The following is a 264,372-nucleotide window of genomic DNA, read 5'->3' on the forward strand; positions in this document are numbered from 1 at the left end:
ATGAATGTTTAAGCTCGCAAATAAGGGATTGTTTTAAACCTTAAAAGTCTGTGTAAACTTGACTATACTTATTGCACAAAAATATGAAAATTCACTCTAAAAGTCCAGGGTTATTTTTTCTACCCAAATGTGGGGTTGAGGCATGTGGGTAATACTTTCCGAGTCTTGAATAGTGCTATGTAACTCAAACTTGTGTAATTTTCTGGGTAATTTTTGCGAAGAGTTTAATCAATGCAACCCTAGAACCACACAGACACATCAACCCAGCTCCTTGGGTCAAATTAACTCACAGCAGGTGCTGACTGGAATGCCATATATTTGATACTAGCTAGCTACCTACCTACCTACCATCCGTCCGTCTATCTATCTATCTATCTATCTATCTATCTATCTATCTATCTATCTATCTATCTATCTATCTATCTATCTATCTATCTATCTATCTATCTATCTATCTATCTATCTATCTATCTATCTATCTATCTGTCTGTCTGTCTGTCTGTCTGTCTGTCTGTCTGTCTGTCTGTCTGTTTGTGTGTTAAATAGTGTTTTCACTGTATTTAAAAAATGAGTAATTTTGTTTATCATTTGGTCAATGATTTTAAAAGAAAACTAAAAATTACATTTGAAAATATAACCTATTTATTAAATCAAATTAACCTGTTATTGAAGTAAAAATAACCAATCATTGGGTAGAAAAAAACAACCCATTTGTTGGGTTAAAATACAGTTTTTCCCCGTTCTCACAACACTAGTGCATTTTTGCACAACATTTAATGCATTTCTTAAAACAATTAGTGCAAACTGCAAAACCTAGCTGATAACCTGCAAAAGCGCGTCACATGCTCAAAATGGAGAGCTCATTCCTCAAAAGCAAGTATTCATGTCAATCAAAGTGTCAGTATCGTCAAAATGAAAAGTCCTGACACCATTGTTTATGAACAAGATATTCAAATGGCTTAGTCATGTTTTCATTATGACTGTGTACTCTACATTTTTTCAATGCAAAAAAAGTCAGATTTTGGTAACACTTTCTAAAAATGCTCAAGACATCACTATATACTATTTGCACAGCCATTTAAAGACTACAGTAAAGTGAGACATCACTGGATTTAGTGAGGTATCTGAGTACAAGACACTGAATATGTATGTTTCACATGTTTACTGCATTTGCTCTTTGCAATCCTAATTTATTCCCAGCATCGTGCAAAAGAATAAACACACCCTTATTTACAACAAACATAAACTCCCTTTAGGTAGAGCTGTGCACAACTGTACAGAATATTGCAGTGCATATCGGAACTGACCCTACAACACACACAGGTCTGTAAATCATTCATCAAATTGTTCAATATTAAAGACATTTTTAGGAAAATAAAGTGAAGGATTCGGATTTCTGCTTTCCAATCCGTCTCATCATGGACCAACGTTTATCCTTTTCATCATCCTGTTTCTCAGTATTTAACTGTGAACTGATTTTACAGTTTTTCTCGATTGCTTGGATGCAGTTGTCAACTGAAACTCCACATTTTCAAAACAGTTAATACACAGGCCTAAACAGCGGCACTCATGGTCAAAATGACACATTTTGCTTGCAAAAGGCACATATCGTGTCAAAACATTTAACATATGCAACAAAAGCTAGTTTTACCTTCAAACTACACAACTTGCAAACAAGTATATGAGCTCTTTCAATTAATCATTACACAATGGACAACAAAATACAAAATACAGAACTCAAAATGCACCACCATTGCTTGCCATTGTAGCTTATAGCCAATGGCATTTGTTGTCTCTATTTGGGCTGTCAAATTCGCCTTTTTGCAAAGAATTGGATCAAGAATAAGATGTGCTTTGATTGAATATATATTGAATTCATGACATTTTTCCAACTGTGGCTGAAAACTGAAATACTGTATATAAAAAAAACAGACAAAAGTAATAAAATACTGTAAATATTAGAGAAAACACATGTAAACTAATATACAGTCAAAACTATTGGGAGTATAGGCCATATTGACCTCCTCCATCAATGCTGGCACAGAACAACACAGACCTTCCATCGTTTATATAAGGTTTGCAGAATGATGGCTAATTGAAGATTTGTGTGAAGGAGTGTCAAACCGGTGCTTCAGTGATTTCACACTGATGTTGGTAGCTTTTAATAGTTAGGAATAGATGGATTCTGTTTGGTTACCAAAACTAAAACAATGGAGTTTGGACTGCTTGAATGATATCTGTGTTAACTGTTTGGAAAAATGGTGGGGAAAATGTGTCAACCCAATGAGAAAGGGTTTACACATTTGCAAGACCGGTCCTCTGCTCTGCTGGGATAGTGATAATGAAAATGAAGAGGAACCTAGTTTCTTTAACCAGGTCAAAGCAAACTAGAAAAACTGTAATTAATGAATAGGTTAAAACCGCTTACTGCAAGAATGTTCTGTGTCCTTGTTTCTCTTTTTGCCTGTCTATTTTAACTTTGTTTTCAGGAGACACACAAGCCAGGTCATAGGTCATGGAGATCTCTCTCTCTCTCTCCCCATCTGTTACTATGACTGGAGGTCCAATACAGAGGAGAAGAAGACACCTGTTCTAGTGTCCTGATATTGCCTATAATATTATAGCTGTTTGATTGATCTGTTTTTGAGTATAATTAATTTTAATGTAATTCCTTTTTGTGTGGAGACTGTGTGTAGTAAAGATATTGCAGCAGACTGTTGATGGAAACACAGCTGAACGTACAAGAAACATCCTTGAGTCTTTAACACAGATGGTCTTTTGTGTCTATTGTGTTCCTGGTTTAGCTTTTTACAGGTCGGAGATCAGCTCCTAATAACTGAGGGCAACCTCACCTCTAGGCATCAGGTCGTCATCCATATCTGGAGACAGATACAAGGCTTTCTTTGATGCACACACTAAGACCATCCATATCTGGAAGTAGATACTATGTTCCTTTGACGCATGTATTTAGAATTGTCTATTTCTGTTGTAACCAATGAGAACTGTTTACCTGGATCCCACCTTTTCTGGACTTGTGTAAAGAGTATAATTGTTCGATTGTTGAGACTGTAAGTCAGAGCGGCCTTGGAACTCATTACGAGTGTTGAAGCTGGCTTCTGCGGATGAAACTGCAAACTATCTTCAGTAAACTTGATTTATTTATTTAAATCTCTCACTCCGGCTCTTCTTCATCCACTTGACTGGTCATTCTTTGGGTCAATCTGTAAACCATCCCTACAAAAGATTTAAATTTGTTAAAAAAAAAATTTGCTTGACAGATTTTGACAACTAGTTCAACATTTTTGTATGCAATGACTCAAGTAATGAAATGAGGACTATTAGTTTTATATGGAATGACTATTCAGCATTCACAAGTTTAGTTCATTTTGACTGACATGACTTAAGCAGATGATAATGTTCTAAACAGGAGAGAGTTGTATGAAAGCAATTGATACCAAGTGTGCCGCAAGCCTGCGTTTGAGTGAAGGTCTCGGGTGTTAGATCGCCCCCTGGGGGCTGGCTGCAGTACAAGTCATAAAGCCCGCCTCCTCCGTGTTAATGAAGGAGACTTGAGCCCAAATAAAAAAATTATTACACTTGCAATAAAATGTCCCGAAAGATGGTTCTGGTCGATTAAGGCACTGGTTATTGTGCTGAAATAGGTGCAGATCTTCATTTTTGTAAACAGTTTGTTTTTAGCAGTAATTTAATGCTGGGCGTGTCATCGTGATTGACAGCTGTGATTGACAGTTTCTCAAAGCAGCGCGTCTGAGCTTCGGCAGAAGACTGAAGTGTTGTAATTCGATTTCTGTGTTATTTTACCATGACAAACTGAGTTCAGCAGTAAACTATAGTTTCTGACATACATGATCTGGTGGAACACTGTTTATTTGCTAAGGTCAGAGCTTTTTTCGGGCTTTATTAGTTTGCTGATACACGCCTAACCACCCAGATAGCAAAATACACTCGGGTCAGTTCCGGCTAGATTCTCGCCTGCCGGAGACTTACCCCTCAGAGCTCAGACTGACTACCTCTGCTGGACCTACTCCGGATGCCTGGACTCACTGCCCGATTCCAGCCCGAGTCAATCGAGCCAGATGCGGCGGCCGAGCGAGCCGGCGCTGCCGCATGCGAGGCGGAATCAGCCCGCAACGCCGCGAGTAGGTTATGCGCTGCGGCCCGGAGCTGGCACGAATATATAAATATATAAATATATAAATATATGAATATATAAAACCCTCATATTTGTTAACGTTATTACATCCATCTGTGTTGATATGACAGCAAACGCATGCTGAGAAGTTCGGGGGGCGTGGTTGATTTTACATAAAGCGTTTGGTTGGAAGCTCGACTCCGCTCATTTTCGCGGCTCCTCCTCTGGCTCCATCAGACAGTCCTTCTGCGCATGTCAAGGCTCCAATTTCAGCAGTCTTTTGCGACAGTTTGTGCCCGTCAAGCAGGCGTTTTGCCCTCAAGGCGTTCAATGGGAAAAGGGGCTGTCGCGTCATCCATATTTTTTATAGTCATTAATTAATACATGTCCAAAAGCATTTGCAATTTGTTGAAAAGAATGAGAAACTGCTACTAGGATGTGCACAAACGACTAATTGTTTTGAGAAATGCATGACCTGTTGTGCAAATGTAGTGTAGTGAGAAATGCAACAAAGCCACTGAGAAAAACTGTAATAACCCAATTACTTGGGTTAATTGCTTCAGAGTGCTCTTGACCTCAGACTGGGGCGACCGTTCATCTTCCAGCAGGACAATAACCCAAAGCACACCGCCAAAATATCAATGGAGTGGCTTCACAACAACTATATGAATGTCCTCGAGTGGCCCAGCCAGAGCCCAGACCTAAATCCTATTGAACATCTCTGGAGAGTTCTGAAAATGGCTGTACACCGTCGCTTCCCATCCAACCTGATAGAGCTTGAGAGGTACTGCAAAGAGGAATGGGCAGTTGTGCCAAGCTTGTGGCATCATTCAAAATAACTTGAGGCTGTAATTGCTGCCAAAGGTGCATCAACAAAAGCAAAGACCACACAAATCTATCTTTTAAATTCCTATTTTTAATAGGAAGCTATAATATTTGTGCACTGTAAAACCCAAAAGGTTAAGGTAACTCAAACCATTTGAGCACAGTAAAACCTGATAAATGAAGAGAACTCAAACTAACTGAGTACTGTAAAACGCAAGTTAAGATAACTCAAACCATTTGAGGAAACTGATCACTACAAACCATTTGAGTTAAACTAATCTACAGTATATGAGTACTGTGAACTTACTCCATTTAAGTTGAATTCATTCACTCATTACCTTCAACGCTGAGTTCAAAACTCTTTTCAAATGAGTAGAATTAACTTTCAATCAATTTTTTTAATAAAGTTGACTGTTGGGTTTTACAGTGTGCAGATATAAATATTTTTGCAATATTTTTTTAATTTAATTGTATTATCTTTCCATTTCTGAATATGTTTGGTGACTAAAATATTATTTTAATAAATAAATCAGTTTAATAAATCTGTTTTGTTTGAATGCACTAAAATACACTGCCTATATTCACTGAGAAATGGATACAAATATTCATACTCCAAATGGGCTGTACTCTATTATGCTGAGCACTGTACACATGCATGGATGTTTTTGAGAAAATACTTATTTATATTTAGATATAAAATATATGCGCGCAACTGCAATTGATTTCCCACAGCTGCACACAACTGCCATTGGCTTAAACCCCTTATAAAAGTGATTTTGCAGGATAGGCAGGGGCGCCCCCAAGGGGTACCCAACCTAACAGTCAGTGAAGAGTTATTAAAACTGGGTACAATGAGGTGTATTTTCTCTTCATATATATATATATATATATATATATATATATATATATATATATATATATATATATATATATATATATATATAGTTTTGTTGTTTCTATGCATGTGCATTTATCACATAATAAATATATATCTAACAACACACATTCACTCTAAAAAACATGGCTTTATTTTTCCTATATTTTTTCTAGGTATTTGGTTAATTTTTGGGGGCTATTTTCAGGGTCTTGGGTAGTTTCAACCCAGCTCTTTAGGTCAAATCAACTCACAGCAGGGGCTGACTGGGATACCACATATTATATACTAATTTGTTTAAATGCAATGAAAATAGTGTAACTTAAACGCAGATTCCTTGCATTTTTAGATAATTAAAATGAGATTTATGCTCATAGCAGCCCTTAATCAGACTTTTCTGAATTTACTAGCATCTTTTGTACACCTGTAATCAAAGCTGCACATCCCCCACCGTATTTCAGTGACGCCGAGTCAAAACAACACAGTTGCTGGGTCGTCTTTCGCGGGCATTTTTGGATCTAATTAACCTGTTATTTAAGTAAAAATAACCAATTGTTGCAAAGAAAAGACAATCCATTTATGGGGTTAAAAATAAAATTACTTGGGTTAGTTTAACCCCTGATGTGTTCTGTCCCATATTTACCCAACAATAGGGTTAAAAACAACTAAATTTTGGGAAGTTTTTAACCCTGTGTTTTTTAGAGTGTATGTTAAGTTAAAAAGACTTTTATTTTAGATGCAATTAATCATGATTAATCAGTCCAGCACTAATAATTATACAGTAATTCTTTTGTAAAATGCAGTTTTGCATATCAGGCATATATCACACATGTATATTGTGTCTCAGAGCAGGAGAAACACTGATAAAACAACCTTTTAGAAATATTGTAAATGAAATGTAGACTTAAATTTCTAATATGCACCAAAAGAAACATGTAAACAACGTATTGTTGTTGTTGTTTTTGTTCAGAGAAAAAAAAAAACATTTCCCAAAATTGACAGTTGCAAATTAACAAAGTTTGCTTCATGCCACTTTACCACATTTTCTAAGTGAATTGCATAGTATCCAATGCTTCAGTCCTGCTTCAATTCAATTCAATTCGATTTTATTTGTGTAGTTTTTTTTTCACAGTAATTACTATCAATAAACGTGTGTGTTATTTTATTATATTCAAAATCATAAAAAGTTATGTGTAGACATTATAAAACACGCAAACCCATCTAAAAGCACTTAAAGTTGACAAATACACTTGGCAATAATCAAATAATCAAATCACTAAACCACTGAAAAAGCATATAATATAGATCTGTACTTTGGTCAAGTACATGTAAGCAAATGTAATTGTATTTTTATCTGGGTGTTGCACGAAAGAGTGTAAAAACCTGTCCATCCATTCTGATAATACTTTACCGTTTTAATGAGTAACATACTGTAAAGCATTATCAGAATGAATGGAGAGGTTTTACACACTCGTTCATTCACCCAAAAGGGGAGAAAGGATAAAGATCAAGAGTGCAAAGAGTAAAAATAATATTATATCATCCTGGGAGTCACATGTAGGCTATGTTGAGCACATGATGATGCTTTTTCCAATTTCCAACACAGGTTTGGTTAAAAAAAAATAATAATAGTAAAATAAAATAAAATAAAATAAAATTAAATTAAATTAAATTAAATTAAATTAAATTAAATTAAATTAAATTAAATTAAATTAAATTAAATTAAATTAAATTAAATTACATGGACACAATATGCATGTCTGTAACTTAAAAAATATTCATCTTTAGATCATGTTCGATGAATTTGGATGTGTTTTTGTGTTTTTTCTTTCATGAAAACAACGTCACACTTGGTTTTTTACAATAGCTCTTTTGAGTTCACTCTGTTTTGTTCCTCCAGATTATTTTCTCTTTGCACTCCCCACTGTACAGTAATATTTCATATTTTGCTGTAAAAAGAATTGTTTGTGACTCATTTTTGGGTTTATTCATGTTCTACTGAAAGTAATATATTATTTTATTGAACTGTCTTGTGTTACTGAATGGATGAGCTGTGTGAAGAGAAAATACACCTCATTGTACCCAGTTTTAATAACTCTTCACTGACTGTTAGGTTGGGTACCCCTTGGGGGTGCCCCTGCCTATCCTGCAAAACCACTTTTATAAGGGCTTTAAGCCAATGGCAGTTGTGTGCAGCTGTGGGAATTCAATTGCAATTGCGCGCATTTAGCAGCAGATGTCGCTAACATCCTGTACATTCAGTCAAACGTGGATCTAATATCTGGACGCTGTTCTTCATCGCTAAATCAAACACACCGAAAACACTGATATTTCAAATATGTATGTTTTAATTAGATACAAGTCTCACTCTCACAAGCAATCACATTTGTTTTGGTTTCACAAAAAAAAAAAACATGCCAGTAATTGTACAATTTAAAACAATATGTATGTAAAAGATCAATGATAACCTTGATTGATACACTCACTGGCCACTTTATTAGGTACACCTTACTAGTACCGAGTTGGACCCCCTTTTCAGAACTGCCTTAATCCTTCGTGATCAGATTCAACAAGGTACTGGAAATATTCATCCGAGATTTTGCTTCATGTTGACATGATAGCAGAAGTCCTGCTTATGCAGAGTTCATGCAGACATTTTACTATTGTAAAACTACTCAAACATTGTGCGTATCTCGTTACAATACTGTTGCATAATTCTGTTTCTATTTTAAAATTAAGCAAATTAAATGAACTTTTAAGTGATTACAAAGGTATTGTGTGAAAGCTGGAGGAAAATGTTTTATATAGTAGATGAGAGAATGTGTTTCTGAAATATTCTTGTGAAAAGTGTTGTGAAATGTTTAGCAAAACAATAGATCTTTTGGTTTGTGTTCAAGTATTTTTTATTCTTTATTGTAAATGGAAAAGCTGCATTTACACACAAAGAAGTTTTTTAGAATCATTGTTTAATAAATGTGTTAGATGTTTTATATTTACCCTGCTGAAAAATCCAGCTTAAACCAGCCTAGGCTGGTTGGCTGGTTTTAGCTGGTTGACCGGCCTGGTTTTAGAGGGGTTTTGGCCATTTCCAGGCTGGTTTCCAGCCATTTCCAGCCTGGTGTTAGCTGGACAGGCTGGAAAATGACCAGCCAAATCCAGCTAAAACCAGCTTGACCAACCTGGTTTAAGCTGGACATAGCTGGTTTTGGCTGGGCTCCCAGCCTGGCTAGGCTGGTCAAGCTGGTTTTAGCTGGTCATCTCCCAGCAAAAAAATGGGTCCCACTTTATATTTAGTGGCCTTAACTAATATGTACTTACACAGGAATTAATAGTTTGTTACAATGTACTTATTGTGTAAATACATGCAATTACTGTGTACTTATTCTTGATTAAATACAAGTATGTAATTACATCTGTATTTAACTTTTGTAATTACATTTGTAAATACACTGTTGACCATCCCTTACACCTTAACCCTTAAACCTACCCATACCACCAAAACTGTTCATAACCCAACCTCTATCAAGACTCAAAAGCACCACACGTTCTCAAATACATTATAAACACAGTAAGTACATTGTATTTATTTTTTGATGTAAGTACATAGTAGTTAAGGACACTTAATATAAAGTGGGACCAAAAAATTTTTTAAATATATTGAAATTTATATTTTTGCAATATTTTAATTGAGTTTAATTGTATTATCTTTCCATTTCTGAACATGTTTGGTGACTAAAATATTATTTTATTAAATATATCTGTTTAATAAATCTGTTTTGTTTAAATGCACCAAAAACACTGCCTATATTCACTGAGAAATGGATCAAAATATTGGTGTGCTCAGTTATGCTGAGCACATATGGAAAGCTATAGCTGCTGACATCTGAGGTATTTGTTTTAAGATCGCCTGTATGCCTCCTCATTGTACATTCAAATGTGATTGGAATTAGGTTTATTGATAGATTGGTTACTTGTTGCATCACCATAGCAATGATGCATCGATCATGTGGCATGCTTGTTTGATTATTGATTGTTTGGATGGGGGAGGACAGCTGCTTTCTCTTCCCTGCCTCTTATTAGAGAGAAAATATTTTGCTGTATGGATCCGATTTGGGCTTTATTTATTCAAATAAACAGCTTGAAAATGATGCAAAGTCTTTACTAAAATAATCCAACATAGATTTTTTTATTATGTTTTTTTTTTTTTTGCACAAAGTGCACGTTTAGCTTCATTAGTTTTGTATGATATTTACAAACATTAATTGCTGTAATGTGATGGAACAGAAATACAAAATAAATCATCATCAGACGCATCATAAAACTGCATAACGAAAGATTATTATTCATTCACTCTTTTTCTTTTCGGCTTAGACCCTTTATTATTCTGAGGTCACCACAGTGGAATGAACCGCCAACTTATCCAGCATATGTCCCGCCACAACCCCTGGGAAACATCAATACACACTCATACACGAACATACTACGGACAATTAAGCCAATTCCCCTGTAGCGCATGTGTTTGGACTGTTGAGGAAACCGGAGCACCCGAAGGGAAACCCACGCGAACACGGGGAGAACATGCAAACTCCACACAGAAATGCCAACTGACCCAGCCGAGGCTCAAACCAGTGATCTTCTTGCTGTGAGGCGATCGTGCTACCCACTGCGGCACCATGTCGCCTAGAAATCTGAAATATATGCAAATTATATATGACAAAGTTTGGATTACACATATATGTCATATATACAACAAAGTAAAGCAAAAATGGCAGTTTTCATGTTGTTTTCAACCATTAATTAATTACAATTATGTATGTTTAAGCTTATATTATTTAAATATATTCAGGCTTGGCCCTGTCTATATCAGAATTCTGTGGGTTTAGTATATTATCTGATGGACATTGTAAAACAAAAGATCACTTTGCTATATTTAATAACAAATCGATTTCATATTTTGATTCTGAATAGTAATGACTGTGGGATATTATGGGGGGTCATCGTGGTGCAGTGGGTAGAACGATTGCCTCACTGCAAGAAGGTCGCTGGTTTGAACCTCGGTTGGATCAGTTGGCATTTTGTGTGGAGTTTGCATGTTCTCTCCATGTTGGCGTGGGTTTCCCCCACAGCAATACCTACAGTATTTTCATGTGATTAAATTTGCTGTCTTTTTGAAAATGTACCAAAACAATTTAGGGATAAAGAGTCAATCAAACACTTTGCATATTTTATAAAGGCATGTATATATCATCAAAATTAACTGATGCAACACTGTAGTCAGTGGTGTTGTGAGGGGTTTAAACCCCTGATGTATTGTCAAAAGCCTTATCTTATAAGGATATAAGATTTAATCAATTATATCATCTTAATTAAATCATGCAACACTAATACACTAGTAGTATAATCTATTTTTACATGCGGATTTGCTCTCTTTTTGAACAAGTGAACAGAAACTATTAAATTTAGGGATAAAAGAGTCAATCAAACAATAATGTTCAGTAGGCTACAGTTAATATATCATCTTCATTATATTAATGCTCACTATTTACACTATAGTATTCACTTAATTAGTATTTTTTCAATAATCTCTCTTTTTGAACCTGTCGACTGAAACTATTACATTTATAGGAAAAATAGTCAAACACTTATGATTTGTTCAGTAGACTTTCATCATTTATTTAATCTTCAGTAAATGATTTAAAACTGTAGTATTTACTACTAATTACTATAATATTTTTATGTGATTCAATTTGCTATCTTTTTGAACATGTAATCTGAAACAATTAAGGGAATACCAGACAATCAAAATCTTAGGATATATAATTACATAATCTTAATTAAATGATGCAACACTGTTTAGTTTAAGTTACTATAGTATTTCATGTGGGTTTGCTCCCTCTTTTATGTTAACTGAAACCATTAAATTAAACTATTGCGATGCTAATTAATTAAATGATGCATGCATTATGATTCCATCAGAGACAGTTATTTCGGTAACACTTTACAATAACAGTACATGAATAATGATGTATTAATATATAAACTAAACATTACTTTATTATGAATTAACGATGAGTTAAGGTATGCACTAATTATGAATTAACTTTAACTACAACATGATTCACATGAGTTCATGTGTGAATAATGGCTACCTTAATTACTTTTTAGTTCATGATTGTTTGTTAATTAATGTTTTAATTACCACATTAGTTTATGCTTAATTTAACCATAATGAACTCATGATATGTTAATGTATAATTATGGTGTGACTTTACTTGGAGGGGCACATCATCATTAACCGATTCTTAACTACTCATGAACTCCTTATGCACGTCCAACTAGTGAGTTTACACTGAATAACAATAGAAAAGTGTTCTGTCAACATCAACATAAAGAGGAGTTCATAAGTAGTTAAGGATGATTTAATAGTGATGTGCCCCTCCAAGTAAAGTCATGACATAACTATACATTAACAGCTCATGAGTTCATTTTGGTTACATTTAGCCTAAACTTAAATGTTAATTAATACATTAATTAACAACATGTACTAACAAGTAATTAAGTTAGTCGTTATTTACACATGAACTCATGTGACTCATGTTGTACTTAAAGTTAATTCATGATTAGTGCATACCTTAACTCATCATTAATTCATAATAAAGTAATTTTAGTTTACATATGAATACATCATTATTCATGTACTGTTATTGTAAAGTGTTACCGTTATTTCTTTAATTGTCATCCCTGGACACGCGAACATCAACATTTTAATGGGTTTTGGGGGCCGGGCGTCAGCTTCGCGCTCTCCATGTGTGATTGGTCTGCTTTTGCACTGAGGGGGGCATCCATTGAGGAATGTGTTGGTCATCCTGGAGAGTAAGTGATTGGGAATCACGTGGACTTGACCGAAACAGGCAGAGAGGGGGTCGGCCAGCGAGAAGCATCAGTACAGGGTCACCAAACCACCGAGAGACCACCTGGAGGTCCGAGTTTTAACGCAAACATCCAGAACTGAACCCCGGGAGTTAAGCATAGAGGAGGCCAGAATTGAGGAAACCCATGGCAGAGGGTATGTCAGATGTTTGTTTTTGTTTTTTTGTGGGAAAATCTGGCCCTCAGTGTGAAGGTAGCTACATCAAGGTGTTGACTGAGGTAAAGTTGGTTTTGTTTTCACGCATTTATACTTTCTCCTTAATAATATAATTTCCAAAATCTAAATAGAGAAGTTATATTATCAGCCAATGACTATCAAACACTGCGTATAGTCAATTAAACAGCGCTAAGGTTGTTTTGAAGTCTTGCTTGTGATTTCAGACCAAATATTCAAAGTACCATGGTAAACAATAGAGGGGGAATGTTACAAGTTGCCACTGAATGAATGTGCAAATATAAAAGTAACTTCACCTCAGTAAGGTGTTGCTGGTTTTCAGGAGACGCGGGGGCTGGGGTCCATTCATTCATTGTCTTTCAGGTTTTCTCTCTCTCTGACCCCCCACTTCCTCGTGTAAAGTGAGTGAGGGCATATCGGAGCATGCTCTTAGTTTTAATATGGTTTTCTCAATGAAGACGGAGTTTTAAATGAGACTTTAGGACCGCGTTGAATAGTCACAGAAGGGAAGGATTTTTAATTGAGGTAAAGTTGGTTTCCACTCCCTTTAACCATGGTACTTTGAATATTCGGTTCGTAATCGCATGCAAGTATGACTTCAAAACAACATTAACGCTATTTAATTCACAGTGTACAATGTTGTACTTTGATAGTCATTGGCTGCTAATATAATTTCTCTATTTACAATAGCAAATTCTTTTTGTAAGTTACAGTATGGAGAAGTCAGAATATGCGAATATAACCAACTTTACCCCAACAGGATTTTACCATGACTTCAGTTTCACACAAGTGTGTGCTTTTGTCGGGTTTAATGATCAGACATTTGTAGAAAGGCTCCATCATCTTGGAAAGAAGCGCCAGTTGAAGCAGTGTGTCGGATTATGTGGATAGCCTAATGAATATTCTCAAATTATTGATTTTTTTTATTGATGCCATTGATATAGGCCTATTGTTTATTTCCAGCTTTGTGCACCTCAGAGGACAACATGATCTGGTCTTGGTGTAAATAATTCTATAGCTCAATAAATGTGTATTAATACATACATATATACATACATACATACATACATATACATATATATATATATATATATATATATATATATATATAGATAGATAGATAGATAGATAGATAGATAGATAGATAGATAGATAGATAGATAGATAGATAGATAGATAGATAGATAGATAGATAGATGAGCAATTTCAGCGTTATTGATGTGACATTTGCATTAAAATCTCAAAACATAATTTGACATAGGAAGTCTATGTTAACATTATATTGAAACATATCTTTATATTTTTCAAAACAACTAGCCACCGAGTTGTGGGAGCAGAAAAATATCAGTCTTTACACATTTATTATATTTTAAAGGAGGAAAATAAACGTGCGCTATGTGACAAAAAGGTCTGCGCATTTACCGTAGACAACATACTTTGAAGAAATTCTGTGAATTAAACTGCACAACCCAAATGAAACGATGCTAATCAAAAGGATAAGAGTCGGCTCAGAACAAACATGATTTATTTGATTTGATTTTACATTTTTGCATTTATGAGGAAAAGCTTCGTTGTGGATGTGACATCTCTCTGTTATGGATGTGACAGATGTGAAATTTTGTGTGATTTTGGTAAATCATATATAATTGTTTAAAAACACTGACAGATACATTTTCGAGTATTTTTAAAGCACTGTAAAATACAAGCCTAGACAAAAAACACAGAAACGGTTTTGCTATTTTGGCGAAGACTTAATTTTTTTCATGGCAAGGTTGACATTTGCATGGAATTGCCCATATATAGAGTATATGAAGAGTTTAGATACAAAAATCCTGAATTTTTCCTCAAAAATAAGCATTTTTCTCAGATTCCTCTGTGTATGTTCAGTAAGATCACTTTTATGGCAAACAATAAGTCTCTTTTTCCTGGTCTTTAAAGGTTAAATATATCAACATAAACAAAGGGAATAAAAAAATGTTCATTTTCGATGGAAATTTCAGACGGCACTTAGAGGTTTTTGCATCTCTCCGTATATATATATATATATATATATATATATATATATATATATATATATACATATATATATATATATATATATATATATATATATATATATATATATATATATATATATATATATATATATATATATATATACACATACACACACACACACATGCACGCACGCACGCACACAAACACACACGCGCGTGCGCGCATGCACACACACTACCAGTCAAAGGTTTGGGGTCAGTATGATTTTTAAATGTTTTAAAATAAGTTTCTCCTGCTCAACAAGGCTGCATTTATGTCAATAAAAATGTTAAATTGTGAAATGTTATTGCACTATAAAATAATGGTTCACAAGTAGTTTATAATATAATGCAATAATGTATTCCAGTGATTTATTTTAAAGATGAATTTTCAGCTTCATTACTCCAGTTTTCAGAGTCTCATGATCCTTCAGAAATCACTCCAATGTTAATAATATTTATAATAATTATTACTATTATTATTCATATTAAAGTAATAAAAGTAATAATGACTGGAATAATAACTTAATTTTAAACTACATATAATAAGAAAGCAGTTATTTAAATATTGTAATATATTAAAGAGTTCATATAATTTCTACAAAACATTGTCATGAAAATTCGTATCTATTTTACTTTGTGGCAATTTGATTAATAATGCGTACGAATTTGTTGACAATTCTTATAGTTTTTTTTCCCTATTTGTTTTCCTATTCCTTTAAATTTGAAAGTATATTTCATAGTGATGATAGCAGTATACTGTTGTTCTGCTTAATAATAGGCTAATGAGGCACGGGACGATAACCGTTTTCAAGGTATACTGCGATCTGGAAAAATCAAGGTTTTAAAACCACCAAAATTTGCTGCCATACCGTTCCTAAAGTATGTGTAAGATTTTTTATTTAGGTTTTTTTCTTTTTTAGGACAACAGTATCTCCAGCAGAAAATATATCCAAAGATGCCGTTTTTAGTTGTAAAGAACTCTGATGAAGACATGACATTTGTGTTATTTAGCCTGACATATTTACAATTCTAAAATATTTAAAATGTTTCTCAAATTTAAATATATTGTGTTTAATGGGAAAACATTTTTTTTTACCCGGACATTTAAAAAGAACATAATATCAGAGCAGTAATCACAATACTGTGAAACCGTGATATTTTTATCCAAGATTATCATACCATCAGAATCTCACACCGTCCCATGCCTAATTGTAATATTTTGAGAAATGTCTTGATTTGTATTTATTTGCTAAGAAACTATTAAATTTTTAACAAACAAGATGATTGCTCTGTTGTAAAACATGATGATAAAGTATATGAGTGGCTTGAAAATGGAGCAAAATTATTGCAGACAACCACTGGGTAGCCTATATCCAGGAATAAATCTGGCAGTTGTGGTTCCATCGATAACGCTTTACATTTGCATTGCACAGAAGGTATTTATGAGGGTTCTTTAAGTTATTAAAGCATTAATCAAAATAAGAGAGAACTGTTATTTTAAGAACTGTTCACCCAAAGTTTTTTTGGGGTCACAAAAATGGCTTTATTTCCAGTTTCCACAGACAACTGTTTTGGAACTTTTAGTTTTAGCACTGCATGTCTGTCGATAGATTTATGAATAGATTCAGTTTTTATTTTTAATTATTAAATGGACAAAAGCCTTTATTTTCTCTTGTAAACCTCTGATGGTAGATGCAAATGATTTTGCAGGAGGCTGTGCGAAGACAGAGGAGGAGGAGGGGCAGGCCGCAGAGGAAGACCCTCGGCCGTATCATGGTGTGGGTGTGTGCAAGTGGTTCAATGTTCGGATGGGTTTTGGATTCCTATCCATGAACACACGGGACGGTGTGCCTTTGGAAACTCCAGTTGATGTATTTGTCCATCAGGTAAGCATTTCTTGGGAAATCAGCTACAATGTTTAAGTCCCTAAACATCACACTTTGTTTCGTTTTGAAGCTGCAGCCACAGCACGCACTCAAAACGAGCTGCTTCTTCAAACTGCTTATTTAAAATGAGCTGAATCAACACAATTCTTGAGTGTTTTTTTTTTGTGAAACTTAATTGTTTTAATCCACTTAAATTTGTAATAACAATTAAGAGAACTTAGTAGATTTGTGTTGGGACAACATCAGATAATTGTATTTTTACAGTGTATTTTTGTAGGCCAGTCTGTACACTCTAAAAAGTGATTAGTTACTTAAAGCGAGTAAAACAATTGTTTTAAAAGCAACAAGTTGACTTTACAAAAATAACGTAAGTTAACCCTATTTAACTTGGAACTGTTAAGTTGACTTCATTTTTATAATTATGCTAATTGTACTCTTTTTTTAAATAAAAGTAAACTAATATTATATTAGATTTTTTCAGCATTCCTGTATCTAGCAAAATGACATACAGTCAAATAAATCTGCTCTTCCAGTGTCTTCTAAATTCAATACTAGCTATAATTGTAGATTTTATAGACTTAATGAAGCACCAAATATTTATTCATTCATTCATTTATTTTCTTTTCGGCTTAGTCCTTTTATTAATCCGGGGTCGCCACAGCGGAATGAACCGCCAACTTATCCAGCACGTTTTCAGGTAGCGGATGCCCTTCCAGCCCCCCATCTCTGGAAAAAGCACCATTCATTTTCTTGTCGGCTTAGTCCCTTTATTTATCCGGGGTCGCCACAGCGGAATGAACCGCCAACTTATCCAGCAAGTTTTTACGCAGCGGATGCCCTTCCAGCCGCAACCCATCTCTGAAAAACATCCACACACACATTCACACACACACTCATCCACTACAGACAATTTAGCCTACCCAATTTACCTGTACCGCATGTCTTTGGACTGTGGGGGAAACCGGAGCACCCGAAGGAAACCCACACAAAGGCAGGAAGAACATGCAAACTCCACACAGAAACGCCAACTGAGCCGAGGTTCGAACCAGCGACCCAGTGTTTTTTGCTGTGAGGCGACAGCACTACCTACTGTGCCACTGCCTCGCCGGAAAAAGCACCAAATATGTAATATTGTAATAATTACAGTACTTATTTGAAAACAGACGTGCTAAAATAGTCTGACACTGTAAAAAGGGATTAGTTGACTTTAAAAAAGTGAGTAAAATTAGTATCATTATAAAAATGAAGTCAACTTAACAGTTCCAAGTTACAACACTGCAAAAAATGCTTTTCTTACTTAGATTTTTTGTCTTGTTTCTAGTCCAAATATCTGAAAATTCTTCTTGATTTAGGAATTTTCTAGACAAGCAAAACATATTGTCTTGTTTTAAGAAATAATATGCCAATAATAAGTGAGTTTTTCTTTAAAACAAGCAAAATAATCTGCCAACGGGGTAAGCAAAATAATCATACGTCAAAAAAAAAACCAAGATTATTTTGCTTACCCCGTTGGCAGATTATTTTGCTTGTTTTAAGGAAAAACTCACTTATTATTGGCATATTATTTCTCAAAACAAGACAATATGTTTTGCTTGTCTAGAAAATGCCTCTTGATATAAGAAATTTTAGATATTTAGACTAGAAACAAGACACAAAATCTAAGCAAGAAAAGCATTTTTTGCAGTGAATGGGTTAACTTAGGTTACTTTTATAAAGACAACTTGTTGTTTTTAAGGCAATTGGTTGACTCGCTTTAAGTAACTAATCACTTTTTATCATGTAGGTTTGCATCACCTTGATTCCCTCAGCAAAATCCCAAATGTTTTTTTCCATTGCATTTTCAATTAATGCAGAAAAACCCACAAAAGGGTATAATTCATCTTTGTAATCTTTAGAAATTGTATTTATTTAGAACCTTAAATAACCTTTATCTGCAGTGGCATGTTCAGTGGATATCTGTGTCATACCATAGTAAGACAGCTTTCAGAAATACCACAAGTGGGTATTACTGATGCATTTTGTGTCATAAAGAGCAAAAATCTAAAGCTTCTTTTATATCACAGACCAAGTTTAACCAAAAATCCATCGATCTCAGAATGAAAGAAACATTCTACAATACTTATTTCTTTGTTTTTTCATGCAAAACGGCAGAATTACATTTCGGAGGCTGTTGCATTGACCCTTTCCCCATTTTTTTTTGCCCTTTATTTTTTGTAAAGCCGTCATCTGAAATGTCTGAAACAATCATGCCTGATTGTCCAAAACTCTAGGCAGACAGTATCACACACTAGTCCCCCCTTCACTTCTCATTCCTCATGTAAGTGTCACCTCTTAAAACAACAGTCTGGCCTGTACTCAAGAGCGCCTTCAAAGACGATCCCTTTAATCTTGTTTCCTGTCATAAAGCCATTAGCCACATATGCTATTGCATAGTAGCATTTAGGTTGGGGACATAAGGCATGGGGACAAGTTTTACCACATTTACGCCATCTGTCCACACTATGCCGGAGTTTTCAAGTGGCAAAAACAGAGCTTTTTTAAAACACTGGAGAGGCCATTTTCATTTGCTGCCCTTTTTTTGAAGTAATTAAATAATACATCTGCAGACAAGAGCTGCATCCCAAATGGCATACTTATGCACTATTCTACACCATTTTGTAGTATAAATAGTGTAAGTAGTGTGTTCACACTGAAAACTCTAAAAATAATAAGTGCACTTTAATTACCCGGATCATGCACTCATTCAGCCGCTAAAATGAAGTGTGTAATGTTGGACACTTCACGCACTCAACGACCGCAGGTTTGCTTACGTAGCGGAAGGGGCAGAGCTATGGGCGCACATGTTGAATAACTTTATTTATTTTGGATGGTGAAGGCAAAATTCTCCTACGAGAGTGATTATAGCGCCTCCCGATGGTGAATGCGATTATACTCACGGCAGGTATTATTTGATAATTCGGTCGTTTATTTCACTGATTTGGCAACCGTCAAACGTCATCAGGGAAACGGTTTAAACTTCCGGTTAGTAAAAAACATTAGTGTGCCATTTGGGACGCCACTACATACATATACTATCCTGTTGAGTGTGTAAGTGCATAAGTACATAGTGCATGAGTGCATAGTGTATAGTGTGCCATTTGGGACGCAGCTAAGGTGTTTACTACGTTTTTTTTTACGCTGCAAAATGTGTTGATATAGGAGTAGAATGGCTGATACAATTCCATGATAAGTTATTTGATGTTGTAAAATGTAGCTGGGCGGCACGCTGGATAAGTGGTTAGCACTGTCGCCTCACAGCAAGAAGGTTTCTGGTTTGGGGCCCGGCTGGGCCAGTTGGCATTTCTGTGTGGAGTTTGCATGTTCTCCCCATGTTGGCGTGGGTTTCCTCCGCGTGCTCCGGTTTCCTCAACAGTCCAAACATACGTGCTGTAGAGGAATTGATGAACTAACTTGGCCGTAGTGTATGTGCGTGTATAAGTGTTTCCCAGTACTGGGCTGCAGCTGAAAGGGCATCTGCTGCGTAAAACATATGCTTGAAAAGTTGGCGGTTCATTCCGCTGTGGCGATGCCTGATGAACAAAGAAACTAAGCCGAAGAAAAATGAATGTTGCCATTTTTGTTTTGTAACTGAGATGCTTTTAAAAAAATATGCAAATGATAAACTTTCCCTCATTTTCACTCTGTTATGGATAAACTCTGCAGTCACTCCACAAATCCCACACAATCTGATCTGTAGTGATGATCAAATGTTATCCCACCTCAGCATTGCACTGTGATGTGACTATTGCGGATGCTCACACTCCGAAAATTACTGGCTACTTGTTCAAACTACTTATTTAAAAGGAGCTGAACCAACCCAACTCTTGAGATTGTTTTTGGACAATTTCATTGTTTTATGTTCAGTCCACTTACATTTGTAAAAACAAATCAAGTTAACTTAATTTGTGGTGGGACAACAAGAAGGAATTGTGTGGAACCCAGATTTATTTTTAAGTGAAGTTTATTTATAAACAAATTTCGAGAGGATCACGTGCTTATGATTGTTCACAGCTGTTCCAACTTTAGCTAATGACTGATTATCCTATCAGACAATCCTTAACTCACTATAAATAAACAGACTTTTCTCATCGCAATACCTTCGTCTTGAAGAAACCCCCCCACCCAACCCTACTTTCCCTTCCTTTCCAACGGGCGTCACGGTGGCCAGCGATTAGCGCTGTTGCCTCACAGCAAGAATGCCCCTGGTTTAATTCCTTTCCAAACCCGACGGCATTTCTGTGCGGAGTTTGCTCGTTCTCCCCGTGATCGCGTGGGTTGTCCCGGGTTCCTCCCACAGTTCAAAAACAAGCACTCTAAACAAATAATCCAAATACTTTAGCTAAACTCTGAGTACACCTTTCAGCATCCATATCTGACACTTAGCTACAACAAGCAAGAGGGGGAGTCAACGAGATCTACCTGAGCTCAAACTCCCCTCTCGCCTTGCAACGGGAGGGAGCCCAGGGCTCGAGGATCTTAAAAGCTCAGGGCTCTCTCCCGGGGCAGCATGCCAAACTAGCTTTATTATCAATCATCAGCTAAGTGTGAACTCTTGAAAATGCATTGCGATATTGATGGTGAAATGATCTTCCCGTGCTCCACGTGTTGGTGTGGGTTTCCTCCGGATGCTCCGGTTTCCCCCACTGTCCAAACACATGCGCTTTAGGCCAATTGGATTAACTAAATTAGCCGTAGCGTATGAGTGCATGTGTGAATGAGTGTGCATGGGTGTTTCCCATTACTGGGTTGCAGCTGGAAGGGCATCAACTGTGTAAAACATATGCTGAAATAGTTGGCAGTTCATTCTGCTGTTTCGACCCCTGATAAATAAGGCACTAAGCCGAAGGAAAATGAATGAATGAATGATTCTTCAAACTAAGCAAGCCAAAGGCGACAGTGGCATGATTGATTTGTAATCCACGCGCTGCACACACGTTCAGTGACAGCCGGCCTCAGCTACACAACATTAACTCCGCTGGTCTTTGTCACAGCAAACAAAAGAAACAGGGCTCCCTTCAGCAGGACACATCCTTTCTTTATTCGCTTCCAAGCAATTTATTTTCTCTTCTGGAAACAACTTGCAAATGTTATTAAATTTGGCTCCAAATTAAATTAAATTAAATGTTTATTATTTATTTGCATATCAAATTGTTTGTACTTTTGGTTATATGTTGTTGCTTATTTAGGCTTTGGATTGTGGGAGGTGTTTCAGGTGGAGTGTGCTGCTTGTTTGATTGTTTGTTTGTTTGTCTTGTCAAGTGTATGTACTTTATGATGTGTTGTACTCTGTTTGATTTGTGAACTTTTAGTGACCCCCTCGAAAATGAGATCATTCATCTTAAGGGGCTATCCCATTCAATAAATTCAAATTCAAATTCAATTCCATGCAAATGTCAACCTCACCATGAAAAAAAAGAAACTTTTCACCAAAATAGCGAAACCCTTTTGAGTTTTTTTTTTTTTTTGTAGGCTTTTATTTTACAGTATTGTTTCTGTATTCAGTATTTATCTTTCAGTGTTTTCAAACAATTATATTTGATTCACCAAAGTCACTACACACAAAGTTTCACATCAGTCTCACCCATAACCAAATTTTTACCATATAAATGCAAAAATGTCAAATCAAATAAACTCAATCATGTTTGTTCTATAGTGAGCGACTCTTATCCTCTTGATGAGCATTACTTGTGTTGGGCTGTGCAGTTAAATTCACAGAATTTCTAGAAAGTATGTTGTCTACTGTAAACTTGCAAACATTTTTGCTTCACAACCATTACACATGCTTATTTCCCTCATTTAGAATATAAGAAATGTTTTCAGATAACATATACACTTACCGGCCACTTTATTAGGTACACCTTACTAGTACCCGATTGGACCTTCTTTTGCCTTCAGAACTGCTTTAATCTTCATGGCAGAGATTCAAGAAGGTACTAAAAATATTCCTCAGAGATTTTGCTCCATATTGACTTTATAGCATCACGCAGTTGCTGCAGGTTTGTCGGCTGCACATCCATGATGTGAATCTCCCACCACATCCCAAAGGTGCTCTATTGGATTGAGCTCTGGTGACTGTGGAGGCCGTTTGAGTGCAGTGAACTCATTGTCATGTTCAAGAAACCAGTCTGAGATGATTCGCGCTTTATGACATGTGTGCTATCCTGCTGGAAGTAGCCATCAGATGATGGAGACACTATGGTCATAAAGGGATGGACATGGTCAGCAACAATACTCAGGTAGGCTGTGGTGTTGACACGATTGTCATTTGGTACTAATGGACCCAAAGTGTGCCAACAAAATATCCCCCACACCATTACACCAGCAGCCTGAACCGCTGATACAAGGCAGGATGAATCCATGCTTTCATGTTGTTGATGGCAAATTCTGACCCAACTTCCGAATGTGGCAGCAGAAATGGAGACTCATCAGAGCAGGCAACGTTTCTCCAATCTGCTATTGTCAATTTTGGTGAGCCTGTGTAAATTGTAGCCTCAGTTTCCTGTTCTTAGCTGACAGGAGCGGCACCCGGTGTGGTCTTCTGCTGCTGTAGCCCATCCACCCTAAGGTTGGACGTGTTGTGTGATCAGAGATCCTCTTCTGCAGACCTCGGCTGTATCGAGTGCTTATTTGAGTTACTGTTGTCTTTCTATCAGCTAGAACCAGTCTGGCCATTCTCCTCTGACCTCTGGCATCAACAAGGCATTTGCGCCCACAGAACTGCCGCTCACTGGATATTTTCTCTTTGTCGGACCATTCTCTGTAAACCCTAGAGATGGTTGTGGCTGAAAATCCCAGTAGATCAGCAGTTTCTGAAATACTCGGACCAGCCCGTCTGGCACCAACAACCATGCCACATTCAAAGTCACTTAAATCCCCTTTCTTCCGCATTCTGATGCTCGCTTTGATCTGCAGCAGATCATCTTGACCATGTCTAAAAGCCTAAGTGCACTGAGTTGCTGCCATGCGATTGGCTGATTAGAAATGCGCATTAACAAGGAGCTGGACAGGTGTACCTTATAAAGTGGCCGGCGAGTGTACTTTCCCTGTGAATTTATGTTTGAAGTTTTTACTGCAAATGTCACATCTGTAGCACTGGAAATGCTCTTCTGCTTATATCAAAACTTGCGATTTCTGCATCACCTGTGTGCCTGAAGCCAATGGATCATCCATATTTGTACAGAACTGATCTGTATTCATATATTACGTGTTTGGCTGTGTGATCGGATTAGGCATGGGATGATTATACCCAGTTTACAGCAGGGTGGAAAAGTCAAGGTTCTGTTATACTGTTCCTATGGTGTTTGTATTTTTTTACATGCTTTCCCTGCTGAAAAATCCAGCTTAAACCAGCCTAGGCTGGTTGGCTGGTTTTAGCTGGTCTACCAGGCTGGTTTTAGAGGGGTTTTGGCCACTTCCAGGCTGGTTTTCAGTCATTTCCAGCCTGGTCTTAGCTGGTCAGGCTGGAAAATTACCAGCCAAATCCAGCTAAAACCAGCTTGACCAGCCTGGTTTAAGCTGGATATAGCTGGTTTTGGCTGGACTCCCAGCCTGGCTAGGCTGGTCAAGCTGGTTTTAGCTGGTCATCTCCCAGCCTGACCAGCTAAGACCAGGCTGGAAATGGCTGGAAACCAGCCTGGAAGTGGCCAAAACCCCTCTAAAACCAGCCTGGTCGACCAGCTAAAACCAGCCAACCAGCCTAGGCTGGTTTAAGCTGGATATTTCAGCAGGGTTTTACGACTATTTTATTTAGTTTTGGAGGGCAACGGTATCTTCACAAAAAAAACAAATCGCTTAAAAAACAACACCCAAGCATACTGTAGACCTTAACTTTACTTTATATCCAAAGACTACAGATAGGTGTGACACAGTGGCTCAGTGGTTGGCACTGTCGCCTCACAGCAAGAAGGTCGCTGGTTTAAGTCCTGGCTGGGTCAGTTGGTGTTTCTGTGTGGAGTTTGCATGTTCTCCCCATGTTGGCGTGGGTTTCCTCCGGGTGCTCCGGTTTCCCCCACAGTCCAAACACATGTGTTGTAGGTGAATTGATCAACTAAAATTGGCCGTAGTCAATCTTTGTGAATGAGTGCGTATGGGTGTTTCCCAGTACTGGGTTACAGCTGGAAGGGCATCCACTGTGTAAAACATATGCTGGCTAAGTTGGTGGTTCATTCTCCAGAGGCGACTCCTAATGAATCAAGGGACTAAGCCAAAGGAAAATGAACGAATGAAAAGACAGATATCCTTTTCAAAATGTACAGAAATCTGTGCCTTAATTGATGTTTAATGATTTAGATTAATTATTTAGCCCCACATGTTTACTGTTCTAAAATATTTTAAGTGTTTCTTAAAATAAGATATATTGTGTTCAATGGGGAAAATGTTTGTTGTTTTTTATTCAGAGAAAATCTTATACCAGCCCATGCTTAGATGCGATGCCTCCGAGCATCATGGGATGTCAGTGGGAGGAAGGGATATTGGGGGTTGGGGGTCACACGTGTCTAGGGAAATAGGTTAACGGTCACTTTGACCCGCATACAAAGGAAGTACTTGAATAGAAACACTGCATCTGCAACACAACACAGTGTCTTCACACAACCGGAGATCCTCATCACGCCAGTAAAGAGACAGTTCACCCAAAAATGACAGTTCTGTCATCATTTACTCATCCATCCAAATCTGTTCAAGCTTCTTTCTCTGTTGAAAACTGAGGGAGATTAGCCATTAGCATTAGCTTGCACAGTATTGTTGATCCTACTATGGATGTCAATGGCAGCTCTGTTTACAAAAATCTCCAGAATACATTGGTTTGTGTTCAGAAACAGAAGGAAATGTTGAAACGAGTAAGCAGTGTTTGGTAGATTGATTGCGCAGATTTACCTGATCTTACTTGTTTAGAGCTTTTACGAAATTTACAGAAGAGCTGAAGTGCAGCCTGGAAAAGTCTAAATGGAGGACTTGTTCCAAAGAGCCGACCCCGCAACCATATGGGACTAGGACCAAAGAAGAAGAAGCAGACAGAAGAACTGAAGCACTTTGTGGCTTTAAAGCAATTTTCAGCCACCAGAGTTTGGTTCGGTTCGGTACGCTTGTGGCCCGTTTCCACTGAGTGGTACGGTTCGGTTTGGTATGCTTTTATGGCAACAGTTTCCACTGTTAATAAGCTTACCGAACCAAACCGTACTGTTCCACTTTTTCGGCACCTTTCCAAAAGGGTATCAAAAACAAGAAGGGGTACCAAAAGGTGGAGCTACACACGCAGCCGAACGCTGATTGGCTACAGAGATACGTCAAGAGCTCGTGGAGCTTGACAGAATGTAAACAAAGGATCCGCCATGTTCTAATACACAGCCGAGAGATTACATGGATATACTATATGCATATAATAACGAGCCATGGATGACCCGAGCTCAAACACACCTTGTCGTCGTCTTGACGAACAAACACAAAGCTAAGAAGAACAAAATCTGCCGTGTCCTGTTGTTGCTTTACGAGTCCGTCTAAAAGTGCGAGCGGTTTTCGCTTTCTCCACAGAGCTAGCGATCGCGTCTATATTTGATATAACAAACTTCTTGAGCTGATGATCATAACGTGTGCGTGATTATTGAAGCGTCTCCATCATCTGATCCATTCAGAAAGAAAAGGACAAATGTAAGAGTGAAGCGCGGAAAAAAAGGAGAAGCCGGGAAAACACAGGAGCAAAATTGTTTTAGCAACCTGAATCACAAAGAAAATGCCATGCTTATCTTCGCCTTTTGGACTAAAATGAACTGGGAATGACAAAATTACTTTCTAACAGAGCTTACATGTGCTGGTGAAGATTACACACACAGATGAGAGGTTTGCGCTGACTGTGGGCTATATTGCGTGTGTTTTTGAACTCAAATAAGGACTAAATGTATGATGTGTGTAGTTTTTTTTTTTTTTTTAGTTTTAATTGGGGGACAAATAAGACTTTCTCCAGAAGAAAAAAAATATTATCAGACATACTGTGAAAATTTCCTTGCTCTGTTAAACATCATTTGGGAAATATTTAAAAAAGAAAAAAAAAATCAAAGGGGGGTTAATAATTTCAACTGTATATCGTATTTCTATTTAGGGTTGTTTACCACAGACCTTATTTCATGGTGAACCCAGAACGCGAAAACATTTTTGGCTGGCAAAATATATGCAATCCCTAATCATTTAAAGGATACCTAGCACACTAATAAGGTTTGATAACTCTCTGAAACTGACCCATTTAGACTTTGATCCTATTTGTGGCGTTTTGGTGACTGTCGCTTTAAATTCAAATGAGATTGTGCTCTTTTTCAGAAGAGGGCGGAGCTACAAATGCCTGTGTGTCAGCATAGTGGTAGATTCAAAAACAAGACTAACATCCTATAATAATGAGGGAGAGACGGTTACGAGTGGGCGGGACTTTCCCCCTCTGATGACATGTACAAAAGGAAGGAGTGTCAATCAAAGTGTTTCTGCAGACTGTTTTATGAAGTGTAATCAAAGTGTCTACCATTAGTAGCTGGTTATATTCACACACTGCTGCAACGCAACTGTGTTTAACCCTCTTATAAAAAGTGATTTTGCATAACAGTATAAATAATTAGCTAAAGTGCTGCGTTTACACTCCTCCATGGGAGCTAATTGTTCAGGGGTAAATGTCCACCCTCAGGAAATACTGAAGCCAAACAACCATTTGAAGAATTTTTTCTGCCCAAGCAGCAGCAGCAGCAGCATCCTTCCAGTGGACAGAGAGATTAAGACACACATGTGTGCTGTGGGGGATGTGTGTGTGCGCATATGTATATGGTCCTGGTATTTATCACAATATAGGGAAGAAATGTCCCAACATGTATAGTAATTAGTATAAGTTAACTATAGCTGCAATTTTGATGTCGTGGGGACATTATTTTGGTCCCCATGAATCATAAATCATCCAGAATGAAGTATTAGGATAAACTTTATTTGTCCCCGAGAGGAAATTTGTCTTTTGTGCAAAAAGGTGCTTCAACATTGCTCTAAACAGAAAAAAATAAATAAATAAAACAAAACAAGTCAGAACAAACAGTTAAGAACATACATTGTTTACAGAATAAGACAATATATAAGTATAAATATATTGAATAAGACCGTATATATGTATAAATATATTGAACAAGACCATATATAAGTATAAATAAATTGAATATATTGAATAAGACCATATATATGTATAAATATATTGAATATATTGAATGAGACCATATATATGTATAAATATATTGAATAAGACCATATATAAGTATAAATATATTGAATAAGACCATATATAAGTATAAATATATTGAATAAGACCGTATATAAGTATAAATATATTGAATAAGACCATATATAAGTATAAATATATATTGAATAAGACCATATATATGTATAAATATATTGAATATATTGAATAAGACCATATACAAGTATAAATATATTAAATATATTGAATAAGACCATATATAAGTATAAATATATTGAATAAGTCCGAATATATGTATAAATAAATTGAATATATTGAATAAGACCATATATAAGTATAAATATATATTGAATAAGACCATATATATGTATAAATATATTGAACAAGACCATATATAAGTATAAATATATATATTGAATAAGACCATATACAAGTATAAATATATTAAATATATTGAATAAGACCATATATAAGTATAAATATTTTGAATAAGACCGTATATAAGTACATATATATTAAATGAGACCATCTCCCTACGTTCGCGTATCAGGAATGCTGTAACCTGGGTCGGGGGAGGGTAAAGCATGCTTTTTTCTCACATAAATCACTTGCTCTCCCTTTCATTTCCTATAAGAACATGCATCACACATGCAGATGTTCATGCTTAGTGTTGCAGTTGTGTGCGTTAAAACAAACATTCTCATCATATTGCATGTTTTGTATTTCTTTTAAATACAAAGTTTATCAGTTTGGGGCGCACTAGCTATATCCTTAAAACGAACAGACTGAAACTAAGACAATTAATTATTATTAATTATTAATAACTATTATTTTCACAGGACCTTTACATGTCCCTGATTGTGTTTTAGTGACCTAACGGAGGCGTCTTTGTGTCCTCTCTCAGAGTAAACTGCACATGGAGGGTTTCCGCAGTCTGAAGGAGGGTGAGTCTGTAGAGTTCACCTTCAAGAAGTCATCCAAAGGCCTGGAGTCTGTGCGGGTGACGGGGCCCGGAGGAGCTCACTGTGTGGGCAGCGACCGGAGACCCAAAGGCAAGAGTGTCCAGAAACGCCGGGCTAAAGGAGACAGGTTAGCCATCACCAGTGTTGGGGAAAATTACTTTTAAAAATAATGAATTACAATCGACCCTTACTGCTTATTCAGTTTGTTGTGTCTATAAACAATTATAGTTTTACATTACAGGTAGAAATACAGCTCATCCTTTAGTTAGAACCGAGTCTTCCTTCAGTGTGTATGTTTAGAGGTCTCTCCAAAATAAATGTGATTTGGTGATCTCGGCCCTTCCTCCACCTCTGGCCTCAGTTAGGGCTGTCAGTGTGACCCGGATCAATAACTGTTTAAAACGCCTGCTCACTGATGCATTTATACCTGACGCATATCCCCCAATATATCCCCAGGACTCGGTGTTTACATCCCAAAGCAGCTTTAAATGATAAATGCTAAGATGATTTAGTTTGTATTTAAAATAAAATGCTTCGGAATTCCCTGCCTTTGCACATTCGCCAGATGGACTCTATTTCCAATTTTAAATCTCAGATAAAGACGTTTTTGTTTAGGATAGCTTTTAATGATTTGCTGGTTTAATTTTATGCTGATTGTCATTTTTACTGCTTATATTTTTATGATGTACTTGTAATCCGCTGTAAGGTTTTCTTGAGTGCTTTGAAAGGCGCCTAAAAATAAAAGGTATTATTATTAATAGGCTGGCTTGTGTAGCAACCCAGACTATTGTTATCCTATTTTTCTTCTGAGACTAAAAATTAAACTCTATCTCCTCCTAGAGCTTTCAAGCTATGACCACCAAACTCACACCAGACCTCCAAACTGGTCTGACTCGGGTTGCTATATCTTTTCCGACTGATCCGACTTTTGGTTTTCTGAAAAACGTCCCGGGACCTTCTGAAAAATCCCATTGACTTAACATTGGACCAAACTTTGTGACCTCATAACTCTGCATCAGTCTGTCCTACAGGCTTCTAATTGAGCTCATTTAACTCAGACTACCTAACTGCCAATAATTGATGAGCTTTTTGCTTTCTGGCCACACCCTAGCAACCACTTTTGGGACCCTAGAAACTGTCCCATAGACTTCCACTGCAAAAGACTCTCATTGACTTTACATGGGGTCAAACTTTGTGAGCTCATAACTCTACATCAGACTGTCGCACAGACTTCTAACTGGGCTCATTTAACTCAGACTACCAAACTACCAATAACTGATGAGCTTTTAACTTTCTAGCCACACCCCTAACAACCAGATACGGCACCCTAGCAACGGTCCCATAGACTGCCATTATAGAGGTTCAGATTGATATTGTCATGTTGCAGTGTGATAGAGACATGTGTGTTGCTTTTAACTGTTCATACTGGCAAGAAGATTTGATACATCCTCAGTCTAAGCTGTCAATCCACTCCATAGCAACAAAACAGACTAACCTAGCAACGATATAACAGCAGCTTTATCTTAGTATCAGAACATCGTAGAGAAGCGGGGGTTGACTTGTTTGACTTATGCTAGCACACCATCCATGCATCCATCTATCTATCTATCTATCTATCTATCTATCTATCTATCTATCTATCTATCTATCTATCTATCTATCTATCTATCTATCTATCTATCTATCTATCTATCTATCTATCTATCTATCTTTCTTTTCATACTTTTTAAAACTGTTTAAACTAAATAAACTATTACCATCAGGCTTTCACAAGCCAGCCTTAAAGTTTGTTCTCAAACTTTAAGAATCTAGTTATTATTGCACTCTTTTAATTATTTGTTAACACTTTAGAATAACTGCACACTATGAATCATTTATTAAGCACTAATATAAGGGATTTACAAAGCATACATAGTCCTCACATTAGATAAGGTCACAAAACTGGATGAAGTGGAGTTATTAAAGTTTATTAACATATAAAGTAACTATTACTATACAGTGTTTCCTCTAGGATTTTTTCCAGCTGTGGTGGCAGGCTCTGTTGGCCATTTTACACAGATCTACCACTACATGTGGCGGTATTTCATTGACAAATATCATGGGCGCAGTATTAAGTCGAGATAGCGTTCATGTAATAGCCTACGAGCATGTCAATCTCTGCTTGAGCGCCGATTTTCTCGGTTCGTGCTCAAAATGTCTTGCGTGCCCTCAAATATGCGCTGTTCAAGTGCAGATTTTCTTGCACGCCCTCAAATAAACGCTGCTAAAGTGTGATTTAGTGCGTTTAAGTACCGAGTATGTCTCCAACATTCATTAGATTTGCTAGGAATATTTATGAATGTCTCTGATAGACTTGTGGAGCGGACCGTGGCATTAATGCATCCTGAAGTAAAGTGATCGGCTATAAACTCCAGCAAGGTAAAGTCATTATATGCAGAGCCATATACCTTTATCTATAAATAAAGTATAATTATGGAAACCGTGTTCATCATAACTGAAAGCTACGCCGTGTTTGCAGTTCTCACGCACCAGTCAGTCAGTCAGCACGTCACCTTAAAGGGTTAAACAAAACGCACAGCACTACTACGGTCACAGAAAAGTTTGCGGTGTTATTATTCACTTACCTTTTAATACGATTTCAGTGTGATTTTAACCCGCTATTTAAAAAACGACAGAATATTTTAAATAAGAAGCTGTAATGTAGCCGTGGCGGGATGAATTTTTGTGTGGCGCCCCGCCATGGAAAAATGGATGTAGCGGAAACCATAATATATGCCTGAATAATAAGATATGCAAATGTTGATTTGAATAGTTTTGTTAATCATTTACTTACACATCCTCAATGATCTTAAAAAACACACACACTATTCTTAAATGACTGGTTTAGTTATGAATGAAAAATTATTCGTTAATAAAGCATGAAAACACAATCATTACTTTTGTTCTTTTTAACGCTAATTATATTTACAGGATCATATTATCGATGAATAAAGTTGCACGACATCAAGTAAATACCGTAAATCAGCTTTAACAGTATGATTTGTAATTGATTATGTTTGCGTCACCTATCTATCTCCATATGAACAAATTTTCTGGCGTGGTCAGTTTGTTCGTAGCTCACTTTGTATGATGTACTGTGATCAGGTCCAAATCCGGTGAAACACACTTCCGTAAAAGCGATAAAGCAATGTAAAATCAAGGTAAAACTATGCAATTGCAGTGCTCTTTTCTCTTACGTTTGCTTTTAAAAACACTATTGGTTTAAGGAATGGTTCAGGTCAGTGTTTCGCTAGGTCGTCTGGATGACAAGCTCCGCCTTCTCATGAATATTTACAAGAAGGATGTGTATCAAACGCACAGGAAAACAATCCTTAAGTAATGTATTTCAGATTTGCAAAAATGTCAACAGCACCCTCTAGTGGATTTGTCACCTGAAATGTACAACAAACATATCCTTAGGACTGGATTTCAGTTTTGCAGAATGTAGACAGCGCCCTCTAGTGGAGTTGTCTTCTGAAATGTACAGCAAAACAAAACTACGTACTAATCTCTATTAATGTAGAGTTAATGCTTAATAAATAATGAACTCACTATTTGCTAATGCTTTAGCCTACATTTTTGTAAAACGGCAAAACACTTTTTCAACATACGTTTGACAACAGTTTCTTGGTAAAATGAACACTAGAGGGCAGTTTGACATACCTTTTGTTCCTTTTCACACTAATGATATTTACAGGATCATATTATCGACCAATAAGGTTGCCCAAGTTGCACCACATAAAATAAATACAATAAATAAGCTTAACAGTGTCGATGATTTGTAATTGATTATGTTTGCGTCACCTATCTATTTCCATATGAACAAATTTTCTGGCGTGGTCAGTTTGTTCGTGGCTCACTTTGTATGATGTACTGTGATGCGGATCAATCAGGTCCAAAACCGGTGAAACACACTTTCGTAAAAGAGATAAAGCAATGTAAAATCAAGGTAAAACTATGCAATCGCAGTACTCTTTTTCTCTTACGTTTGCTTTTAAAAACACTATTGGTTTAAGGAATGGTTTAGGTCAGTGTTTTCGCTAGGTCATCTGTATGACAAGCTCCGCCTTCTTATGAATATGTACAAGAAGGATGTGTATTTAAAACGCACAACAAAACGAACCTTAAGTAATATATTACAGATTTGCAAAAAATGTAGACAGCAGCATCTAGTGGATTTACCATCTGAAATGTACAAACATACCCTAACTAGCGTATTTCAGATTCACACAAATGTACACAGAGCCCTTTTGTGGATTTATCCTAATGTATTTCACATTTGCAAAAATGTACACAGCGCCCTCTGATGGATTTGTCCTCTGAAATGTATAACAAAGCATACTACTAGTGTATTTCAGATTCGCACAAATGTAGACAGCACCCTTTAGTGGAGTTGTCATGTGAAATGTACAACAAACATAACCCCAGTAATGTTTTTTTTTCTTGTTCGCAGAAATGTACACAGCGCCCTCTAGTGGATTTGCCATCTGATATATACAACAAACATAACCCAAGTAACGTTTTTTTCTGAATCGCAGAAATGTAAACAGGGCCCTATAATGGATTTGCCATCTAAAATATACAACAAACATAACCCAAGTAACGTTTTTTTCTGAATCGCAGAAATGTAAACAGCGCCCTATAGTAGATTTGCCATCTAATATATACAACAAACATGACCTAAGTAACGTTTTTTTATTCGCAAAAATGTAGACAGCGCCCTCTAGTGGATTTTCCATTGATATATACAACAAACATAACCTAAGTAACGTTTTTTTCTAAATCGCAGAAATGTGCACAGCGCCCTCTAGTGGAGTTGCCATTAATATATACAACAAACATAACCTAAGTAACGTTTTTTTTATTCGCAAAACTGTAGACAGCGCCCTCTAGTGGATTTTCCATTGATATATACAACAAACATAACCTAAGTAACGTTTTTTTTCTGAATCACAGAAATGTACACAGCGCCCTCTAGTGGAGTTGCCATTAATATATACAACAAACATAACCTAAGTAACGTTTTTTTTCTGAATCGCAGAAATGTACACTGCGCCCTCTAGTGGATTTGCCATTGATATATACAACAAACATAACCTAAGTAACGTTTTTTTCTAAATCGCAGAAATGTGCACAGCGTCCTCTAGTGGAGTTGCCATTAATATATACAACAAACATAACCTAAGTAACGTTTTTTTTATTCGCAAAACTGTAGACAGCGCCCTCTAGTGGATTTTCCATTGATATATACAACAAACATAACCTAAGTAACGTTTTTTTTCTGAATTACAGAAATGTACACAGCGCCCTCTAGTGGAGTTGCCATTAATATATACAACAAACATAACCTAAGTAACGTTTTTTTCTGAATCGCAGAAATGTACACTGCGCCCTCTAGTGGATTTGCCATTGATATATACAACAAACATAACCCAAGTAACGTTTTTTTCTGATTCTCAGAAATGTACACACCACCCTCTAGTGGAGTTGTCATCTGAAATGTGCAACAAAATCTTACGCAAGTAGCATATTTCAGATTTGCACAAATGTAGACAGCACCCTCTAGTGGATTTATCATCTGAAATGTCCAACAAAACGTACCCGGAGCAATGTATTTCGCAAAAACTAAGGCATATACTATCAATGAGCTGGTTTCCGAAACCCAAATAGTACAAAAATAAACCTTGGGTGCATACGTAAGTTAGAGGCCTCAGCCTATTCAGATTATTGTGAAAGACTCTGTGTTGACAGTTGTGTTCTCAAAAGGTCTTGTGAGGCCTGTTCGATACGTCCCTGGAGCCCATTTCCACTTTAAGAAGAGCCACATCTGTCCATCATGATTATTCATTTAGCTCAGTAGAATGGCTGCATTTACATTCACTGTTTTCCTCAAAACATCCTTGTGGAAAAGTACAATTTAGTATGTTTAAAACAGGAATAGAGCTAAACGCAGAGACCTTTTGATTGCATGTTGTTACAATTTGATGAAAATGTAAATTAAAGTTATTAAATGCAATCAAGTCCCTTTTGACACACGTACGAGGACATAGTATATCATTTAAAAATGTATTTCTGTATTTTATTTGAGGTCAGTTGAGTTCAGAATTATACGCCGCCCTTTTTTTTTTAACTTTGTTTTGTTTTTTTATATTTCCAAAATGATGTTTAACAGATTCAGGAAATTTTCACAGTATTTCTGTAAGATTTTTTCTTCTGTAGAAAGTCTTATTTGTTTTATTTTAGCTTGAATAAAAGCAGTTTTTAATAAAAAGAAAAACAAACATTTGCTCAATAATATTAGCCCCCTTAAACAATATTTGTTTCGATTGTCTACAGAACAAACTATCATTAAACAATAACTTGCCTAATTACCCTGATTAACCTAGTTAAGCCTTTAAACTCCCTTTAAATTGAATGCGAAGGTCTTGAATAATATCTTGTCAAATACTATGTGCTGTCATCATGGCAAAGATTAAAAAAATCAGTTATTAGAAAAGAGGTATTAAAACTATTTTGTTGAAAAAAATCTTTTTATTAAACAGAAATTGGGAAAAAATATACAGCGGGGCGAATAATTCTGACTATAACTGTAAATAATACTGATACATATAGATATACATAACGTGCCATGAAAAATCACATTAAATTATCAAGAAAACATGATTATACACTAAATAAGTATAGAAATAATAAATATCTAAATATATACACAAAACATGCAAAGATAACATGAAAATAAAACTAATAATAATCATAATAATAATAGTTTCCCAGAGATGGGTTGCGGCTGGAAGGGCATCTACTGTGTAAAAACGTGCTGGATAAGTTGGCGGTCCATTCCGCTGTGGCGACCCTGAATTAATAAAGGGACTAAGCCGAAAAGAAAATGAATGAATGAATAATAATAAGAATAAAACAACAGGATAAAAATAAATAATAAAAAAATAAAACAATTTCTGCAACCTAAATATGTGACCCTGGAGCTTTCATACATAAATGTATGGTTTGTTTAGGTAGGAGAATATGTGGCCGAGATAACCTAAAAAAAAAAAATCTAATTACTGAGAAATATCGCATTTAAATTTGTCTAAATTTTGTTCTTAGAAATGCACATTACTAATCAAAATGTGAGTTTTGATGCATTTATGCTTAAATGTTTACAATAACTTAAAGAAATGTAATATTTACTTACTAATCTAATCCTTTTTGGCATAAAAGTAAAGAGATCACTCAATATTTTATCGCTGTTTACAAAAATAAACCCATCCGCACTGGATTTGTGGCCACATTTTATAAACATATATATATATATATATATATATATATATATATATATATATATATATATATATATATATATATATATATATATATATATATATAAATAAATAAATAAATATACGGTTTGTTAAGATAGGTAAACATGTGGCCGAGATATACTGAGAAAATCACATGTAAATTTGTTCAAATTATGTTCTTATAAATGCACATTAATAATCAAAATTTCAGTTTTGATGCATTTACTGTAGACTTCAGTAAAAACCACTGAAAGAAACATGATGTTTACTCACTAATCTAATCTTTTTTGATATGAAAATAAAGAGATCATGTAATATTTTATGCCAGTTTCCAAAAATAGACCCATCCACACTGGACAAGAGAACATAAGAGAACATGTGGCCGAGATAAACTGAGAAAATCACATGTAAATTTGTCCAAATTATGTTCCCAAAAATGCACATTACTAATCAAAATATGAGTTTTGATGCAATTATGGTAAAAATTTCTTAAATAATTTGAAGAAATATGATATTTGCTTAATAATCTAATAATTTTTGGCATAAATGTAAAGAGATCACTCAATATTTTATGGTATTTCCAAAAATATACCCGTTCACACTGGATTTGTGGTCACATTTCATAAACATATCATATAAATAAATAAATGTATGGTTTGTTAAGATAGGAGAATATGTGACCGAGATATACTGAGAAAATCAGATGTAAATTTGTCCAAATTATGTTCTCAGAAATGCTAATTATCAAAAATCAAGGTAGGATGCATTTACAGTTGAAATGTTTTAAATAACTTCAAGAAATATTATATTTCCTTAATAATATACACATTTTTGGCATAAATGTAAAGCGATCACTCAATATTTTATGGCTATATTTCAAAATAAACCCATTCGCACTGGATTTGTGGCCACATTTCCTAAACATCATATATAAATAAATATATGGTTTGTTAAGATAGGTAAATATGTGGCCGAGATATACTGAGAAAATCACAGATAAATTTGTTCATATTATGTTCTTATAAATGCACATTAATAATCAAAATTTCAGTTTTGATGCATTTACTGTAGACTTTAGTAAAAACCACTGAAAGAAAAATTATATTTACTTACTAATCTAATCTTTTTTGACATGAAAATAAAGAGATCATGTAATATTTTACGGCTATTTCCAAAAATAGACCCATCCACACTGGACAAGAGAACATAAGAGAACATGTGGCCGAGATAAACTGAGAAAATCCCATGTAAATTTGTCCAAATTATGTTCCCAAAAATTCACATTACTAATCAAAATATGAGTTTTGATACAATTATGGTACAAATTTCTTAAATAATTTGAAGAAATATGATATTTGCTTAATAATCTAATCATTTTTGGCATAAATGTAAAGAGATCACTCAATATTTTATGGTATTTCCAAAAATATACCCGTCCACACTGGATTTGTGGTCACATTTCATAAACAGATCATATAAATAAATAAATGTATGGTTTGTTAAGATAGGAGAATATGTGACCGAGATATACTGAGAAAATCACATGTAAATTTGTCCAAATTATGTTCTCAGAAATGCACATTATCAAAAATCAAGGTAAGATGCATTTACAGTTAAAATGTTTAAAATAACTTTAAGAAATATTATATTTCCTTAATAATATACTCATTTTTGGCATAAATGTAAAGCGATCACTCAATATTTTATGGCTATATTTCAAAATAAACCCATTCGCACTGGATTTGTGGCCACATTTCCTAAACATCATATATAAATAAATATATGGTTTGTTAAGATAGGTAAATATGTGGCCGAGATATACTGAGAAAATCACAGATAAATTTGTTCATATTATGTTCTTATAAATGCACATTAATAATCAAAATTTCAGTTTTGATGCATTTACTGTAGACTTTAGTAAAAACCACTGAAAGAAAAATTATATTTACTTACTAATCTAATCTTTTTTGACATGAAAATAAAGAGATCATGTAATATTTTACGGCTATTTCCAAAAATAGACCCATCCACACTGGACAAGAGAACATAAGAGAACATGTGGCCGAGATAAACTGAGAAAATCCCATGTAAATTTGTCCAAATTATGTTCCCAAAAATTCACATTACTAATCAAAATATGAGTTTTGATACAATTATGGTACAAATTTCTTAAATAATTTGAAGAAATATGATATTTGCTTAATAATCTAATCATTTTTGGCATAAATGTAAAGAGATCACTCAATATTTTATGGTATTTCCAAAAATATACCCGTCCACACTGGATTTGTGGTCACATTTCATAAACAGATCATATAAATAAATAAATGTATGGTTTGTTAAGATAGGAGAATATGTGACCGAGATATACTGAGAAAATCACATGTAAATTTGTCCAAATTATGTTCTCAGAAATGCACATTATCTAAAATCAAGATAAGATGCAGTTACGGTTAAAATGTTCAAAATAACTTTAAGAAATATTATATTTCCTTAATAATATACAAATTTTTGGCATAAAAGTAAAGAGATCACTCAATATTTTATGGCTATATTTCAAAATAAACCCATTAGCACTAGATTTGTGGCCACATTTCCTAAACATCATATATAAATAAATATATGGTTTGTTAAGATAGGTAAATATGTGGCTGAGATATACTGAGAAAATCACAGATAAATTTGTTCATATTATGTTCTTATAAATGCACATTAATAATCAAAATTTCAGTTTTGATGCATTTACTGTAGACTTTAGTAAAAACCACTGAAAGAAAAATTATATTTACTTACTAATCTAATCTTTTTTGACATGAAAATAAAGAGATCATGTAATATTTTATGCCTATTTCCAAAAATAGACCCATCCACACTGGACAAGAGAACATAAGAGAACATGTGGCCGAGATAAACTGAGAAAATCACATGTAAATTTGTCCAAATTATGTTCCCAAAAATGCACATTACTAATCAAAATATGAGTTTTGATGCAATTATGGTTCAAATTTTTAAAATAATGATATTTTCATATATTTTTATATTATACTCATTTCATACATATTTTTATAATGATAAAACATGATATTTTCTTAATAATCTAATCATTTTTGGCATAAAAGTAAAGAGATCACTCAATATTTATGGCTATTTCCAAAAATATACCCGTCCACACTGGATTTGTGGCCACATTTCATAAACTTCACATCATCTTTTTATTTTTTAAATGTAAACAACACTACAATACAATTCTCACCAGAAACTAAGAACACTTAAAAGCAAATATGTGTTTATCATTCAGCCCTGCTACGATTTCAGGATGTAGAGGAGAAAACGTTGCAGTTTATTTAATTGATAACAGATGAAGGTGGCCAAGAGGGGTCAGAGGTCAGGATCACCATGGAAACCGCATGCGTTTAGGGACTGGGTGGGGAGTTTGGGCTGCGAGAGGTCATAGTTCATAGGTTGCCGCTGCAGCCTTTTTTTCCAAACAAAGGGCGTCATTGCCTTCTGCACGCACCGCCTGCTGTCCGTCCAAACCCCACACGGTGCTAAAGAAGGCCTCGGGTCAGTGCCTATAAACCACTTTTAACGTCCCCCAAATGTCCCCTGTGCCCTGCCGTCACCCACATGACCTCAGCTGAGTGGACATCAATGCCCAAAACAACACCCATATGCCACTGGATCTGCACACACGACCTGCCCCCAAATCATTTTGTGTAAACAATTGACAGCCTGGGCAGAAATTCATCAATGTACACTGTAAACAATATCTGTGTATTAACAGTTTACATGTTTTGTGATTCACAACTGTTTGTTTACGGTGGTGAATTGCATTATGGGAGCTGTTTTGTTAGCTTTTGATGTTGAAAATTCAACACTACAGTTTAACTTTTATTGTTATTCAAATGGGTTGAAAGGATTTATTGTATAAGAAATTATGAGTATAAGTGTGTAAAATAACAGAGAATGTGCTGCAGTTTATTACAAGGTGTTAGTAGCATAATATACACCACAAACTAGACAATATAGCACTTTAAACTATCAAAAACATTAATAAATGATCACTTTTTAAAATTTTTCAATGTTAAAAGGTTGTTGGAAGAAAGATTGAGGAATTTTAAAAGCGTAAATAATCAGGCCAACTTCAATGTTCAACGTCCATGCCCATAGCCAGTAGGGTTCGGGTTGTTCGAACGAACTCCCCATGGCCAAAAGGTCCAGAATTTGTCCTTTTAATAATTGTATGTAATTTGATATTTTTAAATATATTTATTAAATTATTAATATATTTATAATTAATATATGTTGTAATAAAGTGTCATTTTAAATAACTCTGGTCAGTAAATTTAATCCCATGGAGCCTCAAAGCCACAATAACGCCCCATTCACATGGGGCGTCAGCGTCAACGCTTCCCATTCACTTTGAATGGGTGCCGTCAGGCGTTGCCGAACTGTATTGTGGATCCGTCGGCACCGCTTCAGAAGCGTTGCTCGCTGCAGAAGTTGGGACTAGCTCAACTTTTCAAGCGCCAACGGAAGCGTCAGCCAATCAGATCGCTGTATGCAAATCCACCAGCTCAGTGGCCTATTGCTGACTGAATTTCATTGGCTAACGCTTTATGACGATTGCTTCAGCCCTAACTTCAGACACGCCTTCAGTCAAGCGTTGACGCTGAAGCCCCGTGTGAATGGGGCGTAATGTGACCAGAGTGGTAACGTTTGAATGTTTGATGCGACATCCATACTGAGTAACACTGTGGGTCGAAAAGAGGCAGAAAAGGCAGGCAGTGGTGTCATTATCACCAAATATTGAACATACGCTCAAATAGACTCGGAATGGTGGGTGGGGAGAACTAGCATTTAAGGCACAGGCCACGAAAACAGCTACAGCGTGTTCAGAGCAGAACATTCTACTGTTCTGAAAGCTATAATCAATAATCTGATGGGTGTTTTGAGCTGCAACGTTACAGACACATTCTGGAGACACAAAAGGCATCTTAAGGCCCAATCCCAATTCTATTTTTGTACCCCTTCCCCTTGGCCCTTACAACCGAGGGTTAAGGGGAAGGGCTTCAAAATTTCCCCCTAAAGCCTGGTTTATACTTCTGCATCAAGTGACCGGCGAGACCCACGGCGCAGGCAACGCGCGTTGCTGTGCATTTATACTTCTGCGCGCTGTCTCTGTTGGTCTGCATTAACACTTCCGAAACGCTAGTTGGCAGTGAGGTGTAAATGTTCCTCTGTGTCAAATTTTTCTCCGCTGCTGTTTTGCTTTCCTGAACACTTCCGGGATGTACAAGTGGCTCAAACTCGCTCATTTTGAGGCAGGAACCGGCGGACGTGCAACAACTTTAACTATGAGGTAAACACAAAACAAAACTTTCCATTCGGAGCTCCTTCTCGGGACTTCACACTTGTAAACAATCGCTCCATCAGGCTCGCACCATTCACGCGGCTCTCGGTCCCGCCCAGACTCGTCAGTGCTACCAAGCCGACCAATCACAGAGCTTGCGAAACGCGTCATTGCGAAAATGTAGTTAAATTTTTTGAGAGGTGCACGTCAGTGACGCCGACGGCCACAGCGAAGGGCTATGCGTCAGCACCGTAGCATACGCCGGCGTTTGACGCAGAAGTATAAATCAGCCTTAAGAATTGGGACAGCACTACAGCACCTGCACACATCATCTTGTCCTCGTGATTTCTTACTTCATATGAGATCAGATGATGGCGGCTGCTGGAGTGATTCCAGTTGTGTTATTTGTTGGTATTTATCTTCAGGAGATCACTGAAGGCATATATTATGTTATCATAATGATCTAATGTGGCAATGAGATCGTAACTGTACTGTGCATTTACACAGTGGCCATGTTCATCAATGTAAACACACCAAAAACAGCATTAACATTATAGAAGACACTGTAAAAAGCTCATTGACAGCCACTAGACTTTTCTGACTGGGTATTCCAGTGTCATCGAGTGTCTGAATGTTGTGGGACTGCTGTACAGGAGTTATTATGAGGGATTATAGATTGCAAAATTTATCTATATTTTTTTTAGCGTTTTTTTTTTTTAAGAATGACGGTAAAACATGAACGTGGTTAAGAATATATTAAGACATGTGTCTTACTTTCGGGTGCAGCTGTTGCTGAGGTATTCTGGGAAATTTTTCTTGCCCCTTGGTTTCAAGTGTGGTCTTGAAAAATCTTCGTTTAAATACGCCCCTTGGCGTGCACGCACAAAACGAAGGGTAGGGGTAAGAGGAAGGGCTAAGGGGTAGAATTGGGATTGGGCCTAAATCTTAAAAAAGGGGTAAATAGGTGCCCTTTAAAACATGTGCTTTGTTTGTTAAAATACTAATTTGTGCATCTCCAGACTTCTGCAAGTGCTTTGCACTTTGCGCATGGATCGTCAAAATAGAGCCCAAAATGAGAAAACAGTGGGCGTGGCTTGTTTTTCTCAACTGTGAGCTGATTGGATGTAGCAAAGTAGGCGTTTCATTCAGAAAGATCAGGAAAAGGGTTTGGGGAGAGTTATTACCACCTAACAGACTCCTCCTGCTCATCATTTCGGGTTGTTGTCAAAACTGACAGCTGGAGGGGCGTGTTTATAGATGTTAGCCACACCCAATACCTCAAACAGACGTAATCTAAACAAACAGGAAGTGAATTTTCAGATTTCAATTAAAGATCACAAGAGCAAACTATTGTTTTTGTCAATAGCCCCTTTCACACAGTGATATCTGGAAAATATCTGGAATATCTGGAAAATTTCCGGAACGACTTTACCGGTATATTCAAAAAAGCGCTGTTCACACAGGCGAGGACGTTACGGAAATTTTCCAGAAAAGAGCATTCACACATCCATTCCAAAATACCGGTAAATTCTGACATCATTCACCACAAATGAGCTTTAAACGGCTGCGCTTGTATTTGTAAACATTTGACTAAATTACAAACTCTGTGGATGATCAATATTGTGAACAACTTTCGCAGGATCACTTTCGCATGTCGAGATGTTCATAATATGTGCGTGTGCAGGCGCTCACAGGCTGTTTCACAGGCACACGCAAAGCTTGAAGGTAAACAAACAACGGCTTATCATAAGCATCTCATCGATGATTATTTACACAGTTGGCATTAAGAAGAACATATAAACGTGATCTGACTAACTTCTAGCAGCTAAATGTGTCTGGAAAAATATTCAAAAGTTTTTATTCTCACAAATCGCGCGGACGTAAATGCGTCTGACTGTTGTGATTGGCTAAAGCAGACGTCTCACGTCAGCACGTTCTAGACGTGCACGCGCTTATTACGGGAATCTTCCTTCTGCATTCACACAGCGCAGCATTCCGGCAAATTGCCAGTAATGTTACAACTTCTCTTTCCGGAAAATAGCCAGAACGAATTTACCGGTATTTTCAAAAAGGACCTGTTCACACATACAACCTTTCAATTTTCCGGAAAGGTCTGTATGTGTGAAAGGGGCTAATGACATGCACAGATGAATTGTTCAGCACAACACTAGCAATGAGAGCTAACAAACTCAAAATGGCTAGTTTTGATTTCATCTGTACTTCTTTATTAATGTGAAAATTCTTGCATTGTTTCCGCAGGTGCTACAACTGTGGCGGTCTGGACCACCACGCCAAGGAGTGCAAACTTCCTCCCCAACCCAAAAGATGCCATTTCTGCCAAAGTGTCGCACACATGGTGGCAAACTGCCCCGTCAAAGCCCAGCAGTCGACACAAGGCTCTCAGGGAAAGTCTGCGGGTCAGAAACAAGAGGAAGCGGATCAAAATCATTCACCACCAGCCACCGACTGACACCACGCTTGAAAACCAATCACACACCACTGCACTGGATAAACACACATGCATAATGCTGCTGCTGGAACTTCCTCAGGTCTAAATAAGCAAGGAGAACATGACTTTCATATCCTTTTTTAATGGTTTGAAGGTGTGTTCACATCAAGAATGATGAATATACCCTCTCAGAAACATCTGCTTATTAACAGTTGCCGTATTTATGTGTTTTCCGCTTATTTGTGGTTGTGAATTGAATTATGGGATGTTGATCTCTGCTCTGTCCACTTTTGATGTAGAAAATTCACTTCTACAGTTGAACAAAGTGACTTTTAGAGGTTTAGAATAATATAATGTATAAGAAATAATATCAAGAGTGTGTAAAATAACAGAAAATGTGCTGCCGTTCATTACAAGGTGTTTGTAGTGTAATATACAACACCAACCCAGACAATGAATCACGGTAAACTATAATAAATGGTCATAAAAAGTCAAACTTTTCAAGGTTAAAAGTTGTTGGAAGAAAGATCAAGCTCCCATAATGCAACTCACAAGCATAAATAAACCTCAATCACAAAACACAGAAAACTGCTTATTTACAGATATTTACAGTGTAGCTTCACAGCATCACACAGGCTGTATCCACAATCGCCCCTATAGCCTTAAATTGTGCACTATTTTAGGGAGCAGCCATGTGTAGTGGCATCCAAAACCATAGTGGATGTTCTGTGTTTAAGTTAATAAATCCCAAAATGCATCACAGAAAACCACGCCAACTCTGGGAGAACAGGCAAACTCCACACAGAAATGCCAACTGACCCAGCTAAGACTCAAACCAGCGACCTTTCTTGCTGTGAGGCGATCATGCTCCCTACTTTGCCACCGTGATGCCCCATTTTGAATTTAATGTGACCTTTTATTGTTAAGTAAAAGCAAACTAAAATTAAATCCTTCAATTAAGTGTTACAAATAAATCAGATTTAAAAATAAAAGTAAACACTGTCTCTCGGATAGAGGACACAAAACATCGCGAGCAAATCAATGCAAAAGCTTGACTTGTGTTTTCGGCATTGAACTCCATTGTTTAATAAATGGGATTTTTTTTTTTTTTTAATAATAATAATAATAATTATTATTATTATTATAAATAATAATAATTTTTTACATTTATATAGCGCTTTTCAAAGCTTTACACAACTTGCGGAACCTCCTCATCCACCACCAGTGTGCAGCATCCACCTGGATGACGTGACGTCAGCCATATTGCGCCAGACCGCACACCAGCTGATTGGTGTAGAGGAGAAAAGCCATCAATGATATAGGGATGGTTAGGAGGCCATGATGACAGAGGTCGGTGGGCAAATTTGCCCAGGATAAACCCCTACACTTTTTCAAAGGACATCCTGGGATTTTTAATGACCACAGAGTCAGGACCTCTCATTGAGTAGTATAGAGTCCCCTTCACTATACTGGGGCGTTAGGACCCACACAGACTGCAGGTTAAGCGCCCCCTGCTGGCCTTACTAACAACAGTTCCAGCAGCAACCTAGCTGGTCTTCCATCCAGATACTGACCAGCCTCAGCTTTGCTTAGCTTCAATGGGAGACCATGTAAGAGCTACAGAGAGCTAGCTGCCGGCTAATGCAATGACTACAGTAATACAGTCATTATATATATATAATACATTTATATATTAGTTCCTATAAAGCAATGTTTTCTATTTTATTTTTAAATATTAGCAAAATAAATTAGGAAATTACTCATGGCAACTTTAACGTTATGCAGTTTGCAGCCCACAGCCCTTAATGAAGTTTGGATTTTGGCCCTTCATAAGAGAAAGTTTGGGCATCCCTGATACAGAAACTCATTCATTCATACATTTTCTTTTCGGCTAAGTCCCTTTATTAATCAGGGGAATAAACCGCCAACTTATCCTGCATATGTTGTACACAGCAGATGCCCTTCCAGCTGCAACCCATCACTGGGAAACACCCATACACTCTCATTCACACTCATACACTATGGACAATTAGCTTATTCAGTTCCCATTTAATGCATGTGTTGGACTTGTGGGGGAAACCGGAGCGTGAACATGGGGAGAACTTGCAAACTCCACACAGAAATGTCAACAGACCCAGCTGAGGCTTGAATCTGTGATCTTCTTGCTGTGAGGCGATTGTGCTACCCACTGCGCCACTGTGATGCCCGATATAGAAACTCCCACAGGTTATTTTAGTTAAAAACATATATTCTTTGATGATGCTCAGAATTGTGCACTGTGGACAAAACTCTGGGTTCCACAAAATCGATTTGAGTTGGGACAACATGAAGGAATTAAGTTAGCTTAGTAGTTTTTACAAATTTAAGTGGATTGAACATAAACCGATTAAGTTGCCCCATAACAAACTCAAGAATTGTGTGATTCAGCTCAATTTAAATAAGTAGTTTGAACAAGCAGAGTGTGTGTTTATGGTTATATTTCTCAGTCTTGATGTGAACACTCTTAACGCTCAGGAATTGAGCTACTCAGGATGTACTGATGTGATACTACAGTGGTTTATATCTCATATCCAGTGTTTTCTACCTCATCTGGAGTTGTCTTGAACTCAAAACAAACATTTTAATCTTGCCTTTTGCTACATTTGAATGTTTCTCGCATCTCTTGATGCTTGTTTATGAGAGGATTTTAGTGGTTTTGGGTTTGAATTCAGGATTTGGCAGTCTCCCGTTTGTTTTGCAACAGACTGTCCTGATCGGCAGGGACCAAATGAATGTTAAACCGCTTTACCGGCGGCTTATTTTTACTCTGTCACTATAGTTATTATCTGTGCTATATCAAGCCCCGGTCAGATCACACAAATTTGTCATGATTTCGGCATGATTTTCTTGACATAGGGTGTTGTAGATTCGTAAACGACAAATGGACGTCGTGACACAAGCTTATTCTCATGAAATGTGCCATAGTTCACAACAACCGAGACTATGCCTGCGACGCCTCATGACACCATTGCAGAAAGTCTAAATTGTTAAATTTTTTTCTCGTTTTTCACCACAAGTTCCGTCATGTGCAATAGAAGCACATCATTTCTCGGTTATCTCAGTGGGTGCTGTCGTTAATGCGCCAGTCAGGTAATCAAATATAGGCTGCATATTTATTTATGGCTGGATACGATTAATCATTGGTTATGCAAACTTTACCAACCTTTTCTAAAATCAAATTTAAGCAATTTTATCTGACAGACTGGCATGCAGACATCTCCATTCTCACAGCGAGTTTCTGAGTTCTTTCATCCTTCCGACTGAGTTTGTTCTTTCGAGGTAATCTGGGAACATGTTCAGTGACGTGAATACATTGGCTGTTTCTCAGTTCCAAGAACGCAAAGTGGTTACCGGTCTTGCCAGGTGTCCTCGGAAGAACAAACTCAGGAGACCGCGAGGGCAGAGAATGCTTCCTCTGAGAAATGAGATGCTGCGTTCTTCCTGATGGTCACATGACCTTCACATGTTTTTAACGGAAAATTATTTAAACATTACAGCATTTATACTGGGATTTATTGTTTTAAAATATATACTATGCATAAAAACATTATAAATATATGTTGCACAATATAAATAAAGCTGATTTTAATACGAATTTCAGCAAACAAACACCCTTAATGTTTTTATTCCTTTATTAAGATGTTCATGGTAATGTTTATATTCACCGTTTCATTCAGGGAAACTCCTGAGGTAAATAAGTGATATCTCTGAACTTTAATAATAAATCTAAATAAAATGCTGCGCTTCCCACCTCCAGTCTCAATGACTTCTAGGACTTCTAGCACGAGTTCGGTGCTCAAGTCTGCATCTATGTGTCCTCGATATCAAGAACACATCCGGGAAGTTTCACATGTCCTCTGTTCTTGCGGTCTTGAGTATTAGAACTGAACTTTGGCAGCTGATGATGACGTTACACGAGGATGCAAGACCGCTGAAGAACGCATATTGAGAAACAGCCGCTGTGAAAGCATCTCCTGCGTACTCAAATTCATCATTAATAGTGAAAACAGTGTAATATCGGCTTCTCTGAAACTGTGAATATTTCACTTTCATTTTATTTAGGCTAGATTATTATTTCATTTAACAAACAAACACAATCTCACAGCAATTCGTGTTTTGGCGCATATAGCGGACTTGTTTTGAAGCACATCACCTTAAATGGTATTCGTTATTCTTGTTTATAGATAACTGACCAACAAAACATACATTAGAATTAAGATAAGGATTATAGCAAACGTAATTCGCTTAAAAAAGATATTTTTTTCTCCCACAAGTCTAGAGACATGTGGTACAGGTGAATTTGGTAAGCTAAATTGTCCGTAGCGTGTGTGTGAATGAGTTTGTACCCAGTAATGGGTTGCAGCTGGAAGGGCATCCGCTGCGTTAAACATATGCTGGATAAGTTGGCGGTTCATTCCGCTGTGGCGACCCCTGATTAATACAGGGAGTAAGCCGAAAAGAAAATGAATGAATGAATGATTGAATAAATGAATAAAGATATTTTTTTTTCAAGAAAAATACACAAATTATATGTTTGTGGCCTTTTACTACTCAACTATACAGGTGGATTCTTTGTTTCGCTCTTAGGAAAATAGAAACTTAATGAAGGCTTCAGTGTGATTGTTGTATCACAAACCTCTGTCATCATTTTTTAATATGTCATTATTTCAAAGATTATGTCCTGAGCATCTGATTTTTCCTCAGTGCTTATATACTTTCATTTACTTCTTCACATTCGTGGCAAGTTCAAGCGAGGGGGTGGACAGGAAAATAAACATTTAGATTTCAAAGACAATATCTGGTCACCCTTGTAAATGAGATCTTGATCTCAATGGGTTTTTATCTGGTTAAATAAAGAAACATATATCTTAATATTAAAAAGGAATAATAAGTTTGATCATATACATATCGTAAGGAATACCCTTAAATAATGTAGGTAATTGTCTGCAAGCATCAGTGCTTATTGAGATTGAAATAAGATTAAAAAAATTGAAATTGAGATGAGAAATATCGTTATATCAACACTTGTGACTGCTTTAGGAAATAACGATTGTTGTAGACGTCACGGCATTACCGATCGTAAAGGAACGTGTAGTCTCGCACATATGTTTATCAAAAAATAAATAAATAAAAATAACAATCTTTCGTACCGACAATAAAAACCGTGTGATCTGACCGGGGCTTTAGACATGAAAGTAAATAATCAATCACGCTTTTATCTCTAAACTTCAGTCTGCAGTCTTGAATATTCGCCGTCTCGTCTTAAATGCTGCTGATCTGTACGTTTTGCTAGCGATATATTTTGTTATTTGTGCCTCAGGGGTTTTCAAGGCGAGAGAAATAAGTTATTAATCTTTTATGAGCACCATCCCTGCGCCGATGGTGAAAACAGCTGCCTGTGTTATTCTGGAATGTATTTAACAGCCTTTTACTCCCATTTTACAGGAGGAGCTGAAAGGCTCATATTTAATATAATTCTATATAGCTTATATTATATACACACTGTTTACGTAAACCTATTAAAGGAAGCCTTTACTCATAGTATTTATTTATAGCAATGTGCTCTGCGACTTCTACCTCAAGTACCTCAAGAATCAGCTGATATGAAATTCATATTGCTTTCCGTGAAGTCTGCACTGCACTTTGCCTCATCTTTAGTGTTTTCTCTTTAAATAACTCAGGTATATCCGATTGCTAGACATGAATCCACATGCAGTTATATTAATATATTGTTTTATCATAGCTTCGTACCATCACTATGCTTGTGTGGATCAAACAGGAATGTATATGTAGAATGTCGTTAAATCAACTGGAAACGTCTGCGGTATCTAATCCAGTACCTCATGCAATAATAGTTAGCTTCTTTGTTATAAAACTAAGAATCATACAACGTGTTGCACCATTTAGACGTGTACTCGTGGTGTTTTTGACTATCCTGATGGATTTGGGAATCACTTCTTGAACATTTGAATGTAATGTGACATTTTCTGTGCTTTTTGTCATTCAATAAATTTAGTGGAATGTTAGAAGAACACTTGTCGTGAGCTGTACTTAATAACTGTATTTATTTATATTAGTGTTGGGCTGTAATACGAAGTGTATCCACTAGATGGAGTGTGAAATGCTTATTAATGATGGTCCAATAAAAAGAACTAAAGTACAGCAGGAATTAATTTGCAGCATGTGGTATACAATTACTGATCCACTGCATCTTTTAATTCATCTGTAGTGATGATACTGAAAACTGTTTATTTTTAGTTGCCAGACTTTGACTGAATATATTTATTTTCAATCAGTGGCTATATGGAGACGTGGAATCGTTTCTATTAATATAAAGCACAGGTGTCAATTGCAGTTCCTGGAGGGCCGCAGCTCTGCACAGTTTAGTTTCAACCCTAATTAAACACACCTGATCAAACTTATTGAGTCCACAGACATGTTTGAAACCTACAAGTAAGTGTGTTGGAGCAGGGTTGGAGTTAAACTGCAGAGCTGCGACCTTCCAGGAACTGGAATTGATACCAAACTGTGTGGAGTCAGATTTCTCCCCATCCTTTTCTTTTTCATGCCTATAATTCCAGAGTGTATATCTTTCTTTCTTTCTTTCTTTCTTTCTTTCTTTCTTACTTTCATTATTTTTTTCTTTCTTTCTTTTATTTCCTTTTTCTTTCTTTCTTTCTTTCTTTCTTTCATTATTTTTTTCTTTCTTTCTTTTATTTCCTCTTTCTTTCTTTCTTTCTTTCTTTCTTTCTTTCTTTCTTTCTTTCATTATTTTTTTCTTTCTTTCTTTTATTTCCTTTTTCTTTCTTTCTTTCTTTCTTTCATTATTTTTTTCTTTCTTTCTTTTATTTCCTTTTTCTTTCTTTCTTTCTTTCTTTCTTTCTTTCTTTCTTTCTTTCTTTCATTATTTTTTTCTTTCTTTCTTTTATTTCCTTTTTCTTTCTTTCTTTCTTTCTTTCTTTCATTATTTTTTTCTTTCTTTCATTTCCCCTTTCTTTCTTTCTTTCTTTCTTTCTTTCATTTTTCCTTTCTTTCTTTCTTTCTTTCTTTCATTCATTATTTTTTTCTTTCTTTTTTATTTTTCCTTTCTTTGTTTCTTTCTTTCTTTTTTTCTTCCTGTTCTTTCTTTCATAAATTTTTCTTTCTTTTAGTTCCCCTCCTTTTATTTTCTTTCTTTCTTTCTTTCTTTCTTTCTTTCTTTCTTTCTCTTTCATTAGTGTTTTTCTACTTTTTTTCTTCCTATGATTTCCTTTTATTTCTTTTCTTTGTTTTTCATTTAATTTCTTTCTTAGCTTTGTTTTCTATCCTTTTATTTTCTGTAGTTGTTTCTTTCAGTTTTTCTTTTATTTGCTTTCTTTATCAGTCATTTGTTTTTCTTTCTTTCTTTCTTTCTTTATTTTTTTCTTTCTTTCTTTTATTTCCTTTTTCTTTCTTTCTTTCTTTCTTTCTTTCTTTCTTTTGTTCTTTCTTTCTTTCTTTCTTTCGCTTTTACTTCCTTTTATTTTCTTTCATTCTTTCTCAGTCACAATGTTTTTTGTTTTTTTTCTTTATTTCATTATTTTTTCTTTCCTTTTATTTCTTTCTTTCATTAGTTTTTCTCTTTCTTTCTTTCTTTCTTTCTTTTCTTTTCCTTCTTTTCTAGTTTTTTCTTCCTTTTATCTTCCTTTCTTTCTTTAACTTTTTTTTTTCGTTCTTTCTTACTTTCTTTGTTTCTTTTCTGTTTTTCCTTTTAGTTTTTTTTGTTTTTCCTCCCTTTTATCTTCTTTTATTCTTTCTCAGTCATTTGTTTTCCTTTTTTTTCCCTTAATTTTTTTTGTTCTTTTTATTTTCTTTCTTTTTTAGTTTTTTCTTCCTTTTATTTTCTTTCTTTTTTGTTCTTTCTTACTCTCTTTTTTATTTCTTTTCATTTCTTTTTTATTTTTATTTTCTTTCTTTCTCATTCATTACTTTTTTGTTTTCTCTCTTTCTCTCTATTGTTTTTCTTTCCTTTTATTTTCTTTCGTTCTTTCTTTCTTTACTTTGTTTATAGAACACAATCACTTTTCACATTTCGCATTTAAACCCAAAGGAACCATGGCATTCTGGACATTCACCACATAAATATAAAAGTACACGTATACCTGCGTCAAGCTGTCCTAAAATAAAAGTGACATAATATAAAATATTACTTATGATAACAATGTTTACATAAATGAATACAGACAGCACTATTCATAAATGACTTCATGAACACAGTCACACATTAAACATCATTATCAGGTGTTAATTATTAAAAAAACGAAAAAATAAATCTTTTAATGCTCCACTAAAAATGTCAATTAGTTTATAAAGCTGAAAAAACATACAAATACCAGTTCAATCTAATTTAAAACTTTTTTTGTGGTTCAACCTGTAAATTCATACCCCTATAGCGGTAACCTTTACATCAGGGGTTACCAACCTGGTGCCCTGGTAGCCCGCCAGGTTCACATGAGTTGCCCGCGGGCCTGTTCTAAAAATAGCTCACCATAGCACCACATATGAGTAAGCTGCATCTAATATTTTTATAGGTATTGTTTTAAAATTACACTTGCATTGGTGTAAATTTGAAAATTACTTTAAGTTATATACTGTATAAAAAAAAAAACTTTAAAAACAATTTCAGACAAATGTAGTGTTGCATATTAATATTTATCTAACTTGTTAAATCATTGTTGACAACTACTGTGAGAAATCATTAACATGATCAATGTCTTCACATAGATGAATATTATTAATTATTAATAATAACATATAATTAAAAGTAAATTAAGAAAAAATGTGTTATTTAATAACTGGTAGCCCTTCACACTAATCGGTACCCAAGAAGTAGCTTTCGGTTAGCAAAAGGTTGGTGACCCCAACTTTACATCAATACTGTTACAAAGTCGTGGGAATTTTCATAGTCGACATAATTTGTAGCCGTTATAAATTCTTGTTTACATAATTTCACCATATTTAAAAATGATTAGCTCATTATTGACAGGTATATTATCCAAAAGCAGCCTTTTTCGAAAGATTTATATATGTATATGCGCGTATACTTCAGGTCTGACGGTTATTATAATTTGCCTTATGAATATTAATGACGTACGTACCTTTACGTTCGCACAATAATCCTACACGTTAGGTTAAAATCATAGTTAAAATACAAGAGTGTGTAAGTGGGCGCTGGTTTTGTTACCAATTGAACCATTTCCAGAAAACAAAAACGGACATAATAAGCTCTGGTTACAGTGCGTGCGCTCTTGTGACCACTGCTAATGAATATTCATCAGCCGTGTCACCGATTGAACTTTCGCTGGACGACGTCACTACTACAGGCTTTACGGTACCAACATGGCCGCACACAGGATAGTAAACATGGATTTTTGATCTCTCGTGTTTTTTTTTCAAAGACAAACGACGAAGATATTTTGAAATTGAACGCATAACAAGGGATAAAATGAAACTGCCGTCCGTCGCATCGCTATTAATTCGCGTTTACAGAACAACAGGTCCTGTGTCCCACATTCAGAGGATCAGACATGGAGCTGTCCTCAATAAAAACTATTCCTCTGTGTCTGCAGTCAAAAACTGCACTGCACTCCTGTACAGGAATCACGGGGAGCCCTCACAAGTTGTCCAGTAAGCGCGTCATGTCCATTGATAATTGACGGTACCGTTAATATGTGGACAGTTTGACAGCACTTACCCGGTTTCCTGCATGACAGGTTGGAGTCTCTGGATCTTCCTCAGGTGGGAGCTGAATGTGTCCTGGTGAAAATGCTAGCGGCTCCCATCAACCCTTCCGACTTAAATATGCTTCAAGGCAAGAGCAAAGCATTTGACTGGATTTAATAAATGATGCATGACCTATTAATTAACTCCTTGTCCACAAATACACTATATTTGTGCAAATTTTGAGGTAAAAAAATAAAATTAGCAATATTTATTGACTGTAATATATATTTTTGTAATGGTTGCATTAGGACTTCTGAAGTTTTTAGTATATATATATATATATATATATATATATATATATATATATATATATATATATATATATATATATATATATATATATATATATATATATATGTATGTATGTGTGTGTGTGTATGTATATATATATATATATATATATATATATATATATATATATATATATGTGTGTGTGTGTGTGTATATATATACATATATATATATATATGTATATGTATATATGTATATATATATATATATATATATATATATATATATATATATATATATGTGGATTATTTTTTGTAATGTATTTAGTTAATTGCAGCAATTGCTGCTATGATATACAGTTGAAGTCAGAATTATTAGTCCCCCTTTGAATTTTATTTTATTTTTTAAATATTTCCCAAATGATGTTGAACCGATTCAGTAAATTTTAACAGTATGTCTGATAATATTTTTTTCTTCTGGAGAAAGTCTTATTTGTTTTATTTTGGCTAGAATAAAAGCAGTTAAAAAAAACATTTTAGTGTTAGTATTATTAGCCCCTTTAAGCTGTATTTTTTTCAATAGTCTACAGAACAAACCATCATTATACAATAACTTGCCTAATTACCCTAACCTGCCTAGTTAACCTAGTTAACCTAGTTAAGCCTTTAAATGCCACTTTAAGCTGAATATAAGTGTCTTGAAGAATATCTAGTCTAATATTATGTACTGTCATCCTGACAAGGATGAAATAAATAAGTTATTAGAGATGAGTTATTAAAACTATTATGTTTAGAAATGTGTTGGAGAAATCTGCTCTCCGTTAAACAGAAATTTTGGGGGAAAATAAACGAATAATTCAGGGGGCTAATAATTCTTACTTCAATAAATAAATAAATATATATATATATATATATATATATATATATATATATATATATATATATATATATATATATATATATATATATATATATATATATATATATTTCCATTATTCTCTAAACACATCTTTATATTACAATTGTATATATATTTTATATTATATTTTTTCACATATATATGTTTTTTTTTCACATGATTATTTTTAATAATATGAAGTATTCTGATTTGTGTATGTGTATTTTTGTAATAAAAATAATATCTATATATAACATGTAAAAATTAATATTTTAATATAATAAATAATACTGTAATTATAATCATATATATATATATATATATATATATATATATATATATATATTTATGACATTGTCATAGTGTGGTTACTGTAATCCTTCTTAGTGTTTTATGTATAGATTTTGCTATTTACATTTTTCCTCACAGTTAGTTATGGTAAATATTTTTTTACAGATTTACTTGTTTTAAATATTATCAATTCATATTTGTCTTTTCTTACACCAACAGCAAATATTGCCTAGACGTAAACACACTTTATATACATTTATAGAATTTAGTATCATTTTAGTGGGTGACGCAGTGGCGCAGTAGGTAGGCAAGAAGGTCGCTAGTTCAAGCCTCAGGTGGGTCAGTTGTCATTTCTGTGTGGAGTTTGCATGTTCTCCCTGCATTCGCGTGGGTTTCCTCCGGATGCTCCAGTTTCCCCCACAGTCCAAAGACATGCGGTACAGGTGAATTGGGTAGGCTAAATTGCCCGTAGTGTATGTGTGTGAATGAGTGTGTATGGATGTTTCCCAGAGATGGGTTGCAGCTGGAAGGGCATCCGCTGCGTAAAACATATGCTGGATAAGTTGGCGGTTCATTCTGCTGACCCCAAAATAATAAAGGAACTAAGCTGAAAAGAAAATAAATGACTATAATTTTTATTATAATCAGTTTTTATTGTTTTCTATTACAGTACTGTGGAGAATAAATTTTTTGAATAGAAAATTAATGGGAAAATTGTATATTAAATGTCCTTTGTTCATGAGTTTGCATATTCAGCTGTCACTGTCATTAAACAGGCACATATGCCATCCTGCCTGAGCTTCCGGCAGTGGGGGGCAATGAGGGTGTGGCTCAGGTGATGGAGGTGGGAGACAAGGTGAAAACACTGAAAGTGGGCGACTGGGTGATTCCAAAAGATGCTGGCATAGGTGAACAAATAACCTGCACTCTGTATATAAATGACTTAGATTCAGTATAATCATCATCAGTAGTATGTAATACGCCTGCTTGAATCCCCACAGGCACATGGAGAACAGCAGCAGTTTTAAAGGCTGACGATCTGGTGACTTTACCTAAAGACATTCCTGTACTGTCCGCAGCCACTCTGGGGGTCAATCCATGCACCGCTTATAGGATGCTCACAGACTTTGAGGAGCTCAAAGCAGGTAGGCAGTGCTCATGATTACACATCGTGAAATAAAAAAGGGGTAGGTCACCTTAAAATGAAGATTCTGGCCCATATCATACACCCAGCACAATCAGATGTAAGATGTGTTTCCACAATGTGTTGCTATTTTTAGACCAGCGCAAACTTAATTTTTTCATTTTCTGCCACGTTTAAACAGCAAATCCATTTACACCACTTTGTGGAATTATGGGTGTTTCGGTATAGAACAGAGGTGTGTTACGGTGCATTGTTGGAGTGTTGCTATTTTGAAGAACTAAAATAGACTGTTTAATAGACCAGCTGAAAGCTGCTCTAAAGTCCGGTACTGAGCGGATTTTTTCGTGGATTCGGATACGCCCTTAATGCTTTTGCACCATGCGCTTTGACTTTGCACCAAGATTGATAAAATAGAGCTCTCAGTCATTTAAAGGTTTAGTTCATACCAAAATGAAAATTGTTCACTCCAAAATTATTATTCTGATATTAAAGGGTCAGTTCACACCCAAATTAATATTCTGACATTAAATATTATGATATTAAAGGGTCAGTTCACACCCATTATTTTTCATTATCTTATAACATTTTAACATATTTTTATCTGTTTTATCTATTTTTTATTCTTATTCTTATAATTTTTATTTTTATTATTTCTTTTCATTTTCTTACTCTTGTCTCTTTTACTCTTGTTTATGTAAAGCACTTTGAATTGCAACTGTGTATGAAATGTGCTATATAAATAAACTTGCCTTGCCTTGCAAAATTAATATTCTCACATTAAATATTATATTAAAGGGTCAGTTCACACAAATTAATATTCTGACATTAAATATTCTGATATTAAAGGGTCAGTTCACACCCAAATTAATATTCTGACATTAAAGGGTCAGTTCACACCCAAATAAATATTCTGATATTAAAGGGTCAGTTCACATCCAAATTAATATTCTGATATTAAAGGGTCAGTTCACATCCAAATTAATATTCTGATATTAAAGGGTCAGTTCACATCCAAATTAATATTCTGATATTAAAGGGTCAGTTCACATCCAAATTAATATTCTGATATTAAAGGGTCAGTTCACATCCAAATTAATATTCTGATATTAAAGGGTCAGTTCACACCCAAATTAATATTCTGATATTAAAGGGTCAGTTCACACCCAAATTAATATTCTGATATTAAAGGGTCAGTTCACACCCAAATTAATATTCTGATATTAAAGGGTCAGTTCACACCCAAATTAATATTCTGATATTAAAGGGTCAGTTCACACCCAAATTAATATTCTGATATTAAAGGGTCAGTTCACACCCAAATTAATATTCTGATATTAAAGGGTCAGTTCACACCCAAATTAATATTCTGATATTAAAGGGTCAGTTCACACCCAAATTAGTATTCTGATATTAAAAGGGTCAGTTCACACCCAAATTAATATTCTGACATTAAATATTCTGATATTAAAAGGGTCAGTTCACACCCAAATTAATATTGTTATTAAAGAGTTAAGTTGCACTAAAAGGAAAATTTAATAAAGCAGTAGTTTACCCACAAGTGAAAATGCTGTTATTAAATGGTCAGTTCACTCAAAAATTAATCCTTTTTCATTAACTAAAAGGTTATGTTTTGTAATATTTTAGGAGACACAGTGATCCAGAACGCCGCTAACAGTGGTGTTGGACAGGCTGTTATTCAGATCGCTGCTGCTAAAGGCATTCACACCATCAATGTCATCAGAGACAGGTAAAATCTCCTTAAATCACTGCCTGTTAGGTTGTAATAACTCTTCTTAAACCCTTTTTTCAATCTTTCTGAATGAAGTGTCTGCTTTACTGCATCCCACGCCTAATTTAGCCACGCCCACTGTTTTCTCATTTAATATTCTGTTTCTCTAGGAACTGCCTCACAATATGAAAAAAATGGTTGCAGCTGTTGGTTCATGCGGATTTTAAATCAAAAGAAACCATGTATTTGCTTTATGATCGTGTAAAGCAGCGTGTTTCTTTTTGGCTTCAGGCCGGATCTGCGGCAGCTCTCAGACAGACTGACAGCGATGGGCGCCACACACGTCATTACAGAAGAGACTCTGAGACGGCCAGAGATGAAGGAGCTCTTTAAGGTCAGTGCAGTGTGGATTGATTTGTTCATATGTTAACTGCATGCTTTAAAGGGGACCTATTATACCCTTTAAAAGCAAATACATAATGTAAAGTATGATCTAGAGTGTGTGTGTGTAAAGTTTCAGCTCACACTAGTAACTTTTCATAACTCTCTGAAACTGACCTTTTTTTGGCTTGGATCATAATTGTGTCGTTTTGGTGACTGTCGCTTTAAATTCAAATGAGATTGTGCTCTTTTTAGAAGAGGGCGGAGCTATAAATGCCTGACCATCAGCATATTGGCAGATACAGAACTCTAGTAGTGAACGGCTGCTTCTCATTCTGTATTGTTTATACTAATAAGGAAGAGATTATAACTAATGGGCGGGGCTTTCCCTCTCTGATGACACGTACAAAGGGAGAATGTCAATCAAAGTGTTTCTGCAGACTGTTATTGTCAAGTGTGATTAAAAAAATTGAATCAATTAACTTTTGCCATTAGAAGTTGGTTATATTCGCACACTGCTGCCACACAACTGTGCTTAACCCCAGAATAAAAGTGATTGTTGCATAATAGCTCCCCTTTAAAAGCCACTCAGTATCTTTGTTTTTTAACAGTCCTGTCCTCGACCTAAACTGGCACTGAATGGAGTTGGAGGAAAAAGTGCCACAGAACTATTACGCCATTTACAGTAAGTTACTATATTTAGCATGCTAAAACAAAAAATATGTCATTATTTACATTATTATCACAAACCTGAGTTTTGTTCTTCTGGTAAACATGAAAAAGGATATTTAGAAAAATGTTGGAAATTGGTAATTATTGACTTCCATAGTATTTGTTTTTCCTACCATTGGGGTTTCTATCGTTCTTTAAAAATTTGTTTGTGTTCAACACAAGAAAGAAACTCATAAGTGTTTAGAACCACTTGAAGGTGAGCAAATTTTCCTTTTTGGGTGAACTATCCCTTTAAGAGTTATTTTGTTCACTTATGCCGAGTTCAGACTGCATGATTTTCAAAGTAGTCGTGTCACAGATATTTTCACATTGCATGACTATCTGGGCTAGCGTTTCGTCGCTGCTTTGTTTACACTGCAAGATGGATCGGCAACAGGGACTTTCACATTGCATGACTTTACAATAGAAAGAATCGCCGACAACTTCGTCCAAACTACGTCTCACAGCCAAAAACACGTAGCATATCTTTTGTTATTAACTACATAATGAGAAAGAAGCCTTTAATGGGGTAGAACATGTACATGTTTGCTCACCTGAATTAGCCATTTCTCCTCAACGTTAATAATAAACTAATTTCTTTCTGTATGAAACGTCAAACAGACACGGTTGCTCCTGAGTCCTGTCAAACCTCCACTAGTTTTTCCTCCATTTCGTGGGTCCAATAAACCGAAAATGAGCGCTTTTACCTTCTCCCCCAGCCTCCCGCTGGCCTGCAGCAGGTATACACACACGCACACACAAGTGAATGCTGCTCTCTCATTGGCTGTAGGCGATCGCTGATGTTATTTTCAGTCCAAACTCATTTCACACGGCATGATTTGAATCGCCGACAGCTCCAGATATTTAGCACGCCAAATATCTCACAGGCATCGGCGATTCTCTCAGATCGCGTCTTTGATAGTTCATATTGTGTGATTGTCACTCACGTGCACGAGCAGCGATTTGCCTGTGATTTCAGGCATTTGTCGGCGATTTCTCAAAACCTGTCGGCGAGCCAAAATCGGGGCTAAAATCACGCAGTCTGAACTAGGCATTAAGTAGCTGCTATTTTAAAAGATACGGTTCCTGAAAATCACACATTTCAAGAGTCACAGAATTAATAAAGCCTAAAAAACTTGACATTCATTCATTTTCTTTTCGGCTTAGTCCCTTTATCAATCTGGGGTCGCCACAGGGGAATGAACCACCAACTTATCCAGCACATGTTTTACGCAGCGGATGTCCTTCCAGCTGCAACCCATCACTGGGAACACATACACTCATTCACACTCATACACTACAGACAATTTAGCCTACCCAATTCACCTGTACCACATGTCTTTGAACTGTGGGGTAAACCGGAGGAAACCACAGGGAGAACATGCAAACTCCACACAGACACGCCAACTGATCCAGCCGAGGCTCAAACCAGCGACCTTCTTGCTGTGAGGCGACAGCACTACCTACTGTGCCACTGCGTCGCCTAAAGCTTGACAATATGAAGTAAAGAAGTTTATTGAACCTTTAGATTTTTATTTATTTTGTTTTTTTAGTATTTCGTTTTTTTCTGAGAGTTACATTTGATACAATCAGCTTTTATGATCAATATACAGTATGATATACTGGGAATTTAGAGGAAATCTTGAAAGGAAAAAACACCTAAATTTTATTCAGTCACATACTGAACACAAATAACAGATCCTTTTACTGTATTCAAATGGGCAAATATTAATATGGAATTCTGATTGCTTGTAAATCAATGAGATCTTTCTAACAGTACAGCAGGCCCTTGATAAACTCAGCCTGTAAATATTTGAATGTTGTGTCTGTGTTTTTCAGAAGTGGAGGGAGTTTGGTGACCTACGGTGGGATGGCCAAACAACCAGTCACTGTTCCAGTGGTGAGTGAGACCATTTATCACCTTGGAATTACAAGGTTCTATCTAAGAGTTTTGTCAAAATTGAGTTATTGACATATTCTTATTAAATGACAACCTTTTTACATTAAGGGATGTTTTTTTTATAAGTTGTTTAGATTTGTAAGACTTTTTATTTAAAAAACAAATGTTATACATTTGGAATGCAAAAACTTTGAAGCTCAGCATCTCAAAATCATTCAGAACGCAGAGGGAACCTTAGAATTCCAAGGTGATTAAAGGTGCAGTAGATCAGGGGTTCCCAAACTTTTTTTAGCCCGCGACCCCCAAAATAACAATGCCAGTGACTCGCGACCCCCAATATCCTCTAAGGTGGTTATAAATACAGAAACCTTGCATGCAATGATGCAGACACACCAATTAAATTTGTGTCAGTGCTTTAAATGTGCCAGAAAGTATAACCTGATGTTATAAAATCAAAATGCATCTGACGCTATTGCTGCCTTTAATATAATGTAATTACCCCAGGGGTCGCAATCCAATAGAACTAGTAACTATAAGCTACTATAGTAACATAGTATATAGTAACTATAAACGACTATTTTTATTTTCAGTATAGTTATGGATAAAATATGTTAATTCTTATGGTTTAATAAAAATAAATCGATTTTTGGAAATCACCAGGCGACCCCCCCCCCCCCCTTCATTGCCCCGCGACCCCTTCACTTTGGGAACCACTGCAGTAGGTGATGGTCTTCAGAAGCATTTTTTGTTGTGCTGGTTGAAAGTCTCTTCACAGTCTAATAGTAATGATTACAGTAAATGATCTAAATGTGTTTATATGTATTTTTATATTCTGGGTAAAGCATAAAACTAAAAAATGTTCATTCAATTCAATACAGTCGGACCGTCATCTCCCTTAATTCCGATAAGCTGGTCAGACTGTCTGTCAGCAAATATAGATTCCGACTTCTGCGCATGTGTTCACGCAGATCCGCCATTAGCGCGTGCCCGTCTGCATCACAAACACATGCGCGCGAGCGAGCTGGGGCTGCTCGCAGATGCCCAGTCGGAGCCGGAGGCGCCGAAGGACAGCCGAGCTCGGGCCGATTACTGTAAAGCCAGGCGCAGGTATAATTCGCCCTTAAAGTGGCCGCGCGGTCACAAGATGGACCGGGAGAAATCAAAAGCTGAATTGAAACTTTTAAAAACCTGAATCAATATTGAAGATACTTTAGCACGCTGGAGGAAGGACAACACCATGGCTGAAGTATCACTGTTAGACAGGTCATGTTCTGTTTTAAAACTATTTTATGTTAGATTGTGTTGTTATGAATGACTTATATGCACAGACGTGTTGTTCAGCCACTGAAATCTCCTGGTTAAAGATTGATGTGATTATTTTCAGTTTCATAAGGTTCTTTGACAGCATCTATAATGTAGATTTATATTTAGTTTAACAACAAAACACCAGTAAATAGTGCTATTCCGCCTAACCTGCTTTACTGAGCTGAAGTTGCTTTTATATTCGCATTGGGTCATTTTTGAACAATGACAGCCTTCCTATACTGTTTACCATGCTACTCTGAATACTTGCTCTGAAATAGCATGTAAGTAATAAATGTAATTCCTGCACGGCGTTGGCACTAACTAACTAACGAATGACATGAACTAGTGGGTTGTCTGTCGGCTGATGTGACGCGGTGCGCGCGCGATTTCAGGGGGTGTGGCTTTGAATCACAGTCCCTCCCCGCCGTCCAAAGATAATATGCTAAGCGGTTAGCATTTTAACAGATCACCTACTGCACCTTTAATTGTCTCTCCGTTTTCTGCACTCTATGAACTGACATCTTAATCTTTGGAACACTCCGTTCTGATTGGAGTGTATTGAGAGTGTATTTTTAAAGCTTGGTTGTGTTTATAAGATGCAAAGCAGTGTGTGCTGCATTTGTAAAAAATTAAGTTATTTTTAATCATATATCTTACTCTGATTATACAACTATCCATCATAGATTATCCTTTACTTCTCATTGAAGTGTCAGATTATTGTAATCATGTTCATGTAGCTTGTGTTGTACATTGCAGTTATATAAGTATGGTGCTTTCTTTAGAGTGCGCTGATCTTTAAAGACGTGAGAGTAAGAGGTTTTTGGGTGACCCAGTGGAAGAGAGACAACAGACACGGTGAGGACAAATAAGATGTGCTGTTGCTTGAGGATTGAACGGGTTTGATCTAATGACTTCCCCTTTTGATAGATGATGAAGCCTTACGACACATGCTGGATGAACTCTGCATCCTGATCCGCGCTGGGAAACTGTCGGCTCCAATCTGCACCTCAGTACAGCTTCAAGACTTCCGGAAAGCTCTAGAAAACGCCATGAAGCCGTATGTGTCCACCAAACAGGTTTTTGTCATGTGAATGCAACCCCAAACACATGCATAATAAACATGACATCAAAGTCCAGTGAGCGTTATCAGGTTGTCAACAGGGTTTTGGCAATGCCTTTGATTTTGCTGGTATTTATTATATGCTGGAAATTTATGAGCATCATAATGATTATCAGCATGTTAGTCTATATTGAGCACTCACTGATAATCAAACATGCTCAGAGCTTGTGTTGCCGTTTTGCTTTGTCACATAAGCTCAATCAAACATGTAGATCTTCATATCGTGGGTTTGTGTTAAAGATACACACTAGAGTGTGATCTATAAAACACCGGTCATTGACTGAACGATAAAAGAAAGGCAAGATGTCTTTCCTTATATTATTTAGAGCAAAGTAATCAACACATTGTCATTGTTAATGAATATAAAGCATTTGATAAAAATTGGCTGATCGTTTTGTCTTTTATTGGAGAAAAATATTAATGACATAATTATAATGGCCTCATGACAGTCATGTTTATTACAGATTTATGACAAGTCTTAATAATGTTAATTTGCCATAAAGACATCTCAATCAAAGTCATCTCTGCATTTAAAATGGCACTTAATAACTGGGCGAATGACACTTAATAATAGGAATGTAACTGTATCAGAATTTCACGGTACGATAATACCTCTGTATGAATGGCACGGTACGGTATTTATTGAATAATTTACAGGAAAAACAAAACTAATGAAAAGACTCGAAAAAAAGTGCCAAACGTGTTTATTTACCTTAGCACTGAACATATCAATGATATACAAATTAGCCATCTATATGTAAGTTTCGAAACAGGAACTTCAATTTTTCAATTTTATTAACAAAAAACTATTAAACCATATTAAAAAAAAAAGTTTCAATTTAGTATTGTTGAAAACTCATCACATTCAACATTTAATCACTCACAGAGATGGGTTTTTAAAGGAAAATTATCATATAACTATAATCTGGTAAAAGCTGGGATCTCTGGGCATGTCCCCTGCAGCAGAAAAAAACCCTCTCATTTGGGACTGAGGTTTCTGGGACAGAAAGAGTGAGATAGAGGTCTCTTTGCGGTACAAGTCAATGTCTGCATCAATCTAACAAGTGTGCTGTGTTCTGCAGTCCCCATGACTGTTTTAGTCGTATTCCCCGACTTATATTTCACCACAGTCTGGCAGTGCCTGCATACTGTTTTTTTTTTTGTCTGTCACCTTTTCCATTTTTTTGTATCTTTTTAGAAAGAAACCGAAATGCTTCCACACATCCGATTTAAAAACTGCTTTAGGGGCGATTATTTCCAGCTCTTTTTCTTCCCCGCTACTAGCAGCACACTCCATTTCCGCATTACTGGGTCTGTAGTGACAACAGACCGCAAAGGATGACGGCCACGCCTAGACTGATGGGAATTGTAGTTCCCGCTACCTCCCGTTTGCTTCATTCGCCTAAGCAAACTTTTCTCACAAATATAGTTTTATTGAGTCATGCGCCTACGGTCATATTGAAAAAAATTGCAGTATGACGGTATTCACAATATTGTTACATCCCTACTTAATAACAGTTGTCATAAACATTTATAAAATCATATTGATATTTATGACGTGTTATGTTGTGATTATAAAGGTGTTGTGGCAGTCTTATGGCTTCTTCCCAAGGCTTTTGCATTTGATTGATGAAAACACACAACTATAATGGCCTCATGACAGTCATGTTTATAATAGATTTACGATAAGTCTTGATAATAGTCAAGTTGACAGGTTATGATGCGTTTATGTCAAGTTGTCATAGAGACATCTCAACCAATGTCATCTCTGCATTTAAAATGACATAACTGAGCTAATGACAATTAATGATAGTTGTCATAAACATGTCTAAAATCTCATTCATATTAATCATGTGTTATGTCATGATTATAAAGGTGTCATGACAGTCTTATGAACACCCCCTTCAAGAATAATCTATTTCTTTGTCTTTTATTGGCTTTTGCATTTGACCGATGAAAGCAGACACAATTATAATGGCCTCATGACAGTCATGTTTATGACAGAGTTATGATAAGTCTTTATAGTGTCAAGTTGTCAAAGACAGTTTGTGATGTGTTTATGTCAAGTTGTAATAAGCAAATCTCAACCAATGTCATCTTTGCATTTAAAATGGCATAACTGAGCTAATGACAATTAATCACAGTTGTCATAAACATGCATAAAATCTCATTCATATTTATCACGTGTTATGTCATGATTATAAAGGTGTCATGACAGTCTTATGAACACCCCCTTCAAGAATAATCTATCTTTTTTTGTTTTATTGGCTTTTCCATTTGACTGATGAAATAGACATGTTTATGACAGATTTTTGAAGAAGTCTCGATAATAGTCAAGTTGTCAAAGACAGGTTATGATGTGTTTGTCAAGTTGTCATAAGGACATCTAAGTCAATGTCATCTTTGCATTTAAAATGACATAACTGAGCTAATGACAATTAATGATAGTTGTCATAGACATAAAATCTCATTTACTGTATATTCATGACGAGTTATGTCATGATTATAAAGGTGTCATGGCAGACTTATGAACACCCCCTTCAAGAATAATCTATTTCTTTGTCTTTTATTGGCTTTAGCATTGGACAGATGAAAAAAGACACAATTATAATGGCCTCATGACAGCCATGTTTATGAAAGATTTATGATAAGTCTTTATAGTGTCAAGTTGTCAAAGACAGTTTGTGATGTGTTTATGTCAAGTTGTCAGAAGCAAATCTCAACCAATGTCATCTCTGCATTTCAAATGGCAAAACTGAGCTAATGACAATTAATAACAGTTGTCATAAACATGCATAAAATCTCGTTCATATTTATCACGTGTTATATCATGATTATAAAGGTGTCATGACAGTCTTATGAACACCCCCTTCAAGAATAATCTATCTTTTTGTGTTTTATTGGCTTTTCCATTTGACTGATGGAGCAGACACAATTATAATGGCCTTGTGACAATCATGTTTATGACAGATTTATTACAAGACTTGATAATCTCAAGTTGTTAAAGCCAGGTTATGATGTGTTTATGTCAAGTTGCCATAAGCACAACTCAACCAATGTCATCTCTGCATTGAAATTTACATAACTGAGCTAATGACAATTAATGATAGTTGTCATAAACATAAAATCTCACTTATATTCATGACCTGTTATGTCATGTTTATAAAGGTGTCGTTGCAGTCTTATGAGCACCCCCTTCAAGATTAAACAATTTCTTTGTCTTGCATTGGCTTTTACGTTTGACCAATGAAAACAGACACAATTATAATGGCGTCATGACAGTCATGTTTATGACAGATTTATGACAAGTCTTGATAATAGACAAGTTGACAGGTTATGATGTGTTTATGTCAAGTTGTCATGAAGACATCTCAATGTCATCTCTGTATTTAAAATGACATGAGCTACTGACACTTAATAACAGTTGTCAGAAACATGCATAAAATTTCATACATATTCATGACGTGTTATGTCATGATTATAAAGGTGTTATGGCAGTCTTATGAGCAACCCCTTCAAGAAAAAGTGTTACCTAATACTCTTTAAAATCTGATCCTGTCTATATGAAATGCATAATAATATATGAACTGACAGACCTGTTGCTATGACAGCAACTTATGATTGTTTCAAATCATGATTCACCAATAAAGAGTGAACCCCAGGTGCCAAAACCGGCCACAATTGATTAAATATATGTGAATATTAAATGCTAAGTTAATCAACTACTATTTAAAAACAAAAACAAAGTAGTCAGTAGGATCAATTGAGACTCCACAGACTGAGCATTAGAGAAAGAAACAAAATGAACAGCACCGGAGCATTGGACGATCCTCCCTCCTTCAACACACACTTCTCATAGGCGTCATAGTCCACTTCCCTCAGCGCACACACATGATCCACACGGCAGTCTGCGTGACACTCCGACAGGTCGTAGCTGACCGAGTTCAGCTCAAAGTACTTCTGCAGGGAACACTTTTCACTGGAAATCCGCTCCATCACACGGTGCATGGAGGCTGGAGAGGCGTCTGGCACGCGAAAGGCCTCCGTCAGGCGGTACTCCTTCTCCCAGCGCGCACGTGCAATGTTTGCATATGTCAGGTTCAGGTAGTAGGTGATGATGTCCTGTGGGATTTGTTTTGTTTTTAAAACCTTGTCAGCTTTGCTATATATAAATGAAGTCAGAATTATTACCCCCCCCCCCCATTTCCCCCTACTTATTCAGCACATTTCTGAACACAATAGTTTTAATAACTGATTTCTTTTATCTTTCTCATGATGACAGCACATAATATTTAATTCGATATTTTTCAAGACACTTCTATACAGCTTAAAGTGACATTTAAAGGCTTAACTAGATTAATAAGGCGAGTAATCAGGCAAGTCTTTGTATAAATAGTGGTTTGTTCGGTAAACAAATATTGCTTAAGGGGGCTAATAATATTGACCTTAAAATGATTTAAAAAAATTACAAAAAACTGCCAAAATAAAACATAAAACTTTCTTTAGAAGAAAAAATATTATTAGAAATACTGTGAAAATGTCCTTGCTCCATTAAATATCACTTCAGAATTGGTTCTTCATTCAAATAAGATTACTGCTGTGCAAAACTAATAATTATATATAATATTTATAAATATTTTATAACAGCGTCATTATTATTTCTAGAAATTTTAATGCTAATTTAATTTGTACCACTGTAGTTCAGTTCAAGAAAAACATTAATGAGGCTGTTATGATATTCATGACTGTTATAATGCCCTCATGACAATCATCATGTTTATGACAGATTTATGACAGGTTTTGATGTCATGTTGTCATGAAACAGACATCCAAACAGTGTCACCTTTGCATTAAAAATGTTTGCATTAAAAAGTTTCATGATTTAATTAAATTCATGTTTATTTATATAGCGCTTTTCACAATGTAGATTGTGTCATAGTTCTAGCAAAGTCCAGATTGCAGAGTTGAAGTTCTAGAGATGAAGTAAAGCAGATTTTTTTTTAATCAAGAATCATTTAGTAATGGTAGGGTGAATACCAGAAAAAGATTGGGTTGTGCAGTCCCTAAAGATTTGCAATTCTGGTAGAGGCATCCTACCTTGACAAGCAGTGTTTTTGTGTCATACTCGAAGATGCGTATTCCAGGATTGTTTCCGCCATCGATCACACCAGGCAATGTTGTTATCCATGGCGTAACTCCAGGAGTCAGGTACATCGCACTTATTGGAGATCCTGCGCAACAGCAGATTACATTTTAACAAACAAACAGTATTGTGCTTTTCACAATATACATGGCTTCAAAGCAGAGAACAACTCACATGTTAATGTTGCAAAATCAAGCTTACTTTTGAAAATGATTAAGTTACAGATTACAAATAACTCTACTTGAAATGTAATCAGCAGAGTAACTATTTCAGTTACTTTATTCTTGTGACTGATTGCTTTTTGGTTACTTCAGAATTTCTTTCAATCCTTCCCAATCATTCGTTCATTCATTTTCTTTTCGGCTTAGTCCCTTTATTAATCTGGGGTACCCACAGCGGAATGAACCGGCAACTTATCCAGGACAAGTTTTACGCAACGGATGCCCTTCCAGCTGCAACCCATCTCTGGGAAACCTTCCCAAACATATCAAAATGAAAAAATACTGCAGTGTTTATAATCATACTATAGTGATGTTCACAACAACAACTATAGGTATATATACTAATTATGTTTAAACACACACACAAACACACACGCATATGTACACACTCTCTCAACAGCGACTTTTTTAGGAACACCTGTCCAACTGCTCGTTAACACACATTTCTAATCAGCCAATCACATGGCAGCAACTCGCATTTAGGCATTTAGACATGGACAAGACAATCTGCTGCAGTTCAATCTGAGGATCAGAATGGGGAAGAAAGGGGATTTAAGTGACTTTGAATGTGGCATGGTTGTTGGTGCCAGACGGCTGGTCTGAGTATTTCAGAAACTGCTGATCTACTGGGATTATCATGCACAACCATCTCTAGGGTTTACAGAGAATGGTCTAAAAAAGAGACAATATCCAGTGAGCGGCAGTTCTGTGGGCGCAAATGCCTTGTTGATGCCAGAGGTCACAGGAGAATGGCCAGACTGGTTCCAGCTGATAGAAAGGCAACAGTAACTCAAATAAGCACTCGATACAACCGAGGTCTGCAGAAGAGCATCTCTGAACTCAACATGTCCAACCTTGAGGCGGATGGGCTACAGCAGCAGAAGACCACACCGAGTGCCGCTCCTGTCAGATAAGAACAGGAAACTGAGGCTACAATTCACACAGGCTCACCAAAACTGGACAATAGAAGATTGGAGAAACGTTGCCTGGTCTGATGAGTCTCCATTTCTGCTGCCACATTCAGACGTTGGGTCAGAATTTGCCATCAACAACATGAAAGCATGGATTCATCCTGCCTTGTATCAGCGGTTCAGTCTGGTGGTGGTGCTGTAATGGTGTAGGGGATATTTTCTTGGCACACTTTCAGTCCATTAGTACCAATTGAGCATCATATCGACGCCACAGCCTACATGAGTGTTGTTGCTGACCATGTCCATCCTGTTATGAGCACAGTGTCTCCATCTTCTGATGGCTACTTCCAGCAGGATAACACACCATGTCATAAAGCGTGAATCATCTCAGACTGGTTTCTTGAACATGACAATGAGTTCACTGTACTCAAACGGCCTCCACAGTCACCATATCTCAATCCAATAGAGCACCTTTGGGATGTGGTGGAACGAGAGATTCACATCTTGGGATTGATTCAGGTCAGGTGATTGGCTGAGGCATTCTAGCAGCTTTATTTTCTTTTCCGAAATTTTTGGCTTTTCATGCCATTTTTAATCTTCCCTTCTTCATGTGTTCAACACTTTTTATCCTGTTTCATTTCATTATATTTACATATTTAAATTTCCAAACCAAAGGATTACTTTGGTTGTTATGGACATCTGGTGAATATTTCAAGTCAACAACACCTTTATAAATGTATTTACTGAGAAAAATATGAATTGTAAATTCTGTAATATATATAGTAAAATACCTTTGGAGTTGTAAAACATGCGGAAGCTGTCGGTGTGGTGATGCCCGAAGAACTGGCCCATGATCACAGCACTGTGCTTCTGGATGAGCTCAATGTAGCGCTTATTAAACTCTTTTCTGAACCAGCCTTTATCCCGCTTCTTCTCAAACAGCCCTGGAGGAACGTGACCAATGAGGTAGACCTGTGTGGGACAGAAGGAAAGGGCTTCATGACCACTAACAGATAAACCGCTAGAACCGAATGGTATTCTGTATATGAATATACATAATAATGCTGTCAAAACATTCATTGTGATTAATAGAATTAAAATAAAACCACATATTTAAATAGGATGTAAATACTGTACTGTGCATATTTACTATATATTTACAGTTCAATCAGTATTATTTGCCCTTTTCCCTTTAACTGAAATAAGTTAAAGTTTTCAACACATTTCTAAACATAATAGTTTTAATAACTCATTTCTAATAACTGATTTCTTTTATCTTTGCCATGATGACAGTGCATAATGTTTGAATAGATATTCTTCAAGACACTAGTATTCAGCTTAAAGTGACATTTAAAGGCTTAACTAGGTTAATTAAACAAGTTATGATTATTATATAATGATGGTTTGTTCTGTAGAGAATCAAAAACAAATCTAGCTTAAAGGGGCTAATAATATTAACCTTAAAATGGTGTTTAAAAAATTTAAAACTGCTTTTATTCTAGCCGAAATAAAACAAATAAGACTTTCTCCGGAAGAAAAAATATTATAGGAATTACTGTGAAAATTTCCTGAGTCTATCAAACATCATTTGGGAAATATTTGCATATAATTACCTTCTCGTTATTTTTGGCCGCATCCTGAAGCACTTTATCAGCCCAGCTGAACTGATCTGCAGGATCTTTGACTTTCTCTGTCAGTTTGTTCTGATCATAATAAAGGTTTGTGTTGAGGACAATGACTCTCAATCCAGTCTGATTCAGCAGCTTTTCAGTGTAATATCCACCTGAGAAAGAGCAGAAATTAATAATGTTCATTCATTCATTTTCTTTTGGGCTTAGTCCCTTTATGGGTCGCCAGAGTGGAATGAACCGCCAACTTATCCAGCACGTTTTATGCAGCGGATGGGAGGCAGTGTGTCCATATGATTCACACAACATGAGGTCGAATTTATTTTTTAACAAGCGAAAATTACAAACAAAAATGTCAGATTAGTGTGCAATTACGGCTGAAAGCTGTGGGATTAAAACCAGAGAAATGCAACACTTCCACACACAAACCCCAAAAGTTGCGTTAACTAAACCATTTGAGGAAACCGATTCCAACAAACCATTTAAGTTGAAAAAAAACTAATCTATATGAGTACTGTGAACTTACTCCATTTAGGTTGAAGTAATGAGGTATTTAGTTAACTCATTACCTTCAACACTGAGGTCAAAACTCTTTTCAAATGAGTAGAATTAACTTTCAGTCAATTTTGAGTTAACTACACTCATTTCATTTGATAAAGTTGACTGTTTTACAGTGCAGTATTTGTTTTCTCTACTATGGATGTGCTTATAGGTTTCCAATATTCTTCAAGACATCTTATTTTGAGTTTAACAGAACAAAAAAAGTCAAACTAGTTTCTAACAAGTTTTTGTTTTGGGGTGAACTGTCCCTTTAAAACAGCTTCTAAAATAACTTCTCTGGACAAACCCTTCGAAACTTACGAGATAATAAGTCAGCAAAATATACAGCATAACACCATTCTAGTGTTTTTTTTTTTTTTTTAATATTTCAGGAACAAATCTTATTTCACAGTGAGCTGCTGTGTTTGATTGTTTGATACCTGTTTTGAAGGTTTCCTGTGAGGCAGTGTGGAGCCAGTCACGCCACAGGTTTGCTGTTTGCTCGTAAATGGTGCTTTTTGCTGGAGGCATTTGGTTCTTTGGATGGTAGTCATGATTTCCCATTGCAGAATACACCTTGGTTTCTGAAGATATACAACAAGTTTCATACACTGTTAAAAAATGCAAGGGTCATCTTGCCCCAACACATTATTTAGGTTAACCTAATTGTTTTCGCAAATTTAAGTGGCTTGAACATAAAACAAGTTCTCCACCTCCCAAAAAAAGAAAAAACCTCAAGAATTGTGCTGATTTAGCTCATTTAAAATAAGCTGTGTGAAGACGCGGTACAGTAGGGAAAACAGTCATGATGCGAATGGGTCTACTGAAGGACGTACTGGGAAAAGTGCTCCTGATGATGTTGGTGAGGTTGCCGATTATTCTGAGCACAGCCTGTTCTCCCAGCTGATCATCAGGAACATGAGGAGTATCATCTCTGTTAAGATCAAGAGCTCAATCAGGAGAAAGATATATCATAATAAATAAAATATATATATTATATAATATTATAAAAAATACAGTTGAAGTCAGAATTATTAAACCCCCTAATTATTAGGTTAGGGTACATAGACAAGTTATTGTATAACGATGGTTTGTTCTGTAGACTATCAAAAAATATATATAAAGGGGCTTATAATATTAACCTAAAAATGGTGTTTAAAAAAATCAAAAACTACTTTTAATCTAGCCGAAATAAAACAAATCAGTCTTTCTCCAGAAAAAAAAAAATATTATCAGACATACTGTGAAAATTTACTGAATCTGTGGATCATTTAGGAAATATTTAAAAAATAAAAAAATCAAATATGACTAATAATTCTATCTCCAACTGTATATATTTTAATTATAGTACTGCCCATTTATTTTCAATTGGACAAATTATGGAGTTGGACTTAAAGAAGACTTAACGATGTTGAATCAAGTCCTCTTTTTTTCTAAGTTTTAAACCACTCGCATAAAAGAAAAACTGAGTGTTTGACATGATGAGCATTTCAAGAGTTTACATAGCTGATGATTGATTATAAAGCTTGTTTGGCATGCTGTCCTGGGAGAGATCCCTGAACTCTTAAGATTCTCGAGCTCGAGGCTCCCTCCCGTTTGCAGGGTGAGGGGGAGTATGAGCTCAGGTAGAACTCAAGAACTCCCCTGCTGTAGTAGCTGATGAACAGATAACGATCGCTCTAAAGAGATAACCATTTACTAGGAGCATGTCTATGGGGCCGAATTGGATTAGTCAATTAACTTAAGTTGCATGTTTTTGGACGGTGGGAGGGAACCCGGGGAAAACCCACGTGTGTACGGGGAGAACGTGTAAACTCCACACAGAAACTTCTGCTGGCTTGGTAAGGACTAGAACCAGTGATGTTCTTGCTGTGAGGCAACAGTGCTAACCACTGGGCCGCAGTGCCACCCATCTAGGAAAGGAGGAGGAGTAAGGGTGGAAGGCGGATTCTTCAAAATGAACATGGCTGTGATATGGAACTGAGGGTATTTAGAGTGGCTTAGGAATCGTCTGATTGGTGAATCATGAATTGGCTAATGCAGGACCTGCTGTGGTCAATCATAAGCACGTGATCCTCTCGAAATCATGTTGTGTAGGCTTGAAATGGTTTAAGTTTTTGTATTTCCCATTCAGAAAAGTTTTTTTCCCCCAACTATTTAAAGGAACACTTTACAACTTTACAAGAACTCATTTTACAAGCCTCGTAGAGTTTACCAGTTGATTGAACCATGTTTTAATTTATTGAGACAACTTCTTGTTCTGGTGGTCTTACTTTTATCTCAGCTCAGAAAACTCAATTTTTATAAAAATTTTTTTTTTTTTACAAATTGCTAATAGTCAAATCTGATCAAATGCTCTATGCTAAGTTAAGCAAAAAAGTGTCTCCCCCAGAACAAGAAATTGGCGGAATGGATAAAAAAAAAAAAGCTTTATAAAATAATATTTTTTATTTTTAAATGTGGAGTGCATGAGTACTCTCGGAAAAAGTCTCAGTAAAACTGCTTATATTAAGGGAACTGTATTTATAAAATCTAAATACAATTGTCCATAAATGTCCTATAGACTGCTTAAAGGTTAACAGGGATTGCTTTTATTGGAATTGAACCCTTTAAAAAATGCAGATTCATTCCCCCGCATTTAATAAATCTTTCTCATATAAACCCCCATAATGATGATTGATGCAAACTCACTTACAGTTAAAGTCAAAATGGTTTGCCCTCCTGTGAATTATCTTTTCTTTTAAAAAATATTTCCCAAATGATGTTTAACAGAGCAAGGACATTTTCACAGTATGTCTGATAATATTTTTTCTTCTGGAAAAAGTCTTATTTGTTTTATTTCAGCCAGAATAACAAAAGTTTTAACTTTTTTTACAACCATTTTGAACTTAATGTTATTAACAATATTTGTTTTGAATTGTCTAACAGAACAAACCACTGCTGTACAATAACTTGCCTAATTACCTTAACTTGTTAACCAAATTAACTTAATTAAGCCTAAAATGTGACTTTAAGCTGTGTAGATGTGTCTTGAAAATATCCAGTCAAATATGTGCTGTCATCATGGCAAAGAGAAAACAAATCAGTTATTAGAAATGAGTTATTAAAACTATTATGAATAGAAATGTGCTGAAAACTTCATCTTTCCATTAAACAGAAATTGAGGAAAAAATATAAATAAAAACTGTACATAATCAGATGGTTTTGACATCGAGTTTGCAGGGCTCATACCCGGTCCACATGATGAAGTCCGGATCGGGCAGGATCTCTCTCATGGCGGTCAGGGAAGAGTTGATCAGACTCCAGGGTGAGTCGCAGACATAATCTCCATACCGGCCTGCATGTGGAGTCGGTCGGCCTCCGCTGGAAGCACACTTTGACTGAGAGCTGCTGGATAAATCATATGAAGGGTCCCAGTGGAGGTCTGAGATGTGCCAGAAATAACCTGCAACAAATAAACAGAGATTACTGACTTGCACACTGAAAAAAACAACCCCTGTTAACCCTCAAGCACTCTAGAGGACACTATGGACATTTGTTTTAGATTTAAAAAAAAATAGTTTCCTTAATCTGAGAAGTTCAAGACTTGCCAGAGAAGAATATGCGGGACCACCTGTCAAAATTTGATTGATGACAGCCCCGCCCTTTAGGGCGGGACTTTCACTTTAAGCTCGGGCCCTTTATATATTTTGTATAATCATTAGAATCTTATCAATTTAATTAAATTAAGTGATATATTATAATTCTGGTAATTTGATTCTTATCAAGCTATTTAAATTATATATTCGGTAATTAAAATGTAATCAAGCTCATTAAATTAAATTATATATTATAATTCTGGTAATCAAAATGTAACCAAACTAATTAAATTAAATTTTATATTACAAATCCGGTAATTAAAATTTAATCAAACTAATTAAATTAAATTATATATTATAATTTGGTAATTAAAATTTAACTAAACTAATTAAATTAAATTATATATTATAATTCTGGTAATTAAAATGTAACCAAACTAATTAAATTAAATTATATATTATAAATCTGATAATTAAAATGTAACCAAACTAATTAAATTAAATTATATATTATAAATCTGATAATTAAAATGTAACCAAACTAATTATTTAAATTATAAATTATAAGTCCGATAATTAAAATTTAACCAAACTAATAAAATTAAATTAAATATTATAATTCCGGTAATTAAATTGTAATCATACTAATTCAATTATAATTCTGGTAATTAAAATTTATTCAAACTAATTAAATTAAATTATACATTATAATATCGGTAATTATATTCTAATCAAATTAATTTAATTATTTCTGTTAGTGGAACCGTTATTATAGTTTAATTATATTATGTAGATTAAACTATTAATATTAGTATATTATATTGTATTATATTATAATTGATAAACTATTATCCTAAACATTTACTGTTCAGGCTTATACTATTCTGTGTTTGCTGTGTGTATTTTAAATGTAGTAAATGTTCAACTTAGTTTGTTAGTTTAAATTTAGCCTATATGAATTGTTTGCCACCGCTTACCCTAATTTTTTTTTTTTTTTTAAATGTAGTAAATCCAACAAATCATTTATTTCAGTGCACAATCGGAGGCTATTTTGCATAATGGAAAACTGCTAGTTGGGTAATTTCATATTTTCAGATGCACAATAAGATATTAATGGCCTAATACTTTTAATTGTATTTTATTTAAAATAACAATGTTTAGATGTTGTATTTCATGTCATTTGTAAGAAACAGCTCCTGTGTTCAGAATTATTTTTTTAAAAAAATGTAAATTTACTTGATTCTTGATGTGATTTTTGACTGTTATAACTAAAATCATCAAGCGCAGTCATATATGGAGCAGTAATGAGGTCAAACCTGCCTGGAACTACTTTAGATGTGCATTTATCTAAAAATAACAGCTGGCTTTAGAATGTGCATCACCCAATCAGAGTCAAGCATTCAACAGCCACATTGCAGTAATAAGTATATTGTTAATAATAATAATAATAATAATAATAATAATAATAATACATGTAATTACATAATAACATAGCATGAAAAACCTCACAAAATAAATAAAATCAATAATAATAGATCTAATAACAACCACAAATAGTTTATTTTAAAAATGAATTAAGCAAAAATCACATTGTAAATCATTTCCATTATTATTATAATTATTATTGGAGACATGGTCACACTTTACAATAAGCTTCAGTTCGCATTAATCATAGTTCAACATTTACTTATGCATTATTAATATTCAAAAAGCTAATGTCAACAAAGATGACAGAATACTGTTATAAATGCATTGTTAGTATTTAAAAACACAATCTAATGTTAATTTATTGTAGTGTTACCGTGTTCATTTTGCCAGATAATAAAAACGGGAGAATAAAATATTTCTTGTCCAAAAGTCCCTCTGATATTTCTATAAAACATGTGTTATATAATGTATTTAATTTAGCAGTTATTGCTGAATTTACTACTTGAATGTGTATGAAGTTGGCTCTTGAGTAAGCCATTAGAACATGCACTGTGCATTTTGCCTGTCAAATAATCGCAGTAAAGAGATACCTGTCAGCGCGTCACTTCTACCGAAGACGATGAAAATGCTGAGCAGAATACATTTCCACATGCAAGCCATAGTGAGACTGAGTGAATCTGCTCTAAACTCAGTCCACAGTCGTCCATAAACTGACAGATAAGAGTCGTCAGCTGGAGCAAACGCTATAGCTCACGATAACCCAGTCTTAAAGAGACAGTACACCTTCAAATGAAAGTTTACTCATTATTTAAGTTGTTTCAAACCTTTTAACAAAGTTAAACTCAAAAGAAGATATTTTGAAGAATGTTTGAAACCTTTAACCATTGACTTCAATAGAATGGAAGTCAGTGGTTACTGGTTTCCAAAATATTTTCTTTTGCATTCAACTTTGTTAAATGTTAAACTGTTTTAAGAAGATATTTTAAAGGATGTTTGAAACCTTTAACCACTGACTTCCATAGTATGTAAGTCAATGGTTACCAGTGTCCATCATTTTTCAAAATATCTTCTTTTACATTCAACTGTGTTAAATGTTAGTTAGACTGTGTTAATCTGTGTTAAATGTTAGTTAGACTGTGTTAAACTGTTAAATGCAACTGAAGATATTTTGAAGAATGTTTGAAACCTCTAACCATAGACTTTCAATATTATGGAAGTCAATGGTTACCAGTTTCCCACATTTTTTAAAATATCTTCTTCTGCATTCAACTGCGTTAAATGTGTGTTTTCCTGTAACCATTCACTTTCATACATATTCAACTGTGTTAAACTTTGTTAAATGTTAAACTGTGTTAAATGCAAGAGAAGATATTTTGAACAATGTTTGAAACCTGTAACCCATGACTTCCATAGTATGGACAACATTTTTCAAATAATCTTCTTTTGCATTCAACTGTGTTATATGTTAAACTGCTTTTCAAAAAATATTTTGAAGAATGTTTAAAACCTGTAACCATAGAATTTGATAATATGGAAGTCAATGGATTTCCATCATTTTTCAAAATATCTTCTTTTGCATTTAACTGTGTTAAATGTTAGTTAGACTGTGTCAAACTAAGTAGAATGCAAAGGAAGATGTTTTGAAGAATGTTTGAAACCTGTAACCATTACAACCATAGAATGAAAGTCAATGGTTACCAGTTTCTATCATTTTTAAAAATATCTTCTTTTGCATTCAACTTTGTTAAATGTTAAACTGTTTTTAAAAAGATATTTTGAAGAATGTTTGAAACCTGTAACCATTGACTAACATAGTATGAAAGTCAATGGTTACCAGTTTCCATAATTTTTAAAAAATATCTTCTTTTGCATTCAGCTGTGTTAAATGTTAGACTGTGTTGAATGCAAGCGAAAATGTTTTAAAGAATTTTTGAAACCTGTCACCATAGACTTTTCAAAGTATTGAAGTCAATGGTTACCGGTTTCTAACATTTTTCAAAATATCTTCTTTTGCATTTAACTGATGTTTACCTGTAACCATTGACTTTCATACATATTTAATTGTGTTAGACTGTGTTGAATGCATAAGAAGATATTTTGAAGAATGTTTGAAACCTGTAACCATTTACTTACATACTATGAACGTCTATGGTTACAGGTTTCAAACATTTTTCAAAATATGTTCCTTCACATTCAACTGTGTTAAACTGTGTAAAACAATGTTTGAAACCTGAAACCATTGACTCCCATTCCGTAGAAGTGAATGCTTACCAGTTTCCAACATTTTTCAAAATATCTTCTTTTGAATTCAACTAAAATCTATTAAATGTTAAACTGTGTTAAATGCAAACAACAATATTTTGAAGAATGTTTGAAACCTGCAACCAGTAACGTGCATAGTATGGTAGTCAATGGTTACCGTTTTCTAACATTTTTAAAAATATCTTCCTTTGTGTTCGCTTACTATAAGAAAGTCCAACAGGTTTGTGATGAATGAAGTGCAAGTAAATGATATCAACATTTTTACGTTTGAGTGAACTGTCCCTTTAAATCTCGCCAGCTGTTTTTAAATGTTGAAGAGGAATCAATCCGCCAGACATTTGTTACCGTCAGCTGCTGTTTTGAGAGTTTGACAGTAATGCACTCCTTATACTGTACAGAAACTGGATGAACATATGTGGCCTCGTGCTATGAAAGATTACATGTCGCTAGATTTATAAACCCTCATTTTGTAACAAAACCCCATAATGCAAAGCCAATCAGTGTTAAATTGATCTGAAATGCATATACATGTCAGAAATACTGTCCGTCATAATTATACAAGGGTGTAAAGTACTCGAGTTACTGTACTTCACACTTTGCACTTTAAACTAGTCTAGAAGCCGTCTTGCTGAACTAATGACAGGAAATCAAATAGCCTTGAATGCCTTCAGCTAGAGTGAATGGTATAGCCCAGTCTTAAAGAGACAGTACACTCTAAAATAAAAGTGTATTCACTGTTTACTCTCTCTCAAGTAGTTCCAAACATTTAACACAGTTGAATGTAAAGGAAGATATTTTGAAGAATGTTTGAAATCTGTAATCATTGACTTCTTTAGTGTGGAAGTCAATGGTTACTGGTTTTCAACATTTTTCAAAATATCTTCTTTTGCATTTAACTGTGTTAAATGTTAAACTGTGTTAAATGCAAAAGGAGATATTTTGAAGAATGTTTGAAACCTGTAACCACTGACTTCTATAGTATGGACATCAGTGGTTACTGTTTTCCAACATTTTTATAAATATCTTCTTTTGCATTCAACTGTGTTAAATGTTAAACTGTTAAATGCAAAAGAAGATATTTTGAAGAATGTTTAAAACCTGTAACCATTGACTTCTCTAGCATGGAAGCCAATGGTAACTAATAACAGGAAATCAAATAGCCTTGTATGTTTTACAATTGTACAAATTGACAGATAAATAAATGACTTGTATTTTTAATCTCAATATTTTAAAGTCATTTTTTTGTTTTTTTATTTTGTGTCTTTGTTGGCGTGTTGGTGTGGGTTTCCTCCGTGTGGTCCGGTTTCCCCAACAGTCCAAACACATGCACTATAGGGGAATTGGGTAGGCTTAATTGGGCGTAGTATATGTGTGTAAATGAGTGTGTATGGATGTTTCCCAGTGATGGGTTGCAGCTGAAAGGGCATCCGCTGTGTAAAACATATGCTGCATAAGTTGGCGGTTCATTCCGCTGTAGCGACCCCTGATTAATAAAGGGACTCAGCCGAAAAGAAAAGAATGAATGAGAAATATTTAACATTCATTCATTCATTTTCTTTTCAGCTTAGTCCCTTTATTAATCCGGGGTCCCACAGCGGAATGAACCGCCAACTTATTCAGCAAGTTTTTACGCAGCGGATGCCCTTCCAGCCGTAACCCATCTCTGGGAAACATCCACACACACATTCACACACACTCATACACTATGGACAATTTAGCCTACCCAATTCGCCTGTACCACATGTCTTTGGACTGTGGGGGAAACCGGAGCACCCAGAGGAAACCCACACAAAGGCAGGGAGAACATGCAAACTCCACACAGAAACGCCAACTGAGCTGAGGATTGAACCAGTGACCTTCTTGCTGTGAGGCGACAGCACTATCTAACTGCCTCGCCCAAATATTTAACAATGTGCCTAAATTATCAAATCATTCGGCTTAGTTCCCTTTATGTAACAGGAGTTGCCACAGCGGAATGAACCACCAACTATTCCAGCAAATGTTTTATGCAGTGGATGCCCTTCCAGCCGCTACCCAGTACTGAGAAACACCCATACACACTCACATTCAGACACACTCATACACTACGGCCAATTTAGTTCATTAATTATTATTAAAATGTGATTGAGCACAAACACGTCATCAAGAACATGATATTAGTTTTTAATTTATAATTTTTAATCATATTTGATTGTTATTGAATTTTTTATTTTTTTTTTTAAATATAAAAGATTAATAATAATAATAACAATAAAAAATGCGTGTGTATGTCAACGCCTCTTTTTGAAGAGTTAACCAATCGGTATAAGCATCTCCTCATTAATATTCATGAGGTAAGCATTCGCCATAAAAAGGCTTGTAATTTGCCAAGTCGCTTAAGGATTCATCATTAACTCGATTAATTTCATTTGAAACAAAATGTTCAAGCCATAAAACACAGAAATGTAGCCATGTTTAATTAGACGAATGTATAAATGAAACTAAAAGGCCAGTGTGCAGTTGACTGTGTGGTGTTTTGTGGGTTTCGGGTGAGTCACTTCTTCAGGGACTTCCTCTTTAAACTCTAGATTTGTGAAGCAGAAGATCAGTTCATTTTAGTTCAGATCTGCCGGTGGAGAGATGGGAGACCTCCAGTCCCTGCAAGCCTTCATCAACTGTCTGGATCAGCGCTCTCTGCCCCGCATCCTTCAGGTCTGCTCGGGGGTTTATTTTCAAGGTATGTGCGTATGCTTTCACTCACTTTTCACAGGCTGTATGTGATCATTTCTCCACAATGAAAAAAACAACAACAACAAGAGACTGAAAGGTGTTCTTATAATGGGATATTACATCCAAAAATGAACATTTTGTCATTATTAATAATACAAAAGGGGTTTGGTGGTTCGAAAGACCCACCCCTCACTAATAAAAGGTCCAGAATTTGCCCCATAAGTGAGCTCATTTGTCTTATTTTGACTGCTATGCGTCATAGATTGTGAAAATAATCCATCAAACAGGGCTTCCAATGACTGCAAACAATTATTTTTCATGAGTCCAACATGCAGCTGTGCAATATGACAAAAGTGAAGTCCTCTTTCACTACAAGTAGCCCAGCTTTTATTAAGAATCTTGGACCTTAATTTAGAAAGAAAAAATACCATTAAAAAGGTTTGAAGCACCAAAAGTGGCCCATGTACTGGCCAGTGTGTTATTTGCCCAATAAATGACAATAGGCTACTTTTTTTTTCTTCTTTCATTTAAAACTTTAACTCTTTTTTTTTCTTCTTCTTATGATTCATGATGTAATGAATATGTATTCAAAAATAATTACTTTTTCATATTTCTTTATTCTCTATCATTAGGTAATGTTACAATAAACTACTAATTAGCTGCTTATTAATAGTTAGTAAGGTAGTAGGTCGTAGTTGGGTAGGATTAGAAATGTAAAATAAGATCGTACTCAATATGTGCTAATAAGCAGATGATATCTCAATAATAGAATAGGTAATAATGCAATAGTAAATGGTGTGAATTGTTTTATATATATATATATATATATATTTTTTTTTTTAGATTTTACTCACTTTTCACTTGATATACAACTGAAGTCAGAATTATTAGCCCCCCTGTTTATTTTTTTCCACCAATTTCTGTTTAATGGAGAGAGTATTTTTCAACACATTTTTAAACATAATAGTTTTAATAACTCATTTCAAATAACTGATTTATTTGATCTTTGCCATGATGACAGTAAATAATATTTGACTAGATATGTTTAAGACTTCTATACAGCTTAAAGTGACATTTAAAGGCTAAACTAGGTTAATTAGGTTAACTAGGCAGGTTAGGGTAATTAGGCAAGTTATTGCGTAACAATGTTTTTTTCTGCAGCCTATCGGAAAAAAATATAGCTTAATGGGGCTAATAATTTCAACCTGAAAATGGTGTTTAAAAAATTAAAAACTGGTTTTACTCTAGCCGAAATAAAACCAAAAAGACTTTCTCCAGAAGAAAAAATATTATCAGACATACTATGGAAATGTCCTTGCTCTGTTCCTTGCTCTTGGTCAAAGACAGCCATTGACCTTCATAGTTATTTTTGTTCCTACCATAGATGTCAATGGCTTATCTTTCCAACATTATTCAGAATATCTTGTTTTGTGTTCAACAGAAACTTAAAAAAACCTGCTTAAGTGTGAGTTAATGGTTAGGAATTTTTCAGTTTTGGGTGAACTATCCCTTTAACCAAAGGTTGCTTTTTTGGCAACTGATATGATTATTTTTTATAATGTCTATACATTATTATTATTATTATTATTTAATTATTTTCATTTTTGGAGTTGACTTAACAGTTTTTATATTTATAGAGACTCAGATGATGTGCATGTAAATAATAATTAAAACAATTAATCCTACAACAAAACTGGTAATAGTTGTCGGAGTACCCTTCTTTCACTTTACAAACGATCCTACAAAAAGTCACAACAACAAATGTTTTTGTGTTACTGTAACTCATTTTAATAAGTGAATCAGATTTCAACAGATGTTTTTATGCTACTGTAACTCATTTTAATAGGTGAATCAGATTTCAACAAATGTTTTTATGTTACTTTAACTCATTTTAATAAGTGAATCAGATTTCAACATATGTTTAAATGTTACTTTAACTCATTTTAATAAGTGAATCCGGTTTCAGCAAATGTTTTTATGTTACTTTAACTCGTTTTAATAAGTGAATCAGATTTCAACAAATGTTTTTGTTACTTTAACTCATTTTAATAAGTGATTCAGGTTTCAGTAAATGTTTTTTTGTTACTGTAACTCATTTTAATAAGTGAATCAGATTTCAACAGATGTTTAAATGTTATAACTCATTTTAATAAGTGAATCCGGTTTCAGTAAATGTTTTTATGTTACTTTAACTCGTTTTAATAAGTGAATCAGATTTCAACAAATGTTTTTGTTACTTTAACTCATTTTAATAAGTGATTCAGGTTTCAGTAAATGTTTTTTTGTTACTGTAACTCATTTTAATAAGTGAATCAGATTTCAACAGATGTTTAAATGTTATAACTCATTTTAATAAGTGAATCCGGTTTCAGCAAATGTTTTTATGTTACTTTAACTCGTTTTAATAAGTGAATCAGATTTCAACAAATGTTTTTATGTTACTTTAACTCATTTTAATAGGTGAATCAGATTTCAACAGATGTTTTTATTTTACTGTAACTCATTTTAATAAGTGAATCAGATTTCAGGAAATGTTTTTTGTTACTTTAACTCATTTTAATAAGTGAATCCGGTTTCAGCAAATGTTTTTGTTACTGTAACTCGTTTTAATAAGTGAATCAGATTTCAACAGATGTTTAAATGTTACTTTAACTCATTTTAATAAGTTAATCAGATTTCAGGAAATGTTTTTTTTTATTATACCAAGTTTAACTTGTTTAGTCTGTTTGACTGATACAAGTAGAGATGACTAGAAAAGTTCCTTCAATTTAACTAAAGATAAAAATTGGGCAACAGTAATGTGATAGTGTTGAGTTATTTTACTGAATCATCAGATGTGTCGTTTCAGAGCGTGCCTTTTTTAATACAGGTATGCAGATCTGACCTATTTTAAATTACATTTATATAGGTAATGTTGAAGATTGTTAGATGTGACAAGGCAATATCTTATATCTGATTTCTGAAGTCCAACCATCACGTGTATCCTGTATATGCTAACAAGTGTTCTTTCAAGTAAAAAAATGTCACGCTCCAACAATAGCGTATTCAAAATGTTGTCTCTGCGGTCTCAAACAGGACATGAGGTTTAAGATCTATTTATCTTTGTCAGCGTGGTTTATGCTGTGCATGTTTAAGTACAACAAAAGCAGTTTTGTTGCCTCTAAAGAAAAAAACCAACACAGCATGTACACAGAATTACAAAGAGTGCATCTATAGTTTCTAACACACGCAAGTGACGATCATTTGATTTATTTTTACGTTCACAAACAGAATTAAGAATCTTTTGAGCTAGACTCTTCACATGTGGATGTGGCGAGGTGTGAAAACACTTAACGTGTGACTGTTTTTTTTTTTTGACATCAAATTTCCTCTCAACATTTCCAGGTATTGACATTTAAAATGAATGCAGTGGCTTATGCAAATGTAGCTGATGTGATGATGTGTTCTTTCCAGGGTCTGTGTATGAGATTTCGGGGAGTGAAGTGTGTTTATCCACTGGAGATTTGGTGAAGATCATTGGTTTGGAGCTCCTGTCTGTGTCTTGTGAAGATGTCAACACTGGAGATTCATTTGTATTGCCTATTCACTACACAGGTGAGACACCTAAACAGCTGCAACATACAGATATAGAGTTGAAACCAGAAGTTTAAAACCTGACCTCTGCAGGTGTGTAGGAACAGCTGACGGTGGCCATAGCAGTGACAAACGGTGGAGGATCGCGAGCTCACAAACGCATTTTAATCCACCCTGCTGAAAAATCCAGCTTAAACCAGGTTTTGGCCACTTCCAGGCTGGTTTCCAGCCATTTCCAGCCTGGTCTTAGCTGGTTAGGCTGGGAGATGACCAGATAAAACCAGCTTGACCAGCCTAGCAGGCTGGGAGCACAGCTATCTCCAGCTTAAACCAGGCTGGTCAAGCTGGTTTTAGCTGGATTTAGCTGGTCATTTTCCAGTCTGACCAGCTAAGACCAGGCTGGAAATGGCTGGAAACCAGCCTGGAAGTGACCAAAACCCCTCTAAAACCAGCCTGGTTGACCAGCTAAAACCAGCCAACCAGCCTAAGCTGGTTTAAGCTGGATTTTTTAGCAGGGCACAAACAAAGCGTCACACGTCGCGTTTTCAACATGGCTTCAGATGCGATATGAGAATATAAAGAGTTAAACAGATACAGTACAAGCCACATAGAAACACAATTAAATACATATTTTGTAAGCAAGAGAAAACAAGGAGTCCATTTTAATCTCACTTAAGTTACTTACACTTGTAAAATGGAAGGAGAAACTGATCCATAAACTGTGTACTGATAAAGCTCCTGTCAAGCTCTGACAAAATTCATTACATCAATAGTCTTTTCTGATCCTTCCTTTAACAAACAGCCGACGAATCCCCCGTTACAGGATAGATTATTGATTTAATCACCAGAACGTTCACTCATTAATGTTCACTCATCTTCAGTCATGATCAGTTCCACACACACATCCGCACTCTGCTAGTGTTTAAAAGGAAAGGCACGTTCACGTTTGACCAGATTCAGCACATCATATTTGGTATTGTTTCGTGTCGACAATGATACGAACAAGCAAAAGATCTTTAAATGAACAATGAATCATTTAAAAACTTTGAGTTGTCATGTCATGTCATTTTCATCCACTTATTCGGGACCGGGTCACGGGGGCAGCATTTTCAGGAGTGAACTCCAGACTTCCATCTCCCCAGACACTTCCACCAGCTCCTCCAGGGGGATCCCGTGGCGTTACCAGCCCAGCTAAGAGACATAGTCCTGCCAGCGTTCCAGTGTATTCCCTGAGGCCTCCTCCTGGTGGGACATGCCTGGAACACCTCCCTAGGTAGGAGGCGTCCAGGAAGCATCCGAAATAGATGCCCTAGCCACCTCAGCTGACTTCCCTTGATGTGGAGGAGCAAGGGCGCTACTCCGAGCTCCTCCCGGTTGGCAGAGATCCTCACCCTGTCTATAAGGGTGCGCCCTGCCACCCTGCGAAGGAAACTCATTTCAGCCGGTTGTATCAGAGATCTTGGCCTTTCGGTCATGACCCAAAGCTTATGACCATATGTGAGTGTAGAAATGTAGATTGACCGGTAAATCGAGAGCTTTGCCTTTGGGCTCAGCTCCTTTACCACAACGGACCGGTACATCGACCGCATTACTGCTGCCGCTGCACTGATCCGCCTGTCAATCTCACGCTCCATCCTTCCCTCACTCATGAAAAAAACCCAGAGATACTTGAACTCCTCCACCTGGGATAAGGACTTTCCTCCAACCTGGAGATGGCAAGCCAACTTTTTCCAGTGGAGCACCATGGCCTCGGGCTTGGTGGTAGAGGTCTGCATTCCCGCGGCTGTCCCGACCAGATTTCTACGGCGCGGGTATAAATTTCCGAATAAATCACGCGAGCGGTCGGTGACGGGTTTAATTTGGGACGGGAGCGGGCTGTCTAGCAATATCGCTCCCGACTCCCGAGTGAGCATGCGTATGTATGTGTGTAAATGAAATAGCGTGATGCTGTGTTTAGCTTGTTTGTTGCAGTGTGTGTGTGTGTGTGTGTGTGTGTATGTATGCGCACGCGCGAATGAGAGAGAAAGCTTTGTCTGTGTGTGTGTGCTTGGTGCTGTGCGTGTGTGTGTTTATACAGACAGCTTGTTATAGGCTGTCTGGACTGTATAACTGGGTGATTTTTCGGTTTTGTTCTCCCCCCGCTCTTTAGCGGGATCGGGCGCGGCGGATGGAAAACGGGGCGGGTTGGGCAGCGGGACATCAAGTGCTTAATATAAGCGGGAGCGCTCGGGTTCCGGCTAAAACCTGGCGGGTGCGGGCGGGAGCGGGATTCAAAATTTAGTCCCGCGCAGATCTCTACTTGGAGGTACTGATGCTAATCCCAGCCTTGTCACACTCGGCAGCAAACCGCCCCAGTGCATGCTGAAAACCACTCTGAGTTTAATCTTTTATCAAAAAAAATCAATACTTTTAAACATGCTGCACTTTCAGATTTAACCCTCAGCTGGATGTTTTCAGTCACTTAGAGCTGTTGCACACTGCATGGACGGTTGATTTCAAAAACCCATAACAGGGGCTCTTTAATATCATGGCCATCTTTCAGGCTAAAACAGGTCACTTGAGCACACAGTTATTATAGATGTTTAAGTATGCTCTGGTCCTGAGATATGGGAACAGAGAGCAAAGCATAAGTGTGAACGTTAAAAACTCACACCCATTTAAATGATTCACAACGCTACATGTAAAAGTGAGAACCTGATTAACTCAGCGTTTCTATAAACTGGCGGTTAAGCTGTCAAATGACACTTCGTTATAAGTTTAGCGGCCCTGGATGAGCTGTGATGTATAAGACAAATGCTATTGGCTAGTAATGCTAAAGCCTGACTTCCTATTTCAGTGTAAATTGCATCAATTGCATGATTCAAGGCACTAAAATAAAACAAATATTTATCCCACATAGCAAAATTTCTCTGGCCCACACAATCAGGTTTTGCTTGGCCCACATGCCGCAGTGAATTACGGTACATGCTGGACCAAATCTGGCTCCCAGACAAGGGCCAAACACAGACCATACCTGGGCCAAGTCTCAGCCAAGTTAATAACTCATAACTGGGCCTGAACTGGGCCAGATGGGTTGGTGTGTCACGATTGCAATGAAATTGATAAACCCATGGAGTGATGCTCTTTAGGCACACTATGGGCACGCTTTTTCTCAAAGTGACCTGATTGGTAGATTTTTTTTTCTTTACTCAAAAATGATTTTAGTGTATTTTAAATGTGGGTCAAGACTGGCCAAACTCACATGGCCCACTTATCAAATTTTTAAATCTGGGCCAAATACTACATTTTACATCTGGCCCAAATCTTGTGTGCCGCCTTAAAGACGGTGCCACCTCTTCCAAACCCGGGCCATGTTTGGCCCACATGCTGTATGCCAGTGCCGGAAGAATGCCTGCTGTGCCAGCTTTTTGCCAAATCTGGGCCAGAATTCTTTGCTACTAGGGTTGGTATCCAGTAAATAACAGACAGAGTGATTTGAAAGAAATGAAATGATTCATGTGAATCTAGCTGTCATTTCTATTTTAAGCTAAAGATTTTAAGTACATGTGTGTTCAGACTTTTTTCGTCTTCTACAACTAAAAGATGTTTTTCTTAGGGTGATTTCACATCTGTAGTTTGCTTCATTTGGTCCGGACCAATGGCAATAAATGATACATTGTTGCATTTTCTGCCGTCTTTAGGTGGTTTTCACACCACACTGCTGGCTTTGGTCCGAACCAGTTGAAACGAACCAAAATGCAGTCACCTGACAAAATCCACATCTCTCATTGGCCAGATGTTGTTAAACATATTTCCTAAACTGCTTATTGATTGGTCAGAATTCACGTGCTAGAAAATGCCAGTGAACTCCCGCAGGTAAACAAAACCTTTAACTCTGGAGGGACGACTGCGCTGGCTGATTGTATCCCTGCTTTAGACAAACTATACATTACGAAAATGAAGCGCGGCTGGAAAACAGTGTTTAATGCATCACTCGTCACTTCAGGAGGAGCCGTAAATTAATTTAGCTTAAATGCGACATGGTCATCTTGCGTAAATATTACCAACAGGTAATGTTCAGGTAATGTTTTCCCCTCTCTCTTTGTTGGTAAAACGCTGTCAACAAATATTTTTCCTCCATATCCCATAATGCACAGCGCATCGGCCTACGGCAGCTGAATTAGTCCAATACGTGCAGTACTTTTTGCGGTTGGACCTGTTTTAGTACGGATCATGTTCTCACCACAAATGAACCGCTCCAGGGTTCGTTTGAAAGCGTGCCGAGACCACCTCTTCAAGCAGGTCTCGATACGCTTATTTGGTCCGCTTTTGGTGCGCACTCGAGTGCGATTGCTGCATTCTCACCTGCCCAAACGAACCGCACCAAAAGGGGAAACGAACTCTAGTGCGATTCAACAGAACTAAATAAGGCAGGTGTAAAAGCACCCTTAAACTGTTGGTGTTTAAGATAAACAGTTTAAGAAAAAGTCTGGTGTGTCAGATGAAGAGAAGACTCAGGGCTCTATTTTTACGGAACAGAATTCATGAGAGATGTTTCAAAGATGGCCGTCGAGTGAAATGACCTGCCTAAAGGGACTTTGCTCTAACTCAGTGATTTTTTTTCAGGTAATTTCAGACTCGTCGCTGAAGACCTACCTTATAACACAGTGGAAGAGCTGGTGGGTTTGTGTCCAGTCGGAGTGGACGCCTGCGGCTCCTTCACCTTCAGAAGCACACAAGAGCTGATAGTGGACAACTTCACGCTGGCCCCAGACGAACATTTGACCCTGCTTTCGGTGGAGGTCTCTGAGGATGGAGAAAGACTGGCTCGGTGTCAGGTGTTAGGGCATAACATGGCCTACGCCGAGCTTCTGCTTCCTCTGTCTCTGAAAGGAGAGTTTTACGAGTGTGAGGATGAGCGCGGATACTTTCTGCAGGAGATCATGTCCTCGGCCAGACTCAGCTGCCGCCGCTTCTGCAACACAAACACCAAGAGCAGTGGCGGATTGCTGATGTTCAGCCCGGTCTATGAAATCAGCGCCATTATGCATCGTAAGTACAACCGTTTTGTGCTGTGAAAAATGTAATACTGATTTCTTTCTCTTTTTTGCATGTTTGTCACACTTTAATGTTTCAGATTATCAAACTAATTTAAATATTAGTCAAAGATAACACATGTTGCAGTTTTGAAATGAAGGGAAAACAAAATATAAAACTACATAGACCTGTGTTCAAAAGCTAATGACTGGTTGGACACACTGCAGGTGTCTTCTAGTCTGTTACAGCTCTGTGAAGGAATTTTGGCCAGAGCTTTCGTAATTAAGCCACATGGTTGGATGGTTTTGGTGGGAGAATGAACCACCTTATTTAGGTCATGCCACATCATCTCAATTGGATTCAAGTCAGGACTTTGACTAGGCCACTCCGAGTCTTCGTTTTGATTTTTTTCAACCATTCAGAAGTGGACTTGATAGTGAGATTTGAAAATAGGAAACCATTACTCTGTTTCTTTCACCCATAGAGTGCAGGTCCTAAATCCAGTATACAGAAAGGCCCTTTTTTGTATATATTTGAGGAAAATATAAGCATAGGATTTTTTTGCACATTCTTTTTTATTTTTGATTGTTTTGTTGCAGAACATAAGCTTATGATTTAAGTTCTGAGATAAAATAAGCTAATCACATATTGTAGTGTTGAAGAGGTTTTTATTAATAATGGAAAACAAATTACAAATCTAAATAGACCTTCGTTAAAAAGCTAATAACTTGTTGGGCCTCCGTTAGCAGCAACATCTGAAGAAACATCAGCTGTTTCCAACTCTGTAAAGGAAGTTTTGACCTCTCATCTTGGCAGAATTGCTGTAATTCAGCCACATTGTAGAGTTTTCGTGCATCTTTTTAAGGTCATGCCACATCATCTCAATTGGGTTCAGGTCAGGACTTTGACTAGGCCACTCCAAAGTCTTCATTTTTGTTTTCCTCCAGCCATTCAGAAGTGGACTTGATGGTGTGCCTTGGAAATGAGAAACGACTACTTTTTTTTTAGCTTTTCTTCACCCATAGAGTGCAGTTGCTGAATCCAGTACACAGAGAGACACTTTTTTTTTTATAGATTTGAGGAAAATATAAGTATATTATTTTTTAAAGTATTGTTTAGCTGCTGAACATTAGATTGTGATTTAAGTTATAGGATAAAATTAGCTAATCACATCATGCAGCGTTGAAATGTTTTTTTGTATTAATAATGTAAAACAAAATACACATCTAAACAGACCTCTGTTAAAAAGCTAATAACTTGTTGGGCCTCATTTAGCAGCAACAACTGAAATCAGGTGTTTTCGAGTCCGTTAAAGCTCTGTGAAGACATTTTGGCCCTCTCATCTTGGCAGAATTACTGTAATTCAGCCACATTGGAGAGTTTTCACACATGAACCACCTTTTTAAGGTCATGCCACAGCATCTCAATTGGATTCAGGTCAGGACTTTGACTAGGCCACTCTAAAGTCTTCATTTTTGTTTTTATCCAGCCATTCAGAAGTGGACTTGATGGTGTGCCTTGGAAATGAGAAATGACTACTTTTTTTTTTTTTGCTTTTCTTCACCCATAATGTGCAGGTGCTGAATCCAGTACACAGAGAGACACTTTTTTGATATATTTGATAAAATATTTAAAATATATTTAGCTCATTGTGCTAATTTATATTTTTCAATTATCATGACCGTTTTTTTTTTTTTTTTTTTGAGGGATTCTGCAGAAAGCAATGTTACAGTTCATCAACATATTATTTCTGAAACAAAACAATATTTTTTTACTTGTCAAGAAAATGCTTCTTGATTTAAGAATTTTTAGGTATTCAGACTAGAAACAAGAAAAACTTTTATCTATATGATGTTTTTGCAGTGAACACCTACATTTATAATAAATATCTCTTGTTGTTTTTTACATTTAGTAAGGAAGAACATAGTCAAGTTTCCCTCCACCCTAGAAGTAGATGTCCAGGACGTGACGGACCAATTCCAGGATTTAGTCTTCATAACTCCACTATCACTGCCTGAAGTCGTGAGCCAGCCCAAAGAGTCTTTCCCGACAATGGCAGAAATCCTGGAAGCTCCAGAAGGTAACCAGTACTTCAGCTGCAGCTGGTTTGGTGGACTACAAAAAGGCAAGAGCCTCATACTCCACGAATGTCACCAAAAAACAATGATATTAGCCTCGACTCCAAAGGGGAAGAAGGGAAAACAGTACTTCATGATCTCCGACGACTATGGAGGTCGCATGAGGAGACGCGCTCGGGAGTTCGGCTCAGTCTACGAGTTATATTTGGCGTCTTCTCAATCTCCAGGACTCAAAGTAAGCGTGAGCCGGGACTATGAAGCCGATGAGGACGAGGGAATGCCTGCGCTCGGTGTCGGAGAAAATCTAGAGGTTTTGGGGATGAGTTTGATGGATAGACTCAAACCTGGAGCTGCTGAGAAAGTAGAAAGTCTAATTTGTAAACGGACTCATGAGGTGGACGATGATGATGATGATGATGAAGATGATAGTGAGGAAATCTCAATGCCGCTGTTTATGGCGGGACACTTTGTGGAGAAGCTTTCAGATAATAAGAAGTATCGATTAAACGATTTAGTGAGCGGCTCTTTGCCGGTTGATGTCAAAGTTGTGACTCGGGATAAAGATCTGGAGAAGGATCCGCTGATGGGGTTACCAGCGTTAAAGCTGGAGGAGACATTCACTGAGACCACCGTGTTGACGAGTCTACCCCATAATCCAGATTGGTGCTTTGAGTTGCCGGTTCGTTGGTTGCAAATGTCAGTCTGTTTCACGTCTGATGATCTGCCGTGGTCTCGGCCTCCAGAGCTTCACGTTGAAACGGTCACCGAGATGACGGAGAAATTCTATTACGAATATCACAAACTCATTGGCAAAACTGAGGAGCCGCCTCCACGTCCACCAAAAAGGAAGAAGTCCAGTTGTGACGCAAACAAAAAGGTTCAATCTTTACCGAGCTTGGGGAGTTCAGTGAGCAAACAACTGGACAAACTTTCGTTGGGTCCGAAAGTAGAAAAACGCTCCGTTCCTCCACCTCCGCAAGACGAGGTGAGCATCAGATTTTATTCATCTCCTTCACTCAAAAAAATGATTGCTGCTTGTTCAAACTACTTACTTAAAGTGAGCTTAGTGAGTTTTTTTGGAGACAACTTAATTGTTGTATGTTAAATCCGCTTAAATATGTGAAAACCATTAAGTTAATTTAGGTCCTGTTTACACTAATACGTTTTAGTTTTAAAACGCATAGGTTTTCCTGCGGTTATGCTATCCGTCCACACTACGCCGGAGTTTCGAGTGCTGAAAATTGAGCTTTTTGAAAACGCTGAAGAGGCCGTTTTAAAACGCTGCTGCACCGTCTCAGTGTGGATGGGGGAAAACGGAGACATCTGAAAATGAAGGCAGGGCTTTTTCCTCAATATTACAGTTTTTCTCAGTCGCTTTGGTGCATTTTTCACTACACTATTTACATTTGCACAACAATTAATGCATTTCTCAAAACAATTAGTGCAAACTGCAAAACCTAGCTGATAACCTGCAAAAGCGCATCACATGCTCAAAATGGACAGTTCATTCCTCAAAAGCAAGTATTCATGTCAGTCAAACTGTCAGTATCGTCAAAATGAAAAGTCCTGACACCATTGTTTATGAATATATTATAGTCATGTTTTCATTATGACAGTTTACTCTGGACATTTTTTCAATGCAAAAAAGTCAGATGTTGGTGACACTTCCTGAAAATGCTCAAGACAGCACTATATACTATTTGCACAGCCATTTGAGAACTTCAGTAAAGTTAGACATCCCTGCATTTAGTGAGTTATCGGAGTACAAGACACTGAATATGTATGTTTCACATTTTTACTTCATTTGCTGTTTGCAATACTCATTTATTCCCAGCATCGTGCAAAAGAACAAACACACCCTTATATACAACAAACATAAACTCCCTTTAGGTAGAGCTGTGCACAACTGTACACAATATTGCAGTACATATTGGAACTGAACCTACAACATACACAGGTCTGTAAATCATTCATCAAATTGTTCAATTTTAAAGACATTTTCAGGAAAATAAAGATTTAAATTTGTTTTATAAAATTAGTTTGACAGATTTTGACAACTAGTTCACCATTTTTGTGTGTAATGACTCAAGTAAATAAATGACCCTAGTAGCAAAGAATTCTGGCCCAGATTTGGCAAAAAGCTGGCACAGCAGGCATTCATCCGGCACTGGCATACAGCATGTGGGCCAAACATGGCCCGGGTTTGGCAGAGGTGGCACCGTCTTTAAGGCGGCACACAAGATTTGGGCCAGATGTAAAACGTAGTATTTGGCCCAGATTTAAAAATTTGATAAGTGGGCCATGTGAGTTTGGCCAGTCTTGACCCACATTTAAAATACACTAAAATCATTTTTGAGTAAAGAAAAAAAAAATCTACCAATCAGGTCACTTTGAGAAAAAGCGTGCCCAGAGTGTGCCTAAAGAGCATCACTCCATGGGTTTATCAATTTCATTGCAACCGTGACACACCAACCTATCTGGCCCAGTTCAGGCCCAGTTATGAGTTATTAACTTGGCTGAGACTTGGCCCAGATATGGTCTGTGTTTGGCCCTTGTCTGGAAGCCAGATTTGGTCCAGTCTTGTACCGTAATTCACTGCGGCATGTGGGCCAAGCAAAACCTGATTGTGTGGGCCAGAGCTGGGCCAGAGAAATTTTGCTATGTGGGCAGGACTCTTATTTTTATATAGAATGACTATTCAGCATTTACAAGTTTAGTTCATTTTGACTGACATGACATAAGCAAATGATAATGTTATAAATAACAGAGAGTTGTATGAAAGCAATTAATGCTTGTCCAAAAGCATTCGCAATTTGTTGAAAAGAATGAGAAACTGCTACTAAGATGTGCACAAATGACTAATTGTTTTAAGAAATGCATCAAGTGTTGTGCAAATGTAAATAGTGTAGTGAGAAATGCACTAAAGCGACTGAGAAAAACTGTAAGTAGCCTACACACAGTTCAGTGTTGCATCCTCTCCTTGTAAGTTCAGAATTTGCAAGTTTAATATGGAAAACAATCTTCGAGGACACATCCAAAGGGAACAGTGTACTTTATAACCTCATCCACATCACCCTGTCTACGTTGTTTTACTTTCTTAGTAATAAAATGAAAACATGATTTAAGGAACTGCCTATTTACATTTTGCAACTAACAGACATCAAAAATGTGGAGGCGTCATGTAGCTGCATATTTATATGAGCGTCATCTTCACTGTATGCACAGCAAAATGGAGCCTAAAACCTCACTGCCTCCTTTCATTCTCATTGAAAATATGAAACATGCCCTCTCTTTTGCTGAATATCAGTTTTAATATTCAATAATGGCCATTATAAACGTATAACCTACGATAAATTTATACATTATAGGAAATAAAGGCAAGTAATCAGTCAAATGTGCAGAATCAGTGTACACGGTTACAATAATTAATATATGAATTTTGCGCTCAGCCAAAACACGTTACCTGAGAGCAAGTTCTAGATTCAAAAAACCAAAGTCGGGGAATATGTCATGATATATACTGTAGACTAGATGAATTAAAAATCACGTTTAACAAATATAGTGAGATTAGATCCAGCGGGAGATCCTTGATGAGCAGTCCGTCAAGCACAGCTCTCATCTGGGTAGTTATGCTGCAGAGCATGCCAGAGTGTGTGTGTGGTCACATGATGTGCGTTTTCAGAGGTGTAGTGTGGACGGAGAGTTGTTCAAAAACGCTAGGTAAAATGCCAGTGCGGACGCGGATCGTTTTCATTCTAAATCACCAAGCATGTTTCACAGTATAAAGAGATTTGGCAAATATCCTATAGTGTGTAAATGTGCATTGCTAAAAGCTTAATTTAGACAACTTTGAATAGGGATTTCCTCAATACACTGTAAAACAAATGCTGGGTTCCAAAACAATTGATTTGTGTTGGGGCAACATGAATGATTGTTAACTTATTTGTTTTTATAAATTTAAGTAGAACATAAAACAATCCAGCTGTCCCAAAAATAACCCTCAAGAATTGTGTTGTTTTAGCTCATTTTAAATAAGCAGTTTAAACAAACGTCATTCCAGATTTTCAAATCATTGTACCTTTGCTAAATCAATGGAAAGCTCAGCTTTTATTCAGCTTTCATTTAGCTTTTAGATTATAGACTGTAAAAAATAGTAGGCTTCCACACAATTCATGTAGTCCAAACACAAATTAAGTTAAACTAATTATTTTTACAAATTTAAGTGGATTAAACGTTAAACAATTAAATTGTGATTTGTGATGTTTCAGCTTATTTTAAATAAGTAGTTTGAACAAGCAGCAAAAAAAGTATTTTCTGGGCATGTATAAATCTTTATTTCAAAATGAACGGACATTTACGGGCAAATATTTTCTAAAACTGATATTTATACGTAATCTGAAACCTGAATAAATATGATTTGACAAAATTTGGCTTAGATGCAGCTATTTGAATTTCTGGAATCTGAGGATACAAAAAAAAAACTAATAATGAAAAGAATCACAGTTAAAGTGAATTAAGTTTTTATCTGTGCATACTACTAGTTCAGCTTTTCATATTCTGTGATTCATGTTTTTTTTTTTCGTTTATGCTATTGAATTGCATTATGGGAGCTTGATCATTCAACTTTTAACCTTGTTAAGTATGGAAAAGTTACTTTTGTCAACATGTTTATTGGTTTAAAGTGATATGTTGTCTGGGTTGGGTGTTGCATATCAAAACAAAACCTTGTAATAAACTGCCAGTATAGTTTCTGTTATTTTATAGATTTATTTCTCTAGATATTACTTCTCATCCATTTTATTATTTCACACTGTTAAAATGTTAATAAAAGTCACTTTGTTAAACTGTAGAGTTTGTCAGCGCCAATAGCCTAGTGGTAAAGTGAGCCGACATATATTACTGAGATGCTTGCAGTAACCAGAGTTCAATTCTTGGCTTGAGGTCCTTTGCCGATCCTTTCCCCCTCTCTCTGCTCCCCATGTATTTCTGTCTCAACTCCACTGTTCTATAAAAATAAAGGTTAAAACTAGTGCTGTCAAAATTAGTGCGTTAATGCATGCGATTAATTTGAAATATTTAAAGCGTTTAAAAAAATTAACTCAGTTGCAGTTTTTTTTCTGTTGTGGTCGACGTGTGTTTAACATGCAACGAAATATGGATAAGACCAAGGAAGCACTTTCTGAAGGCAAGTTTCAGTATAAAACAATTAATGTCGCATCATCAGGCTATCCAGCGTTTCCTCCAGACTTTCATGCAATTTTGGGTGTTTTGCAAGGCGAACGGAAAGAAAAACCTCTGCATTTCGTGACTCGGTGGTTCTTTGAGGTAATGAAAAATCGCTGCTTACATGGTAAACTCTTAATAGGAGTATTATCCTAATCATAATAAAATCAGAGTAGTGGTGTCTTATGTAAATGTACTCAGAAAGTGCCAGATGAAGTCGCAAGCTGTCAAAGACATTGTGCATTCCTCCAATGTTTCTCCAATGCGCCCTCCAATGTTTTATTAAGTTTGATGTGTTTCCCCCTTAAACTCAACTTTTGTAAAGCGTCTTTTTTTTGTAAAGCGGAAATCAGTGTTCTCTTTATTGGCATTGATCGTTTTGAAATTCAAATGGCATAAACATGCCTGTGTTTTTATTTCTGTAATAAAAATATGGCTGTTAAGCCTGGATCTTGATGGTTTATTGTAGTTATGTTGTTTACATGAAGAAATCTGTGTTACAAGTTAAACAAAAATTCTAATAAAGAATTATATTTTGAATTTAAATAGTTTTGTCTTGCGTTTACATTAATTTTTACATTTAAATAGCCAAAATTACAAGTTTCAGTCTTTTAAATGTGATTAATCGCCATTAATTTTCAAAAAAAGTGTGATTAATTGGTAATTTTTTTTAATCGATTGACAGCACTAGTTAAAACCCCTAAAAAACAACAAAAAAGTCAAAAGTCAACGGAGCAGATATCAACATCCCATAATGCAATTTACAACCAAAAATAAACGACTTTTGATTCGCAAAATCAGATATTTTATAGTGTATTGACAGTGAGAAATCTACAATCATTTTACTTAATACTCTAATGACTTTTATTATGAAATAAAAATCGTAAATTTAGATTTTAAAATTTCATGTGCTTTTATTGATTCACGTTTTTAGTTGGCAGTATTACTTACAGCAAAACCAATTCCCCCTCATAGTTACTGTAAATGAACGAAGACACTTATATGGTGATAAGTTTCAGGAATCAGTTCCTTTTTTTATAGATTAAACAAAGATTCAGCCAACATACTTTCCAAATGACTTGATCTGTAAACCACGGTGGTTTCTATATTTTATTTTCTAGCAATTCAACAGACCAGAGTCAATTATTTCTCCTACACTAGTTTCCCCGGGCCACTGTTCAGATGTTGTATTTATGAAATGTCCAGGTTTTTTGTCCTCAGACTGCTCCCATGTGCATTACCAGTTTCTTTCACTTCCCATCCAAAGCTTTCTGTTGTGATTTTTGACTGTTGCAGCTTTGAAATAACTGCAGTCATTCAGCGTAGTGATATGGAACTGTAATGTGCTCTAAACCTGCCGGAACTACTTTAGCCTTTATCTGACAAGAACACCACACTTTAGTATGCTCATCAGCCCTGTGGGTATAAATTATGTTAAAGGTTTTCTGGGATTATTTTCAGTGTGGTTAGCACTTTTGCCTCACAGCAAGAAGGTCGCTGGTTCGAGTCCCAGCTGGGTCTGTTGGCATTTCTTTGTGGAGTTCGCATGTTCTCCCAGTGTTGGTGTGGGTTTCCTACGGGTGCTCCGTTTTCCCCCACAGTCCAAACACATGCGCAGTTTAAAATGATTTTAGACCTACAAGACAATATTTCAGTGAATGTAATACTTTTTAAGACCTAAAATTTTGGTTTTGAAATTTAAAACAGTTTAAGACTCAAATCTTTTGTTGTCCCAGCACAAATCGATTGTGTGAAAGCCAGCATTTTCTTTTTTACAGTGCAGTAAATACAAAAAAATATCCTTAAAAAAATGCCTCAAACTTGAAATGAGGGCTAATAATTCTGTCCTCGACTGCAGATGAAATGTCAGTGTGAATCGTCGCTCTCTTCACAACCACCTTTTGGTTTGTAACTATGCAGTGTGTTTAATACCAAACAAAAACCCACAATGCATCCTGTTCCTCTTTTCTTTTAGCATGGCTGGCTCAGCAGCACAAAAAAAAAAGAAAGAAACAAAGTAACACTATTTTCTTGTGAAACTCCAGCAGACCCTACATCAGCCTCCTCCGCTGTTGCCTAGAAAGAGCATTTCGCTAGCAGAAAGTTCCAGTATGCCCAACATGTATGTGAAAAGCCCTAGAATGTCTCACAAATCAGGTACGTTTACGGATTACATTCAGATACTAGTGGTTCTAAATAAGATGTATACTTTAACCTTTTCTTATCTTCCTCTAATAAAACAGCGAAGAGACTTTCTGACTCGGATCATGACTACGAGTCTATCGAGGACGCATTTATAAAACCCCATGAAAGCCTGTACTATTAGACGGAGGACAATCTGCATTCGAGTATTCATCACAACAAGAGCGAAAAGAAATCAAGAGGACCAGTCATGTAGCAAAAAAAAAAAGCAAGGCTTTTTAATGCATCTAAATACGCAATGCAAGGTTTAACACATGTCAATTAATACATTGCGGTCTAAAGAAACATTTTAATGGGTGTGCTTTTTATTAAAATGACCAAAAAGAACTGAAATGTACAGTTTGTTACTGTTTTCTGTCATGAAAGCTGTGAAGATGAAGGCTCTTGTGGATGTTAGGCTTCATTGTCTGTTGACCGGAAGTGATCTTCGTCGATGGTGGAGAAAATGTGGCCCTCGTTGCTGAGAAAGTCCACAGTTTGCCTGTTATGAAAATAAAACAAGCGAAAGAAAAGTGAGAATCAATCAACAGTTAAAGGAAAGCATTTTACTTTTCATCTACAGGGTAAAGGGAAAAGTAACTATGCATTAAAAACAAAAATCTACTATAAAGTCTGCTTGTAATGGCTGTATTAAAGCGGAAGTGAAGCACTCAGTCCAGTTTACATTAAATTGTAAGTCGCTTTCCACATTAGTGCATCCGGAAAGTATTCAGAGCTATTTACTTTTTCCACATTTTGTATGTTACAGCTTTATTCCAAAATGTATTAAATTAATTTATTTCCTCAAAATTCTACACACAATACCCCATAATCACTTTATTTACTTTAATTAAATGAGAATTTATTCAAAATAAAAAACCTGAAAAAAATAAAAATCAGATGTGCATCAGTATTCACAGTCTTTGCTCGATACTTTGTTGATGCACCTTTGGCAGCGATTACAGCCTCAAGTCTTTTTGAATATGATGCCACAAGCTTGGCACACCTGTCTTTGGGAATTACTGCACATTCCTCTTTGCAGTACCTCTCAAGCTCTATCAGGTTGGATGGGAAGCAATGGTATACAGCCATTTTCAGATCTCTCCAGAGATGTTCAATAGGATTTAGTTCTGAGCTCTGACTGGGCCACTTAAGGACATTCAATCACTCCATTGATATTTTGGTGGTTTGCTTTGGGTCATTGTCCTGCTGGAAGATGAACCGTCGCCCCAGTCTGAGGTCAAGAGCACTCTGAAGCAGGTTTTCATTCAGCATGTCTCTGTACATTGCTGCATTCATCTTTCCCTTTATCTTGACTTCCAGAAGAGGGTTGCATTGACAATCCAACACAATGGGCAGCACATTGAACTTATTTTATAAGTGGTCAGAAACTTGTTAATAACTCATGAAAGAATAAAAGTTACATTAAAACCAAGCACACCAATGCTTTCCTTGTGAAATCCCCAATAAGTTTGATGTGTCAAATGACCCTCTTCCTATTGAAAAAACAAAAGTTGGATCCAAGAAGGCCGACTTCAAAATGGCCACCACCCATCTTGAAAAGTTTGCCCCCTCACATATACTAATGTGCCACAAACAAGACGTCGATATCACCAACTATTCCCATTTTATTAAGGTGTATCCAGATAAATGGCCCACCCTGTATAAATGTAGACATTTGACAGATTTTATTTAGGAAAGCAGGCGTGAAGTTCAGCGGTGTGCTTTTCATTTTCTGTCTGATCCAGGCTCAAACTGATGTGGCTACACTGACAGTATTTACACAACAGAGGCACAGCTCATGCTAGAAACAGTGTGACTCTTGGTGACATGGAGCCAATCAGTGAATTACAGCCGATTATGTTAGCTGACCAATCAGAGCCTCTTGGAAGCAGGCTTTCGGGGTCGTTTTCTCGTAAGCAGAGTAGCTGTATATAATCAAAGTAAGACACATGAAGAAATAACATGATTTTCTACAAATGAAGCATGAGCACGCATTGCTTTGCACCCCATAAACACAACCAAGCCTTAGAAATACACTCTGGACCACCTCTTTACATATTATTCAACACAAATTTCATAAAAACGGCACAGTGGACCTTCAAAGCCCGACCGGCTGTGTGTCCTTAAGGTTGTTTTCAGATGACTTTTGCACAGGGTTAAATTAGAAAAGCGTTAATGAGCATTTACATAATGTGAAGCATCTGCTGGGTAAAAATGAGACGCGTTTAATATGCTAAATGCACTCCTGTTTCCAAATATTTCATAGTATACGCACACAATAGCTGCGTCCCAAATCGCATACTTATGCACTATTCTTTGCCATTTTGTAGTATAAATAGTGTAAGTAGTGCGTTCACACTGAAAACTCTAAAAATAATAAGTGCACTTTAATTACCCGGATGATGCACTCATTCAGCCGCTAAAATGAAGTGTGTAATGATGGACACTTCACGCACTCAACGACCGCAGGTTTGCTTACGTAGCGGAAGGGGCGGAGCTATCGGACGCACATGTTGAATAACTTTATTTATTTTGGATGGTGAAAGCAAAATTCTTTTACGAGAGTGATTATAGCGCCTCCCGATAGTGATTGCGGCAATACTCACGGCAGGTATTATTTGATAATTCGCCCGTTTACTTCAATGATTTGGCGACCGTCAAACGTCATTAGGGAAACGGTTAGAATTTCCGCTTAGTAAAAAAAACATTAGTGTGCCATTTGGGACGACACTACATACATATACTACCCTGTTGAGTGTGTAAGTGCATAAGTACATAGTGCATGAGTGCATAGTGTATAGTGTGTCATTTGGGACGCAGCTAATGTGTCTGATAAGCAGAATATATGACTATATTTAATGCATAAAAATACTTCCGATGACCTAAAGCTTCTGATAAACATGAGCTGACATGAGAGGATCTGTCATAAACACATTAACTGGAGAAAACAGACACAGAAACTAATATTAAAGTTCAGGAGTGTAACTGCTAATACTTAACAATAATAATAGCAGCTGACGTGTAAATATCTCTATTGTGTTGAATTGTATTGTTTTATTTGTTTAAGGAATATTCTCCAATAATAAAGCACAGCTATTTAAAAATAAGGACTTTTGCTTTCTGTATATTTAAAATGATCAACAATTACTAAAGCTTGAGGTTATTTTGCAAGTCATTTTGTTTGCTCTGTTTACAAGGAAAGGTTTTGTTCAGAAGTGTTTATATTGTTGTCTTTTTAAACGTGCGTTCACCAGTATTACATTTATACATGCATTTTTGTATTACATTACAATACATATTTAAAATTCTTGCACTATCCATAGAAGTTATTGTGTGTGATTATTTTCTTGTAGTCATTAATTTTGTTTCGTTTACACAATATTCTTAATCTCAGAGCTCGTCTTGGCCACATTGTCACAGGAAAGAAGGCCAAGAAACATTATTTAACACGACTCAACAGATATTCAGTAATAATGGTTAATGATCTTTTCAATTAACATGGATAACATTAATATTATAGATATTAAAGAGCCCATATTATGGGTTTTTGAAAATGCCCCTCCATGTAGTGTGTAACACAGCTCTAAGTGAAGTGAAATATCCAGCTAAGGCTTAAATCTGGAAGTGTACAGTGGTTAAAACTGTTGATTCATCTATAAAAGAGTCGACTCATAGTGCTTCAAATGAGTCGCCTTGATACCGAGTCATTAGGTGTTTCGCCATGACGTATTAACGAAACCAAGTTATTCATGTGCACGCGCAAACCCGGGAGATTTGAAACCTGCGGCCCCGCCCTCTGACATAGAAACCCACACACACAAACACAAACATGCCGGTAGATTGAAGTCACACTGCAGATGGATATTATCGAGTCTCTACCCAAAGATGAAACCTCAGCATAAGCCCAGCTTAAAGCAGTTGGAAACTACTGGAAAATACATGCTACAAAGAATACTTCGTTTGTTAAAGGAAGGATCAGTAAAGACTGGAAATGGATCGGTTTCTTCCTCCATTTCTCAAGTGTAAGTACGTGCGATTAAAGTTGTTGCCTCGTTGACTCTAGCTTGCAAATGTATTTAGCTGTGATTTGTTACTTGCAACCGCGTGTACTGTCTCAGGTTAACTCACTATATTCTCATATCGCGTGCAAAGCCACGCTAAAAACGCGACGCGTGCTGCTTTGTTTACGTTCCCGTGGATGAGTGTAATGTGTGTGCGTGCGTGCGTGTTGTCGTCCGGATTAGGTTTATGTGTGTGTGTGTGCGCGATGTTGTCTGGGGGAGGGTTACGTCTGTCTGTGTGTGTGTGTGGATGCGTGCGCGAGAACGAAGGCAATGTGTGTGTGTGTGTGGACGCGTGCGCGAGGACGAGGGCAATATGTGTGTGCGTGTGTGTGTGTCTGTGAAAAGAGCAGAATATGACAAGCTAGGAGGTCTCCTCGCCAGTTCTTGGGAGTTTTTGCTCAATAAAATAGTTAGTCGTCTGTATTTTCAAGTCCATCGCTGCTGGGCATTACGCTCTGTCTCTGGCTGAAAGCAGTTAGTGTCAACCAATCGCAACAGACTGTCATCGGTCCAATCAGCGCAGATTAGCTTAATCTTTGGGAACAAATGAATCACTGGACGATTCATACGGGAGTCGCTGGGATAATTAGGTAAAAATAAGTGCAGATTATAAGACCATAAAAGTGTTTTTTGACCTTGCATGCATATTACACTGTTTTGGAGACCCTTACAACCAAAATATGACCCTATTTCATGTATAATATGGGCTCTTTAATAAAGAATTACTAGTAAGAGACTAGGTGCATAGGTAACATTCAAAGACATCTCTATTTCAGACGCATGGTCATGATATGAAATATAGCAGGGGGTTTCTGGGTCAAATGCAGTGTATTATTATGCATCTGTTGCTTTAAAATACACAGATGATGTCTGAACTTTTTTTACTTTAGACTTTCCACGAACGCTCGTCTTGATGGGCATTTCGACATAAGTCTGTATGTGACTGCTTTATCTACAATAAACCACAAAAGCGAAGTGCACTGACCGATCGCATCTTATTTTTAAATATTAGGAAATAAATGAGGAAATTACCCATGGCTGCTAATATACTTTAGTATATTTACCCTGAGCCCGCAGCTAATGATGTTTGGTTTTTGGCCCTTTATACAAAAAGGTTTGGAACCCTTGCTCTAATTAAACATAAAATTAACCATAAATATGACATCTCTGTTTAAGCCAGATTATGTAAGCCCTTTATCCGGAGAACAGGCCAATCGTCAAATCCCACAGTCTCCATTATGTAGATGAAGTTGAAGTTCATGAGAAACCACACGTAAAAGCAATAGAGGAAGCCTCTTGACATGCTATTCTCACCACTCACTATCAGCACCGGAGGACAAACTGAAACTGTGAAAGAGGAAGATACTAACAAATCTTTTTTTTTTTTTGGGTCAAGGATCAACTATAGAAGGTCGTTCTTAACAGAGGCTCATCTCCGAAGGAGAAGTTTGTACCTGATGACGTTGGCGCTCATGCTGTTGAGCTTCTGCTTGAGTTCATGCATGCTGATTCCCTGAGGCTCTTGACAGCTCTTGATCAGACTCAAAACCTGCAGACACCACAGATACACATCAGAAAACGCCACTCTAAAGATTTCGTGTCAAAAATTGCACAGTGACCAAATCTACATATAGACATACACACACATACACGCATGCATATATATATATATATATATATATATATATATATATATATATATATATATATATATATATATATATATATATATATATATATATATATTAGGGGTGTAATGGAACGACCCATGGTTCAGAACACACATGACCAGTGGATTAATATATTTTTTTACTCATAAATTAATCCTAAATTTGTAACAAATTGCAGATAAATCACATGTATGAAAGCATTTAGGCTTTCCTGTAAAATGATGGAGGAAGAAATTGTTATTAAAGGTGTTTTCAGGCACTACATGTTTAGCCTGCAATAATGCATTCAGTGTGAGCTGCACGATTAATCATTAAAAGGTTGGGATCTCAACACCCACGCTACATGAATTGTAAATAATAGTGATTTGCATATGTTCTATTAATCATTCACATCGGTGTTTGAAAAATGCAAAAATGAAGAGAGATTCAGTCTTTAGTCTTTTGAGCTAGTTATGAAGTTACAGACAGTCAAATCACACAGAAGTACTGGGATAACAGTTTACAGTTTATATACAAGGACTAATGTTTATGGTGTGCTGTTAAAAACTAGTCTTGAGCACCGTCTGTTGTTAAACACTAGCCTAGAACGCCACTTGCTGTTAAACACTAGCCTAGAGCAAAGTCTGCAGTTAAACACTAGCCTAGAGCGCCGTCTGCTGTTAAAAACTAGCCTAGAGAGCGATCTGCTGTTAAACACTAGCCTAGAGCGCCATCTGCTGTTAAACACTAGCCTAGAGCACCGTCTGCAGTTAAAAACTAGCCTAGAGAGCGATCTGCTGTTTAACACTAGCCTAGAGCGCCATCTGCTGTTTAACACTAGCCTAGTGTCGTCTGCAGTTTAACACTAGCCTAGTGTTGTCTGCTGTTAAAAACAAGCCTACAGCGCCATCTGCTGTTAAAAAGTAACCTAGAGCACCGTCTACAATTAAACACTAGCCTAGAGCGCCGTCTGCTGGTAAAAACTAGCCTAGAGCACCGTCTGCTCTTAAAAATTAGCTTAGAGCACCATCAGCTGTTAAAAACTAGCCTAGAGCGCCATCTGCTGTTAAACACTAGCCTAGAGCGCCATCTGCTGTTAAACACTAGCCTAGAGCGCCATCTGCTGTTAAACACTAGCCTAGAGTGACCTCTGCGGTTCAAAACTTGCCTACAGCGCCATCTGCTGTTAAACACTAGCCTAGAGCACCATAAGCTGTTGAACACTAGCCTAGCGCCATCTGCTGTTAAACACTAGCCTAGAGCGGCATCTGCTGTTAAACACTAGCCTAGAGCGCCATCTGCTGTTAAACACTAGCCTAGAGCGCCATCTGCTGTTAAACACTAGCCTAGAGTGACCTCTGCGGTTCAAAACTTGCCTACAGCGCCATCTGCTGTTAAACACTAGCCTAGAGCACCATAAGCTGTTGAACACTAGCCTAGCGCCATCTGCTGTTAAACACTAGCCTAGAGCGGCATCTGCTGTTAAACACTAGCCTAGAGCACCATCAGCTGTTGAACACTAGCCTAGAGCGGCATCTGCTATTAAACACTAGCCTAGAGCACCATTAGCTGTTGAACACTAGCCTAGAGCGGCATCTGCTGTTAAACACTAGCCTAGAGCGGCATCTGCTGTTAAACACTAGCCTAGAGCACCATCAGCTGTTGAACACTAGTCTAGAGCGGCATCTGCTATTAAACACTAGCCTAGAGCACCATTAGCTGTTGAAGACTAGCCTAGAGCGGCATCTGCTGTTAAACACTAGCTCAGACTACCATCAGCTGTTAAACACTAGCCTAGAGCACTATAAGCTGTTAAACACTAGCCTAGACTACCATCAGCTGTTAAACACTAGCCTAGAGCACTATAAGCTGTTAAACACTAGCCTAGACTACCATCAGCTGTTAAACACTAGCCTAGAGCACTATAAGCTGTTAAACACTAGCCTAGAGCAGGGCCGGAGTGGGACTCCTTTTCAGACCTGGAGTTTCAAGCCCAAGACCTGCCCACCTCAGTTCACGACTGACTACAGTATATTAAAATAACGTCATTTCCAATTCAGTTTCTAATGACACTATCATGTCTTTTTAAAGAAAACAGCTGCTTTAAAACTTCAAATGTTTATCAACCCTAACAATATAATATGTCTTAACAATAAAAATGACAGAAAAAAAAAAAAAATATATATATATATATATATATATATATATATATATATATATATTCAAGACCTGCAAGACTCTTAACCACAGTATTGCTTTCTATTGATGGTTTAATCTTTTTCTCCCCATTTTAGATTTCTGATCAAGTTATGTTGGATATATTAATGTAGTGAATCATCTGATTTTCATTGAGCAGGTGTAATATTCATTAATATTAATTATTCAAATTCTTATTTTCACTATAAGTGCCGCTGTTTGGGGTTGAATGATAGTTACATCATCATTACCCTGCAGGCTGCATTCTGCTCACGGTGCTGCGAGAAAATAAATAAGAAGAGCGGAGCTGCAGCAAAATAATGAATCAAAAGAATGAGGCTATGGTCAAATAAATAAATAAATGAAAAAAGTGCGACTGCTGAGAGTGCAAGCAGCTAGGGACAACGGCCCTCATGGTCAAAAAACGTCTCCTGGTCCTCCCAATTAGCCAATCCGGGCCAGGCCTAGAGTGCCCTCTGCTGTTCAAAACTAGCTTAGAGCACCTTTGGTTAAACAGAAAGTGCAACCCATAACTGCAAATATAATATATAAAGGTGGAAGATGTGAATACAAATATGTTTGTAATGTTTACTCACTTGGTTCTGGTTGGCACTCAAGCCATTGACTAGCATCATGTTAGCACCAGAATAGCCTCCTGTGGTGCCCATACTATTCATGCTGGTATGAGACACTGGCATCATCCCTCCACCACCTCCCTATAAAGACACAACACATTATATTACATTATAAGAACAGTTATTGTGACCCCTGTCATGTTTCCATTATATTAACCACACAGAAATAGTGTCAGATTGATTTTACAGTACCATAGCAAACTTTGCCACCTTTATGAACTGCTATACATTAAAATAAAATGTTTTTTATTTTAATTTTAAATATCTATCTTTTTAAATCATATACAACTGAACATTGATGATGATCTCCAAGTCTCCAAAGTTAAACCAATAATAGACTTGTGCAGTAAACATTGCACCCACCAGCCATATTAGATGAGGTTGATATTAAAGACTAATTAATAAATGACAAATAATAAATATTAAATGGTTGTTAGACTGTTTATGTTGTCAATGTGCTTGTGTTTATTTAGGCCTATTGGTGTATGTGCACTGTTTGTATGTTTAGAACCACTTTCGGAGATGGCGGGGGTCGTGAGTCACTGAAATTGTTATTTTGGGGGGTCAGGCTGAAAAATTTGGGAACTGTACTTTTGTTAAAAAAAAAAAAAAAAAAAAAAAATATATATATATATATATATATATATATATATATATATATATATATATATATATATAAAAATAAATATATATATATTTTTTTTTTATCATAGTGTTCCCTTTCAAGCTAAAGAGAATTGGGATACCCCTTAAATTATGCATTTAATAAACGGATTCTTTATAAGGACTCAGAGCGGAAAAGGCTTGGGTGGTTTGTTATTTAAATATAGCAAATCATTCAAAAAAAAAAAACAATCAATTGTATTTAGCATGGCTGCACGGTGGCTCAGTGGTCAGCGCTGTCGCCTCACAATGTTGGCATTACTGTATGGAGTTTGCATGTTCTCCCTGTGTTAGCGTGGGTTTATTCCGTGTGCTCCGGTTTCCCCTACAGTCCAAAAACCTGCGCCATTAGTGAATTGAATAAACTAAATTGGCTGTAGTGTGTAAATGGGTATGTATGGGTGTTTCCCAGTACAGGGTTGCAGCTGGAAAGGAATCCCCTGCATAAAACATTGGTTATTAAAACTATTATGTTGAAAATGTAAATCATCTCCTTAATCACTTTGTCTTTAACTGTATATACAGATGCTGCATATTGTCTCATGACCCAAATATAACCAGTTGATAATTAATGCTTTGAAATTGAATCTACGATACACAAGGTTTGAACATGCTTGAATTCTGTGTTGAGTTTGTAACCATCAACCACTTTCTTTGCATTTTGTGCGAAAGAAAAGCAGAAGTGTAGCATGAGAAGGAGGTGCTGGAGTCTCACCATGTTCTGTGGTTTGCTCTGCTGGAGATGAGCGTTCACAACCTCCAGCATGTGCGATGTCACTTCATTCATGTCCTCCAGCACTCGAACGCTGAACGCCACCAAAGACCTGTTATTCTGCAAGGAGAATCAGAACTATTCGTGAAGGACAATCAGATTAAACCAGAACTAATACAGTTAAAGTGAATTGTGAATTTTGTTTTCTTTTTCAAGTGTTTCCCGAATGATGTGTAGCAGAGCAAGGGATTTATCACAGTATTTCCTGTAATATTTTATTGAGTCTTTTATAGATGTGTGTTAAAGAAAGGTTTAAATGTGTGCATGATTATTCCATAAATGCAATGTGTGTGTGCGTCATTTAAAACGTTAGCACCCATCAGCTTTAATCATGAATAAAACTGGATCATTTTGAGCGTTTGTCAGCTAATTTCAGCTTAAAATCATTATTGGGGCGGGATCAGAAATCGGTGACGTAGCACCAATCTGCCTGTCCAGTGATGATGCGTGAGTTTCTCATTATTATTTGTAGTGGAGTTTTCTTATCCTATGAGAAGACCCTGCTTCTTAATTATTAATACTGCATGTGCTTTCCGATGACAGACTAATACGGTCAGACCTGCCAAGCTGTGAGACGGCACACGGCAGTATTTAGGTGCTTATGAAGAGTGGCATGTGTTTGTTTCCATGATCCACACGGTTTGTTGCATGGTTTTCCTCTTATTCTGTCAAGGGCTGATACAGGCAACCTGTTTGTGTGCAGCAAGCATTTTTGTCAGAAGAGCTGTAGGAGAATTGGAGAATGACGGACTTTGTCTTTTATCAGTTGAGTTTGTTACCATTCAGACACATCGCCTATATCTGTGCTGCTGTGTTCGCACACATTTTAAATTCTCCAAATCACCTGCAGGACTAATGGTTGGAATAGACGGGGGAAAAGACCTGCTGTACTTGAACTGGAAGAGGTGTTTCATTGCTCTTTAAGTTCAATTATACTTAATAAATGCAAGTAAAAAGGTTGCATGCATGACTGTTTTAAAGACATGTGCAATTTAAAGGTTTGTATGTACATGCTAAGTAACAATAGATATCAGTCTGCATTTCACATTAATGCATGTAAACATTATAGACTTTTTCATAAGCATTTGAGCATTCAGAAGCATTCACATGTGCATATACAAGTGTTTAGTTCATGTGTGAAGTTTGATTTTAGTGCTACATGGCGCCTTGTGTTTTTTGTGTGAATTCTCTTAATATAAACAACAGCTTCAGTGATTATGACAAGATAATTTGTAAAAGTTACACAAGTAAATGCTTTGCCTCGACGTTGACAACACCAATCAGCTCCAGTGTTTGAGGATCAGAATAGGTGATTTTTTTTTCACAGGCGACACCGTAAATAAGTTATAAATAAATAAATGTGGTTCCATCAAATCATCTTGACCGTCAGTGAATAAATTCACATCTGTATTTATATGCTTATGCCACACTGCTGTTTTTGACTCTTTGGCACCACCTTGTGACTAAATATATTATGTGGGGTTAGTGTATGCTCCATTCAGCTGTTTTCGTCAGCTTTGCTTTTAATTAAAGAATGAAGTTCATATGTATCTGCTTGTGTGTCAGGTTGTGGTTTTTGACTGTTTGGTCGTGTCTTCGAAATGAATAATACATAGGTTAGTATATTCTCCATTTAACCAGTTTCGCTTCTGTCTGCTTAGCATTTAATTAAATAATGAATAAACTATTATGGCTCAAAACAATGTCTTCTATCTAATTTGTATGTTTTGTGGCGAGTAGCCATGGAATAATTGAGATCAATCACATCCAGGATGGTTGTTTTAGCAGAATAAAGCCCTTCAGTCTTATACAACAGTGCTTTACTTCAATTCGGTCTGATGATAAATAAACCTGTCAGGTTTTATTCCATGAGAACAACCCCCTGGATGTACTTTATGTCTAACATAGCATGCCACACATGCAGATGGGATGATGTGGAGTGTTGTAAAAGCAGTATTGGCGGTTTACATTTTAAAGATGTAGCATTCAAGGAAATGAATGACTGTAGCTATGTTTCCATCTAAAAATACGAATTAAATTTATGCGCAAACCAGGAATATCGCATAAAAGATGTGCAAATTAAGCAGCATTCCCTTCCAATGAGTCAGAGAGAACAAAATCGTCACTTCCTGATTAGCTGGCACCGAATATCAACAGTAAAAACAAATGTACTGAGATAGATATCTTTTCATATCGAATAAATAGTTTATCCTACTCAGCCATTCGCATACATTTTTTATCCACATTTTCTAAATTTATGCGCATCAGGGCGTTTCCATCAACCAATTGGAAACATATCTTGTGACAGACAGTAAACATCTTTGCACACTGAAGTCTAAAATTTTCAAACGTTTTTTTTCTTCGTATTTATAAAGAAAAATTTCATCATGTACACAAAGCTTGCACACTGATTCCAATGCGTATTAAAGAATCCATTCTGGAAAATAAAGCGAAACAAAGCAGTGATGCTTTGTTCTCCTTTCTGATCTTCAAAATAGAAAAGGAAAGAGGAATAGGCTACATATTTTGTGAATCCAATACTTCAAAGAGAAGGAGAGTTCAGTTGGCATTTCTGTGTGGAGTTTGCATGTTCTCCCTGTGTTGGTGTGGGTTTCCTCCGGGTGCTCCAGTTTACCCCACAGTCCAAACATATGCGCTATAGGTGAATTGGGTAAGCTAAATTGGCAGTAGTGCATGTATGTGAATGAGTGTGTATGGGTGTTTCCCAGTGATGGGTTGCAGCTGAAAGGGCATCCACTGCGTAAAACATATGCTGGATAAGTTGGCGGTTCATTTCGCTGTGGTGACCCCAGATTAATAAAGAGACTAAGCAGAAAATAAAATAAATGAATTTCAGATTCAGTGTGCAAAAACTTCAGGTGGAAATGATCATTTTTACAAATAATATATTTATTTATACAAAAGTAAATTAACCAATAAACTAACCTCCAGAGGCATAATATAAAAATCAGATAAATGTCTTTCATTAACCTTTCACATAAGAGCAAAAGATCACAACAATTCACATTTTTACAAGTAGTTCACAACCTCTGACCTGAAAAGAGCGAAGGTTGCCAGAGACTTTGACGTAAGAGCCGGGAGGAATGACCGAGTTATCCACACCCATGTCCTGGAAGAAATAAACGGTCAAGAGTCATTAATAAAAATATGAATTTGGCTTTTAAAAATAATCTTCTGAACTCAAATAGACAATTTTAGCTGATATCAGAACCTATTTGTGCCATGTGAGATTCCTAGGCTATTTTCATGACAAAAACAATTAAGAAAATACAAGTATAATAAACATTAAAACCAGCCAGCAAACAAGTTAAATTAAATAAGATTTCTTAGATTAAAATATGATGATAATTATAAAACTTAAACCTCACTTAATAACTCTTTAAGTGAGTTTTCTTCAAACATCAAATGCAAATTGAGTCTTACAAAAACAAAACAAGCCTAATACAGAAATATTCATGCATGTACTCATATCTAGGCCTGGGCAATATAGATTTTTTTTTAATCTCAAGGTCAACATTTTTCCGATATTCGATATATATATTGATATGTTTGCATTTGCTTTTAAACAGCAGAAATCATGATTTTTTTGTGCCCCCATTAAAAATAACTATTTAGAAAAGCTACCGTTGCAGAGTAACTACAAACTAAATGTTTAGAATATATTTTATAATATGATGTTATAGCATGAAAAAAAACTTTAAGTAATATAAAGGTTATTAATAATAATAAAATTATAATTCAATCTTATTAAATAGTATATACAGAATATATAATTATATTTCTATAATTTAAATAATATTAAATTATCATTTTATTATTATTAGCCTTGTGTATTACTAAATATTATTAGTTTAAAATTATTATTCAATCTTAATAAAATTATATATAAATAGAATACATAACATACATACACATACTGTGTGTGTGTGATGTATGTATATATGCATGCATGCATATATATATATATATATATATATATATATATATATATATATATATATATATATATATATATATATATATATATGAATTTGATTAATATTGAATTATTAATTAGCCACATTTATAAACATTTAAACATCATTTTTTTCACGGCTCACTAGCGAATTTTTCCGTTTCTAACTGCTTGCGATCAGCACTTCAGCACAACCTAGTCATGCACGTTATCATCACCATGAGCTCAAGTTCATTATTTCAAATATAGACGCACAGCGAGCGGATGAGCGCATGCAAAAAAAGTAAGTGAAACCACCCGTAATTTTTTTTAGATATACAGAACCATATATTCTATTTAGCCTTATATAAACGATTTAAAACTTGTCCTCCAACCTATTCTGCATCAAGATATTCGGCATTCTCTATGTGCGTGTGTGAATAATTATGGTTCAGATGTGAGTACTAAAACATTGTCAGTTCTCTCATGAAACCAAATGCTTAAACATTAAATCAAGCTTTCAGAAACATTACAAATTTATAAGTCTATATTGTCTATCAGGGCTATGTAACGAATATGCACTTATGAAATGAATGCTTGTGTGTGAAATATGCTCACTTTGCGAGCAGATATTCCCCATGTATTCATTTTCATAACTATACGCAAACAGGAACCTAACATATTAAGAGTGTTTTGTGACCACACCAAAAAAAGTCTGTGTTTCTCTTTTGGGGACTAATTGATCATCTTATCCCCTGCCTTTTTCTACCCTCCTTCAGCTCAGATCTTTTTTGCGCTCCGTAATGCTCAAGGGGGGGCATAATACTGGATGCTCAGTGCATTCTTTAGGAAAAGTATACACCAGAATTTGAATCCGAACCATCTCTAGATAAGTGACCTATTGTTTATCTTTTAACTGACCAGTACATTTTCTGTGTTGACCATGTCGTGTGCTCCCTTGGAGTGGTGTGCATTGCATGACTGACCTCAAACCATATTGATACGAAAGATATTAAATAATCCTGCATTGCGTTGGGGAAACATATCAATATATCCCCAGAACTTGACATACCTCCCAGCACTACTCATATCTATGGCCTAAAATCACAATGCACAAAAACACTGCAACAGTACCTCTGTGTCAATCCACTGCTTGACATCCATAGGGGCTGCAGTCATGTCATCCACCTTGTACTGGATGTTGATTGTGGATTTATCCGTGCTTCGGATCACACCAACAATGGTCACCTACACCGTATCAAGCACAACATGAGTCTAATAAACAGAAGTATAAAAAGGATAACAATGCAGTGTTGCATTGCTATTGATGCTTTTGTTTGTGTTAAAGAGACAGTTCACCCGAAACTAAAAATTTACTCATCCTTCACTTGTTTTAAACCTGTTTGAGTTTCTATTGTTGAACACAAAGACATAACCGAAGAAAGCTGAAACACTGTAACCATTGATTGTCATAGTATTAGCGATGTAACGATTCACCGTAAGCCGGTCAAAAATCGCTTTAAATATGTGACGACTTAAGTTGGTAGAAATGTGGAATTAATCATTATGCATTTTGTGAACAGAGGGGGCGTTGTGTTTAAAGGCACAAACTCGCTTTATAGCGAAAATTAATTGTTTCTTCTGTTCACCGCAATGCAGACGTGGAAAATTCGGTAATGGTTTAGTAATAGATCATAACCGGTTATTACGTATTTATCTCATATGCGCTTACTGCGATTGTGGTTGTTTACTATGGCGAGGGAGGCGAGTAATTAAAATGCTCCAACTACTTAAAAACACAGAAATGGCACAATTCACTGTGTGTGTGTTTGCTGGACAGTCTTTCACTGTGACTGAAGTTACAGCAGAAGCTCCTATTTCACTGCGATTGAGAAAATAAAAGTAAACGTAGGCCCAATCCCAATTCTACCCCTTAGCCCTTCCCCCTACTCCTCGTTTTGCGTATGCCCTCGAAGGGGTAGGGGTGTCCCAATTCTCTTTAGCTTGAAGGCGTAGGGCTAAGAGCAAGGGGTATAAACCCCTTCAAACAAAGATTTTTTAGGACCACACTAGAAACCAAGAGGTAAGAATCATTTCCCAGAATACCCCAGCAACAGCTGCACCCGGAAGTAAGGAGATCCACAAATTTGTATTTTTTTTTGTCATTATTACGAATTTTTACAACAAACAAACACGTCTTAATATATTCTTAACCGCGTTCATGTTTTACCGTCATGCTTAAAAAAAAAAAAGGGCTAAAATAAAAACTGCTAAATTTTGTGATTTTTTTTGCGATCTATAATTCCTAATAATAACTTCAGTACAGCAGACCCACAACACTCTGACACTCGATGACACTGGAATACCCTGTCAGAAAAGTCTAATGGCTGGGAATGGGCTTTTTACAGTGTCTGCTATAATGTTCATGCTGTTTTTGGTGTGTTTACATTGATGAACATGGCCACTGTGTAAATGCACAGTATTACGATCTCATTGCCACATTAGATCATTATGATAACATAATATATGCCTTCAGTGATTTCCTGAAGATAAATACCAATAAATAACACAACTGGAATCACTCCAGCAGTCGCCATCATCTGATCTCATATGAAGCAAGAGATCGCGAGGACATGATGATGTGTGCAGGTGCTGTCCTAATTCTTAGGGGTAAATTTTAAAGCCCTTCCCCTTAACCCTCACTTGTAAGGACCAGGGGAAAGGGGTACAAAAATAGAATTGGGATTGGGCCTTAATTTCTCTCCCTCAATGTTGCCATTTCACCTGGTGGCAAGACATTTCCTCTCCTCTTGGCAGTTACAGCGCTTCAGACACGAGTGTGTCTGCAGAAGAGTTTTATCCTCTGCATCAGTCATGGATCAGCTGTAAATCGCTGATGCCGTTATCAACGTCACTCAACGGTGAACAGCACCAGAGCATTAGAGCCAATCGCAGCCCTTTCTGTTGAGTGCGTGACCAATCATAGGGGTTTAAGAACTTACTCGACAGGGCTCATAAAGTGAGCAGGATATTTACATTTGTTCATTTGCTATAAATGCTCATGTTGTTCTGTGCATGTACTCGAGTTTTTAAAAGGACAGTTCTGACTTTGTATTGAAGGACAAAACTGTATTACAAATAGTATAGAAATATAAATATATTTATACATTTTTTAGAAAAGAATTCTTGTGCTGTTAAGTAAAATATCAAATTTTGTATGGAAAGCATCGTCAATGAACAGTGATATGGAATTTAACCGAACCGATGGCATGATAATCGTAACCGAACCATGAAACCAGTGTAGGTTCACACATATACCGCTGTACTGGCATGTCAGCGGCGAGCAAGAGGTGGGGCGGCAGAGTAAAATGACAGCATTGAAGTGCACCAGACAAAACACAAAGTGTGTGCAAATACTGCAAAAAGAGGTTTACTTACACTAACAGAACATGAATATGATGCACATAAACCATCAGCACAGAGAAAACTACAGTCACAGACGTCTATACTCAAAAACACTAATAATAAGTCACACCAAGCAGACTGGATGATTTGAAGCTCCACTTGCTCCGCCTCCGAAGAGTGCTACGGAGCTCAGACAGTGCATCAGTGTTTTCGTAACGAAAGTGTGAAGATATTTTTCCGACTGAAAGAGAAAGTTGTTCTGTTATAGAAGCAGGTATTAGACTATGTTTACCATCCTTTTCAAATTAGTTTATGCATATTGAAAAATTAGCATCTAAATTTGCTATCCTGATATACAATTTGTAATTTTCTAATCAGTATTGTCTGTCAGTAGCCAGTCCCCTGGATCAGACGGCCTACTGACCCCCTCTGTACACCCTGCTCTCTGGTTTAGCAAAGGCTTTCCTCTCCACACCAGCCATCTCAGTGAAACAGTTTTTCTCATCAGCAGGACACATTGTAAATATGCAAAGGCCTCAGCTTATGCCAGAAAGCAAAGATTTGCTGATATTTCTTTCTTTTTTAAAAATGCAAAACGCCAGCACAGTCACAGTTTTAGCTTGTTTCTATTAACGAGTCTTCTTTAGTTTCTATTATCTTTGTATTTTATTTTTTAATTTAAAATTAAATTACAATTAATTTAAATTTTAAAAAATTATTATTTTGCAAACGATGTGCTGCATTTAAATAAGGAATGAAAGAGCTCTTTACCTTAAATTTGTTTCGAATAGTTTTGTTTAAAAATCATGAATAAATTGTGTATTGTGAATAAACTCTTGAGTCAGGTGAATCATTACATCCCTACATAGTATTCGTTTTTCCTACAATGGAAGTCAATGGTTACAGATTTCCAACATCTTTCAAAATATCTTCTTCAACAGAAGAACTGAACACAAAGGTTTGGAAACGCTTGAGGGAGAGTAAAGAGTGAGGAAATTTTCATTTTTGGATGAACAATCCCTTTAAACTAGGGTGGCAATTCTTTTATTTGTTTTTTTTATTATTGTATATGTAATGTAATAAAAACATCCAAACCACATACAATGCAGCACTTTAAATACAATGTAATAAGAGATGAATCGTGTTTTGAAGTTATGAATTAGATTTTTTATATGTGAATGAATTCTTTTTTATAAATATATTACTTTTGAGACTGATCTGGCTCCATAAAATGGAAACCCTTTCAATAAAAATGTGGATATTTAGTGATTCTTCAGACTGACCTGTGCGATCTCCACCTCTCCCACTTTAAAGACGTCCTCAGCCTGCACCGCCGACAACAGCTGAGATACAGTACAGGGAACGATCTGCTGCGCTCGTGTCCTCTGAACACACACACACACACACACATCACTGTTACACTTTACAGCATCACACATGAAGATCACAATACTACACTGATTTCCCACTGTTTTCATAATCACTTAAACAACACGATAATGACTCAAATAAGTACTGTTAAAATAACAATACTACTCTCTCTACGGTCATTCTAACAGCTACACAAAAGATGTATTAGGCCAAAATAGTGAAAGTCGTATTATTTTTACACAAACAGAATTGTCCCCAAACATATCAATACTGCATTAAAGTTATAAGTTTGTTTGCCTAAATTTAAACAGCGACTTGAAAATTATTGAAATATACTGAAAAAACCTTCTATAAAAGATATGATTTATATACCTTATTAAATATTATTCAGTATTTACACAAGCAAAAACAGACCTAAACATTGAGATGAAAGACAAAGACAATTTTGGCAATGAAAATTAAATACTTCATAAAAGAATTTCTAAATCTTTTATATTTTATTTATTTTTTAAATAACAGAAAATAGCTTAAATGTTTAGCTTAATAGCTTAAACTCAACGTTTAGGCTTGTATTGTATTAAAAAGTGCATTAAATGATAATAAAAAATAGTTTGAGCAAATCTATTGTCTGTTTTAACTTTTTTTACGATGTGTCGCTTTTATTTTAAGCAAAGAAATATAATAATAAACAAAAATAACAACTAATAAATATTTTATTTCAATTTACTTCAAGTTACATAAGATGGCCACTAAATTTAGTTTAGTCTCAAACTCTAAATTTTATACCTGTCATTTGAAATCTTAATATTTATTAACTGTTCTGCAAAACATTTCACTTTACCCATTTGTTAACAAAAAGTTAAATTATAACCAAATTTAGTTTATTAAATTACTCTTTTAACTATATAATCAGGAAGTACATAACAGGTATTTGCTTTTGTTTAATTACACAAAAACTTGTTGAGCTTAATACCAAACAATTTTTTCACACATTTTTTAACATTTCGTTGTCACAAAAATAGTCTGAAACATTGAAGTGAACATTTAACTTGTATTTTTTACTTTTTTTGTCATTTCAAAATGCAGTTTAGAAAGTGCACGATATAGGGATAAGTTAAAAGTGCTATTATAGAAAACTATGGGTAATATTTACAAATATATGTAGTTTAAACAAAATATACTCAAGTCGTATTAACTGCAATTAAATATTTAAACAGAATTAAATATGGTATTGGAGGAATTTAATATGAACCCCACACAATTGAGGTAAGGTGGGTTTAATATTCGCACATTCTCCTTAAAGATAAAACGTCACAAAGTATTTATGCAAATTTTAAATGCTAAAATCATATTATCAGCTAGTGACTATCAAAGTACAGCATTGTTTACAGTCAAATAAATGGTGTTAATGTTGTTTTGAAGTCATGTTTACAAGTGATTTCAGACCAAATATTTAAAGTACCATGGTAAACAATATGAGGAGCATGTCACAAGTTGTCACTGAACGAATGTGCGAATATAAAACCAACTTTACCTCAATATATATATATATATATATATATATATATATATATATATATATATAGGTGTTTAAAGTTATTTATATACTGACCCCCTTTTTGTCTCCTCCTTGAGAAGCGGCTGGTGACCCGAATCCTCCAGGAGACTGTGTGTACCCAGCCATACTGGCCTCTCCGTATTTACCTGCAAAAATATGAATACCATATTTCAATCAAAACGACTTATTGGTTAAAAACCCCGTCCGACTGGCAGTAACGTAAGAGTGCGTTAAAAACAGACCTTGACAACACACCGCTAACCGACATCACACTGACACTGTATAACAGAGCTTTCTGACTCTCATTAGCGGACTAGCAGAGTAAACTCAGCTCTAAAGCCAAAATAAAGTGATTTCTAAAGCACGTACCTTGGTTCCACATTTCACTCGTGAATGTTTTTCTTCTGAATGCGAAGCAGACCGACAAGACACTCGAAAATCTCCCGCCACGACTGATCGCGCACAGTTTGACGTCACGTCTCGAAGTCCGCGCGCTCACAGTACGCGTGCGCGTGTGTCATCTGCCGCGAAAGTCCCACACGTATACTGTAAAAGTCCACAGAAGCTTGTATGTTGTTAAAATTGTTTTTAAATAAAAATAAAGCATAAAAAAATAAATAAAAACAACAAAAAATCTGTAATCTTTCTTCACTGAAATTTACATTAAAACGTTTACGCTCGTTCTCATATGTTTTGGAATAGTTAAAGCATGTAAGCGGGCTAAGCCCAGTCATATATTGTTTATATATTAAAATAAAATAATTATAATAACTGTCCAAATATGTTTGAAAACAGCGTTTTTTAAAATGTTTTTAAAAGTAACGTTAACACTGAACAGATGCAAACTGAATTCTGAAGACTCTTAATATGAAATGACGGTGTCGCAGACAGTTTGTCGTCACGTTGTTTTGTGTGTCGCGTGGGATTTATGAGTAGAATCGATGAATCCATAGCTTCTGTAAAGAAATACCAATGGAAGAGACTGCGAACACAGATGTCCTCTTTATTGAGCTCAGACAGAAGCTGCAAAGCGGCCTTTTGTTCATTCGGTAAAGTTTTTCTCTTCTACTTTGGCTCTCTCATAGTCACTGACTGTCAATGCAGTGTTTCATCAGTGTATGTGAGTGAATTATGTCATGTACAGTTACACTTAGCACCCAGGGATTCAACGGGATTTCTTTTAACGTACTAGGGTAACGTTACAGCTTATTTTGAGTTTATTTACTGGAATAAAAGGTTATACAATTTCAGGAGGCAGACTTTGGGAACACTAAGTTAGAGAGTACTAAAATATAGTCGTTTAAATGTTTATAGCTAGGTTTTAAAATTATTTATATAGTATACTGAATTATATATATTATACTATTGCATACTGTTTTATTTTTTACACTAGCTCTATAAGATAAAACAGTTAGAAATGCCACAATGAAACACTAGATGGCAGTATTGACCAGATAGTTGGACAGCTTATTTAACGCCATGATATTTTCTTTATGAAAAATAACTTTATGACTAACGTTGCTGTTAACTTTAGACCTCTTAAAATCGAAGAAATTGATTTCTAACACATTTCATCCTAAGTCTCTTCATGCACTGTACAATATGCAGGGTTCCACATAATTCCATAGAGGTAAAGCTGGTTTAAATTGAGATATTCAGACATTCTCCTTAATAATATAATTTCAGAAAAGTATTCTTTGCAAATTCTAAATAGGGAAATCATATTAGCACTTTAGCAGCAAATGATTATGAAAGTACAACATTGTTCACAGTGAATTAGACAGTGTTAATATTGTTTAGAAGTCAAACTTGCATGCTAATTCCGATCGAATATTCAAAGTAACATGGTAAACAATATAGAGACTGCTAAATGAACAAATGTGCGAATATAAACTTTGGGAACCACTGAGTTAGACAATCTAATTATAACTTGAGGAGACAAATGCCTCAGCGTTTAATTTATTTTCTTTACAAAAATATATTTTTTTCTAAGTGACTGACTACAACTTCATTTTTAGTTTTTAAGCCTCACGAAATTTGAAAAAATGGTTCTCTAAAAGATTTTTTTAGTTTCTTACACATTTCATGCAACGTCTTGACTGTAAAAATGGATTTACTCAGCTGTCTAATGTAAAGTATTGTTTTTTTAGAGTGCTCTGATGTGATTTGTGTCTTGTAGCTGTGAAATAACTCATCATTTAGATTGGAGATATGGAACTGTAATTTGCTTAAAATATTTATAGTCATTTTTTAATTTGTTTTATTTAATATTAACCTTACCCAATGAGGCTGGTGGGCACAATGTTTATTCTATGTTTAGTCTATTCTTAGTTTAGGTTTGGAGACCACCAATCACAGATCATCCTCCATGATAAAATATGGTAATTCTAATAGTTTAATAAAAGTTATTTGACTTTTTAAAATCACCAAGCGACCCCCATGTTATTGTCTCGTGACCCCCACTTTGGGAAGCACTGAGTTAGACAATGTAATAATAACTTGTTGAGACAAATGTCGCAGCGTTTACTTTATTTCAGCAACAGACAGCTTATTTAATGCTGTTATATTTACTTTTAGAAAAATGTAGTTTTTCCAAGTAACTGGCTACAACTCCACTTTTAGTTTTTAAGCCTCTTAAAATTCAGAGAAATGGTTATCTAACAGGTTTTTGTAGTTTCTCACACATTTCATCCAAAGTTTTGACTGTAAAAAATGGATTTACTCAGCTGTCTAATGTAAAGTTTTGTTTTTTTAGAGTGCTCTGATGTGATTTGTGTGTTGTAGCTGTGAAATAACTCATCATTTAGATTCGGCGTAGAGATATGGAACTGTAATTTGCTTAAAAACCTGCCGGAACTACTTCAGCTGTGCTTTTATCTGAAAATAACTGCCTGCTCATCAGCCAATCAGAATCAAGAATTCGGCAGCCCCATAATATAATGGTATATTAAGTTAATTCATTAATTTTCTTGTCGGCTTAGTCCCTTTATTAATCCGGGGTCGCCACAGCGGAATAAACCGCCAACTTATCCAGCAAGTTTTTACGCAGCGGATGCCCTTCCAGCCGCAACCCATCTCTGGGAAAGTATATTAAGTTGAATAATCCAATGTTATGTTAAATAAACTCACTTAATTGTTTCTTGAGAGAGTCTACCCTAACTTTTAACTCATTAAGATTTTACTTAATCTAGACTACACTCAAAAACATTGCTGCTTGTTCAAGTTCAATCATTCGTTCATTTATTTTCCTTCGGCTTAGTCACTATTCATCAGGCGTTACCACAGTGGAATGAACCGCCAACTTATCCAGTATATGTTTTACACAGAGGATGCCCTTCCAGCTGCAACCCCAGTACTGGGAAACATTCATACACGCATACAGTATGGCCAATTTAGTTTATTCAATTCACTTATAGCGCATGTGTTTGGACTGTGGGGAAAACTGGAGTACCTGAAGGAAACCCACACCAACACGTGGCGCAGTGGGTAGCACTATCGCCTCACAGCAAGAAGGTCATTGGTTCGAGCCTCGGCTGGGTCAGTTGGCGTTTCTGTGTGGAGTTTGCATGTTCTGTTTGTTTGGGTTTCCTCCGGGTGCTCTGGTTTCCCTCACAAAACATGTGCTGATGGTGAAGAGTACGTGTGTATGTGTGTTTCCCTGTGATGGGTTGCAACTGGAAGGGCATCCACTGCGTAAAACATATGCTGGATAAGTCGGCGGTTCATTCCGCTGTGATGACCCCTGATTACTAAAGAAACTAAGCCAAAAGAAAAATAAACGAATGAATGAATGAATTCCTTCATGTTGTCCCAACACATCGATTGTGTGGAAGCCAGCATTATTTACAGTGTAGTTGTACGTATGATTAGGGCTTCACTTCACGTTTGACCTCCTCAGCAGTGACGTCATCGGTGATGGTGCAGATGTGAAGATCGAATCCAAACCAGACTCCATCCTGAACATCCAGACTCCTGACAGCAGCTTTCAGGTGACCCTCACACCTGGAGTCAGTCTGGTGGAGGCGCAGAAGCAGAAAAGCCCAGCAAACTCTGAACAAGGCTCCCATTACAGACTGCGTCTAAAAGTGGAGCAGCCAACAGGTACACGCTAAGATCTTTCACATCAATACAGGTCCCATGAAATAAAAAGATATGTTTTTAGATGTTAGCATCAGTATTGTTAGTGTTTAGCATATCTATAAGCTAGTGCGCACTAAAACAGTGACAACATTTGCATTTAGAAGATATAAAACTGATAAAAGCATGTAAAGCTGTGTTTCTCAACCATGTTCCTAGAGGACCACCAACACTGCATGTTTTGGGTGTCTCCTTTGTCACACCCATTACAGGTCTTTCAGTCTCTGCTGTTGAGCTGATGATCTGAATCAGGTGTGTTTGGTTAAGGAGACATGGAAAATGTGCAGAGCTGGTGGTCTTCCAGGAACATGGTTGAGAAACACTGATGTAAAGCTTGCAGTTTGTCGCTACCGCCTTAAATGGATCAATTTATTCTCGTCACTTCAAAATTCAGTTTCTAATCAAATCTTCTGACCAATCAAGTGCTCTCTTACATGCCCCGCCCCCTCAAGGCATCTCATTTGCGTTTCATTTGATGCGCTTGAGCTCAACCACTCTCACTGAGCTGTATTCAAACAAGACTCTATTGGCTGTTTTTTTACAAAGGGGAGGAGCTAGACTATGCTCCACCCTGTCTTCATGTTTCAGTTAAGATTACGCCAAACATAAAATAACAATGCAGATTTCAGAGCGCTTCACAGGACGCTTCACAGTCCGCTTTTACTCACTTACCCAGGAAAAGTGACTCTGATTGTCTGATTGCTTCTCATTGGATTTGAGTAATGAGTTCATGAGCTACACACACACACACACACTCAACAGATTAACAGAGATTAATGAAGAACAAAGAAAACTCTGGTAACATGACCTGCTGCTCTAAGCCTAAACTGAACTATATGTCAGAACAGCTGAGAGTCAGCTGATTAAAAAAATTAATTTAAAACTTAGAAAACCTCATTTAATCCTTAATAAATGCTGTTCATTTGACCCTTTTAAAGAGATTTCTGAAAGCAGCAAGTCTTAATGTTATCAATATTGTATAAACATAATTCATTTTCTTTCTTCAGAATCTCCTTGCAGTGTGATTGGCCAGCTGAGAGTCGATGAGAGTTACTCCGTACTGTGCCAATCCTGTGGCTCCAGAGTGCTCCAACACAGGTCAGCAGTGTTTCTACTGGTTCTACTGATTTCTTTTACATTATTTCAGAGTATTAAAGTATTTCAGAGGATTTCGTTCAACAAAAAATGAAGATTCGGTCATCATTTGCTCATGGGGGATGGTATATAAGGGATTTTTGGTTGTCGCTTAAGTTGAAGTCAAAATTATTTGTCAAAATCTGAGGTACAGTAAATCATCCATTGTTATTCTTATAGTGTCTATTAAAGTTATGTAAAATGATATCAATATTATTATATAGTAAAATATTATGTTTTATTTTAACATTACTTGAATATTATAGTATTATTAAATATAAGCATAACTGCAGCCTGCTTTTACATTCATTAGAGATTATGGAAATTAAGCTTTTTATTCGGGGAATTTGATGTTTGGCTTAAGGTTGTCATGAAATCTAAATTTATTTTTCATATTTTTATGTTTAAATGTATCTGTATGTATATGGATCTGTGTTAAATATTACTTAAATCTTTTGTAAAAACTAATTTAAACATAATCTTTAATCAAATAATTAATCAAATCAATTTTTAAATCTAGGTTGAAAACTTACCTCTTTGATTTGGCATTTTAATCAGTGAAAATTAGTTGTTTTAGCTATAATTTTTTATATATATCTATATATTAGTTTTTTCTAAGTTTTGATTTGTACTGTGCAGCACATTGGTCAAACTCTGGTTGTGTTAAATAGTGCTATATAAATAAAATTTACATTGACTTTGGCCCATGGTCTATTAAGGCTTTATCAGCCATTTGGGGAGGTGCTATCCATCTTTCAGGGCGGGACTGTAAGCCCTTAGGGTGGGGCTATCAATCTTTTTGGGCGGGGCTATTATTCTTTTAGGGCAGGGATATACATTTTTTGGGAAGGCGCTATCCGTCCTTTAGGGCGGGAATATCCATCCTTCAGGCTAGGGTTATCAGTCCTTTAGGACTTTATCATCCATTGGGGTTGGCACTATCCATCTTTTAGGACGTGATTATCAGTCCTTTAGGGTAGGGCTATCTTTTAGGGTAGTGTATTTTTGGCAGAGGCTATCAGTCATTTAGGGTGGGGATATTAACCATTTAGAGAAGCACTATTCATCTTTAAGGGCTGAACCATCAGTCCTTTAAGGTGAGGCTATCAATCCTTTTGGGAAGGGCTATCAGTCATTTAGAGAAATATCAGCCATGTGGGGAGGTGCTATCCATCCTTTACGGCGGGACTATCTGTCTTTTAGGGTGGGGCTATGAATCCTTATGGGAGGGGCTATCCATCATTTAGGGCAGGGGTTCCCAAACTTTTCAGCCCGCGACCCCCAAAAAAACAATGCCTGTGACTCGCGACCCCCAATATCCTCTGAGGTGGTTATAAATACAGAAACCTTGCATGCAATGACGCAGACACACCAATTAAATTTGTGTCAGTGCTTTAAATGTGCCAGAAAGTATAACCTGATGTTATAAAATCAAAATGCATCTGACGCTATTGCTGCCTTTTAATATAATGTAATTACCCCAGGGGTCGCAATCCAATAGAACTAGTAACTATAAGCTACTATAGTAACATAGTATATAGTAACTATAAACGACTATTTTTATTTTCAGTATAGTTATGGATAAAATATGTTAATTCTTATGGTTTAATAAAAATAAATAGATTTTTGGAAATCACCATGCGACCCCCCTTCATTGCCCCGCGACCCCTCGGGGGGCCCGACCCCCACTTTGACAACCACTCATTTAGGGCACTAAATGATGGATAGCCCTATCAAATGACTATCAGCCATTTGAGGAGGCGCTATCCATCTTTTAGGGTGGGGCTATCCGTCCTTTAGGGCTTTATCAGCCATTTAGAAAGGGGCTATCCATTCTTTAGGGCGGGTCTATCGGTCTTTTAGGGAGGGGCTATCAATACTTTAGGGTGGGGCCATCTGTTCTTTAGGTTCGGACTATCAATCATTTTGGGATTGGCTATTAGTCATTTAGGGCGGGGATGTTAGCCATTTAGGGAAGTGCTATCCCTCCTTTAGGGTGGAGCTATCAGTCATTTAGGGTGGGGATATCAGCTATTTGGGGAGGCGCTATCAATCCTTTAGGGAGGGGCTATTAGTCTTTTAGGGAGGGGCTATTAGTCCTTTAGGGAGGGGCTATTAGTTTTTTAGGGCCTGTCTATCAGAATTTGTCCATTCGTCAATCTTCCTTCATTTTGTTAGCAGCCCTTGTCTTTCCAATCGGGTCCCAAAGGACGAAATCATGCCCCGTCCTACTTTTGTTTCTCATTTCAGGACATTTCAAGTGGATGTACGTCACGATAGCAGAAAAAAGGACAATCTTAACTACTGTTTATTGGCGACTTGAAGACTCTGAATCCAACACATACGGTCTATAACTCTGGAGTATGATCACATAGTGACTCTACAGAGGAAAACACATTAGAGAGCTTTAGTTAAGATCAGAGAAGTCAATGTAGGAACTTAAATTGAGTAAATGTTCATTTTTGGGTGAACTGTCTCTTTAAAGGTCTTTTGGACGAGTTCTTCCTTTGCCCAATGGAAACTGGAATGCATTAGTGGACGACTGGTGCTGCCATCCAGATCCCTTCGCCAACAGAAAACTGCTGCCGCGAGCTGGAGACTGCCTGCTGGGGGACACCTTCATTCTGCTGCTGCGGGACGACGGCTGCGATGAGAGTCTGACACGGGCTGCTGCAGAGGTAACAGTGTGAAGCGCACCTAATTGTGCATTTTCAGATGTCACTTTTTACATCGTGTGAGATGTAGCTGTGTGTGAATTAGTGCTGCACAATATCCGCAATGTGTGAATCTGCAATAGTCGCATCACTGAATCTGCAATGTGGAGTTGTGATTATAATGAACCAGAAAACACAGTTCAGAAAGACGCAAAAACAAAACAATTATGAGAGAAAAAACTAAGCTGAAAACTAGCAGGCCCAGATTTGTCTTCCTGCTGATGTTTCTCATGCGGTCGTGATATTTTGGTGGTTCTCTTTCTAACACAGCCTCAGGCCTGACAGACGCTTTCCTTTCATCGCAATAAAAGCCAAGGCGGTGAGGAAATCCACTTGTAAAAACATTAGAGCGGAGGAGAGCAGATCATGTCTTCGAGAGGGATTGATTCTCTGTCTCTGTCTCAATCTGTGTGTAGCCTGTGGCCATAAAGACACGCTTTCCAGCACTCTCTCAGTCCTAAATAACTTCAGCACACACTCATCTGGGTTCTTATCGATGACCCTCTTAATGCCTGATGACATTTTCAGCATAAAGTTGGGAGACACACTGAGAAACAGCTTGCAGTTCATCATTAAATTTGTGCGATTTGTACTGAAATCGCTTTTTAAATGGGGAAATGTTTAGTGAACAGGAGTGTTTAGCCTTCGGGAGTAAATATTACATCAGCTGTTGTATTTGATAGTCGCTTTATATGAAGTTTGTCATTTTTTTTAGGCCCTGCTGGCAAAAATAGCAAGTCGCAGCGTTGAGGATTTACATTTTTTACATTTAGTCATGAGGCGACACGGTAGCTCAGTGGTTAGCACGGTTGCCTCACAGCAAGAAGGTTTCTGCTTAAGCAAGAGGTAAATATATACAGTATTAAATACACCATAGGTATTATCACACTCCAGTGCGACTTTTAATGGGATGCCTAGATGATAATAAATGCTGGATATGTAAACAGGAGATTGGTACTTTCATGCATTATGACAATGTACAAAGATTCAACCCTTTTGGGAATCTGTGTTAACACAATTAGGTAGATGTCTGGGATTTAATATCCCTCTCTCACTCAGGATATGCCTTTTAGGTGACAAAACTGAGATTCTACATATTACCAAAGATGAGTTTACCCTTATAACTATGGGCATTACTACAGCAGCATGTATAATACTGAGGTTTTGGAAAGATATTCAATGCCCTACACTTTAATTATGGAGGGAATCCATGTCTGAGAATGTATCATATGAGAAAATGTTGGCCGAAATGAATAGCGATTACAAGGAAATAGATATATGGGAGATTTTCATTTCCTGACTTGAAATATGAATGTATCTATCCCAGGGCTCCAAACCGGTTCAAGGAACGGAAACGAAAAACAAAAAAAAGATCAACTTTAATCGTTCTGAACAGAAACGTTTACAGTTAAACATTAATATCGTTATTATATGAATTTAGGAGACAAAAAGCATTCATTTAAAGCATGTGTACAAATGTGACGGTGACGCATACATCGTGAAATGCCTGTGAAGCAGACGTCATAAGCGAGAGTCATTTCTGTTGCGGCGAGCTTGTCTTGAAGGTTACCGAGAGCCTGCTTTTATCATGTACAAAGTTATGTTTCGGTTGAAGTTATTGTTACTAAAACTTGTGTTTATACTAAATGAATTACCGATTGTCGATTGTTTTTAGATGGGTCTCCATAAAAAAAAAAATCTTTTTGATAATATTTCTGTTATGACAATTTAATTTGTGCACTTTGTACTGAAAGCGCTTTTTAAATGATGAAATGTTTAGTGAACAGGAGTGTTTAGCCTTCGGGAGTAAATATTACATCAGCTGTTGTATTTGATAGTCGCTTTATATGAAGTTTGTCATTTTTTTAGGCCCTGCTGGCAAAAATAGCAAGTCGCAGCGTTGAGGACATTTTTTACATTTAGTCATGAGGCGACACGGTAGCTCAGTGGTTAGCACGGTTGCCTCACAGCAAGAAGGTTTCTGCTTAAGCAAGAGGTAAATATATACAGTATAAAATACTTCATAGGTATTATCACACTCCAGTGCGACTTTTAATGGGATGCCTAGATGATAATAAATGCTGGAAGTGAAACAGGAGATTGGTACATACTTGCATTAGGACAATGTACAAAGATTCAACCCTTTTGGGAATCTGTGTTAACACAATTAGGTAGATGTCTGGGATTTAATATCCCTCTCTCACCCAGGATATGCCTTTTAGGTGACAAAACTGAGGTTCCACATATTACAAAAGATGAGTTTACCCTTATAACTATGGGCATTACTACAGCAGCATGTATAATACTGAGGTTTTGGAAAGATATTCAATGCCCTACACTTTAATTATGGATGGAATCCATGTCTGAGAATGTATCATATGAGAAAATGTTGGAAAATAGGTATATGGGAGATTTTCATTTCCTGACTTGAAATATGAATGTATCTATCCCAGGGCTCCGAACCGGTTCAAGGAACAGAAACAAAAAACGAAAAAAAGATCAACTTTAATCGTTCTGAACAGAAACGTTTACAGTTAAACATTAATATCGTTATTATATGAATTTAGGAGACAAAAAGCATTCATTTAAAGCATGTGTACAAATGTGACGGTGACGCATACATCGTGAAATGCCTGTGAAGCAGACGTCATAAGCGAGAGTCGTTTCTGATGGGACGAGCTTGTCTTGAAGGTTACCGAGAGCCTGCTCTTTCATGTCCAAATCCTCTGATAAATCTATCTGTAATATTGAAGGGTGAGGGGCTGATCGTAAACATGATGGATAAAGTTTTGAATGATGATATATTATCAATCCACTCAAGCATTTTCCATTCGGAGAATTACAGTATTTAATAGCTTAGTCCTTATAAACAATCCAATAATAAAATACATTATTTACAAGGCTACTGAAGAATTAACCGAATATGCAATATGATCCGCATAATGATCACAGTCAAATGAGGTAAGCGCTCGTTTTTATGAACTATAAATGTCTTATGCGTATTAGTGCTATGCCCGTCTATAAAAAGAAAATATAGCTTGAAACACTTTAATATTTTAGAGAAAGTAATAAAGTTTGCACAACCTATGTTTGGTCTTATTAACCTGTCCAAAATTTAACGTCATGCAGCCTACTTTTTGATTACTTATCCTGTTATGCTCTGTATTATTATTTTTGGTATTTTTACACTTATGTTACTGGTTGTCCAAATATTTATTTTCTAAATTGATGAACAAATTTATAAATTGTGAAGAACTTGTCTACATTTTATATATTTGTATGGTATTGTATGTTATATCAAGAAAAAAACTAATAAAAATATTTAATATAAAAATAATAATTAAAAAAGAAGGTCGCTGCTTTGAGTCCCGGCAGGGTCAGTTGGCATTTCTGTGTGGAGTTCGCATGTTCTCCTCATGTTGGCGTGAATTTCCTTCAGATGCTCTGGTTTCCCCCACAGTCCAAAGACATGCAGTATAGATGAATTGGGTGGTATGAGAGTGTTGGGTGTTTCCCAGTGCTGGGTTTGCAGCTGGAAGGGCATCCGCTGTGTAAAACATATGCCGGAAGAGTTGGCGGTTCATTCTGCTGTGGTGACCCCTGACAAATAAAGGGAATAAGCCGAAGGCAAATGAATGAATACATTTAGCTTTGTCCAAATAGACTTACAATAGAGGAGGCATTCAGCAATTCAACAAGGAGAGGCAATACACACAAGATGTGCGAATTACCATACTTTCACACCCAAAGCGGCGAGAGCGTCAAAGTAGCAGGAAGTCATTCATTTTCAATGAGAGCTGGCTGCAATAAACCGCGAGGAGCAGCGCGGCGAGTCTTCGCCGGTGTGGGCGTCGAAGAGAGTTGAAATCAAGTCAACTTTATGGTAATGAGCTATGACGCGGTTCGGCGGCAAGCAATCATAATGAAGACGTCCACCGCCTGAGAGGAGTCCAGAGAACACAGACCTGTGAACTTTAGTTCCAACCACAGTTGTTCCCAAGGGTTTGATGATTGCGGTCGCCGGGTTTTCAATTTTTTACAATGATTTCTTGCAGGAACATGCATTAAATAAGTTACTGGCGAGTTACTGATGTGCATTAATGTTATATATATTTATCTTTAAAAAGCGTGAATCTCACGTGACAGTACAAAACAGTATTGCTGCTTCAGGATATTTCAGACATATGGATACATTAATTAAGTTTATAAATTAATTAAGTGGAGCAAAGCCACACCACATGCTACTCGATCTTCCATTGTTAAATGAATTTGATAAGAAGTGCGCAACATTTTCACGCTAGAAACAAGTTTTATGCAGGAATCTTACTGATATGCTGCAACGGCCCCTTTAAATACGAGATCAATGTAGCGAGTTTTGACGTCGGAGCTGAAGGCAGACAGCGTTGGCGCCAGGGCGACCTTGGATGCTCTTCCCGCTTTCGGTGTGAACGCACAGTTATACAAAGTAACTTGTTTGTGCTCAGAGAATTTAGTGCTGAAGTAATTTCTTTTTATTTTTAGAGATGGAGAGAGAGTGCTTCTAGAGGTGGTTTTGGTATTATTCACTGGGGTTTAGGTGTTTTCAGAAGAGAGATTTTAGTTGCCAGTTGAAGGATAGCAGTGAATCCACAGTCCGAGTGGAAATAGAAAGATCATTCCACCAGAGAGGAACAGTGAATGCAAAGGTTTTGGAAAGTGACTTAAAGCTAGGCCCACACGGAATCTGCGCGTGCGTGAACATTTTTAGCCCATCATTAATTCTGTTTATTTACTTGAGTAAATGTGTGTAAATCTATATTTATTTAGTTTTTTAATTGATTACAGTAATATTATTGACTAATATGAAAATGTTCATCTGATTTATGTACAATGCAGTTTGTACTGTAATATTTTCTGTCTTTTAGTATATATATTATATAAAGACTGGCTTAGTTTACCAAATAAAGTGAATCTAATTAGATTTGCAATTTAAACATTAAATACAAGCTAAAAAAATATGATCTTTTATTTCACTAATTAAGGTTTTAGTTATGATACTCCCAAAATAATTCCACAGAAATCCACAGATTTTTACCAAAATTCTCTGCAGAAATAGCAAAAAACGTCAGCAGATACCGTCTGGACCTGCTTATAGCCACTCTGGGATGTAGGTTTGTCATGATTATGGAATTCGGTAACAGTCTGTACTGAAATTTTTAAAAAGTTAATTTCCCGCTAACATTTGAGCCCGTTCTTAAACAGCGCTGATTGGCCATTGTGTTCACATGACTGTTCATCAGTTCAGGGACGGACTGGGACAAAAATTCAGCCCTGGCACTATAGCCACACCAGCCCACATTACCATACGTACTGTTTGTTTGACATTCTTGCCAGATTTTGATTATGTCCGCGTAATCTTTGATTGAGTCGGCCCCTCTCGAAACTATCACCGATTGGGCCAAATGCTTAACATTTACTATTATTATTACTATTATTACCATCATCAACGTCATCATAATATTCACGTTACACGAGATAAAAGCTGCCTGCATGTAAAAACAATACATATGAAAAAATAATAATAAAATAAAAAATAAAAATAAAAAACTGACTGGCCCACATTTAAAAAAATGGTCCGGCCCTTCTGGCATTTGCCAGAATTGCCAGATGGCCAGTCCGCCCCTGCATCAGTTCACTGAAATCACTGTTGTTTGCTGAGTGTAACCACAGATACAGGGACACTATTTAAACACTGTCTAAAAGAACCTGTTAATCATCAATATTAAATTTCATTCATAACTCTCCTACATTAATTACATGCTTTCTATTTAGGATTTTCCATAATGAAAACCTTTTTTGTCAACATTTCTGTGTTTTTCTGTTTATGTGTGGTGCTGTGTGTACATTAATGAGGAAAACCAATGATTTTAAATCATTTCAAATGTCTTTTAAAATGAGCATAAATTATTTTAGCAAATGGCTGCAATATAACAAAGAGTGAAAAATGTGTGTGTCGTCCGCAACAGAAGCGTGTGCTGGTGTCCTGCAGGAGGTGCTCCACTGCGCTGGGAGAGGAGATCACTGCGGGTATGAAAACACACACACACACACACACACACACACACACACACACACACACACACACACACACACACAGGCATACATATACACACATACAGATGCACAGACATGTGCATACACTAACACACACATAGACACCACATGCATACACGCATACCCACGGGTCCTACGCACAGACAGACACTTAACACAAACACAAATACACTCACACATCTACACAAGACACAAGCTTACATGCAAATACACACATACATACACAGATATAGCACATGCACTCACACACACACACATGCACAGACCCAAGCATACAGTACTGAGTGCACCCCATGTTGAAAATTAAAATTGTATCCATTTCTCAGTGATTATAGGCACTGTATGTTGGTGCATTTAAACAAAACAGATTTATTAAACAGATATATTCATTAAAATAATGTTTTAGTCACCAAACAGATTGAGAAATGGAAAGATAATACAAATAAATGTGCTAATCACTGAGCCACCGTGATACCCCTGCGGTATATCAGTGATACCAAAATAACACTGGTTGTAAACACAACACATAATACATTACATTCAGTGTTTCCATCAGCACAGAGACATTCTTTGAAAAGGGAGTCTTGGGTATTTATAAAAGTTCTGTGCTTTTGAAGCAAAAATAGTCAGTTTTTCTGTTTGCAGAGGTCTATTTTTAGTGATTTAGAGATTTTTAGTCAAGTCGGGTTGTATTTTGTCACTGATTTAAAACAATAGTTCATGCAAAAATGAGCATCTTCTTTACTGGACTCATGTTTTTGCAACTGCAGGGGCTTTCATCTTCAGGAAGCTACACGAACAACAACTGCTTCTCCTTTAGACAATATAATAAATCTTTGTGTAATGAATTGACACTATGCTTTGAATTTTTTTCCCTGAAATTCACTTTTGTGCATACTCAGATGTCACTATTAAATTTAATTAAATTAAATTTAATTTTATTTATTTTTTATTTTATTTTATTTTATTTTATTTTACTTTTATTTATTTTATTTTTTATTTATTTTATTATTTACAAGTGCTGTATTTAAAAATATGTATTTAATTGCATCAGTTTTCCTCTTAATATCTTACTAACATTTTCCTACTAGTTCTAGAGTAAATGGCACTACAGGTTGCATCAGCATCCGTATGAGTGCAGGTTGTAGGTAAAGTGAACACTAGGGGGCAGTATGACGACAAGAACTTTTGTTGCTTTTCACACTAATGATATCAACAGAGATAAATCACCAATAAAAAATACTTTGCGCAACACCAAATAAATACCACTAAACATCTTAACACGGTCTATAATTGATAACAAATACGTTTGCATTTTGTTTTGTTTTTTCTGGCGTGAAATGTTTACTTTGTATAGTTTTTGGGCTTCAGAGCGCTCTGGTTTGAGTCCAGTGGAGCGTACTTCCACAAAAGCAATGTAAAACCAAGGTAAATCTATGCGGCGGCAGTGCACTTTTCTCCCACATCTGCTTTTGAAAATGCTATTGGTTGGGTTTAGCTCAGTGGTTCGCTAGCTGATCTGTACGACAAGCTCTGGCTTCTTCTGGACGTGCACAAGAAGGGTGTGTGTCGAAACATACAACAAAACGTACCTAAGTAATGTATTTGAAATTCGCAAAAATGTAGACAGCGCACTCTAGTGAGTTTGCTATCTGAAACGTTCAACAAAACGTACCTGCAACAACATACTTTATACAGAAATGTTGGCTGGGGTACATTTTTCTATTGAGCCTGGGCTAGCATAAGGTGTGCGTGTGTGTGTTTGTACACTCACTGGCCACTTTATTAGGTACACCTGTCTAACTGCTCGTTAATGCAAAATTCGAATCAGCCAATCACATGGCAGCAACCCAATGCATGTAGACATGGTCAAGACGATCTGCTGCAGTTCAAAGCGAGCATCAGAATGGGGAAGAAAGGCGATTTAAGTGACGTTGAACGTGGCATGGTTGTTGGTGCCAGACGGGCTGGTCTGAGTATTTCAGAAACTGCTGATCTGCTAGGATCTTCACGCACAACAACCTCTAGGGTTTACAGAGAATGGTCTGAAAACGAGAAAATGTCCAGTGAGCGGCAGTTCTGTGGGCACAAATGCCTTGTTGATGCCAGAGTTCAGAGGAGGATGGCCAGACTGGTTCCAGCTGATAGAAAGACAACAGTAACTCAATTAAGCACTCGATACAACTGAGGTCTGCAGAAGAGCATCTCTGAACACACAACATGTCCAACCTTGAGGCGGATGGGCTACAGCAGCAGAAGACCACACCAGGTGCCGCTCCTGTCAGCAAAGAACAGGAAACTGGACAAAATTGGACAATGGAAGATTGGAGAAACGTTGCCTGGTCTAATGAGTCTTGATTTCTGCTGCAACATTCGGATGGTCGGGTCAGAATTTGGCGTCAACAACATGAAAGCATGGATCCATCCTGCCTTGTATCAACGGTTTAGGTTGCTGCTGGTGGTGTAATGGTGTTGGGGATATTTTCTTGACACACTTTGGGCTCATTAGTACTGACTGAGCATCGTGTCAACACCACAGCCTACCTGAGTATTGTTGCTGACCATGTCCAGCCCTTTATGACCACAGTGTACCCATCTTCTGATGGCTACTTCCAGCAAGATAACGCACCATGTCATAAAGCGCGAATCATCTCAGACTGGTTTCTTGAACATGACAATCAGTTCACTGTACTCAAGTGGCCTCCTCAGTCACCAGAACTTAATCCAATAGAGCACCTTTGGGATGTAGTGGAAGGGGAGATTCGCATCATGGATGATGTGCAGCCGACAAATCTGCAGCAACTGCATGATGCTATCATATCAATATGGAGCAAAATCTCTGAGGAATATTTCTAGTATCTTGTTGAATCTATGCCATGACGGATTAAGGCAGTTCTGAAGGCCAAAGGAGGGTCCAACCCAGTACTAGTAAGATGTATCTAATAATGTGGCCGGTGAGTGTTTATACAGTTTATTGACCTTATTCTCCGCCGACGAGGGGGCGCTGCCATTTGAATCTTTTTGGCACGAGACTTCCGGTCTCAATCACTTCCATTCATTTTTAGACATTAAAAACTGCTCGTTTCGTTGTTTGATGTTGCAAACTGATATTTCCTTATTATATTATTCTACTTGGTCTGTATAGTCATGCAAACATTTGTTTGTAGAGCAAGTAGTTTGACCGTTTTTGCCGTTTATTATTCCTTGTCATTTCTCCCATAGGCGACTGAAACGGAAGTTCTAAGACAATCGCGAAAACAGGCGCACTTCCGCATTTGAGAATAAGGTCAATAGTTTTCACACTGACTTCTATACAGTATTCAGCTAAGATTCCTTTCCCAAAATAGTTTTCATTGTTTGGCCTGTAAAGACATTATTGGTGCTCAGAATTATGTTAGAGCTTTTGTTCTAACAAGAAAGATGTATTTGTTTCCTTGAAATGTTGAAGGCGCACATACGATCCAGGAGATAATTTAGTTATAATCTCGAGGCTCCAGCTGTTGTGTAATTTTCTGTGTTTAATATGTCTCCCTGTCCTTTGTGTTTCAGAGGTGCTGAAGCTCTACATTACTGAAATATTAGTGAAGCCCAGTGAGGATGGAGAGTGTGATCTAACACAGCTCAGTTTAGAGCCCAAGTCAGAGTCAGTACGGTCAGTTTCTTTCTTTTTATTCATTCATTCATTCATTCATTCATTCATTCATTCTTTCTTTCTTTCCTTCCTTTCTTTGTTTGTTGCTTTAGTCCTTCCTTTGTTTTTCCCTTCCTTTTTTTCTTATATTCTTCATTTGTTCATTCCTTTGTTTGTTTATTCCTTTTTTCTTCCTTTGTTCCTTCCTTCCTTTAATCTTTCCTTTGTTCTTTCCTTCATTCCTTCATTTGCTCTTTTCTTTTAGACGTATTCCTTCCTTTGTTCATTCCTTCCTTCCTTCCTTGCTTTCTTCGCTCCTTCCTTTGTTCTTTCCTTTGTTCCTTCATTCCTTCCTTCGCTCATTTCTTTCTTTCGGACGTATTACTTCGTTCATTCCTTCCTTCCTTCGTTTTTTCCTTCATTAGTTCGTTCCTTCCTTCCTTTGTTTCTTCTTTCTTTCAGACGGATTCCTTCCTTCGTTCATTCCTTCCTTCCTTCCTTCCTTCCTTCCTTCCTTCTTTCGTTCTTTCTGTCTTTCAGATGGATTTCTTCATCCCTTCCTTCACTCTTTCTTTCTCTCTTTCGGACAAATACATTCATTTATTCATTCATTCCTTTCTTCCTTCATTCACTCCTTCATTTCTTCCTTCTTTAATTCATTAATTCTTTCTTTCTTTCAGACAGATTCCTTCATTCATTTTTTTGGACAGATACCTTCCTACATTTCTTCCTTCCTACCCTCCTTTCTTCTTTCCTTTCTTCCTTCCCTTCTTCTATCCTTTGTTCGCTCATTTCTTCCTTCATTTGTTTCTTCCTTCATTACTTCCTTTAATTCATTCATTCATTCATTTTTTTCATTTGGATGGATTCATTTCTTTGTTCCTTCCTTCTTTGTTCCTTTGTTCCTTTCTTCATTATTTAATTCATTCATTCATTCATTCAATCAATTATTCATTCATTCATTCAATTATTCATTGATTTATTGATTCATTCATTCATTTGTTCCTTCCTTCAGTTATTCATCCATTCATTCATTCCATTATTCATTCATTTAGTCATTCAATTATTCATTCCTTCATTCAATTATTCATTCATTTAGTCATTCAATTATTCATTCCTTCATTCAATTATTTATTCATTCATCCCTTCATTCATTCATTTTATTGTCATCTGTAGATTAAATTGAGTCAGAGCTGTTTTTATTCTGTTTTTTACAGGCAGAGATTTTTGGAGCAAACTCTTGCATCCAGACTGGTGGAGCTTTCAGCAGCACAGAGTATATTTCGCTTTTCCATTCAAAGCCCAGATGGAAAAGCTGAGATTTTGGTAAGGGTGTTAAACATCATGAAAAAAACAAGGAAAAATAGCCATGTTCCAACCCAAAGATGCTAATTTTATTGATAGTTGACTGGATAAATCGCTGACTTTATAACAAACTGACTTAATAGAACGACAGCAGATCTGTATGAGTAAAGTGAACGTTTTTTTTCCTGCATAATTTTTTCCCCTCATTTCATTAAAAGCTGTGGCTTCTGAACACCGACACTCTGGTCGCCTCATTTCCTGCTCCAGCAGCGAGAGCCGACGGCTTCATCTCCGCCGGTGACTCGCATCCCAGAATGCATCAGTCATGTCAGGCCGTGGCAGCAGTCAAAGTGCTCTACATCCTCTGCTCTGACAGCAAGCTCAGAGAGTAAGTACAATACATCTGCACTACCAATCCAAGGCTTTACAACATCGATATAGTCTCTTCTGCTAACCAAGCGTACATTTATTTGGACCAAAGCGCAGCAAAATATTTTAATCATGGTTACAGATTTTTACTGTAGCATCTGTACAGTTGAAATCACAGCCATTTCTGACGGTGTACTAAAAGCCCTCAAGAAGCTACTTCAGCCTGTGTGAGGTCTAGAGAAGCGCGTGAATCACTGAGGCATTGTGGGTGGCCGTTCTGCTCCTCATTGTGTCTCTGACAGCAGAAGGTCGTCACGACTCTCTCCACCTTTTACCTCTCGTCTCGCTCTGGCTTTGTCAAGTGTGCATTAATTCTGCCCCCTTCTCCAACCCTGCGGCTGAACGTCTCTCCTCCTCGCCGCATTCACAAGCGGAGGGATCAAACATGATTCATGAGCCCTTATACAGGCCCTCAGCTCGTATGCTAATTAGAGAGTCGTCTACAGGAATCAGACTTTCCACTGTTCATCATAACATCACACAGCCTAACCCAGAACTGCTCTTTTAGATGGCAAGAGTCTGTATATTTAAAGGGCCATGAAACCCCCTCGTTTCAGCAGGGTGTTTTCACACCTCTACTTTGGAAAAAGTCAGAAAAGTGGGCGTGTCCAGCTCTGTTTAGGGGGGCGTGTCGGAGGAACTATGTGGGAGTGTCTATTTGGGCACGCGCGAGTTTCAGAGTCAAAATACACACACACAGGGGAGAAAGTGACTGTGTTTACATGGACATCTGTAGTCGAATTATTTGCCAAATTATTAAATGTTGGACTTTAAATGCAGTCTGGCTCTTTCAATTAGGGAATTCATACATGCCCCTCGCGACAAACGAGATATTTGAATCGAGGAACTGCTCTAAGCGTGTATTTTTTATGCAATGTTTGATACCGCACGGCGAATGAGAGAAAAAAACCCTTCGCATTTCCCGGAAACTTAGATGCACACGGCAGGTAGCGTCAGTGTGTTATACTGGTCACTAAATGCGGTGAAAATCCTACACGAGGTTAAAGTTTGGTTGTGGTGCTAACATGTTTACACTCTGTGCAATAGTTAACTTTGTTCTATACGAACTAACTGAATGAACAAAGAGCACTGGTCGCTCATTTACCAAATCTGTAGACACAGGACAATCCACAGCAACTAGAGCCGTGTCTTTATTAAGAGAAGACTACAGGCGAATCCAGATCTCAGCGTTTGCAGATGAGAACAGCTCTCAGGTAAACAATAATCCTCCTTAGACACGTAAGTTATTGTTGTCGAGCGTCGCGTACACTGTTAATCCACACGTGACTCCAGATGAGCTCTCACAGAGAGAAAATGAAAACAAAACTTAACTGCAGCAAACAATGAAAGCAACACGTCACGCTTGTTTTGCAAATACAACGTGGCGTCTCTGTCGTCTAAACACTGTGACAGTAATGAATATTAATGAAGTTGCGCAATAGAGCGCGCTGATTGGTTTGAACCAAGCCTTACTCATGCATTAATGCATCACACTGTAAGACATAATAAGACACACTCTGGCACAGATGTCCAGTCTGCACGCTGGAATACACGCCATTATCTCATCGCCGTGACGCAGCTTCAAAAATTCGTTTCAAACAGGAAGTACGAATTTGCTTGAAATAACGCAAAAACACCAATTTACACTTTTTAGTGAAATATAGGTGTCCTAATAGTGTTTTTAGCAGTGTGGGACACATATACGACTGTCAACAGCTCAAAACATGTGTTTTGGTGTTTCGTGACCCTTTAAAGAAGTTATTAAAAGGTCTCCATCTATCTTCAAACACATTTTGTTTCTTTTTGATATGTCTTTTCCATTGACATATGCGATGCCATTTCTTTAATCCACTTTCCTATTCTAGATTCATTTATATTTTTCCAATTAAGAGCAATAATATGTTTAGCTTGTAGAATACATGTTTATGAATCTGACCTCTTTGCTTTGTAATTTCTTTGATTAAAATTTGGTCAATTATTTCAATAACACCTTTCCAAAAGGGTTTCACTTTCACACAAACCCAAATACAGTGATCAAGTGTACCTTTTATCTCATTAAACTTTTATACAGGTATCTGGAATATTATCATTAAACTTGTGCAATATAGCAGGAGTTATGTATGTGCGCATTAACCAGTTGTACTGTACGAGTTACAGGCTACTATTGATCGTTTGTATCTGAGCTTTTTACATGCCTCATTCCTATCCTCTGGAGATATTTCATCTTCTATATCTCCTATCCATAACTTTAGTTTTGATTCTGAGGATTCGTTAGAGCCAGATATGAACAATCCGTTCAAAGAGGAGATTGAACCTTTATCATAACAGTGCCTTAGGATTGCTGCCTCTAATGAGGAAACGTTAGGAATATCTAATGAATGATTTTGAGATGAGGATATAAACCGCATGTCTTTTGAATGAGCACCCGGAGGAAACCCACACGAAAGCAGGGAGAACTTGCAAACTCCACACAGAAATGACTCAGCGACCTTCTTGCTGTGAGACGACGGCACTACCTACGGCGTTGCCTATATAACTTCATTTGTAAACTAATTAGTTTTGTTTTCTTTGCATATATGGATTTCTTTGGTTGTTTTGTAACATCTGGGGAGAATTTCAAGTGTTACCAGAAATAACTCGAATAGGTTTGGAAAAAGTGTGAGGGGTCAGTAAATTAAATCTCGTAATTAAATTTTTTTTGGGTGCGCTGTGCCTTTAAGAGCTGCCTGCAGGCTTTCTGTGTAATTACAGCACAGATGGGTAAATGTCAATGAAATGTGCTGAATAGATCATCTCCGTAATGTGTGTCAGGACATAATTCTCTCTGCTGCTGCGCTCGGGTGTCTTCAGTGCTGCGTATTGACAGATTGCTGTGACATGATTAAAACTGTAATGTCTCAAACTGTCAGATGAAGATCATTTAAGGTCCAGCAGTCTGTGTGCGGCTGCAGTTTTTGCGCAGAGCTTCTGTTTTCACCTTCACTTTTGTTTTGCCTGAGCAAAACATTATTATTATTGGTCTTCTGCAGCCTGAGAAGAAACATTCAGTCTTCAGAGTTCTTGTAAGCTAAAACTAAGACTAAAATGATTAATTTCGTTAAATGAAAAACAAAATTAACAGTTTTCACTGAAAAACTTATTTAAATTTAATAATAAATAATTAGCAAATATATTTGGAATTTTTAGAATTAATAAGCTGTGCTGGAAAATATATATACAGTTGAAGTCAAAAATATTATTATAATAAATTATATTTCTTTTTTAAAGATTTCCCAAATGATGTTAAACAGAGCAAGGAATTTTTCACAGCATTTCCGATAATATTTTTTTCTTCTGGTGAAAGTCTTATTTGTTTTATTTTGGCTAGAATAAAAGAAGTTCTTAATTTTTTTAAGAACCATTTCAAGGTCAATATTATTTATTAAGGTCTCTACCAGATGCTCAACTCTGCTAAAATAAAAGTGTTTAGGAAAGGAGGAGGGTGGGTCAGGCAGTCAGTCCGTCAGTTGACAGCGGTCTCTCAGTTGACAGTGAATTTACGTGAGAACAGCATGCGCGAATGGCACTCACGAGAGAAATTTGAGATCTGAAAAAGCATACACAGCGGCCTCTGGTGGATTCGCGAAAACATAAACTGCAAAAAAAATAAATAAAAAACGTACCTCCTGGGACGTATTTGCGTTCTCCAGAAATGTATATAGGGGTACATAATCAGAATGAGCCTGGCTTGATATTATCATAACCTTTATTTTACCAAAAAAAAAAAAAAAGCACAATGATATTATAATTGATATTATAATACATGTTAATATATTAAAATGTTTCACTGTTAAAAGCTATCAGTTACTAGTTAATTAGTTAAAGTGATAAAGTTTTTTAAAGCTGCTTTGAAACTATAATTAATGTGAAAATCACTGTATAATTAAACCTGAGTTGAGTTGTGTCCTGGACAAGATTAGCAGTACACATCTCATGTGGGTTTAACAAATAGTTTTAAGGCTCTATTTCAACCATCTAGGCCAGGCGTGACCAACCCTGTTCCTGGAGATTGACCTTCCTGCAGATTTCATTTGCAACCCATATCAAACACACCTGCCTGTAATTATCAAGTGCTGTTCAGGTCCTAATTAGTTGGTTCAGGTGTGTTCGATCAGGGTTGGAGCCAGGGCCGGAGCAACTGCCGCTCTAGGCTAAGGACGGTGACGCTGCCCTCAACACTAAAGTGAAAGTGTGGGGGGGTTAGCTATCGCCACCCTCTCTATTCCGCCGTCCTAGACTCGGATATAACTGAGGGCGCGGGTGGTGAAAGTAGTGTTGCGGATGCCGCCCTCTCTATTCTTTAAGGCAATGGGCGGCTGCCTAGGTCGCCTCTATGGACGCACCGGCTCTGGTTGGAGCTGAACTTTGCAGGAAGGTCAATTTCCAGGAACAGGGTAGAGCACCACTGATCTAGGCTCAAAGTCTAAATCGCATGGCACAAATACTTTAACGGCGTGTCTGAATCCACTTTTGCTACTTTAACGATGGAAAAATACGCTCTGGTATACGCATGGTCTAACAGTGTTGAGCTTATTCTCTTAATGCATGGGGTGTCCTGCAGATTTTTGCTCCAACTTGCCTCAACATACCTGCAAGGATGTTTCTAGAAAGCCTAGTAAGAGCTTGATTAGCTTGCACAGGTGTTTGATTGGGGTTGGAACTAAACTTTGCAGGACACTGGCCCTCCAGGACCGAGTTTGGACATGCCTGTCTTAATGAGTTCTGGGTGTGTTTTGAGCATAACGTGCTTTAAACCAATCAATGTCTCATCTCCCATTGCCTTTAAGAATCAGTTGCGTCGCACCATATCGCATTTGCTATTCACATGGCGGACTTTGTAAGTGGAAAAACCGAATGCTTCACTAGTGAGAAAACAATTAAACAGACCATCTGCAGCATGAGGATAAAGAACAAGCCTCCTCCAGTCGGCCTCTTGACTTTATTTGCTATTTAAACAACGTGGTGCAAAACGTGAAAATTATGATTGTGCTGGTCTAAAAATAACAAATTGCGCCAAACACGCCTTGCGCTTTATTGTGCCGGGTGTATAATAGGGCCCTATAATTATTTTCTAATAACCTTCTTTTATCTTTGTCATGATAACAGCATGTAATATTTTACTAGATATTTTTGAAGATACTAATATTCAGCTTAAAGGCTTAACTAGGTTAATTAGGCAAGACTTTCTCCAGAAGAAAAAATACTATAGGAAAAACAGTGAAAAATTCCTTGCTCTGTTGCTCTTGGAAATATTTGAAAAAAAAAAATCACAGGAGGGCGAATCTTTCTGACTTCAACTGTAAGTAGATTCTAGCTTATTTCTGCTCCACTTCAGCCAATTATCTTACACATTAGCCAGTTTTTTTCTCTCTAAGAAAGGAGTAATATGATTAGAGCAAAGCTTGATTTCCCTCTCAGCATCTCTGTTTTTCCCTGATGTGTAGTGTTGTGGATGTGTGGGAGAAGGACATCAGCGTTCACCCACTCCCCCTCCCGCAGCGCTCATGTGAGGAGCTCAAGACACTTCTGACGTCCAGCACCTTCAGACTGCCTGCATTCCTGCGCTGCATGAACTCCTTTCAGGTCACACACCACTCTGACCACACACACACACACACACACACACACACACACACACACACACACACACACATAAAATCCATGCAACAAGAACTAAAACAACTGATATCCATCTAACAGAAACAGCAGCTTGAGAAACTCAATACAAAGAGCAAAAACTGCCTTGAAAAGTATAGAGTACAGTAGAAAGATACTGTGGTGACACAGTAAAAGCAAAAGAGAAAAGTGAGCATTTGGAATTCTTTAAGTCAACAGCACCTTTAGAAATATGTTTTCTGAGAAAAATGGTTCTGAGCTTATATTTGAACAGCAGAGGGCGCTCTAGACTAGTGTTTAACAGCACATGGTGCTCTAGGCTAGTTTTGAACAGCAGATGGCGCTCTAGGCTAGTTTTGAATAGCAGATGGTGCTCTAGGCTAGTTTTGAACAGCATATGGTGCTCTAGGCTAGTTTTGAACAACAGATAGCACTCTAGGCTAGTTTTGAACAACAGATGGTGCTCTAGGCTAGTTTTGAACAGCAGATGGCGCTCTAGGCTAGTTTTGAACAGCAGATGGCGCTCTAGGCTAGTTTTGAACAGCAGATGGCGCTCTAGGCTAGTTTTGAACAGCAGATGGTGCTTTAGGCTAGTTTTGAACAGCACATGGTGCTCTAGGCTAGTTTTGAACAACAGATGGTGCTCTAGGCTAGTTTTGAACAGCAGACAGTGCTCTAGGCTAGTTTTGAACAGCACATGGTGCTCTAGGCTAGTTTTGAACAGCACATGGTGCTCTAGGCTAGTTTTGAACAACAGATGGTGCTCTAGGCTAGTTTTTAACAGCAGATGGCGCTCTAGGCTAGTTTTGAACAGCAGACGGTGCTCTAGGCTAGTTTTTAACAGCAGATGGCGCTCTAGGCTAGTTTTGAACAGCAGACGGCGCTTTAGGCTAGTTTTGAACAGCACATGGTGCTCTAGGCTAGTTTTGAACAACAGATGGTGCTCTAGGCTAGTTTTGAACAGCAGACAGTGCTCTAGGCTAGTTTTGAACAGCAGATGGTGCTTTAGGCTAGTTTTAAACAGCAGATGTTGCTCTAGGCTAGTTTTGAACAGCAGATGGTGCTTTAGGCTAGTTTTAAACAGCAGATGTTGCTCTAGGCTAGTTTTGAACAACAGATGGTGCTCTAGGCTAGTTTTTAACAGCAGATGGCGCTCTAGGCTAGTTTTGAACAGCAGACGGCCCTCTATGCTAGTTTTTAACAGCAGATGGCGCTCTAGGCTAGTTTTGAACAGCAGATGGTGCTTTAGGCTAGTTTTAAACAGCAGATGTTGCTCTAGGCTAGTTTTTCACAGCAGACGGCACTCTATGCTAGTTTTTAACAGCAGATGGCGCTCTAGGCTAGTTTTGAACAGCAGATGGTGCTTTAGGCTAGTTTTAAACAGCAGATGTTGCTCTAGGCTAGTTTTTCACAGCAGACGGCACTCTATGCTAGTTTTGAACAGCAGATGGTGCTTTAGGCTAGTTTTAAACAGCAGATGTTGCTCTAGGCTAGTTTTTCACAGCAGACGGCACTCTATGCTAGTTTTGAACAGCAGATGGTGCTTTAGCCTAGTTTTAAACAGCAGATGTTGCTCTAGGCTAGTTTTTCACAGCAGACGGCCCTCTATGCTAGTTTTTAACAGCAGAGGGCTATTAAAAACTAGCCTTGACCTCCATCTGCTTTTAAACATTAGTCTAGGGCGCCGTCCGCTGTTAAACACTAGCCTAGCGCACCATCTGTTGTTAAATACTAGCCTATCTCAGTGCGCCATGTTTGTAGTTCATTTACACTTTTCACCTGCGTTTGTAGTTCTAAAATTGAATTCACGTCCAATGCATAATGTATTAAGGACAACATTAGCAATAAGAGTACGGACGGTTCTACACTTCAAATTTCTATGGAAATAGTAAACCATCTGGGAACATTTGGCATACTCTTTTCAACACACCGCAGTTTGGGACACACTAATTCTGTTTTTGAATATTATTTAGGACGGATGGTTTGCGAATGAGGACGGAGTGTTTGTGTTTTTATCTTTGCAGCTAAAAAGTAAAAGTTTAGTTTCCTGTCAGCTCATTTGGCTGCATTTTTAATTGTCCACCTTTAGCTATGCTGGCATTATAGTGCTTCTCATCCACATTACTTAAGCCGAAATGCCTTTGAGTGAGAAAGAAGAATCATAATGAACAAAAACAAAAACAGCATCTCTTTGAAGCCGATGCGCCTTGGTATCAGACTGATAGCCTGGCTAAGATGCTTGCCTCAGCTGCAGCATATTTGCTCCCAATTAAGGAGACACAACATCTGTCTCCTGGCAGTTTTTCTTCAACTCGCTGTCAAGATCTTTAGGCTTAACCTATGGGGGAGAACAATCAAGCTTTATCCTCTTCTATTTACATCTACTGACAGCTAAATAGCATTGAATAGCAGATAAAGGGTAAGCTATGTTCAGGAATCCTGGCTAATGGGGTTCTTGAGAACTGTCTCTATAAAATTTGAGGTCTGAGGGAACAAGCCTGCTTTCTCTTTTGTAAGTCAGAATTATTTTGTCTCTGTTTATATATCGACGTTTAATAGAGCATGAAATTTTTCACAGTAGTTCCATTTAGACGTTAGATTTTTCTTGCCGATTTGTATAGTGGCAGTCAATGGTGATAATGTAGAAAATATTATCGTTATTATTATTGATATTATTATTAATATTGATATTATTATTGATATTATCATTAGTATTATTGATATTAATATTATTTATTTTATTATGAATATTAACATTTTTGTTATTTTTATTATTGATATTATTATAATTATTATCAATATTGTTATTATTATTGATATTATTATTAGTATTATTATTGATTTATTATTATTGATATTGCAATTTTTATTAATATTGTTATTATTATTATAGATATTATTATATTATTGATATTATTATTATTATTATTATTATTATTATTGATATTAATATTATTGATATAATTTTATTGATTTTATGATAATTATTATTATTATTGATATTATTATTATTGATAATATTATTATTAATATTATTATTGATGTTGTTGTTGTTGTTATTATTATTATTATTATTATTATTATTATTATTATTATTATTATTAGTGGTATTATTTTTATTGATATTATTTTTATGATGTAGTTCCTATAATATAAAGTAGTCCCTGTAATATTTTTTTTAAATTTACGTTTTTTATTTTTCTTGGCAATTCGTATAATAGTTTTACTGGAGTAATAATAATACTGACTTATATACTGTTCCAAATCATAGCGTCTACATAGGTAGCATTTAGCTAACGTATCATCCTAATTAAAATGACTGAGTAATTAAAGAATTTAGAATGCTTTTGCTTTTTAGCAGAAAGTTTACAAATTAATAACTCAAATGACTTGACAATGAAACTAAAAGTTTTTAATGATAATGCCAAATCACACTGTTCCAGCATAATAAAAATTAATACAGTATTATTTATGAAAAATTTAACTTTATATTCACTTTGTGTATTACTTATTGTTCATTGATGTTAGTAACTAACATTAACTAATAGACCATTATTTTAAAGTGTTGCCAATGTCTTTACTATCACGTTTGATCATTAGAATATGTCTATGCTGAATAAAATGTTATTATTATTAATAAATATTAGTAGTAGTAGTAGTAGTAGTAATGTAATGTATTGCAATAGTGAAGTAGGTTTCTGGTTATGGCACGATTTATTTAATCCATTAATTTTGCTCTGACGGCCTGTTTAGAGTAGTGTGTGAGTTACTGGTGCAGTAAAGCGACTGAAAGACCTTGTGGAGAATCCTTGAGCGAGAGTTTAACATCATCCATCACTGAACTCGAGGCCTGAGTGAAGATCATACAGTCATTTTCTCTACAGTCATTTTTTGTAAACTCGTTGCTCAGTGCACATAGATGTGTATCGCTCATTACAAAATGTTTATGTTAAACACAGGCTCATTGGCAAAATGAGCCCAGGGCTACATCGTTGTGCTTTATGCACACTGTACTATACTGTAGCTTACATGCGGATGTGACGTGATGTCATCCTCTTATTGCATATAGTAAAACCAACACATTAAATACATTTTTACATAAAAAGTGTAGTCTATTAGTTTATTTAGTTTATTAATTAGTGTATTAGTTTATTTAATTTTCATATTTAAAGATGTTTATGTGCTGCTGTGCGTCCCTGTGTGTAATAAGCAACATGCATGTATGTTTTGGACCCACCTATCACTTTTTTTACATAAAAAGAAGACCATAACTTTGCCACTTACTTTACATCAGCCTTCAGTTTTTTAGATGCTTAAAAATAGCAAACTGCCAACAATGCACTGGGAAAATAAGCCCAGGTCTACATTTTTGTATGCATACTATACTATACTGTAGCTTTTGTGGTTTTCTGAACATTGTCTATTCATCCTCTCTACAGGTGGCCTACATGCGGATGTGATGTGACATGATGTCATCATCTTATTGGGTATGAAACATGTGAAACCAACACATTAAATACATTTTTATATAAAAAGTATTTTGTTCTATAGTCTTTTCGTTTATTTTCACATGGTCTGCAAATATCTGTATGGTCAAAGAAAAAAAAGTGGCCTTTATATTAATAAAAAAAATACAAATTCTACTGCAATCAGGGTTTCTGCAGGTTCTATGAAGGTAAGTTTAAGACTGTTCAGGGTGATTTCACACTTGTTTCGATTGCCTGGTCCGAACCCAAGTTCAGTTGTTTTCCATCTGAACCCTGGTACACTTGCATCATCAAGCTGCTGTTGTGTGTACAGCTGTTGCTAGGTGATGGATGGCCATGGAAGCCATGGCAGAAAGCTTAGAATGACCAGGAGGCACCACTCAATGGAACGTTCCATTGCAACAGCAGCGCCCAGCAGCAGCCTCGGATTCCGCCACTTTGGAGTGGAAGTGTTCTGTCTTCCATTGAGTCTTATTGCAAGCAGCTACTTTGCTTTTTATTTATTTATTCATTTATAAAGCACATTAAAGCTGAGATACAACCTGAAAGACGACAATACAACACTTACTATCACTATCATCAGCACTTTTAACAGTTTATTTTACAGACTTTTAATATGCTGTTGTTCTATTAGAGTTTCATTTCAAAATGGCTACTGCGCCATGTAGGGCAGTCCCAAATCACACTAGAGTGTCGCCTCTTGGTGATTCTATTCTCTTTGGCCATGGCAAAGTCCCTTTAAGGCAAGTCATTTCACTCTGCGGCATCTTTGAAACTCCTCTCAGGCAGTTTGCTCGGGCATTCTGTTTGAATGGGGAAACATCAATTCTCCAAAACTGTTAGCCAAGCTTATGATGACCTTTCATATTAGAAATCACCAGCAAAATAAAACCACAACCGTCTCATAAGTTTAGTTTCTAAACGTCCGAATCGAGCAAAATCTGCATTTTTCAGGTTGCCTGAATGCGCATGCACACTTAAAAGGAATGAGATCAGAACACTGCTCTTCTGAAGTAATCCACAACTTGGTCTTGATGGCGAGTCTCCTCCAGAAATGACAGCGACTCTTTGTTTATAAGTGTGTGGGTTTTGGGTAGTTGCTGCAGTCATGTGATGTGCGTTTGACAGAAAGGACTGTACCTCACGCTTGTTTCATACAGATTACAAAACCGAAAAACTTTTCAAGTGTAGTTGGTAGAGCTGTGAAGCTACACTAGTCTCACGGTTTGGTTCGGTTACGATTATCATGCCATCGATTCGGTTCAATTCGATATTTCGGTGCATCACGGTGCATTGACGATGCCTTTATATTTTCTTCACAGCAGCAGCTCTTGTATTAAAATGTATGAATATATTTATATTTATATAGGCTATTATTTGTAATACAATTTTGTCATTTAATACAAACAGTCAGATATATAAACTGTAACTTTAAAAAAAAACGAGCATTAAACAAATAATATAATATAAACAAATATAAATATCCAGCTCAATTTCTAAACTTTGTCTAGTTCTCTTACACCTCTTTGATTGGTTACACCCTCAACAAAAACGGTTGTGATTGGCTCTTGCGCGCTGCGCTCTTCAGATGAATGATAAGCGGCAGACGGCAGCGGCGATCTCACAGCTGATCTATGATAGACACAGTGGAGAAAACTCTGCAGACACGCGCTCGTTTCTGTATCCAAAAGTAATGCTGTAAAACAGCCGAGAAGAGAAGAAAAGCCATGCCAGCAGGTCAAATGGGCGACTGTGTGTGTGAGAAAGAGACAGAGCGAAAGCGAGCGAGCGAGCGAGAGAGAGAGAAATGGAGTAGGCTAACGTTACTTTCATTCTCAAACACACACAGTGAAATTGTGCACAGTTCATGAATATTAAGTAGTTAGAGCGTTGTAAATACTCGCGATCGTCTCCCTCGCGACAGAGCGCATATGAGGTAAATGACGTTAGTAATAACCGGTTATGATTATTACTGAACCGATACCGAATTGTCCGCGTCTGCATCGCAGTGCATCGAAGAAACAATTAATTTTGACACCCCTAGTAGTTGGCTCATTTAAAAGATGTCAAGCTTTATGTGGACTCATTTGTTATGTCTGTGAAGCACGTATGTGCTGAGATTCCAGTGCGTTTGTTGACCACCAAACTGTCTTAAAAGCAGGTGTGTGGCACAAGCTTCTCTGTCAGTCTTTATCAATCAATGATTGGCTCCTGTACTAGTGTGCGGGGCTTCATTTGTCATATTGACGTTACACTTTTCCCTATTCAAAACTATATGAGTGACACAATTCTCGAGTCTTTGGCTGAAGTCAGATATTCTGCTTTCTGACACAGAACGCACAGTCTTTTGTTTTGATTTCTATAACCAGCTCACTGCTACATTAAACATTAATTACTGTATACTTCAGCACTCCAGGTTGCTTTGGTGGAAAATACAGTGTATTCCATTACAGTCCTTCAGGCTGCCTCAATATATGTGAGAGTGTCCAAAATGCGACTTTCACAGGACATTTTTTAAGACTTTATATTATATGACTTTCTCAAGACCCCCGCAAACCCCGTGCAATATAATTATAATGCACTTCTAAAACGCATTACAGGCACGTCGGTTCACTTTGTGTCTCCGAGTTTATGAGTTTATGAGTGTGTGTGGTCCAGAAACACTGTGTTCCAGACTTGACTGAGTAATGTATTCATCCAGCTTTCTGAGCTCACCGTGCCTGATAACACACCATGATGACGGCGTCTAATGACAGGTGGGAACACACTTTTCCCTGCGTCTTTGTGTGTAATGCTCAGAAATGGGTTTTACATACTGTTGTTTTAAAACCGCCATCTCACATCTGCATAGCAGCACCATAATCAGAATGCCTTAGCAACCACATTTATCAAAATAAAGTCATTAATTTAATCTAATTTAATTTATATTTTTATATTATTTATTTTAATTGCTCCGTATTTTCCTGCAGAGATTGTTTCAAAGTATCTTAAAAGGATAGTTCAAACAAAAATTTTAATTCCGTCATCATTTACTCATCCTTCGCTTTTCCCAAACCTGTTTGAGTTTCTTTCTTCTGTTGAACTCTAAAGAAGATATTTTGAAGGATGCAAAAAACCTGTAACCATTGACTTGGGGATAAAACAAATACAATGGAAGTTAATGGTTACAGGTTTCCAAAGTTTTCTCACAATATCGTCTTTTGTGTTCAACAGATTAGCAGAATAAATAGTATGTAGGCTGTATATTGGCCCATATAATAAGGCTGAGTAAATGGTGAAAGGATTTTTCGCGGAAGAGAGCGGGGGTTGATGTTGCAGACAAAAGTGTAGAGCGGGAGGTGAGGGGGGGGGATGGTTGTATTGGATGGTAATGGGATTGATTGAAACAAGTATATATAGGATATGTAAATGATGACAGGATTTTTAGCGGACAAAAAGTGGAGAGGGCTACGATTGTGATGGAGGGATTTGGGATTGATTGGGCCTCCTAACCCTAATTCTGGGGGCCCCAACACAGTGTGAATCATCCTAAGTCAGGGATGGGCAAACTTGATCCTCGAGGGCCGGTGTGCCTGCAGAGTTTTGTTCCAACTCTAATCAAACACACTTGCTTGTAGATTTCTAGTGATCTTGAATACACTGATCAGCTTGTTCAGGTGTGTTTGATTAGTGTTGGAGCTAAACTGTGCAGGACACCGGCCCTCCAGGACCGAGTTTGCCCATCCCTGTCCTAAGTTCTCCTCCTAGCAGCGCCCATGGCAGGAGGTAGTGTTTTTTTGTGTCGACTAATATTATTTTAGCATTTTAATTTTTATATTTAAAGATATGTGCTGCTGTGCATCCCTGTGAGTGTAATAAGCAACATGTGTGGATGTTTTGGATCTGCCTATTACCAAAGTAAGTCATTTCACTCGGCGGCCATCTTTGAAACGCCGCTCGGGCATTCTGCTAGAATGGGGAAGCATCAAATTCTCCAAAACTGTTAGCCAAGCTTACGATTACATTACATATTTTGAATCACCAATAAGGTTAAACAACAGCTGTCTCATAAGTTTTGTTTCTAAACGTCTCAATCAAACAAAATCGGCATATTTTCAGGTTGTCCAAGCTAATGTGCATGTGCACTAGAAAGGAACAAGATCACGACACAAACCTCTTTTATGGCCGTATTACACATTATCATCCTCTGGATAATGATCGCCAGATCACGCTGCTCTTCTGAAGTCTTGATGGTGAATCTCCTGCAGAAATGACAGCGACTCTTTGTTTACACGTTTGTGGGCGTTTGAGTGGTTTCTGTCATGTGACGTGCATTTGACAGGATGGACTGTATCTCCTGTTTATTACACAGATTTCAAAACTAGACACTTTAGTTTTCAAGTGCACTTGGTTCATTTAAAAGCACAGGTGTTAAGCTTTATGTGGATACATTTATTATGTCTATGAAGCAAGTATTTGCTGAGATTCCAGTGTGTTTGTTGACCACCAAACTGCTGTAAAAGCACACGTCTGATCTGAGTTCTCCCCTTGGAGAAATGTCAGTCTGTAGCGATCAATGATTGGCTCCTGTATTATTAGGTGGGGCGCTATATAAATAAACATTACAATACATTACAATACTGTATAATTTATGTTGCGTGGGTGTTGAGATCCCGATCTCTTTTAATGATTAATCGTGCAGCTTACACTGAATGCAGGCTAAACGAGGAGTGACAGAAAACACCTTTAATAACCTAAGAAACCCACCGCATCCCCAATAACCCACCACAACTTTTTCTGTCATCATTATATTTTACAGGAAGGCCATAATGCTTTCAAACATGTGATTTGAATGCTGCAAGAGGCTATCGTTATAAATTTAGTAAAGTAAATAAAATGTATTAATCTGCCGGCCTAATTCTGTACTAATCCCGGATCAACCGTGATTCGCTACACCCCTACCTATCACTAACACACTTTTCAAATAACAACAACAAAATGCACCATTGACTTTAGACCAGTTTACATATTTAAAGATATTTATGTGCTGCCATGCATCCCTCTGTGTGTAATGAGCAACGTGTATCCATGTTTTGGATCTGCCTATTACTAACACGATTTTTAAATAATAACAATAAGAACAAAAATGGCGCCGTTGACTTTAGACCAGCATTTAGTTAGCTATTTTAGTTGATTTAAAATAACATCATGCCAACAATGCACCTTAACACACCACCGTTTCAGACCAGCACACCTATGGGCGCACAAATAAGTGCAAATGCATTTTTTATTTAAGCAATGTGGCACAAAATGTAAAAATGATACCTGCGCTGGGCTGAAATTAGCAAAAAAGAAAAATTGAGTCGCACCTTATATTGAGTCCTTAGGCCGTACTCACACTAGTTACAGTTGCCTCGAACCGGGCCAAAGCACGCTTGCCCCCCCCTCCCGTCTCCCCCGACGGCCTGCACTCACACTACAATCGGGCCTGGGCACGCTTAAGTCATCGATGTGCGCTGTTCAGTGAGCGCTCTCGCTCAGCAGCACAGTGGAGATTTGTCTAGTTATATCGTTTCAGTTGTTTGTTATGCAGTGACATGCAGTCAAATATTTAGACTAACAGTCTTTAGGGATGCGGTGACACGCAGTCAGATATTTCGCCGAACAGATCCGCCACTTTTGGCGCTCATAAACAATCATAAAGTCCTCGTGCTGCAGGAATGAGGAGGTCTGCTGTAGGTGTGCAGCTGTCGTGCAGTGAGGGGTTTGCATATTTAATAAACTACGGCAGTTTGCATTCACTGAACAGTAAGAATGATTAATAAATCATACGAAACAGCCCCTTAAAGTCACATCTCGCTTTCAGTTTCAGGCTTTGACGCATTTTGTACTCACACTACAAACAGACCGCGCTAAAGCCCAAGTGAACCGCGCTCAGGCCCACCTCTTCCAACCAGGCCAGGGCCGGCCAAGTGACGAATGTCTAAGCCCGATTCAGCACACTCACACTTCTCTAACAATCCGGAAAACGGGCCTGGGCACGGTTCAGATAGCATAGAATGAGTAGGCCCTTAGACTTCTTACGCTGCACTTTATAAATGTCCCATCATCACTCACTCCTGTTCCTCCCTCAGATCCATCTCTCATAATGATGATGGAGGTTCAGGCCGTGAATGTGAGTCTCTTGTGTCTCATTAGAGCTGTCAGCGGCATCCGCATGGCCCACAGAAAGGCCAGGCCTGCGGGCAGAAACACTGGTGCTCCGTCCAGCTGTGTTGTACAGCGAGTTGAGGAGGTTTTCTTCAACAGATTTCATTATGAAGCAAACCTGCAGCGCGAGCGGCCGCAGCGAGAACTCCACGCTTTATTGCTTCAGCATCTAAACACGAATCAGCTTTGCAGAACTTTTTGGCTTGTTTTTGATGATCTGTTTGTAAAAAGCCTTTCGGGGGATCTGTGGAAAATCAAAGAGCTGTCAAGAGAGAAAGATCAAATGATGAGCTATGAAGTTGATACACAGAAAAGCAGAGCAGAATGAGGGAATTTTTTACACTTTAGCACTTTAACTAGAATTAGTTCTTAGTAAATTCCTGTTTAAAAGCGATCAATTCTATATTTTACCTTTGCAGTGAGAAGAGATTCGCTGTCTTAAAGGGATATCTTCCCCAGAAATGTGATATTGTTTACCCTCAGGCCATTGAAGGTGACTTTCTTTTCAGGAGACAATAAAAGGTGGGAGTATGCAGACATCCCAAGTTGGTAAAAGTCATTTCCGGGGCATACAGAGTTGACTTGCGGGAGGTTGCAGGAGAGTGGGTGCCTGAAGAGCGGGGGGTGGGTGGGTCAGTGAGTGAGTGAGCAAGTGAGCGAGCGATGTATCTGAGTAGGGGCGTATGCACGCACAACGTACCTGTAGAGCGGTGGGAGTGAGCTGCGTGCGACGTACCTGAAGAGCTGAGATGGATGCAGTGGAGAGGGGTGTGCGACGTATTTAAGGACCGGGCGGGAGACGCGTGATTTCTGGGAGATTATCATTCATTTGCAGGCATCCGGGAGTCTCTATGCATTTGCTGGATACTGCCAGAACTTCCGGGAGACTTGGGATGTCTGAGTATGTATGTTTAACACCCAGGGGTTGAACTACGTATTACACGCCTGATTCAAAACACACGCAAACGCAGGTTGCCAGATTGACGACACCAACAGGAGTAAGCCTGACTATCAAGCCTAAAAGCTGATTTAGGGCTGATTTAAACGATGTTCGACTTAAAAGCAACTGCACATGATATAAGGAATATTTTCAATATTAAAAGGAGTTTTTGTCCTATCCAAGACCTGAAATTTATATTTTAGAAAATCCCAGTAGATCAGCAAATTCTGAAATTCTCAGACCAGCCTGTCTGGCACCAACAACCATGCCACGTTCAAAGTCACTTAAATCCCCTTTCTTCCCCATTCTGATGCTCGGTTTGAACTGCAGCAGATTGTCTTGACTATGGCTGCGTTCGAAACTGCATACTTCCATACTATATAGTACGCTAAAATCAGTATGCAAGCCGAGTAGTGTGTCCGAATTCACAGAATTCGAAAATCAGTATGCGAGAAGTACCCGAATAACTTACTACTTCCGGCAAGATTCTGAAGTGCGCATCCCATGCACGCTGCGCTATCCCATAATGCCCTGCGAGAGAATTCATGAATGGAAGTGAAGCGACGCAACTTGCGCAGGTTGGTCACGTGACCATGACAAAATGGCGGATGTAGTACGTCAGAATTCCATTCATACTTTTCCCATTCATACTGTATAGAACGTACTTTTCTAACGGCCGAGTAGTACGTTTAAATTCAAATGCAGTACCTACTGAGTAGTAGGCGGTTTCGGACGCAACCCATGTCTACATGCATTGAGTTGCTCCCATGTGATTGGCTTCCGTTGAAGAGCAGCTGGACAGGTGTACCTAATAAAGTGGCCGGTGAGTGTATTTCTGTGCTGGTGTGAATCCCTGTGTGTGTAATAAGCAACATGTATGCGTGTTTTGAACATCTGCATTTTGCAGGAGGGCTAATAAAAATGTGCAGAAACACTGTGATCTCTTTGAAACTCAAGGGGTCAGTGGAATAAAACCACATGCTGTTTTGACCTCCAGAGGGAAGTCGTGATGATAGATAGATGGTAAAGCAGAAGGCAATCCATTTGCCAACACACAGCCGAGATAAATAACCCAATTTAACCAGCCGAGTGCTTCTGCCACCTGCCCGTAGCAGTACAGCAGAAAAAAAACACACACATGATCCATCCAGCACTCTTCAGCAAAGCACAACTCAATAGCAAACACACAACCTTGAAATCAATATATAAAGTTCTTATTTTAAATGGAATATCACAGTGTTTATTATTAATTATATTCATTATTTTGTTTAAGTTCTTGTGAAATTTAATTAAAATAACTCCCCCTTACTCTTTTCTGATTCTGATTTTACAATACATCTTTTAGCCCAGGGGTTCCCAAACTTTTCAGCCCGCGACCCCCAAAATAACAATGCCAGTGACTCGCGACCCCCAATATCCTCTGAGGTGATTATAAATACAGAAATGCATGCAATGACGCAGACACACCAATTAAATTTGTGTCAGTGCTTTAAATGTGCCAGAAAGTATAACCTGATGTTATAAAATCAAAATGTATCTGACGCTATTGTTGCCTTTAATATAATGTAATTACCCCAGGGGTCGCAATCCAATAGAACTAGTAACTATAAGCTACTATAGTAACATAGTATATAGTAACTATAAACGGCTATTTTTATTTTCAGTATAGTTATGGATAAAATGTTAATTCTTATGGTTTAATAAAAATAAATAGATTTTTGGAAATCACCAGGCGACCCCCCTTCATTGCCCCGCGACCCCTCGGGGGGTCCCGACCCCCACTTTGAGAACCACTGTTTTAACCTAACGCCTGTTTCACACCGCAAGTGTCAGCGGCGCGTAAGCAGAGCGTGCGCAGCGCGAATGTCGAGCAGTAGCTGCGTCTGCAGCGCGCAGGTCTTCGGCAGCTCCTGCAGAGATCAACCTATCTCTGTCTTTTACCTAGTTACCCATGTCTCTCTATATTCAAATACACTTTTTAAACTTTTCATCTTCACCAAGGCCCATCCTATGCTGTTTCTTTAACCTGCAAATATTTATTTTAAAAATTTTATAGATCAAATAGTACTGCATAACTTATATGAAAAGTGTCTACAGTCAGAAGACAATCGCCTGTGATATCATGTCATTTGTTTTTTTAAATATCAGGTTGCTGTAGACCTAGTTATAATAATATTTATACAATATAGTTATAATGATATTTATACATGATCAAACTAGTGTTACTTTCTCCGCTTCAGTGATGTCCAGCGGCAGAATAACAGCTCGTTAATTCATGCTCGTGTAGAGGATGAGACGGACAAAAGTAACCAATGCATGCCTTTCTTTAACTTATTTTCGTGTTGTCAGATTCACAGTGCAAACAGCCCCCGGTAGGAATAACTCGAGTGAACAAAACAAAGCCGATTAAAACTTTCTTCCTCTGCTCAGCTGCACAGAACACAGCGAGCTCACATCATCCAGCATGCGAGTCGAACTACACTACCCACAATACACTGCGCTATGGACTACAAATCCCATAAATATTCTATTTCCCCTCTCCTACAACACTAGTGTGCAACTTAAGCAAAACTGATAGTAAAATAGTTTTACATTTGGTTTTGTAGTTCGGGCCGAAATAAATGTTTGTTGCCGTTTTTAATCGTTTTAAGTTAATTTGAATGACTATATATAAACCATTTGACATTATTAACGCATTTATTGGATGAAATTGCTACTTTTTACTGTCATTCAATGTGTTTTGGTCATTATCAATGCACTGTCACTTTAACTGAGTGTGAGCAGCGCGTCAAAAATAGACCCAGCGCTGAAACTATCGATGCACTGCTGCTTTGGCGATGCTCACGCCTCAATCTGACGCGCTGCTGCTGCGTGCGGTATGAAAGCTGTAATCTGTTAACATGGACGCTGAAAACACACGCGCTGCTCACGCGCCGCTGACGCTTGCGGTGTGAAACAGGCGTAAGATTGACAGAAAATCAAAGCTAAATATCAAAGCTAAAATAAAAGCTAACAAAAATGATGTGCAGTATTTCGCCTATTACACAGGTATTTTACAAAACATATTTTAGCCTAAAATTTACAGAAAATCAAAGCTAAATGACTTAAACAAATTATATTCCGAATTTAAAGTTGATATCACAAAATGGTAAATTATCCTGCCTATTACATGTATACTTGCCACAAAAAGTAAAAATTAGACATAAAAAACTGTAATGAACCATCTTAGTTTATTAATTCTTCAATTAAAGCAAAAGTGACTGAAATTAAACAGATGGAGGTAGCATACACTAACCTACATATTATTCAGCCACAAGATGGCGCCAAATTGGCATATTCACTGATGGTCAATATGATTGGAAGCACTTGGATGAAGTATCTTGTGTTACAACTATCAGCGGTTGTCATCACTAAATAACATATCTTGGAATTTTATGACTAACCAATCCGAGTCCAGTATTCCAGACAGCCATGTGATGAATTAAAATAACATTCGTGTTCCTGTGCTTTGAAACGTGAACATCTCACACTTTTGACTTGCAGATCTGTAATCCAGTAAATGATAGAATTGTTTTAAGGGTCTGAATAAGTTACACGAGCAACTATTTGTGATTTTATTATTTTCCGAAAAATGAGTTTGTTCTGAATTATCCCTCGTGGTCTTGTCGGGGAAATAAAGCGTGTTTTGTGTGTTGAGCACTGAGCCTGAGGACACAGCAGTGAAATCTCACTCATTGGGTTATTTCGCAAGAGCTCTGCATGAAATCAGATCAGATGTGGCCGTGGGCTGCTTTATTCTCCTCTCCGTCTGCATTTGTGCATGTATGTGAGCAAGTTCTGAATGACTCTCTGAAAATGTTGTGCTTCATTATTGTCACGATTTTCCACATGTTTACTGAGGGGCTCTGCTTTTCAAACTAATGCTTTTATTTTTCTGATTTTTTTTTATTAATAATTTTACTTTTTTTATCTGACACAGAAAAGATTTTAAATATATTATTAGTTTTTACAGAATGTTCTTTGTAGTTAATAAAGAGCCCATATTATGGGTTTTTGAAAATGCCCTTCCATGTAGTGTGTAACACAGCTCTAAGTGAAGTGAAATATCCAGCTAAGGCTTAAATCTGTAAGTGTACAGTGTTTAAAACTGTTGATTCATCTATAAAAGAGTCGACTCATAGTGCTTCAAACGAGTCGCCTTGATACCGATTCATTAGGTGTTTCGCCATGACGTACAAACGAAACCAAGTTATTCATGTGCACGCGCAAACCCGGGAGATTTAAAACCTGCGGCCCCGCCCTCTGACACAGAAACCCAGACACACACACACACACCCACAAACACACGCACACAAACATGCCAATAGATTGAAGTTACACTGCACATGGATATTATTGAGTCTCTACCCAAAGATGAAACCTCAGCGAGCTAAAATCCACGCCTACACTATCGAGCGTGTATGAACTGTGATTACTTTTATATTGCTGATTAGCTGTTGGGCATTTCACTCTCTCACTGAAGGCAGTCGACCAATCGCAACAGACTGTCATCGGTCCAATCAGCGCAGATTAGCTTCGCGCTAAGGAGGGGTTTGTGAACAAATGAATCACTGGACGATTCATACTGGAGTCGCTGGGATAATTAGGTAAAAATAAATGCAGATTATAAGACCATGAAAGTGTTTTTTGACCTTGCATGCATATTAGACTGTTGTTGGAGACCCTTAAAACCAAGATATGACCCTATTTCATGTATAATATGGGCTCTTTAATAATTATCAGGGCTTGACATTAACTTCTTTGATCACCAGCCAGTGTAGCTAGTAGTTTTTTTAAACATTACTAGACACTTGCCATTTTCACTTGCCACAATTTTATTGTTGGGAATTTGTATTTTCTACTCATAAATGTAGCTTTGACGTGCTAAAATTACTTGCTTTAGATTTTGTGTTATCCCCACGTGTCTCCTCATTAATTTCACTTTTTCACAATTTCACAGCTTGTTCAATAATCGTGAGCAAATGGGTCAGGGTTTCACAGTTTTTATTTCACACAATTTTCAGAGCTCAAAATGAAGGATTTACCTCATTTATTTCTGACCACACCAAACATAAACAATTAATTATTCCTTAGCCACAATTTTTAAATGTGTGAAAACAAGCTAAATATAGCTGTATTCTATACTATTTATTTATACAATCTATTTATTTGGGAGTTACTTCCGATTAAAGCAATGTAATTGGAAAAATTTACCAAGACAAAGCAGGTAATAAACATAATGAAAGGATGATCACACACGGTTCAGCAACAGGTGCTGCATATGAAAAGACAAATCTGGAACTCTTGAAAGCAGCAGGACTGTGGGTGCATGTTCAGCACATTTTGTCTGGTCTATTTGAAAGAGTAACAATCACAACATGTTCTGTTTCTAGACACTCGCTTCACGCAAGGAAACGGGAGCACGCGCATGTTTTAAACAGTCGCGCGCATCGCCTCAGCTGTTAGCACGAGTGACTGTCCTCTCATTCGGTATTCACCTGCTTTCTATTGCTCACGCAAACGCGATAATTTTTGTCTGTCGTGTTGGTTCTCAATTCTAAGATCGCCTTTGCATGCATGTTGGACCATCCTTATTGTCGAACTCAGCTTTAAAGAATTATTATCCGAGAAAATAATTTTTTTAAACAGCCAAAGTGGCTAGTAGTCTTGTCCTCTGAAATCTACCCGCATTTGGCACGTTGGTGGATGTTAATGTCAAGCCCTGATAATCATTATTACAGTATTATTATATCATGTATAATAACTGCAATAATAATGCACAACCTAAAAAATATTATAATTAATAAAAAATAGTTGTTTATAATGGTTTCGACCACATATTTTATACAAATGCTGTTGTCACAACCAATGTTATATGACCGCAATATTATTCCTTTTTATTAATATTTTCTAAAGTCTGAAGTAATCAACGTAACTATGTTGGTTATCTTCTCTTTTTTTCTGTTTTATTCAGGTTTTTACCCTAATACTATGTTAAAGTAAATAAAAATGTGAGGAGTCGCTTTGGCAGCAAACTGCCTACTTTTTTCATATTAAATATTTGATCCTGATCAGCCTAAGCTGGTTTTAGCGGCTCATTTTCCAGCCTGACCACCTAAGAAAAGGCCAAAACCCCTCTAAAACCAGGTTGATCGACCAACTTAAACAAGCCAACCAGCCTAGGCTGGTTTAGGCTGTTTTTTTCAGCAGGGTCACTGTTGCTTCTGAAACTCTTCCAGTCTCTGTTTCTGCCTCAGTTAGACTTTTCCAAGTGAACGTTTTTTTGTCCTTCACTCTTTGAATGTAGAAACCATTTCACACACTGAACAATTGAAGGTGAAGATCAAAATGGCACAATGGAGGATTGTGGAGAAGAATGAACAGGGAAGATAGGCCATGTTTAAAACAATTAAAGTCTTAAAGGTATAGACTAATTGATCTTAAAGCATCGGGCTAAAGAACAGTTCCATTCTCTTAGTGCTTGGAGAAAAACGAAGCTGAAATCAAACCTGATGGCTTTACGCTCAGTTGTACTCTGAGTGCAGTTGCTAAAGTCATTTGATTGAACTATTAGTAAATAATGGATTCCATTTGAGTCTATTCTTCATTAACATAAAGGGTGCAAAAGTTGTATGGACTAATTTTATTGTGCTTTTATTGTTTTTTTTTGTTTTTTTTTGATTTCTGGTCGAATAATTGTTATAAGTACAGGAGGCTGTTAGTAAAGCCCGACACAAAGCAGAGCACTGTTGTATAAGACAGAAGCGCTGTGTTTCGCTGAAAAGAACAGTCTGGATGTACTTTATCCCGATTATTAAAACATAAAAATTTGACACTGAGCTGAGCTGTAATAGTTTATTAATTCTTTAATTAAACACTGAGCTGACAGAAACAAAACCTGCTGATGGAGTAGAGTGCCACAAGATGCCAAACAGTCAAAAACCGTGACATTAAAGCACGGCATGATGGGGTGGGTGTAGGGGAGTTCCTCAGTCGTTATGTCAGAGGATGACAAGCTGACAGAACATTGCTGCAGCTCTGATACAAGTTTTATTAATGGAGAAAATCAGAAAAGCACTGCAGTGTTTGGGTGCTCTGTTTGTCTGAGATAATTAGTACAACGAGATATATATATTCCTTAAAAAGTATGAAGCTGATTGGTCGGTTCTTGTCACATGACTCGTGGCATTTTGAAAAATTGCATGTGGTACTCACTGCAGAGCCACACGGGCAGAGCTGGACTACAGCAATGTCGAGCCTGAGCTCCAGCTACTATAATTTTGCTTACAATATGCATGCGTAAGCTGCGCACTTCCACTGGAACAATGAACTTGCGCGCGGAAAAGATGTGATACGTGAACGGAAGTCATTTGGGATCTCCAGCAGTTGATCTTCTTGCTCAGACATGCTGGATTCACCTGATTTGTCGACAAATTGGTTGCAGATCCATTCCTTGGCAGTTCGTGGATCCTTCACTGGGCCTTTTCCCCTTCGCAAAGAAACTTTACAAAGACGTCTGTTTCTTAAGCCTGGTTTATACTTCTGCGTCAGGTGACCGGCGTAACCCACGGCGCATGCAATGGCTGTGCATTTATACTTCTGCGCGCTGTCTCTGTCGGTCTGCATTAACACTTCCGAAACGCTAGTTGGCAGTGAGGTGTAAATGTTCCTCTGTGTCGAGTTTCTTCGCTGCTTTTTTGATTTTCCTGAACACTTCCGGGATGTACAAGTGGCTCAAACTCGCACATTTTGTGGCAGGAACCGGCGGACGTGCAACAACTTTAACTATGAGGTAAGCACAAAACAAAACTTTCCATCCGGAGCTCCTTTACGGGACTCCACCCTTGTAAACAATCGCGCGCACCATTCGCGCGGCTCCCGGTCCCGCCCAGACTCGTCAGCGCTACCAAGCCGACCAATCACAGAGCTTACGCTACATGTCGTTGCAACGTGTAGTTACAATTTTTGAGAGGTGCACATCAGTGACAGCGACGGCCACGGCGAATGGCTATGCGTCAGCGCCGTAGCATACACCGGCGTTTAACGCAGAAGTATAAATCAGCCTTTACTCATTTTGCTGCTTGTGGGTTAAACTTTAGTGCTTGAGTGACCGAGAGAAAACAGTAATTTTTCTAAATTCAGACTCAGATAAAATAAATAAATAAATAAAACGGAAATAATAATGATTTCTTATGAAGCCCAGAACCAATTGATCCATGGACTGGTACTGGCCCGGGGGTTGGGGACCACTGGTAAAGAACATGCACTATCCTACACATTATTCAATCACAAGATGGCGCAAAGCAGCAGCTTGGGAGACAAAATATGTATGTGAACATATACAGATATGTATATAACATAACAGATGAAGCTGCGTTATTCAGCGGTTGTTTTCTTGGAATAACATACCTTGGAATGTCACGACTGACCAATCAGAATCAAGTATTCCACTCAGCTGTGTAATAATAATAAATGTTGAGCCCATGTAGGCTATTTGAGTGCAAAAGGTCAGCTCACTCAGTGTATGTATCCATAAGCTCCTATGAAAACAGCGTAACCAGAGAACACTAATTGGCTCCATCAGCGGCATGATGAAGGTAAGAGTTACAGCTGAGCGCCACACATCTGCTATCTATCCCGCACACTCGGGTTTCACAGCACTTGAGCAATATTACATTTCGCGTTACTGGACAACACATGTACTGTTTAATTAGAGCAAAGCTTCAGGTGGGCTGTCTCGGTTAGCACACATTACACCGGCCCACAGAAACACTTAACCTCCCTGCCATCCTCTCTGACCTCATGTATAGCTAATTACATTAATACAGCTAGATTTGTGACCCCGCACCACAAAAACAGACATAAGGGTCAATTGTTTTATACAACTGAAAGCGAAATAAATTCATTTGTCATTGATGTATGGTTGGTTAGGTTGGGTAACTATTTGAAAATCTGAAACTGTACTGTACGAAAGTCTTAAGCACTATACCAGCTTTGTTGATCCTAAAACTTTTGCATTATATATAATCAATTAGTAATCATAGGAAATATGTACAAAAAACAACAACAGCAGCACAACATTTCCTCTTTAAACAAGAGTCTATGTTTAATATGGCTTCCCTTGGCACTTGGAAATGTTTTGATCTAATTGTCCTGACATTTTCGAGAGGGGTCTGGATGCAGACCTGGTGCAGTGCAATCTGAGCTACATCCAATGCTTTTTAATGGGCTTACCTAACCCTACCCCTCACAGTGATGTCACCCGCTCCATTTGAATGCATTGTGTCTGACATTGCATCGCTGAGTGATGCATTCTCAGCCCCCAGATACTGTTGACATTTTCTGAAATAATGAGTTCATCTTTAGGTTTAGAGTGTCATATCTTTCTCTTTCTGTCCAGGTGATCTCACACAGCCTCAATAATATTTAGGTCTGGACCCTGTGGAGGCCATTTCATGACTGTCAGAGTTTTATCAGCTGTTTTCTTTCTCCAAATATGATTTTGATCATTATCATACTAAAAAAATAATCAAACTGAGTTTTATTTTTTATTTTTTCAGAAAATCCATATTATTCACAAATTGAACTACATATTTACTATGGTATTTGATGTAAAACCATAGTAACTACAAAATGAAACAGTTTTACTGTGAATTGACAAAATTATCTGAATAAAAATTTGATTAAGCACTTTTTAGCACTGCCTTAGAGTTTATCACCAATTTATTTATTTATTTATTTAGTAAAATTGTCAGTAAACCATTTACACTTATGATTTACATTCATTCATTCATTTTCTTGTCGGCTTAGACCCTTTCTTAATCCGGGGTCGCCACAGCGGATTGAACCGCCAACGTATCCAGCACGTTTTAATGCAGCAGATGCCCTTCCAGCTGCAACCCATCTCTGGGAAACATCCACAAACACTCATTCACACACACACTCATACACTACGGACAATTTAGCCCAATTCAACTGTACCGCATGTCTTTGCACTGTATGGGAAACCGGAGCACCCGGAGGAAACCCACGCAAACTCACGGAGAACATGCAAACTCCACACAGAAACGCCAACTGAGCCGAGGATCGAACCAGCGACCTTGCTGTGAGGCAACAGCACTACCTACTGCGCCACTGCTTCGCCCATATGATTTACATTCTTTTCCAAATAACTTCTCAAAGAAATCGCACACAAATCAGACGATATCCATTTTCTCGGTGCATCATGATGTTGAGCAAGTGCGAAGTAATGTCTGAGAAGGTCTGTTGATTTGTTCTGCTAGAAGTCGTTATTAGTGAAGCCCCGGCTGAGGAGCGCAGCACACACTCCATTACAATCCACATGCTTCAGTGTCAGCGTCGCTCCCGCTTAAAAGCAGACTAACAAGATTACACTGGGAAACATTTTGGAGTTCACCATTTGAATTGGGCATTAGATCGATGAGGAATGGGAATTTACTTCCAGAGCATCTTAGAGGACCGAAAACGACAATTCTGTCATTGTTTACTCAAATATGGACTGAATTTAGGAGCAGCTCTTTTTTTATTTTGTAGCAACCACAACTCTTAAGACGATCGCGAATTGAAGAGTGGGGTGGGGTTAAGATACTTGGTGGACTGGTTAATAGTCAGGAATTGAAGACCAGGGGGCACTGTGCATAACTTAAGTGTGATTAGAATAGTTGCTTTCTTGTTTTCTCTAGCTTGCAAATTATGTATTTAATTGTTTTGTTACTTGCAATCAGTCCATGCGGCTTGTACTGTATCGGGTTAACTCTATATTCTCATATTGTGTGTAAAACCACATTGAAATTCGATGCATGTCACTTTGTTTACGGATATAAATGTGTTTGTGAGCTCACAGTCCTCTGCCGTTTGTCATTGCTATGGCCACCATCAGCTGTTCCTTTACACGTGCGGCGGTCAGGTTTTTAATATAGTTCAGCTTTTGCCGCTGTGTGGATTAATACTGAATGTGTGTCGTTGGTTTTGTTTATGGTTAAGAACAGATCAATATGCTGGTGTTTAACTGCACTGCTTTAATGCACTCCTGCATTGGGCTCACACATACACTCTGCACTCTGACTACCACATTGTTGATAAGCCGTGGTGGCCGTTTCTCTCCGTCTGGCGCTGAACGCAGTCGACCAATCGCAACAGACTGGGTTAACGGACCAATCAGCACAGATTAGCATCGCGCTAAGGAAGGGTTTGGAACAAATGAATCGCTGAACGAATCATATAGGAGTCGCTGGGTTAATTATGTGAAACTAAATGAATATTATATGACAATAGCCCCTTTCACACATACAGACCTTTCCGGAAAATTGCCGGCAATTTTCCGGAAAGGTTGTATGTGTGAACAGGTCCTTTTTGAAAATACCGGTAAATTCGTTCTGGCTATTTTCCGGAAAGAGAAGTTGTAACATTACCGGCAATTTGCCGGAATGCTGCGCTGTGTGAATGCAGAAGGAAGATTGCCGTAATAAGCACGTGCACGTCTAGAACGTGCTGACGTGAGACGTCTGCTTTAGCCAATCACAACAGTCAGACACATTTACGTCCGCGCAGTTTGTGAGGATAAAAGCCTTTGAATATTTTTCCAGACACATTTAGATGCTAGAAGTTAGTCAGATCACGTTTATATGTTCTTCTTAATGCCAACTGTGTAAATAATCATCGATGAGATGCTTATGATAAGCCGTTGTTTGTTTACCTTCAAGCTTTGCGTGTGCCTGTGAAACAGCCTGTGAGCGCCTGCACACGCACATATTATGAACATCTCGACATGCGAAAGTGATCCTGCGAAAGTTGTTCACAATATTGATCATCCACAGAGTTTGTAATTTAGTCAAATGTTTACAAATACAAGCGCAGCCGTTTAAAGCTCATTTGTGGTGAATGATGTCAGAATTTACCAGTATTTAGGAATGGATGTGTGAATGCTCTTTTCCGGAAAATTTCCGTAACGTCCTCGCCTGTGTGAACAGCGCTTTTTTGAATATACCGGTAAAGTCGTTCCGGAAATTTTCCAGAAATTTACCGGTATCACTGTGTGAAAGGGGCTACTGAAAGTGTTTTTTTCATGCTGCATGCATATCATAAAGAGGAGACCATCAAAACCAAAATATGACCTTATTTAATGCATAATATAGATTTAAAAGAATTAAAACTGCTTTTATTCCAGCCGAAATGAAACAAAACTTTTTCCAAAAGAAAAAATATTACAGGAAATACTGTGAAAAATTCCTTGCTCTGTTAAACATCATTTGGGAAATATTAAAAAAAGAAAATTCACAGGAGGGCCAATAATTCTGACTTCAACTGTATCTGCATTAATAAGTGTAGGTAATATAAGAGTGTGTGAGACAGCGTCTGTGATCATTACTCTCTCTCTCTCTCATGGACCACTGATGCACATCTCATTATCAGATGCCTAATAACGTGTGTCGGGACGCTCCACTGGCACTCTTTTCTTCTTGAGCCAAACTCATTTGTTCTTCAGGAAAACATTACGCTCGGTAGTTATTGATTATGAACAGGCACACAATTAACACTGTTTGCAGGTAATGTGCCCTGCAATGCAATCATAAGCAGTCAGATTTACACACTTTAAGATGATGCAGGGGTGGGACGGTCGCTCAGTGGTTAGTTGCCTCACAGCAAGAAGGTCACTGGTTCGAGTCTCTGCAGGGTCAGTTGGCATTTCTGTGTGGAGTTTGCATGTTCTCCCCATGTTGGCGTGGGTTTCCTCCGGATGCTCCGGTGTCCCCCACAGTCCAAAGACATGCGCTATAGGTGAACTAAACTAAATTGGCCGAGTGTGTGTGAATGTGAGAGTGTATCGGTGTTTAGGGTTGCAGCTGGAAAGGGCATCCACTTTTCAAATTATATGCTAGAATAGGTGGCAGTTCATTCCGCTGTGGTGACTAAAATAGAGACTAAGCTCAAGTCATTCATTTTAAAAGAGCCTTTATTGAAACATTGACATCAAACACCTGAAATATTACCCCATGGCCGGCCAAAATTACACCCAAGTTTGAGTGCGCATAAAGATCTGCTTGTCATCTCCGGTTGGTGCTCATACCCTACTAATAACAGACTAGATATATTTAATTATAGTCAATTATAACCATTCTTCTCCCCTGACTGATCCTGAACACATTCCCACACTAAAGAGCACTAATTGATGACAACATGACAACAGAGAACTTGAAAGAAAGCCTGGCTGCTGTTGTTGGTTTTTTATTTACACGGCACAGGAAATGTATGAAGAAGTAGATGTTTTCTGTGACAAGTGTGCACACTACACTATAAAAAATCCATAGATGATCAGTTTTCTATATGTTCTTATTAATGTTTTTCATCTTTATAAAAGGGTACTGTGTAGAATTGCACATTAATAATGAATGTTTGGAGTGTTTTCTTAGAAGTGTTTGTTTAATTCGACCAATGGCTTTAGTTTAATTTAACCAATGGCTTTTCATTGCTCTACTATAAAATATCTGGATGTCATATTAGACAGCAATTTAACTTTTGAAAATTATTTATCCCATGTCACAAAAACTGCAGTCTTTCATCTGAGAAATATTGCTAAGTTACGAAGTAAGCTGTCCATCTCAGATGCAGAAAAGATAGTGCATGCTTTTATGACTTCTAGGCTGGATTACCGCAATGCTCTGTTCGCTGGCTGCCCAGCATCCTCTATTAAGCTTCAGCTAGAACAAAATGCAACTGCCAGAGTTCTTACCAGGTCTTGATAATGTGATCATATCACTCCAATTGTATCTTCCTAAAGCCTCATACACACCAGGACGCTTTTCATTTGTGTTTATCCTCAACATTTTCAAGACTTTTTTCCGGGTTCAAACCCAATCGATTTTCACTGGCGTCGAGCAAAAGAGCACGCAAAATCACTCCTTGACTTTAGATGGCACTACACAACTTTAAGCTCCTGACACCCGCTTGTAACACAGAAGAAGACAGAAAGTTGTTATGCTTGTTGTTATGGATGGATCAAGCAGCAGCTCCAGCTCTAGCGATGAAGAAATTATTATTGTTCACCAGAGCAATAAGCAGCTCCACGTTCATATCATCTCTGGCATCTTCTTCAATGTGCGCTCACATTGACAGTTTTTCGCTTGAGCGCCTCCAAGTGCTGTTTACTGTAACGTCAGCAGCTCAGTGCACGTGAACAAAAGCGCCAACCTGATTGGTGGAGAAAAAATGAGCATGAGGCATTTTTTTTTTAAAAATGGCGCTTTTACGCCTGGCATTTTGTGTGTTGGTGTTGCACGATCACATTGACGCCCTTTATTTAGTCATGAGGCGTTAAACGTCGATGGAAAATGCGAGCAAAAAAACGTCTTGGTGTGCAAAGGCCTTTACACTGGCTGCCTGTTACGTTTCGTGTTGATTTTAAAATGTTGCTTCTTACCTATAAAGCTTTAAGTAATCTAGCTCCTGTTTATCTAACCAACCTTCTGTCTCTAACTAACCTTCTGTCTCGCTACAATCCAACTCGATCTTTAAGATCTCAAAACTCAGGGCTTCTGGTAGTACTTAGAACAGCAAAGTCGAGTAAAGGAGGTCGAGCCTTCTCATTTATGGCTCCTAAACTCTGGAGCAGCCTTCCTGATATTATAGTTTCCTGATAAAACTAGATTAACGATCTTTTTAGCAAAGCATACACAAATTGCATGACGGTATAATGCATGAATGTGCTCCACACAGGTTTTTGCATCTTTTTTATATATAAACTTAAACACTGAAAACTGTTTCAATCTACTATAGTCTTCTATGTGAAGCTGCTTTGACACAATCTACATTGTAAAAGCGCTATGCAAATAAACGTGAATTAAATTAGATTGAAGTCTTCTGTCTTTCTGTGACTTTCAGAACAAGCTCTGCTTTGACATTAAAAAAAAAATTGCAATGCGAACTTAATTATTTTAAGGAATTTTATATTAATTATAGCAATACCAGGAAAATCTGACCTTGTGGGGACATTTGTATGGTCCCGATAAGGAGACTAGCTCATAAATCACACAGAATGAAGTCATTTTGAAAATAAAAAATGTAGATTGTCTCCTGTGAGGGCGGCATGGTGGCTCAGTGTTTAGCACTGCCACCTCACAGCAAGGAAGTCTCTGATTCGAGTCCCGGCTGGGTCAGTTGGCGTTTCTCCCCATGTTCTTGTGGGTTTCATTCAGGTGCTCCAGTTTCCCACAGTCCAAACACATGCGCTATAGGTGAACTGAATAAACTAAATTGGCTGTAGTGTATGTGTATGGGTGTTTTCCAGTACTGGGCTGTGGCTGGAAGGGCATCCGCTGCATAAAACATATGCTGGAATAGTTGGTGATTCATTCTGCTGTGGCGATATCTGAAATAGAGACAAGCCGAAGGAAAATGTTTCCTGTGAGGGTTGGGTTTAGGGGTAGAGTTAGGCGAGGAGGACAGAATATATGGTAGATGTATATGGGAAGTTAAATAAAGATAGCTGTACAAGTGTGTGTGTGTGTGCTTCAGAGCTGAGACACAGAGCTCTTCCTCTCTATGATTATTTGCTGAGTTTTTCGCTTTTATGAAAAAGTAATGCTCAGTGTTTATCAGCCGCTTATGAATCCGCATAATGAGGCATGAAATAGACTTTCTTTTCCTGGACCTGCCCCCTGATAACATTTATAATGTCCAAAGAAAAGCAGATTAAAAAATGAAAAGATGAAAAAAGTATACGGTGTAAAATTCAGTCCTGCATAAAAACGCTGACACGTTTTTGACTTTGTTAAAACTCTAAGCTGCAGTAATTGTATTACATTAAATTATATGACTTAATTATAATTTACATACACTTTAAGGGCACCTATGATCAAGCCTAGATTGGCTAATTGGGAGGACCGGGAGAATTCCCTGTGGGCCGGTCCGTTTTTTGGCATGAGGATGGGTGTCCCTAGCCGCTTGCACTCTCAGCAGTCGCACTTTTTTTATTTGTTTATTTATTTGACCATAGCCTCACTCTTTTGATTCATTATTTTGCCGCAGCTCCGCTCTTCTTATTTATTTTCTCGCAGCCCCATGAGCAGAATGCAGCCTGCAGGTTAATGATGTAAATATCGTTTGACCCCAAACAATGGGAACTTAGTGAAAACAAGAATTTGAATAATTAATATTAATGAGTATTACACCTGCTCAATAAAAATCAGACGATTCACTACATTAATAAATCTAACATAACTTGATCAGAAATCTAAAAAGGGGAGAAAAAGATTAAACCATCAATAGAAAGTAGGGATGGGAAGATTAACCGATATGTATCGATACGCGGTCATGCGCGTGCACGATGCGAGTGCATCGGTTGAGCAGCAGAGGATGAATGAAATTTTGGAAGCAAATCGAGATGCATCGGTTTTTGCGAGATGCATCGATTTTTTCCGAGATACAGCTTATATTTTTAATATAGAATGTATTTTTTATTTATTAACAAGTGTTGTCAACCTGTTTTGGCGCATAATTTAATCGACCTACATAAAGTAAGCCTTAGCAACGGATTTGCGGATGTGCACACACTACAACTCAGTGTATCAGGTGTGCGGATGAAACTAGTGGTGCGCCCTCAGAAAGCGCGAGAAGCAAAACAAACATATTCCCCACTGAGTTTAAAATCTAAAGTATGGAAAGCAACATTATGGATTTAAGGATGGACGACATGACAGGACAGATGCAATTTGCAAAATGTGCCGCACATCTGTAAAACACGCGGGCAGTACGACTAATCTGATATCTCACTTGAAGCGGCGCCTCGGTGTTGTTGTGGAAGCATCTTCCAGTGTTTCTGCATCCCCGGCTTTCGCACTGCTTCAACCAGTTCCAAAAGTGGTGAGAAAAGCATTGCAAGTTTTTTTTTTCATGCGCAACAGTTCTGCTCGCTCTACGCCAATAACTAAATGCTATTGCATTGTTCATCTGCAAAGATATTCAGCCTAGTGTCACGGAGAACGAAGGTTTTAAAAACCTCCTCCTGTTAATTTTTATTTAATTATAATAATAATAATAATATTAATAATAATAATGATAAAAATAATTGGGTGTCACGGTGGCACAATGGGTAGTTTGACCACCTCACAGCAAGAAGATTGCTGGTTTGTTATATTTTTATTAGCCTGTTGTTTACAGTGACAGTGATGTTTGAAAGCAGCATAACACTGCTAGTTCACCACCTTAAGTTTTGAATAATCGGTGGCAAAATATATCTTTGTAAAACTTGTTTTCATAGTTGAAAAGTTAAATCACAATTCTTGTTGTGCAATGCTAATTTTATTTATGTTGAAAGAGTGCAAATATATATAATTTAATATATATTGCACTTATACATTCTGTTTATCTTGAAAATACTTAAATAATATGTGCTATATGTTCTAAAATGGCCCTCTACTGTAAACTGACACTCTGGCTCTGAGAGAAGAGCCAGTTTGTAAAAAAAAGTCTTGGTTTTGCTTGGTTTATAAATAATCAAACTCATTCAATGGCACAGCATCCTCTTTCACATCATCTCATAAACTTGATCTAATTAGTTAGTGCTGAAATATCGCATCGTATCGTGATATGGGTGTGAATCGTATCGTGTTGCATCGCAATATGTCACAAATGTATCGCTAATATATCGGATCGTATTCTTTGTATCGAGATGCGTATCGGATCGGCATTATAGCTTAGATGCCCAACCCTAATAGAAAGCAATGCTGTGGTTAAAGTGATACTGCCATTGTGGTCCTGTGGTCATCACGTTGCGTTTCGACACCGCCAACCCGTGTTCGTAAATGTATTTATTTTTTTCATTTTTATTGTTGACACATATAATACTATTTGGGTTGTTGAACATGTGAAGTTTTAAAGCAGCTGTTTCCTTGAAAAAGACGTGATATTTATTTCTAAGTGCAGTCGATCCCAGAATGCAACTAATTGCTAAATACGTTCCCAGTGCTGCGTGTTTATTACAGTGTTGCATCATTAGCTTAACAACAAACACTTGAAATCCATTGGACTGGAGTGCACTTCACATGAGGAGCGCTATTAGCATGAAAATCGTTCGCTTTAGGATGTTTTCTCAGAAGGTTACAGCCTATGAATGCAGTTGGAAGCTCGGCAGATTCTAAATCCGAGCCTTAGTATGGAAAGCCTTGCTCCAAATCTGCCAGCGAATCCATATCTCAGACACAACAACAGTAAGTGGACAGATTGATGGCGATGTTCTCTTTCCTCAAGCTCAAAGTCAGCATCAGTCTTCACTTCTTCACGAGCTGCCGCCGTCTGACTCGGCACCACTCAACATCTGAGACTCTACGTTTATTTCCTTTTGTTAACATTTGAAACTGCTGTATTTACTGGATTGATTTACAATCTGTGTGTGTTTTAATTAAATTAGTGGCTAATGATGCAAGGATTATGGGAAAAAAGATGCATTTATGCACCAGAGCACACAAAACGGACTGAAATATACCTTGTTGACAATCCTGGCGGGGATTGCTTTGCTACAATTGATATTGTAAACATAAATGCCATCCTAGTTTTATAGGTCCTCCAAAGATACACTCCATAAAGGAACGTCTCGACTCGCTTAACGGAAAGAAAGCGGCACAGATGATGTGTAACATTACTGCAGAGCTGTAGTAAGGCAAGCATTCGTGGTTCGTTACGATCTGTTTACGTAACTATAGCAACTGTGGTACCCGTCGCCGTATGTTGCCAGAAACCACAGTGAAACGCTTAGAAAAAATGGCACTTGATTAAGGCTGACAGATAAGAAGTTTGTTGCAACGATCTTAATGAAATATGTTACCTCAGAGATTTTTCCGCCTCAGGGACACCCTTAAGTTAAATTACCGAAGGACTTTCATACAAGTGGCCACAGGTTGCGATTGTAAATGACGTCACTTTCCGGGGAAGTGTGGCTGCCTGAGCGTGCAAGTCCGAGCGTGCAAGCCCTGAGGTGCACGTGCAAATCTGCAGCCTTTCTGAGGATGTTTCTTCTCTCCTGTGGATGCAAGAGCTGTGAATAAAGGAAGTGACTATTATACTCTGGTGGTTGATGAAAGATCCTTTGTTTACCTTATGAACTTATTAAAAGACCACTCACTCTCTCTACAATATCACTTACCTGTTTCTCCTTACCTGTTTTGAATGAACTGACTAAGGCCCCGTTTACACTAATGCGTTTCCGTTTTGAAACGCATAAGTTTTGCTACGATTACGCCATCCGTCCACACTACGCCGGAGTTCTTGAGGACCGGAAACGGAGCGTTTCGAAAACGCTGAAGAGGCCGTTTTCATTCTGAAACGCTGCTGCTCCATCTCAATGTGGATGAGGAAAAAACGGAGACATCTGAAAACAGAGGCGGGGAAATTCGCTACCTTATTGGGGCTTTTGTGTCATTGCGTATCCTTCCCTTATTCGTCAAGCCCCTATCACATGACTATAGCACATGGCTTTAACGCTACCGGAGGACAGTACTGTAAACAACAACATGGACACAGAAATTGGAGCGTTGTTTGCACTATTGTCTGTTTTTGGCGCCATTGTGCAGTTATTCATTTGTTACGTTTAGTAACAACTCGACCTCGTCGTCTGTCCACAAAAATACCTCTCTTGCTTTCTTTGCCATCGCATTCATTGTTCAACCGGCGTTTGTTGACTGACAATAACCAAATGCCGAGTGAGACACATGCTTCCTGTTTATACTAGAACGCACATGCCCAGAGTGCGCGAATGGTTACATGATAAACGTTTTTGGTGGCGTAGTGTGGACGGAGATAAGTTCTGAAACGCTAGTGTGGGCGCAGATCGTTTTTGAACTTTTTAAAACTAAAACGCACTAGTGTAAACGGGGCCTAAGAAATAACCATCCTTGTCTTCATTGCGTGACCGTGACAGTTTGCAGTGCACTTTTTAACTCATGCCGGATCTGAAAACACTATTGGTTGGGTGATCTGTATTACAAGCTCCACCTTCTCCTGGACATGTACAAGAAGGACGTATGTCTGAAATGTACAACAAAACATACCCCAAGTGACATATTTCAGATTCAGAAAATGTAGACAGCGCCCTCTAGGGTATTAGTCATCTGAAACATGCAAAAACACATACACTGAGTAATGTTTTTTACGTTTCATAAAAAAATTTAGGATGAAGTTATGTATCTCGAATGCACCTCGTATGTATCTGGAAATTTTCATTCATGGAAGAGAGGTAATCCTTTAAAAACATTGCAGGTTTTTTTTATTTAATTTTATTTTAAACGTATAACTTTGGTAAAAAGAGAACCAAGTGACAGAATGTGAAGACAACCTGTATTAAATAATTTAAAAATGTGTTTGCAATGATGTCTATTGCATACCGAGACAGATAAAGACTGCAGCTCGATCATAAGTGCTTCAGGCAGAGTTTGTGTATTAATGCACTTTCAGAGGAACCTGTGCCTTTCTCTCGCTCTCTCTGAAATATTATGCATTGTACGAACCCACTTTAAAGGTTAACGTGTAGGTATCTTGTGATAGAGTTCAATTAAAAATAGAAGTCTTAAATACCATGACATGACGCAGCATGTGGCTATCAGCAGTACTTCAGTGGGTCGAGGGCTCTTGTGATAGACTGGCTTTGTGCCAACTGTGCCACATGCTTCACGCTTAGTTTATTTGATGCCAGAAAATACAGAATATACACTCGAGTATTGATCTTATTCTACTGTGTGGAAGTGCCCTTGTTCTGGTTGCCTATGAGGTCTAGGTATAATAAACGTCAGAAAACAGTCAAACTAGTTGCTCTACAAACACGTGTGTTCATGACTACACATAAACAGCAGAATAATACAACAATAAAATAGTCAGTTTGCAACATCAAGCAACATAACGAGCTGAAAGTCAGAAACTAAATTCCTCTACAAAGAGTTCTAAATATTATAGTAGCATAAATTACCGAACACTAGTTTTCTACAACTTTAGGGTATATTATACTACAAAACACCAGTTTACTGTAGTAAAAACTAAAGTGTACTACAGTATTTATTAGTTTACTATAGTTAATACAGCATTCATTAACAGAGAGTTGTAAATATCTTACTATATGCAGCATAATGCATACTTTACTATAGTATTGTTCAAAAATACTCTACAGTACTATAGTATTTTTTTCGTGTGGATGATTGAATCGCCTCTTGTTGAACTTATTAAATAGTTTGAGGACAAACAGGAAATGTTCACAGGCCAATGACATCACCGCATTGAAATAGTCTATAGCAGTGGTTCTCAAACCGTGGTACGTGTACAACTAGTGGTACACAGGCTTCCTTCTAGTGGTACGTGGAGGAATGAAATATGTCATGTACATGCTACACATATTTCAAAATTTATTAAAAATGATGTATATATATGCCATATGGCATATAGCCTATATTTCTGAGGTAATCTGCCACGTTTTTTTAACTGTGCAGGGTTGTAGCTGCTTTACTGAGCCTACTACGCTACTGTATTTCAATATTGTTCATTTTGGTGGTACTTGGAGAGACTATTTTTTTCTGAGGTGGTACTTGATGAAAAAAGTTTGAGACCAACTGGTCTATAGAGTATATTCTTACCACAATACATTACACCAATTTACTGTAGTAAAACTAAAATTTAATACAGTGTTTATTACAGTTCATGAGATCAGTAGTTGTGTCTGCTGTAGCATTCGTCAACAAAGAGTTCTAAATATTATAGTAACAAACAAATTACCGATAACTGTAGTTTTCTACAACTTTAGGGTATATTATACTACAAAACACCAGTTTACTGTAGTAAAAACTAAAGTATACAACAGTATTTATTAGTTTACTATAGTTAATACAGCATTTATTAACAGAGAGTTGTAAATATCTTACTATATGCAGCATAATGCATACTTTACTATAGTATTGTTCAAAATACTCTATTGTACTATAGTATTTTTTTCATGTGGATGATTGAATCGCCTCTTATTGAACTTATAAAATAGTTTGACGACAAACAGGAAATCTTCACAGGCCAATGACATCACCGCATTGAAATGGTCTATAGAGTATATTCTTACCACAATACATTACACCAGTTTACTGTAGTAAAACCAAAGTTTACTACAGTGTTTATTACAGTTCATGAGTTCACTAGTTGTGTCTGCTGTAGCATTCATCAACAAAGAGTTCTAAATATTATAGTAGCATTAATTACCGAACACTGTAGATTTCTACAACTTTAGGGTATATTATACTACGAAACACCAGTTTACTGTAGTAAAACTAAAATTTACTACAGTGTTTATTACAGTTCATGAGATCAGTAGTTGTGTCTGCTGTAGCATTCATCAACAAAGAGTTCTAAATATTATAGTAACAAACAAATTACCGAACACTAGTTTTCTACAACTTTTGGGTATATTATGCAACAAAACACCAGTTTACTGTAGTAAAAACTAAAGTATACAACAGTATTTATTAGTTTACTATAGTTAATACAGCATTCATTAACAGAGAGTTGTAAATATCTTACTATATGCAGCATAATGCATACTTTACTATAGTATTGTTCAAAAATTCTCTATAGTACTATAGTATTTTTTCATGTGGATGATTGAATCGCCTTTTGTTGAACTTATAAAATAGTTTGACGACAAACAGGAAATGTTCACAGGCCAATGACATCACCGCATTGAAATGGTCTATAGAGTATATTCTTACCACAATACAATACATTACACCAGTTTACTGTAGTAAAACCAAAGTTTACTACAGTGTTTATTACAGTTTATGAGATCAGTAGTTGTGTCTGCTGTAGCATTCATCGACAAAGAGTTCTAAATATTATAGTAACAAACAAATTACCGAACACTGTAGTTTTCTACAACTTTAGGGTATATTATGCAACAAAACACCAGTTTACTGTAGTAAAAACTAAAGTATACAACAGTATTTATTAGTTTACTATAGTTAATACAGCATTCATTAACAGAGAGTTGTAAATATCTTACTATATGCAGCATAATGCATACTTTACTATAGTATTGTTCAAAAATACTCTACAGTACTATAGTATTTTTTCATGTGGATGATTGAATCCCCTCTTGTTGAACTTATTAAATAGTTTGACGACAAACAGGAAATGTTCACAGGCCAATGACATCACCGCATTGAAATGGTCTATAGAGTATATTCTTACCACAATACAATACACCAGTTTACTGTAGTAAAACCAAAGTTTACTACAGTGTTTATTACAGTTCATGAGATCAGTAGTTGTGTATGCTGTAGCATTCATCAACAAAGAGTTCTAAATATTATAGTAACAAACAAATTACCGAACACTGTAGTTTTCTACAACTTTAGGGTATATTATACTACGAAACACCAGTTTACTGTAGTAAAAACTAAAATTTACTACAGTGTTTATTACAGTTCATGAGATCGGTAGTTGTGTATGCTGTAGCATTCATCAACAAAGAGTTCTAAATATTATAGTAACAAACAAATTACAGAACACTGTAGTTTTCTACAACTTGATGACATCACCGCATTGAAATGGTCTATAGGGTATATTATTACCACAATACATTACACCAGTTTACTGTAGTAAAAACTAAAGTATACAACAGTATTTATTAGTTTACTATAGTTAATACAGCATTTATTAACAGAGAGTTATAAATATCTTACTATATGCAGCATAATGCATACTTTACTATAGTATTGTTCAAAAATACTCTATAGTACTGTAGTATTTTTTTCATGTGGATGATTGAATCCCCTCTTGTTGAACTTATAAAATAGTTTGACGACAAACAGGAAATGTTCACAGGCCAATGACATCACCGCATTGAAATGGTCTATAGAGTATATTCTTAACACAATACAATACACCATTTTACTGTAGTAAAACCAAAGTTTACTACAGTGTTTATTACAGTTCATGAGATCAGTAGTTGTGTATGCTGTAGCATTCATCAACAAAGAGTTCTAAATATTATAGTAACATAAATTACAGAACACTAGTTTTCTACAACTTTAGGGTATATTATACTACAAAACACCAGTTTACTGTAGTAAAAACTAAAATATACAACAGTATTTATTAGTTTACTATAGTTAATACAGCATTCATTAGCAGAGAGTTGTAAATATCTTACTATATGCAGCATAATGCATACTTTACTATAGTATTGTTCAAAAATACTCTATAGTATGGTAGTATTTTTTCATGTGGAAGGTTTAATACGCACTCTCGAAAGTCTCATCGCATCCTTGAATGTTCTTTCGTACACCAGCTATGATTATTTAAACCACATAACCTCTGCCCTGCCAAGCATGTCTGAACTACACAGCTCAAAGGCGTTAATAAAAGTCTGCCGAGAGTCACCCGCTGCAGAGCGAGCGCAGAAGGATCCAGATTGTCGCCCGGGAAACGTGAGATAGCATGCACCTGTACCTGCCCTGGAGACGGCTGACTGTACGCTCGCCTCCAGGGAACAAGTGGTGATCCCTTGGAGTGTCATTGGCTGCCAGATTAAACTCCACACACAGAGAGCCACTCTTAACACAGACGTCAAGCTCTCACTCAGCTCTGCAGGTGAACAGCGCTATTAAACAGAGTGTGCTGTGTTGTTAATAATGCTTATTATTACATGGCTCTCTGAATACTTGATTTGGATTGGTCAATCATGACATTCCAAGGTGTGTTATTCCCAAATGTCAACCGATTAAACTAATAACCTAGGTTCATCTGTGTGAATCGTTTCGCCCATTGGTGAATATATTCACATACATATTTGTGTGTCTTTTGATTTTGGCGCCATCTTGTGACTGTATAATGCACAGGTTAGTGTATGCTCCATTCAGCTGTTGATGTTTCTGTCCAACATGGGCTCATCCTGAAAATGTAGCCCTGTATACATTTCTGGAGATTGCAAATTATGTAGCCAGCGGTACGTATGGCTGCATTTTGTCTTTCAAACGAACACCCCAGGACGATTTGAAACCGTTGGTTTTTGTGCTACCAGCTGATCGCTTACCTCCGCATGGACAGCTTTCCTGCTGTTACCAGTTTGTCCAGTGGCTTGCTGTGTACGGCGGAGTACTTGAGACGAAGGGAGGAGTTGACAACAATGACAGGGATCAAGTCTGGCGAAGAATGTTTCCAAGAAGAGGTAAGACGAAAACAAAAGCCAAAAATAAACTAAACAAGTAAATAACAGGGTGAGAATGTGGTAAAATCTGAAAACGTGGTAAGAATCAGACTGCCACCAAGGTTTTGTCTTTTTCTGAATTGCTTTTAAAAACACTGTCGGTTGGGTTTTGAGAAGTGGGTGGGCGCTGGTCAATCGGTGCTTTTTAAAACAATACAGCTGCGTCCCAAATCGCATACTTATGCACTATTCTACGCCATTTTGTAGTATAAATAGTGTAAGTAGTGTGTTCACACTGAAAACTCTAAAAATAATAAGTGCACTTTAATTATCTGGATGATGCACTCATTCAGCCGCTAAAATAAAGTGAGGAATGTTGGACACTTCACGCACTCAACGACCGCAGGTTTGATCACGTACCGGAAAGTGCGGAGCTATCGGGCACACATGTTGCATAACTTTTTTTATTTTGGATGGTGAAAGCAAAATTCTCCTACCAGAGTGATAATAGCGCCACCCGATGGTGAATGCGGTTATACTCACGGCAGGTATTATTTGATAGTTTGGTCATTTATTTGACTGATTTGGCAACCGTCAAACGTCATCAGGGAAACGGTTTGAATTTCCGCTTAGTAAAAAAAACATTAGTGTGCCATTTGGGACGACACCACATACATGTACTATGCTGTTGAGTGTGTAAGTGAATAAGTACATAGTGCATGAGTGCATAGTGTGCCATTTGGGACGCAGCTATTCATTTAGGTTAAGGGAAGTGGGTGGGTGTATCGGTCGGTTGGTCAGTCAGTCAGTGAGTCAGTCGACAGCGGCCTCTGGTGGGTTCATGCAAGAAGAGCCAGTGTAAATAGCACTCGCGAGAGAAATTTGAGATCTCAGAATTCTACGGAGCAGCCTCTGGTGGATTCGCGAAAACAAAAACTGCACCCCTTCCCCACCCGGAACGTATTTGAGCCAGGGTTGTTTCTGCCTGATTTGTATTTGTTTAAAGAATTAATAAACTATTATGGGTCAGAACACTGTTTTATGTCTAATTTAAAATTTTGGGGCAAGTAGACATGTTATAAGTGGGATAATGTACATCCAGTTGGTTGGTTTTCCATAATAAAGCACTTCGGTTTTATATAACAATGCTCTGCTTCGCATCTTGCTGCCGATAAGTCTGTCGAGCTTTTTTCTGCAATAACAACAACCTGGATGTACTTTATCCTTTAACTGGACTTTGCCCCATTCCCTTTTATTTATACACAAGCGAATGCAGTTACTCGCTTCATCAACGTCTAATCATATTGTTTTTTCTTACCCCTTTTTGCAGTGGCATACGACAGAATTTCGCATACTCTAGTGTGACCATGGCTTTACATATTACACAACTGTCTTGAATACTTGATTCTGATTGGTCAGTTGCAACATTCCAAGGTATGTTATTATAAGATAACAACTGCTGAATTACAGGCTCATCTTGTAACTTCGAATCATCTTGACTGTTGGTGAATTCGTTCACATACAACCACATATCTATCTGTTTGCCATCATGACTCTGTTTTTGACTGTTTGGCGCCATCTTGTGAAGGAAGAATATGTAGGTTAGCATATGGTCAGTTATCTTAGCCATCTTGCAACTGAAAAAAATAAGTAGGATGTTGAAGGCTGCATCAATTCGTTTTTCTTTCTGCTATATTTATGTTTAATTAAAGAGTTATTAAATTAATACTGCTCAAATCAATGTCTAATTGTACTTTTGTGTCAGTTAGCCAAGTAATAACATTTTACACAGTCTACTACAGCAGCTAAATCAGTCTTTATTCTGCAAGATCGACCGGCTAGATGTGCATTATCCTTTACTTACTGTGCGAGACCTGAAAGAGAAAAGAAAAGAGTTGGTAAACAACTACAAAACCTCTGAAACTCATTCTGAACAAACAGTAGGCAAGAACATACTAGTGTGCATACAAATAAGGAGTTTCACCACCTACCTTTACACTGGAAGATATTTGCCTGCAGATTAGATGGCAAGGTCATGGACGCAATTTGCAGGTAAAACACATTCTGACACACAGCATTCCTTGAATGTTAACAGATGGTCAAATTTCCTCACATCCAAACCTGGAGTATGGTTCAAATGCTGCAAGACTTATTTAATTTTTTATACTGAACACAAAGTCATAGTTTTAGGTATGCTACATCACAAATATTTTACCTAGTATTCAAAGGTTAAAGAGAGCAGGGAGTTTTTTTGGGGGGAAAAATGTGAATATCCTGTTTTTTTTGGGAGAAAATGGTTCTGCTGTACAACATTAATTTGGTAAACAGTTCACCAAATCAACATGCAATGCTGTTTTACTCATGTAGTGCAACAAATTACCAAAATTCAGCATACATTTTCAGTGAGCCTTAAAAGGACAAATAAATTAGATTTCGATGCATTGGATTCCCGGAAAACTTTTGTATTAATTTGAAATAAGGGCCTACTCACACTTTGCCATTCGTACCGTGCCCAGGCCCGTTTCCCGGATCGTTTGAGAAGTGTGAGTGCGCTGAATCGGGCTAAGGCACGGTTCACTTGGGCTTCTGTGCAATACGCGCCAAAGCCCGACACTGAAAGCGAGACGTGACTTTTAAGGGGCTGTTTAATATGGATTTATTAATCATTCTTACTGTTCAGTGAACGCAAACTGCCGTAGTTTATTAAATACGCAAACCCCTTACTGCACGACAGCTGCACCTTCAGCAGACCTCCTCATTCCTGCAGCACGAGGGCTTTATGATTGTTTATGAGCGCCAAAAGTGGCGGATCTGTTCGGCGAAATATCTGACTGCGTGTCACCGCATCCCTAAGGACTGTTTGGTGAAATATTTGACTGAATGTCACTGCATAACAAACGACTGAAACGATATAACTAGAGAAATCTCCACTGTGCTGCTGAGTGAGAGAGCGCTTCTCACTGAATAGCACAGCAGCGATGACGTAAGCGTGCCGAAGCCCGTTTGTGGTGTGAGTGCGGGCCGTTGGGGGAGACGGGAGGGGGGACAAGCGTGCTTTGGCCCGGTTCGAGGCAACTGTACCTAGTGTGAGTACGGCCTAAGACTCATTCTTTTTGGAGAACTTTTGTAGGACCCAGCAGACACACGTCATGAGACGTTAATATTATTTTAGATTTAGGACTGTCTAAGGAAAACGTTATTTTGATGTCCAATAATGACATTTGGTTGATTTTAGGTTGTGTTGGAAAGTGACCAAAATCCGACGTAGAGCCAACATCTTAAACCAACATCATATTGACGTCAAATACTGACATTTATTCGTCAGGCATGGCAACCAAAATCCAACCGTCTGATATACAGTTGAAGTCAGAATTATTAGCCCCCCCCGTTTATTTATTTTTTTTCTCCCAATTTCTGTTTAACGGAGAGAAGATTTCTAAACACATTTCTAAACATAATCGTTTTGATAACTCATCTAGTTAATGTATAATGATGGTTTGTTCGGTAGACTATCGAAAACAAATTGAGCTTAAAGGGGCTAATAATTTTGTCCATAAAATGGTGTTTAATAAATTAATAACTGCTTACATTCTTGCTGAAATAAAACAAATAAGACTTTCTGCAGAAGAAAAAATATTATCAGACATACTGTGAAAATTTCCTTGCTCTGTTAAACATAATTTGGGAAATATTTAAAAAAAGAAAAAAAAAATCCAAAGGGGCGCTAATAATTCTGACTTTAACTATGCGTCATATTGGTAACGTCCACACAACGTCAATCGTTAAAGGTGTGCCATCATTTGGGGATTGAACAATTATTGAAACGTTACCACTTTTATTCAACATGACTGAAGGCATAGATTGTTTTATAGATGGCAAAATAATTACACTAAGCCAGAAGTGTAAAAAGGCTAAACAATCAACTTTAATGTCATGTTGACTTTACCCACAGACAGGTGCAGTGCTTCTCAAACTAAAAAACCCTAATATATCAATCGACTATTAGTTTAAATTATTAAATGATCAGACAGTGATCATACTGTTGCATTAACGCCTCCCATGTTAGTCATTTTAATATTATGCGAGGATCCGCGGGCCTATCACCAATAGATGTTTTTGAATGTTATGCAAATCTTTAAAGCTTCAGCTCCTTGAGTAGGTGTAAGGTCCTGTTTTAGTGATCTGCTCTCAAACACGGACTGAAGGATGAAAAATACATTCAGGTACATTCATTAACATATAACTATTCAAATATGTGTTGCTGAAGTAGTTGAATGATGGGCAGCACGGTGGCTCAGTGGTTAGCACTGTCGCCTCACAGTTTGCATGTTCTCCCAGTATTGGCATGGGTTTCCTCTGGGTGCTCCGGTTTCCCCCACAGTCCAAAGACATGCGCTATAGGTGAATTGGATTAACTAAATTGGCCGTAGTGCATGGATTTACCAAACTTGTTCCTTGAGGACCGGTGTTCTGCAGATTTTAGCTCCAACCCTAATCAAACACACCTGAACAAGCTAATCAAGCTCTTACTAGGTATACTTGAAACACCCAGGCGGGTGTGTTGAGGCAAGTTGGAGCTAAACCCTGCAGGGTACCGGACCTCCAGGAACGAGATTGGTGACCCCTGCCGCAGTGTATGAGTGTGTACGGGTGTTTCCCAGTCCTGGGGTGCAGCTGGAAGGGCATCTGCTGAGTAAAATGTAGTAAAAAAAAAGCATCAGCATCACATACACACCTCTGAACCTCAAATCACTGGACCAGAGAGAAAAGATCAGTGCAAGACCTTTAATTCAACAGGGCATCGCCAATAAAAGAGTTGATTTATGTCCAGCCAACAAATTTAAATCTATATATATATAAAAACATCAATGAAAAAAAATACATGCATGGCATTTCGAATCTTTTTTGTTTATTTTTTTGCAGAAGAAATAAACTAAGCTATAAAAATAACATTGCATGCATATTAAACATTTGTTCAGACATTAGGAGGATAGATTTATACTCTGTTAAAAAAGTAGAATTTCAGAAAAGAACATTTGCAGTATAAAAATTGGGAACAATGAATTCTAAACATACATACTTGATGTTTTGGATTCATGCATCACTGGACCACATAACAGCAACATACCAGCATATTTGAACGAGATGCAGCGAGCATAACAGCATCGACACCTTCAGAATAAAGTTAAATGGATATTTCACCACAAAAAAAAAAAAAAAGTGCTCATTTAGGATGCACTCACACTATGCCATCCGAACCGTGCCCAGGCCTGTTTCCTGGATCGTTTGAGTGCTCTGAATCGGGCTCAGACGCAGTTCACTTGGCGGGCCCTGGCCCGGTTGGAAGAGGTGTGGCAGAGCGTTTGCTGTGGATTTATTAATTATTTTTACTGTTCAATGAACACAACTGTCATAGACTATTAAAGACGCAAACCCCTCACTGCATGACAGCTGCACCTTCAGCAAACCTCCTAATTCCTGCAGCACGAGGACTTTATGATTGTTTATGAGCGTCAAAAGTGGCGGATCTGTTCTGCGAAATATTTGACTGCGTGTCACTGCATCTAAAACAATATAACTAAAGAAATCTCCACTGTGCTGAGCAAGAGCGTTTCTTACACTGAACAGCGAATCACCGATGAGTGTGCTCAGGCTTGAATGCGAGGGGAGACGAGAGGGGGAACAAGTGTGCTTTGGCCAAGTTCGAGACCATGTGTACATAGTGTGAGTACGTCCTTACTCAGACTCATGTTGAGAGTGAGTAGGAATGAAACGATGTATTTTGGATTACTTTAAAGCTATCGGTAAAAATGTGAAAAAGCAAATAACGTTATTAATAACATAAAGGCAGTAGCTGTTTCCACCCAAAAATAGGAATGAAAGGTATGCTAAAAACTAGAATATTGCATGAAACTAAGTAGCGTTTCCATTCAGTGAGTAAAAAAGAACAAGATTTTCATTTCCTGATAAACTGGAGGCAAATATCAAAAATAAAAATGCAGTTTTGTGCTGTAGGAGAAGCCACTGGGGGGCTTTTTTCTTCTATAATAGACTTGTGCTTCAGAAGACGAAACTAAATGAACAGAAGCCAGTTCTGGAGGTTATAATAAAAACAATACTGAACCACTGTGATGACAGACTTTGGCTGAGGGATTTTAGAATGAACAAAACAACATTTCTGGAAATGCTGGTTTGTCCATGAATGCGTCCCATCATGCACATTTTTATCATCACATGATCTGTTAAAACCAAAATCACATGATCTGTTAAAACCAAAATCACATGATCTGTTAAAACCAAAATCACATGAGTTTTTTGATGTGCATTCTGGAATTTATTTAGTAAAGGTGCTTTCATTTTAGTTTATGTGCATTTTTTCTGATCGGATGAAAAGTTTATCCTACACAGTTTTGCAGATGCATTTTCATGCGCATTTTCAAATTATGTGCACCATGCTCAGGCACCGCCCATTGGTTACTTTGGGCTAAAACGAACCTTTCAGCTACTAAAGTGGAAGCGGCTTCCAGAAATGGTCAGATGTCCTCCAACATTAGGCACACTCAAATCAAGACTTGTTTAGATCTGGTTAGCTGTCAATTTACTGAATAAAAACTTTGCTACATCCAACAGATCACACTATTTTTGTCTTTCTTATTCATTTAAAATCGTTTAACACATTTTTATCTCTTTTCAGTCATTTTGCTGCTTTGTTGTTTATATTTTTTTTTTTACTTATAGTGTGGTTATTTTGATTCTTTTAATCTTCTTGTTTACGTAAAGCACTTCGAATTAATATTGTGTATGAAATGTGCTAAATAAATAATTTTGCCTTAAAACGTCTTGGACGATAAAAGAAAACGACCGCACCAGGGAGTAGATGTAGAGAAATTTAGAGGTGTGTGTGATGCAATTTAACCGTTTTATCCCGATTATTGTTTGTCAGAATCGAAACAGAATTTTGATTCACTGAAAAAAAAAAAAAACACTGCCTTGGTTTATAGTATTACAGTGAACTCGTAGCAAACTGGATTTTGTACATGCGTCGGTTACTAAGTGTTGACAGAGCATTATTTTATATTGAAGTCAATTAAATTATTGGTAGGGACATTTCAGTAATTGGTAGATATTGGTGAGGACACGTTCCCTCCATCCATGCCAATTCTACGCCCTTGCGACAGCACTTTAGTTAGTCAATATTTTTTTGGAGAAGCTACATTTATATTGTACATATAGCAATAGTACTGGCTTAATTTGTTAAACGTATTAAATAAATTTGTTCTATTATACGTCAAATAAAAAGTAGTGTTTAAAAATCACCTTTGAAAATGTCATATATATATTTTTTTTATTTATTCTGTTTTATTATATTTAACTTATGCTTCTCTTAAAATGTTACACAGCTCAATTTTGAATGGATCTAATCCATGTTCAGTGAAATTAGTTCAAAGCAGAAAAAACAACAAGACAATACTGCTCAGTACTCTATGCAATCGACCAGTTATCGAAGTTTTCATATATATATATATATATATATATATATATATATATATCAGTATTTGGTAAATCCTATCAGTCCATCCTTATGAGTTTCTCTGTTCTGTTGAACACAAAATATTTAGAAAAATTTGGAAACTTGAAGCCACTGACATCCATATTTTGTGTTCAACAGAAGAAAGAAGCTCAAATAGGTTTAAAACAAATAGCAGAATTGTGGGTGAACTATCCTTTTAACATAGTCTGATCGAAAAAGACTGCATGTCACAGCAAACCCCTAATTATACAAGTACTCATGCAAAGCTTCGTCGAGGATGGTCTTGGTCACACATCGGAGTTGGGACTGAGGTTGGCCAGCCCCGGGTCTGAGTTGATCTCGTATCTGTAATGGTATCCCTCCATATGATCTCTGCATGCGTCACGGATATTGTACATCCATCTCTTGATCCCTTTCCTGTTAAGGTAAAGGACCAGAAGGAAGATGACCCCAATGAGGGCAAGAACGAGCCCCAAAAACACATACGAGGGCTCCAGAACACGATTCAGCTCATCCACATTGTCGCTCCAGCATGGGAGCTGTGAGTGCTCCAGGTGTACGAGTTGGACATGTTTGAGTTCTCTGGGACTAGCACAGGTCAGATTCAATCTGTCCGTCACAAAGTCTTGTTTCTCCAACCAAAACAGCAAGTACTCAATGTCACAATCACAGCGCCAAGGGTTTCCTGCAAGTCTGACTCGCAAATTAGGGATTGAATAGAGCTCTGATAGAGTTTCATTGGACAGAGCTTTAAATGCATTGTCTCGTAAGTCCAACTCTTTCAGAGCTTTATTCTGAGATGTAACATTCCTGAAGGAAACAAGGGAGTTGTTCCTCAAATCCAAAAGAGACAGCTCGGATAAACCTGTGAAAATGTCCTCAGGTAGAAACACCAAGTCATTGTTGGACAAATCAAGGCGTGAAACCTTCGGAAGGCTGTGTCTGAAGAGATCAGCCAACACACCAATGTAGGAGTGATTGCATAAGGATTTGCTGAAGTTCAGAACTTCAATCTTGTTGTCTTGATGTAAAGCCTCAATGCTGAACTGTAAAATCCTGTTGTCGCTCAGGTCAAGCAAGCGCAGGCTTGACAATTTTTTAAATGCCATGTCCAACTCCTGCAGCTGGTTTCCCGACACATAAAGGTGCGTTAAATGCACCAGAGGTCTGGGGAACGATGCATTGCTCAGATTCAATATGCGGTTTCCATTGAGATTGAGTGTGGTGATGTTTTCTGGAAGTGGCTGTGGGACTGATGTCAAGTTTTGGCTCTCGCAGTTCACTACAGTGGATTCGCACAAACACTGGGCAGGACATGTAGATAAAGATGAGCAGGAAGACGTCAGGAAGAGTAAAAGGCAGAGAGTCAGGTTACACATGCTCCTTTGTTTTGTCTGAAGTTGAAGCAAACGCAATAATCCAACATTCGACATTTTGACTCGATAGAAATCAAACGGCGGGGAAAAAAGTTCTCTTCAGAGATGAAAGGAACGAGCTCACGAGACAGTAAAATCACACATATTTCTTAGTTTCTTCCTTCGAGGTGTATTATAACTCCTTAGATGCCTTGCAACTTAGTAGAAAGGCGAAAAAATGTAACGAGCTTTTATAATATGCTCGTCAAAATCGCAAGTTGTAACTTCTTAATGGAGTCCTTCTGAAAACAAATATCTCTCTCCACGAGTTTCTTCAGAAGTAGTGCACAGTGTTCCTATACAAAAACACCAGCTTGTTATTAAAGTTGCTGGTGGGTTAAAGAGAAACGGCGGATCCGCGAAGCTATAAAGGTGTTTTTCTCCGTGTTTTTGTGTTGTAATATTGGCGGCTCTTCATCTCCGTGTCCCGCTGCGTCTGCTTGCGCCGCTCGCCGTGAATGATTCTCCCCCGCCGCTCCCTGAATCCAAGTTGAGCACAGCTCACTGGACTGTGCCATTACAGGCGCACGGGGGGAGTCCAGGACCACACACACACTTCATTTTTTTTAGATGAATGCACATATAAATAATAATAATTAAAAAAAATCCAGCGTTTTTGTTTAAATATATTTTAAATTTGGCTATGAAACATATTTGTCTGGTAGTGATCATGCTCTCGATCTTTTTGTTATAACTTTTGGTGTTACATTTTAAGTTTTTACAACTTTCCTAAAAATAAGTCCCTAAAGACAATACCTAGACCTTTTCTTGCTGAAATTTCGTTCATTGCTGAATCTCCTAACTTATGAATAATAAAAATAACAGTAATTATTATTATTATCATTGTTAATATTATTAATGATTAATATAATAATAAATATTATATTAAACAACCAATAACTGGGCTGCACCTTGTAGAACATCCGCTGTGTAAAACATATGCTGGATAAGTTGGCAGTTCATTCCGCTGTGGTGACCCTTGATGAATAAAGGGACCAAATGAAAATAAGGGAATGAATAATGATGTTTTTTAAAGTTTATAATATTTTTCTTAATGATGGATGCTTTGTAAAGATTTTCTCTCTCTCTTTTCCAACTTGTGTTACTGTATTTTCTCTTCAATGCATTTGTTATTTTTCTTAAAGGGATAGTTCATTTAAATACCCAACACATTCTTTAAATTTAGGCCTATATTTTTCATTTGAACATTTTGTGTATATGTTAAATTTCTTTAGGTCCTTTAATATTCAAGTGTTTAATTTGCAAATAAGAAAATCAGTGACAATCTCTAATCATAAAGAAATAAAAACGCGAGGAAATTAAACTATTTATTAATATAGTTTGGCAATTTAGTTGTTGAGACATTTGATAAACACTGTAAGTGTCATATATAAATTGAACTGAAATTAAACAATATTTTGTATTGTTAAAAAGTTTGAAAAATTAAATGATGAAAACATACTAAAGTAAAGTTCACAGTTCTTTATGCAGCTGAAGTAATATATATGGAATTTCATGAGTAAAACATATGGCAGAATAATTTGGCCGTTCATTCTTCTGTGGGGAGTGAGTATTAGCTAAATAAATGTTATAACAAATAATAAATAAATTACAGTGTACATAATACATCTTTAACTAATAATAAAGCTATATTTTCCAGATAGTCTACAGAACAAACCTTCATTATTTAATAACTTGCCTAACTGCCCCAACCTGCCTAGTAGGCAAATATTATTTACTGTCATAATGGCAAAGATAAAATAAATTATTAGAAATGAGTTATTAAAACTATTATGTTTAAAAATGTTTTGAAGAAATCTTCTCACAGTTAAACTGAAAACTGAATATATAGGCAGCATGGTGGCGCAGTGGGTCGCCTCACAGCAAGAAAGTCGCTGGTTCGAGCCCCGGCTGGTTCAGTTGCTGTTTCTGTGTGGAGTTTGCATGTTCTCCCCATGTTGGTATGGGTTTTCTCCAGGTGCTCTGGTTTTCCCCACAAGTCCAAAGACATGCATTATGGGTGAATTGGGTAAGCTAAAAATTGTCAGTACTGTTTGTGTGTGAATGAGAGTGTGTGGGTGTTTCCCAGTGATGGGTTGCAGCTGGGAGGACATCCGCTGTGTAAAACATATGCTGGATAAGTTGGCGGTTTATTCCGCTGTGGTGACCCCAGATTAATAAAGAGACTAAGCCGAAAAGAAAATGAATATATATATATATATATATATATATATATATATATATATATATATATATATATATATATATATATATATATATATATAAAATAATAATAACAATAAATAATAAAAGTGAAATAAAAAAATTATGATTAATTTTAACATAGTTTTGTTGAACTAATAGTTTGGATAACCGACTTATATAATCTGATTCCATAATTCGTATTATTATGATATATAATCATTGGATTCTTTTATTCTAATAATTCAAGTGTTTTTTAATTATTATTTTGCTTAATTTATTAATGCTGCTCATTTATTAAATATTTTTATTTTATGTGGTTTTAATATTTTTTCTCCAAACATTTCTACTGGCGCCTAGCAGAACTTGGCCAACTGGGGTTCCTCGGATGGACCCCAGTATGAACACCTCTGGATTAAAACAATGGAAAGATCTTTGATTTATCCTTCTTATCATAAAAATGTGTGTGTTTTTTTGTAATTCTTATGCATGCATGTAAGCTATGTCTGGATGTTTGTACTGTCATTTTTATTTTTAATTGCAATTTTAGAACACAGAACATACAACAAATATAACAACAAATATACTGACATCAAAACAAATACAATATAAAAAAAAAAAGAAAAAAATACAATTATTCAAAGACAAAATTTAAGGCTTTAAAATGATTAAGTTCTTTTTTTCTTTGGTATTTTTTGTTTCTTTTACCGTGCATAGGTAGTGACCTATTTCTGTTTTAAAGTGAGTAAAATTTGTTTTTTTCACTGCCAATTTACATTTATGAATAAAAATGTTGCATATATAATGAGCAATATTTGTACTGTCATGCTACTTATGTTAAAGGTATGTCCCCTAAGCCCCGCCCTCATGCTTCTGACGCAAGAGACGGGACTCCCTTGCCAACTCTTCATGTCATTGAAAGTAGCACAAAGCGGAGTCTGTCAAATAAACCATTTAACGTATATCACAAATAATGAGAGGTCCTCCATTAAAATAATCCGTATGTTTGTGTCGCAAGCTCAGGATATGGTTTTAAAGTATTTTCCTTGCTGTACCGTCCAACGCAAAATGACAATACAGTCTGCAGTGGAGCTGTCCAATAAAATGTCAGGATAAATGTTTTACGGGCCAATCAGAATTCGTTTTACTCTTGCATGCCTCAAATAGCTCTTACTTAACCGTCTAACTCTGCGGCAACATATTTAGCGTTATTGTAAAACACCAATATTCCGTTTAAAGATGTTTTACTGGATTTGCCGTAAAGATGGAAACACAAACAAGGCCCTTTCTTTCATCTAGCATCAGGTGAGTGAGCGATAGCAGCAGTATTTTAGCATAGTTCAGTCCAATATGGTTCATACAATGATGATGTGTCAGTAACTCATATCGCACACTTCATGACCGATTCAATCATTTATTGTGTGAAATACTCGATCAGCTCGTGTTTTAGTGGATTATGTGATTTCCCGGTGTACATCACAGTGTTTGTTTTGGTTTGTATTTATTGTTGTCCCAGGCTGACGTCGAGTGAGTCAGAAATTAGCATTTTCCAAATGTTTAACGGTTAAATCATACATATAAATAAAATATTAAAGTGTGCATTCACGATCGTATAATTAATGCTCATTAATATCCTGAACCGAATGCTGTAAAACCGAGGCTGAAGCCATATTTAGCTGATGGAGGAGGTATTTGTTAGGTGTCAAACTACATCAGCTCTCTCACACTTGACAATGATCACTGTGTTTTTAGCTGTTAGCTATGTGTGCTTTTTAATACCATGTCCATTGATAGTTTTGGTAACACTTTAGTTTAGGTCACAACTCATGCTATTAACTACTGGCTTATTACCTGCCTATTATTAAGACATAAACTGTCTTTAGTAGTTATAAGGATAAAGGTAAAGATGGTTTTATATTGGGATATTCAGATATTCTCCTAAATAATATAATTTCAGAGAAGTATTCTCTGCAAATTCTAAATAGGGAAATCATATTAGCAGCAAATGACTATGAAAGTACAACATTGTTCAGTCAATTAAATAGTGTTAATGTTGTTTGGAAGTCATACTTGCATGCTAATTCAGATCGAATATTCAAAGTACTATGGTAAACAATAGAGAAACTGCTAAAAGAACGAAAGTGCGAATAAAAAAGCAACTTTACCTCTTTCTTATTCTGCATCCTTAATCCTGTCCAAAAGCTAAACACAACTTCTACCTTACTACTATCTATTAATAAACAGGTTATTAGTGGTTTATTAAGCTAGTTGTGTTAGTTAATGGTTTCTTAATACTGGGAATCGTGACCTAAACTAAAGTGTTACCATAGTTTTTTTATGAAATGTTTATGTAACGTTATTTGCATTACACCTCACTACGAAATTGTATTATTCTTGCCATTATGTTTTTAAATTGAGGTAAAGTTGGCTTTATATTCGCACATTAGAACTTTCTCCTTGATAATGTAATTTCAGAAAAGTATTACTGGCAAATTCTAAATAGGGAAATTATATTAGCAGCAAATGACTATGAAAGTACAACATTGTTCACCGTCAATTAGTTTGGAAGTCAAACTTGCATGTTAATTCCGATCGAATATTCAAAGTACCATGGTAAAAAATAGAGAGACTGCTAAATGAACGAAAGTGCGACTATAAAACCCACTTTACCTCCATATGCATCCTTAATCCTGTCCAAAACCTAAACACAACTGCTACCGTACTATCTAATAATAAAAAGTTAATTAGTGGTTTATTAAGCTAGTTGTGTTAGTTAATGGTTTGTTAATACTGGGAATTGTGACCTAAACTAAAGTGTTACCATAGTTTTTTTTTTTATGAAACGTTTATGTAACGTTATTTGCATTACACCTCACTACGAAATTGTATTATTCTTGCCATTATGTGTTTAAAATTGAGGTTAAGTTGGCTTTATATTTGCACATTAGAACTTTCTCCTTGATAATGTAATTTCAGAAAAGCATTACTTGCAAATTCTAAATAGTGAGATCATATTAGCAGACATGACTGTCTAAGTTTGACACTGTTTACTGTCAATTAAATAGTTCTAATGTTGTTTTGAAGTCATAATTAAGTGCGATTTCAGACCCAATATTCAAATTAGCGTGGTAAACAATATAGGGAATGTTAAAATTAATAAATGTGTGAATATAAAACCATTGTCAATGTCAAACTACCTCTGCTCTTTTACATTTGGCTATGATGGCTGTGTTATTAGCTGTTAGCTATGTGTGATTGGAAATTGTATTATACTTGCCATAATTTTTTTTAAATTAGGTAAAGTTGGCTTTATATTCAGACATTAGGACTTTCTCCTTGATAATATAATTTCAGAAAAGTATTACTTGCAAATTCTAACTAGGGAATCCATATTAGTAGTTGATGACTATCAAAGTACGACACTGTTTACTGTCAATTAAATAGTGCTGATGATTTGAAGTCATACTTTAATAACATTTCAGACCCAATATTCAAATTATCGTGGTAAACAATATAGGGAATGTTAAATTTAATGAATGTGCAAATTATTATTAAATTATTATTCCTGACATCTTTTGTTTTCATTGAGGTAAAGTTGGTTTTCTATTCGCACATTAGGACTTTCACCTTGATAATGTAACTTCAGAAAAGTATTATTTGTAAATTCTAAATGGGGAAATCATAGTAGTCGATGACTAATTTCTGTTTTCTTTCTTTTTAGGGACCTTTTGCAATTATGGAGGCCTAAATGTTGAATAGATTTGGGGGGAAGGAGTCTTTCCCCTCAAAGTTGGTGGACTATTTGAATGGACTATAAAGAACTGAAGGATTTGCCTTTTGTAAAATACAACACACATTAGAAGTTAACTTATTTTTGAGTCAACTGGAATATATTTATAAGATTTTGTACAGATTTGTTTTGTATTTCCTTTGATGCTGACGATAGTTCCAAATGTGTTGTGGAATGCGTGGCTGATATGGTGGACTGAGATGAGCTAGATCTTCAGTCTGGGGCCGCTAGGGTGCCGTGGAACCTCAACACATGCACAATTCTAGCGCCCCAAATTCACCAATCCATAACACATTCAGTATATTTTTTTATTATTGCTATTATTTTAAATTTCTTTCCATTGTAGTTGTTTCAGGGAAATAATTGCTTGGTAAGTCTGAGAAGTTTAACCATTAAGCAAATATTGTGTGGGGTTTGGGTTATTTTTTGGGTTTTAGTTTTGCGGGTGGGAAGCAAAAATGAATCTGGGAACTCCAGATTGCACACCGAAGTGCCGTTCTGAAAGGCACGCGGATGAAGTGATCTCAGCTTTGACCAGCGGTTCAGAGGCCTGTCTGCGGGCCTTCCTGTCTGTCCACTGTCACAATTCGGCTACTCTGCGGGATGAGTTCGGACGCACAGCTCTCCACCTCGCAGCCTCCATGGGAAAGCGGGAACTGCTTCAGTGGCTTCTGGACTGTAAACATGCTGACCTGTTGGCGAAGGACAAGGAGTCTGGCTGGACTGCACTGCATCGCAGCGCCTTCTACGGGCAAATTCACTGCCTCATAACCCTCATCAAGGTGAGAGCTGATGTCGATACAGTATAGACCACTTCAATGTGGCAATTGTCACTGGCCCACGAACATTTCCTGTTTGTTGTCAAACTAACCAACACGAAATAGGTTAGGACCATTGTTTTTTGTTTACATCCCTCAAAATGGTCTTAGGAAGAAATGATTTAATTCAGATATACATTAGAGCAGTCTTTCCCAACGCTGTTCCTGGAGAAACACCAATAGTACATATTTTGTATGTCTCCCTTCTTTAACTTCAGGTTTTGGAGTCTTGTTATGTTTTAATGAGTTGATTTCAGGTGTATTTGATTAGGGAGAGGTTGAAAATAAGTACTGTTGGTGTGCAGGGTTGGGTAACACTCATAGTCTGTAAAATATACAGTCTATGAGTGTTGCACAACCCTTTCTCCATAAGACTTTCACCAGAAGAAAAAATATTATCAGACATATTGTGAACATTTTCTTGCTCTGTTAAACATTATTTGGGAAATAATTAAAAAAGGAAGAATAATTCAAAGGGGGTCTAATAATTCTGACTTCAGCTTTATATGTAATTGTCTGTATTGCAGCCTTATTTGACGTAGTGACGTCACCCATAGGTTTTTGAAGAGCGCAAAAGAAGCCACAAGTAGGCGCGGCCAACCATTATTAGACCCCCTGTTTAATTCTTTCCCCAATTTTTGTTTAACGGAGAGAAGATTTTTTTTTAACACATTTGTAATCATATTAGTTTTAATAACTCATCTCTAATAACTGATTTATTTTATCTTTGCCATGATGACAGTAAATAATATTTTACTAGATATTTTTCAAGACACTTCTATACAGCTTAAAGTGACATTTAAAGGCTAAACTAGGTTAATTTTATTAACTAGGCAGATTAGGGTAAATAGGCAAGTTGTTATAAAGCGATGGTTTGTTTTGTAGACAAAAAAAAGCTGAAAGGGGCTAATAATTTTGTCCTTTAAATGGTTTAAACAATTCAAAACTGCTTTTATTCTAGCCGAAATAAAACAAATAAGACTTTCTCCAGAAGAAAAAAATATTATCAGACATACTGTGAAAAGTTTCTTGCTCTGTTAAACGTTATTTGGGAAATAATTAAAAAAGAAGAAAAATTCAAAGGGCGTCTAATAATTCTGACTTCAACTTTATATGGAATTGTCTGTATTGCTGCCTTTTTTGATTTATTTTGATTTTTTTGCAATTAGTTTAATGACGTTGTAAACAATCAACAGTCTTCATGATAATGAAAATTTTGAAACTGTGATACTAACCATCAACAAGTTGACAGTAGTTTACCTTAAACCACTAATATACAAAGTCATTTAATTAAGTTAAATGACACAAGCACACAAATTTATATCACAGTTGGTTTTGTTGCTGTTACAGAGTGAGAAATTGCACACTTCACCATTTAAAGATCCCATGAAGTGCTTTGAAATGTAAATTTTTTTAATTTGATGTTTGACATAATCTTTACTGAAAAACGTAGAGAGGGCGGGATATAGAGTAGCTCCTCCCCTTTAAAAAAACATCTATTAGCGATTTGTTTTATCATAGCTCTGCCAGTGAGAGTGGTTGAGCTCAAGTGCATCAAATGAAAAGTAAATGAACAGCGTATTAAAGGGGGCGGGGGATGTCAGACACTAGAGAGCATTTGATTGGTCAAGATTTGATGAGTAACTGAAATAAAAGGTGACGTGAAATAAACCATTGATCCATTTAGCCGGAAGTGGCAAGCTACAAGTTTTACATGTTTATATTTTCTAAATGCAAATTTGTGTGATTGTTTTGTACCACACTAGCTTACAAATATACTTGAAGACTAACATACTGATACTAACATCTAAATAACGTTACTTTAATTTCATTGGACCTTTAAAACAAATTACAAAAATGTTCATTTTCCATTCAAAGCTGGTGGATTTTTGGAAGTTTTATATCACGTATGTGGCATGAAAGTCAGCACGAAAATGAACTTGACTCTCTATTGTCATGCATATCTGAATGAAAAGGTCTTAAAATGCAGGTTGGGAATTGATTTTGTTCATGGAGTATGGACGCAATGAGTAAATAATGTTAATTGGCCTCCTGGCTGATATATTTGAGAGCCACTGCAGGTTTTAAAACGCATTGAACTGTGGAACGGGAATCACCAGGGCTGCTTTATATTCTCCATCCATTCCATTGGTTTATTGGCTTGCATGGTTGTCTTTGATTCAAATGTGTTTGGGTCATACTTTAGAAAGGCTTCTGTTTGAATTTATTTGTTTAAAGTCATTACATTTGAAGGACTCCAGTGCATTAATTGTAATCTTTACACTTTTTATTATACTGTTATTCAAACCACTACCAGTTTTTCAACAAACAATATTTAATCTTTTTAAATGTAATTAAATGTAATATATTAAATGTTTGCGTTCCAGCGTGGAGGATCGCTGTCCATGCAGGATAAGGAGGGTCTTTCTGTGCTGGACCTGACCATGAAGGACCGTCCAGCGCATGTTGTGTATCAAAACACTGGTAATTAAATTGGTTCCATTTCCTCACTACTATTCATTTTACTGTACCAACTCTCATTTATAACATTGTTCGCTTTAAGATATTTTTTTCATTTTTGTCAGTCTTCCTCTTCAATATCAGTGTTATAAAAAACTTTTGAGAAGTATCTCTTGTTTTCATGTAGTAAAAGCATAGTAAGACTTTACATTAAGGTTAAGGCATTAGTAAATATGGATTACCACATCTGTTAACCATTACTCAATCTATATTTATGTTAACTAAACATATATTAGCATGTTATTTAATATATATATAAAGGGGACCTATTATGCAAAAATCACATATAAGAGGATTAGGGTGCTTTCACACTATCACTTTTGGTCCGCACCCGGGTTCATTTGACGTCATAGTACGGTATGTTTAGCTAGTGTGTGAACGTCTGCAGAAACACTTTGGCCCCATTTACACTAGTGCATTTTAGTTCTAAAACGGCGTTTAAGATCATAAACGATCCGCGTCCACACTAGCTTTTCACCTAGCGTCTCTGAACATATCTCCGTCCACACTACGCCACCAAAAACGTATATCACGTGACCATTCGCGCACTCTGGGCATGCGCGTTCTAGTATAAAAAAAAAGGCATTTGGTTACTGTTAGTCAACTACCGCCGGTTGAACATTAAACACGATGGCAAAGAAAGCGAGGTCGAGTTGTTACTAAACGTAACAAATGAATAACTGCACAATGACGCCTAAAACAGACAATAGTGCAAACAACGCTCCCATTTCTGTGCCCATGTTGTTGTTTACAGTACTGTCTTCCGGTAGCGTTAAAGCCATGTGTTATAGTCATGTGATAGGGGCTTGACGAATAAGGGAAGGATACGCAATGACACAAAAGCCCCAATCAGGTAGCGAATCTCAGCAGCCCCGCCTCAGTATTCAGATGTCTCCGTTTTTCCTCATCCACACTGAGACAGAGCAGCAGCGTTTCAGAATGAAAACAGGCTCTCCAGCGTTTTCAAAACGCTCCGTTTTCGGCGCTCGAGAACTCCGGCGTATTGTGGACGAATGGCGTAACCGTAGCAAAACTTATGCGTTTTCAAACTAAACGCATTAGTGTAAACAGGGCCTTTGATTCACATTCTCCCTTTGTGTGTGTTATCAGAAGGGAAAAGCCCCGCCCATCAATAATAATTTCTCTCTCATTAGCATTGACGGCCCTAAGTGAGAAGCAGCCGTCCGCCAATAGAATTTTGAATCTGCTGCTATGGTACCACTTGGACATTTATAGCTCCACCCTTTTCAAAAGAGAGGGCTGGGAATACAATCTCATTTAAATTTAAAGTGACAGTCACCAAAAACGGCACAATAGGATTAAAGCCTAAAATGGAGCAGTTTCAAAGAGTTATAAAACATTATCTTTGCGGTATTTTGAGCTGAAACTTCACTACACGTGGTAGGAGCGTCAGAGACTTGTTTTGCATCTTGTAAAAGAGGGCATAAAAGGTCCCCTTAAATGTTAACTAACTCATATTTTAATGTATCTCTTTACATTTGTTAATTGATAGGTCATGTTTTCTAAAGCATTAACTCGTGAATTAGACACTAAATATGTAATGTTAATGTGAACTCAAATATAGTACGTTTTGGTAACTGTTTATATGTATAAGTATTTGGCAGTCCTTCATCACTCTTATTTATTGAGTGGAACATAACAGCATGCAAGTTATTCAAATAAAATATGTTAAATATGTTTACTTAAATCAATACTTGTCACAGGTCAGGTTTCTCTATGTTTATAAATTCTTCAAAGTGTAATACTTTGATGAACTGTAGTGTAATACTTCCAAAGAAGCATGATTATCTCCTTATCTCATAGTAAAATCTTAGTTTTCTAGACATTTATTCATCCTTTTTGAGTTGTTTAAATGGTGTAAATCTGAAGACTGATGAAGACCCTAATGGTGTATATACCACGAGACTTTAAAAGCTTAATGGTGCTATTGACCTTAATCTTCGAGTATGAGCAGATGCAGCCATTTGAATCTTTTTGGCTCAAGACTTCTGGTCTTGTTCGCTTCTATTCATTTTTAGATGTTAAAAACAGCTCGTTATGCTGCTTTGTTGCAAATTAATATATTTTATAATCATATTATTCTCCTTTTTATCTATAGTCATGAACACACTTGTTTGTAGAGCAAGTAGTTTGACCGTTTTCTGCCGTTTATTATTCCTAGTCATTTCCCCCATAAGTTTTAAAACAATTGCAAAAACAAGCGCACTTCCACATTGCAGAATAAGATCAATAAATTGGGCTACTAATAAAGTGGAGGCTTGCACTCAGAAACAAATGGCAGATGAACAAATGGATCATAGTTAGGCTTTATTGATTTTAGTCTTCTGTCGGATCTCATTCCAGACCCTACTGAAGTGTACACTTGGGGGAACAACACCAATTTCAGCTTGGGACATGGAAACCAGGAGAGCAGACAGCATCCTGAGATCGTGGATCTGTTTTCAAGATCTGGAATCTATGTGAAGCAGGTAAATATTAAGGTTTATAGTGTCTTTAAAGTTAATCATATTCAATATATTTATTATGTTCTTTTTTTGTACAAGACATCTTAATTTCAAGCAAATATGGTTTGAACTGTGAGAGTCAAAAAATAAATCAATATTTATTTATTTTTTACATTTTTAAAGTGACAACAAAGTAATCAAAAATTTTAATTAATAATAAAGGATTTAAAGTGTTCAGTTAATCAGTGTTTGGTTTCAGGTCATATTGTGCAGTCCTATTGTTTGTAAGAGCTCAACAGTGCTTACTGATGTAGATAATACCTTCCTTTGGAGTGGACTTTGTAACTTGGCAGATCTTTTTCATGCTCAGTATCGGCGCATTAAATTAAGTTGCTCATTCAGGCTGAAGTTTAATTTAGTTTAATATCTATTTTGTCTGCTGGCTTTTGCCTTTAGATGTTTTCAGCAGTGATAATATGGACACTCTTAAACTTGTAGTCCTTCTGTTGGAAACTCAGAAGCAAGGAGAAGACTTTAAGGTATCTTCAAGCAGGATTCTTTATTCAGAACTTGCTGATGACATCCAAGTCTAACTAAGGGCTGTGTTAGGTGGAACGTGCTTTTTGTGTTATGCTGTGTTCACACCAGATGCGGAACGCGCAGATAAATCGCGCTATTCGCACGTAAATAGCCGCGTGAACATTTGAGTTTACTCGCTTCATTCGCGCGCCAAATCCGCTTCATTCACGCGTCAAAATCACTTCAGAACAAACGCAGATTCGCGTAATGGGCAGGGCTTCTGTCTGCCCGGTGACTCTAGCTTCATTGCTAAATGGCTGACATGGATTTTATGCAGAAAATAACAGTGTTTATGTGCTTTATGAAGACTGAAAAACAGCGTCGATACGTTTAGGGTCGTGTCTGAGTCCACTTCATCCTTTCAGAGGTGCATCCAGCTCTGTGAGCTCATAAACTCCTCCAGAAACTGAACCTGGCTGACGGAGGCTTTCAGCGGTGCTTCTGACTGAGCCCAGCCCAGTTTAATAAACTTCTTGTCGGTGTCGGCTAGAGGATTCCCCCTGGGGCACCCACAAAAGGCGATAAATCACAATCACGCCCCCACAAGAGCAAGCTCCTGATTGGTTAACGCGGCGCGAATGTCAGCTGAAGTTCAGATTTTCGAACTTGAGTGATTTGATGCGTTAAGCGCATCAAACCCGCAAAACGCTCAATCCGCGCGTATTGTGCCATTCACGCGTATCGATCCATTCACACCGCGCAATTCGCGTCATTTGTGCGTGTCGCGCCACAGAATGTCTATTCACGCGTTTGCATTGACTTAACATGTAAATTACTTGCGCTTGATGCGCGTTCCGCGTCTGGTGTGAACGTAGCATTAGGAGGAATCTTTTTGAATCATTTTCTAATGGCTGCAAATGTCTTGAACATTTGTTATGTGCGCTGCTTGGCTTTCATTTAACTGGCTGCTGTGCCTCGTGCTTTTGCCATTGCGCTCTGTGCGCCTGTATTAAAAAAAAAAAAAGCCAACTCTAAAGCAGAAAAAGCGTGCTATGTCTGCTGCATCCATTTTCATTGTCCAATCAATTGAAAAGCAGAGGCAGAATTTCCATTGAGGTGACAGCAGTGTTTGTCTTGTCAAGATAAGTGGTTGCCTATGGTAACAAATTCCCACCTTAAATACTGTGGTCGCAAATAGAAAAAAAATGGGCGTAAATCAAAATATTGACATTGTGTATAAAATTATAATGCATTGGTCCTTAATCGTGGATCAATTGTTACCGGCCTGCACAAGATATCATTAATTACGTCCATTTTATTTATTATGCGAGTCATTTTGAAAAATGACCATATTCTCTCACTTACATCTCGGTCACTTGAGCGCCCAAATGTAACCCATAAGCAGCAAAATGAGTAATAAACAGACGTCTTTAGGAAGTTTCTTTGCTAGGGGGAAAAGGCCCAGTAAAGGACCCACGAACTGCCCAGGAATGGATCCGCAACGCATTTGTCAACAAATCAGGTGAATCCACCTGTTCAGGAAGATCAGCTGATGGAGATAGCAAATGACAGCGGCCTTTTAGGGGCCGTTCACATATCACGTCTTTAATAGACTTCGCACAAGTTCGTTGTGGAGGTGACGCTCTAACACTTTTCAGACCAGACACAACCAGTTGAATGAATCCTGCGAGTGCACTGCGAGTCACGTGACAAGAATTGACTGATCAGCTTTAGCTTATATGGAATATATACATTTTGGTAGACTAATCAGCTCAGACAAACTCAAAACACCCGAACACTGCACTGCTTTATCCTTTCCATATATAAAAAAATGGAAAAACTATTTTGTCTTAACGTGTTTTTATTTTTGATTCGCGTTCATTATGGCCTTGTTGTTTTTTACGGTGCTTTTACACCCGTAAATCGATTCAGTTGTTCCGAAACAGAGATTACAATTGTTACATTGTTGTTCTTGGAGCGGTTCGCTTTCACACTGCAAAGTTTCTAATCGGACCAAAAGAGCTAAAACAAGTCACGTGCGAGTAAACTCTCCTCACATTGGTCAGAGTGTCAGGGTTTATTTTGCAGAGTCCCGCTCAGCTGTCAGGAGAGGTGGTGGTTTGGTGGTGATTGAGAAGGTTTGCGCGCGTGCGACATGTCTGAGGAGAGACTTGGTGGGGAGGGGTGAGAAGGGTGCGGGACGATGCCTTTTTGAGGACTGCGAGGGAGACGCGAGATTAGCGGGAGATCATCACTCATTTGCGGGCATCCGGAGACTCGCAAAACTTCCCGCCTTACTCATAATTCTCTTTTCATATAGTCGTATGCCTATATTACATATTCATAAAACACTGTGATATAACCGCGCTTGGATCGGATCGCTTACTCACTGCAATCGAACCGCTCCAGGGTTCGTTTCAATCGAGGGGAATGGCGCGGAACAGAGCGCGATTGCCCTGTTCACATATGCCAAACGAACCGCGTTAACTGGGCAAACGAGACATGATCCGAAACAAAAGTGTAGGTGTGAAAGCACCCTTAATCTGCGTTTAGTTTCTGGTGTTGCATGTTATTATTTTCCACGTGATGTCAATATTTTGATTTATACGCACTATTTTTTTTCGCAACCACAATACTTTAGGTGGGAATTTGATCCCATAGTTGCTTAGCGACATAAAAAGCACAGTGCTCTTTTTTTTTTTTCTTGTCAACAAAAAAGGCAGCATTGCTGGGCAGCAACTCAATCAGCTGCCTATTGTGCACGAGCACTACTGCTGTAATGGTCTGCCTCTGCTTTCATTTAATTGGACAATGAAAATAGAAGTGTCTAGCATTGCATGCTTTTTCTGCTCAAACTTTTTTTTCAGATGCTCAGAGCATAATTCAAAAAACGTGTGGTGCAGCAGCAGGCGGTTACCTGAGGCACGCAGCGTGCAAAACACTCATCGCCATTAGAAAACCTTTAAAAAAAGTGCCTTTGATTGTGAAAAGTTTGTTTAAAGTGATCGGCCACGAGATGCGAGGCATTATTAAGCGTAATGCGTCCGTCCAGAGTTTGTTTACTTGAAAAACAATAGAAAATTAGCACGTTCTGTGTAAACCACCCCTTACACTGTAATTATACACTGTGCTTAAAGGTGGAGACAGAATTAGCATGAACATTTGAACAAAGAATGTAAAAAAAATATATAAAAAGATGAAAGGCTCTTGTATGGACTGATGTTTCACCCACACTGATCTAATCACCAAAATTGAGTCTCTCAGACATTTGCATTATCACAGATTTACACTTAGGAGTGTTGCACTGACAACATCTCCACTTGAAAGTTAGCAGGGGAACTAATAAAACTTTAAAGACAGTCACAGTGACCTGACTCATTCAACATAAAAATAGAGGAAAAACAGGCCAAGCAAAAAAAAAAAAAATAAATTAACTTAATGAATGTACCATGCTTACAGTATTAAAAAACCACCAGCTATTTTTACATTTTATTTCTCCACTTCTGCTGATGAGGCATTTAGCGTTTTGAAATCTTCCCCTGCATTCCCCGTGGTGCGTTCAGTCTAGCAGGGCCTAAATCTCCCCAGGGTTGTGTGTGACAACAAGAGGACGGTAAAAAAAAAAAACAGAGGACTTGCTGGTGTTGTCTTGATAACAGGCTCCTCACTGGGACCTGCTTAAAAACAAACATCTCAAAGGGTCTTTGCAAACCACCTGAGGAAACTTAGACCTCTTTGTTTCCCTGTAAATTGCTCTTGAAAATGAATTCCCTCAAGGATGAAAATGACCTTCCTGCTGTTGAAGAGACTCTCTTTGTGCTGGACCTTGCACATGTTGCAGATGTCACTCCTCTTTTTCACCACAGAGTTTCCAGTGCTGGTTTGAAGCCAAATTTTTGTCTTTCGGCACCCAAAGCACTAGCTTTGAACCTAGAAGAGTGGTTCTCAAAGGGATAGTTCACCCGTTTCTCACCCTTCACAATTCTTTTTTGGTCTGTTGAACACTAAATATATTTTGAAAAATTCTGGTATTCATTGTCCTGCATGGTGGTTGTTTATGTCTATGGAAGTCAATGGTTGCCAGCAACCAGCATTCTTCAGAATGGCAGTTCGTAATATGCTTTCTTCAGCATTCTTGCGTCCTTGAGTTCTCGTGTAACGTCATCAACCGATAAAGTTCAGTTCCAAAACTCAAGACTGGAAGAACGAAGGGCGCTTGAAAGTTCCCGAATGCGTTCTTGATATTGAGGATGCAGACTTGAACGCAAAATTAGCTTTAGAAGTCTCAGAAGTAATTTCGGCTGAATAAAGGAGGTGTGAAGCGCAGCATTTTATATACAGTAGATTTATTATTGAAGTTCATATATATATATATATATATATATATATATATATATATATATATATATATATATATATATATATATATATATATATATATATATATATATATATATATATATATATATATATATATACTTTTTTTTTGTCTCAGGAGTTTCACTAAATGAGACTTAATTGTAATAGAGGCCTAAACGCATTAAGGGTGTTAATTTGCTGAAATTCATATTAAAATGTATATTTATATTGTGCAAAGTATATTTGTAAGGTTTTTATGCATAGTATATTTTGTGAAAAGGGGGGAAAACATTAAATCAGGTATTAATTCTGTAATGTTTAAATAATTTCTGTTAAAAACACATGATCATGTGACCACCAGGCAGTGTTAATTTCATTGCTGAAAAAAATTCATCAAAATTTTTGTGACGAACCAGTTTTAACAAAAAAAAAAAAAAACTATACAATAAAAAACGAAATAAAAATTAAGTGATGACGACAACTATAATAAAAAAAAATACTAATATTTTTGTTGACTAATAAAAACAACACGAGAATGTGATTGAGGAATGTGTTATATGTTGCATATTATCATTTACCAGTCAAATATCATTACTTATTTAATCAGTGCTATAGCTGAGCACCAACTACTGTTATACCAATTACAAGAGTAAAGCTTGGTAGACTGACATTGCAAAGTGGACTTTAACTATTTTAAGCCCTTTCAAAGATTTATTGGCTTAAAACTGTTCAACAGACTGGTTAAAAAGACTTCTTAACATGTTAAAATAAAGGATTTGCTAAATATTTGCACGCTCCTGCATTTTCAGTATGGCTACTGTTTTAAAATGTGGATTGATTGCCGACACATAATTTTACATATTACTTATGATATAAATAAACAATGCATATTTAATTTTTGGTCTTCAATGAAAGGGCTTTATTTTAATAATACAGTTTTATAAAATTTTAAATTAGAATATTTTATATAAATAAATGTATACAATGTTTTAATAAAATTACATTTAAAGTAAACCAATTAGTAAACTAAATCAAGAATAAATTTAGTCGACTAAAATCTTATGAAATTAAGTCGACTAAAATGATTCAGAAGACTAAAATATGATTGAAAATAAATGGAATTTTAGTCAAAAGACTACGACTAAAACGAAATCAAAATTTGCTGTCAAAATTAACTGCCATTAGGAAGAACGCAGCATCTCATTTCTCAGGACACGTTCTCTGTTTTAGTGCTTTCCTCAGTTCGTTCCTTTGAGGTAACGTGGCAAGAACGGTCTCAACAAGAATACGAGTTTGTTCTCAGCGTTCTTGCAATTGAGAAACAGCCAAATATCTTGTTTTGTGTTCAACAGAAGAAAGAAACTCCAGCATTAGACCCACATGAGGGATAAAAAAGAGAGATAAAGGGATTATTTAGCCAAATGAAATTTAAGTCCTATTGGACTAGAAGTAAGAACCACTTGTGTCATGGGCTGAGGGTGGGATAACTGTGATCAACCGGATTAACTAAAACTCGTTTGAGTGCAGTATTTAAAATAACCGTGGAATATCGCTTCTAATCGACCAAATTTAATTTACGGCACTGTAGAAAACATTTTAGGGGAGTGTTCACCTAAGCGTAAGGAAAGTGTGAGTGTACGTCACTACCTTAACTATTTTTAACACAATTTCAGCTTGCGCTTCTTTGTCATCTGTCGTTGATAGACAACCATCAACCGTTTTCTCAGTGGATGACAAACTAACAAAACATTGCTGCAAGTATTCTATAACAAGTATTCCTTCTAACAAAGCAGCTTCTCAGACGAACCGACAATAGCACTGGCTCTAGCAGGTTGCACACCAGAAGCGCCGCTCGGCGGGGCGCCGCGCAGCGCCACGCAGCGCCATGCATTTTAGAATTCTAAACATAGGTTTCTATCAGGATACACACTCCGGCGCCGCAAGTCGGCGGCTGTCTGCGGCACCCGGCGACGGCTCAGGACGCAGTTCATTTTTCAGCCGCGCCACAGAGCGCCATCTGATTAGTTTCATGTTAAATATCATTCGAATGTGCGCGTCTGGTGTGCGAAACTTTAAACTGTCATGTGCGCGCCGTGTCGCGGCGCCGAGTGGCGCTTCTGGTGTGCGACCTGCTTCTGAACTAGCACCTTGCTCATGCTGGTGGAAACGGCCTATCGGTGAACGCTAGGGTGACTTTCACTGCTTTGGCATAGTTGACCCTGAAAGCTCGGCTCATGCCAACATCATGCTTTTAACGGTGGATAAGTTTCCCTTTTTTCCATGGTCAAAGCGGGGACTCATTTGCATTTTGGATTGATAACCAGCATGTGCTCATATGTGGATGGGGAAATGTGATCCAGTAGTGTTGCATGATCCCATTGTCACCCCTTTCATTTGGGATTTGGACATTTTTGAAAGGAGAAGAGGTTAAAGACGTGATCGATGTGAACATGGTAACCAAATCTGTCAACCATTTAAAGCTCGCGTCTGGCCCTCTGAAAAGAAGTATTTTGCACATCATTGTTGAGTTGTTGAGTGCGTGTACTTACATTCATCTAATTAATTTCTGAAGTGCAGCTCAGTCCTTTTAATTTTACAATGCTCATTGTGATGGCGGATCCTGTTTCCTGACCCTTTCATCGGCACTTTGATGCCCCCCTTTACATGGAAAGAGAGCGCATTGTGACCCGCCGCTCTGTTCTGCAGATGCTTTCAGTTAAATATTAAAATATTCATTCAAGAATAATGGCAGCAGATTAAATAAGCACTGCGAACGCGTGCGTATGGCAGCGGGCGAGAGCAGGTGCCAGTCAGTTCTTTGAGCGCAGAGTTTGGACGCTTTACAGAACATCTCTTGCTTCTGTTTGGACCTTGAGGAGTGTTAAATTAGTGATGATGTTGACCTTGGCACCCCTGCGCGGCTGTAGTCGACTCTGAGCTGATCCATCGCTGGCATCCGCCCCACAGAAAGGGCAGAGCTGTCATGGCTAAAAGTCAAGCCCTCATGATGAGCACAGCGCAGCTGGTTCATTCTGGCCTGCTGCTTTCTTGTTCGGCTCTGTTTTTTTTAATCGACCAGTAATCTCCTATGATATCTTATTTGACATTGCCTCAAAGGTATGTGCTTCATGAAGGTGTCTCAATCCACAATGTCCATTGCATTAAGGCTGGTTTATCGAGTGATCGCCGTGACTCACGGTGCCTGCCTTGCGTGCAGCTGTGCATTTATACTTCTGCGAGCTGTTTGTGTTGCTCTGCAATAACACTTCTGAAACACTAGCTGGCAGTCAGATTTTATGTTCCTCTGTGTCGAGTTTCTTTGCTGATGTTTTGTTTTTTTCTGAACGCTAACTTAATGTACGAATAGCTAAAACTTGCACATTCAGAGGCGGGAACTGGCGGACGTACAACAACTTTTAATCAGAAGTAGGGCTAGACAGAATCTGCGGACATTTTTATTTTATTTTTTTCGGTTTCTGCGCAGAATTTTGTAAAAAAAAATCTGTGGATTTATTCATTCATTCATGTTCTTGTCGGCTTAGTCCCTTTATTAATCCAGGGTCGCCACAGCGGAATGAACCGCCAACTTATCCAGCAAGTTTTTTACGCAGCGGATGCCCTTCTAGCCGCAACCCATCTCTGGGAAACATCCACACACACGTTCAAACACACACTCGTACACTACGGACAATTTAGCCTACCCAATTCAGCTGTACCGCATGTCTTTGGACTATGGGGGAAACCGGAGCACCCTGAGGAAACCCACGCGAAGGCAGGGAGAGCATGCAAACTCCACAGAAACGCCAACTGAGCCGAGGTTCGAGCCAGCGAATCTTGCTGTGAGGCGACAGCACTACCTACTGCGCCACTGCCTCTCCCCCGTTGTGGATTTATGCTAAATTATTTTGGGAGTATTGCAACTAAAAACTTAATATATGAAAAAAAACTTCTTTTTAACTTTTATTTAGTGTTTACAATGCAAATTAATCAAGATCCACTTATTCGGTAAACAAAGCAAGTCCTTCATAGAATATATTCACTAAAAGACAGAAAATATTACTTTACAAAGTGTTTTGTAACACATAACGAATCTACTATTGGTGTATCATAAACATTTTGTACAATTAAGAGGCCGTTCACATATTGTGTCTTCTGGGAGCGCTGAAAAAATTGTTCATATTGTGAGCAAAGCGCACACGGTGTGACGCGCTCGCAAATTGAAAACATCTCAACTTTTCAAAATGCTGCAAGGTCATCCGAGTCAAGTGACCAGTACTGACCGATCAGCTTAATGCTTTGTATTAAATATATACAATATATACAAGAAGGTTGCTGGTTCTATCCCGGCTGGGTCACTTGGCATCTCTGTTCTGAGTTTGCATGTTCTCCTCGTGTTGGTTTGGGTTTTCTTGCTCTGGCTTCCCCCCACAGTCCAAACACGGCACTATAGGTGAATTAAAGTGTATGTGTGTGTATGGCTGTTTCCCAGTACTGGGTTGCAGCTGGAAGGGCATCCACTGTGTAAAACATATGCTAGATAAGTTGGCGGTTCATTCCACTGTGGTGACCCCTGATTAATTAAGGGACTAAGCCGAAGGAAAATGAATGAATAAGTTTAATTTGATGATGCTGATGATAATTAAACGTTGTTTCTTTTTTTTTTTTTTTATTTCAGGTGGTGCTGTGTAAGTTCCACTCGGTCTTCCTGTCCCAGAAAGGTCAAGTGTACACATGTGGACACGGACAGGGTGGGAGACTTGGGCATGGTGATGAAAACACTTATTTGGTAAGTCGAGTTAGCCGGAGGTAATGAAAGTATTTCTTCATCTGCTGTATTTCTAAGACTTGGTGTTTGTGGTCATATGAAAGGTTCCTCGGATGGTGGAGGGGCTTCTGTCTCATCACTGTTCACAGATTGCTGCAGCACGAGATCACACTGTGGTTCTGACTGAGGAAGGGTATGTCTACACTTTTGGGCTTAACACCCACCATCAGCTGGGTCTCGGACCTCCTCCTACGTCCAGCTCAGTTCCCAAACAGGTCAGTCAGCCTTGGGCCACGTACACAAAACATTGAGAACTAAAATGCCTTTAATTTCTTTAAAAAAATTTTTTTTAAAAATGTATTTCTAAATAGTATTTTATTTCTTATTTTATAAAAAATTTATTTATTAGATTAAAAAAAACTATTTGATTTAATTTAATTTTTTAATTGTATTTCACAATTTTTTTAATGCAGTTTTTATTTTAATTACTTTTTTTATTATATTTCATATTTTTATTTATTTTTAGTATTTTATTTTATATGTGTTTTTAAGACATAACATCGTTATGAAATATAAGCTTTAGTTATTTATACATTGTTATTTATTTATTGTTTTTCCAAGAGGAATTCATTTAAATTATTGTGGTTCTCTATTGGTGGATCCCATGTTAATGACAGATCTCACACCAGTAACCACCAACAAAATTATTAAAGGGTCATGAAACCCCATCTTTCGGTTCAAATCTACCTCAGAATTTTAAAAAAATGCTCTGAGATGGGCGTGGAGCTCTGTGAGCAGAGGCAGGAGTGGGCATGGCTGGCAGAGCAGGGGAAAAAGAAGGGCTTTTCTTAGTTGGCTCACCAGCACAAGATAAAAAAAAATGTGAGGAGACGCACGATTTTATAGTTTACAAAGTTAAAATGCACAGAAATAAATGGTAAATAATTTAATACCCTGCAACATATATGATAGGTTGTTGGTAATTTCATATAATTTATAGCCACAATTTGTTCTATCATTATAAAGATAATCGTGTTTATATTAAAGCTATGAGTGTGGGGGACTGCTCTCCTCCTTAATCCCTGGTTCTGAATGCAGACAACGTGGATGGCAGCAGGTCTCTTGCCTTATCCATTCCAACCATTAACCCTGTCGGTAATCTGAAGGATTTTAAACATGTGCGAACACCGCATCACGGATATAGGCGATGTGTCTGAATGGTAACAAACTCAACTGATAAAAGACAAAGTCTGCTATTCTCCAATTCTCATACTGCTCTCCAAACATAAAGTGCTTGCTGCACACAAACAGGTTGGCTGTATCAGCCCTGAGAGCATCACAGAAAAAGCTCTGTGGATTATGAAAACAATGTTTTTAAACTCTAAAGATGAAGTTAAAGCTGACAGGTGCTAATGTCTTAAATGATGCTCAACACACAAATCTGTTAATCTCAACAATAGTTCTTCAAGGTGTCTTAAACCTTTAAAGGGATAGTTGAAAAGCTTAAATTTCCTCACCATTTACTCAAACCTAGAAAAGTGGTTCTAAACTTTTATCAATTTCTTTCTTCTTTTAAACAAACAAAAAAAAGTTTGCTGAAGAATGTATGCAAAAAGCAGCCATTTGACCTTAATAGTAGAAACACAAAATAATAAATCAATGGCTGTTTTTCCATCATACTTCAGTATATCTTTTTTTACACTCAGCAGAACTAAAAACTCAAACAGGTTTGAAATAAATGGAGGAATTTGATGGGTTTGCACGTACGTCCATTCAATTAGAAACTCCAAAGCATGCTTTCTCCTAAGACATGAAAAACATTGTTCTCCATTTTCAATTTTGTGAAATATGCCTTTATGTGTAATTTCAACAATTGTTTTTTTCTTTCAAATTGACTACAGGTCACATCAAAGTCCCTAAAAGGGAGGTCTGTGATCGGTGTTGCAGCCGGCAGGTTCCACACTGTTCTTTGGACCAGAGATGCTGTATATACTGTAGGATTAAATGGAGGCCAACTTGGTAAGAAATTCCATCAAAGTTTCCAATCTGCCAACATATAACCTAGGGCTGCACAATATATCGTTTCAGCAATGTGATATTCGATATTGCAATGTGCACATGTACAATAGTCACATCACAGGACATGCATTGTTGAGCTCTGATTATAGTGGACCAGGAGAAAAACATCACTGTATAGTTATTGCAGAGTTTAACCAAACAGGACTGAAAGTTTTTCATTTGCACATGGTTTTAAGGTCTGAGAGAGTTAAAAGCGTTTAGGCACAAAAATTTTACCATTTGTAACTTTTAATAAAGAATAAATGTATTGAATTAAATCAGAAAAGAGTTTTGCACTGTTAATTTAGATTTGATTATTCAAATTCGATCCCTGAATACAATTTGACTGTCCTGAAAACCATAAAACACAGTTTATTTCAAGTTTATCTTAGCTTTTTTTATATTTGCTTGTAATTTTTATTACTTTTTTTGTATAATCATTCTAACTGAATACTTTCTTGTCAAATAGCAGTTTTCCAGTGAAATTGTATGTATATATGAGCAAGATCACAGGAGTAGCGTTGTGATATAGCTGTATATTGGCACTGGTGCATTTGCTCGAGGTCGCAGGCCGAATGCCTTGGTGGAGTCCCCCTCCAGTGATGATATACAGCCATATCGCACTGCTATTCATGTGATATTGTGCTTGTACAACAGTTTGGTCTATATACTGTATAAAAGGAAGCCAAACACTGAAAGTCTCAAAAATCCTTTTGAATGAGGAACTAATTTGTTCCGCCATTCATTCACATCTGCAGCTGATGTCAGAACAGCAGAAACCATTGCTACTTCACTAACATCACTTTAGCGCTAGTCTTTGAATGGCTCTGTAGCGTAATGTCTAAAGTGTTGACAAAAGCGGCGATTTTGCTCACATTTTAAGATTATAAGGCTGAACAGCATGAAATGCCATCTTAGTCTGCAGAGATTTCCCAGTATTTCTCTTTTGCAATCGGGAAATCACAACAAATAACCTCTAGAAAAAGCCAAAGCAAATCGAACACTACCATATTACTGTAGTATAAATACAGAACTACAAAACACAAAAGAGAAAGATCGACTTAGAGTGTCACTTTTCTTTTACAATAATTTGCTCTGCTGTAGTTAGAAACTTACGCTTAGTTTTCTCCTTTAAGGACTTATTATGCGGTCTCTGTCGCCATCTTGTGGTGGAACGTCAACTGTCTTTGCTCTGCTCAATGACTGAATCTCCGAAACTATAAATATTTAAAATAGGCACTATCCTTATAATTAAACTGCATAGTTGCAATACAAACAACTACATTGTCTACTAAAAAACCTCAAAAGTACATTATGTTGTCCATCAGCTGCAATATTTGTCAAACTGTGGTGAGTTTATTGATCTGCTGTCACTCTATGTGGGCAGAGAAATACAAAAAGGTGAGGAGGCTGTACGAGTGCTTTATTATTGGAATATTGCACAGCTATCAGCCAATCAGATTAGAGAACCAGACAGAACTGTTGTAAAAATGGCCATATTTATCGCAGAAAAACAAAAAGTCGAATGACAGATTTTTTCTAATATCGTGCAACCCTATTGTAAACGCTAGAAAATGTATCAGATCTGGAATAAATTTGAAGATGGTTGTGGTCTACGTAACAGAACAAAGCTATAAAAGCAAATTTCCTAATGTGAACGTCCAAAGCATATAAGAATAACAATGGGCCTGTAACCAAGCCTTGGGGCACCCCATAAGTTTCCATAGGTCTAGGTTCATTTACACCAATTAAGTAACAGTTTAATGGATCAGAATGACCGTAACTAAACTTGTGAATGTCCACAGTTGCTAACATGACAAAAAAAAATGTGATTGATTTATAATATCAAATGCAGCACTTTAGTCTAATAGTAATTTTGTCGAGTGACGAGACTACAAACAGATTGTTTAACTGATCTAAAATCTCTCAGCAAATCCCCCTCCTTCATTTTCATCACAGCATCTACCTCATTTGCCTCTTCCCATATGAAAAGTTGTGGCTCAACCATTGTGACACATTCAGGTTACCTGCTGGAGCCCAATGGAGAGAAGTGCGTGACCGTTCCCCGACAGGTGTCCGCTCTGCTCCACAAGGATGTGACCATCTCTATGGTGGCGGCCAGCAATGGAGCCACTGTCTGCGTCACTGATAAGGGAGACGTGTACCTGCTGGTTGATTATCAGTGCAAGAAGCTGGCATCCAAGTGAGTTCAGACATGGGTTTGGCTGCTGTGTTGGCTCTGCAACACTTATGTTTTGTTTGGTTTTAAATGCAATAAGTGACAAATAATTAATGGGATTGTTCACTCAGAATCACCTTACCTGTTCCAAACCTATTTGATTTTCTTTCTTTTTTTGAACACTGGCAACCATTGACTTCAATTGTGTCAAATTATCTCCTTTTTTTGTTTAACAGAAGAAAGAAACTCATAAAGGGTTTGGAACCACTTGAAGAAGAGTAAATAATGAGTATGTTTACATTTTGGGTGAACTATGCCTTTAATTAACACTAGCTCTGTTTCCATCTTCATGTTTTTATGCACAATTTGTGGCGTTTTATAAACTGCTATAAAAACAAATTAAAATATTCCCAAAATTGAGGCAAGCGGTACTTTAGTTGTTAGAAAAATTTATGGAAATGTATTTATTAAACATTTCGACAAGGCAAGTTTATTTATATTGCACATTTCATACGCAATGGTAATTCAAAGTGCTTTACACAAACAAGAATAAAAGAAACAAGAAAACAGGTTTTAAAAAAATGAAAAAGAAAAGAAAGACATAATAGTGCGATCTGTCAGACATAGCAGAATGCTCATTCAGTAAAAGCACAGCTAAAGAGACGTGTTTTCAGTCTTGATTTGAGTGTGCCTAATGTTGGAGCACATCTGATCATTTCTGGAAGCTGATTCCAGCAGTGAGGGGGTGCAGTAGCTGAAGCCGGATTCACCCTGCTTTGACTGAACTCTGGAATTTCGAATTTACTTGATCCTAATGATCTGAGTGATCTGTTAGGTTTACATTCAGTAAGCAAATCTGTAATGTCTTTAGGTCCTAGGCCATGTAGTGATTTATAGACTAGTAATAATAATAATACTTTAAAGCAGTGATCCCCAACCTTTTTCTAACTGTGGACCGGTCAACGGTTGACAATTTTACTGCGGACCGGAGGGTTGAAATAATAATAATAATAATAATAATAATAATAATAATAAACGTGAATCCACTTTGTACTTATGTGGAGCTTTATTAGCAGATTTCTCCACCATTACAATACTATTATAACATTAGGAAGTAATAACTTAATTAACACATTGCTCCAACAATATAACATATTATAACATCAAAAACTTGTTTCTTTGCAACAAGATGGTCCCATCTGGGGGTAATAGCAGAAGGTTGCCGGAAAGAGCGCGTGCACGTCTAGAACGTGCTGACGTGAGACGTCTGCTTTAGCCAATCAGAATAGTCAGATGCATTCACGTCCGCGCGGTTCATGAGAATAAAAGCCTTTGAATATTTTTCCAGACACATTCAGCTGCTAGAAATTAGTCTGATAACTTTTATATGTTTATCTTAATGCCGTCTGTGTAAATAATTATAGATAAGATGCTTATGATAAGCCGTTGTTTGTTTACCTTCAAGCTTTGCGTGTGCCCGTGAAACAGCCAGTGAGCGCCAGCACACACACATATCAGGTACATCTCGACATGCGAAAGTGTTTCTGCCATGACTTCAATCCAGAACACCGGCAGAGTTGTTGTCTCGACCACTGTTTTAAGGCCGCCGTCATTTGCGATCTCCAGCAGTTGGTCTTCTTCTTGCACGAACATGCTGGATTCAGCTGGTTTGTTGACAAATGGGTCACGTATCCATTCCTTGGCCGTGTGTGGGTCCTTTGAGGTTGGGAAGTAGCGCTCAAACTCCTTTAACAGCGAAGACTGGTGATCGTGCAGCAGCTTGGTGAGTGAGGGCGCAGGCTCAGTCTCACACAAAATCCCCGCTAATGTTTGAAACATGTCTAATAAGCCTCTGTTCAAGCGCCGTCCCCACAAATCCAGCTTGGCTTTAAATGCAGCTACTTTATCTGCCAACTTAAAGATAATTAATTCTTGTGCGGCCCGGTACTGATTGATCCACGGATCGGTACCGGTCCACGGCCCGGGGGTTGGGGACCACTGCTTTAAAGTCTATTCTGAATGTAACTGGGAGCCAGTGTAGAGACCTGAGGAAAGGTGTGATGTGCTCTGATTTTCTGGTTTTGGTCAGAATCCTGGCCGCAGCGTTCTGGATGAGCTGCAACTGTCTGACTGTCTTTTTGGGAAGGTCAGTGAGGAGGCCGTTACAGTAATCCGCCCTGCTGGTGATAAAAGCATGAACAAGTCCTCACCGGAAACGAAGCATCTAATTCTTGCCATGTTTTTGAGATGATTTTGGAGTTACTGCTTTGACATGACTACTGAAACGCAGATCTGACTTCAGAGTCAAACCAAGATTCTTGACCTTATTTTTTTGTTGTTTGACCTTTAGAGCCAAGGTTCACATTCACCTCGAGAACCTCATCTCTGTTCCCAAATGCAATGACTTCAGTTTTCTCTTTGTTGTCTGAAGAAAGTGTGTAGAATATTTAATAAACAAAGCTCGCACCTTTGCCATGGGATAAACCATCTGAATATTGTTTCTATTTATTTTAAATGCCTGATTTGGTTAAACTAAACAAGACCATATTCTCAAAAATCAGGTGTCAACTCCTCAAACTCATCTGCATGTTCTGAGACATGAGTAGTTATGTAGGACAAAAATATGTTATCTTCCTGTGCAACAAGAATTTATACTTTTGAAAACATGGAGTAAATTAGGGGTGTCAAAAATAATCGTTTTTTCGGTGCGATGCAGACGCGGACAGTTCGGTATCGGTTCAGTAATAATCATAACCGGTTATTCCTGACGTCATTTACCTCATATGCGCTCTGTCGCGAGGGAGGCGATCGCGAGTATTTACACCGCTTTAACTACTTAAAACTCATAAACTGTGCACAATTTCACTGTGTGTGTTTGCTGGATCAATCTTTCACTGACAAATACAACAATAGCCCTATTTCACTGAGATCGAGAGATGAAAGTAGCCTACTCCATTTCTCTCTCTCTCTCTCTCTCGCACGCGCGCGCTCTGTCTCTGTCTCTCTCTCTCTCACACACACACACAGTGCGTGTCTGCAGAGTTTTCTCCACCGTGTCTATCATACATCAGCTGTGAGATCGCCGCTGCCGCCTGCCGCTTATCAGCATCACTCATCTGTGAAGAACGCAGCGCGCAAGAGCCAATCGCAACCGTTTTTTTTTTGAGGGTGTGACCAATTAAAGGGGTGTAAGAGAACTAGACAAGGATCAGAGAGTGAGCTGGATATTTATATTTGTTTTTATTATTTGCTAAATGCTCGTTTTGTTCAAAGTTACAGTTTATATATCTGACTGTTTGTATTAAATGACAAAATTGTATTACAAATAGTATATAAATATAAATATATTCATACATTTTAATACAAGAAATGCTGCTGTGAAGAAAATATAAAACTGTGTATGGAAAGCACCGTCAATGCACCGTGATGCACCGAATTATCGAATTGAACCGAATAGATGGCATGATAATCGTAACCGAACCGTGAGACTAGTGTAGGTTCACACCTCTAGAGTAAATATAGTAGTTTATTTCTGAATGTTTTATCCTGGATCTTCTTTGAAATTGACTGGAAACACTGCTGTTATTGCTGTCTTTGTCCTGTCCTTCAGACAGCTGAACCTGAAGAAAATTCTGGTCAGTGGTGGTAGTTTGGATCATCGTACTGACCCTCAGCTTCTGCATGATGGTGGAGGAGAGAAGCTGGTGATTCTGGCTCTGGATGAAACTGGAAGAGTGAGTGATGTACAGTGTTGAACTTATGTATTAATGTAAAGCTATCAGCAATACTATGACAATAGCTGATACCAATGATTATGTAATGATATGTGTTAGGAAAGCAGCTGGTGTGCACCTTCCTCAAACACTGGCACAAAACCATTGTTTAGTTTTTGCTAAAACTTAATGAATAATAAAAAAAAAACAGACTATATATTTTTTTATTTTATTTTTTTCCAAAATATATTTATTTGCATTTGTTTTGAACACATAATACATTTAAATAAAAGAGAAAAAACACACATAAGAGAACCTTGCAGAACTTTAAAATCCCCCCCCAAAAAAAATAAATAAATAAATAAATAATAATTAAAAAATAAATAAATAAAAAAAAATAAAAAAACATCTCTCACTAGTTTCCATACACCAGCATTCACAGCCATCCAATTTACAGTTTAACCTTTTACCTTCACTGCGTATTTAGTCATTTTTAGGAGATCACATTATGTAATGGAGATACCCAATACGAAGAAATGAATGTTGAGTATTAGTCGTCCATCCCTGTCAAGTCCTCTTGGTTACAATAGCATTAAAACAGACTATATTTAAATGAGTCAGTAAATTTACACTGAGACAGAGCATCAATTTATATATTGCATCAGCACTGGTTATATTTTCCATTTATATGTTTTAAAAGAAATGTTGAATAGGAAAAAAATCACCTTTAATGATTGATTTTATCTTAATTTATGCAAGGGTGAGCAAAGGGTTATAATCATCAATTGCAGTGCAATTGATAATCAAATCGTTAGTCTTGTGCATGCCAGTATGTAAGGGAGACCTTTGCACACTTGCCTTAATAAATCTGAGTAAATAAAAAAATGCACCTCAGCTCTATGAACATGGTAAACACACTATAATTTGCTGTTTTACTCTATGTAACTCCATATAAAAGCCAAAAAGCCCAGGCCTATCTAAAGGGATAATGCTGCCAACCGATGACCAACAGTAAAAATGACAAATTTTACTTCCTCCCAACATTTCAAACCACCAACAATCAAGAATGCATGATTATATATGGTATGTCATGGCTTTGCATGAAAAAAAATGTCATTTTAATTAAAGTCAGTGGGGCAAAAACAACCACCAACAATCAAAAGTGCATGAATACATGGTGTGTCGTGGCTTTGCATTCAAACAATGTCGTTATAATAGATGTCAGTGGGGCAAAAACAACCACCTACAATCAAGAACGTATGATTGTATATGGCGTGTCATGGCTTTGCATTCAGAAAATGTGGTTATAAGTCAGTTGGGGCAAAAACAGCTCCAAACATTACGAAAGAGTAGTCAATTTCAACAATACACAAGGGTTAATTTATTGTATATACACTAAATGTTCATTATTCTGTTCAATTTGCTGTTCTCTGTTATTTCAGGTGTTTTCCTGGCGCTCTGTGGGCACGTCAGCAAGGCTGTGTCGCTGGGCGTATGGGCGCCAGGTCTTCGTATCAGACATCGCTCTCAGTAAAAACAGCATGATGTTTGTCACTCAGGATGGCGAGGGCTTTAGTGGACAGTGGCTGGGCCAGTACAAGAAAGCTGGAGACAAAAAAGGTGCAGTTAAATGTCATTTTATCCACTAGAGGGTGCATATTCACAACAAACAAAGTCGAATTTTGATAACTGAGTGTGGAATCTTGAGAGTTAGGCTGCGTCCGAAACCGCCTACTACTCAGTAGGTACTGCATTTGAATTTAAACGTACTACTCGGCCGTTAGAAAAGTATGTTCTATACAGTATGAATGTGAAAAGTATGAATGGAATTCGGACGTACTACATCCGCCATTTTGACATAGTCACCTGATGTACCTCTGTCATTTGCGTCGCTTAACTCCCATTCATGAATTCTATGAATTCGGATATCCTACTCGGCTCGCATACTGATTTTAGCGTACTGTATAGTATGGAAGTATGCGGTTTCGGACGCAGCCTTAGTCTTTATCATCCTACGGGATTCCTGGAGAAATCAGTGTAACTCCTCCCCTTCTTTTAAAAAACAACCAATAGCATTTTGTTTTTATCATCGCTCTGCCAGTGAGAATGTGATTGAGCACAAGCGCATCAAATGAAAAGCAGGTCTTGAAGAGGGCGTGGCTTGTCAGATACAAGAGAGCATTTAATTGGTCAGAAGATTTGTTGAGAAACTGAAAAGTATGAGATGGCTTGAATACAACTGTGACAAACTGAAAGCTTTACATGTTTATACTAGCTTATAGATATCCTAAAAACTAAAGCTGCTTTCCAAATCGCATACATATGCACTATTTTACGCCATTTTGTAGTATAAATAGTGCGAGTAGTGTGTTCGGACTGAAAACTCTAAAAATAATAAGTGAACTTTAATTACCCGGATGATGCACTCATTCAGCCGCTAAAATGAAGTGTGTAATGTTGGACACTTCACGCAGTCAACGATCGCAGGTTCGCTCACGTAGCGGAAGGGGCAGAGCTATCGGACGCACATGTTGAATAACTTTATTTATTTTGGATGGTGAAGGCAAAATTCTCCTACGAGAGTGATTATAGCGCCTCCCGATGGTGAATGCGGTTATACTCACGGCAGGTATTATTTGATAATTCGGTCGTTTATTTCACTGATTTGGCGACCGTCAAACGTCATCAGGGAAACGGTTTGAATTTCCGCTTAGTAAAAAAACATTAGTGTGCCATTTGGGACGACACTACATACATATACTATCCTGTTGAGTGTGTAAGTGCATAAGTAGTGCATGAGTGCATAGTGTATAGTGTGCCATTTGGGACGCAGCTTAATAATTCTGATACTAGCATAAAAAAAACTTTAATTTCATGGGACCTTTAAGTAAGTCATAAATCAGCAAAATATATTTGTGTTTTTGGATATTCTAATGAAACGATGATAACATGTTGTGTCTTTTAAACCGTTCTAAATAAAAGGCTGAAATGGAGGACTTATTGCATATCTTTGTTGTGTGTCAGATGGTTTGGAGGTCTCCAGTAACTCAGACGGAGGGAGCGTTTTTGAACGAATCCGCCTGGAGAAGCTTCATTACGTCCACCGAGCTGTCAGCATCGTCATGGATTCTAGCGGACGCAATTTCGGAGTTTTGCAAGTGGATCCCAAAACCAGGTGCAGATCATGATGACGACTGCGGTCACGGATGTGTATGACTAAACTAGCATTCATTTGTTTGGATGTTAGCATTTGTTGGTATTTAGTAGGTCCGGTTCCTTCTGATCGTCCAAATTGTTTATCTTACAAACATAAACAGTGAATTTTTTGGAATGACTATGTACTGCATGGGCTCAAAAAATGAGGAATTTGCAAGATTAATATTTGTGGATTAAATGAACAGCAAGAGGTGTGATTTTTACCAACCTCTAAAACGCAACTGTAAATACTTAAAGTCTTAATATCAACTGAAATGTAAACGTGCCTGAATAGTTTTTGTTATTCTAGCTTATTTGGGCATCTGTTTTTATAAAATCTATGCCTAAATTTAAAATAAAAATTAATAAAAAGTTTGAAAAACATGCCAAAAAAGAATATAAAATAATAAAGCTGAGAAATAAACTATTTTAGTTTATTTAGGAATTGAGATTTACAAACTCACGTCAGCTACCAGATGTTGATAAACTATTTAATATTTTTTGTCTGAGTATTTTCTGATTGGTTATTAATATTCAATTTATTTTTACAAAAGTACATGATTATAAATATATATATATATATATATATATATATATATATATATATATATATATATGTGTGTGTGTGTGTGTGTGTGTGTGTGTGTGTGTGTGTGTGTGTATATATATATATATATGTATATATATAAATATATATGTATATATGTATATATATGTATATATATATATATATGTATGTATATATATATATATATATATATATATATATATATATATATATATATATATATATATATGTATATGTGTGTATATATATATATATATATATATATATATATATATATATATATATATATATATAAATATATAAATATTTTAGGTATACTCTCCCTAAAACAGAAAAAGAATAATAAATTAAGGGAAGGTATACTTTAATTATAAAGTAAATGATGCATAAATATGAGGGAAAAAACAACAACAAAAAAATACAAATCTAAATATTTTAAATGCAACAAAAAAATACACTACAAAGAACAAATTCTTGCTGCTTTCAATAACCCTTAAAGAATTATTCTGTGTATCTTTTTCCTCAGTTGTGTCTTACGCCGTCATCCAAAACTACACTGTATTGATTAAAATTATAGATTTGTTTTTGTTTATTTTATGGCAAAAACCATTAGAGGTAAAGATCATGTTCCATGAAGATATGATGTACATTTTCTGCTGTAAATATATTAAAACTTTAATACATCTAATTTTTCTATTAGTAATATGCATCTGCATTAGCAATCAGCTAAGAACCTAATTTGGACAATTGTAAAGGTGATTCTTGCTCCATATTCAGTTTTTTTAACCCCTCAGGTTCCAAATCTTTCAGCCATTGTCCTAAAACAAACCATACATCAATGGATAGATTATTTATTTATGATATATACAGTTGAAGTCAAAATTATTTGCCCTCCTGTGAATTTTCTTTTTTTTAATTTTTCAAATATCTGCCAAATAGTGTTTAACTAAGACAGGAATTTTATTTCCTATAATAATTTTTTCTGTTTAAAAAAAAAAAAAAAATATATATATATATATATATATATATATATATATATATATATATATATATATATATATATATATATATATATATATTAAGGTCAATATTATTAGCCCCCTTAAGAGATAATGATGTTTGGTTGTCTACAGAACAAACTATCATTATACAATGACTTCCCTAATTACCCTAACCTGCCTAGATAACCTAGTTAAGCCTTTAAATCTCTAATAAAATAAAATAAAATGGATTTCAATATTATTTTTATTATTTTAAATGTAATTTATATATATTATTTATTTTATTTTTATTTTTGATATATTTTTTAGTGCTGGGCAATGATTAATTGTGATTAACCATAACCAAAATAAAAGTTTGCTTTGAAATAAAATGTGTTTATATACAGTTGAAATCAAAATAAATTGGCCCTCTTGTGGTATTTTTTTCCACTCTTTTAAATATTTACAAGATTTTGTCCAAACAGAGCAAGGAATTTCTCATAGTATTTCCTATATGTATTTTTCTTCTGGAGAAAGTCTGATTTGTTTTATTTCGGCTACAATAAAAGCAGTTTTTAATAAAAAAAAAACAGTTAAGGTCAATATTATTAGCCCCATTAAGCTATATTTAGTTATTATTATCTAAAAAAATAGTTTTTGTATGTAGATATAAAATATATGTTTATATAATACAAAATCTACTGTATATACACATTTAAATATCTATGTAACAAATTATTTTGTATAGTTCTGTTTCTATAAACAAATTTTTATTTTGGTTATGATTAATAATGAATAATCATTGCCCAGCACAAAAATAATTTTATAAAATACATAAAATGAAATAAAATAATATATAAATTGAATAAAATTTTAATAAATAAAATAGAAATAAATCTTTAAATATATATATATATATATATATATATATATATATATATATATATATATATATATATATATTTATCATAGATTAAATAAAATAAAACATTTAAATTAAATCAAAATAAATTTAAATGAAAATTAAATTTAAATTAAATTAGATAGAATGCAGAAAGAAAAAAAACAGTTATTAATTTTTTATAAACCATTTTAAAGTCAATATTATTAGCTCCCTTAAGCAATATTTTTTTCGATAGTCTACAGAACAAACCACTGTTACACAATGACTTGCCTAATAAATCTAACCTGCCTAATTAACCTAGTTAAGCCTTTAATGTAATTTTAATCTGAATACTAGTATCTTGAAAAATATCTAGTCAAATATTATGTACTGTCATCATGGCAAAGATAAAATAAATCAGTTATTAGAACTGAATCATTAATGATATCTTTAGAAATGTTGAAAACAATCTTCTCTCCGTTAAAAAGAAATTGGAGGGGAAAAAAAAGCTCATTTTTGTGCTCCAATTGATTCTTAATCTGTTCTTCATTCACAGCCTGTATGAAGTGCCCTCGATCTCTGCGTCCTCCTTCTCCCAGCACCTCCAGCGACTACTTGCCGAAGCTGATGAGACTGACAACATCCACGACATCACCCTTCAGGCTGGCGATCGCACCTTCCCCGCTCACAAATACATTCTGTCTGTTCGCTCCGACTTCTTCCGGAAAATCCTGTTGCCAGAGGCCGAGAGAGAGGGTGATGGAGAGGTGAGGCGGGGAGAGGACGCGGTGGGCTGTGACCTGTTGGTGCTGGAGAAGATTCCCCCGGAGCTGCTGGAGCAGGCGCTGAACTTCATCTATACTGACTCCTGTGATATGCTGGTGGATGGGGCCTGTCCCATCATTCCTCGCTGCAACCGGAGCTCCAAGCCGGAACCTGAGGAAGTGCTAGAGCCTGAGTCAGAGCAGCTCATCCACAGTCTGCAGGTTCTGGGTCTGGAGAAACGCTCCGCTCTAGATGTCTACCGCTCTCTTCCAGTACAGATGCGGAAGGAAGCAGAAAAGCCGAAAACAGCAGGCAAAAACAACAAATCTGGGAAAAAAGTAAAAAATGTTGCTGAAAATGGACAAAACCCTGTGAAGATGCTGCAGGGAGTCGCCAAAAAACTGGGCCTAGGGAGTCTGTCAGCACGGTAAACATATTTTATTTATTTAATATATAATCTTTTTTTAAAAATCATTTTTCGTATGTATGTACAGTGCATCCGGAAAGTGTTCATAACGCTTCAATTTTTCCAAATTTTTTTATTTTACAACCTAATTGCAAATTGGATTAAATAATTTTTTTCCTCAATTCTACATGCAATCCCCCATAATGACAGTGTGAAAAAAAGTTTTTGAAATTGTTGCAAATTTATTAAAAATAAAAAAACCTGAAAAATCACATGTACATCAGTATTCTCAGCCTTTACCGTGAAGCTCTAAACTGAGCTCAGGTACATTCTGTTCCCACTGACCACTCTTGAGATGTTAAAGCAGCTTAATTGGAGTTCACCTGTGGTAAATTTAGTTGATTGGACATGATTTGAAAAAGCATACACCTGTCTATATAAGGTCCCAGAGTTGACGGTGCATGTCAAAGCACAAACCAAGCATGAAGACAAAGGAATAGACCTCGAGGCACAAGGCTGGGGAAGGTTACAGAAACATTTCTGCTGCTCTGAAAGTTCTAATGAGCACAGCAGCCTCCATCATCCGTAGGTGGAAGATGTTTAACCACCAGGACTCTTCCTAGAGCTGGCCGCCCATCTAAGCTGAGTGATCAGGGGAGAAGGGCCTTAGTCGGGGAGGTGATCAATAACCCGATCATCACTCTGGTTGAGCTCCAGCGTTCTTCTTTGGAGAGGGAGACCTCACAGAAGGATAACCATCTGTGCAGCAATCTACCAATCAGGCTCGTATGGTTGAGTGGCCAGACGGAAGCCACTCCCCGCCTGGAAATTGCCAAAACGCATCTGAAGGATCCTCAGACCATAAGAAACTAAATTCTCTGCTCTGATGAGACTAAAATTGAACTCTTTGGAGTGAATGCCAGATGTTACATTTGGAGAAAACCAGGCAGCGCTAATCACCAGGCTAAAACCATCCCTACAGTGAGGCATGGTGGTGGCAGCATCATGCTATGGGGGTGTTTTTCAGCAGCAGGAACTGGAAGAATAGTCCGGATAGAGGGAAAAATGAATGCTGCAATGTACAGAGACATCCTGAATGAAAACCTGCTTCAGAGCCCTCTTGAACTCAGACTGGGGGGACGGTTCATCTTCCAGCAGGACAATGACCCAAAGCACACCACCAATATATCAATGAAGTGGCTTCACAACAACTCGTTGAATGTCCTTGAGTGGCCCAGCCAGAGCCCAGACCCAAATCTTATTGAACATCTCTGGAGAGATCTGAAAATGGCTGTACACCGTCACTTCCCATTCAACCTGATAGAGCTTTAGAGGTACTGCAAAGAGGAATGGGCAGAAATAGACGGGTGTGTCAAGCTTATGGCATCATATTCAGAAAGACTTGAGGCTGTAATCGCTGCCAAAGGTGCATCAACAAAGTATTGAGAAAAGGCTGTGAATACTGATGTACATCTGATTTTTCAGGTTTTTTATTTGTAATAAATTTAAAACAATTTCAAAAACTCTATTTTCACATTGTCATTATGGGGGATTTTGTATCGAATTTTTAATGAATTTAATCAATTTTGGAATAAGGCTGCAACATAAAACATGGAAAAAGGGAAGCGCTATGAATTCTTTCCGGATGCACTGTACATGCATGCCTGTGTGAATTTATACATTCATAATCAATACACACAGTACACACACTTAAGTTATGTCTAAACAAAATTGTTTTTGCAGAGCACTAATATTTTCATCAATTTTTCCTATAAAGTTAACCCTTAGTTTGCATCTTACATCCTAACCCATTCTGCATTTGAGCAACTTTTCATCAATGAATAGTTATCAGGTTATTATGGCAGCATATGAGGTATTTATTCCATGTTGTCATAACAAAGACATGTGCATTTAAAATGACATAACTGAGCAAATAACACTTAATGACCATTGCTATAAGCATGCATAAAATCTCTCACCAAAACATTTGACTCTCATGGTACTGTTACAATTATGTAATAAGGGCTTTATTATTGAGGGTGTTGTAATTGAATGTTTTCTCCATATATAGGCTGGATGGTGTGAAGTTTGAGAATGGGAAGATCAGTGTGGGGTTACAGAAGAAAAGGGGCAACAAACCTCGATTCACCCTGAAGAAGGGGTAGGTGTTTGCTCTTCTCATCTGAGCTGACGTTTCGGTTTCGGTGTGTATAAATGCTGATGTTTTCATTCTGTGATTACAGCTCACATCTCTGCGACGTTACTCTGCGTTCTGTGGACGGAAAAGAGTTCTCCTGCCACAAGTGTATCCTCTGCGCTCGACTGGGTGAGCTCTAAAATGCTGCATTTAAACTTATTCATATTTAATCTAACTTTTATTGACATTTAATATGAAATGGTTCCCTCTTTTTCTGCAGAGTATTTCAACAGTATGCTGGGCAGCTCCTGGATGGAGGTATGATGAAACGCTATTAAAATGACTCGTCTTTTACTTGCCACAAACCTGTTTGAGTTTCTTTTTTTTTGCTCAAACTACAAGATGTTCTGAATAGGGATGCTCATTTCGGTTAATTTTGCTAACCGACAACCGCCGCTCATTAATCGGTTATTAACGTTTAACTGGTCAGATTACTATTAATTGTATATTAAACAAATTGACGTGTATATTTTGTGTCCGACACATTAAATATTGCATTTTAAAATACTGATTTATTTTTATATGCTAGCAAATTAATAATAGAACAAAACAACAGCATTTTCACGCACCTGCAGTGTTTAGCATAGAAGAACAGAATAAACTAAATAAAATAAATAGGACTGCCCTAAATTATTTTCACATAAATATTTAATTTATATTACAAATCGAAAACACTGACTGATTATTTTTAATAACTGGCATAGGCTGTTTTTTTCCAATCATGTTTTTTTCTTCCGTCAAATAAAAATAGCTGACTTCCTCAAATTGCCCGCTCAACGGAAAATATGCCTTTATTTAATGCCCCGCTGTTATTATTATAATCACAAAACCTTTTACATTTTTAATAAAAATCATTATTTTAAAGGTTATGTCTTGCTATATGGTTTCCTCTCTTTCCCTCGCGGTTAAGTGCGCACGCTGCGTGATGAAAAGACAACAACAATGCGTGCATATGTAGACTTTTTGTTAACAGTTTTGTTGTTTAAATATGATATTGCATTAATGTGCATACATGCTTTATAAGCTGTAAAATAAAAGGTAAAGCCTATTTGTTGCATGTATGACGCAGATCCAGGTCAACATCAGCCGAAATGGCATCAGGGCCGAAAAGGTGCACCTCACTGCCTTTATGTTGACAAGGAAAACAGAAGAGAAGAAGCGCGGTCCTCTTATGAAATGACTGAATCAACTGGTTATCGATTGTGCAAAAGTGTTGCTGTTTGTGTTGTTACAATTGTAATATTTAATAATATCGTGATATTCAAGATTTGTACATTCATACAGCTCTGGATAACTTAAAACAGCGATTAGACCTTCAGAGCGGCAATAATGCGTCCTGAAGTAAAGCGAAACGGCTATAAACTCCAGCAAGATAGAGTGATTATATGCAGAGCCATATACCTTTTATCTATAAATAATGTATAACTATAGAAACTGTGTTCATCTTAACTGAAAGCTTCGTCGAGTTTGCTGGCCTCACGCATCGCGCACCTGTCAGTCAGTCAGTCAGCACGTAACGCCAACAGATAGCGCACAGCACTTTACGGTTACAGAAAAGTTTGCGCTGTTATAATTCACTTACCTTTTAATACGTTTCGGTGCGATTATAATCCGCTATTAAAAACAACAACAATGACTGAATGTTTTGAATGGGTAATGTAGCCGTGGATGGATGCATTTTAGTCCCCGCCATGGAAGAATGAAAGTAGCGGAAACCATGCTCTTTAAATGTTCTCTGTAGTTGTCTTGACAACACAAACTGCTACTCTGGGATGAGCCGTGTGCAAAAGATGCCCCTCTTAACGCAAAGGCGCATTCAATCAGCCCCTTATGCAGCCAAACTAAAAATATATAAAATAATATTTTTAATCGTTTAACTGATAGCATTAATCGGTTACAAACGCACCCTTTCGGTTAACGGTTAATCGAGTATTTTGAACATCCCTAGTTCTGAAGTAAGCTGGAAATCTGTAACCATTGACTTCATCAATAGTATTTGTTTTTTCTGCTATTGATAACAATGAGCCGGCAGCTAGCTCTCTGCAACTCACATGGTCGCCCACCCGGTCAGTACCTGGATGGGAGACCTCATGGGAAAGCTAGGTTGCTGCCGGAAGTGGTGTTAGTAAGGCCAGCAGGGGGCGCCTAACCTGCTGTCTGTGTGGGTCCTAATGCCCCAGTATAGTGACGGGGACGCTATACTGTTCAGTGAGCGCCGTCTTTCGGATGAGACGTTAAACCGAGGTCCTGACTCTCTGTGGTCGTTAAAAATCCCAGGATGTCCTTCGAAAAGAGTAGGGGTTTAACCCCGGTATCCTGGCCAAATCTGCCCACTGGCTTCTGTCCATCATGGCCTCCTAACCATCCCCATATTCCAATTGGCTTCATCACTCTGTCTCTTCTCCACCAATCAGCTGGTGTGTGGTGTGCGGTCTGGCGCAAAATGGCTGCCGCCGCGTCATCCAGGTGGATGCTACACACTGGTGGTGGATGAGTAGATCCCCCCCCAACCTCCCCCACCCATTGTGTGTAAAGCGCTTTGAGTGCCCAGAAAAGCGCTATATAAATGTAAGGAATTATTATTGTTATTATTATTAACAATAGTTATCAGTTTACAACAATCTTCTAGATGGCTTTTTGTGCTCAAAAAAACGTTTGAACCTCTTGAAAGAGATTAATTTTGAGAGTCTTGTTTTCATGTGGGTGAACTGCACCTTTAAGAAGAGTTCTAAACTGGAGGTGTTTGTTTTTTTGCTGTCTTCTGCCCTCTTCAGGCCACCAGCTGCTCTGCGCTTAGTCTGCCCATCAGCTCTGAGGTCCTGCAGGTGATCCTAGAGTACATCTACACCGACGAGTCTTACACCGTCAGAGGTTCTCTATCCACTCAGGCCTGAATCACATCTGCTGCACCTGTCTGCGTGTGTGTGTGTGTGTGTGATCCACATCTGTATCTCTCTTCATACAGACGCTGTGAATATGGAGTTTGTGTGTAATGTGCTGGTGGTGGCCGATCAGCTGCTCATCACCAGGCTGAAGGAAATCTGTGAAGTCGTCATCGCCGAGAAATGTACGTCTACTCCTCTTGCTTTCTTCTAATACCCAGATGTATGTTTTAAAATGAATTCAGTTGTACAGTTTCACTTCAGAATGCTAGATATTTCGAATAACATGAAAACTGATTCCAGCAACAAGCAATTTGGCTGTTCGCATCAAACACAACATGACACTACCTTTTTAATACCAGCCATTCATTTAAATAGCAGCCACTGCGCTCCCATCAAAATAGTAAGAGCTATAATTGAAATTAAATTAAATAAAAAATATATACATAAAAAAACATTTTATTGAATACAAATAAAATAGAAATACAGTTTTAAATAAAATGAAAAAAAATATTAGAGATGAAATAAAATTAAAATTTTAATTAAATTAAAATAATTACAATAATTTCTAAATTTAAATAAAAAATTCAAAAAAAGCATTTAAATTAAATTAGATAAAATGCAGAATGAAAGAAATGTGGTTATTAATTATTTTAAAAACATTTTAAAAATCAATTCATACATATTAAACATTATTAAAAGGCTACCGAGCGACTGATGTTGGTTCGGTCACAGTTCTGATTTTCATTTTCAAATCGTTTGCTAGTTGTTTTATTTTCAAGATCTCAGGTGAACTCTCTGCTGGAGCATTCAGTATGGCTATAAATGTCATGTAAAATGGTATTCGAACTCACATTGGTAGCATTTAACATTGAATAAAGCCCATAATCAGTACCTGAAGGAACCATTGTCATAGTAGTTTATGCTGTTTTTCTGCTGCTACATCGCAGATATTGAAGGTATTTCTAAAATACACATTTTGTGCGTCGCAGATGTTAGGATAAAAACTCCTTTAAACATTTTATAATGTGTAACGTTGCATTTATTTAAGAACATTTAAGCTGTATTGTTTATTATTGTAATACTTATACTATTTATACTCTAATGTTGCTCTCACATTTTGACAAAAATATTTAGACAATAGTGTATTGAGGATATATTGTATTCTGTGCAGTGATGCTGAAGAACGCTGCAGAGTTGCTGGAGTTTTCCACCATTTACAACGCAGAGCAGCTCAAACTGTCCTGTCTGCAGTTCATCGTCCTCAACATGGCGGCGCTGCTGGAGTCAAAGTAAGATAGAGACTCTTACATCTGCTGCATAAACCTTTACAGCTCCCAAAAATGCTCACAGCTCACACTCAAGTAGTTCTAAACTTTATTGAATTTCTTTCTCCTGTCGAGCACAAAGGAATATATTTTGAAGAATGCTGGAAAAAGCAGCCATTGACATGCATTGTAAGAACAAAATCAATACTGTGGAAGTCGATGGCTGTTTTTTCCAGCATTCTTCATTATATTTTCCTTTGTGTTCAACAGATGAAAAAAGTGAGAAAATGATGACAGAATTAAAATGTTTTTGTGAACCAGCCCTCAAATTTAATTGCTTGCATGTCATCAGTTTACTTTGAGCCTTAGGCCCCGTTTACACTAGTGCGTTTTAGTTTTAAAACGGCGTTTTAGAATGAAAACGATCCGCGTTTTACCCAGCGTTTCTGAACTGCTCTCCGTCCACACCAAAACGCTGAAAACGCACATCACGTGACCACACACACACTCTCTGGCAAGCACTGCAGTTCATCTACCCAGATGAGAGCTCTGCTAGTCGGACTTCTCATCAAGCATCTACCGCTGGATCTAATATCTCACTATATTTATTAAACGGGATATTTCATTCATCTTGTTGTCTTTATCTATCGACATATTCCCTGACTTTGGTCCTTAGAATCTTACTTGTTCTCAGGTAACGTGTTTTGGCTGAGCGCAAAGATAAGTTAATGATTGATGAAACCACGTAGCCTATTATGTATATTGACTGATCGCTTGCCTTTATTTCCTATAATGTATAAACTTATTGTATGTTATACTTTTATAATGGCCATTATCGATTATTAAAACTGATATTCAGCAAAAGAGAGGCTGTGTTTCGTATTTTCACTGAAATTGAAAGGAGACAGTTGTTATCGGCTCCGTTTTGTTATAAATATCCACACAGTGAAGATGACGCTCATGCAGCACGGCGCCTCAACATTTCTGCTGTCTGTTTAGTTGTTAATATTAAAATAAAAATAGACAGTTCCTTAAATCATGTATACAATTTATTGTTGAGGAAGTGAAACAACGTAGCCAAGGTGATGTGAATGAAGTTATAAAGTACACTGTTCCCTTTGAAGATTTACCCGTGTCCTCGGTATAGTCTGTTTTCCATATCAAACTGAAAAGAAGAGACTGCAGCCTTGATCAAACATGCAAAATCTGAACTTACACGGAGAAAATGCAGGACTGAACTGTGTGTGTTAGGCTACTTAATATTCAGGAAAAGCCCCAATCAGAGAGGCGAATGTCAGCAGCCCCGCCTCCGTTTTCAAATGTCTCCGTTTTCCATCATCCACACTGAGACGGAGCAGCAGCGTTTCAGAATGAAAACGGCCTCTCCAGCGTTTTCGAAACGCTCCGTTTTCGGCGCTCGAGAACTCCGGCGTAGTGTGGACGGTTGGCGTAACCGTAGCAAAACTTATGCGTTTTCAAACTAAAACGCATTAGTGTAAACGGGGCCTTATTCAACTGTATTGTGTTTTAAGAATGAATGTGCGAAGGTTAAATATTTTGACAAAGCTAGATTTATTAAATCAAAGCTGCAGTAGAAACGGCAATATTGTTGAAAAGTATTGTAATTCAAAATGATGGTTTTGTAAAATGTCATTCATTTCTGTGTATTTTCAGCATCATTACTGCAGTCTTCATGATTCTTTATAAGTCATTTAAACTGATGATGGTACGATTTTTAGCATAATAGAAAAAGTGGATCTTTACAGACTAAAAACTTTGATATTATTTTCTGCTGGATACCTGGACATATGGGATTCATTGGAACTGAACGTGCAGATAAAGCAGCTAAGGAAGCTTTACAGTTGGAAATGACAGAATGTAAAATTCCTGTGTCTCATATTAAACCCGTTATAAATCTGTATATTATGAGAAATGGCAAATGGAATGGGATAAATGTAGGAAAAACAAATTGGATGAAGGGAATCCATTTGTAGATGAAAGAAATAATTACCGTTTTGAAATAGACATGACCAGGTTGTACATACAAGATGCAGAATCGGACACTCAAAACTTAAACACGCATGTTTGTTGAAAAGGGGAAGAAAAACCTATTTGTGACTTGTGTAAGAATATTTTGACGATAAAACATATTTTAATAGAATGTGTATTTTTAAAATGATATTAGAGAACGTTTTTATTTGGGAAATATTTTAAGTGAAATGTTTGAAAAGGTGCCTTATGGAGCACTTTTAGAATATTTACCTTTAATCAAACTAAAAGATTGTATATGACTCTTTTTAGTGTTGTTGCTACTTGTATACATTTTGCAGTTTTTTTTACAATACATGTTTGTTAAGAAATTGATTTGATTTTATTATTATATATAGTGTATTTATATAAGTATGTTTTTGCCATCAATATAGCCAATGCTGCTGAAATGACATTAAAGCCTAAATAAACGGATAAATAAATGTAGAAGTCATTCTTATTAGCTGATTTTAACTATCAAGTATTATTATTATTATTATTATTATTATTATTATTATTATTATTATTATTATTATTATTATTATTATTATTATTATTATTACTAGTTATTCTTATTATTATTTTTAATATTATTATTATTACTAAGTATTATTATTATTATTATTATTATTACTACTAATTATTATTATTATTATTATTATTATTATTATTATTATTATTACTCTCATGCACATCATCTATGAAATCTGTTATATTTTTGGAAACTGTGATGATTTTCTTTTTCAGTGTTCTTTGTAGAATAAAATGTTCAGCAGCTTTTATTTTAAATAAGAAAAATCTTTTGTTACATTATTCACCTTATTCTCCGCCGACGAGCAGGCGCTGCCATTTGAATCTTTTTGGCTTAAGACTTACGGTCTCATTCACTTCCATTAATTTTTTGACGTTAAAAACTGCTCATTACGCTGCTTGATGTTGCAATTTGATATTTTCTTATTATTTTGTTCTACTTGGTCTGTATAGTCATGTAAACATTTGTTTGTAGAGCAAGTAGTTTGACCGTTTTCTGCCGTTTATTATTCCTAGTCATTTCTCCCATAGGCGACTGATTCGGAAGTTCTAAGACAATCGTGTAAACAGGCACACTTCCGCATTTTAGAATAAGGTCAATAATTAGCTTTAGTATTAAAGTTTATCCTGGTCCAGTATGAAATAAAAGGTCAAAAATTATGAAATATAAACCTTGATTTGAAAGAAGAAATGTTCTGCATGGATGGATATTCTTGAAGGAAAAAAGAAATGCAGAAATAGATCCTCCAACTGTTGATTGTCTGTCTGTCAGAGCGCTGGAGATCCTGAGCGATGACGTCCTCGTGGATGTAGCGGCTGCGTACAGAAGAACGGTGAGTTCAAATCCTTACTTTGGGTTAGTTTGCCCAAAAATGAAAATTATCCATTGATTTAATCGCCATCAAGGTATCTTAGCTTTAAGTGACAGAAGTTAATTTGCCATTTTGATTGTTACACTTTTCCACATTCAAACTATATGAGTGACATGTCTTATGTATTCTATAGTCTTTATTATTACACTGGAATAGGAGTTTAGTTACTAACTCTATCGGTCTAGAAAATAGGAACTTTTCGTTTTTCATTGGTCTTAGTACACGATGTAACTACAGAAGAGTTTTAAATAGTAAAATCTTGTCGTCTCTTTCATTTATTTATTGGAGCAAGATGCTAATAGTCTAAATAGATTCAATGGTTTGTGCTAAGCTAAAAGTGTTCCCACCAGGCCCGGAGAGGTTGTCTGAATGGATTCTAAAATGGTAAAACTCTACCATCCAATGGTAAAACTGTTTAACTAAAGGGCACTTTTAAAAAAAAAAAACGTGGAATGTTCCTAAAGGCCCGAGACACACCAAGCCAAACAGTTGGTCATGAGCTTTGTTGGGCCATCTGTAAGCATTTCTCTAACTAGTGTGTTTGGTGTGTTTCACATGTTGATTCTAGTCGGGATAACATTGGATCGAGTTGGCCCGATTCAGCATGTAGAACCCATAGATATATACACTAGATATCGCATAGGGACCCTGAGCATGTGTCAATAGCGCCGCCACATTGGTACAGTGCTCCTAGGACAAATATCATTCAACCGCACTAGTCAAGACAGTGTTATTACGTGAAGATGCGGGACTTTAGCGATGTCTACAGGTGTAGTAATGAGGAAACAAAGAAAACAACGCACAAAGGCAGAACATTTCATAGGTAATATTAAGTTTTTTTCTGTTTTTGTATGTTCTGAACTTTTGTGCTAATCAGGTAACGTTATTGATGATGACAGTCACTGCATTCACTATAAGGCAAAGTAGCTCCAACTCGCACTAAACACTCGGCTTATGCTAGTTTTGTTGAATAAAATCAGCAAACAATGCAAAAGAAATATGACAATGAGATGCTGCGCTGCCAGAAACTTGTGTTATTGTCGGCTAACGTTAGTGAAAGAGTCGTTCGGGGGATTCATTCACAAACGAATCGCTCCCTCCTTCAGTATGAGAAGTGAAAGCAGGAGAGGAGCTGTGTTTCAGGACATGATTAGATCAAATTAAACAGGCAGGGTGGATAGTACATTTCTGTACACACAAACACAAGCTTTTTGTCAGGAATGCCCGTGCGATCACTGATCCATCAATGTAGAAAAGTGATGTAAAATTATAATTTTCCTAATTAGAAAAAAAAATTACATACTAACATCCAGGAAAGCTCCCGATCATAGATATATGTGTATATCTCTGGCTTTGGATGGCCACAGTCCTCCACTGAACCTTGGTCCTGCATTCATTTTAAAGGAGCGCTACCCTGTACCAAGATGGCGGTGCTATTGACTCATTCCGTCCAATAGACAACAATAGGCCAGGCGACATCTAATGTATATATCTATGTGTAGAATCAGCTTCGGTTGTTGGCTGAAGAGAGCACTCTGATTGGTTGCTGAATAACAAGATCAAAAAACTAAAGAGGTGTAGCTTGTAAACATATAAAATAAAGAAAGAACACAAAGAGACCAGCTGTACATTTCTCAAATATTTATTAGATATTGCATAAACCAGTCCCTCCATGATGTGTGACAATAACGGTGACGATAGTAGTAGTAAACGCTACAAAAGTAATAAACACTGCTTTGTTTATACTTTGTGTTTCTTCCTGTTTTCTTTTGCGGAATGAGAGAACAGATATCTAGTGCGGAAATACACATTCAAAATTGTTTACCCAAGGAAGTATTTCCTATAATATTTTTTTTTTTCCAATTTGTTTTATTTTGGCTAGAATATTTTTATAAAACTATTTTAAGGTTAATATTATTAGCCCTCTTAAGCAATATTTCTAGTCAAATAGTCTACAGAACAAACCTAATTAAGCCTTTAAATGTTGCTTTAAGGTGAATACTAGTATCTTGAAAAATATCTAGTCAAATATTATGTACTGTCATCATGGCAAAGATAAAATAAATCGGTTATTAGAAATGAGTTATGTTTAGAAATGTGTTGGGAAAAAAATCTTAATGCTCTTGTTTCGGTTGGCTGCGGTCCATTTGGTGTGTTCACAAGCATCTGTTTGCTCCAGACAGGGCCAAACGCAAGCAGACAACACGGTTGCTTTTTGTTGGAGCTTGTTGTTTGGCATTGGCTTGGTGTGTCCCGGCCCTTAAAAGCTCTGTTCAGAAATCCTGACCTCAGTCTGCTCTCTCAGATCCCAGCCATGCAGAGACGGCTGATCACGCCGTATGCCGACGCTCCGGATCTCAGCGCCTACGAGGACCAAGAGTGGGACTCCGCTGTGGACTGTAAAAGCACATCTGAAGCCGATCACTCCAGGTGTGAAATCTACCCTTCCTAAACACTGAAACATGTCTGTGTAGAGCTGTTCATCTGTATACAGAGTGTTCACTGTGTTTAATCTAGTGAAAGTCTGCTAAAGAAGGCCAAGATGAGGGCTAAGAAGAAACCGCGGCGCCGCTCCGACAGCTCTGGTGGATACAACCTGTCTGACATCATCCAGAGCTCTCCTAACGACGTCATCCAGAGCCCTCCTAATTATGTCACTCAGAGCCCGCCCACTCCAGGTTAACTTGCTCAATCTTGTCTTGAATTGATAGTTTACCCAAAAAAGAACATTTACTGTTAGTTCACTCACTCTCAGGCCATTGAAGTTATGGGTGACTTGTTTTTCTTTCAGTAGAAACTAGGTTTTTAGCTGAATTTTTAGTTCTAATAAATCAGGAGGACTAATAAGGACTTCAACTGTTCATTTATACAAGTTAATCTTTGAGAGTTAATGATCTGCAGCGCACACAAACGTCATTTGTACAGGCCTATTCCTGAATAGAAATGCTTTTAGTTTGTATGCTGTATGTTTTACATGATTGTTTTTTTGCGCAGGTTTGGGTAATTCAGTGAAGGCCAGCTCAGTAGACTCTCTGCAGGAGCTCATCATGTCTGACTCTGAGGGCAGTTATATGGCTGTGGGAAGTCCTCGAGACCTGCAGTCTCCGGTCTTTCAGGTGATCACAACACACCTGGGGTCTCATTTATAAACATGCATTCATTGCTTCCCACCCGTATAAATACAAGCTATAATGTACACTACCTGACAAAAGTCTTGTCGCCTATTCAAGTTTTAAGAACAAATAATACCTTCTAGTTGATCATTTGCTATCAGAAGTGGCTTATATGAAAGGCAAAGGACTCTAGAGCAAGATACCTTGACTTTAAATGATTTAATTAGGACAGTAAGGTCTGACTTTGCTTGGACAAAAGTCGTCACTGAACAGAAATAATGTCCAGTATAGAATATAAAGTCATGCTGCAGTGGAGACAGAATGAATATTGTGTCTGACTCCATCATGAGCTTGGAGGACTGCATCCATACATCTCTGCAATGACTCAAATCACTGATTAATAAAGTCATCTGGAATAGCAAAGAAAGCGTTCTTGCAGGACTTTCAAGATTCTTTGCATTCATCTTCAATGCCTCCTCCTTCATCTTACCCCAGACATGCTCAATAATGTTCATGTTTAGTGACTGGGCTGGCCAATCCTGGAGCACCTTGACCTTCTTTGCTTTCAGGAGCTTTGATGTGGAGGCTGAAGTATGAGAAAGAGCGCTATCCTGCTGGAGAATTGTCCCTCTCCTGTGGTTTGTAATGTAATGGGCAGTCCATGCTGGTTCCAGTAATTCTTCTGCAGTATTAGTGATGATTGAGATGCTGTTCAACAGATGATTCATGGGAAAAATCTACCTCTTCCAAATGATCAACTAGAAGTCAAGTTATTATTTGTTGCTCTTACAACTGGGATCAATGACAAGCCTTTTTTCAGGTAGTGTATTAAACCAGTGTTTCTCAACTGGTGGGTCGCGGGAACATTTTGAGTGGGTCGCGGAGTGTGTGATCAAAAAAACAACAAAAGTTTATTATTTAACTTATTTTACTTATATCGGACTTTTATTTTGAAATGCGCGTGCCGAAGCATGCTAAGTGGGACTTTTTTTATTTGCCAGTAACCTTGGTTAAGCGCTTTTGGCGAACTGCAATGCAAAAACCGGCGAGTTTAAGGTCTGTTTTCTTTAAAAATCAGCGATCTCCACTGGCTGAGTGATATCCGATATAAAGTGGGCCTCAGATTGTACAAGAAGCACTGCATTAAATTACATTTCCCCCACCATGTCTTTATAATATGAGCATTTATTTTACCCCAGTATATTTAATGGAGCTTCTGCGCTAGCCTGCTGATTCTGAGGGGCGTGTACGAGTAAATGGCTTTTTTTCTCGTTTTACGCTTGAGCAACTAAATGAATGTATTTTAATGACGTTACAACATCGATGATGTAAAAGGAACCGTATAAAATGGGAAAAAAAGTTCACAATAACAGGTCACCGGAAGTTTATCAGTATGGGAACAACACTAACGTTAGCTCCGCATATACCCTTTTGACATGTGAAATTCCAGCGCAAGTACGACCCCGAATATGTAAAGTGTGGATTTAAATATTTTCACGACAAAAAGGCTTTAAACCTCAGTGTGTCATATGTAGTGAGGTGCTTTCACGAGAGAAATGAAACTTAAATTAAAACGACATTTAGAAACCAAACATCCCAGTTGCAAGGAAAAACCAGTGGGTTATTTTCTAAGACGACTCTAGTAGCTGAGGGCATCACAAAAGTGCCGAACATATTCATGTTCAAAACTAGTACAAGTACATCTTACTGTGCTCACCGTGTAGCAAAGGCCAAGAAAGCCCACACAAAAGCAGAACAGCAAATAACTGCTGATTATTATAAAATGGTTATGATTATTTTAATAATTTTACTTCAGTTTGCTGGTTTCTGTTCAGTTCAACCAGATCAGTGTTAATGTTTTATAAACAGTTCAGTTTAGTTAATGGTAACTGAACTTTTCCGTACACTAACCACTGTTTACAGTATTTGACATTTTTACTCTGTAATATTTCTATAATTTGATACATTTTGTTAAATGAGAGCAATAAAATATTGTTTATTTGTAAGTCTTGGTGATTTTCTCAAAATTTATCTGTCACTAGTTGTGTATGTTAACAATTAAATACAAATGAATTATAATTCCTAAAATCATATTATAATTCCTAAAAATTTGGGTCGCGGCTTGATGACCATGTAAAAATGTGGGTGCCATGGCCAAACCAGTTGAAAACCCCTGTATTAAACAAACTTGAACTCTATGTATTCATGTTGGCAGGATGAGAGACGTGGACCGGCAGGACTGAAGACTCCTCCGGGAACCCCTGTTTTGAAGAACGGCCCTGTGCCTGTCCAGTCTTCCACTCCTGAACACATCCCTACGGTCAAAGCCAGGTGACTGAACTTCTCTCTCACAGCAAGAAGCAGAGACTCCCTCTCTGTTTCGCTGTTATTCTGAATGTTTCTGTGTCTCCAGACCAGCTCCTGTCCTGGACCTCAGGGCCATCATGGAGATGGAGGCGAACTCTCTGAATCTGGGCGCCACTCCTAAAGCCATCAGCGGGTTAGTGGGGAATAGTTGATGAGGGGGCTATGAGTTATTCGTAAATATTGCATGAACATCAGAGCTGTGACTGCAAACCCAAATCTGTCATGTGTCTGGTTCAGACAGCTAAACTGCTTATTGCGGAAATCTTCTCATATTGTGTTATTATGACACGTGTTAGTCATGATAGTTTACACGGAATCATTTGAAACATGCTAGCAACATGCTAATTCATGCTAGAAACATTCTAGCAACATGTTAATTCTTGCTAGAAACATGCTAACAGCATGCTAGTTCAAACTGGAAACATGCTAACAACAAGCTAACTCCTGTTGGAATCATGCTAACAACGTGCTAATGAAGGTCTATTTAATTGTCTTTTCGGCTAAGTCTCTTTATTAATCAGGGATCGCCACAGCGGAATGAACCGCCAACTTATCCAGCACGTTTATTGCAGCGAATGCCCTTCCAGCTACAACCCATCACTGGAAAAGGATGTTTATTCAAATTAGAAACTGCTAACAACATGCTAATTCATGCCAGAACATCCTAGCAACAAGTTAATTCAAGCTAGCATCATGCTAACAACATGCTAATTCTTGTTGGAATCATGCTAACAACATGCTAATGAAAGTTGAATGAAGTGAAATTTAGCATTCTGTACAATATTATTAGCTTGAATTGACAGCCTGTTTAAAGACTTGAGAAACATGCTAACAACATGCTAATTTATGTCAGAAACATCCTAGCAACTAGTTAATTCAAACTGTAAACATGGTAACAACATGCTAATTCACGTTGTAATCATACTAACAACATGCTGATGAGGTCTAATGAAGTAAAATTAAACATTATTTACAATATTATTAATTTGATTGACAGCCTGTCTAAAGACTGGAGTAACATGCTAACAACATGCTAATTCAAGTTGGAATCATGCTAACAACATGCTAATTCATGTTGGAATCATGCTAACAGCATGCTAATGAGGGTCTAATGGAGTGAAATTAAGCATTCTGTACAATATTATTAGTTTTAATTAACAGCCCGTTAAAAGACTTGAGAAACATGCTAACAACATGCTAATTCATCCCAGAAACATCCTTGCAACTAGATAATTCAATCTAGAAACATGCTTACAACATACTAGTTCATGTTGGTATCATGCTAACAACATGCTAATGAAGGTCTAATGAAGTGAAGTTAAACATTTTGTACAATATTATTAGCTTGAATTGACAGCCTGTCTAAAGACTGGAGAAACATGCTAACAACATGCTAATTCTTGCCAGAACATCTTAGCAATAAGTTAATTCAAGCTAGAAACATGCTAACAACATGTCAATTCATGTTAGAAACATGCTAATTCATGTTAGATTCATAATCCAACGGTTATGATTCCATAATTCAAGCTAATGAAGTGGAATTAAACATTATTTACAATATTGTTAGCTTTAATCCATAGCCTGTTTAAAAACTGGAGATTAATTCATGTGTAACCATAGTAAACATGATTCTAGCGTGAATTAGCATGCTAACAACATGCTAATTCATGCTGGAATCATGCTAACAATGCTTATTTATATTAAAATCATGTAGACTCATGTTGGAAACACGCTAACAACAGAATTGTGTTACAATATGCTAATCCATGCGTTATAATATAATGTAACATGCTTTTTAATTTATGTTGGTTTTGACCAACTTGATACTTTTTCAAACTAAATAATCTATGGTGGCTTAAGAAAGCCTGTTGAAAGTAAACTTTAATATCTATCTATTTTCCCCCCGCTCTTTTTCTCTACATATTGTTTGCATGAACTCCAGATCGAGCAGCAGCAGCAAGATCTCCATCATTCCCAGTAAACTGTCCCAGAAGCAGAGGAAGATGTTGGCTCAGGCGTCCAGAGAGGGCAGCACTGAGAGCGTCTCTGCCAAATCACCACCGCCTGCTGCGCCCATCAAACCTGTGAAAACCTGGTGAGAGATTTGACCATTTCCTCTCTTTCCAATTGGTATTAATGCTAAATGTTCTAGCATCTTCTAAACCTTGTAGTGATATTTTGGTAACATTATTAGTTCCATGCCAAATACAGATAATTATTAATGCACAATATTACTTAATGCATTTAAGAATTAAGATAAAATCATAATGCACTATGCATTAAAAATATAGTTTGATCCAAGTATGGTATGTAAGCAAATAGTTTAAAGTGTAACATTTTTTTTAATTATTATTTTAAAATCTCATGTTGATATTTTTCTTAGTTTTTGTAATTTGATGTTTATAATAATATTCATAATAATAAAATTGGTTTCAGCACATAATTAAACAATTATTATAATATTAATTTTTTTTATTATTATTATTATTATTATTATTTGGGTTTAGCACATAATTAAACAATTAATATAATAATAATAATAATAATAATAATAATAATAATTTACTATTATATTATTATTATTATTATTATTATTATTATTATTTGGGTTTTAGCACATAATTAAACAATTAATAATATAATAATAATAATAATAATAGTAATAATAATAATAATAATTTACTATTATTATTATTATTATTATTATTATTATTATTATTATTATTATTTGGGTTTTAGCACATAATTAAACAATTAATAATATAATAATAATAGTAATAATAATTGTTAATATTATTATTATTATTATTATTATTATTATTATTTGGGTTTCAGGACATCATTTAACTTTTTTTTTTTTTTTTTTTTAAGCATATGATGTTATCCATTTCATGTAACAAATGTTTTTTTTCCTTTTATTATTATTTCCTCTAATACCTTATAGGTATTTTAAATATATTACAATATATTGCTAATATTCAACAAGCAGTTTGTATTTTTTACCTATAATTATGACGTAATACATAAGACATTTAGCTTTATTTGACTGTTTTCAGGTCGACAGCGGTCCAGCCATCGCTCTCCTCCTGCTCCTTCCGGGATCTTTTAGCAGAGGAGGAGCGACGTGGAAAAGCACCCCCCGTTTCTCCAGTGGCTGCAGGACCAGCATTGTCAAGTGCCAAAAGAGTGACGTTCAAATGTGCTGAGAATAGTGACCCGGAAAAACCAGCAGGGTGAGAAACATCACGTTCATTATTCAGTGTCTGATTAATGCAATTCACTGCACTCAGAACACTTTCACAGAGTCAAAGATTGAATCTGATTGGCTAATTTCTGCTATTTTCTGGCCAAACTTCAAAACCTGAGGTTGCTGCAGACTTTAATTACACTATAATGATGTGTTTCCAACTGCATTGGAATATTGAGTTGGGGGCGGGGCTTAATCTTTGCACTCTTACTCTTTCACAATTTACTTATTTGGTTATTTATTTCCTTATGTGTTTACTTATTTACTTCTTTGCATAATTACTTATACTTATTAACTTATTATTTATTTATTTACTTGCTTATTTATTTACTTATTCCTATATTTGTTTACTTTTTATTTGCTTATTTACTTATTCCTATATTTATTTACTTATTTACTTTTTACTTATTGCTTACTTTTTTACTTGCCTACTTATTTACTTATTGGTTTACTTATTATTTGCTTATGTATTTACTTTTTTACTTTGTATGTTTAATTAATTATTCATACACTTATGTACTTATTCATATATTTATTTACTTAGTTATTTGCTTATTCAAACATTTATTTGCTTGTGTTTTTGCTTATTTACTTTGCATATTTATTTACTTATTAATATATTTATTTACTTTTTATTTATTAGCTTATTTACTTTGCATATTTATTTACTTATTAATATATTTACTTTTTATTTATTTGCTTATTTACGTAGTCATACATTTATTAACTTATTTATTTTTTGCTTAGTTACTTATTGTTATTTTTCTTATTGATTTCTTATGATGTTGTCTTTCGAACTGTATTGGAATATTGAGTAGGTAGTGTGGCTTTTTTTTTTTTTTGCACTCTTACTGCTCTTTCACTTGCAGCAAACTAATGGTGGAAGGTGCATGGCTTAGCATATTTTGCCCAATCCGTCAAACTGACGTCATCAGATAAAGACTGCTGTTCCAGAGCGGAAGCTGATGAAAAGGCTATAAATAAAATAAATAATAACAATATTTTAAAAATGTCTTCATTTTAGTATCTGTGAGCCGCTATATTGTATATAGTTTTATTTTAGATTTGTTATCTGACATGCTAACGGAAAAGCAAAGTTTGCTCACATCAAGCACCGACAGGAAATTTTTGTATGTAGTATACTAGTTCCTGCTGCTTGCAATAGTGCTACTGTGTCGTCATGGCAACACTGGTTAATCAGATGAAGCCTCTTGACTCGTTCACAGTTAATAAAATGAGTATATTTTAATAAAATTAGTAAATTTTTAATAAAATTAAATCAGAAATTTTTATTTTAATTATATTAATTGTTAAATGTAGGAAGTTTTTAAATTTACTTTAATACTTAAATATTTATTTCAAAGCAATTGGTTTTTGCATTTGGCCGTGTGCATGCAGAATTAAATTTTCAGCCCAGAGTTTTAATTTCTTGTCTTTAAAGTGTATTCTGGGATTGCTTTCTTTCTTGGTGAAGCATGTGGTGTGTGGCATTTATGTGAAGTAAGCTCTTTTCTGAACAGCCGGCATCTTTAATGACATAAATGTCATCTTTGGTAGATTTTTGAATGTGAGCAAGTAGCCTCTTCTCTGTGATGCTTAGGATTTGTCTGCTCCTTTAGATGGCGCTGTTACGCTTCAGTATGAGTGAACAGCATCATGATGAGCTGCTGGAGTCAGTGGGGGCTATTTGTGTGCATGTATGTTACAGTCTGTCTCCGTGCATCATTGCTGTGTTGGAGACTGTGGATCAGGGGTTCTGTTTTGCTCTGTGTTGTAAAATGAGATGTTTTTGAACCTGCGGCAGGTGTAGTTCCTTTAGCTGTTTCCTAGTGTCTTATTAAATAAACAAACGTAACCACTGCGTCATTATTTGTTTTGCCTGTTTATATATTTTTATAATTTAATTTATTTAATTTTTTAATTTATTTCTTTTGTATTTATTTATATGTGTATTTATTTATCTATTTTTTTTTTCAAAGCAGGTATTTTTTTATTTTCATTTAAACCTCAATTTTACACTCAGAGAAAAAAATCAGGGTTCCATTTAGATCCTAAAGTACAAAAAAGCCCCCTACTAACCTTCAAAACATTAGAATAAAATTTTAAATTGAAAGCCAAGAAACGACGCGCTGCCGTCTCTTAGCCATAAAGTCGCTGGTTCAAGCCTCAGCTGGGTCAGTTGGCATTTCTGTGTGGAGTTTGCATGTTCTCCCCGTGTTCGCTTTGGTTTCGTCTTGATGCTCCGGTTTTCCCCACAAGTCCAAAGACATGTGCTATAGGTGAATTGGGTAGGCTTAATTGTCCGTAGTGTATGTGTGTGAATGTTTCCCAGGGATGGATTGCAGCTGGAAGAGCATTTGCTGCGTTTAACATATGCTGGATAAGTTGGTGGTTCATTCCGCTGTGGCGACCTCAGATTAATAAAGGGACTCAGCCAAAAAGAAAATGGATGAATGAAGCCCACAGTAATATTTAAAATATTAGTAAGTTTAATATATATAAAATCATAATTTATTGGATGGACACTTTCGAATATTAAATATTGAAACAAATAACTATAACATAATAAAAAATATTAATATTAAAACATAAAGCATTTAATTCAAGCGTCATTTAAGCATAGATTCATGCAGTCTGTTTGTAACCCAAGTAATAATATATATATATATATATATATATATATATATATATATATATATATATATATATATATATATATATATATATATATATATATATATATATACAAAAGATACAGAAATGTTAATATTAAGTCTTAAAATGATTAAAAAATGTTAAAACTAAATTACCTTTTTGTGGGGAAAAATAATAATAAATAAATGTCACAATTTTTCTGAGCAAATAACAAAATCATTTAATTATGTACACTGGTATTGATGTCATGGGGTTGTTTGTAAGTACTGTGAAATTCACATGCGTTACCGACTTATCCAAGACTATTCATTCATTCATTCATTCATTTTCTTTTTGGCTCAGTCTCTTTTTAATCATGGGTCGCCACAGCGGAATGAACCGCCAAATTATTCAGCATATATTTTATGCAGCGGATGCCCTTCCAGCAGCAACCCAACACTGGAAAACACCCATACACACTCATTTACACAGATAACTATGGACAATTTAGCATATTCAATTCACCTATAGCGCATATGTTTGGACTAAAGGGGAAACCGGAGCACCTGAAGGAAACCCACGCCAACACGAGGAGAATATGCAAACTCTAAACTAGAGCTCACCAAACTTGTTCCTGGAGGGCCTGCAGACGTTAGCTCCAACCCTAATCAAACACACCTGAACATTCTAATCAAGGTCTTACTAGGTGTACTTGAAACATCCAGGCAGGTGTGTTGAGGCAAGTTAGAGCTAAACCCTGCATAGACACCGGCCCTCCAGGATCGAGATTGCTGACCCCTGCTCTAAACAGAAATGCCAACTGACCCACCGGAACCAGTCACCTTCTTAGGCAAGACAAGGCAAGTTTATTTATATAGCACATTTCATACACAATGGCAATTCAAAGTGCTTTACATAAACAAGAATAAAAGAAACAAGTAAAATTAAAATAAAAAATGATCTTACTGATCATGCTACCCACTGTGCCACCGTGACACCTATCCAAGGCTCAAAAAACCTCATTCTTCAGTGCTGAAGTGCGCTCGCTTTTGCGATTTAGCTGTAGAACTTCTGATTCAGTTGCCGACTGGAGAAATGACCCGGGAAAATAAACAACAGAAAACGGTCTAGCTACTTGCTCTACAAACAAGTGTGTTTATGACTATACGTACACATAGAATAATATAATAAGAAAATATCCATTGCAGCTTAACAAGCTGACAAAAAATACAGAATAATAAAACTGACCCAACTTCAACATCAACTTTCATTTTCTTTTCTTTTAATTCTGCCAGTATAAACCCCACTAGCGCTACTAAATCAGCATCTGTAGGTCATTCATGACAGCTGTGCTCATGTTGTCTTAACTTGCTTGAGCTGGTTTGATCATTGTTTATTTACTCAAAGCCAGTGTCAGGAGCAGTTTGTCTGATTCAGGGTGTGATGTTGAGTGTGTGCGCGAGTGTTTTCTGTCGGCTCTGTTCTGTAGGTGTGTGTGTGTGCCGTAAAGCCTCATGTTTCTGACTCCAGCACTCTGAATATTTATCATCAGTTCTACTGGCCGCCTCTGATTGTAATCTCTATTGATAAGGGCAAACTTTGTCACAAACACTCTCATCCCGGCGGCTCCACGTCATCTGTGTTTATGAGCTCTAGCTGAGCACACTAGAGAAAGTCACTTGCGCATCGCTGTTTTGAAGTCAGCTGCTTTAGTTTCAGATTTAAATTTTTATCGTTGACTTTAAAAAAATATATAGAATTTACTTATTTACTTATATTTATATTCTTATATATTTACTTTTTTTTGCTTATTTACTTAGTAAAAATGTATATGTTTATTATTGAATATTTAATATTTAAATTATTTAATTAATTAAGCAAATAAATAAACACATAAGTAAACATATAAGTAAATAATTAGGTAAAAAAATATTTTTATTTGCTTGTATTTATTTATATTCTTATATATTTACTTATGTATGTATTTATTTAGTAAATATTTATATAATTACTATTGAATATTTAATATTTAAATTATTTACTTAACTAAATAAATAGGCAAATAAATAAATAAATAAATACATAGGCAAATACATAAGTAAATATATAAAAATATAAATAAGCAAATAAGTAAATAATTATGTAAATAAATATATAAATATTTTTATTTGCTTGTATTTATATTCTTATATATTTACTTTTGTATTTATTTATTTGCTTATTTATTTACTTAGAAAATATTAATGTATGTACTATTAAATATTTAAGATTTGAAATATGTACTTAAGTAAATAAATAGGCAAATAAATAAATACAAAAGTAAAATATTTAAGAATATAAGTGTGCAAACAAGTAAATAATTAGGTAAATAAATATTTACCTATTTGCTTTTATTTATCTATATTATTTTATGTTTTACTTTACTTACGGATTTGCTTATTTATATTTAGATTCTTATGTATTTACTCATTCATATACTTATGATTTTTGTTTACCTATTCATTTATTTATCTACTTATTTTCTTCTTTACTTGTTTATTTGCTTTTTATTTACTTATTTGCTTATTGACTTGTTCATATGTTTTTTAATTTTTTTACTTGTGTATTTATTTACTTTTTTCTTGCTTAAGCACTAAAGCTGATCGTCTTGTGTTTTTCCCATCAGCCCCTGGGTGCTGCGGGCAGCTGGAAGTCCGCCGTCCATGTCCACATTTGCCTCTATTGTGGAGGAGGAGAGACAGCAGGAAGCAGCTCTGATCCGCAGCCGAGACAAACCACTCGCACTCATACAGGTAACAGACACACCTGTGTTATCTGACACACTTAATTACTCTAAATCATTAGAAAACTATAGTGTGGCATTTGACATGGCAGATGACTTAAAACTAAGAAAGTGGTGTAATGTGCTGAATTAATCAAAATCTCTCCTTTAAACAGAAATTGGGGGAAAAAATAAACAGGGGGCTAATAATTCTGACTTCAACTGTATATATATTTATTTATTTATTTATTTTTATTTTATTTGATTTTATTTTTGGTTTTATTTTTTAAATATATATTTTTTATTTTTATTTATTTTATCTTTGATTTATTTACATATTTCTTCTTATTTTAAGGTAATTTATTTTTATTTAATTTATTTACGTTTTATTTAAATTTTATTTTTTTTTATTTAATTTATTTTATTTTATTAAATGTTTTTATTTTAATTTAATTGTATTAATTAATTAATCAATTTGTTGTATTTAAAAAAAATGTAATTTATTATTTATTTAATTTTTTTAAATAAATTCTTTTTATTATTTTATTTTTACTTTGATTTTAAATTTATTTTTATTTAATTATTTTTTATTCACTTTTTTATTTATTTTTTATTTTAATTAAATTTATTTTTATTTATTAAATTTATTTATTTATTTATTAATTGTATTTATTATTATTTAATTATTTATTTTATTTTTATTTGTTTAGTTAAGTTTTTTTATAATTTTTTTTTTAACTTTTATTTTTTTTATTCATTTGATTTATTAATTTATTTATTTTTATTTTCATTATTACATGAGAACAAATAATGATGTCTTCAAATGTACAGTTGAAGTCAGAATTATTCGCCCTCCTGTGATTTTTCTTTTTTTCTTTTTCAAGTATTTTCCAAAATATGTTTGATGGAGCAAGGGATTTTTCACAGTATAATATTTTTTCTTCTAGAGAAAGTCTTATTTGTTTTATTTCTGCAAGAATAAAAGCAGTTTTATTTAAAAAATAAATAAATAAATTTAATCATTATACAATGATTGCCTAATAAATTTAACCTGCCTAATTATCCTAGTTAAGCCTTTAAATGTTGAATACTAGTTTCTTGAAATATATTGAAATATAAAAGATAAAGGAAGTGAGTTATTTAAAATGAGTTATTAAAACTATGAGTTTTAGAAATGTGTTGAAAAAATCTTCTCTCCGTTAAACAGAAATTAGGGAAAAAATATACAGGGGGTCTAATAATTCTGACTTCAACTGTCTGTTTCCTATGTTGACCTTTTTTTCATCTGTATGATAGATTGAAGAACGAGCCGTTCAGGACCTGTTAATCCATTACAACGCATTTAACAACCCAGATGAGCTGATACTGGTGGAGAGGTCAGATCAAGGCCCAGTCGCCACCCCGACCTGGAACAAACACTGAACCCTCACAGTAACCATCACACTTACACCTAGGATTACAGCAGTATTCATCTGTGTCAATCTGAGTTCTGTTTCCCAACATTGTTCTGCATTAGCCACACTCGTTTAACTCTACTGCTTTAACTCTGCTGTTTCCTCTTGAGAATATGAAAGAGAAACTCTGGAGAGTCGCCACATGTGCCAAAATATGTTTGCTGCATCGTTTCTCTCTTTATTTTTTTATGATCCAGTGGTTTAATGATCTGCATCTCACAGGTAGTGTGTGTTTTTTTGCAGATTTAACTCGCATATCGCTACGAATCGGTGTTAATTTTGTCAATGAAAATAAGGTGGCAAAACGTTCGCTTATAGCTTAACACATACAGGTCATTTGCACTAGACGCGGTCACCGATCTGCTTATTTAATGAATGAACAAGGTTATTGTTGACGATAAACAGATAAAAAGACTAAAATGTAGTCAAAAAATAAATATGTTAATTTATAATTTCCTGCATTGCCTGGCTCTTTTATTAAATAAACAGATCTGAGGGCAACAGACCTGTCAATATTCTTTGTCAAAGCCATTTTTGTTGACGAAATGATCTCTGCTGTGAAAGTTTGTGACTAGATAGAAAAATGTAATCAGCCATACAAAGCAAAAGACTGTTTTAGGGGCTGATTTAAAAGAACACCACAACAACAAAAGAGAGATTCACACACATGCATTTTTATTTGCTTTCTCACACAATCAACATAACATTCTCATTTAGGGCTGGGTCTAATAATAGGTTTTTTGTTGTTGTTAAAGGGATAGTTCACGCAAAAATGACAATTCTGTCCTTCACTTGTTCTATATGTGTTCGAGATTTTTCGTCTTCTGTTGAACAGATTTGAAGATATTTTGAAAAATGTGGGAAACTGGTAACAATTGACTTCCATAGTATTTGTTTGACTTGCTATAGCTGTCAATGGTTACCGGTTTCCGAAATTATTTTTGCTCTTATAGGAATAACAAATACTATTGAAATCAATGGTTTCAAAAATTCTTCAAAATATCATGTTTTTTTTTTATTTTTTCTAAACAAGAATTTTGGAAACCGGTAACCATTGACACCACTTGTAGAAAAAACAATTGCTATTGAAGTCAGTAACTATTGACTTCAGTAGTATTTGTCATCTGTTTTTTTTTTTTTTTGGGTTTTGTTTTTTCAGCAGGAAAAAGAAATTTTTGAAACCAGTAACTATTGACAGCTCTAGTAGGAAAAATGAATACTATTGAAGTCAATGGTTACCAGTTTCCTGCAAAGGGAGTCAATGGTTACCGGTTTCCAAAATTGGTACACAAATTGATTTAAAAAAAATAAAAAATACTATGGTTACCGGTAACCATAAACTTCAGTGGTATTTGTCAATGGTTACTGGTTTCCAAAATTCTTCAAAATATCCTTTTTTTTCAGGAAGAGAATTTTGGACACCGATAACCATTGACACCACTAGTAGGAAAAACAAATACTATTGAAGTAAATGGTACCAGTTTCATACTGAGGGTGTCAACAACCAGTTTCCAAAATCAGTACTCAAATTGGTTTACAAAAAATAATATATATATATATATATATATATATATATATATTGAAGAATTATGGTAACCATTGACATCCTTTATAGGAAAAACAAATTACTACTATTGAAGTCAATGGTTGCTGGTTTCCTACTAAGGGTGTCAATGGTTATTGGTAACCATAAGCTTCAATATTATTTGTCTATGGATGCTGGTTTCCAACATGTTTCAAAATATCTTCTTTTTTCTGCTGAACTGCAAAAGAAAAGAAGATATTTTGAAGAAAAAACAAATACTATTAAAGTCAATGGTTATTGATTTCCTCCAAAGGGTGTCAAGGATTACAGATAACCATTGACTTCAGTAGTTTTTGTCAATGGTTGGTTTCCAAAATTCTTCGAAATATCTTCTTTTTTTTCAGGGAAAGATATTTTGAAGAATTTTTGGTATTTGGTAAACATTGACACCCCTAGTAGGGAAAAGAAATACTATTGAAGTCGGTGGTTACTGGTTTCCTACTAAGGGGCGTCAATGGTTATCGGTAACCATAAACTTTAATGGTATTTGTCAATGGTTACCGGTTTTCAAAATTCTTCAAAATATCTTCTTTATTTGTTCAACAGAAACAAGAAACGTTTTTAAAGCACCTTGGAGTGGGTAAGTAGTGAGTAAATTTCCATTTTTGGGTGAACTATGCCTTTAAAACATTATTCTAATATGAATGGGACGATAGATTTAAAAAGTAAAATTTAATTGTTTGTTCTTTGAATACCTCAGTTATTTTTGCTTCATGTTAATGAGGAGATATTTGCAGTGGCATGCAATAAAGAGTTGAATGTGAGCATCAGCAGTTGTTTTGCGTCTCTTTTTATGAACATACAGCGGGGGAAATTATTATTTACATGTCACCATTTTTCTCAGAAAACGTTTCTAAAGGTGCTGTTGACTTGACATTTTCACAAGATGTTGAAAACAACCACAGAAATCTATAAATGCAAAGAAAACAAATCGAATTAGTTTACAAATGAAGTTATGCTTAATAAAATAAAATGATGCAGGAAAAACAGTTTTGAACACATGAAGAAAGGAAGGGGTAGAAAGGCAGTGAAAGCCCAGACAGCAATTGAAATCTCTCGGTAGTTCTTCAGCAACCCTCAACCCTTTCTCAGTGTGAATGAATATATGCTGCTTCAGTCCAACATCTACATTAGCAGGATGATGAAGATGAATTGAGAGACATTTGGACATTTCAGCAAGACAATGATCTAAAATACAGCCAAGGAAGTTCAAATGCTTTCAGAGAAAGAAAATCAAGCTGTAGAATGGCCCAACCAATCGCCTAACTCAAATCCACTAGAAAATAAGAAAATAAAGCTCAGATTTGATAGACGAGACGCACAGAACCATCAAGATTTTGACACTGCTGAAGTCTGTGAAAAACTCACAGCTGAGCAGTTCATGTGACTTCATTCTCCACCTTAAGCTGCCACCGTTAAAAAAGCCTTTTATATAAAGTATTAAATACGTTTCAGAAGTTCAGTTCTTTCTTCTTGTGTCATTTCTTTGTTTTTACACACAAATCATTTGTCAGATTTCTTTGTTTTGTATTATTTTTGTTTGTATTGTTTGGGTTTTTCACGAAATCTGGTTCATTTCCACATCAACAGCTCCTTTAGAAATATTAATCCCAGAAAAAACATGACGTGTTCAATACTTTTTCCTCCGCTGTACGTCATCATTTGCTCGGCCTCATGTTGGGAATTATTATTATAGTTTTTTTTTTATTTTACTGGAGGTCTCCAGATCTGCCATTAGTATGTTAAACACATTGCCCTCCACTTACAGTCGGCACATGTTAATTGGAGATTTGAATGAGTATTTTAACATAAAAATGTGACAAATCATCTTTAATTGCTCTTCATTTTGATAAAACTATGGCTCTGTGACCTGGTCAAGTGATCTGCTGGTATAATTTATCCCTCTTTTTTTCCTCTTATTAAATTGCTTTTAATTTGATTGTTTTCTGGCTGTATTAAAGTGACAGTCCACTTATTAATGGACATTTTCTCACCATTTATTCACGTGTGGTGGAACGGGAGATTGGCATCATGGATGTACAACCGACAAATCTGCAGCAACTGCGTGATGCTATTATGTCAATATGGAGCAAAATCTCTGAGGAATATTTCCAGAACCTTGTTGAATCTATACCACAAAAGATTAAGACAGTTCTGAACGCAAAAGAGGGTCCAACCCAGTACTAGTAAGTTGTACCTAATAAAATGGCCGGTGAGTATCTATCTATCTATCTATCTATCTATCTATCTATCTATCTATCTATCTATCTATCTATCTATCTATCTATCTATCTGTCTGTCTGTCTGTCTGTCTGTCTGTCTGTCTGTCTGTCTGTCTGTCTGTCTGTCTGTCTGTCTGTCTGTCTGTCTGTCTGTCTGTCTGTCTGTCTGTCTGTCTGTCTGTCTGTCTGTCTGTGTGTGTATGTATATATATATATATATATATATATATATATATATATATATGTGTGTGTGTGTATACAGTATATGCTTGTATATAACTGTAAATATGTATGTATATAACTGTTTTGACATTATTTACAAAATGTGGCTTAGAAATAACTAAATTATAATGGGTCAAGTGAAAAATATTCCACTGGCTAATACTAAAAATCCTTAATGTGTTGTCTGGTAAACATCTGAAATTTCATTCAAAATGATCTTAAAGATGTATCTATATATAGATGCTAAATATAAACATACTGATACTAACATCTAAAAACCATTTAATTTCACAGGACCTTTAAACTAAAGTGTTTCTTTCCAGACAGGATGACTAATGTTTCATAAATCTAATATGATAATCACGACCCTGGTGTCCGTCTGTGTCTGCTTTTAGCCGAGCGCTTGACTCAGTGTTTTTACAGTTGTCGGGGTCACAGAAGATCTGGCCTGGAGTGACGTGACTTGAGTGATGTCACCGCTTCTTCATTTGTCAAATTTGCACTCATGCAGTCATCTCAAGCCCGTCTTAATGAATTTGATGTTTGGTGTGATTCGATTAAGCAGACGGTCCTTTCCTTTCCAACAAACCTCTCTCTTTGCATACGTTACGGTCATCAGAGTATTAAAAACTCTCGGTTCAGCGAGCTCATGAGATGACCCCTCCAGAAATAAGTGCGTGACGGTTAAGGGTCCTAATATACAGTAATGAGCGCAACCCGGCAGTTCAAGCATCTGCCAGACACGCAGTGAGCTGAATGATGATCACGCACTCATCTCTATTAGTCAGAGAGGAAAAGTGATGCCCAGAGAAGCCTACAAAGAGCATCAAAAATACTATAGTAATTTAAAGTAAATACTGTACGGTTTGAAATCCAGCAAATTGATCACACAAGGAACAAATGAAAATTTAAATTTGTTGGTCCTTACCAAAGGGACCCTATACCGAGATCAAGAGGGAGGTATTTGAAATGAATCAAAAAGAGGAAGGGATATATCAGATTTAATCTGATGGGCTTTCTTTAGCACCGGGCTTTTAGACAAATAGGATAACCCCAGCACTTTTACCCCCCAATACTTTGCTGCAGGTAGGCATGGGACGATAACTGGTTTTAAGGTTTACCGCGGTTTGGAAAAGTCATGGTTTTCAAACCACAAACATTTTCATATCATTCCTCCCATTTCCCCAATTTCTGTTTAACGGAGAGAAGATTCTTTTCAAAGCATTTCTAAACATAATAGTTTTAATAACTCATTTCTAATAACTGATTTATTTTATCTGTGCCATGATGACAGTAAATAAAATTTGACTAGATATTTTTAGCACACCTCTATCCAGCTTAAAGTGACATTTAAAGGCTAAAATTAGGTTAACTAGGCAGGTTAGGGTAATTAGGCAAGTTATTGTATAATGATGGTTTATTCTGTAGACTATCGAAAAAAAATATTGCTTAAAGGGGCTAATAATGTTGACCTTAAAATGTTTTTAAAAAAAATAAAAAGCTGCTTTTATTCTAGCCGAAATAAAAACAATAAGACTTTCTCCAGAAGAAAAAATATTATCAGACATACTGTGAAAAAAAATGTCTTGCTCTGTTAAACATCATTTGGGAAATATTTAAAAAAGAAAAGAAATAAAGGGGGCTAATAATTGTGACTTCAACTGCGTGTGACTTTTTTGTTTGTTTGTTTTTCATGTGTGTTAAGACTATTTAATTTAGTTTATTATAGGGTAAAAATTATCTCCAGAAGAAAACAGCAGAAGTCAACCAAGATTTATTTTTTTTATTTAGCCACGTGTTATTGACATTTTAAGGGCCCTATCATACACCCGGTGCAGTGTGGCGCAAGGCGCGGCGCAATAGTCTTTTGGTAGTTTCAGCTTGGCACAAGAGTGGTTTTGAGGCGTTGCGCTACGCTGTTTAAATAGCAAATGCATTAGCGCTCATATGTGCGCCCATAGGCGTTCTGGTCTAAAAAGGAAGGCGTTCTGAGGTGGACCGCTGGCGCGTTGCTATTTTGAGAAACTATAATAGATTTTTCATCAGACCAAAACTAACCCGGTCTAAACTCCAGCGCAGAGTTGCGCCTCGCTTACACACTGCTTAATACACACAAGAGAGCAATAGGCAAATATCTTTACATATTAAAAAATGTAAATATTAAGGATATATATATATATAGGATATAATAAGAATAGATATAGGATATAAATATAAAGGATTAAAATATTACAAAACATATTATTTTCTAGCCTACATAAATATGAAAAATCACTGCTTTTATCTCTTCTTCATCTCGGGAGGCTTTTTCAGTTCATTCATAACAATTTGCTTTTGTATAATGTTATTATTATTAGCAGTATTATTTATTATATCCATATTTATATTTGTTTTATTAAAAACAAGCTTAGATTTGCCCACCTGCAGGTTTTAGACCATATGGGGCACAGCATGTGTTTTAGGATATAACTCAGGTTTTTGAGCACATTGTGTTATTATTGTTCATTTATTCGTTTGCTGTAAATTAGAACTGAATTTAGAAATAGTTTTGAAACAAATATTTGCGCTTAACAAACAAAATTATTTATTTATAGACTAATTGATGTCTGTGTGTAAAGGTTTCCCTATCCAAGAGCGAATGTGAAAGTAGATCTATTATCTCTCATTCTCACGCAGTAGATGCTCTGTTTAACAGTTTTCTGTTAAAAAAGCTGTTAACTGTTTGCTTGTGAAATGCTCATTTTTTCTTTTTCTTACTTTGCATCCTGTAAATAGCGAATGCGCTCTTGGCGCGACGCAGCTGGCTCTTAAAGGGAATGGGAGATGAGACTCTTATTGGTTTATTCTCAAAACACACCTATAACTCATTAAGAAAATAAACTCAACCTTTTTAGCCCATACGCCATGACGCAAAGCAGATTTTCCCGTCCTTAAATTAGCAAAAACGCGTTCTGACACGCCCTGAAAGCGTTTGCGCCCTGCGTTTTGCGCTCTGCGCATGGACCGTCAAAATAGAGCCCAAAATGTTCCTTTAAAAAAATATAGCGTTCAGTGTCCTAATTTAAAAAAATGTTTAGGGTGGATAAATCCAATTTTTTCACAGTGTTTTTTATCCAGATATTTAAAAAGAACATATTTTAGAGCAGTAATCAGGATACTGTGATACCGCAAAACCGTGATATATTTGTTCAAGATAATCATACCATCAGAATCTGAGACCGGCCCATGCCTAGCTGCAGTTAAAACCTTAGACAGCGAGTTCTTCTGTTTTACTTTTAAAGTAGCAAAGCAACAAATCAAAGATTAAGTTCAACTGGATATAGTGTTTGGTATGTGGTGTAGCGTTGTGCAGTGTCTGGTTTGTAGTGTAGTTGTGTGTTGTGTTGTGTAGTATCGGGAGCTCCAGCTGCTCTTCCCCCTCTGATCTGGTTTGTCAGCGCTGTATGCAGGCGTGTGGATTATCTGACTGATGAGCAGCTCTCAGTGCAGTGTATTCTGAGCGTGCCCAGAACGTGCCGAGTGACATCACTGACTCTGAGCTCATGGGGGCTCCGCCACGTGCCGCTCTGCGTAGTTTCTGCTCCAGCGCCAGATCCGATTCATTACCGAGCAGGCCAGAAAGAGACTTCTCAGAAAAAAATCAGCATGTGTTGCTGAGCAGCGGCTGGAGAACAGGATAAACCCAGCTCCTTTTCACCAGCCACGGGGACTTTCACTGACTACACTGACCCTGTTAAATCTTTATACACATATATTTCTAATTAAAGATGTTCAGTCGATTCAATTCATCTTTATTTCTCTAGCGCTTTTACAATGTAGATTGGGTCAAAGCAGCTTAACATAGACGTTCTAGTAAATTAAAACTGTTTGTAATGAATTACAGAGATTTCACCGTCATCATCACCACAGTCACATGTCAGTACAATTATAAAAGAAGACGCTTCAATCTTTGGACGTTAAATCAAGTTTATTTTTTAGATTAACATAACGGATATCCACACAGCAGTGGATATTAACGTGTATTCTGTCACATTTACCACGCAAAAACAGTGCAAAGTTAAACGCATTGCGTGTGACTCATCGTTGCAGAAAGGCTTGAATTAACTCCACAACAAATACATAAAATAATCATTGGTAATAGTTTCACTGTAGTATTTCTCAGAAACATTATGAGATCTGCTTCCTTCATGTCTGTCACAGTGCTGTTTATCTGATGCAGATGGAGACACACTCTGACAGGCACATGAGAATGGTGTGTAGGTAGAACTAGCATTGCAACAACTATGCACTATGCACAAGCAACACTAGAACTATGCACAAGCAACAAAAACAGCTACATTGTGCAGAAAATATAATATTTTGAAAGGTAAAATAAATAATCTGATGGGTGTTTTGAACTGAAACTTTGCAGACACCTTCAGGAGATACCATAGTATCTTAAAATTCCCGTGATGTGACTTAAATTTAACTGAAACATGAAAAGAGGGCTGGACATAGAGTAGCCCCTCCCCGTTTAAAAGTACATCCAATAGTGTTTCGTTATTATCACAGCTCTGCCACTCAGACTGATTGACCTCAAGCACACACAGTAATAGCCTCTTAAAGGGGGCAGGGCATGTCAGACACTAGAGAGCATTTGATTGGTCAGAATATAGAGCATGTGTGTGAAGTTTCAGCTCAAAATAATGTGCGACAAGTAATGTTTTATAACTGTCGCCTCACAGCAAGAAGGTCGCTGGTTCAAGCCCTGGTTATTTCAGTTGGCATTTTTGTGTGGAGTCTGCATGTTCTCCCTGTGTTCGTGTGGGTTTCCTTTGGGTGCTCCGGTTTCCCCATCAAGTCCAAAGACATGCGTTACAGGTGAATTGGGTAAGCTAAACTGTGCGTAATGTATGTGTATGGGTGTTTCCCTTTGATGGGTTGCAGCTGGAAGGGCATCCGCTGCGTAAAACATATGCTGGATAAGTTAGCGGTTCATTCCGCTGTGGTGACCCCTGATTAATAAAGGGACTAAGCAAAAAAGAAAATGAATGAGTGAACTCTATGAATCTGACCCTGATTTGATCCAAAATGCGCCATTTTGGTGACTATCACTTTAAGTTCAAATTAGATTGTGTTCTTTTCAGAAGAGGGCGGAGCTACACATCCCTGTGTGTCAGCATAGTGGCAGATTAAAAAACGAGACTGGCATCCTATGCCAATAAGGGAGAGATGGTCAATAGCAGGCGGTGCTTTCCCCTCTGATGACCCATATAAACGGAGAATGTCAATCAGAGTATTTCTGTTTTTATCAAGTGTGATTATAAATAATAGACTTAATATATTTATGGGCTGGTTATATTCACAATCTGCTGACATACAACTGTGTTTAAACTCCTTATGAAAGCGATTTCTCCATAATAGTTTTAAATGTTCAAGCAGTTTGCCATAGTGTTCAGGGTTTGGAAGGACAAATGATGATTTCCTAGATATGTTTTAATTAGAGCATAATCAAAAAGAAGGTCGCTGGTTTGAGCCTCAGCTGGGTCAGTTGGCGTTTCTATGTGGAGTTTGCATGTTCTCCCACTGTTAGTGTGGGTTCCTCCAGGTGCTCCGGTTTCCCCCACAGTCCAAAGAGATACGGTACAGGTGAATTGGGTAGGCTAAATTGGCCGTAGTGTATGAGTGTGAATGAGTGTGTATGGATGTTTCTCAGTGATGGGTTGCAGCTGGAAGGGCATCCGCTGTGTAAAACATATGCTGGATAAATTGGTGGTTCGTTCCGCTGTGGCGACCCCAGATTAATGAAGGGACTAAGCTGAAAAGAAAATGAAGGAATGCATGTTTTAAATGGTCAAAATCGCTAAATAGGACCGTCTGCTTACCATATGAGGCAGAAACACAAACATTAGAGCTGGAGTGTGTCATACTGGACTACTGACCTCATTAACAATAGCAGCTAACGCTTCGTTAGTTTTGGGAGAACACCAAAACCAAAGTCATTACAGAAGAGAGTTTCCATCCGTCTCATTTGCGCGTCCTCTAAAGTGATGTAATGCTTTCTGTGTTAAATCATTATTCCACCTTCTGCTATAAAAAAGTTGAAGTTAAATGATTGGCCCTCCAGTGCATTTCTCAAATATTTCCCAAATCATGTTTAACAGAGCAAGGAAATTTTCACAGTATTTCCTATAATATTTTTTCTTCTGGAGAAAGTCTTATTTGTTTTATTTCGACTAGAATATAAGCCGTTTTTAATTTATTTAAAGCCATTTTAAGTTCAATATTATTAGCCCCCTTTAAGAACATTCTTTTCGATTGTCTACAGAACAAACCATCGTTATACAATAACTAATTACCCTAGTTAAGCCTTTAATTGTCACTTTAAGCTGAATACTACTGTCTTGGTATCTAGTCAAATATGATTTACTGTCATCATAACAAGAATAAAAGAAATCAGCTATTAGAAATGAGTTATTAAATCTATTATGTTTAGAAATGTGTTGAAAACTGTGGGGGGGAAAATATAGAGGGGGCTAATAATTCAGACTTGAACTGTAAAATTAGAGTGTGTTAAGAGTGTATGAGTGTATATGTGGATATAGGTGATAGGTGATGTATTAGGGCTTGCCTCTGTCCTGTGCTGCAGCAGGGTTAGTGGTGTAGCGCGCAGGCAGGTTTAGCCTGTGTTAACCTAAATGAGATCAAACAGATTTAAAGGGCTGGGTGAGTGCAGTGACGCAGAGCTTTGTGTCCGCTGATCAATCCTGACTGACAGCTGCTCCACTCTGAGCTGGACCACTCACCCCTGCCTGACACACACTCACACACATACACACACTCCCTGACTAAAGTCTTGTCGCCTGTCCAAGTTTAAGGAACAGAACATAATAACCTGACTTCTAGTTGATCATTTGCTATCAGAAGTGGTTTATATGAGGCAAAGGCTTCTAGATTACACTTATTATAGCAAAATAAAATATGATCAAGCCTTGATTTTGAAGGATTTAATTAAGACAGTAAGGACTTTGCTTAGACAAAAGTCTTGTCACTGAACAAAAATAATGTCCAGTATAGAATATTTACATTTAGTCATTTAGCAGACGCTTTTATCCAAAGCGACTTACAAATGAGGACAAGGAAGCAATTTACACAACTAAGAGCAACAATGAATAAGTGCTATAGGCAAGTTTCAGGCCTGTAAAGTCTAAGAAGGGAAGTATTAGTAGTGTTAGTATTTTATTTTTTTTTTTTGGTACAGTTAGTGTGATATTCAGTGAGGCAATTGCAGATTAGGAAGTGAAGTGGAGAGTAAATAGTTGAGTTTTTAGTCGTTTCTTGAAAATAGCGAGTGACTCTGCTGTTCTGATGCAGTTAGGGAGTTCATTCCACCAACTAGGCAGATTGAGCGTTTGCTAAAGTGATTTCTTCCCCCTTTGGGATGGAACCACGAGG

The 264,372-nt window shown here is 36.7% G+C and overlaps 8 protein-coding genes and 1 long non-coding RNA gene across 21 annotated transcripts; 5 read left to right on the top strand and 4 right to left on the bottom strand.

Moving 5' to 3' along the window:
- Positions 1-12,765: 12,765 nt before the first annotated feature.
- On the top strand, positions 12,766-45,211 carry lin28aa (lin-28 homolog Aa). 2 transcript variants are annotated; one of them, XM_017351455.4, is made up of 4 exons: positions 12,766-12,918; positions 16,707-16,882; positions 29,041-29,225; positions 44,048-45,211. In XM_017351455.4, exons 1-4 carry the CDS (start codon positions 12,909-12,911, stop codon positions 44,256-44,258), a joined length of 582 nt encoding a protein of 193 aa, XP_017206944.1. In that variant the 5' UTR covers positions 12,766-12,908; the 3' UTR covers positions 44,259-45,211. The 2 variants fall into 2 exon arrangements, with proteins under 2 accessions (XP_017206944.1, XP_017206943.2); XM_017351454.4 differs by lacking the exon at positions 12,766-12,918 and adding an exon at positions 13,344-13,482.
- An 8,399-nt stretch (positions 45,212-53,610) lies between these two features.
- On the top strand, positions 53,611-64,110 carry mecr (mitochondrial trans-2-enoyl-CoA reductase). The gene is given in 10 exon segments (NM_001017852.1): positions 53,611-53,921; positions 54,008-54,105; positions 56,213-56,344; positions 56,438-56,581; positions 58,225-58,327; positions 58,601-58,703; positions 59,302-59,375; positions 61,241-61,301; positions 63,389-63,461; positions 63,534-64,110. Coding segments are annotated over 10 exon segments (1,134 nt in total). The 5' UTR covers positions 53,611-53,739; the 3' UTR covers positions 63,698-64,110.
- LOC141378145 (uncharacterized) lies at positions 56,069-58,938 on the bottom strand. Its single transcript, XR_012391914.1, has 2 exons — positions 57,357-58,938; positions 56,069-57,181 (listed from the first exon to the last, which is right to left on the bottom strand). It is a non-coding gene; the product is annotated as an uncharacterized lncRNA (long non-coding RNA).
- A 2,646-nt stretch (positions 64,111-66,756) lies between the features above and the next one.
- smpdl3b (sphingomyelin phosphodiesterase acid like 3B) lies at positions 66,757-77,945 on the bottom strand. Its single transcript, NM_001328556.1, is given in 8 exon segments — positions 66,757-67,848; positions 68,824-68,957; positions 70,793-70,973; positions 71,615-71,784; positions 72,610-72,753; positions 73,006-73,103; positions 75,401-75,614; positions 77,766-77,945. Coding segments are annotated over 8 exon segments (1,374 nt in total). The 5' UTR covers positions 77,836-77,945; the 3' UTR covers positions 66,757-67,485.
- A 3,813-nt stretch (positions 77,946-81,758) lies between these two features.
- On the top strand, positions 81,759-101,650 carry themis2 (thymocyte selection associated family member 2). Of its 4 annotated transcripts, none has more exons than XM_005157857.6 (6): positions 81,759-82,153; positions 85,600-85,740; positions 90,325-90,750; positions 92,648-93,798; positions 100,082-100,193; positions 100,280-101,650. In XM_005157857.6, the coding sequence occupies exons 1-6, from the start codon at positions 82,057-82,059 to the stop codon at positions 100,360-100,362; spliced, it is 2,010 nt and encodes a 669-aa protein (XP_005157914.2). In that variant the 5' UTR covers positions 81,759-82,056; the 3' UTR covers positions 100,363-101,650. The 4 variants fall into 4 exon arrangements, with proteins under 4 accessions (XP_005157914.2, XP_068070171.2, XP_021322485.2 ...); XM_068214070.2 differs by having other exon boundaries at positions 81,762-82,153; positions 100,085-100,193; XM_021466810.3 differs by having other exon boundaries at positions 81,762-82,153; positions 100,082-100,750.
- rpa2 (replication protein A2) lies at positions 100,436-121,004 on the bottom strand. The gene is given in 9 exon segments (NM_131711.2): positions 100,436-100,719; positions 105,739-105,833; positions 108,726-108,845; positions 110,143-110,259; positions 113,255-113,329; positions 115,289-115,402; positions 118,843-118,944; positions 120,543-120,634; positions 120,858-121,004. Coding segments are annotated over 9 exon segments (816 nt in total). The 5' UTR covers positions 120,871-121,004; the 3' UTR covers positions 100,436-100,631.
- Positions 121,005-121,307: 303 nt separating this feature from the next.
- Positions 121,308-186,278, top strand: ube3d (ubiquitin protein ligase E3D). 8 transcript variants are annotated; one of them, XR_012391447.1, is made up of 12 exons: positions 121,378-121,537; positions 124,387-124,589; positions 125,633-125,723; positions 128,245-128,437; positions 134,479-134,539; positions 138,116-138,218; positions 139,415-139,523; positions 139,721-139,890; positions 145,415-145,553; positions 150,026-150,073; positions 182,299-182,445; positions 183,755-186,278. XR_012391447.1 is itself a non-coding variant. In XM_073924971.1 (11 exons), exons 1-10 carry the CDS (start codon positions 121,461-121,463, stop codon positions 150,044-150,046), a joined length of 1,167 nt encoding a protein of 388 aa, XP_073781072.1. In that variant the 5' UTR covers positions 121,378-121,460; the 3' UTR covers positions 150,047-150,073; positions 166,642-169,522.
- A 917-nt stretch (positions 186,279-187,195) lies between these two features.
- On the bottom strand, positions 187,196-191,830 carry tpbg (trophoblast glycoprotein). Of its 2 annotated transcripts, XM_073925344.1 has the most exons (2): positions 188,722-191,830; positions 187,196-188,663 (listed from the first exon to the last, which is right to left on the bottom strand). In XM_073925344.1, the coding sequence occupies exon 1, from the start codon at positions 191,386-191,388 to the stop codon at positions 190,243-190,245; it is 1,146 nt and encodes a 381-aa protein (XP_073781445.1). In that variant the 5' UTR covers positions 191,389-191,830; the 3' UTR covers positions 187,196-188,663; positions 188,722-190,242.
- A 2,891-nt stretch (positions 191,831-194,721) lies between these two features.
- Positions 194,722-255,264, top strand: ibtk (inhibitor of Bruton agammaglobulinemia tyrosine kinase). Its single transcript, XM_005157859.6, has 29 exons — positions 194,722-194,877; positions 197,294-198,144; positions 200,568-200,664; positions 203,065-203,189; positions 212,719-212,829; positions 212,913-213,083; positions 214,710-214,827; positions 216,889-217,069; positions 220,656-220,779; positions 222,201-222,378; positions 223,783-223,933; positions 226,941-227,576; positions 229,627-229,716; positions 229,799-229,881; positions 229,973-230,010; positions 232,527-232,623; positions 232,718-232,819; positions 233,809-233,926; positions 237,234-237,294; positions 239,639-239,763; positions 239,851-240,011; positions 240,328-240,449; positions 242,662-242,777; positions 242,860-242,946; positions 244,756-244,908; positions 245,870-246,046; positions 251,360-251,486; positions 252,752-254,429; positions 254,576-255,264. Exons 2-28 carry the CDS (start codon positions 197,821-197,823, stop codon positions 252,875-252,877), a joined length of 3,999 nt encoding a protein of 1,332 aa, XP_005157916.2. The 5' UTR covers positions 194,722-194,877; positions 197,294-197,820; the 3' UTR covers positions 252,878-254,429; positions 254,576-255,264.
- The last annotated feature ends 9,108 nt before the right edge of the window (positions 255,265-264,372 follow it).

Source organism: Danio rerio, chromosome 16 (assembly GCF_049306965.1).
Source record: "Danio rerio strain Tuebingen ecotype United States chromosome 16, GRCz12tu, whole genome shotgun sequence".
NCBI classification, from domain to species: Eukaryota; Metazoa; Chordata; class Actinopteri; order Cypriniformes; family Danionidae; genus Danio; species Danio rerio.

Bases quoted from the DNA above. Each gene is read 5' to 3' on its own strand.
- lin28aa (XM_017351455.4), top strand. The intron at 16,883-29,040 runs GTAAGCATTTCT...GTCCTCTCTCAG, and splicing joins TTGATGTATTTGTCCATCAG to AGTAAACTGCACATGGAGGG. The intron at 29,226-44,047 runs GTTAGCCATCAC...TTGTTTCCGCAG, and splicing joins CGCCGGGCTAAAGGAGACAG to GTGCTACAACTGTGGCGGTC.
- themis2 (XM_021466810.3), top strand. From the start codon at position 82,057: ATGGGAGACCTCCAGTCCCTGCAAGCCTTCATCAACTGTCTGGATCAG. The intron at 85,741-90,324 runs GTGAGACACCTA...ATTTTTTTTCAG, and splicing joins ATTGCCTATTCACTACACAG to GTAATTTCAGACTCGTCGCT. The intron at 93,799-100,081 runs GTGAGCATCAGA...GTGAAACTCCAG, and splicing joins CTCCACCTCCGCAAGACGAG to CAGACCCTACATCAGCCTCC.
- ube3d (XM_073924971.1), top strand. From the start codon at position 121,461: ATGGAAGAGACTGCGAACACAGATGTCCTCTTTATTGAGCTCAGACAG. The intron at 138,219-139,414 runs GTCAGTTTCTTT...TGTTTTTTACAG, and splicing joins CCCAAGTCAGAGTCAGTACG to GCAGAGATTTTTGGAGCAAA. The intron at 139,891-145,414 runs GTAAGTACAATA...CCTGATGTGTAG, and splicing joins TCTGACAGCAAGCTCAGAGA to TGTTGTGGATGTGTGGGAGA.
- tpbg (XM_073925344.1), bottom strand. From the start codon at position 191,388: ATGTCGAATGTTGGATTATTGCGTTTGCTTCAACTTCAGACAAAACAA.
- ibtk (XM_005157859.6), top strand. From the start codon at position 197,821: ATGAATCTGGGAACTCCAGATTGCACACCGAAGTGCCGTTCTGAAAGG. The intron at 244,909-245,869 runs GTGAGAGATTTG...GACTGTTTTCAG, and splicing joins ATCAAACCTGTGAAAACCTG to GTCGACAGCGGTCCAGCCAT. The intron at 246,047-251,359 runs GTGAGAAACATC...TTTTCCCATCAG, and splicing joins GACCCGGAAAAACCAGCAGG to CCCCTGGGTGCTGCGGGCAG.